This window comes from Mobula hypostoma, chromosome 9 (genome assembly GCF_963921235.1).
Source record: "Mobula hypostoma chromosome 9, sMobHyp1.1, whole genome shotgun sequence".
NCBI classification, from domain to species: Eukaryota; Metazoa; Chordata; class Chondrichthyes; order Myliobatiformes; family Myliobatidae; genus Mobula; species Mobula hypostoma.
Window position 1 is genome coordinate 26,122,436 of NC_086105.1, and position 288,358 is coordinate 26,410,793.

The 288,358-nt window shown below is 41.7% G+C and overlaps 1 protein-coding gene across 3 annotated transcripts; it reads right to left on the reverse strand.

Moving 5' to 3' along the window:
• Window positions 1-43,327: 43,327 nt before the first annotated feature.
• si:dkey-97m3.1 (fatty acyl-CoA reductase 1) lies at window positions 43,328-218,513 on the reverse strand. Of its 3 annotated transcripts, XM_063057911.1 has the most exons (13): window positions 218,361-218,426; window positions 174,456-174,528; window positions 153,597-153,820; window positions 115,088-115,254; window positions 112,850-113,029; window positions 91,731-91,908; window positions 90,574-90,618; window positions 80,740-80,858; window positions 73,465-73,532; window positions 55,578-55,749; window positions 54,019-54,148; window positions 46,190-46,317; window positions 43,328-44,488 (listed from the first exon to the last, which is right to left on the reverse strand). In XM_063057911.1, the coding sequence occupies exons 1-13, from the start codon at window positions 218,367-218,369 to the stop codon at window positions 44,326-44,328; spliced, it is 1,656 nt and encodes a 551-aa protein (XP_062913981.1). In that variant the 5' UTR covers window positions 218,370-218,426; the 3' UTR covers window positions 43,328-44,325. The 3 variants fall into 3 exon arrangements, with proteins under 3 accessions (XP_062913981.1, XP_062913982.1, XP_062913983.1); XM_063057912.1 differs by lacking the exon at window positions 174,456-174,528 and having other exon boundaries at window positions 218,361-218,513; XM_063057913.1 differs by lacking the exons at window positions 153,597-153,820; window positions 174,456-174,528; window positions 218,361-218,426 and adding an exon at window positions 121,351-121,458.
• Between the last annotated feature and the right edge of the window lie 69,845 nt (window positions 218,514-288,358).

The following is a 288,358-nucleotide window of genomic DNA, read 5'->3' on the forward strand; positions in this document are numbered from 1 at the left end:
CCACAGTCCAAAGACCTAGTGGGTAGTCTAATTGGTCATTGTAAATTGTCCCAAGATTAAGTTAGGGTTAATTGAGGTTGCTGGGGTGGTGTGGCTTAAGGGGCCGGAAGGGCCTACCACACACTGTATCACTAAATAAAAATCTACAGTAGTATCATTTAGCTTAGTTTATAAGACAATGAGATATAGGAGCAGAATTAGGCCATTCAGCCCATTGAATCTGCTCTGTCATTTCATGGCTGATCCATTTCCCCCACAACCCCATTTCTCCTGTCTTCTCACCATAACCTTTAATGCCCTGACTTATCAAGACTTCCACCTTAAATACACCCAATGACTGGGCCTCCATAGCTGCCTGTGGCAATGCATTCCACAGATCCACTGCCCTCTGGTCTAAATGGAATGAGCTTCCAGCAAAAGTGGTTGAGGCAGGTTCTATGTTGTCGCTTAAAGTTAAATTGGATAGATATATGGACATGAAAGGAATGGAGGGTTAGGGGCTGAGTGCAGGTCGGTGGGACTAGGATAGGGTAAGAGTTCGGCACGGACTAGAAGGGCCGAGATGGCCTGTTTCCATGCTGTAATTGTTATATGGTTATAAATGGGCGTCCCTCTATTTTCCTAGATTGTGCCCTCTGGCCCTAGACTTCCCCACTATAGGAAATGTCCTCTCCACATCCACTCTATCTAGGCTTTTTAACAGTCAACAGGTTTTAATGAAATCAACACCCCCACCCCCAAGTTCTTCTAAATTCCAGTAAGTACAGGTCCAGATCCATCAAACACTCTGCATATGATAAGCCTTCTTTTCCCGGAATCATTTTTGTGAATCATTCCTTTGAACCCTCTCCAATGTCAGCACATTCGTAGATCAGGGCACAAAACTGCTCACAATACTCCAAGTGAAGCCTCACCAGTGCCTTTTTAAAGCTTCAGCATTACATTCTTGTTATGTTATTTGTCAAAGCAAGCAACTCAATTATGGTACGTAGGCTTTGGTGAGTAAGGGGCTTCAGTGAAGATGGTGATTACTGAGTAGCAACAAGTGGGTATTTCTACCTTCCTTTATTGCTTCAATTCACTGAAGTGAAGGCACGCATGATACTTAGTTATTGGGAAGGATAAAATTTACCTACACTTCAAAAGACAGCGACTGACCATTTCCCTCCATAGATGCTGTCTGGTCCACTGAATTCCTCCACCACTTTGTGTGTTGCTCCAGGCTTCCACCATCTGTCCTCTCTCTTGTGCCTGCATATAGGTAGTTGTTCTTAGTAGTTGTGTTTTGTAAATTCAAAACATAAAACTAATTGAAAGAAAAACACAGAGTTGAAAGGTACATGTGTAATTTGTTTCTTTAGTAAGGTGTGCTCTTATGACAGTGGCACAATGACATGCCATCTACATACTTTTACATATAACCCTTAATGAAGTATGAAAACAACGAAGAATACTTAAGCAACACACATGAAAGTTGCTGGTGAACGCAGCAGGCCAGGCAGCATCTCTAGGAAGAGGTGCAGTCGACGTTTCAGACCGAGACCCTTCGTCAGGACTAACTGAAGGAAGAGTGAGTAAGGGATTTGAAAGTAGGAGGGGGAGGGGGAGATGCAAAATGATAGGAGAAGACAGGAGGGGGAGGGATGGAGCCGAGAGCTGGACAGGTGATAGGCAAAAGGGGATACGAGAGGATCATGGGACAGGAGGTCCGGGAAGAAAGACGGGGGGGGGGTGACCCAGAGGATGGGCAAGAGGTATATTCAGAGGGACAGAGGGAGAAAAAGGAGAGTGAGAGAAAGAATGTGTGCATAAAAATGAGTAACAGATGGGGTACGAGGGGGAGGTGGGGCCTTAGCGGAAGTTAGAGAAGTCAATGTTCATGCCATCAGGTTGGAGGCTACCCAGACGGAATATAAGGTGTTGTTCCTCCAACCCGAGTGTGGCTTCATCTTTACAGTAGAGGAGGCCGTGGATAGACATGTCAGAATGGGAATGGGATGTGGAATTAAAATGTGTGGCCACTGGGAGATCCTGCTTTCTCTGGCAGACAGAGCGTAGATGTTCAGCAAAGCGGTCTCTCAGTCTGCGTCGGGTCTCACCAACATATAAAAGGCCACATCGGGAGCACCGGACGCAGTATATCACCCCAGTCGACTCACAGGTGAAGTGATGCCTCACCTGGAAGGACTGTTTGGGGCCCTGAATGGTGGTAAGGGAGGAAGTGTAAGGGCATGTGTAGCACTTGTTCCGCTTACAAGGATAAGTGCCAGGAGGGAGATCGGTGGGGAGGGATGGGGGGGACCAATGGACAAGGGAGTTGTGTAGGGAGCGATCCCTGCGGAATGCAGAGAGGGGGGGAGGGAAAGATGTGCTTAGTGGTGGGATCCCGTTGGAGGTGGCAGAAGTTATGGAGAATAATATGTTGGACCCGGAGGCTAGTGGGGTGGTAGGTGAGGACCAGGGGAACCCTATTTCTAGTGGGGTGGTGGGAGGATGGAGTGAGAGCAGATGTACGTGAAATGGGGGAGATGCGTTTAAGAGCAGAGTTGATAGTGAAGAATACTTAAACTGTATATTCACAATATTACTGAAATACAACATACACAACTCTCCTGCTTAGCTATAAACTACAACTCAATACAGAAGAAAAAAGGTTGACTATTTTCTAAATGGAGAGAAAATACAAAAAAAACTGAGGTGCAAAGGGACTTGGGATTCCTTGTGCAGGATTTCCCAGTGGTTAATTTGCGGGTTGAGTCTGCGGTGAGGAAAATAAATGCAGTGTTGTAATTCACTTTAAGAGGAGTAGCATAAGTGTAATATTGAAACTTTATAAAGCACTGGTGAAGCTTCACTTGGAGTATTGTGAGCAGGTTTGGACCCCTTAGAAAGGATGTGCTGAAACTGGAGAGGGTTCAAAGGAGGTTCATGAAAATTATTCCAGGATTGAATGGCTTGCCATATGAAGATTATTTGATGACTGGGCCTGTAATGAGAAGAATGAAGGGGTGGCCTTATTAAAACCTATCGAATAGTGAAAGGCTTTGATAAAGTGGATGTGGAGAGGATGTTTCCTATAGTGGGAGAGTCTAAGACCAGAGGACACAGCCTCAGAATAGAGGGGTGTCCTTTTAGAATAGACTTGAGGAATTTCGTTAACCAGAGAGTGGTGAATCTGTGGAATTCTTTGCCACAGGCAGCTGTGGAAGCCAAGTCTTTATGTATATTTAAGGCAGAGGTTGATAGATTCTTGATTGGTCAGGGCATAAAAGGATATGAGAAGGCAAGAGATTGGGGCTGAGAAGAAAATTGGATCAGCCATGATGAAATAGCAGAGCAGACTCATTATATATATATATATATATACACATACACACACATATATATAAAAATATAGAAAAAAATTATATATGCGTATACATATATTACAAAATGCAGTTCCCTACAAATTTTACCATGGCAGGTGAACTTATGGCTGTAAAACAATGTCAGGTTCTGGGGCCTCTGCGGTGATTGTAGGAGTTAACTCTAGAACTGCAGGAAGTAGGTCTGACAGCTCTGGACACCTTTCTTCTCCAACAATTGAATGCTCTCCTCAATTACTTACTGTGTCATCTCCAGATGACATCAGACACCATCTCTACTGTTGGCGAGTCGTCCAGTTCTATCCTTAATCTTTCCATGTACCCACTTTTGATCACCCCTGTAGTCCCATGCTAGGACTGCTTGTTGAGGAGTGAAACATTGAATGTCCTTGATTGAGGAGCCTTCAATTTAGCTCAGCTGATTGCCCTGCATACTCACTTCTGAGATTGGGTTTGAGTAGATCCTAGTGTGAGCGCAAGGGATGGACCAGGAACAGCATAGCTGGTGAGTTGTTGATTGTGGATTGTGCAGCATTGTGATATGCAAGGAGGAAATTGATGAGCTTCTGGTTCGGTGTTAGTGTAATCTGTTCTGGCATTGCTCGCAGTGTATTCTCTAGACTCTGGACAAACCTTTCTGTCAAGCCATTTGTAACTGCACAGTATGGTACAGGTGTAATATGTCTAATTCCAATCATTGTCAGGAATGGCTGAAACCGTTCCACAACAAAATGTGGTCCGTCACTAAGTGTTCTGGAACACCAATCCCGAAGAACAGACTTCTCAACACATCAGCCATCTGTGAGGTGGTAGTGGAGGCTATTGGGAGCACTTCTGGGCACTTTGTAGCTGCATCCACTACTACGAAGAAATTTGTGTCTATGAACTGTCTGGCAAAATCTGCAAATTCTCTGCCACGGCAATGCAGGCCAGTCCCAGGCACTGCTCTTGGCATCTTCTGAACATGTTGGCATCCTGAACAGTGCATGGCAAAAGCTGATCAACGTGCTGATCTATCCCAGGCCACCAAACAAAGCTTTGGGTCAACAGTTTTATTTTGACCACACTTAGATGACTGGCATGTACAGTAGCTCCTCCAACGCAAGCTCTCAACATGGACGGTTCAACAACTCCAATCAACACATAAAGCAACCCCCGTAAGGGCAAGTTAAATCCAGCATTGGTAAAAATGGGGGAAGTGGAGTTTCTACTGCACATTTCAGCCATTTTGGGTTGCCATGCAGAGCTGAGACAGCGTGGGGTCTTTTCTGGTTTCCCTTTGGATCATCTCTGCTGTGATAGGGAGACTTTCAGCCTGCATCAGGAAGAATACACCAAGAAGAGTGCCCTCTTTGTTGTAATCTTATTTCAGTTATCTCCTTTTCCAAGGGTAAATGGGACAATCCATCAAAATTTCCATGATTAATCATCCTCTGGAATTTGATCTTGTGATTGTGACCTCCAAGAAACCGAGCCCATCACTGCACTTGTGCTGCTTTTGTTGGTAGAACACCCTTCTGTGGATTAAAAATTGACATTAGTGGTTGATGATCAGTAATGAATATAAACTCTCTCCCATACAATTATTGGTTGAAATGTTTTACACCCCAAACCAGGCTAAAAATCTCTCTGCAGTGGTAAGGGAACGTGATGCAAAGGCTATCGGGCATTCACTTCCATCACTCATCATATGCGTTAACACTGCACCTCTACCGTAAGGCCAGGCATCACAGGCAAGCTTCATTGAACGATGTGGATCATAATGTGTGAGTACAGTGTCTGGTGCCTTTTTGAAAGCCACCTCACACTGATTTGTTCTTTGCTATTTCTTCCTGACCTGCAGAAGTGAGTTCAAAGGATGGAGCACAATAGCCAGGTTCAGCAGGAACCTGTTATAGTAACTGACAAATCCTAAAAAAGGAACACAAAGGCTATGTGAACTTTGGCTTTGGGGCATCCACCACTGCTTGAATTTTCTCAGCACACTTGTATAAACTTTGTGACTGTAATGCTATGACTACAGTAAGTGATGCTTGGCTTCACACATGTTGTGTCGTGCTCCGAGCCCATAATCTTCTAATCATTTTACTGCTATTTTGAGATTTTGGAGATGTTCCTTGTTATCCTTACTGGTAATGATGATGTTATTCAGGTAACACTGAGTACCTGGGCAGCCTTGCAGCACCTGGTCCATAGCTTCCTGCCGAAGCGCAGGTAACAGATGCTTCTCGAAAAATAAGCCTATTATATAGCAGAAAGTCCTTTCTGAGTGTTTATAGTGAGAAACACTTTTGACTCTTCCATCTCCATCTGTAGGTAGGCCTCAGCTAAGCCCACTTTGCTGAAGTGTTTCCTTCCAGAAAGGTTTGCAAAGCTATCTCTATCCTGGACAGTGGGTATTGATCTACTTTCAGTACTGGGTTGATAGTAACTCTGAAATCACAACCAATTCTGACAGGTGCGTTCTTATTGGCTACTGGGACCACTGGTGTACCCATGGACTTCACTCAACCTTGGAAAGAATTTCTTCAACCTCCTTCCAATCCAACTCTCTGGCTACTTTATCACGGATGGTATAAGGAACCAGACAGGCTTTTAAAACTTGGGTGTAGCATTTTCATTTAAGACTATTATACCTTCAATATGTCTGAGTTTTCCAATGCCATCGTTGAACACTGCTGTGGCAACATCCAGTACCTTTCCTAGTTCACTTTCAGTTGTCTCTTTTGCTGCGGATGTGGCATGCAAATCGTCGCGAGATCTCCAATCAAGTTGTATTTGTCTCAGCCAATCATGTCCCCAAAATACTGGCCCTCCTGTTTTTACCACATACAAGCCTAGTGTGACATGTTGGCTGTTGTATTTCATTATTACTAATATAATTCCCACAGGAGTTATCTTTTCTCCAATGCAAGTTATTAGCTGGCTATCTACAGGCTTCAGTTCAGCATCTTTGAACTGCCACTCAAACTCATTTTGTGGCATGATTGAAACAGTTGAGCCTGTATCCAATTCCACGTGCTATGTGATGTACCCCACCCTGCCAAAATAACAGACAATACACCATATGCAATTAAACGAATTACAGTTTAAAGATATTACTGGAACTATATAACTAATAGAGATAAAATATAAAAGGAAAATAAAAGGCACCACACTTATCAAAGTTCAATCTCTTCGTGCACAACAGTTGGAGCTCTAATAACGATCCTCTCTTCACTATTCGATCCCCTCCGAGCACCTCGAACTGCTGCCTGGGACCAACCACAGTGGTCGACCAGACGCTCCCCACAAGTCTGTCTCTGTCCCCTCTCCTCGCCGAAGACCCTGGCCTTTGGACTCCTGCTCGGGGTCTGACTCCGTTAGCCAGCTCACAGCATCTTGTCCATTCTCTCTCTCTCCATCGCGCCTTCTGCCCAAAAACCCCCGCATCACAATAACTTACAGACACACTAGAAAGAATAACTTCTATCCCAATTGGTTTGTTTGCTCTCTTATTAATAACAAGCTGCTAGCGAGAAAACTTTCTCAGCAGTTAACATAACAGAGAAGCCATTTTAATTAACCTAATTAATTAAAGGCATCCGTTAGTCTTGCGAAACCATGGATCTGCGCCTGGAAAGTCTTCACTCTCCAGGGCACAAGCCTGGGCAAGGTTGTATGGAAGACCAGCAGTTGCCCATGCTGCAAGTTTCCCCTCTCCATGACACCAGTGTTGTCCAAGGGAAGGGCATTAGGACCCACACAGCTTGGCACCAGTGTCGTCGCAGAGCAATGTGTGATTAAGTGCCTCGGCTGGGGCTCAAACTCACAACCTTTAGGACGCTAGTCCAGTGCCTTAACCACTTGGTCAGGTGCCCACTTAATTAGCCTATGCAGTAACATAAAAGAAGAAACCCCTTACATCTACATGCTCAAGCTTTTCAGTCCACTGCAAGTCATCCCTACAATTGCCAAGATCCTTTTCTGTAGTAAATACTGAAGCAAAGTACTTGTTAAGTACCTCCGCTATTTCCTCCGGTTCCATACACTGGATCTGAAATGTATGTGGTCTTCTTAATAAGTTTACAGATGACTGGAAAACTGTTGGTGTTGTGGACCATGAGGGAAGTTAAGGTTACAGCAGGATAAAATGAGTTAGAAAGCTTGGCAGCAAAGTGGTAGATGGAGTTAGATTCTGCAGGTGAAGCATTTTGGGATGTCAAATTGAAGGTGAGAACATACAGTGAATGAGCGGACCTTAAGAACATTGATGTACTGTACAGGGATTGCAAGTCCATGGCTTCCTGAAGGTGGCAACAAAAGTGGATCGGATAGCTCTGAAAGCATAGCATCCTTGCTTTCTCTCTATTGGAGAACTCAGTACAAACATTAGCTCAAATAAAGAAAAAATCTGCAGAAGCTGGAAATCAAAGCAACACACACAAAATGCTGGACAACTCAGCATCTCTGTGAAACCCCGATTTATTGGGCATCTCTGGAAATGCAGCTCGTTAGCCCCTCGCTAACATCTATTGGACTCCACGGCCAGAAGCCCACCTCTCTCAGGCTTCATATATCTAGAGCGTATACGACTTTGTTCCCGCCAAATCCATGAGGTTGGGCTGTCTCACCCACCCAGACCCTGGATGCTGTGTGTTTTACTGCCCCCGGCAATCACCAGTCAGCAAGAAATAACAGATTGTACACTGCATACAATTAGAAAGAAGTATATTTAAGAATGTTAAACAGTTACTAAAGCAAAGAAAGAAAAAAACAAAAAAGACTCATTATACTTAAACAGTCACATGTGCACGATGGAGCTCAAATCTTCCAGAAGCCGTTGTTTTCGATGTACACAATAGCACCAAATCCTATTCACCGCTTCCCAGTAAAAGTTCCCCTCTTGGGTTCCATTGGATCGCTGTTCCCGCCAGATCAAATTCTATGGCCAGTTTTCTCTCCATCTCCTGCTGAAAAAGACCTCGACCCACCCCAATGTTCAGTAGAAAACTGCTCCTCCAACTTTCTCTAGAACCTTCTCCCAGCTCCACCCTCCTGATTGGATGACACAACATTCCTAAGCATCCTTTGTTGTTAATGGTAACCCAAACACTGCTAGCGGAGCATGCTTTTTCTACAGAAAGACCATTACATGACATACCCTACAACATTAGCAGTAAAACCTTCACCTGGAAAAGAGTTTTGGGACTCCAAAAAGTTGGCAGGTCATGTTGCAGCTACATAAAACAAGATAGGCTGCTTTTTGGCTATTGTGTGTAGTTCTGGTCATTGCGTTTATTGGCAGGATGGTGAGGCTTTGGAGAGAGTGCAGAAGAGGCTCACCTGGATGGGACTGGATTAGAACAGTGGTCCCCAGCCTCCAGGCCACGGACCGATACCGGGCCGCAAAGCATGCAGGGGTGCAGTGCTAGCCGGAGTGCACCCAGCACATCTTTAAGAAAAAAGCTGAGATAAACAAGCTAATTAATTAGGTGCTGCCCAGAAGCCAGTCTTCATTAGGGGAACTGAGTTGGAGAGGGTCAATAAATTTAAATTCTTCAGCGTTAGGATTGACGTTTCTCTCTCTGAAAAGTGTCAGAGGATCTGTCCTGGGACCAGCATGTAACTGTCATTACAAAGAAAGCACGGCAGCACCTATACTTTATTAGAAGTTTGTGTAGATTCAACATGTCACCTCGATCCTGACAGCCCTGTCTTTTCAGCCTGTCTGGGCTGGCGTTTAAATTGACCAAACAATGGAACAGCTAAAGGCTCCAGCGCCCTGGAAAGAGGAGTGAATATCACGTAGAGCGAGTGAAATCGGCAATCGCCTCTGATCTGGGCCGACATTTATGTGCTGGGCTGCACTTAGTTAATTAGCTTGTTTATTTCCTCTTTTTTCTTAAAGGTGTGCTGGGTGCGTTCCGGCTACCGCTGTACCCCTGCATCCTTCGCGGCAATGTATCGGTCTGCGGCCTGGAGGTTGGGGATGACTGGATTAGAGTATTCAGTTATATATTATTTTCTCCAGTGGTGGAGGATGAGGAAATACATGATTGAAAGTGTATAAAATTGAAAGATATAGTTAGTGACATTTTCCAAAGGTGGAAATGTCAAAATCTAAACAGGGTTGTTTTATGGTGAGAAGGGTAAAGTTTAAAGGAGATGTGCAAGGGAAGTTTGTTGTTACATTGTGGTAGCTGCCTGGAATGCACTGCCAAGGGAGTTGGTAGAAGCGGATGTGATAGCTATGTACAAGCGGCATTCAGCTAGACACACAATCAATCAGGTAATGAAGGGATACTGACCATATATAGGCAAATAGGATTAATTAAATTGCCATTACATTTGGCACAATCATCACATGCCAAAGGACATATTTTTGTTGTTCCATTCTATGTTCTATGAAAACACTCTACTAAAATGCCCCTACAGCACAAAAGTGCTTTGGTGAATTAAGGGAAGGCGTATTTATTTATTTCAGATGAACAAAGTACCACGAGAGGGTTCCTCTTGGCAATTTTAATTGTAACCTTTTCAACTGAGATCGATTCATTTAAGCTGCATGGACTAGTGCTACTTGTGTGCATAAAAAGTGAGGCAGAGAAGTCAAAATGGGTTTCTGAGTGCAGTTGTCTCAAAGTGTGAGCTTGGAGCATGAAAATAAAGTAGACACCTTTTAATCATACGTTACGCCATCATAGCAGTGCCATCCTTTGTAGCTTGAAATTTTTAGCTTGCATTTGTGGTTTCAGATAAGAAGTGCACAGACAATTCAGGAAACTTCCAAAATCATTGCTTGTTGGAAAATGGTGGCGGTGAATGTATATCTGGGGTGTCCGGCCAGAGTCTGACCACTGCAGTGCGGGCCAGTCAGCTGCATATTGGCAGGGAAGCAAGAGTCTGTGGGTGATAATGGCACTAGACATGGTAGTGAGGAATAGACAGTCACTCTGCAGCCACTGATGGGTCCAGTGTAGTGTGTTGCTCCCAAGGATATCACAGAACACTTCTGGGCGTTCTGAAAGGTAAGGGAAACAGCCAGAGTCTGCTATTTATATTGGGACTTGCAACATATTTAAAATGAGGGATGAGGCCCTGCAACTGAATCTTGGATGCCTAGTAACAGATTACAAAGCAGGAGCTCTAAATTTGTAATCTTTCGATTACTTCAAGTGCCTGATGTTAGTGAATATAGGGAATGATTGTGTAAATAAAAGAGGAAGGACTTTTTAGATTTTTGAACCACTTAGATGTTTCTGAGAGGCGGAGACCTATACAGGCTAGGCAATTTCATCCAGTTAGGTGAAAGTATTCAATAACATTTTCCTTGCAGATGGTAAAGGTTTATTGGGAGTGGAGTCAGAAATAAATGACTATCAGTTCTATGGAAATATTGTAGGATTTTACTTTATCTTTGCAAATAATATACTGTGTCGGAATGTGACTATAGCATTGTTCACACTTTTCAGTACTCTTTACAGACATCGCACCCTGCAAAAATCTCATTTCAGGGAGGTAGCACCCCCGCCCCCCGCAACCCCATTTCCCCCCCCACCCCCGTCGACCTCCAAGGGTGTATGTAATACTTTGTTTAGGGATTTTGTCTAATCTGTAAACCAAGTTGGGTATATGCAGAAAATGTGACATTAAAATATGTACTTATATTATATTATCATGTTTATTCTATTACAACTTTAAGCAAGTCTACAGGGAGTTTGGTCTCATCACGTAGGATATCAATCGCGAAGCTCCTTAGCAGCCAGCCAGCTAGTTTAAATAACGTTAGCTATGCTAATGAACGAATGACACCTGTTAAACTCACCTCAACATGTCGTTTACATTTTAACCCACCATTGGCAATAGAAAAGTCACTGTTGCAAACAGTGCAGCGAGCAACACTGTCATTATTTTTGAGGTCGACTGTAAAACCCGCCCACAGAGAAAACTGATAGGTCTACTTAGCAGGGGTCCCCAACATTTTTTGCACTGCGGACCGGTTTAATATTGACAATATTCTTGCGGACCGGCCGACCGGGGGCGGGGGTGTTAATCACGACCGGAATATAGGTGATAAGTCAACTATAAGTCACTTATAAGTGACTAATACACTCAATTTCGTTTCTAAAAGGGTTTATCTAACAAATTTAATATTAAACACACAGGGCATATTTTCCTCGCATGAATATAGTGATAAGTCAATTATAAGTCAATAGCATCATAACATTTTAAGTAACGTTTGGATATTAAACACACAGCGCATATTTTCCTCGTATGAATATATAAAATCATTGCAACACATCAATATCGCTGAATCAGTGGGAGCCCTGGGCTTGTTTTCCTGCAACAAGACGGTCCCATGAGGGGTGATGGGAGACAGTGATACTCGAACGGGGTTCCTTGTGTCCAGTCTATTCTGCAATTTAATTTTCGTTGCATTCATTGCAGAAAACCCCGCTTCGCGGAGTTATGTTGGAAATGGAAGCAACGTTTTCAGTGCTTCCGTGGCTATCTCAGGATATTCAGCCTTGACTTTGATCCAGAATGCCGGCAGAGATGTTATGTCAAACATACCTTTCAGCCTGCTGTCATTTGCAAGCTCAAGGAGTTGATCTTCCCGCGCTGACATGGATGACGCGTGCGTAATAACCTCGCGTGCGTTCAAGCTCAACAGTGGGCGTGACAGGGAATGAGGAAAGGTGCAGCTGACTCGTATCATTTCATATCGCTAAATCATATCGTTTCCTCATGGCCCGGTGGATGGGGACCACTCTTAGCACGAAAAGAGACCAATCAGGATGTCCGCTCTCCCTCTCCCTCTCAAAAAAATCGATTTCCGGGATATTGTATATAATTTCCAGATGTCAGGGAGCCACTATCAATACGCGGGAGACTTCCGGAACTTCCGGGAGAGGTGGGATGTCTGTTTTTATTGTGAATTTGGACGTTGAGTATCATGGGCTGTTTGAATTTCATAAGATCACCACAATCTTTCTTGACTTGACATGTTTCCTTCCATTTAGTTAAGTTTTTATTGTCTCCTTCTGCAAATGGCAATATGAAGACTGAGTTCGGTCAGGATTTCTCATCAGTGCATAAACAGGGTTTTCAATTATGGGCAATTAACAATAAATTTAAATAACATTCAATAATTATCCCGTGAGGAAAATACTAATGTCTAGAATAAAGACTATGATAACACAGCACTTAGAAAGTATTACCAGGAGTCGACAAACACAACGTGGGTTTTGTTTTTAAAAATATCAGTTTGGACTAACCTACCAGTGTCTCTTTTTTTTGGGAGGAACTAGAAAGGTAGATGAGGTGTCGTACTGGATCGACCGATGCAAAGACAATCGTACCACAAATACACGAACACACGTAATTCTTTTTCAAACCTTTATTCTTTACTCATAGCATGCTATGGGGGAAGTTACAGACTGATCTCCCAAAAGAGCCAGTCCAGAAACTGCCCCTGAATTACACAGTTCTCCACAATTTATAACATTGATCAGGTAGCAGGAAATCTTACAATTACAAGTTTAGATAATATTAGAATCATTTCAATCACATGCTAAGATACAATTAGATGTAAAATAATCATTGGTTAGTTAGTTATAACTATTTTAAACCAAAGCTAGCCCATCAGTTCCTCATTCGGACCCTTCCCCTTTTCTCCAGATCATTCTAGCCCTTACACTATACTTCCCATATTTAGCTATACCTTGAGATGCTTCTGCAAGATCAGATAGTTCCTATTTGAACCTTTGCCTATCTTTAGAGAACAATGACTAGTACGTCACCGGTTGATGGGTAAAGCTTCTTTTGACTGTCCAAAACAGTAAGCTAAGGCGCCCACAAGGTGATTGATCATTAGTTAATCATTATTCTTAGTCTATACCCCATTTACCTATCCCTTCACTCCATCAGAGGGAGATCAAGTGATAAATTTGGATTTTCAGAAGGTCTTTGATAAAGGCAAAAAGATGAAAGATTTCTTCAAATGGTGGGTGGTGAGTGAGCCTATGGAATTCTAAATCACAGAAGGGATGGAGAAAATGTCAGTGAACACACATCAGGAGATAGATTTTGAGATCTAAAAGCATCAAGGTGCATAGGAAGAAATTTCAGAATCAGGTTTAATATCACTGGCATATGTCATGGAATTTGTGAACTTAGCAGCAGCAATACAACTCAATACAAGATAATGTAGGACAAAAAATAAAATAACTAAGTAAATGAAATATATATATGTATATTAACTTAAAAATAATGCAAAAACAGAAATTTTTTTTAAAAAGTGAAGTAGTGTTCATGTGTTCGATGTCCATTTAGGAATCGTATGGAAGGGGGGAAAAGCTGCTCTTCTTTCTGAGGGTAACAATGAGTAGAGGGCATGCCTTGGGGTGATGGGGGTTTTTAATAATGGAAGCTGCCTTTCTGATGCACCTGAAGATGTCTTGAATATATGGAGGCTAATACCTATGACGGAGCTGACTAATTTTACAACTTTCTGTAGCTTTTTTCAATCCTGTGCAGTAGCTCCCCCCACCCCCCCCCCCCAAACCAGACAGTGATGCAGCCTGTCACACCAAAACTCCTCAAACTTCTAATAAAATATAGCCACTATCTTGCCTTTCTTTATAGCTGCATCAACGTGTTGGGACCAGGTTAGATCCTCAGAGATCTTGACACCCAGGAAATTGAAACTGCTCACTCTCTCCACTTCTGATCCCCCTATGAGAGTTGGTTTGTGCTCCTTTTCCTACCCTTTCTGAAGTCCACAATCAGCTCTTTGATCTTACTGACATTGAGTGCAAGGTTGTGGCTGCGACACCACTCAGCTAGCTGGTATATCTCTAATGTATGCCCTCTCTTCTCCATCTGAGATTCTGCCAACAATGATTGTATCATCAGCAAATTTAAAGATGGGATTTGAGCGATGCCTAGCCTCACTGTCATGGGCACAGAGAGAGTAGAGCAGAGCATCCCTGAGCTGCACCAGTGTGGATCATCAGCAAGGAGGAGTTATTATCACCAATCCGATCAGATTGTGGTCTTCCAGTTAGGAAGTCGACGATCCAATCGCAGAGGGAGGTACAGAGGCCCCAGGTTCTGTAGCTCTTTGATCAGGACTGCAGGAATGATGGTGTTAAACACTGAGCTATAGTCAATGAACTTAGACATAGATGTTTGTATTGTCCAGGTGATCTAAGGCTGCATGCTGAATCACTGAGATTGATGTTGTAGTGATAGGAAAATTAGAATGGATCAGTCACAATTATACTGAATGGTGGATGGAAGTTAAAGGATTAAATGGCCTGCTTCAGTGGTCCCCAACCACCGGGGCACGGACTGGTACCGGGCCACAAAGCATGTGCTACCAGGCCGCGAGGAAACGATATGAGTGAGCTGCACCCTTCCTCATTCCCTGTCACGCCCACTGTTGAACTTGAACACACACCAGGTCATTACGCACGCGAGGTCATCAGTGACCCAAGACGTGCAAAGGAATGGGTCCGTGACCCATTTGTGAATGTCCCCAGTGAATCATCCATGTCAGCGCGGGAAAAAGATCAACTCTTCGAGCTTGCAAATCTCGGTGGGCTGAAAAGTATGTTTGACATAACATCTCTGCCAGCATTCTGGATGAAAGTCAAGGCTGAATATCCTGAGATAGCCACGAAAGCACTGAAAACGTTGCTTCCATTTCCAATATCATGTCGCTGCGAAGTGGAGTTTTCTGCAATGAATGCAACGAAAACTAAATTGCGCAATAAACTGGACATAAGGAACCCCCTTCGAGTATCGCTGTCTCCTATCACCCTTTGATGGAACCGTCTTGTTGCAGGGAAACAAGCCCAGGGTTCCCACTGATTCAGCGATATCGGTGTGTTGCAATGATTTTATATGTTCATATGAGGAAATTATGCGCTGTGTGTTTAATATACAAATGTTACTTAAAATGTTATGATGCTATTGACTTATAAGTGACTTATAATTCAGAGGTCCCCAACCTCCGGGCAGTGGAGTGATATCAGGTCACGAAGAACACAGTGGTACAGCAGTAGCCGGAACGCACCCAGCATATCTTTAAGAAAAAAGCCAAAATAAACAAGCTAATTAATTAGGTGCCGCCCGGCACGTTAATGTCAGCCCAGATCAGAGGCGATTGCCGATGGCGGCACCTAATCAATTAGCTTATTTATTTCAGCTTTTTTCTTAAAAGTGTGCTGGGTGCGTTCCGGCCACCGCTGCACCCTTCACGGCAATGTATCGGTCCGTGGCCCGGAGGTTTGGGACCACTGTTATAATTGACATCACTATATTCATGCGAGGAAAATATGCACTGTGTGTTTAATATTGAATTCATTAGATAAACCCCTTTAGAAACGAAATTGAGTGGATTAGCCACTTATAAGTGACTCGTAGTTGATTTATCACCTATATTCTGGTCATGATTAACACCCCCGCCCCGGGTCGGCCGGTCTTCAAGAGTACTGTCAATATTAAACCGGTCCGCGGTGCAAAAAAGGTTGGGGACACCTGGCTTACTTAGTTTATATATGGGCCCGCGTTTCAGTGTTTCTTATTGTGCCTCTACCTGATGAATAACCAACAAAGGAGAAAATTATTTTAGGCTTCATTGTACTATTAATCCACTGAAAGGATAAATTTATTGCCTTGGTGATAAAATTAGAATGCTAGGAAGATGCTTTATAGTTAAGTGCACCAGCTACAATATTATTACTAAAATAGTTCCTCCTCTGTTGGTTAGTTCATTGAGAAAGTACAACTCCAAAATTTATTAGAATTCATGTTCTTCATATAATGACGAAGCATATTGATGATACAGTCAGATGTGCCTACCCGCCAAGAGGATGACATGCAGTACGTGGTAACTGACAGTCTCTATATAACAACGTAAAATTAGTGTAAAATGCTACATAATTCCAAATTGCAAGCACCCATCACCATGGAAACAGTGTCAGCTTCAGAAGGACCCAGAGGAAAAAGTTTACTTTGGTCCTTGGTAACTCAAATTTAATTCATAGTTTATGGCAATAATCACAAATGCAATGCCCAATTCTCTTCAGAACTATCAATACTAGACTCTATAGCATTCTATATTTTTAGAATCCAAATCGTTCACTAAATACTGCATATATTAAATATTCATTTCATTTCAGTTCATTTACATTCGATACCTCCATGTTATATTTTCCATAACTCAGCTGTTTAAGCCTTGAATGTGAAAGTCTAAAGCTCACTAGAGTGGCTTCTGCATCAGTTACAATGTCCTTTTGCTAGACTCCACAACAAGCCCAATAATGGAGCCCAATTTTGCTGGGATTCCAGATATGGTAAAGGATCTCAGGCCTTATTGATTTTACCAGGAATTCTACGTAAACCTGCCATTGGCGGCACCAGAGATTTTTTCTTGCTGGTGCTACAGTGGGGCTGAATTATTCAGTGATGGTGCTGAGGGATGTACCCTATGGTAATATGTATTTGCAAGGCCAGACGCGTGGCGTTCAAAAGTCAGTTTCAAGCATTATGTGCCTACTATAAATGCCTCTGTTGATTCACAAGCAACAGCAATTGAGAGATCTAATATAGAAGTGAACTGTTTCAGTGTCAACAGCATCGGAGACAACCCGGGCTACACAGAGCATAAACAAACAAACCAACAGAGCATCCGACCCACAGCGCACACCATGAATCACGCACCAATCCCGCAATCAGCGTCAAATGCGTGCTTTTCAACTGAGAAACACACTAACCCACAATGTCCACTGCTATTCGCATTACGTAGACAGACAATGCCAAAAGATACACCGTTATTTAAGTCAAATAAGGCAAACAACAGATGCAAGGCTTTACCAGGAGTTGGACAAATCGTACTCTGACCATGCAATACCTCAATTAATTCAGCTACTGAATGTAAAACAAAAATCAACAGAATCACTGCTTGGAAGTCTAAGCAAAACCAGCAGGCTTAATAGCAGTAAATGTAATATTTTAAGGATTTGCAGGAAACATAAGGACTATGGGGTATCCACCACAAAGTAATAACTAATAATAAGCATTAGTCTAGGCCCAAATTTTTAAAAAACAACTGCACTCACCATTGATGTTTTCAGAGAAGCACAACCCGTCTGTTGTTGTGATTGGTGGCGAAAGCATCAATGATTTTCTGGATGTCAAGTGCCTTGGTCCTCTGGCTGTTTATGGTCAACAGGGCCAAGTTGCTGTTCCGAGCATCGCCGCTGCTATTCCTTAGGTAGTTTTTCAGACGTCTGAGGCGAGAGACACTCCGTTCGCATGAGGCAGATGTCACAGGCAGAGTCAGTGATATGCAGATTAGTTTGTATAAATCTATAAATGCATCGCGGTAGGGTCTCATTAGAGCTAGAAATTCCACTGTGTCATTCACTGTCTGCCTTTGCTTTTGTTTTGTTTCCAGCAGACGCTGAACCTGATGTAGCTCTGCAGTCAGGTTCACTTCAGTCACTCCATAGTATTGGGCCATTGGCCAAAGACAATTCTTGTCTAGGAAGAACTTGTGTTTGGGACTCAATGCTGAGACTCCAGTCAGAACACTCCCAGTCTCAACTGAGAACCGTCTTTTCATTTCAGTCAGAAGTCCGTCTATAACTGGACAGAAACAGTAGTTGCGAAGGTCATCAGAGGATGTGACAGATGTGCGTTCAACTTGGGCCTCAACAACAAAATCATGTAGGCGGCGGGGTAGCTGGGCCTGTCTCCTTTCATGTGGTCTGCTCTGTATACCGGCCTTGACACACAGGTCCCGAGCTCTTGCCTGAATTTCACTCTATGATTCCTCTCCCCGTTTTGCTGAGAGTGCATCGATAACAGACTGAGCCAAGTCCACAGCGGATGAAAGCTCCAAACTGGGAGATTGTAGCTGGTCTGACATGAACTTGGTGACTCGGAATAAATCCTCAAACAGAGTGAGAAGTAAAGCAAACTGCTCGTCAATCAGTCCATTTACAGCTCTGGCCTCCGTTTTCCTCCATACATTTGGTTGACCCATAATATCCTGTAGTGTAGCTGGAATGGCAGGGAGTGAGTTCCTTATAGCCCACAAAGCTGTATACTGTCATGCCCAGCATGTATCTGACAATTTCTTCAACTCCATGGGCTGTGCAGTTGATTCCAGTTCTCTCTGTTTCTTCATGAAAAGATCGTGGGCAACAGAGTTCGAAAAGAAGTTGTAAAGCAGCTGCACAGTTTCAAAATACTCACCCGCCCGCTTGTGGTACATTGCTCACAACATCCACTAAAACAAGGTTAAGTCTGTGAGCATGGCAGTGTATATATAATGCCTACGGGACCTCTTTCCTGAACCTCTCTTGTACTCCATTATTGCACCCGGACATCACTGCCGCCCCGTCAAAACACTGACCTATACACGCGTTCTTATCAATAACACACTGGGCGAGCGTCTGTTCAATGCTTTTAAGAAGCGACTCTGCGTCCAACCCTTTTGCTGGAGTGAAGTGCAAGATTTCTTCAAGCACTGTTTCGTTATTCAAATACCGCACCACCACTGATATTTGCTCCTTTTTACTCAACTCTTTACATTCATCCACCATGATGGCAAAATGTCCAGCCTCCTTGATTTCTGCACTTATTTGACGTCTGACCATATCTGCCATAATACCCATAACTTCATTTTGGATATTGTGATGGGTGCTTTTTTGCATTTCCAGGATTGTCCTTTTTTTTTTAGCTACAGTCTTATAAAACTGCCCAGTTACACTGAGCAACTCAACAAAGTTTCCCCTATTGCCAGATCCATCATCCTCCCGGTGTCCTCACTGGGCAATGCCTTGGCACGCAGTATAGCGTAGAGACTCAACCACTGCTCTCATATACTCACGATTTTCTTGGACAATCTTTGCATGTCCTTCATCAAGCATATTTCCCAACCTTGAACCATCTTGTTTTCTCAATGTGAATTCGGCCCGTGCCTCCATAGCAAACTTATGAGCTGCACTTACATGGTGGGTTTTGAAAGCCATTGTAGTTTTCTGCCAGTTGCGGTAACCGGTGACAGTGAAGGTAGACTCAGAATGGAACCCATGTCCTCCACACGGGAAATGCCTGCATGTGAAGCAGAATGTAGCATCTTTTGTGATCGAATACTCCAGCCAGGAGTACAGGTCAAACCAGCCACGAATAAAACTCCTTTGCTGATTGCCAAACTGTTGCAAAGGGTAATTTTTCAATGCTGGCCAATGGGGTCCTTCCTCAGGCTGCTGGCTAACATCGCTAACAGTATTCCCACTAGCACTAAGAGCAGCTTCATCCACGTTCTCTTCCGAATCCCGCTCCATTTCTTGTTCCTCAACTTTGCCCTCACACTCCTTCGATGAACTGCTGTCGTCCTCATCCCCACTTACTTCTTTCTGCATGTCACTTTCAATGAAGACAGGCTCAGGCTGAGACACCACTGATTCCTCTGGATGAGGTCGTTTTCTGACTAAAAATCGATCCATTTTTCACGCCGGCCAAAATAATGCACGTGCCAGGCCCATGCTAGCTTGTAAAAGCACAGTATGACAGTATGTGTGTGTGTGTGTGTGTGTGTGTGTGTGTGATTCGTTAGTCTTGTGAGACCATGGGCCTGTGCCTGAATCCTGCACAATGTATGTATACTATCAATCTCTCGCGTGAGTGAGAGTGAGTGACGTCACCACCTTAAGTGATCTTAGATCAGCTTAACTGATCTGAGGACACCAATGACAAGACATTGACAATGAGCCAATAAGCAGAAGTGCGGACTGGATCTGAACTTAGACCAGCACAGAGTTTATAACTTTATTGCTGCGTGGGTGCTATGGTAATTGGGGGCACTGTTTCACTAGATCAACTGGAGAAACAAGCTGTATTCAAAACTATACAGAGAAAGCAGCTGCAATTTGTATGTCAAATTTCAGTTAATTTCTCGGTGGTGCTATTGTAATTTCTGCTGCCCCCACCACTTCAGCGCCACCCCTGAAACCTGCAGATTAGGAGGTGGAGAGAAGACAAGATTAAAAAATGAACTGTATTTCATCTTAATTTTTGCAACTATCTCAGTGCTTTAATTGACTTCATTTTGTTTTACACTTTTAAATTTTTTTATAATGTATTTCATTTTTACACTTTCTTAAATATCTGAAAACTAAGAAACTTGAAGTTGTGTGGTGTTTTAATCGTTTTTGACAAGAGTCAAAGTTTATAAACCCCATCACAATTTTTTCTTGTTGTAGGCTGTCAGATATTCTCAGATTGGGGCCTCAACACCCTGGATTTTCATGTGGCCCAGGTAGGTGAGGGTGTACGGGGATGCCCTGTCCATGTATCAGTTTTGATTTAGTACCACGTGAAGGTAAATGAACCCTTGGGGCAAGTGATCATAATATGATCAAATTCACCTTGATTTTACGAAGGAAAACCTGAAGTCACTCGTTTCAGTATTACAGTGGAGTAATTATTTGATGGTATAGTTTCCATGGTGTTGCAGAATATGGATAGAGGAGAACATGCAGCTGTATTTCATTGATGAAAATAGCATTTGAAAATATTCAGCTTCAAATGATATTGATGGATAGGATGATTTTTTTCCCCCAAAATGAATGAACCTACAACGATGTTGCAAAGTGTAAGTTAATAGCTGACGTCTTACACCTACATTTCCTGCAACGAGAAAGCCCAGGAATGGACATCATAGCCTTGGGATGGGTCTGCTATTCAGAACAATAACTTCTGCTCAGCATTGTGAATTTTTGGAATTCCCTATCCCGGAAAGCTGTGGAGACATGACACCGAGTTTACTCACAAATGAAACGAGCAGAGTTTTAGTCAGTAAGAGTGTCAAATGTTAGAACAGTTGATTTGGATCAGCTTTATGTTGTTAAATGGTCAAGCAGGCTCCAGAGGCACCCTCATGATCCTGTTCCCTGCTCTATTTAGACCAGTCAGGTGCGGCACTTTCATGGTCAAAAACATGGCAGAATCCAAGCCAGGCTGAAATGCAGAGGGATAAGGCCTCAATCTACCCAGCATCTTGTTGGTGAATGTGCAGGCGCTGGAGAATAAACTTGAGGATCTGAGGGAAAGTCTGTTGTATCAGAGGCAAATGAGAAACATCTCAATTGTTTACTGTATTGAAACTTGTGGGTGTGTTTTCTCCCCTGATTTATTTAATGTGTACAGTGAAACAATATTACAAAAAATAAGAGACATCTTGGGAATCAAAGTTGGCGGTGAAAACATCAATAATTTTAGATATGCAGATGACAGTGTGTTAATTGCAAGTATGGAGGAAGAACTACAAAACTTAATTGATAAAATTGTTGAAGAAAGTGCAAAAATGGGTCTATCAATTGCAAAAAAACAGAATGTATGGTGATATCCAAAAAGAAGGAGAATCCTATCTGCAGGCAGAGAATAAATGGGGAAGACATAAAACAAGTACAGAACTTTTGCTACTTAGGAAGCTGGGTGACATCAGATGGCAGGTGTGACATGGACATCAAAAGAAGAATAGGGATGGCAAAAGACACCTTTATGAGAATGAACAGTATACTGACCAACACTAAACTAGGCATGACAACCCACCTCAGAGTACTGAAATGTTACATTTATCCAGTTATGTTATATGGATCAGAATGTTGGACAATATCTAGTAACATGAGGAAATGAATTGTAGCAGCAGAGATGTGGTTTTAGAGGAGGATGCAAAGAATATCATGGACGAAACGAATATCTAACGAGGATGTCATGAACAGAGCAAACACAAAAAGAGAAATAATGTATGAGATCATGAAAAGGCAACGTAACTTCATTGGACATGTGATTAGGAAAGTGGAGTTTGAATGCACAGTAATTATGGGAAAGATTGAAGGGAAGAAAGCAAGAGGAAGACAAAGACAAATGGTGATGGAGATAGCAGCCAGAGAACTGGAAATGAATACCAATGAATTGATCCACTTGAGCCGAAACAGGAGTGTGTGGGCCATGGCAGTCAAAGCTCAAACTGGGCACGGCACCTGATGATGATGATGATTGAAACTTGGTTATCTATGGACACGCTGGTTACAGCAGTCAGACCAGAAGGATTTATGGAATGGACCTAACTGTGAACTCGGGAAAGGCAAAGGGAGGAGGCGTATGTTTTATGATAAATTCTCATTGATGCTCCTTTGTGGTGGTTCTGTCAATGCGTTCCCCAGCTTGGAATACCTAACAATCAAACGCAGACCATTCTATTCACCTCGGGGATTCTCTTGTGTAATCCTGATTGTAGCAGCAAACTACAAAAGCAAGCACTCGCAACACTGCATGATGTCCTCTGCAGACAAGAAACAGCATCCAACGCAGTTCAAATTATAGTTGGAGACTTCAGTCAGGCTTGTTTGAAGAAAACCCTGCCCAGTTATCACCAGCATATAACCTGTAGCATCAGAGGTCCCAACACATTAGACCACTGCTACACTAAGATAAGGAATGCCTCCCATTCCTTGCAAGACTGCATTTTGGTAAATCGGATCACTTGGCTGTCCTTCTCCCACCTGCATACATGCAGAGCGTAAAAATCAAGGCTCTAGCGTTTAGGGCGACTAAGAGGTGGTAGCAGGAGGCAGAGGAATGAATACAGGATTGCTTTGAGTCAGTGGCCTGGGTGGAGTTCACACATTCATCCAGAGACCTGAATGAATACACCAGGGTTGTAACAGACTTTATCAAAGCAGCTGTAGATGAGTGTGGCCCCACTTCTAAATCATACAGACTCTTCCCCATTGAGAAGCCCTGGATGAACCATGAGATCCAAAATTTGCTGAGGGACAGATCAGAGGCTAAGAAAGCCACAAGACGTGCAGGTAGGATCTCTGGAAATCCATCTCATGCGCATACTTGAATCAACAAGGGATGCTCAACACCTGTGACAGGGCTTCAATTATCTCCTACAAAATTAAATCAAGCAACACGAGAGACAACAGGGCTTTGCTTCCAGTTGAGCTCAATGCCTTCTATGCTCACTTTGACTGTCAGAACATGGATGAACCATCGCAAAACCCCACACTTCACACCGATCTCAGTCTCTGAAGCTGCATGTGGGCTGCCTTCAGGAGGGTGAATCCAAGGAAAGCATCCGGACTGGACGTTCTAAAATCTTGTGCCGACCAACCGGCTGGCATGCTCGCTGAGATCTTTAATCTCACTTTGGGCAGTGTGTACCCACCTGTTTCAAGCCGGCTTCAATTATACTGGTGCCCAAGAAGAGTGTGGTGACCTGTCCCAATGATTATCACCCAGTAGCACTTACATTCACAGTGATGAAGTGGTTTGAGAGGCTGGTGATGAAAATATTATCTCCTGCCTGAAAGGAGACTTGGATCCGCTCCAATTTGCATACCGGAGCAACAGGTCTACAGCAGAAGCTATCTCATTGGCTCCTCACCCAACCCTGGAACACCTGGACAGCAAAGATGCAGACATCAGGATGCTCTTTATTCACTACAGCTCAGCATTCAATACCATCATCCCTAAAACCTTGGCCTCAATGTGCAATTGGATCCTTGATTTCCTCACCTGTAGACCTTAGTCTGTTTAGATTGGCAACATCTCCTCCACAATCTCCACCAGCACAGGTGAACCACAAGGTATTTTGTCCCCTGCTCTACTCACTTTACACCTCCAATGCCATATTCAAGTTTGCTGATGACACCGCTGTTGTGGGCTGAATCAAAAGTGGTGACGAATCAGCATACAGAATGGAGAATGAATATTTGGCTGAGTGATATCATAACAACAACCTCTTACTCAATGTCAGCAAGTCTGAGGACTGATTGCAGACTTCAGGAGAGGGAAACCAGAGGTCCATAAGCCAGTAATCATCGGAGGATCAGAGGTGGGGAGGGTTAGCAACTTCAAATGCCTTGGTGTTACTATTTCAGAAGACCTGTCCTGGACCTAGCTCTCAAGTGCAAGTTAATCACGACAGTACCTCTACTTTCTTAGGAGTCTGTAAAGATTCAGCATGACATCTAAAACTTTGAAAAACTTCTATTTTCTCTTTCAATATTTTTATTAGTTTCTACATAAAAGAATAGAGAGTACAAGAAAGTACATATAAAGGTCGAAAAAACAACTACAAATTATATTATATCTGTTCATAATAACAATCTCATTACCCCATATTCATGTAAGTTAGTCAAAGTTATATTGAAATATACTAATTTATTACAAAAAAAATCTAACACCTACCAAGACCGAAGCTGTTTATTAAGGAGCAAAAAAGGTAAAATACCTTCTCATATAATAAAAATTAATAATAGCCAACATCTAAATTTAAAGAATGAAATGAGGGTTTTGAAAGTTTTGAAAATAATTCAGAAAGGGTCCCCACAATGTTTGGAAGTCTTGACAAGATTCAGAAATTGAACAACGAATCTTCTGTAACTCTAAGCATGACATAACGTCGCATAACCATTGAGCATGAGTAGAAGGAGAAACATCTTTCCATTTAAACAAAAGTGCCCTCCTAGCTATAAGAGAGCTAAAGGCCAAAATATGTAAATCTGATGTCTTCAGCTTGATATCTTGTCCTGCAACAATACCGAATAGGGCCATCAGAGGATTAGGCTTAAAATTGACTTTGAAAAGTAAAGAAAAAGTTTGAAAAACTTCCTTCCAATATTTTTCAAGACGTGGACAAGTCCAAAACATATGAATTAATGAAGCTTCTCCATTATTGCATCTGTCACAGTAGGGAGATATATCCAAATAAAAATGAGATAGCTTATCTTTAGTCATATGGACTCTACGTACCACCTTAAATTGTATGAAGGAATGGTGAGCACATAGCGATGACGTATTAACCAGTTTAAAAATTTCATTCCGTTTCCTCAGATATTGATGTCTGTAAGTCTTGTTCCCAGAGATTCTTAATTTTGTCTAAAGGAACATTCCTCATCTCCAGTAACATACCATAAATATTAGATATTCAACCATTATAGAAAGGTGTCAAATTAAATATTACATCTAGTAAGTTCTTATCTGAGCTTATAGGAAATATACATAATTGAGATCTTAGAAAGTCTCTAATTTGTAGATATCTAAAAAAGTGAGTTTTGGGTAAGCTATATTTAGCTGACAATTGCTCAAATGAAAAAAGATTTCCTCCACAAACAGATCCCAAAAACATTTAATACCCAATCTGTCCCATTCTTTAAAAACTAAATCAGTCACGGAGGGTTTAAAAAATTAGAATAAATGGGACTAGAAAGGGAAAAACTCAATAAACGAAAATGTTTTCTAAATTGCATCCAGATCCTCGAAAGTATGTTTAACTATTAAATTACCAGTTAGTTTACTTACAAGTAAAGGAAGTGAGAATCCAAGAGAGAAATAATAGAAAATTTATTAACAGAATTAGCTTCTAAAGAAACCCATACCAGACAGTCTACACTATAAATATAATATATCCAAAATACAAGATATCGTATATTAACTGCCCAGTAATAAACTTAAAATTAGGTAAGGCTAAACCTCCAGACTTTTTAGGTTTTTGAAGATGAACTTTATTTAAACGAGGATGTTTATTTTTCCATATATAGGAGGATAAAATAGATTCAAGAGAGTCAAAAAAGGATTTAGAAATAAAAACAGGTAAAGCCTGAAAAAGATATATAAATTTAGGTAGAATATTCATTTTAATAGAATTAATTCATCCGCTCAATGATATTGAAAGAGGTGACCAATTTAATAATAAGTTTTTTTACATGGTTCAATAAAGTAAGAAAGTTTTCTTTAAACAGGTGTTCGTAATTCTTAGTGATTGTTACTAAGTAAAATAAGTAAATAAGTAAATTCTGTTAACATATCCAAATACCAAATAAGTAAATTGATTCCTTACAATTTTAAAAGGAAGATCAGTATTAATTGATACCAAATTATTTAAAGGAAATAATTCCGTCTTATGTAGATTCAATTTATATCCTGAAAACTGGCTAAAACAGGAGAGTAAAGAAAGTACACAAGGTAACGAAATCTCAACAATAGAGATAAAAAGCAATATATCATCAGTGTAAAGCGAGATTTTGTAGGTGATACCTCTCTTTGAAATACCACAGATATCATCAGATCCTCGAAAAGCAATAGCAAGGGGTTCTAAAGCTAAATCAAAAAGCAAAGAACTCAAGTGGCAACCTTGTCTAGTTCTGCAGTGAAGTTTAAATGGTTTGGAATTTTGAAAATCGAGCAGAAGGAGATAAATAAAGCAATTTAATCCATTGAATAAATCTGGTCCAAAATTAAATTTTTCTAAGGTTTTAAATAAATAATTCCATTCAACCTGATCGAAGGCCTTCTCAGCATCTAAGGATATCACACATTCCGATATCTCCTGAGAAGGAGAGTAAATAACAATTAATACACGGCGTATATTAAAATAGGAATGTCAGTTTTTAATAAATCCAGTCTGATCATCAGAAATAATAGAAGGCAAAATATTTTCAATCCTATGAGCCAGGACTTTAGAAAGAATTTTAGTATCTACATTAAGTAATGAAATTGGCCTATATGAAGAGCGTTCAGTTGGATCCTGGTTCTTTTTTAGGATAAGCGAAATAGAAGCTTCATAAAAAGATTGAGGCAAACTACCCAATTTGAAAGAATCCAAAAAGACTAAGTGTAACTGCGGTATAATTAATGAAGAAAAAGTCTTATAAAATTCTCCAGAAAATCCATCTGGACCCGGAGCCTTCCCCGAGTGTAATGAACGTATAGCCTCGGCTATTTCCTCATAAGAGATGGGTTGATCCATCTGTTTGCAATTATCTGCAGAAAGTGCAGGGATATTTAATTGATCTAAAAAATTGTTCATTACAGTATTACCTTTAGGAGAGTCAGAACTATAAAGTTTAGAATAGAATTCTCTAGAAGTGTCATTTATTTCAGAGTAATCATTTGTCCTATCACCATTAGTTTTGCAAATTTCTTTAATTTGTCATTTAACTACAGAAGTTTTTAACTGGTTGGCCAATACTTTGCCTGATTTATCTCCGTGAATGTAGAATTGAGTTTTATCTTTAAGAAGCTGAATTGCAATTGGATATGTTAACAGAAGATTATATTTAGTTTTAACTTCAACACATCTTTCATATAAAACAGCATCTGGAGCTATAGCATATTTTTGATCTAATTGTTTTAGTTGATTGGCTAATTCAATTCTTTCCTTATTAGCTTTATTCTTAACACTAGCAGTATAAGAAATAATTTGTCCTCTAATATAGGCCTTGAAAGCATCCCATACAATAAGATTAGAAGTCTCTTCCTTTTCATTCTCTTCAAAGAACAAAATAACATGCTTCTCTAGAAATTTTAAAAATTCCTTATCAGATAACAAAGTTTTATTAAAATGCCAGAATCTGTTGGTTTGAAGACGACCAGGGAGTTTTAAAGATAAGAATATAGGAGCATGGTCTGAAACAGCAATCTTTTTATATTCACAGGAATGATCTGATGAAATCATTTGACTTTCGATAAAAAAAATCAATCCTGGAATATATGTGACGAACATGGGGAAAAAACGAATATTCCCTATCTAAGGGATGTAAGAAACGCCAAACATGAACTATACCACACTTCAATAAAAAGGATTGAATAAACAAAGCTGGTTTATTAAGAGATGCTGGTTTAGAAGATGATCAGTCTAAGACTGGGTCTAGCCAACAGTTAAAATCTCCTCCCATCACCAAAGAATAAAGATTCAGATCTGGTAAAAAAGAAAAAAAAAATCAAAGAATCCTGGGTCATCTACATTTGGGGCATACACATTGGCAAATACTATTAACTTATTATCTAGTTTTCCTGAGACTATAACAAAACATCCATTAGACACTACTTTATGTTGGACAAAGGAAAGTGTATTATCTATAAGAATCGAAACTCCTCTAGATTTGGCCTGGAAAAGAAGAGTGAAAACAAAGTCCATTCCAACGGCTAAAAGTCCGTACATTATCACATTTGCGTATTTGAGTTTCTTGTAAAAAAAAATAGGGACCTTAAATTTCTCAATATAAGCAAAAATCTTATTACGTTTAACAGGATGATTTAACCCTTTCATGTTAAAACTGAGTAAATTAATAGATTGGTCCATTTTTAATATTATTTAAAGGAAGGGTTAAAATGTAAGTTAAAAACCAAGCCATAAGCCATGAGAAATGGTAACCAAGCAACAAGTTGGCTAAAACTTCAAAAACAGCTTCTAAGAAAAAAAAAACAAACCCCCAAAAAACCTGGTGATCACTCCAATTAGTTCAAGGATATTTATTTCAACCTAGATAGATTAAACAAAACCCAAACAAGAGATTCAGCTCTCATATATCAAAAATACAGTATTAAAAAATATGAAAGGAAATTAGTTACAAAGGTTTACCAAAAGTAAAAGATACAGTTATTCATACAGATAGACATTGAACATTAATCTTATATCTTCATGGAAAAAACAGACTAAGCATTTAGCTTTCAAATTTAAAAAAATCTTTGTGCTTCAACATTTAAACAAAGCAATTCGAAGGATCCATCTTTAATTAGATTCTCAGTCAAACTGGGTAGCCAAGGGACGGGTTAAAATCCTTGTTTAAAAAAAAATTCTAACAGAGCTTGTTTAAACTTAACACACTCCTGCATAACCTCAAGCAAATAACCTTTGAGAATCTTAATATTCCATCCTACAACTAGACATGTCCCTTTGATGGGATTTGTGGATTAAAAGTTTCTCATTTAATCTTATGTCTTCATGTAAGGAGAAATTAAACAGTTAGCCTTGAGACTTAACCTTTGGATTTTAAAAACTTTTGTTCAATAGTCAAGCGGAACCATTTGAAAGAACCGTTTTTACACGTAACTCTGAGTTGGACTGGGTAGCCAAGGGAAGGCTTGAAATCCATATTAAAAAACTTGGACATAACTTCTTTGAATTTAACACGTTCCTGCATAATCTCAGGTGAATAATCTTCAACAATTCTAATCTTGCGACCATTATAGTCAATCATGCCCCTTCAATGAGTTTCGCGAGTTAAGAGTTCCTTTGTTTTAAATTCTTGATCTTGGTTATTCAGCGTTAAGAGACCTAAACTGAGGAGATCTGTTAACTCATTCGATCATAGGCACAGACGTCAAAATCTTCAGAAATAATTCTTGCAAAAAATTTGCAAAAAACTCTATAGGATGGTTACCTTCGATTAATTCTTCGAGACCCAGAACCGGTAAATTGTTCCTTCTACTTCTATTTTCTAGGTCGATAACACAGAACGACCACTCTACGCTGAACATCGACGACTCCTCCGTAGAGATCCTTAAGAGCACCAAATACCTTGGTGTTCACCTGGCAGAGAATCTCACCTGGTCCCTCAACACCAGCTCCATAGCAAAGAAAGCCCAGCAGTGTCTCTACTTTCTGTGAAGGCTGAGAAAAGTCCATCTCCCACCCCCCATCCTCACTACATTCTACAGAGGTTGTATTGAGAGTATCCTGAGCAGCTGCATCACTGCCTGGTTCGAAAATTGCACCGTCTCGGATCATAAGACCCTGCAGCGGATAGTGAGGTCAGCTGAGAAGATCATCAGGGTCTCTCTTCCCGCCATTACAGACATTTACACCACACGCTGCATCTGTAAAGCAAACAGTATTATGAAGGACCCCACGCACCCCTCATACAAACTCTTCTCCCTCCTGCCATCTGGCAAAAGGCACTGAAGTATTTGGGCTCTCACAACCAGACTATGTAACAGTTTCTTCCCCCAAGTCATCAGACTGCTCAGTACCCAGAGCCTGGACTACTGCCTACTGCCCTCTACTGTGTCTATTGTCTTGTTTATTATTTATTGTAATGCCTGCACTGTTTTGTGCACTTTATGCAGTCCTGGGTAGGTCTGTAGTCTAGTGTAGTTTTGTGTTGTTTTACGTAGTTCAGTGTAGTTTTTGTATTGTTCATATAGCACCATGGTTCTGAAAAAAGTTGTCTCGTTTTTACTGTGTACTGTACCAGCAGTTATGGTCGAAATGACAATAAAAAGCAACTTGACTTGACTTGACTTCTGTCTTAACCTTTTGTTGGACTTCGATTGGTTTTCACAAAACTTCTGCAATTCAGCCACTACCGTTTCCAGAGCCAACAAATTTTCCTCATTATTCTTGGTATGTTTATCGTGTTCATTAAGAGTTTGTTGAATAGAGTCCAATTTACCATCTATTTGTTTAAATTCAGTGCTGAATTGTTGAAACTTCTCAGAGGCTTCTCGTGTACGACTTTGTAGCAATTCCATAATAGAATCCAAAGAGGGAGGAAAATCATCCTGTTTAGTTCCTCTGACACTCCTTCCAGCCATAATGAAAGAATATCACACTTAAAAAAAGAAGTTTCAAGACAGGTTGGAAATAGTAAGATAATTAAAATTGGAGCAACGGCAGATTGCTGTTACTCCATCAGCCACCACCAGGAAATCTGACAGACTTCTATAGATGCGTGGAGGAGAGTGTATTGACTGGTTGTATCACAGCCTGGTATGGAAACACCAATGCCTTTGAATGGAAAATCCTACAAAAGATAGTGGATTTGGCCTAGTGCGTAATAGATAAAGCCCTCCCAATCGCCGAACACATTCACATGAAATGCTGTGGTAAGAAAGCTGCATCCATCATCAGCGATCCTCACCAACCAGACCATGGTTTTTTTCTGGCTGCTGCCATCAGGTAGAAGGTGCAAGAGCCTCAGGACTCACATCACCAGGTTCAAAAACAGTTACTACACCTTCAACCATCAGCCTCTTGAACAAAAGGAGATAACTACACTCAATTGCCATCCATTGAGATGTTCCCACAACCAATGATCTCACTTTAAGCTCTCTTTATCTTATTATCATGTTCTCATTATTTATTGCTATTTATTTATATTTACATTTGCAGAGTTTGTTGTCTTCTGCACTCTGGTTGATCTTTCATTGATCCTGTTATTGTTACTATTCTATAGATTTGCTGAGTAAGCCCACAGGAAAAAGAACCTCAAGGTTGTATATGGTGACATATACCATATGTACTTTGATAATAAAATTTACTTTGAACTTTTGTAACATTCACCTCTTAGACTTGCCATCAGAAATACCTTACTTATACTTCATTAGGGAACTACATAATTTTATAGGATTAGTAGATTACCTTTTTTTTAAAGAAAAAAGAGATTCGATCCTTATCCTCAATCCATATTTTCCCTGTTCTGGGAACATCCCTGCTTTTTTTTAAAAAAAACTATTTGCTATAATATCTAGACCATAACACGATATCTTTTGTATTTTATTTGTATCCCTCAAGAAGAATTCCTAAATGCTTTGTTTTATTTTATTCTATAGCCTAATTAATAATTTGCTACTTATAGTGTTTTCCATCACTACCACTCCACTGTGAAACCGCTAAGCAGTCTCTGCTCTCTCTACCAAATCCTTTTGCTAATTACAAAAAAAGTTGCCTTGAGGTTTCCTCAGATCTAAACTAATGGAAATTTTAGTCCAAAATTTAATTATTACATAAACGTATTTGGAGGGTATGTCAATTGGGAATAAGAAATTTAAATTCTCTTGAACTATTTTTAATACATTGCTTAACAAATTTACATCAAAATCCCTTGTGGACCATTTTAGCAATCATTAACCTAGTTTTTAAAAACAGATTATTGATTTTATTAAAATTTTGCATGTTAATTGGACATAATTGCAAAATAATATTTCTAACAAAAACAGAAAATTTAACCTTTTGAAGCTTAGTTTCTAAGGGAGTGCGTTAGGAAATTAAGCTATAGAGTTTGCTCTCAAATGTTTCACATGATACAGTAGTTAGTGACTTAATGGACTTCAGTGCTGAAGTTTATCTGGTCATGCCTTTAGGTGAAAGGAGGGCACAGTACTAGAACACATTCAGCCATTTTCTCAGTAACTTATTGAATCACAGGGGCATTGTGCAATTTGGATAAAAGAACCCTTCTGTGAAAGATTCCAAAAGAGAACAATGAAAATCCAATTACAAATGTAACATAGCAGCAAAAAGCAGGAAATAAAGAGCATGCATTAGTTGATTCTGTCTGTGAATACAATGTGATCGCGGCATGGGGTGTCAGGGACGGGTAGCACCTCTGGTGGGGGAACATGTCGCGTCCTTTTCAGGAGTCCCCACCTGGCACTCAGCTCTCACCTGTGGCTCCCTGTAGCTGTTTGCATGCGACAGCGGCCACACCCCGGGCAACGGCTTCGACAAGCCGGCTAAACCAGGTGAGGGTAGCCGACGGGTCTCAAACCCTCGGTGAGATGGGGAGTTGTCTATCCCAGCATGTGAAGACAGACTCCGGCGGATTGAGCGGACGAGACCAATGCAAGGTCCAACAGTCAAGAAGGCAGTCTCTGCAAGCGTCGTGGAATGTGTAGAGCAGGACAAGACACAGAAGACGTCCTGGTGATCCACTGAGCCTAGTCCCATCTCCAGCCGTCTCGACTCTGTCTTGTCACTGGATCCAGATGGGAATTGGGAAGAGAGAGTGAGGCTGACACTGCGTAACTCTCCCTCACTTAAATCCAAGTCACGCGCTAGTCTCGACACCATCATCATCATCACCCTCAACCTTCAGTCCTGTGGCGTTGGGCGAGCGACGAAGCAGCAGGTGTGGATACACTGGGAACTGTAGTCACGGACCTGCACGCAGGCGGCTCGAGTCTCACGGTCGCTTTTCGCTGACCGAGGCAGCGGTGAAACTCGGCGTCCAGCTGGACGACTGAGCAGCTCTCTTCAGGAACGCACTGCTCACCTCCGTAGTGTAAGAGTGTGAGGAAGGAGCTAGAAAAGATGCCCTAAACATTGCCTGCTTCATTAGACCCTGGCCAGTTAACCGCGGCTGGCGGGGATCCTATCTTGGCAGTCGAACAAACACAACAAAACGCAAGGTGACACCGCTCACCATTGGTACTTGGAACGTGCGCACGCTATTGGACAACCCTACAGCAAACAGACCAGAGAAGAACAGCCTTAGTTGCCAGAGAGCTTGCAAGATACAACATAGCAGCTCTGAGTGAGACTCATCTTGCCAACTAGGTCAGCTGACTGAAACTGGAGGTGGATGCACTTTTTTCTGGAGCGGTCTGGGCAGCGATGAGCGTCGTAATGCTGGAGTTGGATTCGCCGTCACGAGTCACCTTGTTCGGAAACTTGCCAGTCTCCCCAAGGGTGTGAACGACCGGCTCATGACACTACAGCTTCCGCTACAGAACAGAAGTCAAGCCACCCTGATCAGCGCCTGTGCCCCCACACTGACCAAGCCGGACGAGACGAAAGACAGGTTCTATGAAGAACTAGACGCCTTACTGTCAGCAGTGAGCAGCACCGACAGTCTGATCTTGCTCGGCGACTTCAATGCAAGAGTAGGGCGCGACTCTGCAGCCTGGCAGGGAGTCGTTGGGAGACATGGAGTGGGCAAATGTAACAGTAACGGCCTGCTCTTACTGAAGATCTGTGCAGCACACGACCTGCTCATCACCAACACAACTTTCCGCCTGCCTACCTGTAACAAGACCTCCCGGATGCACCCCCGCTCAAGCATTGGCACCTTATCGACCATGTCAATGTTAGGAGAAAAGACAGGCAGGATGTCAGTGACCAAGGCCATGTGTGGTGCTGACTGCTGGACAGATCACAGGCTCATCATCTCCAAAATGAAGCTCCGCATCAGACCCAAGAGGCGACCACAAGGAAGCAAGGCTATGGAAAGATTCAATGTGGCCAGGCTGAAGAACCCCAGCATAGCTTCAGCACCGCCTGAAGATTTAGAAACCAAGTTTGCTGACCTACACCTTGCAGGCAGCGCTGTAGGCGACTGGGATCGCTTCAGGGATGCTGTCCATTCATCGGTACTGAAGATGCTCGGGCTCTCTACCCGCAAGCAGCATGACTGGTTCGATGAGAATGATGAGGAGATACAGGCTCTACTTGTTGAAAAGCACAGCCTTCATAATGCCCATCAAAAGCTGCCAAGAAAAACGCCTTTACCAGTGCTCGTAGGACAGTCCAGAATAAACTGTGTAAAATGCAAGATGCCTGGTTGAGCGCCAAGTCAGATGAAATACAAGGATACGCTGACAGAAACGACCTGAAACGATTCTATGAAGTCCTCAACACTCTCTACGGACCTCAGTCTTTCGGGAGTTCCCCCCTCCTGAGTATAGATGGGACAACTCTTATTACGGAGAAGGCTCAGATCCTGCAGAGATGGGCTGAACACTTTGAAGCCGTCCTCAACCGACCATCATCTATTAACAATGAGGCGATAGCCAGGATTCCCCAGGTCAACATCAACAGCGCCATGGATGACCCACCGGTAGTAGCCGAAGTCACGAAAGCTGTCAGCCAACTATCCAGTTGGAAAGCCCCAGGTGCGGACGCCATACCTGCAGAGATCTACAAAGCTGGTGCCCTGTACTTATAGAGAAGCTCACCGAGTTGTTCTAGTCTTTTTGGAAGCAACGATCTATTCCTTGGGAACTTAAAGTTGTATCCATCGTACACCTCTACAAGAGGAATGGCAATCGACAAGTACGTGACAACTATCGAGGAATCTCGCTGCTCTCCATCGCAGGAAAAACCCTTGCAAAAGTCCTGCTAAATCGTCTGGTCACTCATCTGGAGCTGGGCCAACTGCCAGAGTCACAGTGTGGCTTTCGCAAAGGTCGTGGGACTATTGACGTGATTTTTGTCGCGCCCCAACTTCAGGAGAAGTGTCAGGAGCAGAATCGCGAACTCTACACAACTTTTGTTGACCTCACGAAAGCCTTCGACACTGTCTGCCGACAAGGCCTGTGGGGGATCATGTCAAAGCTCGGCTGCCCCGCCAAATTCATTCAGATGGTACGCCAGTTCCATGATGACATGATGGCCAGAGCGCTGGACGGCGGAGAATCCTCTGAGGCGTTCCCAGTTACCAATGGCGTCAAACAGGGCTGTGTGCTCACACCCACACTGTTCAGCATAATGTTTACTGCCATGCTGAATGATGCCTTCCAGGACAGTGATGCTGGAATCAGCCTCAAGTACAGAGTGGATGGGAAGCTCTTCAACCTGAGAAGAATTCAAGCAATTACCAAAGTGAAGGAGACTTCTGAGAGACTTCCTCTTTGCCGATGACTGCGCCCTGTATGCTGGCTCGGAGTCAACATGGACAGATTCTCCATGCCTTGTGACAACTTTGGACTCGCCATCAACATCAAAAGGACCGAAGTCATGCACCAGCCTGCCCCTCATGCACCGTACACAGAACCGAAAATCACAAACAAAGGACAGAAACTACAGGCAGTGGAGTTTACTTACCTTGGCAGCGCCCTCTTCCGAGCAGTGACTATTGATACAGAAGTTAACTGCAGAATAGCAAAGGCAAGTTCTGCTTTCGGTAGACTGCGCTCCACTGTATGGGAACATCGAGGAATCAGTCCAGCAACAAATCTGAAGGTCTACAGAGCTGTGGTACTCACTAACCTCCTGTATGCCTGTGAAACGTGAACTATGTATCGAAGGCATGCAAGACAGCTCAACCATTTCCATATGACTTGTCTTCACAGAATATTAGGCATCAGATGGCAAGACAAAGTACCAGACACTGAAGCTCTCTCTAGAGCAAGTCTGCCATCAGTCCACACACTGCTGATGAGAGCACAGACCCGGTGGGCAGGTCATGTCATCTGCATGCCGGACGAGCGCATACCCAAGCAGCTCCTTTTTGGGGAACTCTCTGCTGGAAGACGCTCACATGGAGGGCAGAAGCATTACAAAGACACTAAAGGCTTCCCTGAAGTCACTTGACATAGGCAAAACCACCTAGGAAACGCTGGCACAAAACCGCCCTACCCGGCGCGGCCTCATCCACAAGGGCTGTCAAGCTACGAAGCAAGGCGCATTGCTGAAGATCAACATAAGCGTGAACTGCGCAAGTCCAGAGCCACCAGCGCAACAACTGCAGTGCCTACACACGTCTGCCCGACATGTGCCAGGACATTCCTGCCCGAATTGACCTGACCAGTCATCTTCGGACACACTGCATCCAGTCTCAAAGTGACTAATGGTGTTGAGGTCTTCATCAACGACGATGATGGACGAACAACAAAAGAAAACATCAACAGCTTTGAGTTTGGTGGTAAATAAAACCTTTGCTGATCTTTGCATTTTTAACAAAAATGTGGGTTAATTATACTCAACCCACCACCCCAGGCTTTATCCCAACTGCCTCTATCTCTGCATTTCTTCAAAAATCAAACACATGTGTATCACTTTCTTGTACCAATTCCATATCTCTTGATTCCAATAATATCCAAAAGTATGTAGTTGTCTGTTTTATACTCAATAACTGCATCTTCACTATGCTCAGTTAGATGAAATTCAATGTCATCTGAGTCCTAAATGACTGATCACTTAGTCATAGAAAACATACAGCACAATTCAGGCCCTTCGGCCCGCAATGCAGTGCCGAACATGTACTTACTTAGAAATTACCTAGGGTTACACATAGCCCTCTATTTTTCTAAGCTCCATGTACCTGTCCAGGAGTCTCTTAAAAGACCCCATCGTATCCGCCTCCACCACCATCGCTGGCAGCCCATCCACACACTCACCACTCTCTATATAAAAAACTTATCCCTGACATCTCCTCTGCATCTACTTCCAAGCTTAAAACTGTGCCCTCTCGTGTTAGCAGTCATATAGGCATAGGCCAAAGGGCCAGTTTCTGTCTGTAGTGTTACATCTAGTTTGTGCCTATTAATCTGCCTAGCTCCATCTCTCTGCCCCCAATCATAGTCCTCCAAACCCTTCCCATCCATGTACCTATCCAAATTTCTCTTAAATATTGAAATAAAATCCGCATCTACTGGTAGCTCATTCCACACTTTCACTGTCCTCAAGTGAAGTTCCCTTTAAACATTTCATCTTTCACCTATAACCCATGACCCCTAGGTCAAGGCTCACCCAACCTCAATAGAAAAAGCCTGCTTGAATCTACCCTGTGTCCCTTATAATTTTGTATACCTCTATCCAATCTCCCCTCATTCTCCTGTGCTCTAGGGAACGAAGTACTCACCTAGTCAACTTTTCCTTGTAACTTAGGTCCTCATTTCCTGGCAACATCTTGGCAAATTTGTCTGCATTCTTTCAGAGTTCAAAGTAAATTTTATTATCAAAGTACATATATGCCACCATATGCAACCCTAAGGTTCACTTTCTTCTGGGCATACACAAATCTATAGAATAATAACTATAACAAGAATCAATGAAAGACCAGCCATCTAGGGCATTCAACCAGAGTGCAGAAGACAACAAACTATGCAAATACAAGACACTCCCCATAAGTTGGGTCCATTGGTTGTGGGAATATTCAATGATGGGGCGAGTGAACCTGTTGGTGTGAGCCCTAAGGCTCTTCATCTTCTTCCTGATGGCAGCAGCGAGAAGAGAGCATGTCCTGGCTGGATGATGGATGCTGCTTTCCTGCGACAGTGTTTCATGTAGATGTGCTCAATGGTTGGGAGGGCTTTAATTGTAATGGACTGGGCTGTATCCACCAACCCCTGCAGGATTTGCCATCCAAGGGCATTGGCACATCCAAACCAGGCCATTATGCAACCAGTCAACATACTCACCACTACACATTTATCTTTCAATCCTATTGACATCTTTCTTGTAGATAACTAATGTCTTACACAACTTCAACCTAATATCCCAACTCTTGTTCACCAGCAACTTTTGTGTGGGTTGCCATTGACTTCTCTAACTTCCGTTAATGCCCCACCTCTCCCTTGTACCCTATCCATTACTTATTTATTCTTTTTCTCCCTCTGTCCCTCTCACTATACTCCTTGCTCATCCTCTGGGCTTCCCCCCTTCCCCTTTCTTTCTCCCTAGGCCTCCCATCCCATGATCCTCTCCTATCCCTTTTGCCAATCAACTGTCCAGCTCTTGGCTCCATCCCTCCCCTTCCTGTCTTCTCCTATCATTTCGGATCTCCCCTCCCCCTCCCACTTTCAAATCTCTTATTCTTTCAGTTAGTCCTGACGAAGGGTCTCGGCCCGAAACGTCAACTGTACCTCTTCCTAGAGATGCTACCTGGCCTGCTGCATTCACCAGCAACTTTTATGTGTGTTTCTTGTACTCAGTTCTTTGATTGATGAGTGGCAATGTGCCAAAAGCTCTCTTTACAACCCTATCTACCTATGAACACCACTTTCAAAGAATTATGGTTCTGTATTCCCAGATCCCTCTGTTCTACCACACTCCTCAGCACTCCACCACTCACTGTGAAAGTCCTATCCTGCTTTGTCCTGCCAAAGTGCAAGACCTCACACTTGTCTGCATTAAATTCCATCTGCCATTTTTCCAGCTGATCCAAATTCCACTGCAGGCTTTGATAGACTTCCTCACTGTCCACTAAACCCTCAGTCTTGGTGTCATCTACAAATTCACATTATTATCCAAATCATTAATATAGGTGACAAATAACCACAGATCCAGAACCAATTCCCGTGGCACACCAATAGTCACAGGCTTCCAATCAAAAAGCAACCATTCTCTAGCTTCTCTCTGCAAAGCCAATGTCTAATTCAATTTACTACCTCATCTTCAATGCCAAACGAATGAACCTTCTTGACCAACCTCACGTGCGGGAACTTGTCAAGGGCCTTGCTAAAGTTCATATAGACCACATCCACTGCCTTGCCTTCTATTTTCTTGGTAACTTCTTCGAAAAACTCTAATTGGTTAGACACGACCTACTACGCACAAAGGCATGCTGACTGTCCCTAATCAGTCCCTGTATATCAACATACTTATAGATCCAGTTCCTTAGACTACCTTACAATAACTCACCACTACTGATGACTTTGAATCTCCTGTCATGAAAAAAGTACTGCTTTTCTTTTATCAGGCTTAATTTTTCCCCCAATATATTCCATGTATTATGACCTTCCCATCCTTACTTACCTTGTTTAAATCTCTTAGAGGCTTCACTCCATTCTTCTTCAAGGGTTTAGGGATAAGAAACTTTCTTTTGAGATTTTGTTCAATAGTCTTGTGTGGAGTTTGTTGATGTCTAAATACACCATATCCACTAGTTTCCTCATTCATTTTAGTAGTTACAACCTCGAGTTGTTGAAGCTTTGAGTGATTTACACTTTTTCCATACCAGTGCACTGCACTCATTGGTAATGATGTAGCCTCATTGAGAAACCAAATGCTGATTGGGTGCCTGCTTCGCAGAGTACTGTTCAGTCTACAGAGAAAATCCTGAGCTTCCACTTGACTGAAACTTTAATTCTCTATCCCACTCAGCTCTAGCTGTCCGTGAACCTCTACACTGTTACATCGATCAATGTGAACGATGAGGTCTCATCTTTTATACGAGCGAGTCTCAAAATCAAATCGAACAATTTGAGACAAGTTGTTCTTTTATTCCCCCAGTTTTTATTGAAATTGGCTCATTCTATCATTTATAAAATTAACTCAATTTTTCCTTCCTTTATAGATTATACCTGTTCTGCTGGACATTTCCATCATTCTGTTCAGTGTCAGAAACAGCTCTGATTAGGGTTTTACTGCTTTAATATGTCCTTTTACATTTTTCCCCTCTCTTCCTAGTTGCTCCCAGTAATCTATCAAACAGAGAGCTCCTTAAATAGTATGATTGCCTGGCATTATCTTATCAGATGTTTTTGTTCTACTCATCCCTTTCTACATCTGTGCAAATTAAAATCAAAATATTTAATATTTTCCCAGTTCTGATGAAAGCTTTGACCTGAAACATTAATATTGTTTCTCTTTCCATAGAAACTGTATGATCTTTGAATGCTTCTAACATTTGTTTTTACTTAAGTTGTTCTCATTAAGTCACGCTCAATGACTTTTAATATGAATATTTAATGTATGCCAAATCATTGCAACAATTGTATTAATAGCTTCAGCATGAGAAATTATTGTCTTTGATCTCAGAGGAGCAAAAGTTCAGTAGAATTTAACTTTCAATGATTTAATCTACAAGTATATAGGACAGAAATTAAGCTATGTGATTGTAGGGAATCTGGTGAAAAGTGGGACCACTTCATTCTTTTGACACCCATTTTACAATGCATTTTTGCAAGCCTTTAGGTAGCTGATCAGTGTACCGCTCTAAAGTACGATGCTGGTTAAATATCCACACCAGCAGTTGCAGGACTTAATTATTCGGAAAATTAAGGCAGACAAGGACAAAGTTAATCAAGTTGTGCTGTGTGTTGAATTAACTTAGAGGTATTTAAAAGTTGCTAGAGATTCCACTTGGACAAAATCTTTCCAATTTTTTTTCATTTAAGGCCTACAGAATGTTCCAAAGTATGTACGTTCCATCCTGGGATCTTACCCACACCCATATACAACTGAAGTGCAGCTGCTCTTCACTCCCTGCCCTCTCTAACCTGTGTGGCAGCTACTTTTCAGTAGCAATATTGCAATAACACTCTTGTGGAAAATGATCTACCAACCATATATACAAGTGGGGGGGTGGGGGGGGCGGAGGTTCAGATTTTTTCTTAGCTGCTGTAACATGACAGATTTCAGAGATGTAAAACACTCATTTGTGATCTAATAATATCACCAGTTTTAAAAAATATATTGAATCAATGTCAAATATTTCTTATACGAATATAAAACTAGTAAGAATTTATACCTTTACAGATCTCAGGTAATGGCACCTTGTATTAGGAGCAAATAACTGAAAGTAAAGTTGAATCAGAATCCCTCAACGTAATTTTTAATGTCACATTTAATCTTTCACAGGAAATAATGCCTCAATAAACTGTTAGGGCAAGAAAGGCCACTGCTGTGTTCTCAGATCTTTACTTTTGCTATGACTGAATTCATGCTGGCAAGATAGTAAAGGACACAATTAATATTTCTGATTTTTACTTTCTCCCATTTTTGATGTAAGAATTAAGTATCCATTTCATGAATTAGATATTCACAAGCCTTCTTATTTGAAGAAATCTCTTTCCAGACACTGCCAATCTACTGGTAAGTTCATGCTTCTTGTGCCTGATTAGCCAATGGGTTGGTCTGTGTTTTATCTGTTTGATTTTGATTGTCATTTTCTTTGCAGTTTTAAATTTATCTGCTTGTACTTTAAGTACCCTTTATATACACAAGTTTGATATGCCTCTAGTAGTTGTACAAAGTATAATTCTTGAAAGCTCTGCATTAATTTTCTTCATTGCTATATTTTACTACAGTATTAACTATTTTCCAATTGGATTATTGTTATTTATGTTATTTTCTTATTTCTGGGTATAAAATTAGCTGTTTTATGCTAAGTGCCAAATTTCAATCCTCTCTTCAAGGAGTAAGACCCCTTCTTACTGTTCTGTTCTCTTTGTTCTATCAACTCTTAATAAAGCGATCATGAAGCAACTTGTTCCAGACTTCTAAAAGGACCTTGGATTTAAACACCAGAATCCAACACCAGTGATAAGGTTTAAGCTGCATTAGGCTAAACCTTTAAAGCCCAATTACACAGTGTGAGCAATAAAAATGTCTGTAGACAATTGTGGTGCAAAATTACTTTTTTTTGTACAGCTGCTAGTATTGGGAGCTCAGATGCAAGTTATCACTGAAATTAATTAGTATGCAACAAAATAAAAATGAATGATTAGCGTCATTCAGACAAGTACCACAATAAACTCACCACTTGCTAATATCTTAAAATGAGAGACATAAAAAATACCTGAGGGATTTGTTGGCTCCATACACACGAATTATTCATACAGCCAATTTCCCATTGAACAAATGCATGGCAATTAATTGAAGTGGAAGATAGTGCAAGTCACTAATGTTCATAAGAGATGCAATTCAACTGATAGTCTGTGTATTCCATGTCCATAAGACTATAACACAAAGGAGCAGAAGTCAGCCATTCGGCCCATTGGGTCTGCTCTGCCATTCTATCATGAGCTGATCCATTCTCCCATTTAGTCCCACTCCCCCGCCTTCTCACATGTGAGCAAACAATGATGACTATACTTTAACAATTACCTTACTAGAACAATTTTTTTTCTGTGGGAATTCACTTTGTCTAAGGTCACCATTTACTGGTGTTCTTTTCAATAAATTGAATAATATTTGCCACATTTAACATTGGAACCTATCTATTGATGGTGAGGATATGGATGTGGTGAGGACCTACAGGTGCCTGGGGGTGCACCTGGATGAAAGACTTGAGTGGAGCACCAACATAGGAGCTGTGTACAAGAATGACTAGAGTCGCCTCTACTTTCTGAGGAAACCAAGGTCCTTTAGAACATGCAGGCCTCTCCTTCACATGTTCTACCAGCCCGTTGTGCCCAGTACAATCTTCTATACGGTGGTGTGCTGCGGCAATGGCATCAATACAGGTGATGCTAACAGGCTCAATAAACATTAGAAAGGCTGACTCTGTAATAGGAGTCAAATTGGATACACTGGAGGAAGTGGTAGGACAAAGGACCCTACAGAAAATCCTGGCAATTCTGGACAAAGTTTCTCACCCTCTGCATGCCACCTTGGCTGAACAGAAGAGACTTTTAGTGATAGACCAAGACAACTGTACTGCTCCAAGGAGCACTACACAAGGTCATTCTTACCCTCGGCCATTAGTCTCTATAATGAGTCAATCTATAGCTGGAGAAGTGATGATCCCTTCCAGTTAGACTGTGTGGCAACTTGTTTTTTTTTTTAATTCTTTCTACTTCTCTTCTAATATTTATAACTGTGCACTTCGTATGCTACTGTGACATTGCAAATTCCTTTGGGATCAATGAATTATCTATCTATCTGGTAGTAACATGATATTGATCTTTCACAAGAGAATAATCACAAAAAACAAAAATTATTCTTACAAATATCCAAAGTAGTATTTAATTTCTCAGCATTTGTGTTGGAAGCAATAACATTATCACATCTAGTACTGATATCCACTTGCTCTACATGACATACTTTTTCTTCCCTTATAATCAGGACCAATGATAAAATCTCATCTTTTAATGATCCTTGGACAGGCATAAAACAAAACTGAAATAGGTTCACACATCAGTCCTTTTTATTCTGTTGTCATAAAAATGCACAAGGTTGCTGTCAAGGTCTTTATTTGATAGCATATTGACAATTTTGGGAGGGAAAAGTGGTGACTTTCTGCAAATATCAGAAATAAACTCCGAGGTTTTGGTCGTGTTAACCTTTATATACATTTTACAAGTGTAAACCACCCAGTATTGTTTAAGCTGTCATTGCCATTTTAGCACCAAGAAGAAGAATGTTACCATGTTATTGCTGGAAAAGCGAACTTCTAGTACGTTAACTGTACGATGGGCTTCAAGTTGTATTCACAAAAATTAACTGGATGTAAACCATTTTTGGACACATTGGGACTAAATAGTACTATACATTGTACAGGTTCTTTTTGTGAATAAGAGCCCTGCATCCAAAACATAATGGCACAGAAGAGACAATTTTGAACTTCAGTCCATTCCAGCAATTACAAGTTAAGCCTGGGTTTGCATGACAGTGTCTAGAGATATACAGACATTGGAAAACTGTTTACACTGTCAATCTGAGCAAGCTGGTAAGATAGAAAACAAGAGAGTCACACTAGCATATGCTTGGTGAGAAAATATCATTGTTCTTTATCATAATAATGGCAGTGTGTAGTTTGATTACATTGGAATGCAAAGTCTTTTTTTTTACACTGACTTGGGAAATTTTTCCAAAATATGGTCTTGGGAAGACTTTTTTTTTTGGAAATTGAGATATTCCTTATTCCTAATGAATTGTTAGCCATTTGGAACAAACTGATTCTTCAAATTTATGGTTTGTCATGCGGGTTTGGCCTCAGTGTCGAATGGTGCTGGATGCTCTGAAGTAAGACAGGAATTTGTAGCACAGGCTCACCACAAAATACCAGATGTTGCGAGCCATTTGTGACCGAGCAATAAAAACACGCCAGATGAAGATGAGGAGAATGGTGTTGAAGGCATACCGGATGTTTCGTAGCCTGCCAAAAGAGAAAGGTATCATAGATCAATGTGCTGCTACATATTGTGCTCAGTGTTTAAAAATGTCTTTATGCTTGTAGGGACACCAAACTTATACAGGAACCTGAGAAGTCAATACTTGGAATTGTTTTGATCAATGTAGCTTATGGGGCACTCATTTCAAGTTCTACATCCTCTCCAATAAGCCATTTTATAATCTGAACTCACACAAATCCACCTTTCAACCAGATCAGACTCTATAGCCGTGATTTTAAAGTACATCATGAAGATGTTATTGAAAGGTGTTTCTGGTGAAATAGATGTCTTTGTGCTTCAGATCATGTAGACCTGACACAAATATTTCTTTCAACTGGACTTGTTGATGCTCTTAATCTTGCCTCAACCTATGGAATGGGGAGGAAGACAAACCATTTCTATTGCCAAAACATGAGGAAATCTGCAGATGCTGGAAATTCAAGCAACACACACAAAAAATGCTGGTGAACGCAGCAGGCCAGGCAGCATCTCTAGGAAGAGGTACAGTCAACGTTTCGGGCCGAGACCCTTCGTCAGGACTAACTGAAAGAAGAGTTAGTAAGAGATTTGAAAGTGGGACGGGGAGGGGGAGATCCGAAATGATAGGAGAAGACAGGAGGGGGAGGGATGGAGCTAAGAGCTGGAAAGTTGATTGGCAAAAGGGATACCAGGCTGGAGAAGGGAGAGGAACATGGGACGGGAGTCCTGGGGAGAAAGTGGGGTGGGGGGGGGGGCGGGTGGAGAAGCCTGGTATCCCTTTCCAGCTCTTAGCTCCAGTACCAGAAGCCTGGTAAAAAGATAATCATCTGACATGAAAATCCACGATGCTGCAAATATGAAATAAAAACATAAAATACAGGAAACAACTTTTTACCTTTTCACCAAAGCTGCCTGACTTGAGTATTTCCAGCTTTTCTATTTTTTTTTAAAAAGATGATCTGTATTCTGTGACTTTATGGCTACATGCTGATTTGACAAGGCGGATCCAGTGCAATTTTAACAGATTCCATTTCTCTTCACAAATGCTTCCTGACCTGAGTTCCTCTAGCCTTTTGTATGTTCCAGCATCTGCAGTCTCTTGTCTGTTTTACTTTCTCTCATTCTACCTCTGAAAGGTTTTTGACCTAAAACATTAACCATTTCTCTTTCCACAGATACTGCCTGACTTCTTGAATGTCTCCAGCATTTTCTGCTTTTAATTCAGATTTCCAGCAGCTGCCGTTTTTAAAAATTTTCATTTTTTTGTTTTCAAGAGGGAAAGTATGTGAAACGGAAAAATTTGTGGGATGGGAAGAACAAGCATATAGAAATAACTTGATCTTCCCATAGAACAGCTGGGAGATAATAAGACAGACAACTTCCCTCTGTACTGCAACTCTGACCTGCTTTAATATAGCATTCCCAAGTTCCCTACCACTGGATGACTGTTGAGGAAAGTCGTCAAGCAACAGCAATTTATCTTTCTACCATTTCCATTTAAACACAATGCTTTCCGGGTAATTTTTTTAATATATGGGAGTAGAGCTGAACCAGCCATGCTCTGACTACCAGTCGAGGCAGACACAAGAAAATAAAAAGTTGCTAAGATGCAGGGAATCTACTGGGTGTTACCACTGATATTACCTTATTTGGAATTTACTGTAATAGAACCTTTGTAAAAATAAACATAAGGTGTTTGTACTCACTTCTTTAGGTGCTGTCTAGCTGCTGGAAGTCCAGACATATCCTCATTTAGCACATATTTCTTGGTTCCTATGCAGTAATTTTCAATATACTCTGGCCAGTGAAGTTGGCGGACATCAAAATTGAATTTCTGTGAGAAAGCATAAAAAGTTAACTCATCTGTCCTAATTCAGTCCATCGTTCACTGAATTGACCTTCTGCTGAAAGCTTGTCAGTTTCCAGGCATGTGATACCATTGTCTCCAAACATTACACCTTGGAAAATAATAGTGCAAAGCCAAGGAGTTACCACATAATACACATGGTAACACTTAAATCAGGTCCAGGGCTCCAAGCTAACATTGCTATCACAACTACATAAGTAATTAACCCTGGCTGTACTGCTTACAATTTTCCTCCACAGACTGTATCCACACTCACCAACTGGACCCAGGGATGAATTCCCGGAATGCTGGTGAATCAGAATCAGGGAAGAAATGGAGAAGTAGAAAACTTCACTCAGAGGAAACCAGAAGAGAAAGAATGAAACGTGATTAACTGACGAAGACTTCTATCAAAAGGAGAAGGTGAGAATGGGAAAAAACTGAATGAGAAGAGTGTCAACATTAATCTCTGACAGAGGAGAGAATGGTTTGTGAGTGAATGGTGAATAGCCTCTGATCTGGGGAGGGAACATGGTAGATGTTGGTAAATTGTAGAGGACAAGAGATGGTTAATGGTGGCTGAAATAGCTTTTCAGGAAGTGAATATTTGTTGAAAATCTAAACATCTAATTTCCTCCTTTCCAGTTAAAAAGTAGTTATCAACCAGAAAGTATCGGATGCCCTTGCATTGGAGTATTATTTGGAAGCTACATATATAATTCCAAACTTGATACCTAGATAGCGCATCTAGTAACAGATAATTACTTGCTTTGAGAAGAATACTTTAAAATACAGAGAAAAAAATCTGAGCTGGCAAGTTGTATGCTTTGATATGATGAGCAAACCATCTTCACTTCAGACTAAAAAATCCAACAAATGAAATATCAAAAACTGTCTAAAATTAAGATACCTGCATGACTTGTCCCCTAGTAACACTGAAAGAATGAAAATTTAAAGAAAGGCTGTAGATACAGGAAATAAGAAATAAAAACAGAACATGCTAGAGACAGGGAGCATTTGTTCAATGTAGAAGTGGGACCGGGAATTAAAATTACAGACAATTGTCAGCTCAAGGTCCCTCCTGCAGACAATGTTGCAGAGTTTACGCAATTAGCATTTAGTTTCTCCAGTGTAGAGACGACCATACTTAAGCACAGAATGCAAAACACTAGAACAGAAGCATAACTGAATCACCTGAAAAGGCTGTTTGAGCCCTGGACGCTGGGAAGGGAAAGCATAGGTGTTACATCTCCTGTGGTTGCAAGGGTAACATGGTGGTTATACCTTCATTTTAAGCTGCAATGCATATATCCCATGACACCTTCAGGAAAATGACTAGAGTTGGCTGCAGTTCTGATCATTTTCAGGGACTGCTACTTTTCAGGTACCTTAATAAATCTCGTGTCTTTAAACAATCACAAAGAACAAAGAAAAGCAGCCGCTCCCTTTGGTTCAGATGCAAGTTTATTGACCTGACACATTTCCATTGTTTCTCTCTCCACACCCTGATGTGTTTCCTGTATTTTTCTCTACTTATTTTGGGTTCTATTGCTGACCTGGTCAGAATTATTTTAACCAATTACACCAAAATGGATTAACTGGTTATTTATTTTGTTTTGTTGTCATGTTTTTTACAATTTGGTTTCTGTGTTTGAAACAATGAGTAACATTTCAGTTAATTGAGAACTATAATGTTTTGGATTGTCCTCTGTTGTGACGTTCCAACCAAACACATTTATGTGCATCTAGTTTAACTGCAATTTATTAATGCACCCATTCCTACAAAGTTCAAAGTAAATTTATTATCGAAGTACATATATGTCACTATATACAATCCTGAGATTCATGTTCTTGTGGGCATAATGAACAAATCCATAATAGAATAATAATCATAATAAAATCAATAAAAGAGCACAGCAACTTGGATATTCAACTAGAGTGTGAAAGACAACAGTACATATACAAAAATAAGAATAATAATAAGCAATAAATATCGAAAACTTGAAATGAAGAGTCATTGAAAGTGAGTCCGTAGGTTGTGGGAACATTTCAATGATGTTGAATGAAGTTATCTCCTTTAGTTTATCCTCATCGTTCATTTTTAACTTGGTGTTTATTTATTCCAATTCCAAAGGTTTGGTAGGTGAGAATCCAAATTTAAAAAGCTGTTTTGTTTGAAGTCAGAGCGTATCTCTCTTCATCTGGTAATGTATAGTGGTCATAATGCTGAGAACTAGTGTGACATGATTTTTATGCAATTAATAAAGATCTCCAGATGAGGGAGAAGGTAATTCAATAATGCACAATTTTCTTTCAGGAGCCAAAACTAGACAATGAACATGTATGATTGGTTTCTAAGAAACTGGATAGATATTTGACATTTAAGTCCTATGATTCAGATGTGTGGACTTGTGCAATTACAGGATTAAACCATTGGGTGGAGCCGTTCTTAAGGTAAACCAGTCCATAAAGGAATCAACAAGAAATTGGCATCATCAATATCCATTTCTCGACTGCTGCAATTGTCTCTAAAATTCTAAAAAGCTCAGCAGTGAAGCAGTTATTCAAGAGTGGGTATTAAATAACATCTTATGCACAAGATAACAATTGGTGAGACACAAACCACCGAACTTTCGCTGCAAAACAAATTTCTTAGGATTCTTTCTGGAGGACAATGTGAGAGGGAAAGGTTGGATTGATCTTGAAGTAGATTAAAAGGTTGGCACAACATCATAGGCCAAAGGGCCTGTACTGTGTTGTACTGTTATATGTCTAAAAATAAATTTCCCATGATCTCAGCTTCATAACTCAGTCATTGTCATGGAGTGCTATAGCACAGAATCAGGCCTTTCAAGACCAGCTAGTCAGTCCATGCCTAACTTATTATCCTGCCTAATCCCACTGACCTGCACCTGGACCACAGATTTCAGTACCCCTTCCATCCATGTACTTACCCAAACTTCTCTTATGTGTTGAAATCAAACCAGCTTCAACCACATCTGCTGGCAAATCATTCCACTCTCGCCACCCTCTAATTGAAGTAGTTATCTTAAATATTTCATTGGTTCACTCTTAACCAACGACCGTTAGTTCCAACCTCATCAGAAAAAGCTTGCTTGCATTTACCCAACCTATATCACTCATAATTTTGTGTACCTTGATTAACTCTCCCCTCATTTTCCAGGGAATGAAGTCCTAACCTATTCAATCCTTCCCTATAATTCAATCCTCAGGTCCCAGCAACATCCTCGTAAACTTTCTCTGTACTCTTTCTATCTTATTGATATCTTTCCTGTAGGTAGGTGACCAGAATTGTACACAATACTTCAGATTAAGCCTCACTAATGTGTTGTACGACTTAAATGTAAGATCAACTCCTGTACTCAATACTTTTAATTATGAAGACCAATGTGCCAAAACACTCTTTATGACCCCAGTTCCTTGATTTCAGTCCCTATTCCTGATCATGAGTCACTTGAGGTAAAGCATTTCTCCACTCCACTAATGTGACAACTTACACTTTGTACAGCAGCCACTTTTCTAACATCCTTCCTATAATGAGGGGCCAGAACAGGATACGGCATTCCCAATGTAGCCTAACCAGGGTTTTATAGAGCTGCAACAAGAAAACTGCAGTTTTATCCTGGCTGAGATAAAGTCAAGCAAGACAAACCAGGATGAAACCTGCAAGCAAACAAGTGACTACCCTAGATGATCTGTTTAGCTGTATTCAGAATAGTTAAAACTTATTGATGTACAGATTTAATTGAAACTTCCTTATCAGAAATCGCACCTAATATACAGATCAGTGAAGGATAACAAGAACTGTAGCCCCCCCAATATCTGCTACTGTCCCAATGAGGTACACAGGACCTTGGTTCCTTTTATAAAAAGCTCTCAAGACATTTTAGCCTGTTGGGATCAAACAATCTCAGAGATGATGAAGGATGTATCTAATTTCTCCAAATGAAACAGCTGTTGTTTGTAAAATTCTGTGGTTTGAAGCTTAATAACATTCTAGTCTTTGTCCCCTTCTAAAAGGACCTTGGTTTAAAAATCTAAGATCCATAGAAATATTAGAATATCTTTTGTATTTTTATACAATTGAAGTAATACCTGTACATTATTCAAAAGGATTATTGTTCTTCGTGCTACCATCTGCTGTACTGATTTCTCTTTGATGGGTCACTCCAGAGCTGCTGAACTCTCTAATCAGGCAATAGCCCGAGAAAACCATTTCAGCCAAGAGCAGCAGTTAGTGAATAATTTACACTGTGTTGTACTAACATTATTAAAGACTGACAGTCCCTGCTGCTTCTCTGTAAGAGTGTTTATTAAAAAAATAAACCTTGCTAATACTGTACTGTAATTCCTCATTAAACTTTTATTGAATCAATTTCATTCGTAAATAATTAAAAGTTACAAATAAGAGCCAGTAATTCCCTCAGAGCAAAGGACAATTCCCCCCCACCACCTTTTTTAACTGCTGTTATTTTTATGTTCCTCCCTCTAATTTCCAGTATTAAATGGAATGACTTCATCTTCACATCATCCCCACTGCAAGTTGCAGCTCACCCTATTCGTAACACTCACCTTGTTCTGTCCATACCTTCACCACCCTTACTGCAAATTAGAGCTCAGTTCTGAGGAAGGGCTCTTGACCTGAAACATTAATTTTGTTTCTCTTTCTACATACAGTTGTTCCTTCTTTTCCTGTTTTAAGATTAATTTTGATCACCAAGCACGAGGCTGTGTGCTTAGCCCCCCTGCTCTACTCACTTTATACTTATGACCGTGTGACTAAGCACAGCTCCCATTTCATATTCAAGTTTGCTAAAGACACCACTGTTGGCCAAATCAAAGGTGGTGACAAATCAGCATACAGGAAGGCGATTGAAAATCTGGCTGAGAGGTGCCACAACAATGACCTCTCATTCAAGTCAGCAAGACCAAAGAGATAATTATTGACTTCTGGGGGAGGAAACTGGATGTCCACGAGTCAGTACTCATCGGGGGAATCAGAGCTGGAGAGAGTCAGTAATTCCTCAGTGTTATCATTTCAGGGGATCTCACCTGGGTCCAGCATGCAAGTGCCATTATGATGAAAGCACAGCACAGCCTCTACTTTCCTAGAAAGATTAAATCATGTCTAAAACTTTCACAAACTTCCATAGGTATGTGGAGAAGAGTATATTGACCGGTTGCATGAGTCTGGTACAGAAACACCAATGTCCTTGAATTGAAAAGACTACAACAAGAAGTGGATACATGCCAGTCCATCACGAGTAAAGCCCTTCTCACCAATGAACACATCTATATGGAGCACTGTCACAGGAAAGTAGCATCTATCATCACAGACCCCTACCATCTGGACCATGCTTTCTTCTTGCTGCTGCCATTAGGAAGAAGGTACAGGAGCCTCAAGACTCACACCATCACGTTCAGGAACAATTACTACCCCTCAACCATCAGGCTCTTGAACCAAAGGGGTTAATTTCACTCAACTGCACTTGTCCGATTACTGAACTGTTTCCACCACCTATGGTGGTCTTGTATTTACTGTGATTGCCCACAAGAAAATTAATCTCAGGGTTATATGTGGTGACATATGCACTACAATAATAAATTTACTTTCAACTTTGGTACTGACTGAAAATAAATGTGGCAGGTCAAAATGTCAAGTCAGTTTTCTTCTCCAACCACCTAGAAAATGAGGCCGGAGAAATAATAATGGGAGGCAAGGAAATAGTAGATGAACTCAATGAATATTTTCCATCAGTCTTCACTGTAGAAGACATTAGCAGTGTGCCAGATGTTGTAGAGAAGTGAGTGCAGTTACTATTACAAGGGAGAAGGTGCTCAAAAGGCTAAAAGACCCAAGGGGTATACAAGTCACCAGACCAGATGAATTGGACCTGAGGGTTCTGAAAGAGGTAGCGGTAGAGATTGTGGAGGTATTAGTAATGATCTTCCAAAAATCATTGGACTCTGGCATGGTGCCAGAGGACTGGAAAATTGCAAATATCACTCCAGTCTCTAAGAAAGGAGGGAGGCAGCAGAAAGGAAATTATAGATCAGTTATCCTGACCTCAGTGGTTGGGAAGATGTTGGAGTCCATTATAAAGGATGAGGTTCTGGAGTACTAGGACACGGTCAGCATGGTTTCCTTAAGGGAAAATCTTGCCTGACAAACCTGTTGGAATTCTTTGAGGAGATTACAAGTGGGATAGAAAATGGGGATGCAGTGGATGTTGTATATTTGGATTTTCAGAAGGCCTTTGATAAGGTGCCACACATGCGGTTTCTTACCGAGTTAAGAGTCCATGGTATTACAAGAAAGTTACTAACACTGGTTAATTGGGAGGAGGCAGCGAGTGGGAATAAAAGGATCCTTTTCTGGTTGGCTGCTAGTGACTAGTGGTGTTCCGCAGAGATCGGTGCTGGGACCACTTCTTTTTATGCTGTATATAAATGATTTAGATGATGGAATAGATGGCTTTGTTGCCAAGTTTGCAGATGATATGAAGATTGGTGGAGGGGCAGGTAGTGTTGAAGAAACAGGTAAGCTGCAGGTGGACTTAGACAGATTAGGAGAATGGTGAAGAAAGTGGCAAATGAAATACAATGTTGGAAGATGCATGGTCATGCATTTTGGTAGTAGAAATAGATGTGCAGACTATTTTCTAAAAGGGGAGAAAGTCCAAAAATCTGAGATGCAAAGGGACTTGGGAGTTCTTGTGCAGAACACCCTAAAGGTGATCTTGCAGATTGAACTGGTGGTGAGGAAAACAAATGCAATGTTAACATTCATTTCAAGAGTTCGAGAATACAAGAGTAAGGATGTGATGCTGAGGCTTTATAAGGCACTGGTGACGCCCCACCTTGAGGTATTGCGAACAATTTTGGGCTGGCATTGGAGAGGCTTCAGAGGAGGTTCACAAGGATGATTCCAGGAATGAAAGGGTCATCATACGAGAAACGTTTCATGGCTCTGAGCCTGTACTTGTTGGAATTTAGAAGGATGAGGTGGGATCTCATTGAAAGCTTTAGATAATTGAAAGGCCTAGACAGAGTAGATGTGGAAGGGACATCTCCCATGGTGCAGGAGTCTTGGACAAGCGGGCACAGCCTCAGGATAGAGGAGCATCCATTTAAAACAGATGTGGAGAAATTTCTTTGACTAGAGAGTGGTGAGTCTGTTACCACCGGCAGCTGTGAAGGCTTAAGGCAGAGATTGATAGGTTCTTGATTGGACACAGCATCAAAGGTTAAGAGGAGATGGCCGGGGCTGGGGGGGGGGGGGGGCGGTAGGGCGAAGGATCAGCCATGAGCGAACGGCAGAGCAGACTTGATAGGCCAAATGGCCTCATTCTAGTCCTGTGTCTTATGGTCACCTCGTGGGGAGTTCTTAGGTAAACATCACAGCTGTACGATTTCAAAACAGCATTTAAGCATATCAATTTCAACCACCACAGCTACATTAATCAAGGTGATCACAGCCATCACAAAGGCCTTTTAGTGTGAATAAGAAAACTACAACATGGAGGACAAAAGGAGTACAAAAGGGTCTGGGCTATATGAGTGCAGAGCTCGCTGTCCAGTATAGTGATGCTACAAGGAATCCTGATCCTGATTCCTACATTTCAGGAGAGCATCAGCTGCCAGGATTCAGTGTACTCAGCTGCTTACCCTCTTATCCTCTAGGCTGAGCTGACTCATCAGCATGTTCATATTCTCTGAAGTCCAATCCCAGGACTTGCTGCTGAAGTATTCCAGTAGCATCATGGATTTGTGAAGTCTGTTGAAGATCTTCATCATTCTGTAAGGATATGTGCAATAAGGCAGGATCTTGCATTTATCCCACACTTCTTATATCAATATTGTCTGATTGCAGTTATTTTGACAGAATTGATCCTGTTATTGTAGGCAGTATAGTAAGCAATTATTTTTATCAACAGGTTATTTGAAATAAGCTCATTTAGTAATTATCCACTTAATATGAACAGAGTTGAACCCCATTCAGTGCTTTCCACCTTTAAATGTTATTAAAAATTCTTATAAAGGTGTACAATGCATCTTGCTTTCTTATAATTGCCTATGGCCTACAAAATGAGTGATGTTTTATGGATTATACTAATCCATTCATTGATTCATAAGCTAGCAACAATTTTGTAAAACCTAAACAAACTAGCTCCTGATTTGATTTTTTTGTCTGACATTTTCCCTAAATTCTAACATCCAAATCAGAATTTAAATACTTAGAACAAAAATTCATGGAGCAATTTTTTCACTGTATATTACTGAAAGCCAGAGTCTTTTTCAAAATTCTGGCCAATATTTGTAATTTCTGCTAAATTTGGAATGAGGTCTTTAGTTCCCCAACACCCACACCACGCTGTGGGAATGGTTCTCATGTGAACACAGCAGCCACATGATTGAAAACATCTAAGACAACATTAATCAAATTGTTAGTGAATAGCAGCACTTCATGGAAGATAAATGGGATCGGGACCCAGGTGCACAGTTCATTCTCCTGTATAGGTTTTGCTACTGGGGAAATCAGTGTGCACAGTCCTGCATAGTTCTACTACTGACTGCTCCGTGACAGCTTACATAATCCAATTAGTGGCATTTGTAAGGATATTCCAGAAAATAAAAGTGTATCAGGGTTAAAAAAATATTTACCTAAATGCATAAACATTTTAGAGATATGTGAAAATATGAGAGTGGTGCATAATAAGAAACTTCAATTGTCCAAAGCAGTGTAGAATAGCAAACAGATGCAGGATAAGGAGAAGAGTTTCTGAAATGGGGTTCAGAACTTTTTTCTTAATGAGTACATTCAAAGCTCAATAAGGAAGAATCACTGAGCCTGTTTCTGAGAAATCATCCAGGTCAAGGGGAGCAAGTAACATTAAGGAACATCTAGAAAGCAGTGATCACACTATCACAAAGTTCACAATATTTGGGAACAAGTTGCAACACTCCACGTTAATAATACTTGATTGGAAGATGGCTTATTTCAATCAGAAAAGGCAGATACCGGAACAAGAGCTTTGTATGCATAAAGAAAAATGAAGTCTGTTAGTCTCAGATAACTTTAAAATAGATTTCTATCCTTGCTATGTGGGGTGGGGGGAAGAATAACTGGAACAACAAAGTTAAATTCTACATTGTTAAATATGAAAAGAGCCTTTTCAATACTCAAGTCCAACCACTTCAGATCTACAGTATAAAGATCTACTTACCTTGGTTTTTGTCCTGTTAGCCTCAGGTAGAGATCGTAAAGCAAAGCAGGGGCTTTATGACTGACAGCAATCCAGTACTGATTAATCAAGTAATTTGATGTTATATTTGCATTCGGCCTCCTAAAGGCTTGATCCAATGGGTTCCTCTTAAATGTTGAAATGACATGGTACTCTGTAACAAGGATAACAAGACGCAGTTAACTTTAAATATAAATTTGTACAGATGCTGAAAACCTACACAAAATGCTTGAAGCACACAGCAAGTCAAGCAACATCTACGGAGGGGAATAAACAGACAACGTTTCAGGATGTGTTCAAGGGTCTCCGCCTGAAGCACCTGAAATTAATTTTGCCTTATTTAACTGTTTAATGCACTAATCCGTGAGAATAGGCATGATTAACTCCACTCGTGCCTTCCACTGAATTCAGTAGACCAACCTCATGCTGCCTGTTCATCTGCTTGACCATTACTAATCACATGCTGAGCAGCCACAAACCTCAGGATAAGCACAAAATTGCGAGCAGCTGGTCTCGCTTAAATTGGCCTTTACTCCACAAAATAACCTGAAAGGTAGATGCTAGTCTGGGTTGTTACTCCTTGATCAAATGGGAGTGCAGGGTCTACGATTTTCCCACATGGCACCAGAAGTCCTGGGGAAAGTGACAGAAATTTCAGGGAGCCAAGGGAAATTTCAGGCCTGCAAGTGGGCTATGTCCTAAGCTCCTTCCTTTACTCTCTGTATGCCCATGACTGTGTCATCACCCATAGCTCCAATCTGCTAATTAAATTTGCTGACAATACTACATTTATTGGCCTAATCTTAAATAATAACGAGGCAGCCTACAGAGAAGAAGTCATCACCCTGACACAGTGGTGTCAAGAAAACAACCGCTCCCTCAATGTTGCAAAAACAAATTTGTGGACTACAGGAGAAATGGAGACAGGCATCGATGGATCTAGGGTTGACAGATGAACAGCTTTAAGTTCCTCAGCATGCACATCAAGGATCTCACGTGGTCTGTACTTATTGGCTGTGTGGTGAAAAAGGCACAACTGTGCCTCTTTCACCTCAAATGGTTGAAGAAGTTTGGTTTGGGCCCCAACATCCTGAGAACTTTCTACAGAGGCACAATTGAGAGCATCCTGACTGGCTACATCACTGCCTGGTACGGGAACTGTACTTCACTCAATCGCAGGGCTCTGCAGAGAGTAGTGCGGACAGCCCAGCACATCTGAACTTCCCACTATTTGGGTCATTTATAAAGACAGGTGTGTAAAAAGGGCCCGGAGGCCCCAACCACAAACTGTTACAGCTGCTACCATACGGGAAATGGCACCGCAACACAAAAGCCAGGGCCAACTGACTTTCGACCAGCTTCTTCCACCAGGCCACCAGACTGATTAATTCACACTGATACAATTGTATTTCTATGTGATATTGACTGTCTTGTTGTACATACTATTATAAATTACTACAAATTGCACACTGAGACAGAGAAGTAAAGATTTTTACTCCTCATGTATATGAAGGATGTAAGTAATAAAGTCAATTCAATTCAGAAGAAAAACCCTTCAGTCCTAATACACAAAAACAGGGAACAGCACCTTAATTTTTGCACAGTCTTCTAAATGCAAATAATTTCAAATGATTGTTGCTGCCACTTACAGTTCTTCAAGACCATTTTTATTTGTTGCAATGTCATCACTTTTGTCTTGCACCATCGTCCCTTTCATCACTTAATTACAACTTCCAACCCATCACAGATCTGCCCTTCTATTCTTTCCTCACATTTGCTAAGTATTTTGTAACTATATTCTTCAGTTCTAATGAAATAAAACAGAAATTGGTGCAAATACTTGATAGGACAGGTAGCATCTGAGGTTTGATCTCACCACTAAGCACATCTTTCCCTCCACCCCCCCCCCGCTTTCCGCAGGGATCGCTCCCTATGCGACTCCCTTGTCCATTCGTCCCCCCCATTCCTCCCCACTGATCTCCCTCCTGGCATTTATCCTTGTAAGCGGAACAAGTGCTACACATGCCCTTACACTTCCTCCCTTACCACCATTCAGGGCCCCAAACAGTCCTTCCAGGTGAGGCGACACTTCACCTGTGAGTTGGCTGGGGTGATATACTGCGTCCGGTGCTCCCGATGTGGCCTTCTATATATTGGCGAGACCCGACGCAGACTGGGAGACCGCTTCGCTGAACACCTACGCTCTGTCTGCCAGAGAAAGCAGGATCTCCCAGTGGCCACACATTTTAATTCCACGTCCCATTCCCATTCTGACATGTCCATCCACGGCCTCCTCTACTGTAAAGATGAAGCCACACTCAGGTTGGAGGAACAACATCTTATACTCCGTCTGGGTAACCTGCAACCTGATGGCATGAACATCGACTTCTCTAACTTCCGCTAATGCCCCACCTCCCCCTAGTACCCCATCCGTTATTTATTTATATACACACATTCTTTCTCTCACTCTTCTTTTTCTCCCTCTGTCCCTCTGACTATACCCCTTGCCCATCCTCTGTTCTCCCCCCCCCCACCCCGTCTTTCTACCCGGATCTCCTGTCCCATGATCCTCTCGAATCCCTTTTGCCTATCACCTGTCCAACTCTTGGCTCCATCCCTCCCCCTCCTGTCTTTTCCCATCGTTTTGGATCTCCCCCTCCCCTTCCCACTTTCAAATCTCTTACTAACTTTTCCTTCAGTTAGTCCTGACGAAGGGTCTCGGCCTGAAACGTTGACTGAAACTCTTCCAATAGTTGCTGCCTGGCCTGCTGCGTTTACCAGCAACTTTGATGTGTGTTGCAAAGAAAAATCACTAACATTTTGGATCAAAGATCCTTTTGCCAGGTCTGAAGAAGGGCCTTGACTGAAATGGGAGCTGTTTTTCTTGCACAGATGTTTGCTTTGTCAAGTGTTTCCAACAACTTGAAAAAAATCCATAATTGGCTGTTTATTTGGTTTTCAAGTTTTCCATCTCCATAGATGGTACTTTATCTAAACATTACAAAATTTCTAAGATACATTGTGTATTGGCAGACATGACAGAAACATGCTTCCACTGTCAAGGGGCATCAAAGTGTCTGATGCCAACCTTCCAAGCCGTAGAAATGGATGCAATGGCAAAGTCCAAAAACAGAATTGCAGACCAGGGTCTGATGGGTGATGTCTCAGTTTTTGTTGTGTCACAAAATTCAAGTCTTAATGTTATGCATTTTGATACCATAAATATTCAGGCTACAGTCATCATGGATATCAGTGTTTAAAGAGGCCTAATGTGAAGCTGCCAAGCATGGTACTATTTGTGATCAGAGCTCATTTTGTGTGCCGTTCGTTATTTGCCTCCCACGTCAAGATTTTGTAGTTTCTTTAACTTTGTAGGTATCAGTCAATTTGAAGGTTAACGGTAAGTCACTGGTGCCTCGTAGATACTAACTGGCACCTCCTTAGTGCAAGAGGTATCAGGAAAGTTGAAGTCACCCATCACAACAACACTATAATTTTTATATCTTTCAAATTCTTTTAGTCATCTTTCAGGTGACGAAAATTATCTCAGGAAAGAAAGGGTTAACATATGAAGAGTGTTTGATGGCTCAGGGCCTGTACTCACTGGAATTTAAAAGAGTGAGGATTTCACTGAAACCTACCAAATATTTAAAGACCTAGAGTGGATATGGAAAGGATACTTGCAATAAGCAGGAGATTCTAGGACCAGTGGGCACAGCCACAAAATAGAAGAAACACACATAAAAATTGCTGGTGAGCGCAGCAGGCCAGGCAGCATCTATAGGAAGAAGTACAGTCGACGTTTATAGGACGTTTCTTTAGGACAGAAATGAAGATGAGTTTCTTACGCCAGAGGGTGGCCAGTCTGTGGAATTCATTGCCACAGACAGCTGTGGAGATTGGGTCATTGGCTATATTTAAAATGGAGATGGGTAGGTTCTTTATTAGCAAGGGCATCAAAGATTACAGGGAGAAGGCAAGAGGATGGGGTTGAGAGGGAAAATAAATCAGCTATGATTGAATAGCAGAGCAGACTTGTTGGGCCAATAGCTTAAACCTGCTCCTAGGTCTTACACCTGATTTGGCATTAAATATGTTGACAAGTATTTTAGTCTTGCCTTTATCATTGGTGCTGGGCTCTGTCATCACTGAGGATCAGTATTTACTAATGAAATGTAATTGGTATACAAATAGCCAGTATCAACAATGGTGACAATGAAATGATCAGATTGTCATAAAATAACAATACCAGCTTCTCATCAGGTTCAAGAATGCCCGTTATCTTTATGCTCAAATCAACTTCAGAGCCATCGCAGTGGATGTAATCAAGCTGGTCATTTGCGATTAACAATCAGAAATAAATTCAGTGATGGCCAGCAACATTCCATAAATGAATTACAAATATATTTTCCTTCCTAAAATCCTGCACATTCCCCTTTAAACCAACTGTCCTGGTAAAAATACGCTTCAAAATCTTTCAAAGTCACTTATTTTCATTTTGACTTTTAATTTATTTAGAGATGCAATGTGGAACAGGTCCTTCCAGTCCGCCGAGCCCAACAACTCAATTTGACCTAGCTTAATTACAGAAAAATTTCTTATAAACAAAATGTCAAACATGAAGAATCACATGCCCGTGGGGAAGCCTATTCATATTCTACTACCATAATTTGATGTAAATTCAATCCTCTCTTCCTTTGACCCAGGCAGTTAAGCCCCTTGAAGCTAACTCAAAATTAAGCAAACACGGTACAGCTTATCACAGTGATGTCAATTTATATTCTCTATTTTAAAAATTCATTCAGATGTGAAGTAACAAATTATGTTGTGTGATGGAAAGCTGGGAGGCAGACGTCATACGTAGTATCACTTTTCTCCATTCTACATCAGTGTTTTCCAATGTGACTCTCCAGGTCAAGTAGCAGGTGTTGATAATACTGGAGCTCTGGACTAATAGGATAGGGACCAGTCTTCAAAATGTTCACTTGTAAATAGAGATGCAATTCATTCAGTTGAAACATGCAGCAGAAATTTTGTCTTGAATATCAAATTTTTACTGTACTAAACCTTAGCATTCATTAATATTTACAGGACTAAATGTTAGCATCCATTGAATTATCAGGTCTAGGTCAAGTATTGTTTCCTATATGAACCAAACACGATGAACACGATTCTTAGCAAAAAGTGGGGCAAGAGGGGTTTGGTTGGTTGTTGCAGGGTCAATCCTAAAATAATTTTGGATATGGAGGTGGAGCTCCCCTTTAAAAAAAATTATCCTATTATTCTCCTCCCCTCTTTAAACTTATTCCATGAAATTTTGCCTCCATCGTTCAACCCAAGTTTATTCCTAATATTCTATATGGAAGATTTCCTGATGTTAGACATCAAATTACCAAGATAATATTAAATGAGAAGAATTCATTTTGGACTTTACCTACATCAGCTGAATACCACACAACTTATCCCTTCAGTCCCTGGAAATCCCATATTTTACCGTGTTATTCTCTTGCTCTTGATATCCACACAGAGTATGTCAGGTTTCTCCTTAATACAACTAGCCAAGGATATTTCATGGCCCCTTTTCATCTTCTAATTTCTCTCTTACATTCTTTCCCTCACATCGTACATTCCTGAGGAGACTCCCTCAATGCCAGCTCCTATACCTGCCATAACACTTCCTCTTTTTCCTTTCCAATCAAATGCTGTAGATCCTTTGTTTCTATATGCCACCAAATCTGCCAAGACATCTAGTCCCATTTTAAATTTTATTTCCAGTATTTCAAGTACATTTATTATCAAAGAATGCATAGATTATACAACCTTGAGGTTTACTTGCTTACAGGTAGCCACAAAGCAAGAAACTGGAAAAAAAACCCAATTTAAGAGAAAAAAAGACACTCGATGTCCAAGAGAGGAAAAAATACAAGTCATGCAAACAACTGAGGTGAACAAGGGTATTCCAAACCAAAAATAAATCCTTCGATCAGAACCCTGGAGCAGCCCGGAGTAGGCCCAAAGCCTCACTCATCATATTAGCAGGCACAGCGGTCATGGCATAGCCTTAGTGCCATGGAGATGACCATCACGGAGAATGAGCGAAAATGGCTCTCGTCCCGACCACCACTGTCTTTTCAGTCACCTGGGCTGGCGTTTAAGTTGACCCAATGACAGAACAGCGAACATCATAGAGAGTAAGCAAAATCAGCTCTCGCCTCCGATCTGGGCCAGTATTTAAATTGTCTAAAATAAATGGTGCATTGTACTTCACACTAGGACCCAAGCACCGCTGCTATGAAAGGTCTTGAGTGAACCTAGACCATGCTGCCCAGTGACTTGCTCCATGCCCAGATTTCACCGTCCAGCCTGAAGCTGCTCTCAAGCTCCTCAAATCAGCTCGGAGCCAAGAGTGATCCAACCCCACATCTGACCCAGTTGTACAAGCATCAAAATTGAATCTCCACTGTCCAGGCCCCAACTTCTTACAGTGCCCAGGGAGACCCAACCTCACACCTGGGCCAGTTGTACGGGCATCAGAACTCCATCTGCATCGATTCATCCCCCAAACTCACCTTGCCATCGCTCGCCCCTTCACTGTTTGCAATAATATCTGGCGACTCTGCACGTGCTCTCCCAAACAAACTGCCTTCTATACGATCCTATACCCGAGAAACCCTTCTAAACCTCCAATCTGCTACATCTAGCAAGATTAACAACACCCTGGCAAAGCTACTGACCCAGCTGGAGATCACCACGCCAGAGTTGCTTCTTCAACTCCAGACTGCACCTGGACCCGACCAGCGAGGCCTGGTCCGAGGCCCACCATGTTCCCAGAGACCCGCGGCCTGCTACGGAGCACTTGGAGGCCCATTCCGACCAGCACCTCTCCGGAGCAGACGACCAAAAAGAAGTGACGTTGGTGACCTCAAGGTGCCCCAGATGCTTCCCTGGAATGACCACCGTAAAACCCTGTTGGTGGACATCCACAGCTGCCGGAAGCGAGGCCTCTGCCGCCGACCTCGGAAATTGAGCCCAAGGCTCGGCTGGAGCAGAGGCCTCTGCAACCGTAACTCAGCTCACGGACTTATTTTAGCCAGGAGCCCGGCCCTCCGGGATTAAGTGTCTGCTTCGGGGCCCAACCCAATCGACAGCCCAGGCCCCCGGCAGCTGGAAGTGGCAGCGCAGCCTCCCCCCGTCACTCAGCCCGATCCGGAGCGCCCGATGACTGATCCCTGTGGGCCGTGTCCATCAACCTCAAAGAGCTGTCAACAACACACTGCACCAATGGAGACCTGGAAAGATGTACTACTTACAGAGGAAGCGTGGGAAAAGAGCTGGGCTGCTGGTCAGATTGAAGCTGAGGGGCGTCAGGGTCCCTATGTCCACCATTCTACTAGCTAATGTGCAGGCCATAGAGAACAAGGTGGATGATCTTAAAGGGAGACTCACCTACTGCAGGGAGATGTATATTCTGTTTCACCGAGACCTGGCTCTCCCCTGCCACCCACGACTGTGCCATCCAACCGAAGAGATTTTCGATCCATCAGATGGACCGCACGGCATCTTCGGGCAAGACATGGGGGAGGTGGTGTCTGCCTACTGATCAACACTGCGTGGTGCTCGGACATAGTGGCACTGACAAGCTCCTGCAGCCGGACCTGGAACACCTGTCGGTGAAGTGTTGTCCCTACTATCTGCCACGGGAATTCACCTCGGTCATACTGACAGCGGTCTACATTTCCCCCCAGGCGGACGTGGAGTGTGCTCTGAACATACTGTATGCCAACATCAGTGAACTTGAGACCACGTATCCGGAGGCTTTGCTCATTACTGCCAGGGACTTTAACCAGGCCAACCTCAGAAAGGCGCTGCCAAAGTTATACCAACATATCTCCTGCCCCACTAGAGGCCTGAATATACCTGACCACTGATATACAGCAGTCAAGGATGCCTACCGTTCCGTCCTACGACCTCACTTCGGAAAATCGGACCATCAGGCCGTACTCCTCCTCCCGGTTTACAAACAGAAACTGAAGCGGGAGGTCACGGTGTCAAAAGTGGTGTCGCATTGGACAGAGGAAACGGATGAGGCCCTCCGTGATTGCTTTGAATCGGTGGACTGGTTAGTATTCAAGGACTCAGCAGCTAACCTCGATGAGTATGCCTCAGCTGTCACGGACTTTATCTGGAAATGCACAGAGGACTGCGTGTCTCGCAAGACGATCCAGGTATTCCTTAACCGGAAACTTTGGATGAATTATGAGGTCAAGTCCCTTTTGAAGGCTAGAGCTGCGGGGATACCAGTCGCTACACAGAATCCAGGCGTGAACTCCGGAAAGCCATTAAGGGTGCCAAGAGGCATTATAGAGCCAAGTTGGAAGCCTAGGCTAACCAGAGGGATGCCGGTAGACTATGGCAGGGACGAAATGAGATCACTGGGCGCAAAGAAAAGGCTGGGAGTATCAATAATTGTGGTGCTTCTCTTCCTGACGAACTTAATGTATTGTACGCAAGATTCGAACAGAAGAGGAACGTCCCGCTCCCTCCGGATGAACAAGACCTGGTGGCATCAAGATTCGTCACCGAGGAGGACGTTAGAAGGGCCTTCCTGTCAATAAAAAGATTTAAAAAGAAAGAAAGAAGGGCCTTCCTGAAGATAAATCCAAGGAAGGCGAAGGGCCCAGATGGCGTCCCGGGATGGGTTCACCGGGCCTGTGCAAGCCAGCTAGCTGGAGTGTTTGCTGACATCTTCAACTGCTCCTTGCTTCAGTCTAAGATCCCCTCGTGTTTTAAGAAGGCAACGATAATCCCAGTGCCGAAGAAGAGCAAGGTGGCATGCCTGAATGACTATCGACCTGTGGCTCTGACATCAATTGCTATGAAGTGCTTCGAGAGATTGGTTATGGCACACATCAACCACAGCCTACCGGTCAACCTTGACGCTTTGCAACTCGCCTACCGGAGCAACAGGTCAACGGCAGATGCCATCTCTCTGGCCCTACATTCCTCCTTAGAACACCTGGAGAATAAAGACGCATATGTAAGGCTCCTTTTCATTGACTACAGCTCTGCCTTTAATACCATCATTCCAAATAAACTGATTCCTAAGCTCCGGAACCTGGACCTTAGCACTCAGATCTGCAGCTGGATCTTCAACTTCCTCACAGACAGGACCCAGGCTGTAAAAATAGGGGACAAGCTCTCCTCTACAATCACTCTGAGCACCGGTGCCCCACAAGGCTGTGTACTCAGCCCCTTGTTGTACTCACTGTACACCCATGATTGTGTAGTCAAGTTTCCATCGAACTCAATATATAAGTTTGCTGATGACACCACAATTGTAGGCCGTATCCCGGGTAATGATGAGTTTGAGTACAGAAAGGAAATTAAGATCCTGGTGGCATGGTGAGAAGACAATAACCTATCTCTCAACATCAGCAAGACAAAGGGATTGGTTGTTGACTTCAGGAGGAGTAGTGGACTGCACGACCCCATTTACATCAGTGGTGCGCAAGTGGAACAGGTCAAAAGCTTTGTTCCTCGGGGTCAATATCACAAATGACCTGACTTGGTCCAACCAAGCAGAGTCCACTGCCAGGAAGGCCCACTAGCACCTTTACTTCCCGAGAAAGCTAAAGAAATTTGGCCTGTCCCCTAAAACCCTCACTAATTGTTATAGAAGCACCATAGAAAGCATTCTTCTATGGTGCATCACAACCTGGTATGGAAGTTGTCCTGTCCAAGACCGGAAGAAGCTGCAGAAGATTGTGAACACGGCCCAGCACATCACACAAACCAATCTTCTGTCCTTGGACTCACTTCACACCGCATGCTGTCGGAGTAGTGCTGCCAAGATAATCAAGGACACGACCCACCCAGTCAACACACTTTTCATCCCTCTTCCCTCTGGGAGAAGGCTCAGGAGTCTGAAGACTCGTACGGCCACATTTGGGAACAGCTTCTTTCTGACTGTGATAAGACTGCTGAATGGATCCTGACCCAGATCTGGGCCGTACCTTCCAAATATCCAGACATGCCTCTGGGTTTTTTTTGCACTACCTTACTTTCCCTTTTCTATTTTCTATTTATGATTTATAATTTAAATTTTTAATATTTACTATCGATTTGAACTCCAGGGAGCGCGAAGCACAGAATCAAATATCGCTGTGATGATTGTACATTCTGGTATCAATTGTTTGGCGACAATAAAGTATAAAGTATCAATTAACACAATTTACCCCAGGAAATGTATTTTTAAGTGATATTTTAGTCAGATTTCTTAGCTTTTTGACCAACAGGAAGCTGTCGCAGATATTCGTTAGCACCATCTTAACCACAAGCGCCATACTTAACCACATCATGCGTGCAATCGCTTCTTCCCTATGTTTAGCACTTTCTGCATCTAATTTAATCTGTGCTTTACCAATTTGTACCTTTCAAAATGCCACTGGCAATTTCATTGCACTCCTGGCAAGAGCCCAGCAATTCAATCACTCTGTATTGACTTTATGCAAATAGCAGCACATTCACCAGACAAGATTGCAATCTTTCAAGAAAGCAGCTCACCACTAGTTCTTTAGGACAATGTCTTTTCCAGTGATGTTTTTGTTCTGTAAACAGGCAAAAAAAACCTGTCGATACAAACCAAGGTTATTGCCTGAATGATTTGTCTTTTTTCCAAATCAGAGTGGCTATACTAGAATAAAGATGAAGAGTAATTTCAGTTACTGCATTAGACTTCATTTCACTGATAAGATCTCATGGTTTTACTGACTGGACTTTTCATTCTCCTCTTCACATCAGTAATTGCATTTTGAAGAGATTGATAAAACTATTTATTGTACTTTAGCAGCAGTTATTTCTTTTGACTACACTCCATAAAGAACCCTATTATTACCCAAGGAGTCCATGGATCCCAGATTAGGAATACAGATGAAACCTGATTAAGGATCTCGGCCCAAAATGTTGACTGTTCATTTCCATAAATGATGCCTCCTCTGCTGTTTCTCCTGCGTTTTGTGTGTTGCTCTAGAAGTCTAGATTAAACTTTCAGACAACATTGTGATGTTTCCACACAAGTCATACTGTTCTCCACTTCATTTAAAAAGAAACACACTTTATTTTGAAGCAGCTAACTAAGCAGAAAATGGGAAAAAAAAACAGGAAAAAAAAACTATCATTTAAGCTAATGGATAATTGTATGGCTTGGGTACTTCTATTAATCAAAAGACTTAAAGAAAAATCTCATGATCATTTATATTACACTGTTCCAATTGTTGACAATCAGTACATGCAATAGATAAAATAAGTGATGGACAGGAAAGAAATGTTAATGACATCTATAATACCAGTGATCTAGATATTGGATACACTGATATATCATTAAAACACACTGTTCTGTTTGAAATGGAAAATGCTGGCCTGTGAAACAGTGCCACTATGGCAATATCAAAGACTGCTGGCTGTTTGTCCAGTTGCCAGACTGTGTGGGTTACAGCCATTTAAGGGCCTGCTCCATTATCAACAAACACATAAGAGGCATATGTTCAACCTGCTCCATTATCAACAAACACATAAAAGGCATATGTTCAACCATGCAACACAGAAAACAAACAGACAAGGGAATGTGCCCTGAGGCTTTGAGACCAAGAGATATGGAAGTTCTGAAGGGTGAATGTGAAGAGATCTTCTTGGTGCAAGAGAGGACAAGCAGCCAGATAATGCACTCCCAAGAAGGGATGGGTTGGCAAGGAAACTGCCAGTCCAATTAGAGTAAGGGATGGGTTGGTAAGGGAACTGCCTACCAATTAAAGTCTTTCTGTTGAGCTGCATCTTCAAAATTTTTGAAGAGCTTCCTGCAGAAGTTATGGCTGCCCTTTTAAGTAGAAACGATTTCAAATAAAATATGGCTGGCTGGCAGCGATGAACAATTGCCCATGGAAAATAATGAACATCAATATCTCACACTTGAAGTATGAAGTGCTACAAAATGGAAAATAATGTCATCAGGATGACAAGCACGAACTAAAGTTTATTGGCATGACTGCTGAGCACATTGTGGCCCAATATCCAATACACTGTTAATTACCATTAAACCACAAGACACAGGAACAGAATTAGGCCTTTCAGCCCATCAAGTCTGCTCCACCATTCCATCACAGCTAATTTATTATCCCTCTGAACCTCATTCTCCTGCCTTCTCCCCATAACCTTTGATGTCCTGACTAATCAAGAACCTATCAACTTCCATTTAAATATACTCAATGACTTGGCCTCCAGAGTCATCCATGGCACTGAATTCCAGATTCACTACCCTCTGGCTAAAGAAGCTCTTCCTCATCTCTATTCCAAATCTATGTCCCTCTAATCTGAGGCTGTGCCCACTGTTCCCAGACTCACTCTGTGGAAGAAAATTTAAAAGGAAAATTAAATTTAACCTTTGTCTGAGACTGTCTAGCTAATAGAGGAACCGACTGTAGACATGCGCTAAAACATTGGTAGAGTTGTTGATACATAACAAGTACTTCTTGAAATCACTGACCAAATATGTTTAGCTGTTGGCTATTGCCCAAAATTTACTGTATAAATTTAAGTAGTAACTTGACATTCACACAATGGCTCCCCGTGATCACATACTAAAGGGTTAACCTTATACCAAGGTCTATGTCTTTATTTCTGTTGCCCAACAGAGTAAAGACTCTCACAGTAAATTGGTGATGGAATTCTTTTACAGTAAAATACCATAAATCAGGGCAAATTCTTCGACATACCCACTATAGGAAACATCCTCTCCACATCCACCCTCGGTCTTTCAAGATTCGTTAGGTTTCAATGAAATATTGCCCTCATTCTTATAAACTCCAGCATTTAAAGGCCAAGAGCCATCAAATGATCCTCATACATTAATTTCATTCCTGAAATCTTTCTCGTGAACCTCCTCGGACCTTCTCCAATGCCAGCACATCTTTTCTGTGTGACTAAGCACAGCTCCAATACCATATTCAAGTTTGCTGAAGGTACCACTGTTGTGGGCCAAATCAAAGGTGATGATGAATCAGCATACAGGAGGGAGATTGAATATTTTGCTGAGTGGTGTCATAACAACAACTTCTCACTCAATGTCAGCGAGACCAAGGATCTGATTGTAGACTTCAGGAGAGGGAAATCAAAAGGTCCACGAGCCAACCCTTATTGAAGGATCAGAGGTGGAGAGAGTTTGCAACCTTCAATTTCTAGGTGTTACTATTTCAGGGAACCAATCCTAGATCCAGCACGCAAGTGTAATTGCAAAGAAAGGATGACCTCGTCCCTACTTCCTTAGGAGTGTGCAGAGGTTTGGCGTGACATCTAAAACTCCGACAAACTTCTACAGTTGTGTAGAGGAGAGGATGCATCATTGCCTGGTATGGAAACACCAATGCCTTTGAATGGAAAATCTTACAAAAGGATTTTGACCCAGTACATCATGGGTAAAGCCTTCCCATCCATTTTGCACATCTTCACGAAATGCTGTCCTAGGAAAGAAACGCCCATCATCGGAGATCCTCACAACCCAGGCCATGCTCTTTTTTCCCCCCCCCCCACTGCTGCCAACAGGTAGAGGTACAAGAGCTTCAGGACTTGCACCACCAGGTTCAAGAACAGTTACTTCCTCACAACCATCAGGCTCTTGAACAAAAGGAGATAACTACACTCATTTGCCCGTCCATTGAGGTATCCCGATAACCAATAATCTCACTTTACAGACTATCTTATTATCTCATGTTCTTATTATTTATTGCTATTTATTTATTTTTTGCATTTGCAGTTTGTCATCTTCTGCACTTTGGTTGATCTTTCATTGATCCTGTTATAGTTACTATTCTATAGATTTGCTGATTATGCCCACAGAAAAATGAATCTCAGGGATGCATTTGGTGACATATTTGCACTTTGATAATAATATTTACTTTGAACTTTGATAAGGGGCCTAAAACTGCTCTCAGCACTCAAACTGTAGCCTGACTAATGTCTTAAAAAAGCCTTAACATCATATCCTTGTTATATTTTAGTCCTCTCAAAATAAACGCTAACATTGTGTTTGCTTTCCTTACCACACCACCACCTATGTCTCCACAAGGACTCCCAAGTTACTTTGCACCTCTGATTTTGCCACTCGCTGCAGTGTTTACTGATAGTGGAACAGCCTGAAACGGCTGATTAAATCAGAAAACATCACAATTCTTTATTGATCCATCTTGGATTCTGTTGCTCGGAAATAAATAGTGTGAAGTAATTCAATATCTAAGCTCTTTTGCCAATTACAAGCATTAGAACAGATGACTTGACACAACACAAATTCCTGTAATAAACTTATAAACTTGTAGCAGCCACACTCGATTTCATTGCTTCAAAGTCTACTGCAAACATAGCAAGTGTTCCAGTTGCCCAAATAATAATGACCCTGACAAACCTAAACATTTTCCCAGGTTCTAAAAGCTTTCATGTCTGCAAGAGGAAATGGACATCTACAACAGCATTAAGGCCAGACCACCAACAAGAGAAAATCTGCAGATGCTGGAAATCCTAGCAACACACACAAAATGCTGGAGGAACTCAGCAGCCCAGGCAGTATCTATGGAAAAGAGTAAGCAGTTGACATTTCAGGCTGAGACCCTTCATCAGGACTTAAGGCTGGAATGACTTGTCACTGGAAATTCTTACTCCAGCTGTTATCAAATTTTAAGAATAAAAAAAAACAATCTTTCAATCCTTTTGGAGCCTTCTGCAGGCAATGACAAATTCCACCATGTTTCATTTCAGTCCAGAGTGCTTACTGACAGTTAGTGTAAGTATTTCTTACCATTAAGGAGGGAAAATATGATGAACTATGTCACATTGTTATTAAGCAAAATGTGTACATCTTTTGAACTCCACTGCATATCTGCAGAGTAAAGAATAGGCATAAGGTACTTCCAGCTTTTTTAAGTGGTTTTCCACCCCTGAAATCAAGCGACATAGCAACAGAGCTTCACTTCCAGATGAGTTCTCATCTTTTCTCTCTAGTCCTGAAGAAGGATCTCAGCGCAAAACATCGACTGAGTACTCTTTTCCGTACATGCTGCCTGGCCTGCTGAGATCCTCCAGCATTTTGTGTGTGCTGCTTGGATTTCCAGCATCAGCAGATTTTCTCATCTCCTATGCTCGTTTTGACTGTCAAAACATGGAGGAACCATCACAAACTCCCATAGCTCCCGATAACCCTGCCATTCCAGTCTGTCAGGCTGACGTGACAGCATCCTTAATGGAGAGTGAACCGTGGAGAGCATCCAGCCCATATGGGGGTACCTGTCTGAGTACTAAAGACCTGTGCTGATCAACTGCCTGCTGGAGTGTTCACTGAGATCCTTAACCTCTCACTTCAGCAGTCTAAGGCTTCAATTGTACTGGTGTCCAAGAAGAAAATGATAAGCTGCCTCAATGACAATTGTCCAGTAGCACTTGCATCCACCGTGATGAAGTGTTTAAAAATATTGATGATAAATCATATCAACTCCTGCCCGAGAAGCAACTTTGATTCACTCTAATTTGCCTAATGGCATAACAGGGCCACAGTAGATGCCACCTCATTGGCTCTTCACTCAACCGTGGAGCATCTGAACAGCAAAGATATTCTTCATCAACTACAGCATGGCATTCCATACTATAAACCCCTCAAAACTAATCAATAAGCTTCAAAACTTTGGTCTCAATACCTCCTTGTGCAATTGGATCTTCGATTTCCTCACTTGCAGACCCCAGTCAGTTTAGATTGGCAACAAGATTCTCCTCCATGATTTCCATCAGCACAAGTGCACACAAGGCTGTGTGCTTAGCCCCCTGCTCTACTCACTTTACACTTGTGTACCACTAAACACAGCTCCAATGATATATTTAAGTTTGCTGATGGCACCACTGTCATAGGCCAAATCAAAGGTGGTGATAAATCAGCATATAGGAGGGAGTCTGAAAATCTGGCTGAGTGGTGCCACAACAACCACCGCTGACAATGTCAGCAAGGCCAAAGAGCTGATTATTGACTTCAGGAGAAAGATACCAAAGGAGAAGGTCAGCACCAAAAATTCCTTAGTGTTATTGTTTCAGAGAACCCATCCTGGGCCCAGCACATAAAAGCACGTCAGCACCTCTACTTCTTTAAGAGTTTGCAGAGATTCAGAATGACACCTAATACTTTGACAAACTTCTATAGATGTGTGGTGAAGAGTATATGACTGGCTGCATCACAGCCTGGTATGGAAACACCAACGCCTTTGAACAGAAATCCTTTTAAATGCAGTGAATATGTCCCAGTCCATCATGGGTAAAGCCCTCCCTGCCATTGAGCACATCTACATGGAACGATGTTGTAGGAAAGCAGTATCCATCATCAGGGATCCCCAGTGCTCCAGTCATTATCCCTTCTTGCTGCTGCCATCAGAAGGGTGGTACAGGAGCCTCAGAACCCATACCACCCAGATTCAGGAACAAGTATCATCCCTCAACTATCAGGCTCTTGAAACAGAGGGGATAACTTCACTCATCTTCACTTGCCCCATCACTGAACTGTTCACACAAACTATAAACTCACTTTTTTCATCTCAGGTTCTCAATATTTATTACTTATTTTTTTCTAATCCTTTTTTCCTTTATGTATTTGCATCGTTCGTCGTCTTTTGCACTTTGGTTGTCCGCCCTGTTGGTGTAGTCCTTCATTCATTCTATTATGGTTATTGGCTTCACTGACTATGCCCGCAAGAAAATGAATCTCAGGGTTGTATATGGTGACACATATGTACTTTGACAATAAATTTACTTTGAACTTTGATATGATTGATTTATTGTCTAGATTCCTTAGTTTTACATTAAATTTCACAGAGGCTGCAAAAACACTGAGTTTCTATTTGTGAATGAGAATTAAGCTATTAAATTACCCTAACTACAGCAACACACACAAAATGCTGGAGGAACTCAGCCCATCAGGCAGTATCTGTGGCGTTTCTTCATCAGGTCAGGCTCTTGGCCAAAAAAATCAACTGTTTGTTGATTTCCATCGATGCTGCCTTGCCTGCTGAGTTCCTCCAGCATTTTGGATGTTACTCTGGATTTCCAGCACCTGCAGAACTTCGTGTTTATGATTTGCCCTAACCACGATCATTAGTGAACTTTGTTACTTGTGATACTAAGACTTAATTAAAATTAGCAGTCCACTAAAATAAGAGTGGAAATCTTTTTCTCTTGCCTCATGTATGGGAGGCTTTATCCGGGTTTCTACAGGTTTGAAAAATGCTACGTCATATATAGTTCATAGATCACTGCCTTTAATGTGTTACAACCATTTTGTATATTGGCTAATAACTATGGGCAGCGGGGGGGAGGTGTTGAGGTCTGCAGGTCTGCTGTAAAAGACTACTCTGGTATTTAGACCAAAAGACACAAGCGCAGAATTTAGGCCATTCAGCCTATTGAGTCTGCTCTGCCATCCCGTCAGGGCTGGTTTATTATTCCTCTCAGCCCCAGTAACCTTTGATGTCTTACTAATTAAGAACCTCCACTTCAAATATATCCAATAATTTGGCCACAGATTCACCACCCTCTAGGTAAATAACTTCCTCATCTCTGAATTTACAACACTAATAGAGAATGCAACTTAAACGTTTCTCTCCAGAAGTTGATTTAGTAAGCATACTTTATATTTGAAAATGCCTTTCAATTTGAAATAGTTTGATGTATTGCAGCTTTAATAATAAAAGACAAGCAATTTACTTCATCTTATGTGGTTCTCAGCCACACATAAATCATATGTATATAATTCTTGAATGTAGCTTTATTACTTTTTTTTAAAATTCAATCTTACCAATCTCTCCCCAGTGAAAAGGGTTGATACCTCCTGTGGTACAATTGTAAATAAGGGTAATTTTTGGTCTGGAAAAAAAGCACAGAAAGATTCATTAAACATTCATGAGGATTGGAATGAAAAAAGAGAAAATGCAAGAAATAGTTGACAGGCTAAGCAGCATCTGTAGTGGAAAAGAAACAATATTTAGACTGATGAGCTTTAACATTAGGTGAAGCTAGAACTGTGTAACCAATAAAGCTATTCATCTGAAAGAAGCACTGCCATCTCTGTAAACCATTTACAACACTAACTGTAGAACAATAGGGGCTATAACTGCTCTCCGTGACACTGAAATTGGGTAGTCTCCATTTGATGTTCTCAGTAAGGCAAAAACAAACAAAAATTAACTCAGACAGTGCATTTAGCTTTTCTATCTTCTTCCTTGTTCAGCACTGCAAAAGGTACTTGCTACATTCAATTAAAGTTGCTCCTCTCTGCCCACTCTCCCTATGTATTCAATATTCATACAGAATCCTCATCACATCAGAAACTATCAGTGCTATTTCCATAGTATAAGTATAGTTGGGTTGTATAATTTATGCAGAACTTGCATAGTTCATGCTAGCATTATCCACCCCTTTTCACTGAATAACAAATCAAAGAGAATTACGTTCAAGGTAAGGCTTATCCACATTAAAAAAAACAGGATATCATAGGCCTAGGTAAGCTCACTCCATTTGCCTGCAGCTGAGGCAGTTTGCTGGTCTTCCATTCCTGTTCATCTCCTGCTCCTTCCTTGTTAATTCCTTCCTTTCATTCAACATTTCTTTGCCCCATTGCACTCTTTTCATTTTCTCTCCATTCCTCACCCAGTCCCCTTCTGCCCCCTTCTCTCAGATCCAATGATCATTTCCACCCTTTTATCCTTCTTCAGATGGATATAGTACTTGGACATGTCCTGGGAGACCATAAAACAGTAAATAAGATACCACAGCTCTGTATAAAGCAGCATACAGTTCTTAAGGCAAAAAAAATTCACACTTTTCCTTTGCTTGCAGAGTTTGAGAAACCATCACCGATCAAAGTCCTTTTGTCAATATTCTGGGTGTGGCAACTGACCAGAAACCTACCATCACAGAAATGAACAAACTGCAAGAGCAGATTGGAGAGTAAATATTGAGCAAGTCACCACCTCCCCCGCCCCCACCAAAGCCTTCCTACCATTTAAAAGCACAGATCTAAAATGTGATTAGAACAAACAACATTGAAAGCAAAAGCAGAGATGGCCCATTGAGCTCACTGAATAAGATCACAGCTGACTGATTGCTGGTATCAAATCTACTTTCCTCCTAATCTCCTGGATAAACCCGGGCTTCCATATAATCCAAAAAACCCTTCTAGTTCAGATTTGAAAATATTTAATGACAACATTCAGAGTTCTCCTGAGTTGTGTATTCCAAAGATTCACAACCCTGAGGAAAGAAACTAAGCACTTATTAAAAGCTTCTAAAGTGAATTAAAATGTAACTGTAAAGTGAAATGGAAAATATAATGTTACTGGTTATGGAAACTACTTTTCCCCAAAGGTTGGATTCCTGGCTAAAATATAATGAGCTTAATCTTGTATAGTAGAGAAACTATGATTTAGCTATTTATAACTTCTATTAGTGACTTTAATGAAGGGATGGTGGGTATTGGATGGAAGTTTGGTAACATCCAAATATGGGAGGAGATGTCAGCTCTATTGGACCAGTTATGAGGTTCATATGTCTCAAACAAACTCTTTTCCAAATCCTGTTATGGAAAGAAATTACAAAAGAGACAGAGAAAAAAAAATCATTGGTGGGCTAAATGCGAAGAAAAACAACATCCCAAAGTGGTTCACAAGAGACTCCGACTCTCAACTGGTTAAAGAAGAGAAGCAGTATTCAGCTTAGAATTGAAAGCCTCAAATTCAGCCATCTGCCCTGTTAGACAGATACTGCTCCATATGTGGAAGAGCTGTTAGTCTCACAATGCCCTCATCTGCTACTTTAGGAGCTACTAAAACTTAGTCTTCCCAATCCTGAAAGACTGCCTGAAAATAAGTCTGCAAGGGACACATGTTAATTGAGGTAAAAAAAAACAATATAATGCAGAGAATTGTGAGGATTCCCACATCGATACAGAGAAAAGTACGTATTATTTTAAATGCTAGAATAATGATTCAAGATACAACTTTATTTATCACACGTATATCAAAATATACAGTGAAATGCATCATTTGCGTTAACAGCCAACACACCCAAGGCTATGCTGAGGGCAGCCCACAAGTGTCACCACATATTCTGGAGCCAACATAGCATACCCACAATGCTTGACATAACAACATAGAATAACAAAATAGAACCTAACAAGCAACAAGAACAATAAGCCCCATTTCTCCCTCCCATCCACACACACAGTCCTCTAATCCCATGCCTTGAACTCCAGACTTGCTGATGACAGTTCCATGAACTCCGGTCTCACCAATTTGTGAATGCAGGTTGCCATCGGACTTTGTTGTTCCTGCCTGCATGGAACTCCAAAACCAGAACCCACCAACAACTTGCTGACCCTAAGGGTGCCTCCAGACTTTTAGTCTACATTGATTTGCTGGTCCGACATCTGACCAGACATCCTGGTCTGGCCCAAGGATGTCCCATGTTCACATCACTAGCCTTCGAACACAGAGCCGAAACTTAAGACTTCAGCTTGTCCTCCAATTCCTCCTCATCCCTGTTCCTAAACCCGAACCTGACCCTTAACTCCCCTTTGTCCCCCAAAACTATACTCATGAACCACCAAAAAAAACTAAAAAATGTTGAAAGCGAGTCATGACCTCAACAGAGGGTGCAGCTCAGCACCATTTTGGGAGTATGAGTGCTTGAGCTTAGAAAAATCTCGATGTCCTAGCTCAGGGGTCCCCAACCTTTTTTGCACCACGGGCCAGTTTAACATTGACAATACTCTTGCAGACCAGCCGACTGGGGTGTGGGGGGTGTGGGGGGTGTGGGTGGTGTTAATCACGACCGGAATATAGGTAAAACTATAAGTCACTTATAAATGGCTAATAATACACTCAATTTCGTTTCTAAAAGGGTTTATCTAACTAATTTAATATTAAACACACAGCGCATATTTTCCTCCCATTAATATAGTGATAAGTTAATTATAAGTCACTTATAAGTCAATAGTATCATAACATTTTAAGTAACATTTGGATATTAAACACACAGCGCATATTTTCCTCGTATAAACATATAAAATCACTGCAACACACCAATATCACTGAATCAGTGGGAGCCCTGGGCTTGTTTCCCTGCAACAAGACAGTCCCATCGAGGGGTGATGGGAGACAGCGATACTCGAAGGGGGTTCCTTATGTCCAGTCTATTCCGCAATTTAGTTTTCATTGCATTCATTGCAGAAAATCCTGCTTCGCAGAAATATGATGTCAGAAATGGAAGCGATGTTTTCAGTGCTTTCGTGGCTATCTCAGGATATTCAGCCTTGACTTTGATCCAGACTGCCAGCAGAGATGTCATGTCAAACATACTTTTCAGCCCACTGTCATTTGCAAGCTCGAGGAGTTGATCTTTTTCCTGCGCTGACATGGATGATTCACTGGGGATATTCACAAATGGGTCACGGACCCATTCCTTTGCACATCTTGGGTCATTTGCAGTTGGGAAGTAACGCTCGAATTCTGCCAACAGCGAAGATAGGTAATCGCGCATCAGCTGTGAGAAAGACGGTGCAGCCTCAGTCTCTCCCAAAATTCCAGTTAATGTTGGGAACAAGTCAAATATGCCCCTGTCCACTTGCCGTCCACACAGTTCCAGTTTGGCTTTGAAAGCAGACACTTTACCTGCCAACTTGAAGACAGTTGTCATTCTCCCCTGAAGTGACAAACTGAGTTCATTGAGCAGGTTGAAGATGTCACACAGATAGCCACGAAGTACGACGCTGTCAGAGCAGCAGCATTTGTGAAGGTGATGGCTCTCAACACTTGCTTCTGTCCCGCTTGCTCACAATTTTTCCTCTCAAAAAACTCAACAGGTTTGGTTTTAAGTGCAGGGTGCTTGGACTCAAGGTGCCGAAGCAGATTTGAGGGCTTCATTGCCTCATTAGGCAGCTTGTCTCCACATATCACACACAGGGGGCTTGGAGCGTGCGAGTCACCGGTCGCAATAAAGCCATATTTTATGTACGACTCGTCGTATTTTCTGTTGGAGGAAGCTTTCTTTTTTTTGCAGTCTCTGCCTCAGCTGTCTCTGCATTATCATCATCATTACGTCTTTTATGTCCTCTTCCAAAGAAACTCTCAAGCGATGTTTGTTTTTTTACTCATACCGACTGATGACCTCACGTGGGTAATCACCTCGCGTACGTTCAAGTTCAACAGTGGACATGACAGGGAATGAGGAAAGATGCAGCTGACTCATATTGCTTCATACCGCCAAATAATATCGTTTCCTCGCGGCCCGGTAGCACATGCTTTGCGGCCCGGTGGTTGGACACCACTGCCCTAGCTTAAGAAACTATTCAGCCTTCAGGTAAAGTAAGTACCGGAAGGAAGGTAAATAGAATGTTGACCTTTGTTGAAAAGGGTTTGGAATACAACAGTAACAAAATCCCACTCGAATATACTGGGCTGTGGTGATACATTTCCTGGAATATTGTGTATCTGGCTAGCACTGTGCAATCAGTTGTTCTCTGGGCCTTTGTTTCTCACACTGCCTCAGCCACAACAGTGTGTTAAAATTAGGAGTACTACATATGGCTCTTCAAGTCTTCTTTGCCGTTCATCAAGATCAATGCCATTCTTCAGTACTCCCAAACACAAAATACTCTGCAGATGCTGGGGTCAAAGCAACACTCCCAGATCCCTTGAAGTTCAAAAAAGTTGGTCAATCTCTGACCAGGTAGCCGGGGTAGAGAATTTTAAACGTTCACTACTGTTTGAGTGCAGAAACCTCTCCACTTCACAGTAGTAAAGGTCTACCCTTTATTCTGAAATTTTGCTCCCTGATCCTACATTCCTCAGCCACAGGCAAGATCCTATTAATGACACTCCTCACAGAACTTCAGCAGTTTATCAAATGTAACCTTCCCTTCCTATGTACATATCGAATTTGCTCGATCCTTTCATACATTTCAATACATTCTGTCATTATGTCCTTCATTAAAGATTACAATATGTCTACTACCACTGATGTTAGGTGAACAGGTTGGCTCTTCCCTGTTTTATTTACCTTCCTTTCTTTAAAAAAAAGGGGTCACTCTTGTTAAGCTCCAATTCACAGGAATCATTCTAAAAATTTTCTAAATTCCTGAATATAGGCCAAATCAATTCAGTCCTTCCTCATGAGGCAACTTATTTATTCCAGAAATCAATTTAGTGGATCTTTTCCGTACCATTTCCAAGGCCCAAATATCCTTACATAAGGAGATGCAAGCTAAATCGATGAAGGTATTCGAGGCAGATCTGCCATTTAACAAGATCAATGTCTGCCTGATCTTGTCCCCTGATTCACTCTGCGACTTGTACCAAATTATCTCCAATTCTCCTCAAAAATAAACCTCAATTTATTCTGATCCTGCTTTTTTGATGGTTAAACAACCTTACACGTTAATATATTACCCCAGCACTCTCATTCCTTCTCCAATAGAGCAGCCTTTTATGTGGAACCTCAATGAATGCCTTTTGGAAAACAACTGATACACCTACTCTTTCACCTCAATGCCTGTTGCTACTTACATACTCAAAGTAATATGGTAAATATGTTAAACACAGTTTCTTTTTCATGCAACTACATTGATTCTGTTTATTATTTTCCAATTATCCTAATACTACTTTCTTCATAAGACCTTTCAGCATTTTCCTGACAATGGATGCTAGGTTAATTGGTCCCTCCTTTCTTCAGGTCTGTACAGAATCCAGGAAGTTTGAAGAGCTTACAACTAATACATCCAAAATATTCAGCAGCTATTCCTTTTAGAATCACAAGATACAGGTTATCAGATCCCGTGGATCTGTCAATGTTTGGTCTCACATGTGTGATCGTTGAACTTTCTTTAAGTTAAAAGATTGCTTAAAGTTTCTTTTTGCCTCTTGTCCCGTAGACTTCTTAGGCTGATGCTGCTCAAGTCTTCCACTCTGAAGACTGATACAAAATATTGCTTCATGTTTTACCATTTCCTTATTTTCATTACTAATCTCCTAAGGGACTAATATTTACTTTTGCTACCTGCTTTCTTTTTATGTTCTTGTACCTATTCCATCACTTTATAGAAACAGAGAATTCTCCAGCATTATCCAGGCTGTATGGATATCCCCTCCATGTCCACAGCAATGGAGCAGCATAACTAGTGTAAAACATCTCAAATGTGCCCTCCAGCAGCTCAAACCTCCTTAAAAGCTCAACTTGCACCCACTACCTCTACTGAGAGATGAAGGACAGTGAACACATTGGAATGTCGTCACCTGCCAGTCTCCTTCCAAATTGCAAGTTTCTCGGCCCGAAACGTCTTCCTATAGATGCTGCCTGGCCTGCTGTGTTCTACCAGCATTTTGTGTTTGTTGTTTGAATTTCCAGTATCTGCAGATTTTCTTATGTTTCCCACCCTGACATTACTTTGCCTTCAGTGTTGCTAGATCGGAATCCTAGAACTTCACAAGGAACAGCACTTCTGTAATACGTTTGCTTCTCATACTGCAGCAGTTTGGGAAAGGTAATTTGGGATGGACAGTGCTCTACGCTTTGGCAGCGCTACCTCTATACAAGAAGAAAGATACTAAAATGATGTTTGCCGGAAAGGATGAGTGGAAATTGAACTGTACAATTTAAAAGAGCAAAGAATTAGGGAAGACTTGCCACTATAGGCATATTTTGTGTTTGTGGACCTTTTATGAAGTATACACAATTTCAACTCAAAGAGTAATGAGAAATTTCCATTTGAACTGGTTAAAATGGCGATCTTGGTCAAGAATTTCACTGGTCTGTCTTTTTTCACTTCTATTAGTTGAGTGTGCCCTAAATAGCAAACGAGTATCAATTTTTGCAGGCTAGAAGCCAGTTTTCTCCCAACAGACACAAAGTCAGAAAGGGGTGAGAATAATTAAACATCCTACAAGAGTGCAATTCCTGCTTTTATTTTCGAGAATATTTTAAAGAGTGATGGCAGTCATAGCCCTAGCAACAATAGACCCTGACAGAGACCACTCAGTGGTGTATATAAGGTAAAGTGTGGAGTATACAAATCTCTCACCTGTGAACTGCTGTATACCAGCCAGCTGCAAGTGTGAGGTTAACAACTACATCAACAGGAATCAAATCAGCCACTGCATTGTTGGTTGCTCTCATAGTACGAAGAATCCCTTTACCTGCCTGCATGACAATAAAAAGAACATTGTGAGTGTTAAAGTCATTTTGAATTCATTTCATAAAGTGACCTTTACTTTCAAACCATGCCTCAATATGAAAAGGTGTTGGAGAGAGTAACTCTGGGAACCAGCTCCAGGGGAATATCAGAAGTAAGAATAATCTGTCACACAGATTAGTTCATTAAACTAAAAGTACTGATTGAATATTAAAAAAAACAAGTATGCAGTGCTTGGCAGAGCTCATGTTTTGTGCCAGAACTGCTGCCAACAGGAGCTAGCAGAAACATGAGAGATCCTTAGCAAACAAGATTATCTGCATCCTGGGGACAGCTGCTCAGTGCTGCTGTTTCCTCCGTCCCTGATGTACTTACTGCAGCTTGTCTACTCAACAGTTGGGGAGGTCCCGAGAAGGACATTGGAAAGGCAGTAAAAATTGCAGCGGAGATTTGCCTGACTGATCACCAGAGGTGATGGTAGGGAGATGAAACCAGGGAGCAGGAACCAGTAAAAGTGCAGTTAAGAAACATGAGACAAAATAAATGGCTTAATCTATAAAAGCACTGTTGAAGAGATGATTGATTATAAAAAGAGAAGCCTGTAAGAAAATGAAAAAAAATCACACGGGACACAAATCTTCAAAGGATCTAGACAAATCAAAATGGAAAGCTAGTTTAGAGAACACATTCAGAGAATGCGTTCAAGATAATTTATTAAACAATATAATGAAGAATATATTACTGTGCAAAATGCATTTTCAATCTTGTGTCTACAACCTGAAAATGGGATATTTCAGATCTTTTGTTGCATTGAAAGAATTGTTATTTTCATAGCGGTTGCACCTCACACTAGGACCAGGGCCCCGCCACGGCGATCGCTCTGGGCATAGATCTCACTGCCCAGCAATTCACTTTGGACCTAGAGTTTGCTGCCGAAGAAGCCATTCTTGACTTCTCCAAATCGGCTGGACACTCAGAGCGATCCAACCTCACCCAACTCTTGACACCTTGCCTTTCCAGTCTATCTGGGTCGGCATTTAAATTGATCGTAACAGCATTTTGCAAATTGTATTAGGGAGTAGGCTTCGCCATAGTGGATGACTCCAGGCTTAGAAAAGCGACCCAGTGATTCGCTTCAGATCTTGATTTTGCTGCTGAAGAAGCCTTTCTCAGCTTCTCCAAATCGGCGTGGCACTTGGAGCAATCCACCCTTGCATCCAGGTTAATTAGATGGGCATCGGAACTCCTCCGTCCCATCTTCTCCCCTCCAAAACGTCCACTCCAACCAGCAAGGCTCCACCTCTAAGTGCGTCAATTCTGCAGGGCACCAGTAGGATGCATCTGATGATTTCACTTTACCCTCACTTGCCTTTTCATTGTTTGCAGTGATAGTTTATCACAACTTACTTTTTTTTTTAAAAAGTGCTATTAATAATGTCGCCATTGCTAGTGTTCAGTAGCACCTTCTTAAACCAGAAGTTAAGCAAAGCCAATTTCATGAGGGCTGAGCTACCTCAGGCAGATTGATATTATGCAAGATGAATAACCGGAAGTATTTGAAGCAATAAGTTATAATAATTCTTGAATAATGCAAAAACTATGGGAAAATTAATCCATCTATGGCTATCCTCACAGATAAGGTTAGCATTGCACTAATACCCTGCCAAGCAATTCCTTAGAGATCCTTCATTCACTGTACAATTCCTGATCTCTGATCCAAACACTCATTGATACACTCATTTTCATAATTTGCAAGACACTACTTGCAGGGGCTGCACCCTGTTTGCTGCTGTACCAATAATTTGGCAAAAACTCCAAAGGAAATTTCTGAGCTGGTAGAAGCAATGCAGCCAGAATGGGGATTATCACAGCCTGTAGATGGCGATAGTGAAGATACAAAATTCAAAAGTAAATTTATTGTCAAAGTACATACAAGTCTGCATATACAATCCTGAAACACGTTTTCTTGCAGGCGTTCACAGTAAATACATAGAAACACAATAGAATCAATGGACGACTGCACCCAAGAAGATGGACAAATACCAAAGTGCAAAGGACAACAAACTGCAAATACAAAAAGAGAATAAAAATAATAGCAGCAATAAATATTGAGAAAAGAGATGAAAAGTCCTCGAAAGTGAGTCCATAACTTGTGAGAACAGTTCAGTGAAGAGCTAAGTGAAGTTATCCGCTCTGGTTCAAGGGCCTGATGCTTGAGGAGCAATAACTATTCCTGAGCCTGTTGCTGTGGGTTTTAAGGTTTCTATACATGCTTCCTGATGACAGCAGCAAGAAGATAACATGACCTGGATGATGGATACCACTTTCCTGCAACAGCACTCCATGTAGATGTATTCACTGGTGGGGAAGGTTTTACCCATGATGGACTGGGCTGTATCCACTACAGGTGTCCCCCACTTTTCGAACGTTCGCTTTACGAAACCTCACTGTAGAAAGACCTACATTAGTACCGTTTTCGCTTTCAGAAGGTGTTTTCACTGTTACGAAAAAAAAAAGCAGTGCGTGGGGAAAATCAGCGCACGCCCCGAGCAGCCGCTCTCCCTGGATTCGGAATGGTATTCTCACCAGCATTGCTTAAACACGTGCCTGTGAGCAGCCGTTTGCAAGATGAGTTCTACGGTATTGGAAAAGCCTGAAACAGCTCGTAAGGGTGTTACACTTAGCGTAAAACTAGACATAATTAAGCATTTCGATCATGGTGAATGAAGTAAAGACAAAGTGAGTTTGGCTTGTGGAAGCTGACAAACATGATGTTGAAGAGGTTTTGGCATCCCGTGACCAAGAACTGACAGATGAAGAGTTGATGCAATTGGAAGAGGAAAGGATAACAATTGAAACTGAATACAGTAGCGAATGGACCGAAAGTGAAGTCGTCCAGGAACTGAACGTGAAGCAACTGTGTGAGATTTTCGCTGCCATGATAAAGTACGGCTTTAATTTTGAAAGGGTACGTAGGTTTAGGGGATATTTGCAGGATGGTTTGAGTCCTTACAAAGAACTGTATGATAGAAAAATGCGCGAGGCTCAGCAGTCAAGCAAGCCTTCCGCATCAGCCACAGCAAACAATGAACCTCGACCTTCGACATCAAGGCAGACAGTCATAGGAGAAGATCAGCTGCCTGCTCTAATGGAAACAGACGACGAGATGACACCCCAGTGTCCCTCCACCCCACAATTCGCGGAGAATGCAGCAGTAGCCGGGAGGCACACAGCACATCTTTAAGAAAAAAGCCGAAATAAACATTCTAATTAATTAGGTGCCGCCTGACACGTAATTAATTAGCATGTTTATTTCGACTTTTTTCTTAAAGATGTGCTGGATGCCTCCTGGATACTGCTGTACCCCTGCATGGAGGGTGGGGCCACTGCACCACCCAACCTGCAACGACTCAGTCTAACACACCATCAGTGTGCTCGGCGCTGAACCAATTCCGGTAAGTGATACTACACTGTACATACATTATTTCTACTTTATATTGGTTGTGTATTTTTACGTGTTATTTGGTATGATTTGGCAGCTTCATAGCTTAAAGGTTACTGGAGAGCGACTGCGCCGTGTTTTTGCCAACAGCGCTTGTGTGAGATTTTCTGCCGACAGCGCTTGCGCGAGATTTTCACTACGGAGAACAGTGCAGTAATGATTGTAGAGAAGTACTTCTACTTTATATAGGCTGTGTATTTATCATATCATTCCTGCTTTTACTATATGTTACTGTTATTTTAGGTTTTATGTGTTATTTGGCATGATTTGGTAGGTTATTTTTGGGTCTGCAAACGCTCACAAATTTTTCCCATATAAATAAATGGCAATCGCTTCTTTGTTTTACAACATTCAGCATACGAACCGTTTCATAGGAATGCTCTACCTTCGGATGGCAGGGGAAACCTGTACTTGTAGGCTTTTCCATTCCAGGGCATTGGTGTTTCCATGAAAGGCCATGATGCAACCATTCGATACACTCTCCACCATACATCTATAGAAGTTTGTCAAATTTCAGGAGATATGCAGATTCGTCGCAATCTTCTATAGGGGTTACTGCTGTGCTTTACATGCAACGGCCCTTATGTTTGGGACCCAGAGCCTTTGAAACTATAGCACCGAGGAATTTAAAGTTGCTGACACTCTCCACCTCTGATTCCCCAATGAGGACTGGTTCCCTGAAAGTCAATAATCAGCTCCATGGTCTTGCTGGCATTGAGTGAGAGGTTGTTGTGGCACCACTCAGCCAGATTTTCAAGTTTCCTCCTCTATGCTGATTCATCACCACCTTTGATTTGGCCAAGGACAGGGCTGTCATCAACAAACTTATTTATGGCATTGGAGCTGAGTTTTGCCTCTCAGTCATAAGTGTAAAGCGAGTAGAGCAGGAGACTAAGCACGCAGCATTGTGGTGCACCTGATGACAACTGTGGAGGAGATGTTGCCAATCCGAAATGACTGGGGTCTGCAAGTGAGGAAATCGAGGATCCAATTGAGCAAGGAGGTATTGAGACAAAAGTTTTGAAGCTTATTGATTACTTTTGCGGGGATGATAGTATCGAATGCCAAGCTGAGGTCAATGAAGAGCATCCTGATGTATACATCTTCACTGTCCAGATGTTTCAGGGTTGAGAAAAGAATGAATGAAATAAGAATTGTTGTTGACCTATTGTGATGATAGGCAAATTGGAGCAGATCCAGTTTATTTCTCAGGCAGGAATTGATATGTTTTATCACCAACCTCTCAAGCCACAGCAGATGTAAGTGTGACTGGACGATAGCCACTGAGGCAGGTTACCATATTCTTCTTGGGAAGCCTGCTTAAAGCAGGCAGGTACCTCAGACTTTCAAGGAGAGGTTAAACATGTCAGTGAACACTCCAGGCAGTTGATCAGCATGGGTCTTTAGTTCTCAGCTAAGAAGGCATCTTTGCCAGATGTTACCCGTCCTGAAGAATGTTCTCATGTCGCATCAGAGACTGAAATCACAGGGCTGTCAGAGATTGTGAAGGTGCCTTCATATTTTGATAGTCAAGGTGAGTATAAAAGGCAATGAGGTCATCTAATAGCAAAACCTTGTTTGCGTCCGTGCCACTCGGTTTCACTTTGTAGGAGACGATAGCATTCAAGCACTGCCACAGCTGCCGACTTTGATGCAGAACTTTCTGCCTTTCTGGAGGTCATACCCGAACCTCTTTTACTTTACTTGCTCACCAGACCTGTTTGCCACTGAACTGGCCCTCAGCAGATGGTGGATCTCATTGTTCATCAAGGACTTCTGGTTGCCAAGACTCTGAACGATTTTAAGAGGACACTCTTCTATGACTATTTTTAAAACGTCCTTGACAACCGTGGTGTATTCGTTTAGATCCCTGATGAGTCCTTGAAGGTGGCCCAGTCCAATGACTCAAAGCAATCCAGTAGCCGCTCCTTTGCCTTCCCACAACCAGTCCTCTGACCTCTGGAGGTATCTCTTGTTCTTACCTCTGAAGTCTTGCTCTTTGACCTCTGCCTACAAGTAGGGAGGACAGCCAGCTGATCAGATTTCCAAATATGCTGTCTGGGGATCAGATAGTAAGAATTCTTAATCGTAGTGTAACAGTGGTCGAGTGCATTGGACCCCTTGTGCTAGATGTTGATGACAATTGGGTAAAGATTTCTTCAGCAACATACACAAAATATTGGAGGAACTCAGCAGGTCAGACAGCATTCACGAAGTGAACAAACAGTTGACGTTTCAGGCCAAGACCCTTCTTCAGCAATAGAATGCAAAACTAAGACGTCAGAATAAAAAAAAAGATGGGGGCATGGGGAGGGAGAAGGATAGCTAGAAGGTGATTGGTGAAGCCAGGTGGGTGGGAAAGGGGAAGGATTTTTTTTCCAAACAAGTTTGATTGAAGTCCCCAGCAATAATATAAAGGCAGTCGGGGTGGGCTGTTTCTTGCTTGCTTGCTTAACATCAGCCCTTGACTTTATGTCAGCTGCGTTCAGGATCACAGAGGAGAACTCTTGGAAGGTAGAACAGTCTGCACTTCATCATTAGTTGTCCCAGGATGGGGGAACAAGAATGCAACAAAACTGCTACGTCCATGCACCACAACACAGACCCCCATCTTATGCCTTCTCTGAACCAGCAACCCGGTCCATCGAGGCGCCTTCAGGTCTTACCAACCTATCTAGAGGGAGTCGCATCTCCCTGAAACAGAGAGAACACAGCAATCCGTCATTTCCCTCAGATAAAGCAATCTTGCCGCTAGGTCCTCAATTTTGTTCTCTAGCAATTGTACATTTGCTAACAAAATAATGGGTAGAGGAAGTTTCACACCTCAACATATGGCGATATACCATCATTTGCTTCAAGCTGCATTCTTGAGAATTAAGTGTGCCGAGTCAATTAAGGATGCAGAGTTGGGCAGAAAAGTGGCAGATGGAGTTCAATCTGGATAAGTGTGAGGTGATGCATTTTGGAAGGAAAAACCAGAAGGCTGAGTACAGGGTTACTGGTCGGTTACTTAAGAGTGTCGATGAATAGAGGGACATGGGGTTCAAATCCATATGTCCCTCAAGATCACTGCACAGGTTGATAGGATAGTTAAGAAGGCCTATGGGAAGCTATGCTTCATTAATAGGGGGATTGAGTTCAAGAGTTGAGAGGTCATGTTGCAACTCTGCAAATCTCTGGTGAGACCACACTTAGAGTATTGTGTTCAGTTCTGGTCTCCTCATTATAGGAAGGATATGGAAGCTATGGAGAGGGTGCAGAGGAGATTTACCAGGATGTTGCCTGGATTGGAAAACAAGTTTTATGAGGCAAGGTTAGCAGAGCTGGGACTTTTCCCTTCGGAGCGTAGAAGGACGAGAGGGGACTTGATAGAGGTCTACAAGATTATGAGAGGCATAGATAGGGTGGAAAGCCAGTACCTGTTTCCCAGGGCACAAATAGCAAACACCAGAGGCCACATATACAAAGTTAAGGGAGGGAAGTTTAGGGGAGACATCAGGGATAAGTTTTTTTACACAGAGGGTTGTGGGTGCCTGGAATGGTGGTGGAGGCTAAAACATTAGGGGTATTTAAGATGCCTCTTGGACAGGCACACGGATGAAAGAAAAATAGAGGGTTACAGGGTAGTGTGGGTTTAATACTTTTTTTAAAGGAATATATGGGTCGGCACAACATCAAGGGCCGAAGGGCCTGTACTGTGTTGTAGTATTCTAGTGTCTAGTGAGTCCTTCATGGGATAGTAAAATCACTAGTTCCTTAAGATGGCTCAAAAGTACGTAACTTAAAGGGAAATTACAGGCTGCAGAATGCAGTGGGAGTAGTTCAGAAGTATATTTAGAAGTTTTGTAAGCAGCCTGCAACATGTTGCTGTGTTTGACTAGTGCCATCTTACAATCCATGTCAACATATGGAGCAGGTCTCATCAGAGCCCAGCATTCACCTTGCCAATCATACTGCAACCCTGAGAACTGAGTACTGAATGACCAGATTGCAACCCCAATCTCAGCACCAGCCTCTCCAAATCATGCCATGGGATGATTCATTGGTAGATTTGTGCCAGGTTCTTGTAATTAGCACATTTCTCTCTGTATATAGAATGGTACAATAGTCCCCTTTAGCATTTATTCTATTAGCGCTTTTGCTCCTGGGAATGAATCCTGAGTGCTTAGCAAGTTACCATTTCTGTGTGAAAAGTAGTACAGTGGATTCCAGTTAACTGGGGCAGATGCTTAATTGGGACAACAAAAGCTAATAGAGAAAGTAGCAGAGATTTCCTTCATTTGTTTAGGACACAATGCCACTTAATTGCGACAGGGAACTGTTGCCGAACCATTTTTGACTAGCGTCAGTCACATGCACTTGTGTGGCTGTTAGACACGACATTGCGCTTAGAGAAAACTTTTTTTTAAAACCGCGTTCATTGCACGTGTTTCTGTTCAAAAAGCAGCATATTTTGTCACTGATTGTTGGCGAGAAATACGCACAAGACAATTCAAAACTTTTTTTGCTCACTGCAGTTTCAAGCATTGAGGATTGGAGATGCCAGAAATAGTGGGGAGTGAAAATGAAAACAATTTCACTACTTCAACAAGTTAAAAACTATGAAGAATATGAAGGTATTGACAATCATCTTGAATGTTACAATGAAAAAGTTTTGGAGGATACAATAGTTGAACCACTGTATGAAGGCAGTCCGTTATCTGCACTCAAGAGTCTGTGCTAATTTTGTTCATTTGCAGTCAATAGAACACAGCAGCGTAAACTGGATGAATTCCTCTGTAGATAACTATTAGGAACTAATATATTTTCAAGTACTATTGTAGTATTGGTAGTGTCCTAATTTGTTCTGTATTTCATTTAGATACATTATTTGTTATTCATTTTCCATGAAACTTCAGCTAATTCGGGCAGTCACTTAATTGGGTCAAAATGCTCTTGGGCTATATTCCCTGGAGCTCAGAAGAATGAGGGGGGATCTCATAGAAACATTCTGTAAGTTAAAAGGCCTGAACAAATTAGATATGGCAAAGTTATTTCCCATGGTAGGGGAGTCTAGGACAAGAGGACACAACTTCAGGATTGAAGGACGTGCATTTAGGACAAAGATGCAGAGAAACTACTTTAGTCAGAGGGTAGTAAATCTGTGGAATTTATTGCCATGAGTGGCTGTGGAGGCCAAGTCATTGGGTGCATTTAAGGCAGAGATAAGATAGGTTCTTGATTAGCCAAGGGATCAAAGGGTAGGGGAGAAGGCAGGGGAATGGGGATGACTGGAAGAATTGGATCAGCCCATGATTGAATGGCCGAGCAGATGCAATGGGCCGAATGGCCTACTTCTGCTCCTATATCTTATGGTGTTATGGTTTCATATTGGAGCAAAAAAAACTTCACAAAAGTAAACATGGGTTCCTTGAAGGGTAAAGTAGAAGAATTTATTGTAAGTAATAAGGAGTGACTTATGGGGGAAAAGAATGATTGGCATGTTTAAAAAGTGCATTTTTCAAGAAAGTCAATGTGACATTCTGCGAATGACTGCCTAGAAAATAAAGATTGGGTATGAAAGGAAACATGTAATTGACAAAAGTTTGTTCTTATGCTCTCATTGCCTACAAATTGCAAAACACAACATACACAAGTGCTGATTTCCCTCACCCTTCAGTCAGGAACTGTGCACCATCAATGTGCAAAGTTGTGGATTAAAGGACTGAGATCCAGTTGACAGTCGATCTTTGGCTATGTTGATCTACCCTGTGGGAATAGCGCTACACATGAATGCAAAACAGTGTTAACAAAAAAAAAAGGGGCAATTTCCATCTTGTGCCTTTTATCCCCCCAGATGTTATGCATCTATGCAAAGGGAACTTTGGAAAAGTCAGCAATGTAATTTCCTTCTGTCATGACATCTTGGGGATCTGCAGTGGTTTCAGTGGCAGATTGAGGATCACACAGAAGAAATGTATCCTATTTCTGTCAATCTGCTCAGTACTGGCAGTAGACTAGCCTATGTTATGTCTGGCCAAGCTACTTAAGTGGTTTAGAATGTGACACAGAGGTAATCCCAAAACTGAACTTGTGGTGTGCACTTTGGGAATGCTGCTTCACTTTACCACATGGTATGAGGAACCCAGGAATATCAACAATCTTTATTTTTCTTGCTTACAAATTCAATATCTAATAAAGGTTTATGTACTGATAAAAACAAATAAAAAATCTTTACATACAGCAATGAAAAGCCCACTTGGTCCATTGAAATTGTCGATCCAACCCTATTCAATTAGAACAGTAAACGGTTAGTTTTTTTATTTAATTCATGATTTTACAGTTGCAGCTAACTATATTCAGCAAGGTGTTTTGTTTTTATTTTTACAGAAAAGCTTCCAGAATCTACTACTTCAGTAATAGGATGTCAGATTATAGGATTATCAGCATTATAAACAAGAAACAAATATTTTGAAAAATATTATAAACTATTAAAACAAATTGATTCAGTAAATGAAAAATTAAAGGAAAAATCTAAGTATGTTGAAAGTTGAAAATAATTCAGGTTTCTAAATATCAAATGAGTATGACAATTTACAACCATGACTTCAAAAGCATTTAACAGTGGTAATCAGATCCAGATAAATATTTATGTACTCTCTTCATTTTTAGCTACCAAGGCCATGGGAGGACTGCCAGAAAAAGGACTTAGTGTATTCAGGTTTTTCACGAGGCCACGTTCGGGTTGGAGGAGAAACACCTTATTATTCTATCTGGGTAGTCTCCAACCTGATGGCATGAACATCAATTTCTTGAACTTCCGGTATTCCCCTTCACTATTCCTTTTTCCTATTTCCTTCTCTCACTTTATTTCCTTACCAGCTCCCTCTGATGTTCCTCCACCTTCCCTTTTTTCTATGGTCTTCTCCCCTTTATCAGATTCCCCCTTCTCCAGCCCTTTATCTCCTTCACCAATCAATGCCTTCTCTAGTGTTTGGTTCCCACTTTAGCTTGTTCTCAATAATTCTTAATTTATTATAAAGCACAAGCTCGAGGCTTAGATATTCACGAAGGCTCTTTGATCATCCATCTCACAAGTTACATTAAAAGGCAGCTATCCTCTTATCTCTAGCAACCTAGTGGACTCCAAGGGAGTTCATGTGCTCTTCTGGGCATGATAGTAGGGATTACTTAAGAATGAACTCTGAACAAACAAAAATACTCATGCATATTCTGATGCATCCCTGCTTTCAGGTCCATCCAACTGAATGGTTCCCTCCTTATGTCCACCAAAAAGATTAAGTAGTAAGATTAAAGATATAATCTGCCCTCTTGGCTCAGAGCTAAACTGGTAGCAGCATCCTGTTAAGATATATTGGATTAAAGTAAAATGACTTACTGGGAATGGCTCCTGCCAGCTTGCTCCAACAATGGAAGGTCTGATAATGGCGATATTTAAATCCTCACCCTCTTGCTGGACCACGTACTCTGCAAGTGCTTTTGTATAAGTGTACGTGTTTGGTCGGTCTCCAATCAGTTTGGGGGTGATATCCTGGATCATACTTTCATCCATCCATCTGGAATAAAAAGATTTTTTTTAAAATATCATGAAAAATTGCAAGGTAAGTTTAATAATTTAAGCCAGTCAGATTCATTAATGGCAGATATTTAATTAATTTAGCATGAGGGAAAAAATAACAGCACAAGTGATCACACTGAATAAATCACTTGTTATTTTCCTCCACTAATGGCCGATGATACTTGCAAAACTGCAAGTAAAAAAGAGGAAAGAATTTAAATTGTAAAATGGAAATATGGAAAGATTGTTTATAATCTAATCATCTTAATTAAGTGGAATCTAAAGAGCAAATTAAGAGAATTATATGACCTATATATTGATACTCAACTTCCATAGTTTGAAATGTTGAAAAAAATGACAAACTTCAGAAAAGCTTTAAGATTGATGCAACAAAATCCTTGAAGATTCCAAGTGCAAAATGATGAAGCAATATTGTTTATTCTTCAACACTTCAGATAACTTTGCCTGTTTAAGATAGACAATTATTAAAATTCTGTATGGAAAATCATTATATTTACCCGTTATTAATTGTATGCATTACAGTCTTTTGTTCATTAAATACTTGTGAATAACAATGAGACTGTGAACAATCAAGGAATAGACAGTGCAGACAGGAAGGGAGTGTTTGACATCCTGTGAGTTTCTCATGCAGAGTTTATTGAGCCATAAACAGGATGTTTGATCATTATCTCTCAATCCAGAGCATAGTCATAGATTTAACCATAATTAACACGTCATTTCTTATTACCTTAACACATCCAATTCAGATTCAATGGGTTAATTGCCCAGCAAGACTCCTGATCACTGCATCAGAATTTCTGCCCGCAGACAGAAGCCATAGCAGAGGGGACTGCAGTAGGCCTGGGCACATTGTGTGCCAACTCCTCAGAAGGTAAGACTGTTCACCAGTTCTGCTCCAGTGAACTTAGTTAGGATCATAACGGGATGGCCCGCAAGAGCAGGCTGATTTGGATGTGGCTGGAAATACCTGGTTGCCTTCTTAGAAAGTCTGTGAGACCAAGCTGCAATCTTCTCCTATCTTTAGCTAGGCTGTGCACAGAGCCAGGCGGCCAGTATCACCAGCTGAGAATTGGCAGCACAAATCCCACTACTGTGCAGAAGCGGTGATAGCAGGTACAGTATCTCAACTTCCAAACAGCTCAAGCGGAAATAGTGTCTCAATTTGGTTGTGGAAGCTCAGATGATCCAGTCTTTGCTTTTAAGCAAGGCGTTCACTGCTGCTACCAAAGTGGTCACACATGTATGATTCATCAGGTCCAACAATCACATTCATGCAAAAGAGAATAACCACTCTGTATTCAAGATTCACACACGATACTTCCGTGCAAAAATGAACTTCCTTTAATTCTGAAGAGCTTATTTTATATATATCTGATGACTGGCTGGCTCAAGCTAATGTCAATAGAGGATGGGCATCAAAGCCAGAAGTCATTTGATATTGCTAATCATCTGATCTGCAGACATGAGAACTGAGACAAAGCAGCTGGCAAACATGAGCCTGACCCTCAAAAAGAAGCAATGGAAAGAAACAGCCTTTAACCATATGGAATTTTCTGCAGATCCCATAGCAGCATGGAGATAAAATAATGAAGCAATTTCAATCCAAATATACAGAGTAGAAAACAAGCTCCAATTTTTTTCCCGAGCATAGACTAAAATCACTGCATTTTTTAAAAATGAAAAGCTACTGCCCAACACATCCAAACAAGAGAAAATCTGCAGATGTTGGAAATCCACGCAACACACACAAAATGCTGGCGGAACTCAGCAGGCCAGGCAGCATCTATGTTAAAAAGTATAGTCAACATTTCAGGCTAAGACCCTTTTTGGCAGTCTTGCCTGGTCTGCTGAGTTCCTCCAGCATTTTCTGTGCGTTGCCTAACACATCCTGTGGGTTTGTGGGAGAATTGAGCAAGAAGCAAGGGTAGAGTTAAAAGTAGCATTTGGAATTCTTACAATCATCATTCACCTTATTTGCAAAGGTTGGCTATCCTTACTTCTAGGGGAACCAACGTCCATCCAGATCAAACACTACCTGATAATCCAAACGAAAAGAATTTCTGTAATGTTTTCATTTAAAGACATATTATTTTAAAGTATAGACTCGGGTGACCTTGGCTATTCTATTTAAGCACAGCTTCCAATACACGTGTCTGCTAAAGACAGAATCAAACCACAGTTCTTTATTAACCAGAAACATTTGAAAAGTGTTTTATGCGCAAGGATCAACTAAAGCACATGTACAGGACAATCCTCACCTACAGTTGGGAAGTAGATTGCACAAGCTACAAGCTCCGTTACTTCAGCCTGGCATGAGCCCACAGAATGAAGCCAAACAGAGCATTGTGAAGAAACAAAACAAGGAACTAGCAGGTGTTCAGGCAACACAGTAGAAACCAGATCTTGAGCTACTAACTGCAGACTATTTCTTCAGCGCTAATTCATGTTACCCAATTAACTGTGACTAACCACCATGTGCCATATGGTAATGATCAGTAGCCTATTAATACTGTTTCCTGTTTTCTTTAAAAAAGAGTGATTTCTAAACCATTGCCCAGCAGAAGTGCGGCAGGGCTTTGGAAATGATTGGGGGGCGGGGGTGTTTCCTGTTGTATAGTCCCTAACTATGATGTGGCCATCTCCATCTTTTCAAGTGGCCCATCCAAAGGGGCTGCCAGCATCAGTCAGCAGACTTGGATAAGCAGTTTGGGATTTTGATCTCGCAGTCTTGGGCAAGATAGTTGCCATTCCAAGCTCTGATTCATTCAGATAGGGTGTTTTCTATAATGTACCTACTAAAATTGGAAAGGGTCAATGGGGACATTGGAATTTCCTGAGCTTACCAAGTAGAGGTGCTGGTGGGCTTTTTTGGGGATAGTGTTCACATAGTTGGATCAGGACTTTCAAGATGTTGATGAGAATACCTAGGCAGTACTGCATATTTTTGTCTCCATATGCAAAGGATGTGCTTACATTGAAGGCAGAGCAGGAAAGGTTTCATGTGTTGATTCCTGGGATGAAGTGGTATATGCATGAAGGAAGATTTAAGACGCTGCACAAAAGGTTAATACATTAAGATTCTGAGGGGAATTGATAGAGGAGATACTGAGAAAATGTTTCTCTTATTGAAGATATGTAGAACTAGAAGACAAGTTTCAGAATAGTTTCATTGGTCACCCATTTCAGATGGAAATGAGGAAAACATCTTGTGGAGTTAGAAAACTTCGGAATTTTAACTCTAAGAGCTATTGAATCTATTCAAGGAAAAGAATGACAGACATTTAACAACACAGTCTGACAGAGAGTGGAAAATAGTGCTGAGGCCAAGTGGAACAGGCCTGAGATATTGACTGGATGACTCCTATTCTTGTTTAAAGCTAAATATAAAGCAGATTACATTATTTCTAAAACACACCAGTTCAGCAATTTTGAACAGAAAGCCAACTGTAGTGATTGTATTATATTCCAATTTGTAGACATGTGAGTCACAAGATCCTTGCAATAAAAACAAATAAGCTTTGTGAGATTCCAAACATCACCAGAAGATCTTAATTTTAGTACAGGATTCCAGAGAATAAATGACACCATCCTTTCAGCAATGTAAAATTAACAGAAAAGGGAATATCATAGTCATACTTTATTGATCCCAGGGGAAATTGGTTTTCGTTACAGTTGCACCATAAATAATAATAGTAATAAAACCATAAATAGTTAAATAATATGTAAATTATGCCAGGAAATAAGTCCAGGACCAGCCTATTGGCTCAGGGTGTCTGACCCTCCAAGGGAGGAGTTGTAAAGTTTGATGGCCACAGGCAGGAATGACTTCCTATGACGCTCTGTGTTGTATCTCAGTGGAATGAGTCCCTGGCTGAATGTACTCCTGTGCCCAACCAGTACATTATGTAGTGGATGGGAGACATTGTACAAGATGTCATGCAACTTGGACAGCATCCTCTTTTCAGACACCACTGTATAGCAAGAGGTCATACAACTTTTCAATGACGTTTAACTTTTTGTTGAGATTACAAATAGCCTTTTCTCCTGAACTCCACTTTCCTGCCATCTCTTTCATATCAGAACATTATTTATCTCAGCTTTAAAAACATTTAAGAACTAAGCATCATCAGATCTCCCATATAGAAAATCCAAATATTCACTATCTTACAAGTGAAGAATTTCATCCTGATATCATCCAAAATGTCTCTGACCCTTTATCTTGAGTCTGTTTGCTTAGTTCTAAATTCCTCAGCGAAATGAATCATCTCAACAGTCAAGCAATCACTTCAGAATCTTACATACTTAACTGAGTTGTTTAAAGTCAAAACAAAATAAGTAAAAATAAATAGTTTTACATTTACTTTTACACAAAATACTGCAGTGGGTTAAGTATTTACTTGAGAAACTACTGTTGTAAACTCAGAAAGCACAAGTACTGAATCACTATTTCTAAGAAAGCAAACACGAGGAAATCTACAGATGCTGGAATTTCAAGCAACACACATAAAAGTTGCTGGTGAACGCAGCAGGTCAGGCAGCATCTCTAGGAAGAGGTACAGTCGACGTTTCAGGCCGAGACCCTTCGTCAGGACTAACTGAAAGAAGAGCTAGACTAACTGAACTTTGAAAGTGTGGGGGGGGGGAGGGGGAGATCCAAAATGATAGGAGAAGACAGGAGGGGAAGGGATGGAGCCAAGAGCTGGGCAGTCGATTGGCAAAAGGGGTATGAGAGGATCATGGGACAGGAGGCCTAGGGAGAAAGAAAAGGGGTGGGGGTAACCCCAGAGGATGGGCAAGGGGTATAGTGAGAGGGACAGAGGGAGAAAAAGGAGAGAGAAAAAAAGAATGTGTACACATAAATAAATAACGGATGGGGTACGAGGGGGAGGTGGGGCATTAACGGAAGTTTGAGAAGTCAATGTTCATGCCATCAGGTTGGAGGCTACCCAGATGGAATATAAGGTGTTGTTCCTCCAACCTGAGTGTGGCTTCATCTTGACAGTAGAGCAGGCCGTGGATAGACATATCAGAATGGGAATGGGACTGGGACTGGGACGTGGAATTAAAATGTGTGGCCACTGGAAGATCCTGCTTTCTCTGGTGGATAGAGCATAGGTGTTCAGCGAAAAGATCTCCCAGCCTGCGCCGGGTCTCGCCAACATATAAAGGCCGTATCGGGAGCACCAAACGCAGTATATCACCCCAGCTGACTCACAAGTGAAGTGTCACCTCACCTGGAAGGACTGTCTGGGGCTCTGAATGGTGCTAAGGGAGGAAGTGTAAGGGCATGTGTAGCACTTGTTCTGCTTACAAGGATAAGTGCCAGGAGGGAGATCGGTGGGGAGGGATGGGGGGGGGACGAACAGACAAGGGAGTCGCGTAGGGAGCGATCCCTGCGGAAAGCGGGGGGGGGGAGGGGAAAGATGTGCTTAGTGGTGGGATCCCATTGGAGGTGGCGGAAGTTACGGAGAATTATATGTTGGACCCGGAGGCTGGTGGGGTGGCAGGTGACGACAAGGGGAACCCTATTCCTAGTGGGGTGGCAGAGGATGGAATGAGAGCAGATGTGCGTGAAATGGGGGAGATGCATTTGAGAGCAGAGTTAATGGTGGAGGATGGTGGTGCCCTAGACAGTCCTTCCAGGTGAGGCGATACTTCACCTGTGAGTCGGCTGGGGTGATGTACTGCGTCCAGTGTGGCCTTCTATACATTGGCGAGACCCGACGCAGACTGGGAGATCGTTTCGCTGAACACCTACGCTCTGTCCACCAGAGAAAGCAAGATCTCCCAGTGGCCACACATTTTAATTCCACATCCCATTCCCATTCTGACATGTCTATCCACGGCCTCCTCTACTGTAAAGAGGAAGCCACACTCAGGTTGGAGGAACAACACCTCATATTCTGTCTGGGTAGCCTCCAACCTGATGGCATGAACACTGACTTCTCAAACTCGTAGCCCATCCGTTATTTATTTATGTACACACATTCTTTCTCTCTCTCTCCTTTTTCTCCCTCTGTCCCTCTCACTATACCCCTTGCCCATCCTCTGTTCTTTCCCCCCCTCCCCCTTTTCTTTCTCTCTAGGCCTCCCGTCCCATGATCCTCTCATATCCCTTTTGCCGATCAACTGTCCAGCTCTTGGCTCCATCCCTCCCCCTCCTGTCTTCTCCTATCATTTCGAATCTCCCCCTCCCTCTCCCACTTTCAAATCCCTTACTAGCTCTTCTTTCAGTTAGTCCTGATGAAGGGTCTCGGCCCGAAACGTCGACTGTACCTCTTCCTAAAGATGCTGCCTGGCCTGCTGTGTTCACCAGCAACTTCTATGTGTGTCACTATTTCTAAGAACTTGCTTTTGTAATTATTAATTTCTTATGATCTCTGCAAAGATTACCATTTAGTTTCAGTATCCAGCAGATTGTTGAAGCAGTACACATCCTGGCAAGTGCACAATATTCCAATATACCACTGACTTGTGTCTTGCAGATGCAAGAAAGTCTGTTGGATACCATTAGTTGAGTCACTTGCTGTAAGTTATCCAGATTCTGGTGATCTTGTAGCGACTGTATTTGTATGATTGGCCTGGCTGCGTTTTTGGTCAATGGTGACCAAATGGAAATTGATGAGGAGGAGACGGGAGACTGGGAGCTGACTAGGCAATTGGAACGCATTTGATGGTTAAGCGTAGATGGTCAGACTGCCTCTGAAACTTGTGGCATGAATATTACAGACGACTAATCAACCAATGCTAGAAAATTGTTTGCTTCTTGGTGAATGAAGACATAGATTGTTTCATGGAATAGATCATTGAAGAATCAGCAGCAAAAGCCCAATTTCTGGTCACTTGATGGAAGAAAGGCTGTTGAGGAAACAGTTGATGATGACTGGGTTTAGGACACTGACCAAACTAGTACTGCATCAACATCCTGGGAATAAGGTGAACATCTTGGTGCAAGGCATGGTTCCAACCCCTTATTGTTCATTACTTTCAATTTAAAGCCACACTTGAACAAATATTGCCTTTATGTTAAGGAAAGTCACTGTTATTTCACCTCAGGAAATCAGTTATTTGAGCCATGATAAGAAGGTTGTGATAATCAAATTTGAGAGTCCAAGCAAAATCCAAACAGTGCATTATTCAGCAGGTCATTGGTAAGAAGATGCATTCCATATTTTAGTGTTGAATGAGAGGAGACTGATGTTATGTTACTACCTGGACTGAATTTGTCAGCTTCTTCTTAACAGAACAGTATAGCCCAGTGAGTCTTACCTCAGTGGTTGGTAAGTTGATGGAGAAGATCCCAAGAGGCAGGATTTATGAACATTTGGAGAGGTATAATATGATTAGGAGTAGTCAGCATGGCTTTGTCAAAGGCAGGTCATGCCTTATGAGCCTGATTGAATTTTTTGAGGATGTGACTAAACACATTGATGAAGAGCAGTAGATGTAGTGTATATGGATTTCAGCAAGGCATTTGATAAGGTATCCCATGCAAGACTTATTGAGAAAGTAAGGAGGCATGGGATCCAAGGGGACATTGCTTTGTGGGTCCAGAACTGGCTTGCCCACAGTAGGCAAAGAGTGGTTGTTGACAGGTCATATTCCGCATGGAGGTCGGTCACCAGTGGTGTGCCTCAGGGATCTGTTCTGGGGCCCTTACTCTTCGTGATTTTTATAAATGACCTGGGTGAGGAAGTGGAGGATGGGTTAGTAAGTTTGCTGATGACACAAAAGTTGGAGGTGTTGTGGATTGTGTGAAGGGCTGTCAGAGGTTACAGCCGGACACTGATAGGGTGCAAAACAGGGCTGAGAAGTGGCAGATGGAATTCAACCCAGATAAGTGTGAAGTGGTTCATTGGTAGGTCAAATATGATGGCAGAATATAGTATTAATGGTAAGACTCTTGGCAGTGTGGAGGATCAGAGGGATCTTGGGGTCCGAGCCTTGGGATCTTGCGCAGGTTGACTCTGTGGTTAAGAAGTCGTACGGTGTATTGGCCTTCATCAATCGTGGAATTGAATTTAGGAGCCGAGAGGTAATGTTGCAGCTATATAGGACCCCGGACAGACCACACTTGGAGTACTGTGCTCAGTTCTGGTCGCCTCACTACAGGAAGGATGTGGAAGCCATAGAAAGGGTGCAGAGGAGATTTACAAGGATGTTGCCTGGATTGGGGAGCATGCCTTATGAGAATAGGTTGAGTGAACTCGGCCTTTTCTCTTTGGAGCGACGGAGGATGAGAGGTGACCTGATAGAGGTGTATAAATGATGAGAAGCATTGATTGTGTGGATAGTCAGAGGCTTTTTCCCAGGGCTGAAATGGTTGCCACAAGAGGACACAGGTTTAAGGTGCTGGGGAGTAGGTACAGAGGAGATGTCAGGGGTAAGTTTTTTTTTACTCAAGAGAGTGGTGAGTGCGTGGAATGGGCTGCCGGCAAAGGTGGTGGAGGTGGATATGATAGGGTCTTTTAAGAGACTTTTAGATAGGTACATGGAGCTTAGTAAAATAGAGGGCTATAGGTAAGCCTAGCAATTTCTAAGGTAGGGACATGTTTGGCACAACTCTGTGGACCGAACGGCCTGTATTGTGCTGTAGATTTTCTATGTTTCTAGAACATACCCAAGTAGATACCAGTGGTATGTTTGTATGGGAACAGCTTGGGTGGACACACAGATACTGGAAAACAGATCTTCACTGTTACAGCCAAAATGTTGTTTGAGATCACAGGCTTTTTGTTGTATCTATGCTTTCAGTCAGTTCTTCGTATTACGCAGAGTGAAGTGAATTGGCTAAAGATTGGTTTCTGTAATGAAAGAAAATGCAGGAGGATTTCTTCAAAAAGGGCTAGCACACTGAACTACTCCAGAATGACATATCTACTTTTTATTCGAAATTACAGGAGAGGAGTTTGGGGCATCACAATCCTCTTACATTTTATAACTGATTTCACCTGACTTTTCCTCAGTTTCTGGGCAAAGTTGGCTTTCTCAATAAAAGAACTGGTTACATTTTTAAACATCAGAAGATAGATATTTGGACTATTTCAAAGATGGAATGCTAGATGGCAGAGGCATAGTCAGATGGAAATAGAAAGCTCATTAAAGCATAAATTTTCTCACGGTACATTATTTTAATCATGACTAAAATCAGTAAAACAATACGCTAACAAAAAGATAAACAAAAATGCCAAATAAAAAAAAAATCATTGATTGCAATGTGCTGTTTTGTATTAAACTCAATTAATGGAAATTTTCCAACTCAGCCCTACTTTTGGGGCAGCCCCACAGACTTTGGTGTGGTCCTGTATCTCATTTCTCTTGCAATTACCAAATGATCCAATCAAACCTTTCTCTAACTTCCAGGCAATCATTCAGAAGATCAGATAAGAAGCTTTTCTATGTTAGAAGCTGACTACTCCTTAGTTTTGTTCAAAATTTTGCTTCAGTAAAACAGAACCTGGTTGAGACTGTGTATAAGTCCTCGCAAAAGAAGAACTATGACAAACATGGGTTTGAGATTCCGAGTTTGTCAGACAAGAAAACACCAAACAGATCTGTAGCCAATTCTTGAACATAGAAAAGTACAAAAGAACAGGTCATCGAGCCCACTATGTATCTGCTAAAAAATTATCCCAAATTAATCCCATCTGCCTGCACACATCCTATATCCCTCTATTCCTATTCATGTGCCTATCTAAATGCCGCTATCATTTTTCCACAACCTTCCCTAGCAGTATCTTCAAGGCATCTACTACTTCATGTAAAAAAAAATCATGCTTCAAGCACCTCTCTTAAATTGCTCCCCTTTCACACCAATTCTAACAATGCTCTAATTCCGGGAATAAATCCTCTACACCTACTGGGGTGCCAGTATTTTAAGGATAACCAAGGTGCATGAAAGATAGCGAAGGAATCTGGCAAATATCAGTCATTATCTTATATTATAGTAGAGCAGATATACGAGACCAAGTAATTAACTCCTGCTTCCTTTCCTTTGCGCATCCATTTTAGATCTTTCTGCACAGGAAAATCTCCAATTTTCCACCGTCCATTTGTCCATAAATACTGATTGTTTAAGCATTTAACTCATTCATTGGTTTATAATATTTTTAATTCAAAAGTAAACTTCAATCATAATAAAACAAACAAAAGAAAAAAGTGCAAAATTTTTACATTCATGGTCAATATATTCATGGTCAGTAAGGAGGCATATTGTGAGCCAGAGATTCAGAATGCAAGTGAGATGTATGGCCAGAGCTTGAAGTTGGAGTAGGACTGCTTGTGTATTTCCCACTCCCTTTAAATTTACTGTATTTACTAGACAATTTATCATACTGATTTGTAAAGTGTAAAATAGTGAAAGAAAAGTGCATTCATGTACCAGTGGGAGTAACATTGAATAGCCTGAAAACCTGCTGGTCTGGCACTGAAGTTCTCAGGGTGCAAGAATTGCACTGTATTATGCTTTTGTCTGTTTGTTCCAATTCAAGTGTGACTACCTTAATTTATCCAGCAACTGGCTTTTAGTGGATGCACTTTGGAACAGAGGTAGTTGACACAGCAAAATAAAAACCGTTGTTTCATGATTGGAAAGGTGATTCTACAGATTTTAACCATTCACTTGTCATAAAGTAGTTGGGTTAAAATGGGGAGTGGGTCTTAAAAAATCTTTTCAATTCTAGTAGGACTAGACAGAAGGTATGCAGGGCAAATGGTCAGGATTGTCCAGCGAGTCCAGAATCTGGAATCACAGCTTTCAGATGCCAGCTATGCATTTAAAACTGAAGTTAGAAATTTCTTCAGAGAGAAATGAACCACTGTAATTTTCTACTATAGAAAGCAGGAGACCAATATATTCAGGGAGAAGTTAGATATAATTTTAAAGCCATAGTGATCTGCGGATATAGGGAGAAACAGGGAATAGTCATAGTCATACTTTATTGATCCCAGGGGAAATTGGAAGCATTTGAGGAGACGAATTCATTGAATGGTGGAGCAAGACTGAAAGGACAAATAGCCTCCTCCATCTCCTTCATCCATGACTTCATTATTGCTTATTTACTTAATGTACATTTTTTTTTGCTCTTAATTGTTCCCTTTTGCCTATAAATTAAAGCAAGTCTCTTTCCTTACCCTTAGTTTTTCCCTTGCGTCTTTATTCATTCACAGAATCTCACAAGGGGCTAGTTAGCGGTTTTATTTTGGAAGAATGCATTTTTCCTGCACTATGGGAACTACTATTTTAAATGGTTCATTTTGTTGTCAATAATGTTACGTATTTTATCTTCACAAGTTCTATTCTTAGCTTCTCAAAATCAGCTTTTCCTAAATCTGTTAATCTGGTTAAGTTACATCCTTTGCCATAATTTTCTTCAAGATATTTTATCATGCCTAGCTCTTCATAGTTTAACTTGAGCACCATGCAGCCCCTCCAAATAATTTACACTTATGTGAACTGATTTATTACAGCTACTCTCAAAATGAGCAATTTCATTATTAAATGTACAGACAGCACAGAAAATAGCTTATAATGGTACACATGAAGATCACCGCAGGATTTCTGACATAGTGTGATCTGTAACTGTGTGCAAGTCCAACAGTAATCATTGAGCAATCAAACTGATGGCTTCAATACAGAATCACTGAATAGATGCAGTCGACATATCAATGTTTAAGGACTTTGCACTGGCATCCTGGTGCTTAGATACCAGAATCAGGTTTAATATCACTGGCATATGTCGTGAATTTTTTTGATATGCGGCAGTAAATGTCAATTCCGAAATCTGACGGCAGAAGTGAAGAAGCTATTCCTGAATCGTTTTGTGTGTGTCTTCAGGTTCCTGTACCTCCTCCCTGATAAGAAGAGGCCATGTCCTGGGTGATGGGGTCCTTCATGACAGATGCTACCTTTTATGGCATTGCTCTTGAAGATGTCCTAGATACTGGGGATGTTTGATTTTGAGCTTCAGAACCTGCTGGAGCTCAAAGTCAATTCAGACCTTTTGTACTGGCATGCCATGAGCCAATGGAGTAGATACACCATTTTCATTCAAGGCAGTAATCCCACTAAAATGAAGTGTCTCGTAGCTCCAAGTCCAAGAACAAAGCAAGAAGTCAGATGTGTCCGTATCTAGCATCAAGCTCTTCCTGCATTTCCACACTACCTAAAACAAGTGTAAGCCTGAAATGCACATTGTGGCTAAACTGTGGCTTCCTACAGAACTCTTGGATAGCCATGAGCAGGATATAGCCCATAGATAATTTACAGAATGAAATGGAATTGTAATTACCGTGAAAGTGGCGAAGACCATAAGATATACGAGCAGAATTAGGCCCTTTTGGCCCATCAAGTCTGCTCCACCATTTCATCATGGCTGATCCAATTTTCCTCAGCCCCAATCTCCTCCCTTCCCCTCACCCCGTATCCTTTCATGTTCTGACTAATCAAGAATCTGTCAACCTCTGCCTTATATATACCCAAAGACTTGGCCTCCACAGCTTCCTGTAGCAAAGAATTCCACAGATTTACCACTCTGATTGCAGAAAATATTTTGCAAAATTGCAGTCCAGGCCACCTGGACATTGGAAACTACACTACAAAAGATGGTGGCTGCAGGCATCCCAAGAAAGGTGAACACAAATAGTGGGCTAAGTCAGAAACAATCCCAAGAACAATCCAGCTGCTTTTGAATATACAATATGTCACACTTTGAAAGGTAGCACTTCGCAACAATATTTGTAGACAATAGCTTTCTAAATCTCCATCTGTGGTTAAAATTCTAGAAGGATTTTTGATAAACAGGTTACTTGCAGTTGCAGACAAAAACATTATAAAACAGAATATGCACGAGAGGGAATGCATTCAAGGTGAGAGCAGGCAAGCTTAAAGGAGATGTGTGGGGCAAGACTCCCAAACCCCCCCCCCCCACACACACACACACACAGTAGTGGGTTTGAGTACCTGGAATGCGCTGCCAGGAGTGATAGGGGAAACAAATACACTTTAGATGCTCTTAGATAAGAACATGAATGTACAGAGAATGGTGGGATAGGAACATAGTGTAGGCAGAAGGAATGAGTTTAGTGAGGCGTTACATTACTAGTTTAATTATTTTGGCGCAATACTGTGGGCTGAAATATCTGTTTCTGTGCTGGACTGTTCTATGTTTGAAATGCCCCCTTTTGTCTTTTGTTAATCATAATCTCATGGATACTTATTCCAAGCAAGTGTCTGGAGAATGATTTGAGAATCAAACACCATTTCATGCCTCTATAAAGAGCCCTCTGTAATCAAGTTGCTCAGAATCAGATTTAATAGCACTGACATATGCTATGAAATTTTTGTTTTGTGGCTGCATAACAAACTATTACGGTAAGAAATATGTAAAAAAATTAAATAACTAGTGCAAAAGTAGTAAGGTAGTATTCATGGGTTGGTCATTGTCTGTTCAGGAATCTGACTCCAGAGGCATGGCAGAGGGAAAGAAGCTGTTCCCAAAATGTTCAACGCATCTTCAGGATCCTGTACATCCTCCGTGATGAGGGGTCCTTTTTGAAGAATGCTGCCTTTTTTGAGGCATCACCTTTCGGAGATGTCCTTAATGCTGGGAAGGGGGGTGCCCATGGTGGAGCTGGGTGAGTCACCAACCCTCTGCAGCGTTTTACAATCCTGTGAAGTGATCTCTCCGTACCAGAGAGTGAAGCAACCAGTAAGAAAGCTCTCCTCAGTACACCTTAGAAATTTGGGAGGATCTTTGGTGACAATATCAGGTCCCCTCAAACTCCTAACAAACTATGACAGCAACATGCCTTCTTTGTAATTACATCAATACTTTGGGCCCAAGACAGATTTTCACAGATGTCAACACCCAGGAACATGTAGTCGGTGTCAACTGTGGAATATTCATTTATATCTAAAGATGAATCCCTGAATACTGCCCAGTTCACTGATTCAAAGCAGTCCTGTAAGTGCTGCTCCACCTCCTTTGACCATATCTTCATGCTCCTCACCATTGCTGCTATGGTCCTCAGTCTCTGCCTGAACACCAGGAGTAGTACAGCCAGGTTACTGGACTTACCAAAGTGTGGGTGTAGGACAGCATGATAAGCATTCTTGATTGTGGTGTAATAGTGGTCAAGTGGGTTGGCTCTTCTGGTTCCACAAGGGATATGCTGGTGGTAGTTGGTCAGACTTAGAACTAGCCCTGTTGAAATCTCTGGCAAAAATCAGGAAGGCAAGGCATGTACAATTTCTTGACTGTTGATCATGCTGCTCAGATCCTCCAATGTCTGCCTGATGTCAGTCAGGGCGGAATGTACATCGTTAACACAATGATGACAGAAAACCCCCTTGACAAATAAAATGGATGACACACAAGATGCTCCAGGTTGGGTGAGCAGGACTGAAACAGAACTGCAATGTCTACACTACAATGTTAATGACACAAATGCCACCCCTTCTATCTTTAAGAGACTCCGCTGTCCTGTTCAAGCAGAGGATGAAGAATGCTGAGCTGAGCTATGTTTCCATGAAACAAGGGACCCGGCAGTCCCTCATGTCCCTTTTGTTCTGAGGACTTCATTTTCTAGAGACTACACATTAGCAAAGAAGATGGTAGGGAGCGAAGGTGTCAGGGCCCTGCATTTCAATCTTGCTGCCCAGCATGTTGTCAGTGTTTCCTTGTTCTTAAAGGGAAACTGCACTGGTGACTAGAGTCTGCAGTTTCGAGTCCACAAATTTTGAGGATCAATGGATTTTTTTGTCTTAAAACAAAGTTGTTTATTGAAGTACCCATGGATGTGACTCTGGATTTCAGCTGTAGTTGTTCTAAATCAGAATATTTGATGAGTCCCTTCGGAGCTGCATGCAAAGAGTCACCACTTTCCAGCATCATCTTCGAACTTGGCTCATAATGATAAACAGGTTGATTTTTTTAAAAAATGGAAATTGACAATGTCCAATCCTGGTTTTGTGAGAAAATTGAATGTATTGGATTAAAACAAGAGGCATATCCAACAGGATATATGTAGTTACACCAAAAACCCAGAGTTTAGCAAAATAATTGGCTTAATTGGGCAGTGTGAGTAAAAGCTTTTTTCTCCAGAGTAGTCATCATCTGGAATTCACTGTTCATAAGGGAGGTAGGAACATAATCAGTGTCAAGAGAATTTGGTAAGGAATAATATATTACAAAGAAATCCAGCTCTGTGAGGGGCATACCCCTCCCCATCATCGCAGATACCTTTGAGAGACAGTGCTTCAAGAAGGTAGCATCCACCATTAAGTATCCTCACCTTCTGGGATATGCCCTCTTCTCATTACTACCACTGGCAAGAAGATCCAGGAGCCTGAAGACCCACATTCAAATATATATATATACACACACACACACACACACATACATACACACACACACACACATACACACACACACACACATACATACACACACACACACACACACACACACACACATACATACACACACACACACACACACACACACACACACACACATATATATATAATATACACATATATACACCCACATGTATATATCCACCAAGTTCCTGGGTAACATGTCCTGTAAATTGATGATGCAGTTCCCAGCAGTCTGCAGACAACACGTACACACAATCCAGCTTGTCATTCCACCAATTAAACACTGGAAGGCAGCACCCAACTGAGCATAGACGCCATGTTACACTGCCCTCCAGTGTCTCCTCTCCTGGACTATATCAACAGGAAAGCCCACAGCTTGGGGCCTAGTCCTCACTACAACTGAGGCCATGCAGCTCCCTGCTATCTGTCATACCACTAAACAAGAGAAACCAGCCTGGGGCACCTTACATTATCAATATTCACCAGATTCTTTCGATCACAAGAGAAACATCCAAGACAATTGCCTATGGTTGCACTACAGCCAGCTTTCACTCACCAACTCCAATGCCTTCCTGTAACAAGCAGCAACATGGTCTGCTCCAAGGCCAGTTCCTCCGACAACAAGCAGCTCACTGATGGGGTAGATTTACAGTACCCAAAGTTCTTGGAGCCCAGCATTGTATTGTGATCGTAAGAAAGACATTTAAAAAAGCAACACCTTTGGTTGGCCCCGAGGCGCCGCTGTGTTAGACAGCACCGCCATCTTTCTTTGATTTTATATTATTCATTCTCGTAGTCTATGATAATTTTAAGTCTTTGAAATGTGGCACTGCTAGAAAACATCACCTCCTCAGACAAATGGTTTTACCATCTTTTGTAGTAATCCTATGTCTTCATTTTTTCCACAATTACGAACAATATACAAAACTTCCATTGCAGAACTGTTTTCCTCATAACAACGGTAACAATTCTCCTTGACCCCAAATGTTATTCAGACATGGGAGTCTCTAAAAGGCCTACATTTTAATTTTGGTTATAGTACTTGTACAATCAACTGTGAATAACAAACATGCAGAATAACATTTAGCGTTTTGCTTCTGCTCCAAGATCTTGGTGGGGGTGGGGAAAGCAAGAATGTTAAAATTGTTACATTTTCAAACCTGGCTCCAATTTACTACGCCCAACTTGCAACTTTAACCGAGTCTGGAAATCTCAGTCAGTGACAGTAAGATCCAATTTAACTTCATTTTAATAACATTTTTGTTATATATGCCTTAAATTCCCAGACCTAAATAAATCGAGAGAAATGGGATCCAAGAGGTGAGGACCTTTCCATACTATAGTTAGGTCAGATGCCCACTTTCAAATAATTTTGAAACTAATACATATTACTGCCACCAGTAAGAGGAAACTTGTTCATCAGTTACCAACAGTCACAATTAGATTTGCTGGATGTTCAAGAGGACGGCAATTAGTAGGCAGAATTTAAATTCAGACTCCTTAATAATTTGAAGCATTGCATTAATCAACTCATTAAGTTCACTATATAGATAGATATGGTGCTTGGTATCACAGCACTCTATTGCTAACATTAGACATCTCATTGGCAGGTTCTCAGAGGCAGGCAGAGCAATTTGAAAAATGATATGCTATTCCTTTCCTTGTTCTGCAGAGTTTGGAAGTACATATCAGTTAGAGTAATGCAGCATATATACAAGCCCTTTGGCCCATCTAGTCCATGCTGACCCATTATTCTTCCTATACCACCAACAAATAGTCCTCCATATCCCTTTCTATATATGTACTTATCCATATTCTCTTAAATGTTGAAATCGAACCTGCATCCACCACATCCAATGGCAGCTTGTTCTATACACTCACTACCCCGACTGAAGAAGTTTTTCCTTGTATTCCCCGTAAACATTTAACCTTTCATCCGTAACTCATGACTCCTAGTTCTATTCTCACCCACAGTCAGTGGAAAAAGCCTGCTTGCATTTACCCTAAGCGTACTCCTCAATTTTATATGCATCTATAAAAATCTACCCCTCGTTGTCCAACACACTAGGGAATAAAGTCCTAAATGGATTGATTGAAGCAGCTGGAATTGTTCTACTAAGAGAAGGGCAAAAAGATATCAAATAGAAGTGTTTAAACTCTGGGGAGATTTACACAGTAAGCAAAAATATACCATTGCAAAGCCAACAATCACCAGAGAGAATAGATTTATGATAAAACCTGGGAACTGAGGAAAAATCTTTTTGTGCATGAAGTAATCCAGGAGGATGCCAGGAAGCTTTGAATGTCCTGGTCAAGAGGGAACTGGATAAATAATTGCTAGAAAAATAATTGTAAAGATATGGAAAGACAGCAAAGGGAATCACATTAACAGGATCACTCAACAAAAGGACAAATGCAGATTTGATGAGCCAAATGGCCTATTTCTAGACTGCTTTACTCTGTAACTGGAATGACAAGCACGGGTTTAGGAACCTTATAATTTTTTTTAAGTCCCACTTGGCTTGTCATTCTTACCTACATCTGCCAATTAAAACTGTTTGCTTATTCCCAAGAGTGGCTACTGACCGCATTTACCCTTGTGACTAATGTAGGTCATTTGGAATGTTAATTCATTGCCAGACTCGTACATTACGAGAAGCTTTCTGATGGTGTGAGAGCTCTGATCAATGCTGTGCCTGCACATTTAAAAAATTTTTAAACAGTACATTTAATTTCACTGAGACACATCGAATCCAAGGCCAAAAATATACAAGACCTTACGAGGGGTGAATGACAAGTTTCTGGTTTAAGGTAGAAGGAGTCAATTTTAGAAAACCTAGCACATTTATTTTTCAACATAGTCCCCTCCTACATTTACACACTTAGTCCAGCCGTCATGGAGCATACGGATCTTGGACCTCCAGAAAATGTCCACAGCAAGGGTGATTGATAAGTTTGTGGCCTAAGGTAGAAGGAGATGAGTTATACAGCTCTCGTTACATGCACATGTAGTTCAACTCTGCAGAAAGTTTGAAGTTAATAACTCATCAGGGGTGATTGATAAGTTTGTGGCCTAAGGTAGAAGGAGATTAGTTATTAACTTCAAACTTTCTGCATATTCACTCACTCAGAGTTGAACTGCACGTGCATGTAAAGAGCTGTATAACTCATCTCCTTCTGCCGTAGGCCACAAACTTATCAATCATCTGTTATTTATTTATATACACGCACATTCTTTTTCTCTCTCTTCTTTTTCTCCCTTTGTCCCTCTCACTATACCCCTTGCCCATCCTCTGGTTTTTCCCCCCTCCACCTTTTCTTTCTCCCTAGGCCTCCTGTCCCATGATCCTCTCATATCTCTTTTGCCACTCAACTGTCCAGCTCCTGGCTCCATCCCTCCCCCTCCTGTCTTCTCCTATCATTTCGGATCTCCCCCTCCCACTTTCAAATCCCTTACTAGCTCTTCTTTCGGTTAGTCCTGATGAAGGGTCTCGGCCTGAAACATCGACTGTACCTCTTCCTAGAGATGCTGCCTGGTCTGCTGCGTTCACCAGATTCTGCAGATGCTGGAAATCCAGAGCAACACACAAAATGAAGGAACTCAGCTGGTCAGGCAGCATCTATGGAGGGGATTAAAGAGTTGATGTTTCAAGCAGAGATCCTTCTTGTGGACAATATTAATAAATTTTGACACCAGAATTCATGAATGAAGGGATTACCTATAAAATTTATCTGTGAATTAGTGATTTCACATAAATCACGAATATAACATGGCTTTGCATGAAAAGATCCCAGAATCAGAGCTCATGCTGAGATAGAAACCTGTTAAGAACAGAGAGTGGGGTGTAATCTACCCACGTAGTTTCCAATAGAGAAGTCGTGGACGAAGCTTAAGACCACATACCTTATCCTGACTTCAAGGCTTTGTATCTGAAGGAGTTATTAAACTCCACTGATTATTCTGTTCGTTAGTCACACAAACAAAACTATTAATATTTGCAGTACCAGTAACATGGGGAAAATCATTTCACAATAATATGATTTGACTTAATCATATGTTTTAGCATTCTTATTAAACTTTTAATCAGTGGCTTTTAAAAAATCTTGTGGCTTGATGCCATCACTACAGCAGACATTTGGACAGATGAAAATTTTTCCTACTTTCAGAATGGCAAAAACTATGTAGACAACCCTTTAGCATAACGCATGACAGTTTCTGTGCAAATATAAAAACGTGGGGAAATTTAATATCAACAAACCTGATCTTTTGCATGGAATTTAAGGTAGTGGCAACTAATTGGATATTCATATTGTTTGTGTCTGGATGTGTCCAAACCATCAAGTCAAAAGGTAACAATTCTAGGCATGCAGAACAGATGCCAAAACTATGGTACTTGGCACATCAAACCAAGAGCAGAATACCATAAATTTTGAAAATTTGACTATCACATTATTTTCTGTTTTATTTCAAGTATCTTGAAAATACTTCTCAAAACCCTAATGCAAAATTCACCATCATATAAATCCTATGTAAACAGCATGTTACGCCACAATCACACTTTATGCAATAACTTAAAATCAGACCAGACTTTATTCAGAGCATAAAGTCCTCAATTTTCATTTTGGATTCTCTCTTGTCTGTTCTGACATGGAACATACAGGTAGCATCCAATACCATGCAAAGTGATCCTGTAAGCAACCTCTACAATTTTCATTCAGGCATGTGTTCTCTGCATTGCCAACAGGTTAATCAAACATGAAAAGGTTCTCAGAGTCAGTGTAATATTTGGGGAGGAGAACATCACTGTAAAACCTTTATGGTGGGTACTTAACTGGTTCTGTTTTACATCCCTAATTCTGGTGAGCTCTCATTTGTACCCAAGCTTATGATCCTAGTCCAAAATCCCCTCCCATTGAAAATGGACTGAACCAGATCACCACATACTAACCTGTCAGTCTGACTCACAAATACACCTCCTGAACATTACACCAGCCCACAACCTTCAACTTACACCTCTGTATAATGATTATACCTCTGACAACAAACCACATCCCGTTAACTACTGATCACACTGTTCAGACCCCTATTATATCCTCCAACTACCCCATTAACGATAATGCTTCAACAACTATTAGTTACACTTTCTAAGTACGGATATCCCATTGTCTGCCAACTCTACTCTCTGACCACTATTACATTCTCTGACCACCAATCTCATTCAAACACAGATTGCACTCTCTATCATTCAATTATTTTTCTTTTTCCCTTTCGGTAAATTCACTTTTAATTTGTCTCTTTCCCTTAACATATTTCTGAGATATACCTTTTGTCATTGATTGGGCTTTATCATCTTTCAGCCACCACCACCAGCATTTTTGTCATTCAGTTTCTCCTAGGGTACAGTACATCATTGACCTTCCCTTCTGTTCTCTCCGTCCCTCCCTTTTATCTACAGCTGTCAATTCTCACACAGTTGTTAGGGGAAAAAAGGAGCGGGGGGGGAGTGGATTAATAACAAAGCTATAAAAGACTTACTCTAAAGAGTCAATGAGTTTCTTTGGCTCTACAGCTGGAGGGTAGATGACCTCATCAACATGGTTGCGGTTGCAGTTGGCATAAGCAGTGGAGATGTGGATGAAGGCGTCAAGCTTCTGCATCTGTCGGGCCAGCACCAAGAGCTGCTGTGTGGCCACCACGTTCAACTGGAGGGCATGTCTGCACAACACGAGAGAAAGGAAAGTAGGATCATTGACTGGAATAATTCATTCTCAAATTAGGGAAATAATTGCACACTATAATTCAAAACATAGGATTTTATATTCTTGACAGTTACAGGGACTCATAACATGCAATTTTATGCTTAATTATATAAAAAATAACAAGAGCTAAGTGGATTTGTCAAATTAATAGCAGTTTGGACAAACTTGAGGTAGCTTTTTCAGAACGGAAGCTAAGGGAAGGGGTGGTAATGAAAGCAGATATGATAGTGGTGTTCAAGGGTTATTTAGACAGGCATACAAATACGCAGGAGATGAAGGGATTTGGATCATGTGCAGGCAAAGTTTAATTTGGCATGATACTCGGCACAGGTTCCTTGGATTGAAGAGCCCATTTCTGTGCTGTATTGTTTTATGCGATAAAACTCTGAAATGGCTGATCTACTCTCAGTTTAGTAAGATGGAATACAGGGTGCACAGCACTGCTAACAATGCAAGTTTAATCCCTTTATCTCATTTCAAATATAATTTCTGTTGCACTGCTATGAAACATAGAAACATAGAAAATAGGTGCAGGAGTAGGCCATTCGGCCCTTCGAGCCTGCACCGCCATTTATTATGATCATGGCTGATCATCCAACTCAGAACCCAGCCTTCCCTCCATACCCCCTGACCCCTGTGGCCACAAGGGCCATATCTAACTCCCTCTTAAACATAGCCAATGAACTGGCCTCAACAGTTTGCTGTGGCAGAGAATTCCACAGATTCACCACTCTCTGTGTGAAGAAGTTTTTCCTAATCTCGGTCCTAAAAGGCTTCCCCTCTATCCTCAAACTGTGACCCCTCGTTCTGGACCTCCCCAACATCGGGAACAATCTTCCCGCATCTAGCCTGTCCAATCCCTTTAGGATCTTATACGTTTCAATCAGATCCCCCCTCAATCTTCTAAATTCCAACGAGTACAAGCCCAGTTCATCCAGTCTTTCTTCATATGAAAGACCTGCCATCCCAGGAATCAATCTGGTGAACCTTCTTTGTACTCCCTCTATGGCAAAGATGTCTTTCCTCAGATTAGGAGACCAAAACTGCACACAATACTCCAGGTGTGGTCTCACCAAGGCCTTGTACAACTGCAGTAGTACCTCCCTGCTCCTGTACTCGAATCCTCTCGCTATAAATGCCAGCGTACCGTTCACCTTTTTCACCGCCTGCTGTACCTGCATGCCCACTTTCAATGACTGGTGTATAATGACACCCTTGAAGAATCAAGGGCTTAACTTTGAAATACTGGAGTGTGAACTATCATCACAATAAGCTTTTAACAACTGGGTGAAGAGCAGTATTAGTAGAAACCTTGAAGCTGAATGAAAAGAAAGCACTCATTATCCTACAATAAATGATCTGTTGCACTTCTTGTGTACCCGTTTTGAGAAGTTTGAGGCCAGAAACAGTTGCTTTTCTCAATCCATAACCGGAAGAGGGAAAAGCCTGCTTTAAATTCTAGACTATTATTTTAATCAATTTTGCTAAAGAGATCTTGTAATGATAAATTATGCTAATAACCATGTTATTTTCCTCACTAAAATGTGGAAGTGTTGATTTCAGTTAAAAAATGCATGAAATTCCATGATTTATTAAACCTTGGAATTGTTCTGATAAACTTTAGTGTGCAAAATATCAGTGTTGTACACAATATCTTCCAATTAATAAGATCAGATTTTCTCTGGTATTGCTAAATCATATCATGAAGTAAATCTAGTTTAGAAGGTTCTTTAGCAGCATTAATTGTTCTTTATTTTTATGAGACTATTGAGATTATCTTAAAAGTAGACCAGAAAGATTACACTGATAAGGTAAAGTATCCCACACAAGAGTTAGGGGAAAAATACAAGAAACAGAGCAAAAAAATTAAACTTATTTATTACCAGGGTTATAAACAGCAACAACAGAAAATTGTATGCAAAGTTAATTATCTGTACCAAATAATGGTAAACAGAAAAAAGCAGATATTAATAAAATATAACTCTTTGACAGGAAAGTTATTCTGGGGACATACTTCAAAGGCTCATCAAATCGTATGGTGGCCGCACAGTGGAAGATTATATTAATGCAGGAGAGCAATCGTTCGGTGTCTTCTGAGCTGATTGCCAGATTAGGTTGCATCAGCTCACTGCAAATAGGAATAATCTTTTTCTGGAAGTCTTCTCTCACCCTATCAAACAGCTGCAAAGAAAAACAGATTAAAACAATTCATTTCAATCTTATCTCACAAACACAATCCTGTGTACTCTAAATATCAGAAATTTTAAAAATGCTGTAAGTACATAAAATCAGGCAGTATCTGTAGCGAGGGAAATAGTTAATCTGTTAGACTGATGATCTTTCATCAGTTGACTGAGTTGAAAGGTTAATTTTCTTCTCATGACCCCTAAATTCCAGGTAGACTGCCTGAGTTTTCTTATTTATAATCATCTCTAGTTTTGACATCTGTATTCTTTGATAACCTATTGAACTTCTTTTCAAGTACAAATCACCAGTGCGGTTTGTTACTGGGCACAGCTATTTAGAAACCTGGCTTTGGGATGAGTTGGACGTAACTGGTTAAAAGCACGTCGGTACTGAATGGAATTAGTGTAAGAGCAAGAAAATACAGATGCTGAAAATCTGAAATAAAAATATGAAATACTGGAAAAATTCAGCAGGTCAAACAGCATGTTTGAAAAGAGAAACCAGTTCTAGGTCCATTAATTCTGATAAATATCCCTCACATTCAGCCTGATGTGCTGAATGTATTCAACATCTTTTGATATTTATGGCTGGAGTTGTATCATTAATTGGAGCAGCTCTTTCAGTTCTGTTTGTCAGTGTCCTTTGGACGAGATTGTCATTTTTGCATTAAATATACCCAAAACCACAAGATAATGAAAATCTGGAAACAGGTTTTAATTTTCCGAAACAAATCTGCTTCACTATGTGATGAGAAAGCTCAAAATTTTAATACACCAAAAACAAATCAATAAGCATTCAGATAGCCTAAAAACAAACTTCTTTAGAAAAGCAATAAACTCACAGCTTCAATAGAAAATACAAGTCCTTTATTTCTTTGCCCTTTAAGTTATAAAGGACTGAATCCGTGCTTGCTCTCGCCCACTCATTCTTCTCATCGCACAGAAGATTTTTCTTTTTACTGTGTGGTCCTAGAGATCCAAATGACTCCATGTAACACTGGCCTGGCTGTGCCACAAAGCAGAGCAGTTCATGTATAGTAATTAGGTTTCAACCGGTGGATACCGAGCATTATGCTGAAATCCAGATCAAAATAAACCAGCAGGTCAAGCACATGTGCAGAGGCAAAGGGATAGTTGGCATTTCAGGTAAAGTGCAACAGGATCTAATGACTACATTTTGCTGTCTGGATTTGCAGTACTCTATCCCTACTAGTTCCAATTTTCCTAATGTAAAAGACTGAAAAGAAAAACTGAGGGATATCTGGGAAGACAAAGCCCTTTCATCTTGGGTAATTCCACAATATTGAGGCTGATTTGCTCCCATTCCAACTTTGTGGCTTCTGATATGACCAATATTTCATCTTTTCTCTCTTTATGGATTTTTTAAGATGCTTTGTTGGTTTTTAAAAGCTTCCCAATCTTTTACCTTTCCAGTAATTTGAACAATATCATGTACCCTATCTATTGTTTTCATGCTCTCTTTGACTTCCCTTGTTAGTCATGGCTGCCTCATCCTCGCTTCAGAAAACTTCTACATCTCTAGGATGGGATCTCTAAATTTTTCCTCAGCAACACTAGCCATTGTTGCTCTGCTGCCATTCCGGCTAGTGTCACCTTCCAATCAACTTTGACTAGCTCCTCTCTGGTGCCTCTGTAATTCCCTTTACTCCATTGGAATACCAATACATTTGACAATCTTCTTCTAAAACTGCAGGGTGAATTCTACCATATTATGATTCCTGCTGCCCAAGGGGTCCTTTACCTTAAGCTTCCTAATCAAATCCGGATCTTTACACAGCATCCAATCCATAATTGCCGTTCCCCTAGCTCAACCACAAGTTACACTAGAAAGCAATCTCACTGGCATTCTACAAATTTCCTCTCTTGGGATCCAGCACCAACTTGATTTTCCCCCAGTCTACTGCATATTGAATCTCCCACGATTATCACAATATTTCCCTTTTTACATGCCTTTTCTATCTTCCATTGTAACTTGTAACCCAATCCTACCTACTGTTCAGAGATCTGTTAAAAAAAACTCCAAGTCTTTTTATTCTTGCAGTTTCTTAATTCTACATCTTCAAACCCTATGTCACCTCTAAGGATTTGATTGCATTTTTTTTTAAAAAACCAACAAGCCACCCCACCACCACTGCTTATCTGCCTGTCCTTTCAATACAATGTGTATCCTTGGAATATTAAGCTCCCAACTATGATCTTCTTTCGGCCATGACTCACAACATCATACCTGCCAAACTCTAAAAGAGGGGAGGAGAAGATGGTGGCGCGACCAAGTGTGCACGGCCGCTCCAAAATGATATTGTATTTCTAAGTAGGGGTTGTGCACAATCCTGATTTGATAGAGAGAGATGTGAGAAGCACGGAGGAACAGAAGTTTCTCCAGATGAAATGCCTGCTTCGCTGCCGTTGCTACTGTGCGATTGAGAATCTCCGGAGGGGAAGGCCCCAGATCCTCGGCTTTGCCTATTGCCTGTTGCTGGGGCCGGGGTCGAAGCACTCGGCAGAGATGGTGCTCGCTGTCGGAGGGCTGGTCGGAGGCTGGAAGTTTTCAGACGGACTCAAGAGTCGGCTGTGGTTGGGTGCTTCCAAGGTGCTGCATCTGCAAGTTTGTGGCGCTGGAAGTTCATGGCAGGAAGAGAGTTTCTCTTCCTTCTACCGTCTGCGTGAGATGATGGGACTTTCGAGAGACTTTGAGACATTTTTTTACCGTGCCCATGGTCTGTTCTTTATCAAATTATGGTATTGCTTTGCACTGTTGTAACTATATGTTATAATTATGTGGTTTTTGTCAGTTTTTTAGTCTTGGTTTGTCTTGTGTTTCTGTGATATCATTCTGGAGGAACATTGTATTATTTCTTAATGCATACATTACTAAATGACAATATAAGAGTACTGCGTAATCTAATCTAATCTAAATCCGCCACGTAATCATCAACCTTATATTTGAATGCACGCAGTATACAGAACACTCTCAGTCCTGTATTCATCACTGTTTTTGATTTTAACTCATCCTGCTGAATGCAATTTAACCCTATCGCCTGCCTGTTCTTCCTCAGTCTCACTACACATAACATCTACTTGTATACCAACTATTCCAACCTCAGCTGCATCACTCCACTCCCATCCCCCTGCCAAATTAGTTTAAACCCTCCTCCACAGCTCTAGCAAAACTACCCACAAGGATATTGGCCTCCCTCGGGTTTACGGGTAATCCATCCTTTTTGTACAGGTTATGCCTTCCCTTGAAGTGATCCCAATGATTCAGAAATCTCAAACCTTGCCTCCCTCGCATCAATTCTTCAGCCACACATTTATCTGCCAAATCATCCTATTCACTGGCATATGGCAACAATCCTGAGATTGCCACCCTGGAAGCACTGCTTTTCAGCTTTCTGCCCAACTCCCTATACTCTCTCTTCAGGACCTCCCTGTTCCTACCCATGTCTTTGGTACTAATATGTACCACGATTTCCAGCTGTTCACTCTCCTCCTTTGTCTCCGACCATGGAACCTGGGAGGCAACATACCATCAAAGCTCATCCCTTCATACACTGCATTAAACAAGTTGATAATGGCTTGGAGGTCAATGTGCATTTGAGACTTGCTCAAAGGCAAACATTAAATTCATACTGCAAGTTGTCTGATGAGATACAGGTAAAGTTGGTTCTGCAACATTACAGCTAAAGGTGAAACAGCCTTCAATTAGTTCTGAAGAAAAACTCCACACCCACAGTAATTTTGTTGAAGATGAAACTTTATGGAGAGGAAGAAAAAGTTGAGACAACGAAGCAAGCTTGCTTCAGGTTGGCCCTGTTCGAGATGTTTTGGCTAGGATCATTGGGGCATGCCCTCAAGCAGCAAACATGGAGACTAAATTTCTGTGAGCTGGTGAATTTGCGCAGAAGATCAGCAGGCCGAAAAAAAAACATATATTATTTGGTTTTGCTTCCTGAATTTCACATCAAAGGGGCATGTAACAAGATGAAGCAGGAGCCATTCAGCAGTTATGCACAGGCAAACGGTCTGCTCTCTCAATGCAGTACACCTATTAAAAGTTTATTGGCTAGTTCGGGGCATTTTAAAACTAAACATGTTTGGAGTAATATTAAAGATTGCAAAAATATAATTAATAATGAAAAACAAATTAAAATACTAACAAAGAATAAAATAACAAATCATTCTGGCCCCTCTCCTCAGTATGTCAGTAGGATGCACAAAAGTCCCAGACACGCTGAGCTGCAAATGGCTGACTGCCTGTGGTTCCCTTCAGAACTGCCAGCTAATAGTCAATGGCTCGGTCTGCTGTTCATTTTAACACAGAACACCAAACAGTTGTATTCTGTCCTATCACTTAATTTGGAAGGAGCTACAATGATACTACTTATGAGATTAACAACAGTGAGCATGCAATGTTTAAAATAATTAAATTAGCAATAAAGTTTTTAAATGAACTGAGATATCTGACAGGTCAAATCTTTAAACATTTTTGCTGGAATAGAATGTTTCAGAAGAACCACAGATACAGCAGCGCGCGCAGCCTCTCGGGTGAATGATATCTGGAATCTGTCAAGTAGGGGACCGTGCACAATTCTGATTTGATGGAGACAGACGTGAGAGTACAGAGGAACATCTGGAGAACTTCTGAAATGCCCGCTTCGTTGCCGCTGCTACTGTGTGGTAACCGGAATCTCCGGAGCAGAAGGCCCCGAATCCTCGGCTTTGCTTGTTTTAGCGGCCGGGGTGAGGTCGAAGGCGCTCGGCAGAGGATGGGGTTCGGGAGGCTGTATCGGAGAAGCTGATCGGAGGCACGAAGTTTTCGGACGGACGGACTCAGTGTCGGCTGTGGTCGGCCGCTTCCAAGGCATCGGCAATTGTCGGTGCCTGGAGGTTTATGGCAGGGAGTTTCTCCCTTTTGCTGCCGCTATCGGGGACTCAGGGACTTTGACTATTTTTACCGTGCTCATGGTTTGCTCTTCATCAAATTACGGTATTGCTTTGCATTGCTGTAACTATATATTATAATTATGTAGTTCTGTCAGTGTTAGTCTTTGGTTTGTCCTGTTCTCTGTGATATCACTCCGGAGAAACATTGTATCATTTCTTAATGCATGCATGCATTTCTAACTGACAATAAAAGAGGACTGAGTGTTCTCAGAATCTAATCTATGTCAGAACAAACCATGATACCTAATCACTCCACCAGCCTCCGGGTCCAACATATTATTCTCCGTAACTTCCGCCACCTCCAACGGGATCCCACCACTAAGCACATCTTTCCCTCCCCGCCTCTCTCTGCATTCCACAGGGATCGCTCCCTACACAACTCCCTTGTCCATTCGTCCCCCCCATCCCTCCCCACTGATCTCCCTCCTGGCACTTATCCGTGTAAGCGGAACAAGTGCTACACATGCCCTTACACTTCCTCCCTTACCACCATTCCGGGCCCCAAACAGTCCTTCCAGGTGAGGCATCACTTCACCTGTGAGTCGACTGGGGTGATATACTGCGTCCGGTGCTCCCGACGTGGCCTTTTATATATTGGCGAGACCCGACGCAGACTGGGAGACCGCTTTGCTGAACATCTACGCTCTGTCCGCCAGAGAAAGCAGGATCTCCCAGTGGCCACACATTTTAATTCCACATCCCATTCCCATTCTGACATGTCTATCCACGGCCTCCTCTACTGTAAAGATGAAGCCACACTCAGGTTGGAGGAACAACACCTTATATTCCGTCTGGGTAGCCTCCAACCTAATGGCATGAACATCGACTTCTCCAACTTCCGCTAAGGCCCCACCTCTCCCTCGTACCCCATCTGTTACTTATTTTTATGCACACATTTTTTCTCTCACTCTCTTTTTTCTCCCTTTGTCCCTCTGAATATACCTCTTGCCCATCCTCTGGGTCACCCCCCCCTTGTCTTTCTTCCCGGACCTCCTGTCCCATGACCCTCTCGTATCCCCTTTTGCCTATCACCTGTCCAGCTCTTGGCTCTATCCCTCCCCCTCCTGTCTTCTCCTATCATTTTGGATCTCCCCCTCCCCCTCCCACTTTCAAATCCCTTACTCACTCTTCCTTCAGTTAGTCCTGACGAAGGGTCTCTGCCTGAATCGTCGACTGCACCTCTTCCTACAGATGCTGCTTGGCCTGCTGCGTTCACCAGCAACTTTGATGTGTGTTACCTAATCACTTAAAGTACAATTATAAAAAGGACACGTACAACACTGGCAGTCAGCTAGTCTACCCTTCAACATATAAAAACACAATGTTCTGCCAATATTTCAACATTATTTGTGATTAATAGATTTGTATTACCGAGTCTGAGTCATCACAATTACTAATGGAGTTCAATTCCAGGCTAAAGTGGAATGATATCAAAACGTTTTCAAATGAGTGGCAAGGACAATGTTGATGGAAGCTGAACACAGAGAAGCAGCAAAATTAGCTAAAATGCATGAGGCAGATAAAAATGGAAGCAATGCCTCTTCAGTGAAATTACAGCATTTGTATGTAGGGGTGGGAAAGGGGAATTAAGAATTTTTTTAACTGAAGACACCTTGTTGGATACTCAAATTCCAGCCAAGTTCCTCTGGTTGAAGTAGAGGCAATAAACTTAAGCTAAGAATGTAAACTATTTCACTCTAAAGATGTTTCTTCAACTGAGTGTTTCCTGCATTTTATTTTTCAACATCCAGAATATTTTGCATTTCTCAATTACAATTTCTCAATTCTTAAAACAGAAAAGCGCAGTTACCCATTAAAAAAACAAACTCTATTTGTTTATAACGGCAGGTGCTGAGGAACACACAGCAAGATGAAGTGCAATAAACAAAGGATGTATGATTAGCCAACATGAGAAATACGGAAGTGCAATTACTCAAAATGATGCAGAATTTATTAAATCCAGTTGATCGAATGCTATGAGCACTAACAGGAACATCAACAAAAAGCTGGAGGTATTCCTACTCGTTGCTCCTTGCCAGTCAATCTATTCTAGTATCTTTCCTGTAATACCATGAGCTTTTATCTTGTTTAGCAGTCTCATGTGTGGCACCTTGTTAGAGGCCTTCTGAAAATTCAAGTAAACAACATCCACTGTCTCACCTTTGTCTATTCTGCCTGTTATTGCCTCAAAGAATACTAATAGATTTGTTAGGCAAGGTTTCCCCTCAAGGAACTCTTGCTATTTTTGGTCCATTTTATCTTGTGCCTCCAAGTACTCTGAATCCTCATCCTTAACGATGAACTCTAAACATCTAGTTAACCACTGAAGTCAGGCTAACTGGCTTATAATTTCCCTACTTTTGTCTCCCTCCCTTCTCCCTCCCCTGCTCTGCTGGGGGAGAAGCTGACAGTGATGCAGTTGGATGCTTTCCTGGTGTCATGGATTCTTGATTACCTGACTGGCAGACCACAGAATGTGTGCTTGCAACACTGTGTGTCCGACAGAGTGATCAGTAGCACTGGGGCTCCACAGGGGACTGTCTTGTCTCCCTTTCTCTTCACCATTTACACCTCGGACTTCAACTTCTGCACAGAGTCTTGTCATCTTCAGAAGTTTTCGGCTGACTCTGCCATAGTTGGATGCATCAGCAAGGGAGACGAGGCTGAGTACAGGGCTATGGTAGGAAACTTTGTCACATTGTGGTAAACCACGTATATATGTTGTAACTCGGTTACCTGTCTGGACACACCCCTCTGCTGACTGCCCCTGTGGCTCCTCCCACAGAGTCCTGTATAAAGGTGTTCGCCTTGCCCCTCCCCCTCAGTCCGGGGGCAGACACTCACTGTGGAGGTCGTATTGTACAGCGAATAAAAGCCTTTCAGTATTTTACCAAACCTCAGTCTTTTGGAGTAATTGAAGGTGCTTCACACACGGTGTGAGCAGAATTATCTGCAGCTTAATGTGAAAAAGACTAAGGAGCTGGTGGTAGACCTGAGGAGAGCTAAGGTACCGGTGACCCCTGTTACCATCCAGGGGGTCAGTGTGGACATGGTGGAGGATTACAAATACCTGGGGATATGAATTGACAATAAACTGGACTGGTCAAAGAACACTGAGGCTGTCTACAAGAAGGGTCAGAGCCATCTCTATTTCCTGAGGAGACTGAGGTCCTTTAACATCTGTCGGACGATGCTGAGGATGTTCTACGAGTCTGTGGTGGCCAGTGCGATCATGTTTGCTGTTGTGTGCTGGGGCAGCAGGCTGAGGGTAGCAGACACCAACAGAATCAACAAACTCATTCGTAAGGCCAGTGATGTTGTGGGGATGGAACTGGACTCTCTCACTGTGGTGTCTGAAAAGAGGATGTTGTCCAAGCTGCATGCCATCTTGGACAATGTCTCCCATCCACTACATAATGTACTGGTTGGGCACAGGAGTACATTCAGCCAGAGACTCATTCCACCGAGATGCAACACTGAGCATCATAGGAAGTCATTCCTGCCTGTGGCCATCAAACTTTACAACTCCTCCTTTGGAGGGTCAGACACCCTGAGCCGATAGGCTGATCCTGGACTTATTTCCTGGCGTAATTTACATATTACTATTTAATTATTTATGGTTTTATTACTATTTAATTATTTATGGTGCAACTGTAACGAAAACCAATTTCCCCCGGGATCAATAAAGTATGACTATGACTAAAGACTGGAATGACTTTTAAGATTGTTCAGACCTCCAAAACCATTCCAGAATTTAGTGATGCTTGAAAGATCACTACTAATGTCTCTATAATCTCTTCAGCTACCTCTTTCAGTACCTTGGGATGTAGTCCACCCAGACCAGGAGACTTATCTATCTTCAGACCTTTCAGCTTCCCAAATACCTTCCTAGTAACAGCAACTTACTTCTGCCACTCTTGAATTTCTGGCATACTGATAGTGTCTTCCAGGTGTTTCTAAACTGTTTCAAACTAGCAACAGTCGTGTGTACTTGCATAGCTATTAGATTCCACATCATGCTTAGGGTGAACTATTTTTAAAATAGTGTCAGGTGTGTCTCTGTCTGTGTGTTCAAAAATAGTAAGTTTTTTCATTGATAGCACTGGACACAAATTTATTTGAAAGTGCTGCTTCCTCAATTTTTTTTTATATTTTTGAAAGGCCATTAGAGTGCATCACTGATTACATCAACCTGTGTGGACTGCAATGTTCCAACAAGAACTGTCCTTTGTTATTCAAATATCAAGCCATGGGTGATAAAGGACATTAAGGACATCCTGAACGCTAAAAAGAGGGTGTTTGGAGATGGAAATAGGGAGGAGCTGAGGGCAACACAGAGGGTCCTGAAAGCCAGGATCAGGGAGGCTAAAGACAGATACAGGAGGAAGCTTGAGTGGAAACTCCAGCAGAACAACATGAGAGAGGTCTGGAGGGGGATGAGGACCATCACTGGGTTCCAGCAAACTAGCAACAGAGGAGCTGAAGGCAGTGTGGACAGGGCCAATGAACTTAACCTGTTCTTTAACAGATTTGACATTGTGGCCCCTGCCCATCTCCCACATGAGCCATCTGTTGTCAGCCCCCAACCAATACATATTCAACTCTCCCCTCCTACCCCTCCTCACAGTCCCCCACCCTGCTCTCATGACTATACCCCTTCCCCACACGAAACCACCACGGTGGGCTTCACAGCTGAACAGGTGAGAACACAGCTGAAACGTCTCAACCCAAGCAAGGTTGCAGGACCGGATGGTGTCAGTACCAGGGTGCTCAAAGCCTGTGCCCCTCAGCTATGAGGAGTACTTCACCATGTATTCAACCTGAGCCTGAGGCTCTGGAGGGTTCCTGTGCTGTTGAAGACGTCCTGCCTCGTCCCTGTGCCGAAGACACCGCGCCCCAGCGGCCTCAATGACTACAGACCGGTGGCATTGACCTCCCGCATCATGAAGACCCTGGAGAGACTTGTTCTGGAGCTGCTACGGCCTATGGTCAGGCCACACTTAGATCACCTCCAGTTTGCCTACCAGCCCCGTCTAGGAGTTGAGGATGCCATCATCTACCTGCTGAACCGTGTCTACGCCCACCTGGACAAGCCAGTGAGCACTGTGAGGGTCATATTTTTTGACTTCTCCAGTGCGTTCAACACCATCCGCCCTGCTCTGCTGGGGGAGAAGCTGACAGCGATGCAGGTGGATGCTTCCCTCGTATCATGGATTCTTGATTACCTGACTGGCAGACCACAGTACGTGTGCTTGCAACACTGTGTGTCCAACAGAGTGATCAGCAGTACTGGAGCTCCACAGGGGACTGTCTTGTCTCCCTTTCTCTTCACCATTTACACCTCGGACTTCAACTACTGCACAGAGTCTTGTCATCTTCAGAAGTTTTCGGATGACTCTGCCATAGTTGGATGCATCAGCAAGGGAGACGAGGCTGAGTACAGGGCTATGGTAGGAAACTTTGTCACATGGTGTGAGCAGAATTATCTGCAGCTTAATGTGAAAAAGACTAAGGAGCTGGTGGTACACCTGAGGAGAGCTAAGGTACCAGTGACCCCTGTTTCCATCCAGGGGGTCAGTGTGGACATGGTGGAGGATTACAAATACCTGGGGATACAAATTGACAATAAACTGGACTGGTCAAAGAACACTGAGGCTGTCTACAAGAAGGGTCAGAGCCATCTATATTTCCTGAGGAGACTGAGGTCCTTTAACATCTGCCAGACAATGCTGAGGATGTTCTACGAGTCTGTGGTGGCCAGTGCTATCATGTTTGCTGTTGTGTGCTGGGGCAGCAGGCTGAGGGTAGCAGACACCAACAGAATCAACAAACTCATTCGTAAGGCCAGTGATGTTGTGGGGATGGAACTGGACTCTCTCACGGTGGTGTCTGAAAAGAGGATGCTGTCTAAGTTGCATGCCCTCTTGGTCAATGTCTCCCATCCACTACATAATGTACTGGTTGGGCACAGGAGTACATTCAGCCAGAGACTCATTCCACCGAGATGCAGCACAGAGCGTCATAGGAAGTCATTCCTGCCTGCGGCCAACAAACTTTACAACTCCTCCCTTGGAGGGTCAGACACCCTGAGCCAATAGGCTGGTCCCGGACTTATTTCATAATTTACTGGCATAATTTACATATTACTATTTAACTATTTATGGTTCTATTACTATTATTTATGGTGCAACTGTAACGAAAACCAATTTCCTCCGGGATCAATAAAGTATGACTATGACTATGACTAGAAGCTGAACACAAATATAATTTCAGACAACTTATATCATGTAGTAATTTGGAGAAACAAGAAATTAACTTTTATTGAATATAATGTATTTAATTGCATAACAGTGCTGACACTTTGAAATAGTCCAACTAAGCTAAAAATGTTGTTTACAATTTTCATTTATACTCAGTGTCTGAGGCTTCTTGCTTAAGTGTCCAACAATAATCAGCCAGCATTGATAGAGTCCAGTTGCCCTGATACTGTTTCTCCATGACCGCAATGTCCTGGTGAAACCGTTCACCGTGCTCACCCCTGACAGTGCCAAAATTTGCAGGGAAGTAGTCTAGATGGGAATGCAGAAAATGAATCTTTAGTGACGTGTGCACTTCATGGTTTTGTATGCTTTTGAAGTGCTCTGAAATGCCAAGAAAATTTTCAACATTCTTGAATGTCTTCCATGCGATTTTCTCTGATCCCACTAGAAGTTCTTTGGATTGCTCTCATTGACGATCTGTTTGATTTGTGGGCCAAAAAATGCCTTCCTTAATCTTAGCATCAGTTACTCTGACTCGAATTATTAATTGAAATAACAAATATAGGCAAGTTTTAAAAAATTTGATGCATGGTAAGGATTAGAATCAGATTTATCATCACCAGCTTGCGTTGTGAAATTTGTTAACTTAGCAGCAGCAGTTCAATGTAATGCGTGGTAATATAGAAAGAAAAAATACATATATAAAAAGTGACTGCTCATGAGTTCAATAAACATTCAGGAATCGTATGGCAGAGAGGAAGAAATTGTTCTTGAATCACTGAATGTGTGGCTTCAGGCTGCTGAAGCGCCTTCCTGACACTAACAACGAGAAGAGGGCATCCCCTGGGTGATAGAGGTCCTTAATAATGGATGCTGCCTTTCTCAGGCACTGCTCCTTGAAGATGTCTTGGGTACTACAGGAGGCTAGTAGTTAAAATGAAGCTGACTAATTTTATGACTTTTTGTAGCTTCTTTCGGTCTTGTGTCGTAGCCACACAACCACCACCTACTCCCGCCCCCTCCCCACATACCAGACAGTGATGCAGCCTGTCAGAGTGCTCTCCATGGTACATCCATTGAAGTTTGAGTGTTTTGGTTGACAAACCAAATCCCTTCAAACTCCTAATGAAATATAACAGCTATTTTTCATGATTGGCTGCGTATAATCCATAAGATACACCCAAAAGTATTCAGGAAGCAAAAGCTTTGTTGTCCTGTGCAGTTGACGAGAAATAAAGTAGTATTATAATTCAGAACTGTTTTGCTCACTGTGGCTTCAAGCATTCAGGCTTGGAGATCCCACAAAAAGCTGTTAGACATTATGGAACAAACAGATTTTAAAATTGTGTTCCAAAAAAGGAAAAATAAATATCTTCTTCGATTGTCCATCGAAATCTGATTGACGATGTCCACTTCTTTAACGGTGAGTTCTTTGATGTGGTAGTGGTGGCAACCATGGTTGCATTTCTCCTGGCTCTCTTCTGCTGTCTTCTGGTTATTCTTTCCATCTCCAGAATACAAACCCTACACAGCTGTCGCTAAGTGATACAGTCAGCAGCAACATCCTCCAGGTCCTCGGGTCTGATCTTGCACTTCCTTAAAGCATTCTTCATCTGATCCTTATAGCGCTTCTTCAGCCCTCCAGCTGAGCATCGACCATGATGTAGCTGGCCATATAACCCTCTGAGGGTAGCCGTGCCCCAGCCGCTGCACCTGATGTTGGGTGATCATGGCCTCAATACTTCTGCAATTGGTCTTTACAAGTATTTCAGTGTGAGGCACCCGCTTACACTAGGTAATTCCCAGGACGCACTGGTGGCAGCCTATGTGGAAGCGCTCCAAGGACTTGATGTGATGGCTGTAGGTTACCCAAGCTTCACAGCTATAAAGGAGGGTGGTGACGCAGACCACTTGGTATACAGCGACCTTTGTGGAGGGACGAAGGCTCCTGTTCTGAAAGAGTCTACGCTGAAGCCTCCCAAAGGCAGCTGATGCCTGTTTAGTGCAGCTCTGGATGTCGTTGTCAATGCCGCAATCCTCAGAGAATGCTCCTCAGATATTTGAATGATGGCACTATTGACAGCTTTTGAATGCAAATAGCATAAGGCTACTTACTCTTTGCTCTGAGCATAACCTTACCATAACCAACACCATCTTCCAGCAGAAGGCAAAATATAAGACCTCATGGATGCACCCTCGCTCTAAACATTGGCACACACACACACTATATATGTATACATACATACACACACACACACAAACACACACTTTTTGAGGTATCACCTTTTGAAGGTGTCCTCGGTGGTGATGAGGCTAGTGCCCAAGATGGAGCTGACTGAGTTTACAACTTTCTGCAGATTTTTACAATCCTATACAGTGGCCCCTCCATATCAGACAGTGATGCAATGAGTTATAATGTTCTCCACAGTACATCTGTAGAAATTTGTCAAGTCTCTTCAAATTCCTAATGAAATATAGCTGCTGTTGCCTTTTTTGTAATTGCATCCATATCTTAGGCCCAGCAACTTGAAACGGCATACTCTTTCAACTGCTGATCCATTAAGGTCCAGAGAAGGTTCATGAGAATGATTCGGAGAATGAAAGGGTTAACATATGAGGGGCATTTGATTGCTCTGGGCCTGTACTCACTGGGGTTTAGAAGAATTGGGGGGTGGGGGGGAGGGGGGAATCTCACTGAAACCTAACAAATATTGAAAAGCCTAGATAAGTGAATGTGGAGATGATGTTTCCTATACTGGGTGGGTCTAGGACCAGAGGGCACAGCCTTAGAATAGAGGGATGTCCATTCAGAATAGAGTTGAGGAGGAACTTCTTTAGCCAGAGGGCTGTGAAGGCCAAGTCATTGGATATATTGAAAGCAGAGGCTGATAGGTTTACAACTAGCCAAGGCATCAAAAGTTACAGGGAGAAACTTCCCACCCACTACAGAATAGCCTTTCCCCTAGGGGGCTAAACCACAAGCTGCTCTAAAGGGCAACCTTGTAGGCATTCTGCAAATTCTGTCTTGGTATCTAGCACTAACCTGATTTTCCCTAATCTAATTTATTGAAATCCCCCATGACTGTCATAACATTTCCTTTTTGACATGCGTTTTCTATCTTCCATTGTAATTTGCAGCCCAATCCTGGCTACTGTTCAGAGGCTTGTATATACTTCTCATTGGAGTCTTTTTACCCTTGCAGTATCTTAACACCATCCACAAGAATTTTACATCTTTCGATCCTCTGTCACCTCTTTCTAAGAAGTTGATTTCATTTTTTTTAAATCAACAAAGCCACCCCACATCCTCTGCCTACTTGCCTGTCCTTATGTGTCCTCTTGGATGTTAAGCTCCCAACTATGACTCAGTGATGTCCACAATGTCATACCTGCCAAATTCTAACTGCACTACAAGATCATCTAAATTATTCCATACATGTGGATTCAAACATGCCACCTTCAGTCCTGTATTCGTCACGCTTTACAATTTTGTCTCCATGTCTTTTTGTCCTTCCTGACAGTCTCACGACACACTGCATCCAAGTTGTATACCTGGTGCAGATGTGGTGATTTGAGAGGCGCAATTAACTTTTAGGCTCTGAGTAATAGTTATTCCACAATAGGGCAAAATGGAGGGGGGGGGAAGAGAAAGAGGAAAGAGGGCAGCAAAATGGGGCTGGAATTTATCTTAACACAGCAATCACAAATATTTGTACAAGTACTTCCCATGGATGTGCAGTGGAGAGTACATTGACTGGCTACATCACAGCCAGGTATGGAAATACTAATGCTCTTGAACAGAAAAGCCTACAAAAAGTAGTGGATACCACCCAGTCCATCACCAGTAAAGCCCTCCCAAGCATTGAGCCCATCTACATGGAGAGCTGTCGCAGGAAAGTAGCATCCGTTATCTCGGCCATGCTCTCTTCTCGCCGCTACCATCAAGATGGCAGCACAGGAGCTGCGGGACTCACCAGCAAATTCAGGTTCAACCATCAAGCTGTTGAATAAGAGGGTATAACTTCACTCGCTCCAAGGCTGAACTGTTCCTACAATCTATGGACCCACTTTCATGACTCATCTCATGTTCTCCACATTTATTACTTTCTATTATTATCTATTTTTTATTTTTGTATTTGTAGAGTTTGTTGTCTTTTACACATTAATTGTTTGTCCAATCTGTGGGGGTAGGGGTGGGGGAATGAATCTTTCATTCATCCTTTTGTGTTCTTGTGTTTACTGCAAATTCATGCAAAAAATGAATCTCAGGGTTGTATATGGTAACATATGTACTTTGATAATTTAAGAAGAACTTTGTCAACAACCATTACTGAATAGGCAGAAGATACAGAAACTTGCTCTTTCACCTTCAGTAACATGGGCACTAGAATCAGATTTCAGCTACTTTCATCAGATCCATGGCAACTTGCAGGTAAGCGCCACTGGGTTCTGAAACTTAAAGTAATTGTTCTGCATAAAGCAATTTCATCTCAGGTTTTCCTTAAGAATATGTGAGTTGATGTAACCTAAAACAACGATTGCAGAGACATCAGCCAAAGATATGCTCACAATGGTAAACATAAAGCACAAAATATTTCTGGTTTGTTCGCATGTTAGAGCTCATCCACCACATCTAAACCAGACAGAATCCAACATAATCTGCCAGGTGCCAATCAGATTGAGTAAACATTTTGGGTTCAAGTCAGGCTAAGCTAGACTAGGCTATACTAAACTAGCTCAGTGCTTTCACCAAGTCAGGATGATTTGTTTATCATCTATTTGTGTGCCCTTTCATTCTCAAACAACTTCACATAACAGTCAGTTCAAATTGGACAAGGGAGGTATTGCAAGTATTCAAGCTTGGGTCAAGTTTGGGTCAGTTTTAATTTTACACCCAAGATGACCTCTACATAAGCAGACATGAGCCATCAAATTCTTTATTGGTATGAGCACACAGTAGACTATTTCACAATATAGTTAGCTCACTGAATCAGTTGGAGGATCCCATACACCTAAAGTTTTAGTTTGATTAATTAGAGGAAGAATGTTTTAGGTCATGTGGTGAACAATGATCCCTCTAATTTGTAATGACCAGTGTGCACAAAAACCTTGCGCTGTGCAGTTTTTTTGCCTAGTGACAACGTGTGCAATGAATAATTTCTTCCAATAAAAACAGTATAAATAAGCCAGTATTAAAATCTGCAGACAAATCATCGCAAACTTCACGTTGTCAACACTGCCTGCATCAGAAACGGGAAAAAGGGAATGTGATTGTGTATGATCATGAAATATACTTTACATGGCAATGAGGTAGAAGGCATTAACCTTTAGTGCGCAGTTTAAATTCCTTAGTGCGCTAGTAGCAAAAGATCTGCGCGCGTGCATTCACGTACACCTTACAGGGAACATCGATGATGGACATGCATTTTACTGAGAAGATTAATATTTCAGCTGAGAAAATTTGTAAAAAAGTAGATTTTACTTGAGTAAAATGAGAATAGAACAAACACAGCACTACTGGCAACTAGCTGGAGAGTGAAGTTGTCACTGGAATCCTTACCCTAGGCAGGAGAAAAACACACTGCTCCATCAATAGCAACAAAGCTCAACAAAACCACAAGAGCACAAACATTCTCAAACTAAATTGATTTTACTTCCAAACTGTTAACTGTCTCCTCAGCATGTGAAATAAAAAGCAGCATCTCCTTTATCTTATGGCAATGAGCCACACAAATTTAAAGAGACATTTATCTGTTTCTTGATCACGTTTAAAAATTATTTACATTTCCTTTCTATTCATGAATTATCATTCCACCACAAGACAAACCTATTTGGTAGGATATAAACCGGCTGCTTTGGTGATCATTGAGTTTTCCAGTCCTTTGACCCACCACTAGCAGGCAAGCTTAAACATCTGTCCCGTGTTAATTTTTGGCACAAGCTTCCCAACTCCCCACCCACTGAACAAAATTGCTTGTATGTGAACAGACACAGTGAATCATACAAATAAATACCTGGTATCCTGAAAGCTTTGATGCCTTCATTCACTACAAGCCTAGTGTGCCAGCTGCACTTAACACACCATAGCAAGAGAGAGAATCGTGGCTAGCACCATCTTTTGAAGACATGGTTGATAGCTCCAGTGTAAAGTAACAGAGCATTTAAAGAGCAAACTCCAGACCTAAAAGCAGTTAGATCAAACTGAGCACACATCTAGAGGCCTCAATCCTGCAAACCACGCTTTATTAGCCTCCAGTAACAATTTTATTTCCAGAAAATAATAGATTTTTTTTGAAAACAGACTAGAAGTTACAAATGATAATGCCAGATAATTACTTAACAATCTAATTATTTTCACATCTACCCGCCATTTGTTTTACACAAATCCACCCCTCTGAAAATGAAATGTCATACAAAAATGTTAAACACTAATTTACTATTATTACTAGCAGTAATCTCTAATCTCACGTAACAGATAACATACAAAGAAAATGGATTAATGTTTGGGTGTGACCCCTAATCACATCCCTGGCAAAAGTGAGTCACTAGAGAGCTAATACCCAATGTTGATTTTGTTGCATAGCAATTATAAATAGCAAACTTGTACTCAGAACAAATGGTACAGACCAGATCCTAAGCAACTGTTCAGAAAGAGCAAAATATTTTTAACAAGCTGAAAAGATCTGGTCCTCTTTCATAAATGAAGCCAGAGTATGTTTATTTCTCCAGCACACCCAATTGTTTGATACTAAAACCTAAATGAGAATAAATTGCTGGAAAATGGCCCAATACATACAACAAATGATTGGAAGGCATGAAATCAAATTCTCCATTGCAGCTGAAGAGTTTAAACAGTTCGAAACATAGAATAAATATCAAAATCATGACCACATAAGCATCAGATATTTGGAAGAATCTAATGGTGAATTCCAAAGATAAGGAACTTTTCAAGAGTTCTTTCACAAGCATCATTTATGCTCCTGACATCTACCCTATTCAGCCCCATCACTATTTCATGAGATGAGATCATCTCTTCATTTTTTGGACCCTGCAAGATCCAGCCTGTTAAATCTTTCCTCAGTGATGTAACAACCCACACCCACCACCAAAAGTCAAACTTTCAAAATTTTTATGATACTGAGTCTAAAGCAAGAATTATTATTATTATAGGCATCTGTTAGTCTCGTGAGACCATGGTTTTGCGCCTTGGAAGGTTTCCAGGGCCCAGGCCTGGGCAAGGTTGTATGCAAGTCTCCCCTCTCCACGCCACTGATGTTGTCCAAGGGAAGGGCATTAGGACCCATAAAGCTTGGCACCAGTGTCATTGCACAGCAATGTGTGGTTAAGTGCCTTGCTCAAGGACAACACGCTGCCTCAGTCAAGGCTCGAACTAGTGACCTTCAGATCACTAGACAAACCCCTTAACTACTTGGCCATGCGCCAACACTAAAGCAAGAGTTAGTTTTGATAAAATAAGTGTCTAAAAGTACATCAGTACTCCAAGTGTGACCACATTAAACTTCTGAATGATTTAGCAAGTCTTCCTTACTTTTGTAGTCTATTTCCTTTGCAATAAATATCAAAACTTTTACCAGCCCTGATGAAGGGCCTCTGCCCGAAAGAGTGGTGATGGTAGCGTTTGACACTCTGACCTTCATCACCCAAAGCATTGAGTATAGGAGTTGGATGTTATGCTACAGTTGTACTAAACATTGGTGAGTTCACACCTGGAGTACTGTGTAAAGTTTTAGTTCTCCTGTTACAGCAAAGACATTAAGCTGGAAAGAATGCAAAGATGAGTTATGAGAATGTTGCCAGGACTCTAGGGCATAGGTTATAGGGAGGGAATTGGGAAGATACCTTTAAGCATAGGAGACTGAGTATGGATTAGAGATGAGGGCTGCCTTACATAGATGGAAAAAGACCACCAGGAGCATAGATGGGGTGAATACTCACTTGTCTCCCCCCCCCCACCCGCCGCAAAGGAAAAGGAATAGCAAACTGAAAAACATAGACTTAAGGTGAGGGGAGAAAGGTTTGAAATGGATTTGGGGTCAACTTCTTATTGCCAAAGCTGTGTATATGGGATGAGCTGCCAGATGAAGTGGTTGAGGCAGGTACATTAAAAACATTAATTTAAACATTTAAAAACAATGGCCAAGAATTTCTGCACAATGATTCAAAAAAATAAATAAACTGATATCCACAGTTAGAACTAAATATCCAAAATTTGTGCTCTTCAGTTAAAGAAATCTCTCAGAATCAGTGCACACACCACTCCACAAATCTCAAACCCTTTGAATGATGCAGTGATAGGTACTGATAAGCAACCTTTGTGGGACTACTATTGGTGAAGAGTTTCAATCTTCTGTTTAAAACCATTGCTAAGCCTTCAGAAATATATGTATGGGCTGAAGATAGTATGGGAAATAAACCTTCTCAGAGCTCAATTAATAAAATGCAGTAAGCTTTCTAACTAAAAACATCAAATCCTAACCTAACCCAAGGTGACAACTGGACATATGCTTCACCATCAGGGGTGATTAGGGCTTGCAAACCTGGCCAATTTTCTTCACCTTAACCTGCAGGTATTAATGACAATTCCAGCATCCCACTGCCACTCAGGATTAGGTTAACTCACTTAGCAATGTAGATTAGAAATAGGAACATCCTGACTGAAAGCACAATTCAGCGTCTTGTTACTGAAAATGGCCAGAATATCAGTTTAGCTCTTCAGTTCTCTTTGTTAAATGACCCTCCTGTGTGTTCAAAATAAATGTCTTCATCACTTTGACACTTCAGAAACCAAAGTCTTTTCACAAAAAATTGAGTAGTGTATTGAGCATGCTATACCTTAACTCTCACAATCAGTTGGTAAAGTGGTAAAAGGATAACCCATTGCTCTACACATTCGGTTCTAGAATTCAAATTTCCCTGACTGTAAAGAAAATTGGATAGAGGGAGTAATATACAAAATTCCATTTCTTGTCAATGTCAGAATAGAAAATTGCCCTCATGAAGTTTGGAAGTGGAGATCACTCACTTCTGAACACAATCCCATCTCCTTCATTTTAGTCACGTCATTCTACGGAAAGATAACAATGTTTATTAAATCTTAAACACCAAGTCCCATTATATGCTGCTAATAGAAAAACAGCACTTTATTCAATGAAATTTGTAAATCAGGGACATGAAAGAACTTGCATCAGAAGCCATTTATTGATTATGGCCATTCTAAAATGGTCAATGCTATCGCTGTAAATCAGTTAACCTCAATATTCCAGCAGCAAAAAAAAACAAACTGCTGGAGCAACTCAGGTTGAGCAGTATCTGTGGGAAGGGCAGGAATGGGGGATGAAATGCCAACGTTTCAGTTTGAGATTCTGCAAACAGTTCTAGAATATTAGCCCTCATGCAGAATCTTTTTTTTAAACCTTCAACTAGAATGACAACTGATGATAGTCATGCCAGCAAATTTCATCAGCTTCTGTTTATTAGTTCTCTGGCCAATTACCAACCCAGTGTCCTCTTCCATTAATGGAGGGATAGCCTAGTCTAGAGATCTGCTATTTTGGCAGCCTGTATAAGGCTGTTTTACTGCTAGGGGACTGCAGATCCCAGTTAAACTGGAAGGCGGATGATGGGAGCCATGGGAACAGGATGATTGAAATGCATCTGATGCACATATTGCCTAGGACTCCAGTCTTCAACATGCTCAAGTCCTGGGGCTTGAACAGGGCAAATGGGTGGTGGTGTAAGGGATGCTGGGCTGTTTATTGTTATCAATTTCAAGATGCTGCTAGAGTTTTGATCACACAGTACTCTGACCACATTAAAAACTGATCATGTAACACTATATCACTTCATCAGCAATCTTTGCATTTTTGACCTTGTGATTAAGGGGATGTTTTCTGATGCTTGTAATGTCAGCATTACAAATGTACAGTTTTGATTGCCATGACCGTTTAGCTCCACAGTTCATCACAGTCTTGAGTCTAAACACAAGTCAAAGAGCTGCAGTTTAACTGAAGGTTGCAAAGAACCTGGTAAAATGATGAAAATGGGCATAAAGGGGAAAACACTCCAGACACGAGCCAAAACTCAGGTGGTTGCTAGCACCAGCCTGAAGGCATCACTTCAGAAGTTCTTCAGGGTAGTGCCCTCTACCCCAACCATATTTAGATGCTTCATCAATGAATTTCCTTGTAGCATCAAGGTAAAAAAAAAAGGGAATATTTTCAGACTACTGCACAATGTTCAATTTTATTTACAGTTTCTCTATAAATTAAGCAGTTCATGGTTGCATGCAATAAGACCTTGGCAACAGCCAAGCATGGGCTAACAACATTCACACGATTGACAATACCCATTTTCAACTGTGAATGCCTAACCACAACCCTTGGCATTCAATGGCATTTTGAGCAGGATCTCCCAACACCACTCACCAGACCCTCAAATGGGCCAGCTATGTTAACACTGTGGCTGCAAGACTAGTTCAGAAGCTCATATCTTTAGTAAATGATACTTTTCCCATCAACTCATTGCTTTTCAACTACTGCATGAATGAGCCAGGTGCCTGGTGATGATTACATCTGCAACACCACCAAACACCCCAGCACCAGCCAGGACACAAACTCATGGAGGCTCCAAAATTTCCCACAAACAAGCAACTTGTATTCCTTGGAGAAAGAAGTGCAATAGATGCCAACATCCACTTGTATCAGTGTGTTCTCAACTTCTCCAAGTCAAAATCTTGTGACCGTCTCCCAAACGACACTATAGGTTAGCTTCAGCATGAAACTGCTGGCAACTTCTCATGAATACATGCTCCAATACAGTTTAGCATGGGAAAATAACGGCAAACTACGTCAATAACATTCATTTCCCCAAATAAGAGAAAATAAAAGGAGAGCCTTTCGATTGCTGGGATCTCTAGATTCTTGTCTTTGGTGGGTTATACCTGTGCTTCCCTGCATTCTCCAAAGTACTGGGCCACCTGTGGCTTGCACCGCTTAATGTAGAAAGCTAGTTTCATATGAGAATCCATTAGTACCAAAAATGTTGAATAAACTACCTCAAAAAGTCATGACCATTCAGATAATAATCAAGTGAACAACTAGTTTCAGTAAATATATGCTGAACAGATCTACACCCTGGTCACAGACAGTATCTTAGTTCATCCAAGGACAACATATTTGTACTCAGAGTATAATATTTCCTCAAGTAATTTCACATTCCAGGAGAATTACATACATGCTAACCTATCAGAGTTACTGGCACAAGTAAAAGAGCAAAGGAATATTATCTCATGAATTGAGCTTTTTTTTTGTGTGGGGGTACCTAAGAATATTGATAAAGACAGGGCAGTAGGCATTGTCTGCACGTGGCCTTTAAGATCCTGAATGGTAGACCAGTTCAAAAAGTTAAAGCACATGGGACCCAAGGCAAACTAGCTAACAGAATCCAAATAGAACATACGAAATTTAGTTCAGAGAAACGGGATGTAATGCATATGGCACGGTACAAGGAGGCAAAGGAATAGAGTATAATTGATATGACATTGACCATCAGAAGGAAAAACCTTGGAGTCTTTGTGCAAGGATCACAACAGAGTGCAGGATATGTCAATAAAGACATTTATAAATAAAGCTATGGTGTGTCCAGGTGATCCAAGGCCGAATGGAGAGCCAGTGAGATTGCATATGCTGTAGACCCATTGTGGCATAGAGCAAATTCAAGCTTAGGCAGGAGCTGATTCTAGCCAGGACCAACCTCAAAGCACTTCATGACAGTAGATGTGAATGCCACCTGGCAATAGTCATTGGGGTAGTTTAGCCTGCTCTTCTCGGGCACTGGTATGATTGTTGCACTTTTGAAGCAGATAGGAAACTCCAGCTGCAGCAGTGAGAGATTGAAGATGTCCTTGAACACTCTCGCCAGTTGGTTTGCACAGGTTTTCAGGAGCCCTACCAGGTATACCATCACTACTCTTGCAAGGGTTCACCCTCTCGAAAGATGTTGTGTCATTGGCCTCCAAGATAGAGATCACAGAGTCATCAAATGTTTCAGGGATTTTCACAGGTTTTATTCTCCTTTTCAAAGCCACATAAAAGGTGTCAAACTCATCTGGAAGTGAAGCATCACAGCCATTCACGACGTTGGGTTTTGCTTTGTAGGAAGTAATGGCCTGCAAATCCTGCCAGATCTGACTTGCTCTCATTACTTCAGCTGCACAAACTGAGCAGCCTAAGGAAAATTATGAGGATTCAGTTACCACAGGGAAAAGTCAAAAAACAGGAGGGATAGATTTAAAGCGATATGTGGATTAAAGGGGTGATAAGGACTTTGTTTAACCTTTGAGATTCATAGACAACTGGGATTCACTGCCTGAGACGGTGGTAGAGGCAGAAACCTTCATAACATTCATATAATGGCAAAGTTTTGACCTGTTGGGCTAGGCACCCAGCTCTGGAAGGTAGGATTAGGCTAGAACAGTGAGCTAAATAGACTTCCTGTGTCATAAGTGTACTATGATTCTTCAAAAGTCTTCTCATATACCCCAGAGTAATAAGGTCAAAACAACAGCCATTCTTTCTCAGAATCATCAGGGGAGGATTTGTGTTGGAACTTTAATGTATTAAAACTGTCAAATGAGTTTTCATATACAAAGATAATGGATACAAATGTTTAACTAGAATAAAGGACTACATAATCATCCTTTCATGAGCTTTCCAAAATGTAACTTGATTTGAATTTAAATTGCGTACATCATTAGATATCATTCTATCAGTTGTGTTGGTATCAGCAATGCAAAAAAAAAGCTTCATTAAACAACCCCCAATAGATGTGCGCATAATGTGCCGGTCGTGCATGCAGCCTGTTACAGCTGCTCCGACTAGTTTCCTTACTTTTTTCTTCTTACTTTTTTAACCTACGTTATTTGTTGTATTTTTTTTCCCACGATAACACGTTGAAGCTGCACCCTCTCTAACATGCTGGTGGAGAGAGTTTTATTTGGGTTTTTAGCACTGGAAATAGTTACATTCGGACACGTCTCATTAGCGGGCCAGCAGTATGGTCGCATTGTTTATTCCAGGGACCAGCTGATTGCGCTTATGCCGGCTGGTTTAGCGAACAGAGCGGCGGACACCCCGGCTGAAATCTGGAGGAAAACACACAGAGGATGCAGAGAGGGATCAAAAAGGCGAGGAAAGAGGACCGGGTTGAGACAACACAGACTTATGGAGAAGAGGAGTTCTCCACTTGGACTGCACATGGACATACCCGACCAAAACTTTTCCATGGAGGGCTTCCAGACCGCTCAGGCTGACCAGAAGTGCACTGAGAGCGGTAAGCGTAAAGGAGTTGGGAGCTTGCTGTTCTGGTTAACAACGGATGGTGCAATCCTGGTCATATTACAATTGAGGAACGTGTTTGTAGCCCGGATATTGAACTTTTTGCTGTTGGACTTCGGCCATATTCCACCGAGATACAACACCAACACTGCGTGTCATCGGAGGTTGTTCCTGCCTGTGGCCATCGAACTTTGCAGCTCCTCCCGTGGAGGGTCAGACACCCTGAGCCAATAGGCTGGTCCTGGACTTATTTCCATCTGGCATAGTTTGCATATTGTTGTTTGATTGTTTGTGGTTTTTGTATTTCTATATTTATGCTCTATTCTTAGTTGGTGCAGCTGTAACGAAACTCAATTTCCCTCAGGATCAATAAAGTATGTCTATCTCTAGATTTGAATAAATTTGAAGCTCTGTTGTCAACCTTGCAAAAATTTTTCATACATGGTGCTGTAACATGGTGATGAAATCTCCAAGTCATACTGTATGTGCATTCTAATCTAAAAGGCTACAGAGGTTTTATAAAGATTTTTCAGTGCTAAGGAAAACTTGGGTGGTTTCATTGTCATCAAACAGGGTAATAAAAGATTAAACTTCCACTAAAGAAGTCATAGCCAACAGATACCATGGAAACAAGAAAAAAATGTTTTTCAACTTAACTCTGCCAAAGTTATTCCAATACAAAACCAGACTTTCTAAACTGTATCAGGAGAACAACACCAGTTTATGCCCCTGCCCCTTATATTTATAATATTAATTAATTTAATTGTCTATATGAAATCATAACTGATTTCACCTGGAAGTAAAAAGGTGCTGTATTGATATTCAAAATCATACACTCAGTTACACTTTCTGCCTATACCACTTAACCATTCCGTGTCAACAATTCCTACTATTAACTGATGAGCTTTCATAGGCAAAATATACAATTATGGACATGAAAAACTGTAACAGTAATATATAACAAATAAAGACAGAACATGCAGCTTCATAGGAACTGAATACAACTATGTATCGTGGTCCAGAAGAGATCAAACTGACGTCATCTGGTGCTAGAGTAAATGTCAAATTCCCAGAAGAGCAACGGGCATTAATTAGTCTTAAGCTATTATTGTTACTGATATCATGAAATTACAATTAAAGACAAGGAAAGAGTAATCAAACAAATGCTAGATGCTGAGAGACCCAATCTGTAGCAAGAACCTGACAATGTAATTCTTAAGATCAACTGACTAAGAGTATAATCACGAGTTGGAGATGGGGAGGAAAAGGTTTTACTGCCCAAAAGGAGGCAAGGAATGAAAGTTAAAAACTGTGACAATGCACACTATAATCATCTACTGTGCCTCAAAGCACGACTAAAGGAATACACACTGATGAATAGGTTATAGTCCAGCAACTTTGAGGAGTAAAAGTAGAGAGATAGTAGAATCAGTAAATACAGTATGAGGGAAAGCAAAGCGTCATCACTGAACATGTTGAAGGAAGCTATTTTAAAGATCAAAGTTCAATCATTTAGAATATTATCCCAAGAAATATCAAATCTAGTAATCTCTCTCCTGTACGTTTTTCTATGTTCTATGTTCATTGTACCATTTCAGTCTTAAAATCTTCAATGCCTAATCAATTAAATTACAATTGAGTCAGTTAACAGGAAAATATGGCTTTATTGAAAAACAATAGGTCCCTTTTGAAGTATGCACCAATATAAATTACAAATTGAAAACTGGGTTGACATTGCTAAGAGGCGCAATTGAGCCATCCTGAGCAGGCTGCAATTTGGACAGCACAAGTGAATTAGCCCACCTGTTTCATGAGATGACACTCTCTGCTACAGCTCCCCCAGTACTCACACCCCTGCGGAATCAATTAATTATGTCTTTGCTCAATCACATTCTTTAACTAATTACACCAAGTGATTCTGTGCAAAGGGAATTAAAATATACCACTATAGAAAGCAAAAGGTAGCCTCTGGCAAAAATCAGACAACAATGAGTAATCATTCACTTCTTGTGTTTAGCTTGTGAAAATGACAAAAAGCAGAATGATTTCAGATGTGCTGGCCAGGAAATTCAATCACTCCCATCTTCCACGGTTCAAAGGAACTTGGTCTACCATCTCTATTGAATGTTAGATTCCTGCCAGCATACAAAACTGTTTTTGGAGCTTTATCATACTTTGCACTGTGCTCCCTGTGACACCATCATTCAATTGTACATCTGTGTGGGAATGTGCTAACAAAAGGAATGGGGGAAAAGAACTGACCTCAACTCATGGAAATGCACAATCATAAGGGAGGTGAACTCTGGCTACAGATGGTGAGGAACAAAGCAATGGCTGCCAAGGATAACAATAGCACCAAAATTGTGAAATGCTGCCTTGCAAATCCCTTAAATCAGCAAAAGAGGAGATAATCCTCTTTAAAAGGGAGAAAATTCATCATATAAGGAAAAGGTTTCAGAGCTAGTAAGTACCAACACATGGAAAAGGCCCAATGACCTCATGTATGCAATTGTAACTTATATGTTTACTGACATAACCTTTTCTTGCAGGAGAAACTAATCTAGAATTTGAGACCAGTTGTTGGCAATGGATGAGGCTAAACAAGCTAACACACCCATTCATCCTTCAAAGACAAAAAATCCTCATCACAGAAACACAGTTCACGTCAATGGTGTCAGGTAATAGAGATGCAGACATAAACATAACAATCCTCTTCCACAACACATCTTTATACACCATGCAATTGAATAGATCTAAAGCTTGATGGTCTTCAGCAGTTCCTTCAAGTTCTTGTTCTGACTGCTCCACGAACACTGATTGTTAAGCAGCAATAGTGAAATATTGAGCAATGCACGTCTTGCTACCACAAGGCACATACACTCGGATGTTACAAGATCTGAGACCAATACAGACCAATAAGCATCAAAGCAAGTCTTACCCAGAGGGATGGCCAGCACTGGCCAAGGAATGTCCATCTTAGTACAAGTTAAAATGAAAAAGAGGAGATTTGGGGAGAAGAATGTGTGTGAGAATGGAGGAGAGAGTGGGCAAAATAGGAAACGAAGGAGATGATGAAAGAAAGCAAGCAATGAAGAATAGGCAGACCCAATCCTCTGCCAGAGTGTTCCATCATGTCCTCCAATTATTGCTCACAAGCTAATTAATTAGGTGCCGCCCGGCACGTAAATGTGTAGATGCCAACATTTACGTATCAGGCGACACCCAATTAATTAGCTTGTTTATTTTGGCTTTTTTCTGAAAGATGTGCTGGGTGCATTCCGACTACCACTGAACCACTGCATTCTTCGCGGCAATGTATCGGTCCGCGGCCCGGAGCTTGGGGACCACTGTTGTATAACACTGATACTGCACTGATAGATATAGACCTACCACTATATAGTGGGGTGCAGTACTGGTGGGCAAGGATCTGTGGGTGTATAACAATTGCACAGGTACAGACAAGTCTCTCTCTGGCACCATTTACTATTTCAAAGATCTATTTTAAGGAGCTGGTGGAAGCATAATAGCCTGCAAGATACATTGGATTACCACCCATCATATCCTCCTTTCCAGATTTGTTGGAATAGGACACAGGCATATATATTTGCCCTGGAGTGAAATGTGAACATCAAGCACTTGGGGGCGGGGGAGGAGAGAAACATTTCCCTCACATGACTTGAAGTATTCTGTTTAGATATTACCTCTGATTGTAATAGCAACTGAGATTATTTCAAAATTACCAGTTTACAGAAACAAAAGCTCCTACATTTTTTCCTCTGTTTTTAAAATAACTTCATGATTACGTGAGACAGTTTCACCCAAGTCACTCAAGCATCATGTATAATGCAATGGCCCTTTGACTGCCTGCCCATGGTGGGCTTTGTAGGGACTTCAATTTGGTGTGTTCCCAGGGCCCTGATAAATCTTAATTTACCACTGATCTTTTCCTCATTTCCATTCCTTATTTAACTCTGCACAACAAATTGCAGCTGCTTTTTACCAAGTATCACTTTTCTTTCCCTGAACATCCAGACCTAACTGATGTTCACCTATCAGAACTGCACTGGCATGAGGAATCGGTAACCATGTTTCTTCATGTGATTTCATTCAATTTGACCACAGCAGACACCAGCTCTGAAGTTCCTCAGATACTACTCTCTGTGCAAAGGATGTAGAATGCATCGTCAGCAGTAAAAACATACACCCAACACATCAAAAAGCAAATCTTGACATTAGAAAACAAATCATGAAACACTGAGGTGTTCACCACAGCCTCAAATGTGAAAGCAGGGTCACCTGTATCATGGACGAGTCCATTAAATTACCTTTTCTCATCCAAATCAGACTCAATTTGCATGAATTTAGTACTTAGATATATTCTTGTTACAATAACAATCCCACGACAAAGATACTTTAATTAGTTTGATTAATAACAAACCTGGCATGACTTTGAATATTCAAGAAGCAGCTGTTGTTCACTGTGTTTGAATATTAGGTACTGTGACAACAGATTACTGGATCATTTCTTGGGAAACCACAGCCAAGTTCCTGCAGACGCCAATAAAATGCAGACGCCCAGAAGTGAGCCTTGGATACCTGCCATTGTGTAAAGACTTGTCTAGTTTCTCTCTATTAGAATTTAACTGTATTGACAGTTATCGGAAAGAACAACTTGCTTCAACACGCTCTTCTACGTAACAAAATAGAGATTAACGTCTTTATTCCCTGATCTGAACTCTCAGGCTATGTTTTAAGAACTGAATCAAGTAGAATCAGAGCAAGCCTGCCAAGTTTCTGTATATCTCCATCAGCTTATTGAAGAATAATACTTTAAATGTTTTGAAAGAAAAAGCACTGTTCCATTAGGTAAGAAACTAACCACATTGCGGACAACGATCCAACAAGATCTGATAGCACAAAGGGCATGTCAAAGGAATGCAGTAGCCTCACGCCTTTTTTTTTTAAGTTTCTAGTTTCTAACCTTTCTCCCAGAGGAGTGACTCATGAGGGGATCCATGTTTTACACGAAAATGAAATTCACAATCTACAATTGCGGGATTTGAACTCACTTCTCTTATTTACTAATCCAGTAACTTCTGGCTACACTTCCTCACCTTTATGGTTCCAACAAACAGTGGCTGTAAAACAATCTGGACATTCTTAAGTTACAAAAGACAATATAAAATTTCAAGTGTGTTCTTATTGCTCTGATAGCTCAACTGTTAAATACAGTTTGCAATGGTTAAGTGCTAATGTAGATCACTGGTTTTGTTGAGTTGAATAGTTTGAGGGATGGTAATGCAAACAGCAGACTTTGCACTGTCACCCTGGTATGATTAACTTACTTACTGCCTATTACCTACTGGTCCTGGAGGCGATGCAGAGGAGCTTCACCAAGTTGATTCCAGAGATGACGGGGTTAGACTATGAGGAGGGATTGAGTTGCCTAGGATTGTACTCGCTGGAATTCAGAAGAATGAGAGGAGATCTTATAGAAGCATATAAATTATGAAAAGGATAGATAAGATAGAGGCAGGAAGGTTGTTCCCACTGGTAGATGAGACTAGAACTAGGGGACATAGCCTTAAGATTTGGGGGAGTGGATTTAGGATGGAGATTAGGATTCACCAGAGAGTGGTGAATCTGTGGAACTCTCTGCCAATGAAGCAGTGGAGGCTACCTCGGTAACTATTTAAGACAAGGTTAGATAGACTTTTGCATAGTAGGAGAATTAAGGGTTTTAGAAAAAGGCAGGTAGGTGGAGATGGGTCATTGAAGCACACAGACCTCCAAACCACAAAGTTGTGATCCTCTTAAAATGGTAGCAGAATTATAACCCAAGTCAAAACTCTCAGGAAAGGAATGGCTATGGTTGGAAAATGTTTAAAAAACAGACAATATAGAAAAAAAAAGATAAAAATTGTTAACGTCATGGAAGGACCACCTTTCATGGATGGCACATTATATTCACAGAAATGGTGGAGAGAATAATGGATTAGAATACTGGGTTTTATTTAATGGGAGATAGGCATAATACAAGATCAATATTTATTGTTCACTTTTAATTGCCCACAAAATAGTAGCCATGAGCCATCTTCTTGGATTACTGCTATTCCTCGAATGAAGGTACTTCCACAATATTAGATGGCTCCAGGATTTAGACCCAAGAACAATGAAGGAAACAACTTCCAAATCAACATGGAAGGCAATTTTGAGGGCAGAATTCCAAGGCTGCACTTCCCCTTGCGCTTTTTGTTGGCAAATATTGTGGGTTTAGGAGATATTGCCCGAGTAATCTGTTGCAGTGGTTCTCAAACTTTTCTGCTCGTAGCCCACTTGAGACTTCCATTTACCTCTGTGGCCCCTACTCTCCATAGTCTCCATTAGTTGCTTAAGATTTTTTTGATTGATTGCACTAATTATTCTAATATACCATCAATATTTATGTTTTAACAGATTATAGGTATTATGTTAAATATGTTACAGGTGCATATGAAAAGTAAAACTATTTCAAAGCTTATAACACATTGTATTTTTCTGACAAGCAACGAAAATGCGCTTAATATGATTACTCTGGGTATTTACTGAGATCCTTGTGACTGATGCAAACTAGTTTTGAATATCTGGTTGCAATTTAGTTAAAGATCATCAAAGATAACCTCTTTTCGCAACATCAGGACGGTTACAAGCTTTTGATAGCCAGTGAAGAGCTTGATTAAAACCACATTCAACTAGATAAGGGGTGCAAATTCCAATTAAAAAACACTTTGCTTTCTCCTAGAGCTGTAGAAACTTATTTTGAATATCACTAGTTATTAAGAAAGTTTGCTTGATCTGTTACATTTCTCTGCAGCTCAATAAGACATTCTTGCAATGTGGTGACAACGCTACTCACATTCACCCCAAATGGATCCACCACCCAATCTGCAGTATGTATCTGCAGCAGGTCTCTGAACGAAAATTCCATACCAGGCTGCAGTTGTTTCAAATGATCAAGATATACAACCAGATCATCTTGCAATTCTATTTTAAGAGTGGCCAGTAAAGCTGAATAAATTCGCAACATTCAGTACTGCTGCAGAAAAGCTTTGAGTTTTCCAAGGAAAGTGGCAAAAGCCTCCCTGCATGATATGAGATTGCAGTTCTTTTTTTTCCTTGCTACTGCTTAATAAATTCAGTTCCTCAAATACATCTGACAGGTAAAATGTCAGACTTAGCAGCAACAATTTGTTCTCCAAGCTGCTTATCATTTAGAAATGCTACAATACTATCAAGAAAAGCAAATTGGACCTCTTTTCAATACAGGTGTGTGCTGCTTAACTTCCATTCGGACAACGTCCGATCGCATATACGTCCATAGTCTCGATCGGAGAACTTGACGTCGCGGATGTAACCAATCTCATGTATTGCGTGTCTCTTGAGTGCAGTAGCGTTATCTCTGCTTAATTTTCTTTCGAAAATATTACCGTAAAGTGCATCATGGCTTCCAAACACAGCAAAACCACTCCTAGTGATAGCAGCAGCAAGCGGCAAAGGAAAAGTATTGATTTGGAAGTGAAACAAAAGGTTGTTAAACAACATGAAGGTGGAAAACCAGTGAATTCTATTGCTCGGGATTTAGGCATGTCACACTTGACAATCACGGCGATCCTGAAAAACAAAGAAGAAATTCTCGAAGCTGTTAAAGGATCAGCTTCACTGAAAACTACAAGGCTCACAAAAATGCGAGAGGGACCTATATCAGATATGGGCAATTGCTACTGACATGGATTGAGGACCAAACACAAAAGAAAATCCTTCTCAGCACATTGATGATCACTGCTAAAGCACAGATCTTATTTGAAATGCTTAAAGAAAAAGCAGGACCAGACTATGATATCGATAAATTGTGTGTGATATAGACTAAGGAAGTGTTTACATCAAGTCAAGTCGTCACTTTTTATTGTCATTTCAACCATAATTGCTGGGACAGAACATAGTAAAAATGAGACAACATTTTCCAGGATCATGGTGCTACATGAAACAATACAAAAACTACACTAAACTATGTAAGAAAAAACACAAAAACTACACTAGACTACAGACCTATCCAGGACTGCATAAAGTACACAAAACAGTACAGGCACTACGATAAATAATAAACAAGACAGTAGGCAGAGGAAAGTAGGTTGGTGTCAGTCCGGGCTCTGGGTACTGAGAAGTCTGATGGCTTGGGGGAAGAAACTGTTATATAGTCTGGTCGTTAAGAGCCCCAATGCATCGGTGCCTTTTTCCAGATGGCAGGAGGGAGAAGAATTTACATGAGGGGTGCGTGGGGTCCTTCATAATGCTGTTTGCTTTGCAGATGCAGCGTGTGGTGTAATTGTCTGTGATGGCGGGAAGAGAAACCCCGATGATCTTCTCAGCTGATTTCACTATCAGCTGCAGGATCTTACGATACAAGATGGTGCAATTTCCGAACCAGACCGTGATGCAGCTGCTCAGGATGCTCTCAATACAACCTCTGTAGAATGTGGTGAGGATGGGGGGTGGGAGATGGACTTTTCTCAGCCTTCGCAGAAAGTAGAGACAGTGCTGGGCTTTCTTTGCTATGGAGCTGGTGCTGAGGGATGAGGTGAGATTCTCTGCCAGGTAGACACCAAGAAATTTGGTGCTCTTAACGATCTCTACGGAACAGTCGTTGATGTTCAGTGGAGAGTGGTCGCTCCGTGTCCTCCTGAAGTCAATAACCATCTCTTTTGTTTTGTTCACATTCAGATACAGGTTGTTGGCTCTGCACCAGTCCGTTAGCTGCTGCACCTCCTCCCTGTATGCTGACTCATCGTTCTTGCTGATGAGACCCACCACGGTTGTGTCATCGGCGAACTTGATGATATGGTTCGAGCTGTGTGTTGCAACACAGTTGTGGGTCAGCAGAGTGAACAGCAGTGGACTGAGCACACAGTCCTGGGGGGGCCCTGTGCTCAGTGTGATGGCGTTGGAGATGCTGCTTCCAATCCGGACTGACTGAGGTCTCCCAGTCAGGAAGTCCAGGAACCAGTTGCAGAGGGAGGTGTTCAGGCCCAGTAGGCTCAACTTTCCAATCAGTTTCTGAGGAATGATTTAAAAGTTTAAAAAGTGAAAAAAAAGTTTAAAACGAAATTTTAAAAATTGTAGTGTATGTATTATAGTGTACAGTATACAGTGTTAGTGTAAGTTCCTGGCTATTTAGTCAATACAGGTACACTACAGTACTCCATATAGGTTTGCTAAGTATATAATATGGTGTTCGCACAACATCCAAGTCGCATAACGTCCGATTTCACAGAACGTATCGTGGACATTAAGCGACTCATACCTGTATATGATAAGTATCAGGGATTTAATGGAGTTTGTAGTGGTAGATGGTGATGCAGTGGTTGACTTCACGCTTTCTTGCCTCTTTGCAGTTTAGCAGTTTCTGGCAAAGGATTTCACTGCAGTTATGGCAGCCTACAAATCACATTTTGTGAGTATTATATTTTGGAAGCAAACAGAACCAGCCTCCTGCTGCACACTCACTGATTGACTTTGGTGTAGACAGCCCCACCGAATCAGCAGTTTGCAATTTGGGGGTGGATGTGGAACAGGGCTCAGCGGGCTGCCCTGCAAGGTGTGGAGAATGATTTGTGCATGGTGACGCAAGAGGCAGAGATAATGATAGCGCGCGCACACACACAAACAAACAAACACACTCACTCTTTGCTACTGTAAACGTGTCATAGCCCATTAAGAAACACCTGTTTTTTTTAAAACTTATGGCCACTATGAAATCTGGGGAGGGGGCATATGGCCCACATTGAGAACCACTGATCTATTTAGTAACTACAGTGAGTTTTGTGCAGCCATGGTGGTGCTGGTGGGCAAAGGAATAAAGTTTTTGAACTAAGTGTAGGAGACTTCTAAAGCAGACTCCTTTGTCCTAGATTATGCCAGTATTTTGGTGGTATTCAGCATTGTTGGAATTACACACATCCAGGTATCTCTGATATGTACTTTGTAGTATCTGCGGTGTAGGAATCACTTTGCACAGGATACTCAATTCTTAACTAATCTTATTGTCATTGCTTTGTGGTTGGTTCTTTCCAGTTTCAGGTCAATGCTATCCCCCAGGACATTGTCAGTGGAGAATTTAGTAATGATATGCCAATGAATATCAATGGTGGTGGTTAGATACTTGTGGAGATGAATATTGTCTACTGGCACTCCTGTAATATTTTATGAAAGCTGTTTACTACATAAACAGCCTATACACAGCCACTGTTCAGATTTTGCTGTAGGCAGGAATAGACTGCCTTGTCTGCAAATGAAATTGAACATTGTGTAATCATTTGGAAACATTACCTCTTCTGACCTTGTGATGGAAGGAAAGTTATTGATGGTGCTGATGGTTAAGCCTAGGATTCTACCCTAATGAACTCCTGCAATGTTCAGAGGTTGGGATGATTGACTAACTGCCCTGAACAGGATAATTTTGTTTTAATTGCACTTAATTTGATTCTGGCACTTCCCCCTCTGAAGCAACTTTCTCCCCTTCAGAAGAACTGTTTCAGAGCCTCTGAAATCAAGGTACACCATAATGACTGGTTTGCCTCTATGAATCCATTGAATGATTTGTAATGAAATCATCAACTTTCAGGGCAATATTATCAAAGTAAGAGAAAACAAGCATGTAGAATTTTGACATAATCATGTTTTATTCATCACAATTAGCCCCAAGTCAACATATCCTACAGATTTTTTAACTTGAGTGTCTACACTCATTTCAATTACAGGTCCCTCCCTAGAAAGAAAGAACTCATTTATATTCATGAAGGAAACATACTAATAGAACTCTGAACTGACATCTATAACACTATTTCCATTTTTATCACTCAAACAGTCTTTATTAAGACTTTAAAAATAACTGACAAATGTAAAGACATTATCTACTATATTTGTAAAGACCATAAATGCAAATTAGTTTAATTAACTAAGCTACCTTCAGCAGAAAGCACAAAAAAAATGCCATTGAGGACCAAGTAGCAGTAGATAAGAATGTGGTTAATAATGCAAAAAGAATTCTAGTATTCATAAAGTTACATTGGGTGCAAAACCATTAAATAATTTCATGTAACTGAATAGTTTATCAAATACAACTACTGATTGCTTTATATATTCTTCTGTGCCCCCCTCCACCCCACTACCACCAATTCCAAGTAGGGTTCGCTCACTTAAAATCAGGTGATTCAGAGAAGGCAGGGTCTCTGAGATTAAACATACTCAACTTGGAAATCCACAGGCGACAAGGGAGACGTGCCCCTGATCTGAAACGTTAACTGTCTTTCCACTGAACCTGACCATTTCCTTAGCATTTCCAACATCTGATCAGGAAGTCACTCTTTAAACCACACTGTAGCAAAGATACCAATGCTACGAAAACCTCAAAATATCGTAGGCAATTACAGTTACTATTTTGCACCAGAAACTGGCTAAGTTGAGCTGCTTGTGTATTAACATACCAACTATGATCTGGAACTGCAAGGGTTCAATAATATTTCATGACCTGTGCAACTAAACCCAGGAATACTCTACACTAGAAAAATGACCATATACATAACATTAATAAGCCATTATAAAATGGAGAAACAAATGGTTCAAAACTGTTTGAATCTGCTGCGTCCTTGCAGATATTATAGGCAACAATATGCAAATTCTTGAGTTGAAACCTGGGGAGCAGAGAGGGAGAGAAAGGAAATAAAACTAATTATGCAGACTGGAAAATCAATGTAACTTGGGACTCACTTTCAACAGGAGCATCAGTGAGACCCAGAGTAAATATTTTGCCCTGATCACCGTGTTCTAAAATTCTGTTTAAGAATTGAAATATTGTCCTGCAGTGTTTAGCCTTATGTTTAATCAGGATTCATCCCACTTAGATCTTCAAGAGAAATTAATAATTTTCAGATCAGAGTGACAACCATGGAAAGGATTACAATGACCAGATTGTGAAATGTTCTGAATATGTACAAGTGTCCAGAAGTGAGCAGAAGATATGTCATATTATGGCTGATTGAATTCTAGGATAGTACTTGAAAATATTTTTTTAAATACTTGAAAACTTTATACATCTCAGACAATAAGAGTCTAAGTTGTAAAACAAGGCAACAGGCCCTTTGGCCCAATGAGTATGCCTGTCCAACCTAATTCCATATGCCTGCATTAATTTCATATGCCTCTATTCCCTGCTCATTCAAGTAGCTGCCAAGATGCCTCGAAATATTCTTACTGTTCCCGCCACCACCTCCTCCTCTGGCAGCTCACTCCAGATACCAACTACCCTTGGTATTTTTATTCCAAATGAGCCTTCAATACCCTCCCTGTACTTGGGCAGGCTCATAAAAATTACTCACATTCCTGATCAAGATAAAAGAAAAATCTTGCTGACAAACAAATTATTTTCTACTCTAGTCTTTGTTTTACAACTTCTGAACTTTATGCCTTTATTTTCCTATTAAATTGCAAATTCCCCATCCTACACATCCTATAATGCCATTGGCTAAAATCAAACTAAATCTTTCTCCAATTTATTTTTCTCATAGTTGCAGAACTCCTCGGCCCTGAATTGCTTCCTGCCACTCAAATTTGTAATGTAGTCAGATGGTTGCAGCAGGGGATGGCAAAAACGTTATTTACATACGAGGGCAGCACTTTCAGCATAGATCCAACAAAGATACAGAGGAGAGCAGTATAACGTCAGAGAAAACTCATAGCCAAAGTCTTCCCATACCCATCAGGTTTTAAAACTCACTGGCTTCACCCGATAATGCTTTCCTCCTCTTTTCAACCTTCATGACAATTTCCCCCCCACCCCCCCAGGTTGCTTAGCAAAGGGCAGAAGGTCTGAATGAGTGGATGAAAACACATGAACAGGAAAGAAATGCCCTCACTTCAGCCTATCAGCAATTCTTATAGGCATTTTATGGCTAAATACTATTTATTTTGATATGCAAATAGGTATCAGGGAAATTTGGTAATATATCACTGTTCTTTTCTGCAAGAAATGGAATAACGACTGAGTTCTTCCAGCAGTTTATTTTTTTGCTGCGGATTTTAGTGCCTGCGGTATCATCTCTATGGAATAAAACTGATGCTTTCTGGAGTGGAAAAATTACAAATGCTACAAATCAGAAGTATCCTAGAGGCACTAAGCAACATCTATTGCGTCCCAACATTTTCTCAGATGCTTGGAGAGATACACCATGAAAGCACGCCCTTTGACCCCGGCAGCCCAGGACCATCAATCATTCCTCATCCACTGTCACACGGAGAGGAGCACGAGCGACTGATGGCCCTGTTGTGCTCTCAAGATTGCATTTGTCAAATGTATACAGGGTTCAGGACAAAAAAAGGGACTTGTACAAATCCTTTTTTTTCCCCTTCTCACATGCTCATCAACTCTTGGCGATGGCATGATGCCTCTGGGAGTTTCTGGGCACCCCTGGTCTCTTGAAAGTCAGCTTTAACACTCTGCTTCCAAAGTGCTGATCATATAGAAAAATCAGAAAGGCAACAGCTTTCATATTTAAAAGGAACAAAATACTGCAGTGATAATAACCACAATGCCTATTACCACACTATTAGTACATTTGTGGTGGCAGTCAGGGTAATATGGCATATGGAATCAAGAAACAGTACAAGCTCTAAAATACTAACGTCGAGTTGCTTTCCTGAGAGTCTTTTTGTTTGCATCACCATACCTTGCATTTCATCATATCCATGACTCTTTCCTGCATTGACTGTCCAGCCTTCGGCCTCACCAGAATGTAGATGGCATTCACCTTAGGGCAGGATCGCAGCAGTTTCTCCACAAGTACTTTGCCCATGAACCCTGTGGCTCCTGTGATGAGTACATTTTTTCCTGCATAATATGCAGCGATTGATGACATCGTGAATGGCCTTTCTTCCCCCTCTTGTGGTCTTCCTTGATTGGGAAAAAAATAAGATTTATATGAACTATATACAAAGAACATTTACTTTTATTTGCCAGTCTTTAGCCCTTTTTTGTGCCATATGAACACTTGGCATGTAACTACATGTTCTTTCACCTAAATATTAATTTAATTTCTCCCTCCAAGATATGTTGATATTCTTTAGAAAAACTGGCCAGGCTTTCACAGGCAAGTCTCCTGGCTTGCAGGCTTAAATGTCTCAATGACCCTGAGAGCTACGTTATCTGGAGTCAGGGTCTTGTTATGCCTCGGCTCTTGGTAGTGTCACTCATACCAAACACGTCAAAGGGTAGAGGTCCACCAGGATCAGGGCTTCAGCTCAGGGCTAACAACGCAGACTGATAAAACTAAAGTGTTACAGAAACAGCAGTCCTTCTACATCTGAATGGCCAAGGACAGATGGAAGTGGAGGACCTTCACTGCTGCTCTGAACGCCAGTGGTGTAATGGGCAGTTAGCTTCACAGGCAAAACAACTAAAGATGGTAAGGAGGAGACTAGTTTGAGATAAATTTTTGTACAAGCGTCCAACCACAGATTTTGATATTGAACTTGTTCTGATTTGATACACAGAACTGGAATAGTCAGCTCTAAATGGTCTGTCCCTTAGAACCTGTCACTGGACTTTATTCTTGGTCATCTTTAACCAATATCTTTAAAATATACCATAAGTGACAACTATGGAGTTGCCATTAAGTATTCCCAAAATAAAGTCTTATAATCTTCATGAATCTATTGAGGACCTCAGCGGGAAATATATCATGAATAAAAATAATTCACCTATACAAACTAACCTAGTGAACAAGAAAATAAGTGAATTGCAGAGCTACATAGGATATCACAGACTGCTATACTCAGTACCATTGAAACTTTGACAAAGAGGTTTATTCAGTTGGAAATCATCTCTTAAGATTTACCTTTTACTTCAGCTCTGGAGGAACAATATTATGATTTTGATTTTTATTTTTAAATTAAGTTTCTGACAGTTTGAAGTCTTCCCCTAAAATCTGTGACATCCTAAAATACTCCAATTATCTATTCTTACTGTTAGTGAGGATACCAGTGCAAGTAATAACAAAGGACACCAATCTACAATTCTAACTACATTAAAAATAGGGGGCAAGTATCTACATTTTCCCCACACTACCACAAAAAGACCAAAATCAGGAAATTTATGCTAACATTTACAACATTTGCTTGCTATGCCAAAGATTAGAGTTCAGTTGTCAAACTTTAATCTTTAAAAGCTATTTAAGGCAGTTTTTAATATCTGTTTATAGCTTAGTGCACTATATTGTCACTGAATAAAACTTCAGCTGCCAAGATTAAATTGCCTTATTGGGATTTTTGGGTAAAGCAGTAGAATTTCAAAAAAATTCAGAATTATAATTAGAGGTTAGCAGTAATCACTAAGCTGGGGATTTCCATATATGTAGTAAAATACATAAATTACTATCATCAATTATCTTACTTGATCATATGAGAACATTAAATATACACTCAGAGGACACATTATTTAAATACAGGAGAGGAACCTGGCGTGTCTTCTGCTGTTGTATCCCATCCACTTCAAGGTTTGATGTGTTCAAAGTGAAAGTAAATTTATTTTCAAAGTACATATATGTTGCCACATACTACCCTGAGATTCACTTTCTTGTGTGTATACACAAAGAAACAATAGAATCAATGAAAAATTCCAAAGGGACAAACACCCAATATGCAAAAGACAATAAACTGTGCAAATACGAAAAAGAAAAAAGTAATAATTATAATAATAATAAATATTGAGAACACGAGTTGTACAGTCCTTGAATGCGAGTCCATAGGTTGTGGAATCAAGTTCAGTGTTGGGGTGAGTGAAGTTATCCTTTCTGGTTCAACAGCCCGATGGTTGAGGGGTAATAACTGTTCTTGAACCTGGTGCTGAGCGTCTGGAGGCTTCTGTACCTCCTTCGTGATGGCAGCAGTGAGAAGCATGGTCTAGATGAAGGGGATCCATGATGGCGGATGCTGCTTTCCTTGGACAGTTGTCCTTATAGATGTGCTCAATGGTGGGGAGGCCTCTATCTGTGATAGACTGGACGATATTCCCAGGGTTATGTTGTGTACTCAAGAACGTTTATCTGCACACCACTGCCGTAATGTGTGGTAATCCAAGTTACTGTTCCATTCCTATCAGCTTGAACCAGTCTGGCCATTCTCCTCTGACCTCTCATTAACAAGGCATTTTTGGCAACAGAACTACTGCTTACAGGATGTTATTTCCCCCCCCCCCCCACCACCATTCTCTGTAAACTATAGAGATTTGTCCATGAAAATCCCAGATCATCAGCAATTTCTGAGATAATCAAACCACCCTGCCTGGCACCAAGAATCATTTCACAGTCAAAGTCACTTAGATTATCTTTCTTCCTCATTCTGATGTTTGGTCTGAACAACAACTGAACCTCAATTATGTCTGCATATTTTTATGCTTTGAGTTGCTGCCACATGATTGGCTGATTAGTTATTTGCATTAATGAGCAGGTGTTCCTAATAAAGTAGCCAGTAACTGTGTTCAATCTAACTTTACCCTCTGAAAGTTGTTCAAAATTTCTGTTAAAATCAGGACGATTTCTCCAGGCTTTGTGTATGAGGATTCTTCAATATGATTTACTACTCAGCATGTCTGAAGATATTACTGTTGCTAAATGCCAAACCTCCCCTAGAGATAGCACCTGAAATTAACCAAAGCCGAGGAAAGAAAAACATCACACCAGGCAACACTGCGGACTGTTCAAGGTCACTCTACCACCACAGAATCCAGGTTGCTGTGTTAAGAGTAATCATGTAATACAGCCATCTCAATGAGAATGGTTCAATGGTTCCATTTAGTATCAGAGAATGTAGACAGTATACCACCTGAAATTCTTGCTATTTGCAGACATCAATGAAACAGAAGAAAACCCCCAAATAATGTAAGGGACAGAATACAAGATCACATGTCTCTAGTTTAAGATAACATTTTAATAGTTTGAGGAACTGTCAAATGAGATTAAGAGGCACATGGTTAGAAGGGAAAAGTTCCTAAAATAGAGGCAAGAGGATCAGATTAGCTTTCTCTTGTATGTCCAGAATTTAGAAAAACATACAATAGATGAGAAATATTCATTAAGCCAACTTTAACAACTGTGTAAGAATATATACCTGACAAGCCTATAGGAATATCTGTAATAAAGAGACAGCTAGAGTTAGATGATGAGCTGAAGTTAGATGAAGGAATCTTCGATAGAAACAATGGAAGGAGGCTGGGATTGGTAAATTATGAGAGTAAGAGAAAATACAAATTTAAGTAATTTCAAATGATACCCAACTTTAAACATGGAAAACTTATTATATCAGTTTAAAGTGGTATCGTGCCATATGTGGAAACAGCCCACTGTCTGTCTAACACTGACATAATTGGTCACATCAGTGTGCAATTCTTAGACAATGCCTTACATTCTTTGAACAGATGTATCTCTGCTGGCAGTCTCATTGACAAGACTAAAGAACAGCTAATGTGAGACCTAGCCATTTGTTTATTGGTATCAGTGGAATGATTGCACTGTTGGCTCCTAGGTGCAGTTCCTTAATTCCACAATGACTTATTTCAAATGAGAAATACAAGGGAAACTAGATACTGTGCACTAAATCTACTAAAGAAAACAGAGGCCTGTAAATTCACGATAAGCATATAGTTCCTAATATCCTTTTAGGTGAAGAAATACTGCCCAGTAACCAACAGGCCATTACAACTGTCCCTCATCGCACAAGCTGAACACCGTTGAACAGAAATGTAACCCCACTAGTTGGTGTGAAATACGTTCTATAGCTGTAACGTGTTGAACCCTGCCTCAGAAGTTTATTTCAAGAACTTCAATGGATTGAATTTCAGAAAGAGAGGGGACAATGCATAACACCACAATGTAGCGCATTGAGCTACTAATGCGTATGTATGCATTACTTCAATCCCTCAGTAACACCCTGTGCAAAATGACCTTCAATGAAATGAGGCCAAACTGAAATATTTTAAACAGCCAGAACAACTTAAATTTGAGCAAGAATAAAAAAATATTGAACATTAGTGGATTATCTTACTTGACTTGAATTTAGTGCTTCTCGTATACACCGAGCTTCTATGTCAGGATAAAAGCCCCATAACAGCGTATCATTTAAACCCCAAATGTCAGTGTCTGTTGGCATGCTCACTTAATCCTTTTACAGCTGAGAAAATGGAAAGAGGAAAGCTTTGAGGATGAGTAGGGCGGGGGGGGGGGGTGGGAAGCATGAGGAGGGACAGGCTGACAAATCCCAGTCAATATAGCTACACGATCAGGACCAAGGGCTTCCCAACAAATTATGAGTTATCTTTTGTAATCTGAAAGACTATTGAAATGTTAATTACTTTAGACCTTGTTGTGGTGGTGAGTGGGGGCATGTGACTGCATCAGTAAAACAGCATCAATCCCTTTGTCATCAACTTTTGGACCTAACTTCATCTGGGTATTTACATTTTAATCATGATCCATTAAAATCTAGAATTATACTGTGCATAAGAAAGTCTTGAAAACTTAAGAACATCAAATGAAGATGAGATACTGTTTAACAACCCTCATCTACTAAAGAATGTTTAACAAGCATTTTCTAAACAGCAAACAGAAGAATTCTTAAAGTAGTAACAGTAATAGTCAGGGGAATAGACAAGAGGTTCTGTGGACATGAATGGGACACCCAAATGGTACGATGTCTCCCAGGTGCTGGGGACGTCTCGGATTGTGTGAAAGCATTTTGGAGGGGTAGGGAGAGCAGCCAGATGTCTTGGTAGATATTGGTTGAATGCCTACAAGATGGCTTTTTAAGAGCAGTTTGTCATTGAGCCTACTAGGGGATCAGCTATACTGGATTGGGTGTCATGTAATGAACAGGAGATGGTTAGTGAGCTTAAGGTAGAAGAACCCTTAGGAGACAGCGATCACAATATGATTGAGTTCAACTAGAAATTTGATTGGCAGAAAGTAAAGTCTGACATAGCAGCATTTCAGAGGAGTAAAGGAAGTTACAGTGGTATGAGAGAGGAGTTAGCCAAAATAAATTGGAAGGAGATGCTGGCAGGGATGACAGTAAAGTAGAATGGCGTAAGATTCTAGAAAAAATTAGGAAGGTGCAGGATAGGCATATTCCAAAAACAAAGAAATACACAAATGGCAAAATAGTACAACCGTGGCTGAGAAGGGAAGTCACAGCTAATGTAAAAGCAAAAGAGAGGGCATACAACAAAGCAACAATTAGTGAGAAGACACTATTGGGAAGCTTTCAAAACCCTACAAAGAGCAACTACAATAATTAGGAGGAAAAAGATGAAATATGAAAGCAAGCTAGCAAACAATATCAAAGTGGATAGTAAAAGTTTTTTCAAGTATGTAAAAAAATGATGACAGTGCATATAGGACCGCTATTAATATGTTTCCAGCTACCATAAAGTTTAAGTGCACTATATTGCACAGATTAGGTTGTAACATCTGTTTAGTACCTGTGTAGCAATTGGCCTCTTCCTATGTGATGCAATGTAACAAAGATCATCCATTTATCCAGGGAACAATTTAAAATTAAGAACACTCACAGCTTATCTTTATAGAACTTTACAGTTATTCATCTGTTACTGTTATAGATTAGCAGGTGCTGCCATTGCAGAAGGGAATTGACAAGTTTCTCCAAGCTGTTGTCCTTTGCACAATATTACTGTTCAATGACTGTATTAACTGCTTTCCTTTTGCTTTATTCTTATACTGTAAATGAAATCATGTGCTTCCATACCCAAACAAATTTCAGAGGATTCATCATAGCATCATCCGTCATAAACTATATATTAGCTATGGACAAGTAGCTTTGATCTTCAAATATTCTCCAAATATAATACATATATTTCTTAAAATATAACAAATATATTTCTTTACTCACTATTCCTCCCAAATAAATTCCAAACATTATTTAATCAAAGATGAATAGCCTGTCACCTGAGTTTACGATTCCAGTGAAATCTACTTTCTGGAACAACCATTTTAAATATGCCGCAGAGAAACTCCACCGCAGGTGCAATGAGTATACATCCCCAAACCAGGGTTTCCTGAACATTTTTTTGTACTGAAAAGCAACCCATTGCTCTATTCCAGTGGAAGGAGACAAACCAATGAAAATCTGGGTAACGTAACAGAATTTTGTGGACCAAAATTCCCATCCCTGTGTTGTGTTGTTGCACGTTCTAATTACAACCTTCTAAGTGATTCTAATAAGTACCTGCTCAATCCTTGTGAATTTGATCATTGTGACCAGTTTAATCACTTAATTATTTACTGTGGTAAAGTACAGGCTCTATATTTAGAGAACAGTTTTTCTATCTGTAAGGAGTAAGCCCAGCTCTGGGAAATGGGAATCCAGGGAGAGGGAAAAAAGAACAAAACCAGGAAATGGTTGAAGAGAAATAATTAATGTTTCAGTTTTCAACTTCTTTTTCAGAACACAGAACTGGGATTTACATGTTCCATGTGACCCGTTAATGAGCTTTTAAATTTCACTGTCAGATTTCAAGAGGCCAATGGAAGTTTCTGTATTATATTTCTTCCCCACCCACCTTTCTTTCACATCATTCTTTCAAATCATTTTGCTGCATCAGGTCTCAGTCTAATACAGTATTCACCACATTGCAAAAAATCTCAACCAGCTATAAATTATTTTATTATTATTATTATTCATCATCTTGGTCTCCATCTTTCAGGAAATTTTGTTTGGAATACAGCTAGGCTACACCCAAACTTAGACTGCAAAAAACATCAAATTTCACCACCCTCTGGCTAATTGTTCACAGATGATGCAAAGACTGGCGGAGGGCAAATAGTGTTGAGAAAAGAGGTAGGCTGCAAAAGGACTTTGACAAATTAGGAGAATGGGCAAGAGAGTGGCAAATGAAATACAATGTTGGAAAATGCATTGTCATGCACTTTGGTAGCAGAAATAACTGTGCAGACCATTTTCTAAACAGGGAAAATATACACAAATCTGAGATGCAAAGGGACTTGGGAGTCCTTGTGCAGAACACTCTAAAATGTAGAATTGGTGGTGAGGAAGGCAAATGCAATGTTAGCATTCATTGAAGAGCTCAAGAATACAAGAGCAGGCGTGCGATGCTGAGGATTTCTAAAGCAATAGTAAGGCCTCAGCTTGAGTACTGTCAACAGTTTTTGGTTCCTCATCTAAGAAAATATGTGCTGGCATTAGAGGAGGTTCATAAGGATGATTCCAGAAATGAAAGGGTTATAATACGAGGAACGTTTGATAGCTCTAGATCTGTATTCGCTGGAACTTAGAAGGATGGGGTGGATCTCATTGAAACCTTTCGAATGCTGAATGGCCTATTAAGAGTAGATATGGAAAGGAAGTTTCCCAGGCCAGGGGAGTCTAGGGCAAGAGGGCACAGCCTCAGGATAGAGAGGCATCCATTTAAAACAGAGATACAGAGAAATTTCTTTAGCCAGAGGGTGGTGAATTTATGGAACTTATCACCACAGGTAGTGGAGGAGGCCAGGTCATTGTGTGTATTTAAGGCAGAGCTTGATAGGTTCTTGATTGGACACAACATCAAAGGTTATGGGGAGAAGGCCAGGGAGTGGGACTGAGGAGTGAAAAACAGGATTAGCCATGATTGAATGCCGGAGTATCCTAACTCTGCTCCTATGTCCTATGGCAGTGTTCCCCAACCATGTGCTACCAGGTCGCGGGGAAACGATATGATTTGGCAATATGAGTCAGCTGCACCTTTCCTCATTCCCTGTCATGCCCATTGTTGAACTTGAACGCACGCGAGGTCATTACGCACGTGTCATCCATGTCAGTATGGGAAGAAGATCAACTCCTCGAGCTTGCAAATGACGGTGGGCTGAAAAGTATGTTTGACATAACATCTCTGCCAGCATTCTAGATCAAAGTCAAGGCTAAATATCCAGAGGTAGCCACGAAAGCACTGAAAACGTTGCTTCCATTTCCAACATATCACTGCGAAGCGGGGTTTTCTGCAATGAATGCAATGAAAACTAAATTGCGGAATAGACTGGACACAAGGAACCCCCTTCGATTATCGCTGTCTCCCCTCACCCCTCGATGGCACAGTCTCATTGCAGGGAAACAAGCTCAGGGCTCTCACTGATATTGGTGTGTTGCAATGATTTTATATGTTCATACCAGGAAAATATGCGCTGTGTGTTTAATACCCAAACATTACTTGAAATGTTATGATGCTATTGACATAAGTGACTTATACTGTAATTAACTTATCACCATATTCATGCGAGGAAGATATGTTCTGTGTGTTTAATAATAAATTCGTTAGATAAACCCTTTTAGAAATGAAATTGAGTGTATTAGCCACTTATGAGTGACTTATAGTTGACTTATCACCTATATTCCGGTCATGATTAACATTACCCCCATCTCCCCCCCCTCCCAGGGTTGCCAATTGTCCTGTATTAGCCCAGACATCCTGTATATTGGGCTAAATGGGTGTGTTCCATATAGGACCACCCTTGTCCCGTATTTCCCCCGCTAAGGCAGAGCGTTCCAATGAAACCTTTCGTGCTGAAATGGCATAAAGCGAAGAAGCAATTACCACTAATTTACATGGGAAAAATTTTTTGAGTGTTCCCAGACCCAAAAAGTAATCTACCAAATAACACATAAAACCTAAAATAATACTAACATAGTAAAAGCAGGAATGATATGATAAATACACAGCCTATATAAAGTAGAAATAATGTATGTACAGTGTAGTTTCACTGAACAGAATCGCCAAAACCGACTTGTAGAAAAAAAAATCAGCACATACACACGTGCATGCACACACAGGTGCCTACGCAAGGCTTCATGGTCATGGTAGTCTTTCTCGGGGTAAACACAGCAAGAAAGTTGGCAACCCTACCCCCCCCACCCCCCCGGGTTGGCCGGTCCGCAAGAATATTGTCAATATTAAACCGGTCCGCGGTGCAAAAAAGATTGGGGACCCCTGTCCAATGGTCTAATTAAAGTAAACTACAGTTTTTACTTAACATTCATATTGCAGTACCATATGCAGCTCTAACGCCAATTCCATGGCCCGAACAATTAGCAACAAGTTGTGCATATGATTAATATCTAATTAATTGCTAATACGGGTGGGTAGGGGAGAAAATATAGTATCAAATCTTTTCCTGAAATCTGACATTGAAGCTTAAAAGCTCATTAGCAACAATGGACTTAATTTCTTCTGAATCTCCAGTCTGACAGATAACTTTTGTTGGACGTGCTATAAAAGACCAAATACAGTGCTGTAAATCCACCTTTGATCAGCAGTTTAAAATGACACCAGTGCAATCCTGCCATTTGGAGGTTGCAAATTTAAAACACACCAGGGTGCACTGAAAATCTCAAAATGGATCTGGAAAATAAGAAAATACTGTAAGTATTCATTAGGTAGAGAGCTGATTTACATTTAACATTTTACTTCAAGAACCTTCCATCAGAACTAAGTGAGTGGCTGCATGGACAAAGAGAAAGTACATCCAGCTTCCCAACGGAGAAGATTGTAAATGTTTGCCCTCTGAGATAACAGGACATATAAAATCTAAGAACACAGATTATCGAACACTCAAAGGAGATATAGCATACAGACTATCATCCTGTCATAAAGACACACATTAGTGCCATTAAGATGTCCTCAACGATGGCTTCCACTCTGCCATAGCTGACAAGGTTCTCAACCATGCTTTCTCTATTCACTGCAATAATGCACTTAATCCATCTTCTCCTAACTATAAAATGGGTACAGTGACCCTCACCTTCAATCTCACATTAACCAATCATCCATGAAATTCAAAATTAGACACATCTGGATCAATCCTTCCATCAGCCCTATTTTACCTTCCAAATCCTTCACCATCTGACAGCATTTCATATGCAACCGCAGGATATGTGGAGATTTAACACCTGCTCTTTAAAATCTTCCTTTCCCACCATCCAGGCGCCAAAACAGACCTTCCAGGAGAAGCAGCAATTCACTCCATTTTCTCCAATTCAGTTCATAGCACTCAGTCCTGTGATTGCTTAGAGAAAACCCCCATTCTATAAAATAAAGAGCAACTCTGGATGTCCAGCTGCCTAATTCTCCATCTCACTCTTCCTTCCCCCTTTGACCTACACTGGGGCAACAATACCCAAATGTATGTTTGAACAGCATTTTGCTTTCAAGCACATTATAGTCCTCAGAACTTTAAATTTGGTGATTTCTGCTCACCACCCATTATTTCCATCCACTGGTACTCTCACAGCATTTCTGAATCTACCCAAGCGCTTGGATTACCAAAGCAGATGCTACCAACCAAGTGCAGGAATGAAATAGGTATAGATGGGTATTTGATAGGTTGGTATGGACATGATGACAGAAAGGCCTGTTTCTGTTTAGTATGAACATGTGGCTCTACCTTTATTTCAATTGCTTTTATTTTGTTTCCAAATACCAGTTTTGATGTAGTTGCTATTTTGACAACTGTAGTCCACACCCTCTCGCAGACATTTCCCCTCCTCTCTGCCCACACCCCTGCATCTTAAAAACAAATTTTCTCACTTTTCCAGTTCTGCAATTGAGTCCTTACCCTGAACTGCTAACACTATTTCTCCCCAGGTGTTATGTGACCAGCTGAGTGGTTCAATCATTTTTCATATTTGTGTTATAAATACCCGGCTTGCTCACCAACAGAAGTGCAGGGAGAACAAAATAAAATACTTGCCCTCACCTAATGCACGGAACCACCTAAACAGGTTCTTGCCATTCATTTGTTATGACTTTGGGATTCCACCTCACAAAATTAGCCAAAGGTCACAGCTTTCCGATTCTGATTTTCCCTGATAATTAAAAATCATTTCCGTGTTGCACTGGGTGAAAAATAAAGAGATCCTTGTGGGAAAGGAAAGGAATGTTTGGTATCAGCAGCTGTTCAACTGGGGAACCAATCAGAAACGTAATGGAAAGAGAAAAAAAGCAATGCAGCAAAGATGCACAAGATATTCTGATGAAATTAAAAGTTCAGAATTGTGGAAATGTGTTGAAACATAGACATAGAAACATAGAAAATCCCACAAAGTTGTGCCGAACATGTCCCTTTACCTTAGAAATTACTAGGCTTACCTATAGCCCTCTATTTTTCTAAGCTCCATGTACCTATCTAAAAGTCTCTTAAAAGACCCTATCATATCCACCTCCACCACCATTGCCAGCAGCCCATTCCACACACTCACCACTCTCTGGGTAAAAAACTTACCCCTGACATCTCCTCTGTACCTACTCCCCAGCACCTTAAACCTGTGTTCTATTGTGGCAACCATTCCAGCCCTGGGAAAAAGCCTCTGACTATCCACACGATCAATACCGCTCATCATCTTATACACCTCTATCAGGTCACCTCTCATCCTCCGTCGCTCCGAGGAGAAAAGGCCGAGTTCACTCAAACTATTCTCATAAGGCATGCTCCCCAATCCAGGCAACATCCTTGCAAATCTCCTCTGCACCCTTTCTATGGCTTCCACATCCTTCCTGTAGTGAGGCGACCAGAACTGAGCACAGTACTCCAAGTGGGGTCTGACCAGGGTCCTATATAGCTGCAACATTACCTCTCGGCTCCTAAGTTCAATTCCACGATTAATGAAGGCCAATACACCGTACACCTTCTTAACCACTGAGTCAACCTGCGCAGCTGCTTTGAGCGTCCTATGGACTCGGGCCCCAAGATCCCTCTGATCCTCCACACTGCCAAGAGTCTTACCATTAATACTATATTCTGCCATCATATTTAACCTTCCAAAATGAACCACTTCACACTTATCTGGGTTGAACTCCATCTGCCACTTCTCAGCCCAGTTTTGCATTCTACCAATGTCCCGCTGTTACCTCTGACAGCCCTCCACACTATCCACAACACCTCCAACCTTTGTGTCATCAGCAAACTTACTAACCCATCCCTCCACTTCCTCATCCAGGTCATTTATAAAAATCACAAACAGTAAGGGTTCCAGAACAGATCCCTGAGGCACTCCACTGGTGACCGACCTCCAGGCAGAATATGACCCGTTACAACCACTCTTTGCCTTCTGTGGCAAGCCAGTTCTGGACCCACAAAGCAATGTCCCCCTGGATCTCATGCCTCCTAACTTTCTCAATAAGCTTTGCATGGGGTACCTTGTCAAATGCCTTACTGAAATCCATATACACTACATCTACTGCTCTTCCTTCATCAATGTGTTTAGTCACATTCTCAAAAAATTCAATCAGGCTCGTAAGGCATGACTTGCCTTTGACAAAGCATGATGACTACTCCTAATCATATTATACCTCTCCAAATGTTCATAAATCCTGCCTCTCAGGATCTTCTTCACCAACTTACCAACCATTGAGGTAATACTCATTGGTCTATAATTTCCTGGGCTATCTCTACTCACTTTCTTGAATAAAGGAACAGCATCTGCAACCCTCCAATCCTCCGGAACCTCTCCCGTCCCCATTGATGATGCAAAGATCATTGCCAGAGGCTCAGCAATCTCCTCCCTCGCCTGCCACAGTAGCCTGGGGTACATCTCATCCAGTCCCGGTAACTTATCCAACTTGATGCTTTCCAAAAGCTCCAGCACATCCTTTTCCTTAATATCTACATGCTCAAGCTTTTCAGTCTGCTGCAAGTCATCACTACAATCACCAAGATCCTTTTCCATAGTGAATACTGAAGTAAAGTATTCATTAAGTACCTCTGCTGTTTCCTCCGGTTCCATACACACTTTCCCACCGTCACACTTGATAAGTCCTATTCTTTCACGTCTTATCCTCTTGCTCTTCACATACTTGTAGAATGCCTTGGGGTTTTCCTTAATCCTGCCCGCCAAGGCCTTCTCATGGCCCCTTCTGGCTCTCCTAATTTTCTTCTTAAGCTCCTTCCTATTCACCTTATAATCTTCTAGATTTCTAACATTACCTAGCTCTCTGAACCTTTTGTAAACTTTTCTTTTCTTCTTAACTAGATTTATTACAGCCTTAGTACACCACAGTTCCTGTACCCTACCATCCTTTCCGTCTCATTCGAACGTACCTATGCAGACCTCCACATAAATATCCCCTGAATATTTGCCACATTTCTTCCGTACTTTTCCCTGAGAACATCTGTTTCCAATTTAAGCCCCCGATCTCCTGCCTGATAACTCATAATTCCCCTTACTCCAATTAAACGCTTTTTTAACTTGTCTGTTCCTATCTCTCTGCAATGTTATTGTAAAGGAGATACAATTGTGATCACTATCTCCAAAATGCTCTCCCACTGACCAGGTTATTTCCTTGGAGTACTTTTGCATCAAACATACACTCAGAAGCCACTTTATTAGGTATCTCCTGTGCCCAATTAAGTAGTGACTGAGTGCATGTTTGTAGTCTTCTGCTGCTGTAGCCCATCCACTTCAAGGTTTGACATGTGTGTTCAAAAAGATGCTTTTCTGCACACCACTGTTGTAACACATGGTTATTTGATTTACTGTCACCCTCCATAAGACACAGGAACAGAATTAAGCCATTCAGCCCATCAAGTCTGCTCCACCATTTTATCATGGCTGATTTATTAAACCTCTCAAACCCATTCTCCTGCCTTCTCCCTGTAAACGTTGATGCCCTCTCAAACCAAGAACCTATCAACCTCTGTTTTAAATATACTCAATGACTTGGCCTCCACAGCAGTCTGTGGCAATGAATTCCACAGATTCACCATCTAGCTAAACAAATTCTTCTTATATCTGTTCTAAATGGATATCCTTCCACTCTGAGGCTGTGCCCTCTGGTGCTGGATGCACTCATTTTAGGAAGCTCCCTCTCCACATCCATTGTCTAGGCCTTTCAATATTCAATAGGTTTCAATGAGATTCTTTCCCCCCACCTTCCATTCGTGCTAGACTCCAGCAAGTACAGGCCCAGAGCAATCAAACACTCCTCATATGTTAACCCTCATATTCCTGGAATCATTCTTGTGAACCTCCTCTGGTCACTCTCCAATGCCAGCACATCTTTTTCTCAGATTAGGGGCCCAAAGCTGCTCACAATATTCCAAGTTCAATCTGACCAATGCCATATATGAAGCCTCAGGCATCATATCCTTGCTCTTATATTTTAGTCCTCTCAAAATGAATGCTAACATTGTATTTGTCTTTCTTACCTCCTGTCAATTAACTTCTACGGAACCAGACATAAAGACTCCCAAGTCTCTTTACACCTCTGATTTTTGAAATTTTCCCTATTTAGAAAACAGTATATGCCTTTATTCTTCTATTCTATTTCATCTGCCACTTCTTTGCCCATTCTCCGAATCTGTCTTAGTCCTTTTGCAGACTCCCCGCTTCCTCAACACGACCTGACCCTCCACCCATCTTTGTATCATCTTTAAAACTTGGCCACAAAGCCAGCTATTTCCTCATCCAAATCAATGAAGTACAACATGAAAAGCGATCCTAATACCGATCCCTGCAGAACACCACTAATCACCAGCAGCCAACTAGAATAGGCCCTCTTTATTCCCACTCTTTGCCTCCTACCATTCAGCCAATCTTCTATCTATGCTATTATCTTCATGCTATGAAGCAGTTTCCTGTCAGCCTGAATGGTCAGTGTGGCCATTCTCCTTTGACCTCTCTCCTTAACAAGGCCATTTCACCCACAGAACTGGCACTCACTAGATTTTTTTTTGCTTTTTGCGCCATTCTCTGTAAACTCTAGACTTGTGTGTGAAAACCCCAGGAGATCAGCAGTTTCAGAGATACTCAAACCACCCTGTCTGGTAGCCACCATTCCACGTTCAAAGTCATTTAGGTCACACTTCTTCTCCATTCTGATGCTTCGTCTGAATTACTGATCCTTTTGACCATGTTCTGTATGCCTTTTTGCATGAGTAACTGCCAATGATTGGTTGATAAAATATTTGCATTAATGAGGTGTACATACCTAATGTTTGGCGCATGGCCAAGTGGTTAGGGCATTGGGCTCACAATCTGAAGGTTGTGGGTTCGAGTTCAGCAAAGGCAGCGTGTTGTGTCTTTGAGCAAGGCACTTAACCACACACTGCTCCAGCCCACATGGCTGAAAATGGGTACCAGCAAAATGCTGGGGGTTAACCTCGCGATAGACTGGCGTTCTATCTGGGGGGGGGGGGGAGTCTCGTACTCTCAGTCACTTCACGCCACAGAAACCGGCATAAGCACCAGCCTGATGAGTCACAAAGGTCAGGACAGCCTTTGACTTTTGACATATACCTAATAGCAGCCACTGAGTGCATTTGAAAGACAAAGGTCTCGTAGAACATTATTAAGAGAGTTTGAAAATATGCATATACATACTAAAGCTAAGAATAGATCTTGTTCTCAGAAACAGGTAGAAATCTTAACTCAGTAGAGATCTTAAAGACAAGTGAAACACATGGTCTGAACCAGCACGTCACATAAATTAGACTATTCAAAACATGGATTTGAACTCTGTGCTCACAAACAAGAGAAAATCTGCAGATGCTGGAAATCCAAGCAATACACACAAACTCTGGTGGAACTCAGCAGGCCAGGCAGCATCTATGTAAAAAAAAAGAGTAAAAAATGATGTTTCAGGCTGAGACCCTTCCTCAGGACTAGAGAAAAAAAGATGAGAAGTCAGAGTAAGAAGGTGGGGGAAGAAATACAAGGTAGCAGCTGATAGGTGAAACAGGAAAGGGGGAAGAGGTGAAGTAAAGAGCTAGAAAGTCTATTGGTGAAAGAGAAAAAGGGGTGGAGAGAGGGGAATCTGATTGGAGAGGACAGAAGGCCATAGAAGAAAGGGAAGGGGGACGAGCACCAGAGGGAGATGATGAGCAGGTATGGTGATAAGGAAAGACAGGGAAATGGGAATGGGCTGGTGAAGAGTGAAGGGGGTGGGGGGGCAGCATTACCAGAAGTTCGAGCAATCGATGTTCATACCATCAGGCCAGAGGCTACCCTGACAGAATACAAGGTGTTGTTCCTCCAGCCTGACCGTGGCCTCATTGCAGTATTAGAGGAGGTCACGGACTGACATGTTGGAATGGGAATCTGCTGTACCCAGTGCTCTGGGTGTGGCTTCCTGTATAGTGACCCGACTTGACGTCGCCAAGCACCTTCTCCCAGTGGCCATCCATTTTAATTCCACTTCCCATTCTCATTCCAACAGGCCAGTCTATGGCCTCCTCTACTGTTGTGATGAGGCCATGCTCAGGTTGGAGGCGCAACACCTTATATTCTATCTGGGTAGCCTCCAACCTGATGGCATGAACATCAATTTCTCGAACTTCTGGTAATACCCCCCATTCTCACTTTCTTTTCTCTCTCTCTCACTTCATCTCCTTTCCTGCCCATCACCTCCCTCTGGTGCTCCTCACCCTTTCCTTTCTTCCATGGCCTTCTACCTTCTCCTATCGGATTCCCCCTTTTCCAGCCCTTTCATCAATCGACCGCAGCTCTTTACTTCACCCCACCCCTTCTCCCAGTTTCACCCATTACCTATTACTTTGTACCTCTTCCTCTCCTCATCCCAGTTTTACTCATCACCTACTACCTTGTATTTCTTCCTCCCCTCCTCCCACCTTCTGTCTCTGACTTCATCTTTCTTTTCCCCGTCTCAAGTTCTGATGAGGGGTCTCAGCCCAAAATGTCAAATGTTTACTCTTTTCCATAGATGCTGCCTGGTCTACTGTGCTCACCAAGCTTTGCCCCACCATTAAAAACATCCCCCACCCCCTCAGTGATCAGGAAGTGAATCACTGGCATAGTACCGCTGTCTCGTTTGGCTATGTTCATGGGTATTCATATATAGTTATATGATAGTTACAGTCCAACGGTCAAGAAGGCAGTCTCTGAAAGCGTCGTGGAACATGTAGAGCAGGACAAGACACAGGAGACGTCCTGGTCACCCACTGCGCCTAGTCCCATCTCCAGCCATCTCGACACTGTCTTGCCACTGGATCCAGATGAGAATTGGGAAGAGAGAGTGAGGCTGACGCTGCGCAACTCTCCCTCACTTAAATCCAAATCATGCGCTAGTCTCGACACCATCATAATGGTGTCAAGGTCCTCATCGACGTTGACGATGGACGAACACTAAATGACAATAAAACTTGAAATGTAATCTGTTGATAGTCATCAGGAAACAAACTAGAAAACAGCACAGCCACACCCTTTCTCTGACTGATCCATTTTTAGCTTACCCCGTGGCTGCATTTTATGCAAGCCATGTCATTAGCTGTAAAATAATTTCTTTTTATGTAATTAAACATTTATACAGAGGATAACTGTAATAAATACTAATAAGGTACATTGACTAGTCGAGTGACAATTATGTTTATTAATTCATTGCAAGTGTATGTATATAAATTACCATAACAAAACAGACTATCAAATCATGGGTAGAATGTCCAGTTACATAAAAAGTGTCTATAAGAGTAAATCAGAAGTTAGATAATGCTGAGTCACTTCCTGACTCAAAAGCTTTCCACCATCCAAAAGGAGGCTATCTGGAAGGATGCAGCTCCAACAACACTGGTCTTTCCCTTGTAGTACTGAAGCAGTTTAACACCATCCAAATCAAAGCAACACCCTTAAATGGGGCTCAGTACAATATCCCAGATATATCTATGAAGGTTTTCAGTCATCCAGGTCATTGTATATCAAGCAGTAGTAAATCAAGGCAACTGCTCTTGCTGTGTTGTCTCAAGAGATGTTTCGTCACTCATCAGAGAGGCTTCTTCAGTTCAAATCCACGGCGGGTAGTTTATCTGTTTATAAACTGAGATGTGATTGCTATACCTTTAAACATGAGGGTCGTTAAGACTAATGACCCTCTCATTACCCCTACGACTCTCTTCTTCGCATGAACGGAGGTGTGAACTGTTCTGGAGATGCCAAGGTAGAGATGATAGGACTGCATTACAAGTACTTCACAGATGGTGTCATACTCCACCACCTCTGTTCAGGGATGGGTTTTTCACTATGACAAAGATGGATAGTTTGACGGAATACATCAACTCTGTGGATAATAACATCAAATTTACACAAGAAGACATCAAGAACAACAGACTGGGCTTTGTAGACTATACAATATTTATCAAAGAAAATGGACATCTAGATATTAAAGTTTACAGGAAAGCAACCCACACAGATCAGTATCTATGGTTTGACTCTCATCGTCCATTAGAACATAAGTTGGGAGTTATCAGAACACCACATCACTGTGCTGACAGTGTGCCCACCAACAACACAGCTAAAGACAAGGAGCGCAAGCATTTCAGAATCAGAATCAGGTTTATTATCACCGGCATGTGACGTGAAATTTGTAAACGTAGCAGCAGCAGTTCAATGCAATACATAATCTAGCAGAGAGGAAAAAAAATAATAAAATAAAAATAATAAACAAGTTAATCAATTGTGTATATTGAATAGATTTAAAACAACATGCAATAACAGAAATACTGTATATTAAAAATAAAGTGAGGTAGTGCCCAAAGGTTCAATATCCATTTGGGGATCGGATGGCAGAGGGGAAGATGCTGTTCCTGAATCACTGATTCTGTACCTCCTACCTGATGGTAACAGTGAGAAAAGGGCATGCCCTGGGTGCTGGAGGTCCTTAATAATGGACGTTGCCTTTCTGAGACACTGCTCCCTAAAGATGTCCTGGGTACTTTGTAGGCTAGTACCCAAGATTTAAGCAACTCCACTTCAATACGATTTTGATTTTATCACTCGTTCCCTTTATCCTTAAGAAATACTGACACTCCTGAATTTGTTCTCACTTCCTTCGATGGTAGAGAATTCCACAAGTTCATCATCCTGAGTGAAGAATTTGCTCCCAATATCACTTCCTGTTCTGTCTTGTTCCATCTGTTCCCCTCTATCCACTGTGCTAATTACATCCTCAAAGAACTGTAGTAAGTTTGTTAAACAGGACCTGTCTTTGCTCAATCCATGCAGTGTCTGCCTGAAGGATCTATTTCTTTCCAGATACCTCGCGCTTTCTTCAACGATAGCTTCAAGCATTTTCCCAACTACAGGTGTTAAACTAACTGGCATATATTTGCCTACATCCTTTTTTGAACAGTGGCGTGACACTCGCTTTCTTCCAATCCACCGGGACCTGCCCAGAATCCAGAGAATTTTGGCAACTTCTGACATTTCTTTCAGTACCCTGGAATGCATTCCTCCAGGACCAGGGGACTTGTCTATCTTCAGGCCCAAAATTTTGCTCAACACTACCTCTTTAGTGATAGCTATTGTATCGAGGTCCTCACCTCCCATCGCATCCATAACCTCTCTCTTTGGCATGTTAGGTGCATCTTCTACCATGAAGACTGACACAAAATAGTCATTCAAAGCTTCGGCCGTTTTCTCATTACCCAATATCAATTTCCTTCTTGTCCTCCAAGGGACCTACATTCACTTTAGTCACCCTTTTCCACTATATACAATTACAAAAACTTTTATTATCCATTTTCATATTTTGTGCCAGTTTATTTTCATAATCTAGCTTCCCTTTCTTTATTGCTTGCTTAGTGGCACTTTGTTGCATTTTAAAAGTATTCCAAATACTCCAATTTCCCACTACTCTTGGCGACTTTGTATGCATGAGCTTTTAGTTTGATGCCTTCTTTTATTTCTTTAGATAACCAGGGCTGGCTCACCTCGCCCTTACTGTACCTGCTTTTAACTGGAATATACTTTTGTTGAGCACTGAAAAATCTCCTTGAAAATCTTCCACTGTTGTTCAACTGTCCCACCATATAGCCTGTGTTCCCTGTCTATACTAGCCAAATCCTCCCTCATCCCATTGTAGTCACCATTGTTTAGGCAAAATACACTGGTTTAACACTGAACTATTGCACCCTCCATTTGTATGAGAAATTCAATAATATTGTGATCACTCTTTCCAAGGGGATCCCTAACTACCCTCACCAGCCAAAAGGAACATCTACCTTGCATTTACAATTTTACAAAGTTCTATTAGATCATGTCAAATTTTTCACCTTCTGATGAACATAGCCATAACCAACAGGTCCTCATACCTGGCTACAATCCAGTAAAGTTCTGTTGCCAAGAACATCCTTCCTGAGATAACCAGACAAAACATCACACAAAGCAGCAGAGGGCTCTCACCAAGGCCTTGAACAGCTGAAGCTCAATTTTTTTGTTGCTATGAATATTAACGTGTCCCATGCCTTTCTAATGGTTTATTACACCTCAATACATACTTTGAGTTTCAGCACTGGAAACCCCTTTTCCAACCAGGCACTATACAGATAGGTTTTGTTTTTAAGAGCACAAATGGACAACCTCACATTTAGCCACTTTAATCTTACATGTGCCACGTATTTGCTTATTCACTCAACTTGTTAAAATTCCACAGGAACTTCTTTGCAGAGCTCACATTTCCCCTGCCCTGCCTGAGCTTTGCTAACCCTCTGCAGACTTGGAACTGTTAAAAACATTAGCTTCCTTACCTGTGATGTATTGTGAATAATTGGAACCCCAACCTCTGATCCCTTCTGCACCCAGCTGATTATTTCCTACCACCTGGAAAAGACATTCATTTGTTTCTTTTCTGACAATAGTAACAAAAGTTTGTAATGAAACCGTTTTTTGCAATTTATAAGCAACTTTTTACTCAACTGAATTTTGAAGTTCAGAGTTAAGTTTCCTTTAAATCAGTAACATTTCACTAAACTTTAAATTTTTGTGGGTTCTCTTCTCATACTACTGCTTGCAGAGTAATGATGCTATGAGTGTGACTAATGGAAGCTTGCTGGATATATGTGTAGTTCACCAACAGAAAACAAAACCTACAGCACCTATAGAAATCATAGGCGGGTCTTCCACTGAATGTGTATGAATGCATGCATTGAAGGTGAGATGGGATAGGTTCAAGGGGGGTGTGAGGGGGAAGGTTTTTTAAAAAAACTCAGTCATGGATGCCTGGTATAGTGGTAGAGGCAAATACATTGGAGGCTTTTAAGAAACGTTTGGATAGGCACATGGGCGTAAAGAAGATGGAGGGATATGGACACACTGTAGGCAGGAGAGATTTGTACTGGGGTGTTTTTGATATGCTATTTGGTAGGTTTGGCACAACATTTTAGGCAAAATCACGAAGCCCTGTGCTGTACGGGGGAGAGGAGGGGGAGAGGAGGGGGAGAGGAGGGGGAGAGGAGGGGGAGAGGAGGGGGAGAGGAGGGGGAGAGGAGGGGGAGTTATATACAATATAAATGTAGAACAAATCAGTGAAAGGTTTTTGACTGCAGACAAACTAATTGGAGCACGTAGAGGTGAGCAAAACAGGGACAGGCATGATGAATATGCAGATGTGAACTGAAGGAAGAAATTTCAGTACAGCAAAGGGAAGACAACAGCTGTGCAACGCTGCTTCCCAAGACTGATAAATTGTTTACAAAGGATAGACACAGATATACAGGTGATACTAAAGAGGACCAAAATTTCTTTCACTTCAGCATATATTACTATCAGTTTTTCATCATACAGACTATAAACCGGGCAAGCTGTAGACAGAAGTGAACAAGGATGTAATCTGACAAAAACCTGACAATATCTCCCATAGAAAATGTACAATCCACCTCCAGTTAAATTAAACACAATTTCTGTTATCCTTTCCCTTTAATAAAAGAACCACAAATCATGCATCCACATGAAGTTACTTTATCGGTTTATGTTAAATAATCAGGTACTGTTTCATTATGCACTGGCAAGAAACATTTGTGTAGAATGTTAAGAATTAATATGCACAAAACAGAAGAAACTAATAGCTGCATATCTAACATTTTCTATGTCTAATGATAAACAAATAGTACAGCAAATGCTGGAATCAGAGAAGAACAACACAAATGCCAGAAGAACTGAGCCAGTCGAGCAATATCTGTGGAAAGAGAAACCAGTTAACGTTTCAGGTCAAAGACCTTTCATCAGAATCTAGCTATCCAAAAAGTAACCAACATCCTTTCAATCACCAATGACCAGAAAGTCATGGTACAGCTCAGGGCTTTCTAGAGTTCAATTCCAGTACCGTTCTGTAAGGAGCCTCTCTATGTCCTCCCCGTGGAATGCACGAGTTTTCTATGGGTGCTCCAGTTTCCTCCCAGTCCAATGATGTACTGGGTAGGTTAAATGTAAATTATCCTGTGACTAGGTTTGTCAGGGGTTGCTGGAGCGGCACAGTTTGAAAGGCCTGAAGGGCTGACACCGCGCTGTATCTCCAAAATAAAATAAATTAACCATAAATACACTGGAATAGTGGGCCAAGTGCTGGGTATCCAGTGGCAAATGGCTCACCTCTTGACACCAAAGCTTTTTCACCATCTATAAATCTATACAAGTCAGAAGTGTAATGGAATGTCATTCACTTGTAACTCCAATAGTCTTCAAATAGCTCATCACATCCAAAGAAATAGTAGCTAACTTGACTAGCACCCAATTAACTACTTTAAACCTTCCACCAGTAGAATACAATGGCTGCAATATGCCTCAGCAACAAAATGCACTACAGATGCCACCTAGACAATTCCAACAGCATCAGCGAAACCTGCCGCTATCTCTACCTCTATTCTCTGAACGGTCGTGGGGTGACCCAGTTGTTCGCTTCGTCCCTAAAGACCTTTGTGTCCATTATTTTTAAGAAGATGGCATCTTCCACCGATGGAGCAAGTTTATTACCGTGCTTAGTTTGAGCGAAGACTGACTGTCCCAGTGCCTTCTCAGTTACTTTACTATGCTCGTGCCTTTGTTGTGCTTCCTTGATACATGCAACACTTGTGGAGGACTGCGAAATTGAATGGCAGCCTCTTTCTAGCACATTAGTCTTGAGCGTGTTAACTGTCGGTTTGCGTACGTTGCCGGGGCACAGCTCTCCTAACACCACCCAGCCCAGATCCAGACATTGGGCGAAGGGGGTATTGTGTGGTCCATTGACCTGCTGCCTGACTTTTTGCACCCTAAGAACGTCTCTTCCGAGTAGCAGGAGTATTTCTGCTTCCGGATCCAGTTCTGGGATATGCTTGGCAATGTGGTGGAGATGGAGATGGTGTAGCACTGCACTTGGCGTCGGAGAGGTGTATGGGAAGATGAGTTCGCGCACCATCCAGATTTGGAAATGTGTTGTTGTTCCTTTAATATCAACGTGTTTAAATCCTAAAACTCCCTACCAACAACATTGTGGAAACAGCTTCATCTAACGGACCAGTGACAACAGATAATTACCACCTTCTCCAGGTATTAAAAAATGCATACATTTTAAAAGAACTTAATTATTAAAAATAACACACAAAATACAAGTAATGCCTGACTTTTACTTACACAATATTTTGCAGACTTAGCTCTGTGAAGGTCTAACAGGAAAAAAATGGGAGCAGTTAAAATTGCTTGTTTTTTTTAAAGTGTTAGGTTAAAATGGGTAAAAGCTCTTTCATATTCTTGTTAATGCTGATATCATGAGAACTTACTTATGGCACCATCTCACTTAGGAGTTTCAATCAAAATATTAATTTTAGATCTTACTGTGCTTCAGTTACTTTACATACATTAGTGACTACATTTTGATTTGCAAATATTCTCAGTCAGAAATATTTGATTAACAAACCTGATAAACCTGAATACAGAAGACATGTCAGGAAAACTACACTTCATTGTACTCCATGGAAGACATGAGAGAGTAAAACAAAAACTGTACTAGCTACCTGTAGCCCCTCCTAGGTTTAAATTAATGATATTACACCCCATACTTCCTGTATGGCAAATTGCTGCGACAGTGGTGCTAGGAAGTTTGCGAACCCTTTAGAATTTTCTCTATTTCTGCATAAATATGACCCAAAATATGATTAGATCTTCACGCAAGTACTAAAACTAGATAGAGAGAACCCAATTAAATAACCAAAGATCATTATACTTGTCCATTTATTGAGAAAAATGATCCACTATTACATGTATTTGTTGAAAAATGTATGTGAACCTTTGCTTGAGTAACTGGTGTGACCCCCCCCCACCCCCACAGCAACAACTTTAACCAAACTTTTCCAAAACTGTTGATCAGTCTAGCACATCAGCTTGGAGGAATTTTAGACCATTCCTCCAAACAAAACTGTTTCAGTTCATCAATATTTCTGGGAAACCTTACATGAACAGCCTTCTTTAGGTCATGTCACAGGACCTCAATTGGATTACGCAACTGTAACGAAAATCAATTTCCCCTGGGATCAATAAAGTATGACTATGACTATATCTGGAATCTAACTCAGCCTTCCAAAACACAATTTTCTTCTTTTTCTTTCTTTATTAATATTTTTATTGATTTAAAAAGAACATAAATACAAACAAGAGGAGAATTATCTCAAATATATCAATAATACAAACCGAGATTAAGATAGTCATTATCAAAATCATACACAGTGTTAAGCTAGTATATAATATATAATTAAAAAAAAGCAATTCTCTTATCAGTTCATGAAGAGGAAAGAAAAAAACTTTGAATTTTAAATGAAGAAAAACCCCACTACACTATACAAAAAAAGAAGGGACTGGGCAGTCCATTCTGAGGATACGACCAAAAAAAAAAGAAAGACTTTCTGATCAAATCTAAAACTTCGAAAAAAAATTGGAAGAGTAATAAATCAAATTAAATGAAAATATTGAATAAAAGGTGGCTAGATTTGCTGAAATTTAAAGGATGTATCAAATGTCCGACTTCTTATTTTCTCTAAACGTGAACAGGATATAATGGAGGAGAGCATATAAAAGACCGTAGCTGGATTAGAATCCTTCCAGTTCAATAAAATGGCTCTCCTAGCTAATAAAGTCGAAAAGGCTATCATACTTTGAGCAGAAACAGGAATGGGATCGTCCCAAAAATTGCCATAAGCAAATTAGGTTGTAGATTCAGATCCAAGACTTTTGATAGCATTTTAAAAACACCCCTCCAAAAGTTATCTAGCTTTATACAAGACCAATACATACGAGTTAAAGTGGCCACCTCAATATTACATCTGTCACAAATAGGATTGATATTGGAAAAAATACACTCTAGTTTATCCTTTTACATATGGGCCCGATGCACTACCTTGAACTGTATCAAGGAATGATGAGCACAAATAGATGAGTTATTAACCAAATGAAAAATTTTACTCCATTGATCATCTGAAAATGACTCTTGAAATTCTGATTCCCAAGCACGTTTAATTTTATCATTAGATATCATTCGTGAGTTCAATAACCGTTTATAGATTATAGCTATCAACCCTTTTTGAAATGGTTTAAACTGAAAGAGAGCATCTGTCATATTAGGTGGATAAGCAGAAAGGTAATTTGGCAACAAACCACGTAAAAAATTCCTAATTTGTAAATATCTAAAAAAGTGTACATTAAATAAATCATATCTATCCACTGAGAAAAAGACATTAAACAGTCGCCTAAAAACAAATCTGAAAAAGTTATTATTCCCTTGATTTTCCAAATTAAAAAGGCCTTATCCAAAATTGATGGTTTAAAACATAATTGAGATGGATATTACTAGAAATAAAGAACATTATTTAACTCAAAAAATCTACGAAACTGAAAGCAAATTCTTAATGTATGTTTAATAATAGGATTAAAATCTTTTCTACTAATCTTAGAAAACAGGAAGAGGAGCTCAAATTTTCTTCTTTTTAAGCTATTCTGTTGTTGATTTACTCTTGTCTTTCGGATCACTGCCTTGTTGCATTATCCAAGTTCTATTAAGCTTCAGGTGACACACCACTACCCTGACATTCTCCTGCGAGATGTCATGATAGAATTTTTAATTCATTGTTCCCTCAACAATCACAAGCTGTCCAGGCCCTGAGGCAGCAAAGCAGCCCCAAATCATGATACTCCTTCCACCATGCTTCACAGGTTTTGGTGCTGGTGTGCAGTTCCCTTTTTCCTCCAAACAAAGCAGTGTGCCTTTCTGCCAAAAAGTTCAATTTTTGTCTCGTCTGTCCACAGAATATTCTCCCAGATGTGCTGTGGAACATCCTGGTGGTCTTTGCAAACTTGAGATCTGCAGCAATGTTTTTTTTTTGGAGGGCACTGGCTTCTTCCATGGTATCCTTCCACAAACACCATTCTTGTTCAGTGTTTTTCTTATAGTGGACACATGAACAGAGACTTCAGCGAGTTCTAGAGATTTCTGCAGACAATTTGCTGTTACCCTTGGGTTCTATTTCACCTCCTCCAGCATTGCACATTGTGCTCTTTACAGGACGCCCACTCCGAGGCAGAGTTGCAACAGTACTGGATTTCCTCCATTGAGACAATTTCTCTTGCTATGGATTGATGAACACTCAGGTATTTAAAAATGCTTCTGTAGCCTTTTCCAGCTTCATGCATCTTTACAATTTTTCTAAGGTCCTCTGAAAGTTTTTTTGATTGAGGCATAGTACACATAAACAGATCTATCTTGAGAAGAGCAGGCTCTGTCAGTAACTGGATTTTGTGTCCTTTTTCTTAAAAAAAAGGGCAGGGCACCCATGCAACCCACACCTCCAATCATAACTCACTGATTGGAACACCTAACTCCAAATAGCTTTTGTAGAAGGCACTACCCCGGAAGTTTGCATAGTTTTTTGAACCTAGACTGTAATTGTTTAAATGGTGTATGCAGTAATGAAGAGAAGTACAATTGTTTGTGTGTTATTACTTTAAGCAGGTTGTGTTTGTCTATTATTGTCAGGACCACATTTTGAGTAATTAATGCAAAAAAATTCAGGCAATTGCAAAAAGTTCACAAACCTTTTCTTGCAACTGTATCTTTTACTTTGGTTAGATATTAAATTTTATTCTCCATTATATTTAAGTTCTCAAAAACACTTTCATTTCTATAGGCATGCACCATGAATATCACAATTCACTGCAATAAAGAAAAATTGCCGAAAATATATAACAGGTCCAGCACTATATGTGGTGAGAACTGATGAAAGGTTATGATCTAAAAAGTTAATAACATTGTTCACTCCACAGATGCTGCCTGCTCTCATAGATAGTGCAATTATTGTTTATTATTCAGATTTCCTGTCTTTATAGTTTTTCTTTGCACAAGAGTTTTGAGCAGACATAGGATAACAGTGTCTAACAGATGGTAAGCACCATGTATTTCTATAAAAAAATAGAAACAAGTAAAATATCCTCTCAGAATTGCATTTCACTGGCTTAGTAAATGTCAGACAAATCAAGCTTTAGGCCCCTATGCTTAAAATTGCGTTGTCTACAGTATCATAGGACATCATCAGGAATTATTGGTTTCAGCACAAGTGAGATTTTTCTGTGATGGATGGAAAATCCTGCTTTATCTAAACTTTGAAGTTTAAAATACCCATTTTAGAAAATAATCTAAGACATAAAAACCTAGATAAATCAGAAACATTTCCTGAGAGATTGATCAAAATAGATAATGCATCTGTTTTTTGAGAAATTACTAACAGTGTGCAATTTTCTTTCAAGGCAATAATTTCTGAAGTTTCTATACATTTACATGCATGGATATACAATTTACATGGTTCCTAGATAAGAATAATTAAATGCCTTTACTCGTTAGATGGAAAAGTCTACTGATCTAGCAGTAGCTTGCTTCAAAGTATTTAGTGGTACAAGACGAGGAACTTGATTATCATCAATTAGGGTCATGTTGGGTTAGATCACATGATCAAACTCAAGGTAAGGTGCTGACGCCTGGTCATGCCATGCAGCTCCGATGTGTGATCAGGGACAGGGGGTTGGATGCAAATTTTATGAAAATTCTAAACCTCATTGATCAAACCCGAACTACCCTTTCATTTCGCAATGATTGAAGATTTTTTGAATGATACACTGAAGAATCTCAATTTGTTGTTTAAAAAACGCACAGATCCAACATTATTTTTAAAACAAAAAAAAAATTCCCAGTGCATCTCAACATTCTTGCATCAGCCAACATTACCAAAACAAGATGAACTGCTAGTTGTTCTTTTTGTTGGTTCTTGCCTTTTTTCTTGTTATTCTTGGCCTAGCTATTGAATTTTATAGCAGTGCCAAACTTGCCAACAGATCAATTTGCAAATATGTAGTTTTTTTTCCTGCATCCTTTTCAGGGAATACCAAAGCATACAGTCAATGAAGTACAGTACATCAGAACAAATGCAGCAGCCAATGTACATTGGGTGGCCACAAACAGCCAATATGATAAAGAACAAATAATCCGTTTTTAGTCACACCAACTGAGGGACAAATGCTGACCAGGATTTCAGGGTTAACTAGTCGGCATTTCCTTCATATTCAAAGATTCAAAATATATTTATTATCAAAAATGTATAAATTATGAATCTTGAGATTTGTTTGTTTACAGGCAGCCAGAAAACAAGAAACCCAAAGTACCTAATAAAAAACTGGAAAGACCTTAATCACTGAGCAGAGGAAAAATAAAAGAGGGAGAGGGAAAAAAAACACACACACCTACCCCATGCAAACAATAAAAGCAAACGACAACATTCTGATTCAGATCGAGTCCTTATATTTACTTCCACGGAGCAGCTGGAGTAGGCCCAAGCCTCAAGCTCAGTTCCATCATATCAGCAGGCCAAAAAAATGGCGCGAAACACGCATAAATGACAGGTGCCAGATCAGTTCACAGCCTCATCGCCGCAGAGAAGATTGAACATCGCGGGAGAAATCAGCTCGACCCTCACATCCGGTCCCAATCCTCTGGCTTTCCAGTGTATCTGGGCCAACATTTAAATTGTCCAAGCACAAGTAGTACCCTGCTCTAGGACCAGGATCCCAAACCAGTGACACACCCGGGCCACACAGCCCGAAGCCATTATCGATCTCGCCATATCGGCTCTGTTAAATTGGTACCAAGGAATATTTTACATTTATCTAAGACAACAGGCAGTGTTTGACACATTACACAAAAGACTCCATCTAGAATTGTTATTGCTAGTAGCACATGACAGAAACACAACATTTATTTCTAGGGCATTTTGCATCATTCCAGAAATTCAGCCTAGGATTTCCCAACAGCTGTTGACTGCCATTCCTTGTACAATGCTCCAGGGGAAAGTTAGATGTCTTAGTCAATTGTTCGACACTTCTGCGACAAGTAGATTTTACAACAGTGGAATGCAACTTCATGATATTTACATTTTAACCTTTGCCCCCACTCCCAGAAGTGACCCTATCATAATGATGCATTTCTTTCCCCTTTAACACCCTCAGCTACTGTCAGCCTTGGCTCAAACTCCAAAGCTTACGATTAAAGCCTCACCCAACACCCCCCAGGCCATTTAATTTGCCAACACCACCTCTGCTCGCTGGCCATTTGAGGAAGTTGGCACACCATTTCAAGCATCTGTGGAATCAGTACTTCCTCAGACTGTACTGGAGCTCCATTTCAATTATACACCACCCTCCCCCCCCCCACTTCTCAAGTGGGATCTATACTGGTTCAAATGCAAAAGTGCCAAGTAAACTAAATCTAATACTCATGCAATAGTAAGATAACTGCAAGTAGCTCTGCTAGTGATTTTAGGATTTTCCTTGGAAAAATATGAGCTACTATGAAAGCATTTAATGGTTTGCTCAGTTTTTACTTTCCCTTTATTTTATTAACCCTTTCCCCTTATGTCAGGCCGGAAGTGAACTTAATGGGGAAACTGCGCACTTAAAAATTTAAAGAGTTAGATGCCAGGCAAACAGCAGAGCCATGTTAAAAAAGGTACTGTATAGCTCACATGGATGTAAAGCAACAGTAGTCTGGCTTTAGTAGTAAGTAGTAGTAGTAATAGTGCATTAAGCTTAGAAACTGGTTCCTTTTTTAGTAGTTATTGCAAACTGGTTGCTAGCTCTAACTAATGGAGTTCTTATGGCTGTTTCCCCAGCCTACAATAATGTTACAACTTCACCACTTGAACAAATTGAATACAGGTTTCCCCCGCTATCCGAAGGTACAGCGTTCCTATGAAACTGCTCGTAAGGCGAAATGGCGTAAAGTGAAGAAGCAATTACCATTAATCTACATGGGAAAAATTTTTGAGCATTCTCAGACCCAAAAAATAACCTACCAAATCATACGTAAAACCTAAAATAACACTAACATATAGTAAAAGCAGGAATAATACGATAAATACACAGCCCATATAAAGTAGAAATAATGTATGTACAGTGTAGTTTCACTTACCAGAATCGGGAAGATTTGGCCAAAACCGATTTGTAGGGAAAAAAATCGGCACGTACACGCATGCGCACACACCTGCCCGCGCAAGGCTTCACTGTCATGGTAGTCTTTCTCAGGGTAAACACAAGTCTAAAGCGGGCATCTTTTTTCGTAAAAGCCAAAATCCTCTTTCAGTTAGTGAAAACAGGTACTAATGTACGTCTTTCGTAAAAGCAAAGTGGCATAAAGCTAACGTTCGTAAAGCGGGCAACACCTGTACTAGCATCTTACTCAAGGAAGCAAGAACCGGAGAACCACCTGTGTATATTGGTTTGTCACACTTTTGGCAGCTTTGAAAGAATTATCAGTGGAAATTCTGCTATCCAACCATACAGGAAGTATCCCTTGACCTGCTAGCTCTGCTCCATTTCAGCTTTGTGAACTGCTCTGACAAAGGCTGGTAAAAAGGCCAATCTTAATGCAAATACTCCAATTTTAATTCTATAAGAGGAAGGCTACAGAAGAAAAAGATATATGAATGGGAAAGATGATGAAAATGCATATTATTTGAAATTAAGAGATTAGGCAGCAGCAAAGACATAAAAAAATCTTGATCAGAAGTTAAAATTTCTCATTTGAATCTTTTCTTTGTAGATTCACCTGAAGGTATTACTCTACATCTATTGCTCTTTAATAGAAATAACAACAAATGAAATTAAAATATTAAGCTTAAAAGTGCACAGAAATCTGGTGAAAAATCCCTAACCCTGGTGATGCTCAACCAAAGGAAGCTGCATACAAAGATCTAAGGATCACTATGTACAGACTAACTTTACCAATATCAGTACAGGTACACATTCCTTTATCCGAAATTCTGAAATCCAAAAAGCTCCGAAAACCAAAGTTTTTTTTCGCCAACAGCTGACGTCACTCAGGTGTGACATGGCAGCACTCGCAGAGGCTGCCAGACGTCAGTTGTGGCTCAGCTCTCGTACTGGTTACACGTGCATTTGCTGTTCGCTGATATTTTGTGTTCTCTGTTGAATTGTGCTTAATTTCACTGTGAAAATGTCAAAAAGAGCTGCAGATACCCCTATGGGTAACAATGAGAAAAAGAGAAGAAATCTTCTCTATCAATAATGCAGAAAGTGGAGTTATTGCAGAAGCTTGATCGTGGTGTGTCTGTGCAGCATCTTACTAAAGAAAGTAGTGTCAGAGCTACCACTGTACATGATTTAAATAAACAGAAAGACAAGTTACTAAAGTTTTATAGTGACAGTGACGTTCTACATTTACTCCAATAAGTCATTTACCATGTGCTTGATCCAGTTCGTTTGAAGCTGTATATTTTTATGTTTTATTGAATGTTTTTGTTGGAAATAAAATTTCTTCTTGTCATTATTCCCTAAACAATACAGTATAACAATTATTTACATAGCATTTACATTGTATTAGGTATTATAAGTAATCTAGAGATGATTTAAAGTAACGGGAGGATGCCGGTAGGTTTGGTGCGCCACCGGGTCCTAAAGTCCACCGCACTGAGACAAGTTAAATAAGGGACTTGAGCATACGTGTTTTTTGGTATGGGGGGGGGGGTCTGAAATCCGAAAAATTCTGAATTCCAAAATGCAACTGGCCTCAGAGATTTTGGATAAGAGATTGTGGACCTGTAGTAGTCCTGCGTCAGGACTGAGACACAAGAGACTACAGATGCTGGAATCTGGAGCAGGAAAAAACTTGTATGTAGACAGAATTCAAGGGAGACAATAGAGATCTGGACTGGATCCAGTCTTCATTCAAGGGTTCAACCCAAAACAAGCCAAATCATCCACTGAGTTCTTCTAGCAGATCGCTGTTGCAGACCAGGGAACCCCTGTCATGCATTAACAATGATTTAATCAAGTTGGAAGGCACTGAATTTGAATGGGCAGTGAACAAGAAAAAAATATTAAAAATTGTTCTACGCGATGCGCAATGAAGATTTCAGTAAATCTATACAATTACGGTAGATGAGATATCATGGATAAACATTGGGGTAGTTTGAAGCAATCTATAAAATTACTTGTTCCATTAGTGGGTTGCCAATTAATAATTAATGGTTTAGAAACACAGAAAACCTACAGCACAATACAGGCCCTTTGGCCCAAAAAGTTATGCCGAACATGTCCCTACCTTAGAAGTTACTAGGCTTACCCATAGCCCTCTATTTTTCTAAGCTCCATGTACCTATCCAAAAGTCTCTTAAAAGACCCTATCGTATCCGCCTCCACCACCGTTGCCGGCAGCCCATTCCACGCACTCACCACTCTCTGCGGAAAAAACTTACCCTTGACATCTCCTCTGTACCTACTCCCAAACACTTTAAACCTGTGTCCTCTTATGGTAAACATTTCAGCCCTGGGAAAAAGCCTCTGACTATCCACACGATCAATACCTCTCATCATCTTATACACCTCTGCCAGGTCACCTCTCATCCTCCGTCGCTCCAAGGAGAAAAGGCCGAGTTCACTCAACCTATTCTCATAAGGCACGCTCCCCAATCCAGGCAACATCCTTGTAAATCTCCTCTGCACCTTTTCTATGGTTTCCACATCCTTCCTGCAGTGAGGCAACCAGAACTGAGCACAGTACTCCAAGGGGTCTGACCAGGGTCTTATATAGCTGCAACATTACCTCTCGGCTCTTAAACTCAATCCCATGGTTGATGAAGGCCAATGCACCATATGCCTTCTTAACCAGGGTCAACTGGCGCAGCTGCTTTGAGCGTCCTATGGACTCAGGCCCCAAGATCCCTCTGATCCTCCACACTGCCAAGAGTCTTACCATTAATACTATATTCTGCTATCATATTTGACCTACCAAAATGAACCACTTCACACTTATCTGGGTTGAACTCCATGCGCCACTTCTCAGCCCAGTTTTGCATCTTATCAATGTCCCACGGTAACCTCACACAGCCCTCCACACTATCCATAACACCTCCAACCTTTGTGTCATCAGCAAACTTACTAACCCATCCCTCCACTTCCTCATCCAGGTCATTTATAAAAATCACAAACAGTAAGGGTTCCAGAACAGATCCCTGAGGCACTCCACTGGTGACCGACCTCCATGCAGAATATGACCCGTTACAACCACTCTTTGCCTTCTGTGGGCAAGCCAGTTCTGGATCCACAAAGCAATGACCCCTTGGATCCCATGCCTCCTTACTTTCTCAATAGTGGCTCAGTATGATGACCTTCTAAAAGTTAAATACATTGTGCAATAGTTTGATGACCTTCTAAAAGTTAAATACCTTGTGCAAGAAGAGTATTTTACAGCAAAATGAGTTTGTAAGAATTTGTAAGTTTTTGTCAAACCACCGGACTCTTTATATGAGAAAGGTCTGAATAAAGCAGTTTTTGAAATAGCTGTCCTAACGTTTGGATTTATGCATTTTTTCGAAGATGCAAAAACAAAGAGCATAAGAAAGGGAGACCATTCAGTCCATTGCGACATTCATGAAGCTGCAAAATCCTGGAGAGAATACCACATTGCATCTTTAAAAAAAACGAGATACCGCAGACAAATTAATCTTTATGAAGGCCCGACCACTTCTGAAGAATTTATTGACACTGAAGTAAATGTGGCAATAAATGAAATAAACTTTTAAAAATGAATTGCCAATAAATGCAATAAGTAAAAATGGCAAAGTCACACTGCTTTTTGACTTTTGAGGGATTAGATTATATTCCTCAAACAGTGCAGCCAACAGAGCTAACACCCACTTAAATGCTTTCAGTCAGGAATTTCAAGATAAAACATAAAAATGGGAGCAGTGCGAATAACGAACCCTCGTGGATCCTTGTCTAATATTTGGGAACATTCCTTTCAGCAGCGTGCACTTACCAGCGCTCGTTCTAGGACCTGAGCCACAAGTGAACGAACGCCGAGGAAGATCAGTGGGCATGGCACCATGGAAACCGACCGACACGCAGAGATGGGTCGGGTCGGGGCACCGACGGGAGGCGGGCGGCGCGAGGCGCGAAGCCGCCTCGCCGCTTCCGTTCCGCTCCCCTCTGCTCGATGCGCTGCCAGGCGGGCCAGCGGGATGAGGAGGCAGAGGCAGAGGCGGAGGCGGAGGCATTCCCGCTCGACGGACGCATTCTGTCCCCTGCACGATACCTGCGGTCAGCCTGAGTGAAACTGTTCACACTCCACCGTCAGACAACCCCCCGCCGCCGCCTTTCCCCCCACTCCGAATTTTATCCGCTCCCTCCCCTACATCTCCACCACGCTGGTTCGGATGACCAAGATGCAAATCTGTCATTTAACCTGGTGTAAGTAGTCTGCACCCCCCCCCCCCCCACAACCTTCCCCGACACGACTAACAAGAGTTTGGACGAAATTAGCAAACCGATATTAAAGTGCGAAAAGGCTTGGTCTCCGAACCAGGGGATTCCGCATTTCTGCAGGGCGCTGTGATTTTGATATGACTGAAATATGTTTATTATTTTCGGACGTAGGGAATTCAGCGGCCTTAACATTCTACCGCGTACATAATGTTTTAACGACTCACCCTTCCTCCCAGAAGACTTTGATTTTAAGAGATTTCCAAGTTCCCAAAATCACGGCCCCTCCCCCTCAGATTGGTTCTCTGACCACTAGTACTCTTTGCCAATCTAACCCCCAGATTCCCTATATACTTACTCTAAAACTCATGAAGAGTCTGTATGCAGCAGGCATCACTGAATTTTGCTACAGTGAGCCCACATCCAAACTGCTACACTGTCCAACAATTGGTGCCCAAACCAATAAAGTTCAGATGAATTTAACTCAGTCAGGCTAACATTCTTTTTTTTTAAAAAAAATCCCATTCAGGTAAAAGTTGGGAAGATTGGAGGTGAGAAAAAAATTATTTTAAAATGATACATAACAGCAACCACAACACACTGTACACTTAAAATGTAACATTAGTGGGCAGCAATGGTGACCTTACCTAAATGATAGTTAGCAATGGAAGTCTGGGATCAGCACTCAACATAACTCTTGTTGGGGGCGGGGGGGGGGGAGAGAGACTGTCCTGGGGCAGCCATTTCACACAGCTTTGGATCATGTACAAAATATAACTACAGTGTGGTTTGCAAAAATCTTTGTCAGATCCTCTAAACACAACACTTCCTAAACCTATTTGACCTCAATGTAAACGTTTAGAGAACAAGCCTGCACGAAGCTCATTCACAGCTACAACTGCTAAAATTCCAGTTCAGCAGCAAACCTACAGGTATACGTGTCTGTAAATGTTATTTCCCCCCCCCCGCACAAGTACTCAACTGCCACTGTTGCATGACTATGAAAACGTATAAATATTGTCGCTCCAAGAGCAGAGACTAAGTGCTATTATCAGAGAGAAACTTCTAAAATAGCATCCACAGCACAGAAAATTTTCAAAAAAATTTTTCAACCATGGAATCTTACCAATGTTTAAAGACAGAAGAAAACTGGAAGTAAGAAAATACATGCAGAGTACTCAAAAAGTGTGCAAGCCATTAGAAAAAAATACTGGTTAGAGTCAAAAAAGTAACTATGAAATTAATTTATCAAAGTACAATACTTTGCACATTGATCTAGTTGGGATTGAAGCAAGGTCAGAGAGAGCATACAGGACCATACCAGAATAATAATGAGTAGAAATATTAGATCATTGTTTCTATGTTTACTAGGAAAACACAAGATAACATTGGGTAATAAAAGCCATAAAAATAGTAAATACATCCTCAATTAAACAAGGCCAATAACATAAAAAAGATATAGCCTTCCAACCAAATCTATAATTGGGCAAAGCTTCCTCCATGTTACGTCAAGCACTTTGCTGAGTCCATCCAGATACACATGGGTTTAAAGAAGGTAATAATTCCAGACAGCACAGGCACTCAGATCAAAACAATCCTGTCCATGGAGGCCATGCCTTTATCCGCTCAGATCCACTATCAATCAATCAACAGAAGGGTGAGCCCATTACCAGTTAACCCACCCTCTGGGGCTGGAAGTAATGACAATGTGATGCCATATTCTTCACCAAATGTTCCAGCAATCCTTTGATCATGCCCCACAGCCCATGGTCTGCATGGAATGTCCCCAAGATCACAGAGGTAAGGGAAATAGCGGATTGTTTTAAACAGTGTCCTGGACAAATTATGAAAGACCACTTAGCCACCAGAATTTTGAAACATGCACCAAGCCCTAGCTTGACAGTAGACATGAAGGACCGGCAGGTAGGATCATATTTGAATATTGCAATTAGGTCTGAACCTCCCAAAAATAATTATTAAAAAGAAAAGTACAAGAAAGATTCATCAAATTGACTTATTGTTCGTGGCAACTATCCAATGTAGAAAGATTTAGGCTATTTCTCAATAGTCATGAGAATAGATGCAAGGATAACGTGTCTCCAGGCTGGGGTGTTTAGAATGGCCATTTAGGACAGAGACAAAAAGAGATTTCTATGCCCAAAGAGTATAATGAATCTTTGGTGTTCTTTATTTCAATAATTCTGTATTATCTATTTTATATCACATCACAACAGGAAAAGCTACAACTTCATCCCTTAAACGGCGAAGTTTAGGTGCATTGAAGGCTGCTGCATGTCGAGATAATTGGGCTTCTCATAAATTACTTCAAAAGCAAAAAAAAATGTTGGATTATTCTGAGAAAGGCAGTGAAATTCAGCACCTTGGTTCATTTGATTTCTAGTGACCCACCCAACTGTAATGAACACCAAGGAAGAATCAAAATGTGACTTGATTTTAATTCACACCCCATCTTACAAATAGGGAATGCTGCACAGTTCCTATAGTATCCAGAGTACACTTAAGATTAACCTTGGAAAAGGACATTCATTAACAAAAAACAGTGACTGCCAATGTGTACGGAAAGAGTCCATGCCAAAATTTAAGACAACGTTCTCATTCCCATTCCCACCACAACAATTTTCTCTTCATTTTGAAATCACTGACCATCCCTATTTCCATCACCTTGTCAGGAACCAATAAACTTAATATATGCTATCTGTATCTGTTGCCCATTGACTTAATTTTTTGACTCCTAGCTCAGGGATCATCTTTTTGTCCACCTTATCTAAATTTGCATACCTTTGTCAAATCTCCCCTTTATTTCTTCTGCTCCAAGAGATCAACCCAACTCTGCAGGTAAAATCTCATATTCCACAAAATATCCTTAAGCACTCTCAAAGCCTTTGACAGCTTTCCTAAAGGATGGCAACTCGAATTGGACATAATACTTTAATTGCATAACTGAAGTTTTAGAGAGATCTGACATAACATTCTGCAGACCAAGTGGTGTGCCTCAAGGATCTGTTCTGGGACCCTTTCTCCATGATTTTTATAAATGACCTGGATAAGGAAGTGGAGGGATGGGTTAGTAAATTTGCTGATAACACAAAGGTTGGAGGTGTTGTGGATAGTCTGGAGGGCTGTCAGAGGTTACGGCGGGACATTGTTAGGATGCAGAACTGGGCTGAGAAGTGGCAGGTGGAGTTCAACCCAGATAAGTGTGAGGTGGTTCACTTTGGTAGGTCAAATATGATGGCAGAATACAGTATTACTGGTAAGACTTTTGGCAGTGAGAAGGATCAGAGGGATCTTGGGGTCTGAGTCCATAGGACACTCAAAGCTGCTGTGCAGATTGACTGTGGTTAAGAAGGCATACAGTGCATTGGCCTTCATCAACCATGGAATTGAGATTAAGAGCCAAGAAGTAATGTTACAGCTATATAGGACCCTGGTCTGACCCCACTTGCTCATTTCTGGTCACCTCACTACAGGAAGGATGTGGAAACTATAGAAAGGGTGCAGAGGAGATTTACAAGGAAGCTGCCTGGATTGGGGAGCATGCCTTCTGAGAATAGGTTGAGTGAACTCGGCCTTTTCTCCTTGGAGCAGCAGAGGATGAGAGGTGACCTGATAGAGGTGTATAAGATGTGACTGATGCATTGATCATGTGGATAGTCAGAGGCTTTTTCCCAGGGCTGAAATGGCTAACACGAGAGGGCACAGTTTTAAGGTGCTTGGAAGTAGGTACAGAGGAGGTGTCAGGGATAAGTTGTTGTTGTTGTTTTTTAAAAAAACGCAGAGAGTGGCGAGTGCGTGGAATGGGCTGCTAGTAACAGTGGTGGAGGTGGATACAATAGGGTCTTTTAAGAGACTCCTGGATAGGTACATGGAGCTTAGAAAAAAGAGGGCCATGGGTAACCCTGGGTAATTTCTAAGTACACGTACGGCACAGCATTGTGGGCCGATGGGCCTGTATTGTGCAGAAGGGTCTCGGCCTGAAACGTCGACTGCACCTCTTCCTAGAGATGCTGCCTGGCCTGCTGCATTCACCAGCAACTTTGATGTGTGTTGCTATGCAAATAGGTTCCTCTGTTCATATCCAGTCAAAACTGAGCAATTCAGCCTATTTTGTTTCTCCACATCCACACTACCATAATGTATCACCTCACACTTGTAGGAATTAAATTTTACCTACTAATTGACTGCCTATTCTGCTAGCCTATCTTTGTCCTGCTGCAGTTAATTAACAACATTGCCATTAATTGCCATACAAGTTGAAAATAATGTGAAAAGTTATATTTTTACTGTATTTGACCATCCATATTATTCAATACACTGGAGATTTCCACAGTAATAGATCTTTCCAGACTGCTGTAATAGGGCTTGACCAAAAAGTGATTATATGCTATGAAAGCAAAATTTGGTCCAACTTCACTGGGTGCCTTTGAGACAAAGAATAATCACTGCAGATTACTCCTAGATCAGAACATCTTTAAGTAAATACGCAAGACACCAAGAAATCTCCAATCTGGAGCAAAAACGAGAAACTGTTGTAAGAACTCAGCAGGCCAAGCGGCAACTATGGATGCAAAGGGATGGTGGACATTTCATCAGGACAGAGTGTGCTGGGAGGACAGCAGTATAAAAGCAGCAAGAGGAAGACCAGTTGGCAGGTGATAGTGGAAATCAGGTGAGGTACCAGATGATGGGCAGATGGAGTCAGGTGAGAGGGCAGTGAGGGGTGAGGTAGAGGCAAGGGAATAGACGGCTTTGTTGTCAAGTTTGCAGATGGTATAAAGATTGGTGGAGGGGCAGGTAGTGTTGAGGAAACAGGCAGGCTGCAGGACTTAGATTAAGAGAATGGGCAAAAAGTGGCAAATGAAATACAACACTGGAAAATGCATGGTCATGCACATTGGTAGTAGAAATAAATGTGTAGACTATTTTCTAAATGGGGAGACCCTTCAAAATGAGATGCAAAGGGACTTGGGAGTCCTTGTGCAGAATTCCCTAACGATGAACTTTCAGGTAGAGTCGGTGGTGAGGAAGGCAAATGCAATGTTAGCATTCATTTCAAGAGGTCTAGAATACAAGAGCAGGGATGTGATGTTGAGGCTTTATAAGGCACTAGTGAGGCCTCACCTTGAGTACTGTGAACAGTTTAGGGCTCCTTATCTAAGAAAAGATGTGCTGGCATTGGAGAGGGTTCAGAGGAGTTTCACAAGAATGTTTCCAGGAATGAAAGGGTTATCATACGAGGAATGTTTAATGGCTCTGGATCTGTACTCGCCAGAATTTAGAAGGATGGGGGGGGGGGTGCAGGAGAACATTGAAACCTTTCAAATATTGAAAGGCGTAGACAGAGTAGATGTGGAAAGGATGTTTCCCATGGTGGGGGAATCTAGGACAAGAGGGCACAGCCTCAGGATAGAGGGGAGTCCATTTGAAATAGAGATGCGGCAAAATTTCTTTGGCCAGAGAGTGGTGAATTTGTGGAATTTGTTAACACAGGCAGCCGTGGAGGCCAGGTCATTGGGTGTATTTAAGGCAGAGTTTGATAGTTCCTTAATTGGACACGGCATCAAAGGTTACAGGGAGAAGGCCAGGGAGTGGGGCTGAGGAGAAGAGAGAAAAAAAGGATCAGCCATGATCAACCGGCGGAGCAGATTTACCAAATAAATTCTGTTCCTTTCTCTTTTGGAGATAGAGGCTTGAAGTTGATAAGTAGAAGCAGGCAAGGGTGAGATGATAGATAAAACCAGATAGGGAAGTAGATATGGAGAGTAAACTAAGAAAGAAGAGATGAGAATGAGAAATAGAATCTAAGTGAACTGATAAGTTTGGAAATACCATGATAGGTTATCTGAAATACCAAAATTTAAAATGTTTAATTTAATATGTTGTTACCATCGGAGCATAGGTTACCCACAAGGAATATGAGTCACCGTTCTACTTCTTAACCTCATCACTGCAGTGGAGAAGGCAGAAGTCAAGCAGTTCAGCATGGGAAAGGAAGATGTAGCTGAAGTGACAGGCAAATGGCTATTGCAGACAGAGCACAAATATCGTAAAACAGACACCCAGTGTTCACTTGGTCTCTGATACATTGAGATACCAAGTTCAGGATTAAGCATTAAAGAGGTTTGGATAGGTACATAGATGGGAAAGTATGAATGGCTATGGTCCAGGTCAATAGGACTAGGCAGAATAATAGTTCTGCACAGACTAGATGGGCTGAAGGGCCCATTTCGGTGCTGTAGTACTCTGTGACTATGACTCTATAATAAACGAGGTTGTAAGAGGTGCTCGAGAGACTCTGCCTCACCCGGAAAAATTTAGGCCCCGGATGGTGGTGAGGAACATGGTGTAGGGGCAAGTGTTGCACCTCTTGAACAGTTGGGTTTTAATTTATAACACAACGTACCATGGATTCTGGTTAATTGGGATACATCGGGACCAGTCCATTTTGGCCCAATTAAGCAACTGCCCCTATCAGCCGAAGTTTCATGGAAATAGTAACAAAGGTACAAAAAAGACAAACGGTGAGGAACAAATTACGTAATTAAGTGAAATACGGAACAAATTAGAATACTACCAAAACCACGACAGTACTGGAAAATGGTCTATTCAGCCCTCTAGTCTGTGCCAAACTGTCAAGTCCCACTGACCCGGACTTGGACCATAGCCCTCCGTACTCCTCCCATCCATGTACCCATTGAAACTTCTCCGAAAAGTTGAAATCGAACCCGCATCCACCAATTCCATTAGCAACTTGTTCCACACTCACCACCACCCTCTGAGTGAAGAGGAACCCCCTAAGGTTCCCATTAAGTATTTCACTTTTAACCCTATACCTACAACCTTGAATTTCTACATCTCACTTGTAGAAAGTGAAAGGAGTTGAAAGAAAAATTGTTATGGATGAGTTAATGTTTTTCCATGTGGATGGCAACAATAGTGGAAGGAAAATGGTTGGGTCCTTGTTCGAGAAAGGTGATATCGTGTGCCACATGACCCGAGGTCATTCCTAATTAATTTACACATTTTTCAGTCTTGCGAAGAAGAAACAAGCTGCAAACTTTGCAAATTGTTACCTGGGTAAGGAATAAGTAGAGAGAAATATTAACTGTTCAATTAAAGGAATTATAGTCAGACATCCGGCATACCTTTCAACCCACTGTCCATTCTAACCGTCAAACAGCCATTTACTTTAGTCCTCCGTTAAGCAATTTTTTTTCATTCTTCCCACATTCTCATCAGATTCCACCTTTTACCTACACTCCACAGGCATCTACAGCGGCCAACTAACCTACCAATCCAGGACTCTGGCACTACAAGGCAGCAGTGCTACTAAGCTGTGCTGCATTTCTATAATGCCATTCAAGCCAAAGTTTAAGCGATGACATACTTTTTAAGTGTTCAACACTTCCAGTGTAATGGGTGCACAGTTCTTGTTACAGTCTTATTACTTTAATTCCGCTATTATTTGTCAATTGAAACATATCCTATATTAAAAAAAAGTTATACTTTATAACAATGTATCATCAGCACCACTGACACAATTTCTTGATAAACCAAAGGAGCTCCAAGTGTAATGATTCGCAATCATTTTGTTCCCTGTTTTGAGAATTGTTAACCAGATTTATTAGACACCTCCAAGAGAACCACAATCTTGTTGTGGTTTAGAGGCTTGTGTGCCTCAACGACCCAGAGAGCTATGTTAGCGGGAGTCAGGGCTTTATGCTTTTGTCCCTTGGTAGGGTCACCCATGCCAAACAGGTCAAAGAGTAGATGCCAGACTAAGAGTCGTGTCACCAGTCCTCCAGCTCAAGGCCGACAACCCTGACTGGTGAGCGAAACAGAAACAGCAATGAAGAATCCTTCTACATCTGAGTGTGATGGTATTCCTGAGTCTCCACCTGGGTCCTGCCTGACTGACAGGAGTGAAAACCGAGCTGCTGACACGATGAAGGGCCTTCATTGCTGCCCTAAACGCCAGCAGCATAACAGTCAGTAGAGAGTTTTATTACTCATTCCCTTTACCACGTACATAATCACCAGTGCTCATTCTGCTAGTTATCAGTTGGCCATTTACCAATGCATTAGACATTTGGAATGATGGGATGTTCAGTTTAAAAGCTGCGGGATTTTGACAGTGGTGAGAAATGAACCAGAAATTTGGCCACGTCAAATTGCAGGTTCAATTTTTCCAGGAACCAAAGAAGATTTCACACATTTGAGATGGCTCGTGTACTATGGTTTAAATAGTGGGTGGAAAAGTTGAAGTGTTGGGAGTTTAAGGATTTCCAGAAGAGCACAGCAAAACTCTGACTCAGGAGCCCAGCACATCTTTTTCTCATTTCCACATTGGGATGAAACCACAAAACTAAGCCTTGGATTGAAAAGCAATCCATTTTACTTTATCCCTGTGTTGTATTATTGAATAAGAAGAGAGAATAAAGATGCCTCTGGTGTCCCCAGCCAAGAGGAGATGTGACCAGGAAGGATCCCTCACACAATATGTAGACAGGCCGACTAGAGAAGAGGCTATACTGAATCCAGTGCTAGGCAGTAAACCGGGTCAGGTGACAGATCTGTCGGTGGATGAGCATTTCAGGGGCCGTAACCACAACTCCCTGGCCTTCACAGTAGCCTTGGACAGGGATTGGTCTGACCGTATTTAATTGGGGGAGGGGGAAATTATGATGCTATCAGGATGGAACTTGAAAGCATAAAATTAGAAGCAGATGTTCTCAGGGAAATGTTCTCTTGGGGCAGCACAACACTTTACAGTACCAGTGACCCAGGTTCAATTCCTGCCACCGTCCGTAAGGAGTTTGTACATTTTCCCAATGACTGCGTGGGTTTCCTCCTGGGAGGAAGGGATAATGAAAATGTTGTTCAGGAGTACTTGCATGCGGTCCTGGATAGGTCTGTCCCATTGAGGCTGGGAAAGAATGGTAGGGTGAACGAACTATGGTTTACAAGCAGCAGCAGCATACTTAAGGATTAGGAACCAAGGTCAGACAAGGCTCTATAGAGTTACAAGGAGCTAAAGAATAGTGAACTAGAAGAGGCCATAAGGCCTCCATGAGTAAGATCAAGGAAAACCCCAAAGCATTTTACACGAACGTGAAGAAGAGGACGACTAGTGTGAGGGTAGGAATGATCACGGATAAAAGAGGAAGCATGTGCCTGGAGTCAGGGGATGTCCATAATGAATACTTTGCTTCAGTATTCACCAGAGGGACCTTGACTGATATGAGGACAGTGTAAAATAGGCAGGTATGCTGGTCCATGTCCAGGTTAAGAAAGAGGATGTGCTGGATCTCCTGAATGTTCATCAGAATAGTTAAGTCCCTGGAGCCTGATGGGATATACCTCAAGTTACCTTGAGAGGTGAGGGAAGAGATTGCTGCACCTTGATCTTTGCATCCTCACTGGCCATAGGAGTAGTACCAGAGGATTGCAGGGTGGCAAATGTTATTCCTTTGTTGAAGAATTATCAAACAGTGAGTCCACATCAGCGGTAGGAACCAATTGGAGAAGATTCTTTGACACAGGATTACAAGCATTGGGAAAAACACAATCTGATTAGGGATAGTCAGCATAACTTTGAAGGGCAGGTTGTGCCTCACAAGCCGAATGGAATAGTTCAAGGAAATGACAAAACAAATTGCTGTAGGTAGAACAATGCATCTATATGAACTTGAGTAAGGCATTTGACAAGATTCTCAGGGATAGGCTTATTTAGAAAGTCAAGAGGCATGGATCCAGGGAAACTAGACTGAATAGGTCTAGAACTAGCTTGCTCACAGAAGACAGCAGGTAGCAGTGAGTGAAATGTTTTCTGCCTGGAGGGCAGTCACCAGTGGAGTTCCACAGGGATCCGTCTGGGACTCCTGCTCTTGATAAAACTCCAGTTAAGCCAAACTGGAATACTGTGTTCAGTTCAGGTCCCCTCACAAGATGTGGAAGCTTTAAAGAGGGTGCAGAAAAGATTTACCAGGATTCTGTCTGGATTAGCGAGCATGTCCTATGAGGATAGGTTGAACAAGCTAGGGTTTCTGTCTTTGGAGTGAGGAGGATGAGAGGTGACTTGACAAAGGTATACAAGATAAGAGTGACAGATAGATGGACAGAAAGAACCTTTTGCCCAGGTTGGAAAACAAGGCATAATTTTAGGGTGATTGGAGGAAGTATTTTTTTTTGTGGGGGGGAGAAGAGGGAAGAATGAAGAATGTCAGGGGTACCTTTTTTCAAAAAAAAATAACAGAGTGGTGGGTGCCTGGAATGTGCTGCTAGAGTCAGATACATTAGGGATGGTTAAGAGGCTCTTAGAAAGAAAAGCGGAGGTAATGTGGGAAGGAGGGGTTAGATTGATCTCAGAGGAAGTTAAAATTTGACACAACATCGTGGGCTGAAGGGCCTGTACTGTTCTGAATTAGATTAGATTCAACTTTATTGTCATTGTGCCCAGTACAGATACAAAGCCAATGAAGTGCAGTTAGCATCTGACCAGAAATGCAAAGAATACTGTTATATACAAAATAACTGCGAATAAAAAGTAAGTGCTACAGCACACAAATATAAAAGTACTGAGACAGTACAATATGGGTGCAATACTGCTTAGTGCTGTGATGTGAAGTTCAGCAGGGTCACAGCCTCAGGGAAGAAGCTCTTCCTGTGCCTGCTGGTGCGGGAGCTGAGGCTCCTGTTGCACCTACCAGATGGGAGGAGAGTAAAAAATCCATGGTTAGGGTGAGATGCATCCTTGATAATGCTTTTCGCCCTGCCCAGCAGCGTTTATGGTAGATGTTCTCAATGGTGGGCAACTGGGTGCCGATAATCCACTGGGCAGTTTTTACCACACGCTGGAGTGCTTTGCGGTCCGATACGGGACAATTGCCCATACCACACTGAGATGCAGTTGGTGAGTATGCTCTCAACGGTACAGTGGTAAAAGCCCGTCAGTATCCTGGGACAGAGGTGAGCTCTCTTGATGCTCCGCAGGAAATAAAGGCGCTGTTGCGCTTTTTTGATCAGGATGGAGGAGTTCACGGACCAGGTGAGATCCTTGGAAGTGTGGACACCAAGGAATTTGAAACTTGATACACGCTCCAATGCTCCAACCATGAATGCATCACTTGCTGCTTTCAATTTGAGTCATTTCTAGACTTGGTTGATACAAATGAAATTCTCTGGCTAGCAGGATGGAAGATTTGATATGGTAATTTACCTCTTAGTTCCCTGGAAGCACACCGAGTGGCCACTTTATTAGGTACACCCATACACCTGCCCGTTAATGCAATTATCTAACCAGCCAATCCTGTGGCAGCAACTCAATGCATAAAAACATGCGGACATTGTCAAGCGGTTCAGTTGCTGTTCAGACCAAGCATCAGAATGGGGAAGAAATGTGATCTGTGACTTGAACCGTGGAATGATTGTTGGAGCTGGATGGAGTGGTTTGAATAACTCAGAAGGTGCTGATCTCCTGGGATTTTCTAGGAGTTTTACAGTGCAAGAAACAAAAAAAAAGTCCAGCAGTTCTGTGGGTGAAAATGCCTTGTTAATGAGAGAGGTCAGAAGAGAATGGCCAGACTGGTTCAAGCTGACAATAACTCATAACTACACCATTACAACAGCAGCATGCAGAAGGGCATCTCTGAATGCAGAACGTGCTGAATGTTGAAGTGGATGGGCTACAGCAGAAGACAACACCACGTCCCACTCCTATACCCAATAAAGTGGTCACTAAGTGCAAGTCATAATGGGTCCAAAGCACTGCAGAGCACATCAATCTGGAGTAAAAAAATCAGAAAGAAACCATCGTCCAATCCAGAATAAACACACATCCAGAAGTACGTCCTTCTAGTGCGACACAAAGCACAAAAGACACTAAACTGGATCGAGTGAGGTCACTTATTGCACGTTAGGAACTCTGCAGTGTATGAATATGATAATCTGATTAAACTGTAGATTGCATAACATTACGCTTTGTAAATTTGACTGTGACATTATAAAATTAATTTACTTTTCAGCAGCATTGTACTCATGAAACAGCAAACTGAAATTATATTGATGAAACGATTCACTCTGCTTCAAGTCATGCAAAAAACTGCATTGGTATGAGATCTTTGGAAATATTCCAAAATGTAACTACTATTAGACAGAGCCTAATAGTTGACTGTTGGAATCAAAATTGCTGAAATATTAACAACCTCAGATATGCAGATGATACTATTCTAATGGCTGAGGATCTGAGGAACCTTCTAATCAAAGTGAAAGAAGAAAGTGCAAAAGCTGGCTTGTTCCTCAATATTAAGAAAACCAGGATTATGTCAACAGCCCTATTAACTGTGGTAATAAATGGAAAGGAAGTGGAAGCAGTGACGAATCTTGTCTTCCTCGGTTCAAAGATTTCATAGTTGGTAACTGCAGCCACAAAATTAAACAGCAGCTTATTTCTGGGGAGGAGCACAACGGCAAATTTAGATAAAATATTGAAGAGTAGAGACATAACACTGTCTACAAAGATCCGTATAGTCAAGGCTATGGCATTTCCAGTTGTGATATATGGCTGTGAGAGCTGAACTATTAGTAAAGGATGAATACAAAAGAATCAACGCCTTTGAACTTGGATGCTGGGGGAAAGTGTTAAGGGTTCGTTGGACAGCAAGAAGATCCAACAAGTCGATACTTGAAGATATACAGCCAGACTGCTCACCAGGAGGCTTGATTTTGAGACAAAAGCTCAAATATTTTAGCCACATCATGAGAAGACAGGATTCCTTGGAGAAGACTCTCAGGTTAGGTAAAACAGAAGATAAAAGGAGGAGATAACGACAGAGGCTACTATGGATAGATAATATTACTCAATGTGCATGACCTTGGGGGATCTCAGAGAGGCAGTTTCCAACAAGAAGGCTTGGTGTACAAGAGTCCATGAGGCCATGAAGAGTCAGACTCCACTTAACGACTGAACCACAACAAATTAGACAGAGGAATATTATACAATACATTCTGCTGAATTTATGCTTGCCCAGTGAAAGTCAGTTTGAGATTAATGCAATGATTTTACGCATGTCATTTTGCCAGAGATAAAGAAGTCACTGCCTTATCGCTCTGGGGCCCTGCATCTGATAATGATGTTAAGTATTATCTGTGAGAGATCTGAAAGTACTCAATGTGACTGCATAGATTTCTGCTGGATGCTCTAACTTTCTCCCATATGCCAAAGACAAGACCTCAGGTTAATTGGCTTATTGCAGGTAAATGGCAAAATAATCAAAGGGGAGTTTATTTTATTTAGAGATACAGAGCAGGCCCTTCCAATCCACTGAGCCATGCCACCCAGCAACTTAAACCTAGCCTAATCACGGGACAATTTATAACTAGTTAACCTACGATCTGGTATGTCTTTGGACTGTAGGAGGAAACCAGAGCAACCAGAGGAAATCCACGTGCATCACGGGAAGGACGTCAAACCTTCTTACAGAGGACACCAGAATTGATCTCCCACGTGCTGAGCTGTATTAGTGTCGCGCCAACCGCTACGCTAATATGGCGCCTGGGAGTTAATAGCCATGGGTGAGAGATGGGGAATGGAACTGATGATATTGTGCTGCTGGTAGCCAGCATGGATTCCAAATAGGCAGAATGTGCCTCTACTGTGTTGTGTGAGTAGATAAGACTTTCATTCACTTGCCCAAGCACATGGCTTTACATTTGCGCTTTAAAATTTAGTGATCAAAGATACAGTGATGTTAAACACTCAAATTATAAAGCCACTGTTTGATAAAAATAATCTTCTTTACTAACAGCAATATGATATTGAAATAGAAACAGGCAAGTTCTATTCCTTTAACAATAATGTAACAAAGAATCCTTTCTCAGACTAATCAAATACATTAATGGCACAATTTTCATTTTGTAATTATGGCAACATACTCTTATGTTAGATTTCCTTAGCTGATCTTTTACTACACTTGCTAAATAGCATGTTGGAAATAAACAAATATCAAACTACCAATCTGTAATTTGAACATACAGATTACAGATTTTGTTCTCCCTACACAAGTACCGTGGTTATACCATAGATGACATAAGTAAAGTCAAACACTCCAATGACTGGGATTCTATCTCACACAAGAGGAAAATGCCGTGATTTTCAAAGGTCAATCAACCGTGGGGCAACATAGTAGCATTGCTTTACAGCGCGAGTGATCGGGTTCCAATTCCCGCTGCTATTTCGTTAGGAGTTTGTGCCATGATCACGAGGGTTTCCTCCACGTGTCCAGTTTCCTTCCACAACCACGGACCACAAGTTTAAGGTTAGTGATTATTCCAATGCTATGTTGGTGACGGAATATGGCGACACTTGCGAGGTGTTTTGTTTTCACACATTTCACTAGGTTTCCATGTACATGTGACAAATAGGTCTAATCTTTAACCTTTAAAACAAAACCCAACACCAGGACATCAACACAGGAGTTCAGTGAAGTACTCCAGGCATAGTTGTTTCATCAGGTCAGTATTAGGGACACTCACTGATGATTATACAGCAGTTAATTCAATGTATAACACTTCAGCAAATGAAACAACCCACAACACCTGCTACAGCAAAACAGACAACATTCAGCCAATGGCTGATAAGTGACAAATATCATTTGTGCGATAAACTACTAAGCAATCGTCATTTCCAACAAGAGAAAGTCTCTAAATACAAAATAATCTGCAGATGCTGGGGTCAAAGCAACACTCACAACACGTGCAAGAGAAAGTCTCTAACCATTTGTTCTTGAAAGTCAGTGGCATTATCATTGAGCATCTCCCACCACCCTCAAATCTATATCCAGGGTAGGGGAAGATCCACTATTCACCAATAAATCAATTAAATCAGCTACAAAAGCAATAAATACATGAATAAGCCGGAAGCTGGATATCTGGCGAGTGACTCGCTTCCTGGCATTCAAACGCCTCTATTCCATCGACTAAAGAACTCGTGACACTGAAACAAGAAGCAAATTCCATTCCTTTAACAGACAGAATGATCTCAGGTTGTTCTAGGTGCAACCTGGAATTCCCTCGCCAGGAGTACAGTGAAAACAGTTCAAGGTCAACAGCGTCCAGGATGAACAAGCCCATTTGACTGGCACTCTAACCACCCCAAAACATCCATTCCACTGTCACTAGGTACTGTCCCAAAGCCTTCAACCAAGGAGGTTCACAGAGCAGCTCAACAATGGTTTCTTACCAGGTATTAATGATAGACAGGCACATACAGATCCATAAAAAAAACAATAAATAAAAACAACAACAACGTTAGTCCTGACGAAGGGTCTCGGCCTGAAACGTCGACTGCGCCTCTTCCTATAGATGCTGCTTGGCCTGCTGCGTTCACCAGCAACTTTGATGTATGTTGGTTGAATAAATAAAAACAATTGTACGATAAAATAGCAACCTGCCTTGCTCAATTTTCTAAATATGCACCAGTTATTTGACTGGAAATTGTAAACACATGCATCCACTATAACTTTAAGGTTTTAACAGGAAGGATGGTGAGATCATACTTGTGCCATTTCCTGTACTGTACCAATTTATAGTTATTCAAATTAAATGTCATAAATTATTTCCTTCAATACTTCAGAAAGAGAGATATGGTTTTGCAAGATATTGATGGAAAACTGCACTACTATGGCCAGGCAAACTGCCAGGTGAAGCCAACAACCAATGCACACTGCTCTCACTGCTATTATCCCTTAGTTATAGTACACAAACGATACATTCACCGAAAAGCTCAAAGTTCTATTTAAACTGGCAAACCAGAAAGGAATTAGCAATGCATTAGATTTATATCTGTTGCAAAGCATGGTTTTATAAATGATCCTTAATACAACTTGATCATTGACAAAACTGAAGGCAATAGCTCCAACTGTTAATCATTACAGTACATATTGTGGTCATACTATTACTGTGAAGCAAATGACTATAAGCATTTACTTTGTGGGCATCAAGATTGGAATCATGTGTGAATGAATGCAAGTTAATGAGGTACACACCCAAATGCACTGGGTTTTGAAATTTTAAGAGCTATTGCTACTATTTGTTTTACATATTGAGAAAAGACAAATTAACCAGTCTGGCACAGTCAGAGTTATACTAACATCAGGGCACCAAGAGGTATTAAACCAGAGACAAGTTGAAAACGTAAACATTTCTACTTGAGTATGGAAATTCAACTTGCATCTATCAGACTCAGTAACCTCTCCAACAAAATCTCCCAGGCAAGTTATAACGGTCACTGCAAAGAAAAAAGTTAACATGGTATTTTATGTATGAATAAGGAAACTAGCTGAAGGAGCTCTCAGATAAGATAGATCCATCATCAGGACAGTGCTGTGGCTTGATGCCAGTGACATTTACATATAGTTGTTTCTCTTGTTCTCTTAAATGGAAGAGGCTTTGAGCTTGAGAGATGCTGTTGAAGTCACCTTGGTAAGTTGCAGCACTACAATTTGTGGTTGCATACACATCTGTCTGGGTAAAACATCTTAGAGGGAATGGCAGAACACAAGAAGCAGCATTCATCTGGGTAAACAAAGAATGCTCCATTACTCCCCCCTGCATACAGAAAGCAGAAAGGACATACAATGTCAATGCTCATCAAGGAATGGCAAATTGATTCACTTGTTGAGTATCGTCAGTGCTGGCATGTGGCATGAACGTTACTTGCCATTTATCAGTGTAAACCTGATTGTTATCCATATTGCATTGCGTATCATTGCCCAAGAAGTTGCTACGGAACAGGACACAAGAATTAGTGGTAGAAGAGATGAAGAGACGAAGGATGAAAGGGCTGCGCGTCTCCAGAATAACAATAACAGGCAGAGGAGGAGGAGAGAGGAAGAGACAGAGGAGAAAAGGAAAGATCAACTCGAGAATTTGTGGCATAGAGTAATTATTGCGAGAGTTGCTGAAGACAACAATGGCCGTTTCCAACAACAATATCTCGACAGAGAAAGAGCAAGGCAAAATGCACGACTCGCATGCCGTCACATTTCTGCTGATGTTGGTTTGATGACCACAGTACGCCCTCACTGTCGTGCCTTCCTATTCACTGGAGAAACCGCACATTTCTACTGTATGAAGGACAGGTCAGGATAGGCAATTTGCAGCCTCTACTTAATCAACTCCTCAATTTGTACAGAAATGATGAACCTATTGCAAACAAGTTCAGGAAAAACATCAGACAATACAATTGCCTCTTCCAAATGACATCCTTTGGTGCCAAAGAAGTCATTCCAACTAGGAATCAATGGAATCCTTCTGTGATTATTCAAGGCCAAATCCATCATTACATCGGACATTTAATCCCAGACCCGACCCAGCAAGCCCGATTCCTTCAAGTTTACTTCATGGATATTTAACATTCATTCTAGTCACATATTTGTCTTGCTATGCGTCTTTCTTCTTTAATAAGCTGAGTTTTTCTTCTTTAATTTCCAAAGCAAAGAGATAGCAATAGCATTCAGGAAAATTTAACGTTCATTCTGGTCACATCAGACTGCACTACCCTTCTCTCAAAGGGTGCCCCAATGGGTCACCCCGTTGTCTAGTTGTTCTTAAAACAGCTTCACAGAACTCCTGGAATAATGTCTTGAAGCCAAGATAATTGGCTCTCCATATTAGTTTTGTGCTACACAGCTTTCCAATCAGAAAGAACTCTCAATCTAGAGGGGCACAACTTCAAACTTTAGCAGGAATCCTTAACATTGTTTTACTATTCTATTATTAAATTACAGCAGCAGGAGCTGTAAGGCCCTTCAAATCTGCCCCACCAATTAATATAATGACTAATCAACACACTCATTCGTAAGGCCAGTGATGTTGTGGGGATGGAACTGGACCCTCTCACGGTGGTGTCTGAAAAGAGGATGCTGTCTAAGTTGCATGCCATCTTGGTCAATGTCTCCCATCCACTACATAATGTACTGGGTGGGCACAGGAGTACATTCAGCCAGAGACTCATTCCACCGAGATGCAGCACAGAGCGTCACAGGAAGTCATTCCTGCCTGCGGCCATCAAATTTTACAACTCCTCCCTTGGAGGGTCAGACACCCTGAGCCAATAGGCTGGTCCTGGACTTATTTCATAATTTACTGGCATAATTTACATATTACTATTTAACTATTTATGGTTTTATTACTATTTATTATTTATGGAGCAACTGTAACAAAAACCAATTTCCCCCGGGATCAATAAAAGTATGACTATGACTATGATTTATTGGGTCCTCAACCACCCCGAGGCACCATTTCTCCATACCTTCTATTCCTTGATCTGTCAAATATCTATCTACCTCCACTTTAAATACTTCTAATGATCCAGCTTCCACCAATCACCAGGCAAAAGAATTCCAGAGATACACCAACCTCTGCAAGAATTATATACCCGTTTAAAATGATCAATCCGTTACCTTTTAGATATTCCCTTTCGTACACGGCTCTCCCACTGGAGAAAACATCCCCAGATTAACCCCTTAGGTTCTTACATGTTTAAAATATCATTCTGTCCTTCTTAGCTCCAGGGAATGCAGACCCACACTATTCAGCCTTTCTTGGACAACCCTCTCATCTCAAATGAGTATCCTATGTACTGCCTCCATTGTTACTAAGACCTCACCAAACCTCAGTACAATTGCAGCCAAGACTCCCTAATTTTAAGAACTCCAACTGCTATGCAATGAAAGCCAAAATGCCATTTGTGTTTGCAGGACAGGCAACATCTATCGAAAGAGAAATAGAGTTAATGTTTCAGGTGAAGACCACAGATACTGCCCAACTTACCGAGTACCTTCAGCTTTTGTTTATTAATTCACAAACCAGAATTGGAGTTAGTTCTGGAATGCAGATCTTCTGTACTACAACCAGAATGTTGGCATCACCCGTGAGATTTAATGCATCTCATGCACTTAACATTCCTTGACATCATGTTGAAAGAAATTAATTGGTTGAAAACTTTGATTATGGTAGGAATCTCAAGATGAATTATCCATTGTCACTTCTTGCTTCAAACTGGGTACACACATTTTAGCCTTGCCTTTTCGGCTTACGTGTTAGCCTCCCACATTACGGGAAAATTCAGTGAATCATTTCCTGCCTGTTCATATCTGCTTCCACATCTTGCACTGCAGCCCATATCAAGCATTTACCGCTCAAAAAAAAACTTACCCAATTCATTTAAACAACTTCTCCTCCCCCCCCCGCCCCCCGCCCCCCGCCATCCATTCAGGGAAAGTGACTACCTGCCCAGATCTATACAAAATATAAAACTATATCAATATCATGTTGCTGCTCAGCTTCCAACACTCCATAGAAAACAATCCAAGTTTTCCCAACCTCTCCTTATAGCTAATATACTCCAAATTCAGGCAACATTTGGGTAAACCTCTTATGCACACTCTACAAAAGTCCCACATCCTTTCAGTAACGTTGCAACCAGAACAGTGCACAGGAACTTCAGCTATGCCAGGTTTTCCAGACTCTTGGATTCTTCCAAATATAAATACATCAAACTCATTTTTCATTCACTCTTGTTTAATAAATATCTAGAAAGATATATGTTCCAATAAATCAAGTTTAAAGGGAGAACGGGAAACAGAAAGGTGGAAAAGGAGTGCAGGAACTAAAGAACTAGGGGTTTAGAGTTTCACTGTACTGAGGACTGAGAATAACAGGCCCCACCTTTCATGATTACATTAAACAGCATAGCTGTGGTTTGATCACTTTGGATTGCTGTTCTCGACATGCTTTTCCACTAAACCAAGACTGAATCTTTGGCTTGAACTATCCCATCACCCTGAATGATCAGCACAGAACATGAAATGTGTTAGGTGAAAGATGACCTACTGTGTCCACCAATGGCCTGACAACATGAAAACAAGAGTTTAATCTGGTACAATTTATTCACACTACCTTATCGGGTGATCGACTGTCACTGCAGCTGAGCATCTCCAGATACATTTTTTATTTATTTATATATATATATATATATATATATATATATATTAATTGTGTGTGTGTGTCTCTCTCTCTCTCTCTATATATATATATATACACACCATCTCTCTCTCTCGGCTTACTTAACCTCCATGCAGGGAAGATTATTGTACTGTTTGGCTAGTCCAACTCAGAACAATCAGATGATTCAAAAAACTGCCTTCATGGCAAATCATAATGCTGCCAGTTGAGTCCAAGCTTAAGCTTGTTTCCCCCAACTACTCCCCTAGTCAGCACTTGACAATCCACAAAAATACAACAGTGTGTCCTGTATCCTTTCAAAACCTTACCTTCAGTCAAATGTTTCAAATCCACCTATACGAGTCCCATCAGTGGGCTCTTCCCTACAACTACAACCAGCTAGTAACAGGAGTTAGGGCAAAAGTTGAAAATGAGTAAGAACAAAGAAAAGGGACAGATGTGACCAAAGCATAAAAATACGGATAGGAAAGTAGAGGAGCTGAGCAGGTAAGAGATGAGGAAGTTAAAAGATGTACACAGAGCTGAAAACGACTGAACTTAACACGCTTTGAGGCGGCACAGTACGGTAGTAGTTAGCACAAAGCTTTACAGTACCAACAGCCCAGGTTCAGTTCCGGCTGCAGTTTCCTCCAGGTGCTCTGGTTTCCTCCTAGTGATATACTGGTCGGCAGGTTATTGGTCATTGTAACTTGTCTTGTGATTAGGCTCAGCTTAAATCAGGGAGGACTGCCTGGTGGCGCAGCTCAAAGGGCCTATTCTGCACTGTATTTCAAAAAAGAATAAATAAAGGGTAAAGCAACACATGCAAACAGTCAGGAATGGAAGGGTAACATACTATGTTTGATTGCAAGGATCAAATGCACTGGATTATTGCATTAAAACTAATAGAAATCGTATGCATTGCCACTTTTACAAAGAATGGTGGAAGACCGGGAAGGAAGGAAAGCCACCGTTTCTTTGCTGCTTCCAGCAATGCAAAAATGGGAAGCTCTGGAAAAATGCTAATCTAACTTTTCAACATAAAATAATAGTACACAGCACTCCAAGGCAGAGTACAAAGTAAATGGTAGGTTACTTGCTAGTGTGGAGGAGCAGGGGGATCAGGGGGTACATGCCCACAGACCCCTGAAAGTTGCCTCACAGGTAGATAGGGTAGTTAAGAAAGCTTATGGGGTGTTAGCTTTCATAAGTCAAAGGATAGAGTTTAAGGCTCGTGAGGTAATGATGCAGCTCTGTAAAACTCTGGGTTAGGCCACACTTGTGGAGTACAATGTCCAGTTCTGGTCGCCTCACTATAGGAAGGATGTGGAAGCATTGGAAAGGGTACAGAGAAGATTTACCAGGATGCTGCCTGGTTTAGAGTATGCATTATGATCAGAGATTAAGGGAGCTAGGGCTTTACTCTTTGGAGAGAAGGATGAGAGGAGACATGATAGAGGTATACAATATATTAAGAGGAATAGATAGAGTGGATAGCCAGCACCTCTTCCCCAGGGCACCACTGCTCAATACAAGGGGGCATGGCTTTAAGCTAAGGGGTGGGAAGCTCAAGGGGGATATTAGAGGAAGGTTTTTTTTTTACTCAGAGAGTGGTTGGTGCGTTGAATACACTGCCTGTCAGTGGTGGAGGCAGATACACCAGTGAAATTTAAGAGACTACTAGACAGGTATATGGAGGAATTTAAAGTGGTGGGGGGGTTATACGGGAGGCAGGGTTTGAGGGTCGGCACAATGATGTACTATTATGTACATCATTATGCTGTACTATTCTAAGTTCTATGCTCTAATATAAAAATTGTTCCCTATTCACCACCCCTCTCAAGTTAATTTCAAAACAAGTTCAAAGTAGTTGCTAAAAGATAAGACAGTTCACTTTTTCCTTCTAAAAATAAAGCATTTATTGCTGCACTTTAATTACCCCAAAGAAGGTGGGGAGGGGTGAAGTTGTTTTCTGAACCCCCAAAGTGTTTCTGGGCAAAGTTGGTCCAGGATTTAGACTCAGCTATGAAGAACCTTAAATACATTTCCAAGTCACTTGGATAAAGACCTACTGGTGAGTGCCCTCATAACCTACTCTCCATGTATTTCTTGACATCAGAAGTCACAGTCTTAGGAGGTGGAGTATCCCAAGTAAATGCATTTTGTAGACAGCAAACACTATGCATTTGACACCAGTGGTGGACAAAGGGAATGCTTAGGATGGTTGATGGGGTATCACTCAAGCAGGCTGCTTTATTGTGGATGATATCAAGCTTCACAGGGTTACCAGGTGATAAGTGTCTCACCTCAGCATCCAAATCTGTGGTATAGTCTTGTAGTCATGATATAGCTGATTGAGTTTTGGACTAAAGGTAAACTCCTCCTCTACCCACCCCCTCCCAGCTGTCGTGGGTGGTGACTAGTTCATGGCAATACCATTGAAATATCGGCAGCAGGTAGTCATTTTAGATATGGCGACTGTCTGGCACCTGGACACTAAAAGTCAGCAAATGTATTTTCCAACTAAGCCAGTAAAATGATGTAGGCATGTGGTAACAGCAAAGCAAAAATAAGCTGAGCTTCCTCAATTAATCAAATTGAAGAATTTTTAAAGCTAAGCAGAGCCACAGCAGTTAAAAATGGAAATCTAAATCATATACAGCAAGACAAACAAAGACAGAATTAAGGGCAAGAAGTAATAAATAAAATACTCAAAATATTTTTCACTCTCCAACATTCTTTCCCTCTGGGAGAATAAAACTTCACATTTGTAAAGTTAATTTTTGAAACTAAGGGTGCTTAGTTATTGTTAATTATTATGCTGTTATAAAATGATTCCTCCCTAGATATACTATTCCTAACTTTCAGTTGCTTTTAACTATCACACTGAATACCAAGACTAACAATGGAAAAATATATCCAACAGAAATGCACTGTCTTCAGGAATTTCAGAGATTGCCATCAGACTTCAAATGCAAAATTGCCAATTGCCTGGCTGTTATCACCAATGCAAAAAGTCTGGGCAATGTAACAAAATATTCAAATGTTTTACATCATTTGCACTAAGTCTGAACTGAAAGTGAGATGAGGAAAGAGAAAGATATCACTAACGTCAATTTAAAATTTTATGGATAGGAGATGAGGAAAGAATGTAAAATAGCTGTAGCTCTGAGTTCTGAAACTGCCACACCCATACTGACTTCAGGGTAATTAAAGTTAAAGATATTTCCTCTTTCAAGAAACTACTCTCACACACAATTAATACCATCAGAACCCCTGGTTAATTATAAAACACAGTCACATTTAGAAGAAAAATGCAACCAAACAGACTATAAATAATTTGTGAAATGGAAATGTAGCTTTAGGTTTGCCAATGCAACCAACAAGACCAATTTTTCACTAACCTTTTCACAAATGTCTTGACCACAGGGATAGGGGTGAAAAATTCTTGCCACAAGTACAAATTTTCCATTCGGGTTGATGAAAACTATTAGACTTTCTCCATAACTGCAGGATAAAATTGATAACATCCCAAGGCCTGATGGGATATACCCCAGGTTACTGAGAGAGGCAAGAGAAGAGATTGCTGGGGCCTTGACCAATATCTCTGTGTCCTCTCTAGCCTCAGCCAAGGTCCTGGAGGACTGGCAAGTAGCTAACGTTGTTCCATTATTCAATGAGCACCAAAGGTAATCCTGGAAAATATAGCCCGGTGAGTCTCAGGTCAGTGGTAGAGAAGTTACTAGAGAAAATTCTTAGGGATAGGATTTATGAATATTTGAAAAGCCATGGCCTCATTAGGGAGAGCAGCATGGCTTTGTGTAGGGCTAGTCGTACCTTGCTAACTTGATATTTTTTTTTGACAAGATGACGAGGATGACTGATGAAGATCTAAGGATCTTCATCTGTAGAGCTGTGGATATGTTTACATAGATTTTAGTAAGGCTTTTGACAAGGTGGGAAGCTCATCCAGAAGATTAAAATGCATGGGATCCATGGTGAATTGGCCATTTGGATTCAGAACTGGCTTGCTTGCTCATAGAAGATGGTGGTCCATGAGACTTATCTAGCCAGATATCTGCGATTAGTGGTGTTCTGCAGGGATCTGTGCTGGGACCTCTGCTGTTTGTGATGTATATAAATGATGTGGTTGAAAACGTAGATGGGTTAGTAAGCTTGCAAACGATACAAGGTCTGGCGGTGTTGTGGATAGCGTAGAAGACTGGCAAAGAATACAGCAGGATGGAGATCAGATGCAAATATGGGTGGAGAAATGGTAGATGGAATTTAACCCAGACAGATGTGAAGTGTTGCACCTTGGTAGGTCAAATGTAAACAGACAGTACACCGTTGAGGGTAAGACGTTTAGTAGTGTTGATAAGCAGCGGGACCTTAGTGTCCATGTTCATAACTTCCTGAAAGTGACTATACAGGTTGATAGGGTGGTTCAAAAGGCATACGGCATGCTTGCCTATATTAGTCGAGGCTTTGAGTTAAAAAAAATCAGGAAGTTATATTGCGGTTTTATAAAACTCTAGTTGGGCTGTATTTGGAGCATTTCGTACAGTTCAGGTCACTATTACAGGAAAGATGTCACGGATTTGGAGAGGGTGCAGAACAGGTTTACTAGGGTGCTGCCTGGATGAGAGGGCATGTACTATAACAAGAGGTTGGAGTTGTTTGCTCTGGGGTGGAGGCGGCTCAGGGGAGATCTGATAGAGGTTTATAAGATTATGAGAGGCATAGATCAAGTAGACAGCATCTTTTCCCCCCCCAAGGTTGGTCTAATACCACATTTTTAAGGCGAGAGGGGGCAATTTCAAAGGAGATGTGAAAGGCAAGCTTTCGTTTTAAAATACAGAATGGTAGGTGCCTGGAATGTGCTGCCTGGGGTGGTGGTAGAGACAGATAAATTAAAGGCTTTTAAGGGACATTTAGTATGTGAGGAAAATGGAAGGATATGGACATGTGTAGGCATAGAGGATCGGTTTAGTTGGCTTGTTAAATACTAATTTAATTGGCTCAGCACAACATTCTGAGCTGAAGGGCATGTTCCTGTGCTATACTCTTCTATGGTCTACAGTATATTACATCATCCTCATTATTCATAACAGAAAGGGGCTCCCCATGGATTGAACTAAAACTACAATGACAAACAGCAGTGAACTGCTATTGGATACAAGAAATTCTCACACAACCAACAGGAATTCTGCAGATGCTGGAAATTCAAGCAACACACATCAAAGTTGCTGGTGGACGCAGCAGGCCAGGCAGCATCTCTAAGAAGAGGTACAGTCGGCGTTTCAGGCTGAGACCCTTCGTCAGGACTGAAGAAATTCTCCACAAGTTTCAGCTTGTCAGAATAAGCTGAAGCACACAAGTAATTCAGCCCATGACTCTAGCCTATGGCATTCCTAACCCCTGTCCCAACAGCAAACCTAGTACATTCCACTGCAAATGTAGGTACAGTTGGCCACACAATCAGAAATGAAACGCTTGTTACAAATCAAAAAGCTCTTTCTCTCAAAATGTAATCTTGGGTGTTCGGTTCAATATCAGAGGGACATTAAACTGAGGCCTACTCTGTTATCAGGTGCCTAGGAAGGGTCTTTTTGGAGTAAAAGTATTTTTAAAATCATAATCTTGGTTGTTTTCACAAAAAATATTTAATGTACACAACATTTCACAGGTCAGGAGCCAATAAAGTACTTTCACAATATCAGTCATATGACCAACAGCAATAAGAGAAATGAGTAAAATACACAACTTGGTCAGTCCGGTTAAGTAACATATCAGATAGAACAAAATATCATGGTTAAAAAAAAACATGAACACAATACCCTTTTACTATAAAAACACCTTTTCCAGGTACCTGACAATAGAGTAGGACTCAGCTTAATGTCCCTCCAATATTGAACCAAGTGCTCAAAAACTCATTTGTAAATCATAGGGTGGAATGCACAAGCTCTGAAGTAAGGCTCCATCTCCCACCCTCCAAGAATGTTGCCTGTGCCCCAAGGTATGCATTTGAAGGTCTCATGATTAAAATTTTAATAATTTTTCCATTAAATTTCTCCACTACTTTTCCTTCTCTATCCCTATAACTTTCGATAAGAGATTACAAAATTATATTTCAATGTCAAAGGATATACATGGAATTAAGCCTCATCATAATCTTGAAAAGGCACAGATCGAAACGGACAACCCTCACCTTCCTTAGGCAAGTTTAGTTTACATCTAGCATGCCTCGCATCCAAATTTCACTCTTTACATTTAAAAAAGGAAATTCGCTAAGTTTCCACAAATAAAACTTTCAAATGAACCTCCAATTAATGTATAAATAATGGTAAGTAATATAAGCATCATATTTATTTTCACTTAAAATCTGTTCTGTTATGCAAGAAAACCAAGTGTGGAGCAATTGCCAAGATTCTAATGATGAGATTTCGCAATGGCTAAAACAGAAAACCCACAATCTTCCTCAAACACTAGAGTGAGCCAGCTAGGTTAGAACTGAGGCAATCACGGAATCTGGTAAAAGGGTGCCAGCGTGGAGAGTAACCACTAAGACCAAGAAGCTAATTATTGGCTTCAAGAGGAGGAAACCAGAGGTCCATGAGCCAATCCGCATCAGAGGATCAGAGGTGAAGAGGGTCATCAACTTTAAATTCCCTTGGTGCTATTATTTCGGAGGACCTGTAAGCAATGCAATTCTGAAGAAAGAAGCGCAGTGCCTCTACTTCCTTAGGAGTTTTTCGCATGACATCTAAAACTTTGACAAACTTCTATAGATGTGTAATGGCAAGTATATTGACTAGCTGAATCACAGCCTGGTATGGAAATGCCAACACCCTCGAACAGAAAATCCTACAAAAAAAAAAGTGGATACAGCCCAGTCCATCACAGATAAAGCCAACCTCACTATTGAGCACATCTATACAGTGTTGTTGCAGAAACAGCATCCATCATCAAGGACCCTACCACCTAGCTCTCTTCTTACTACCGCCTTCAGGAAGGTGGTACAAGAGCCTCAGGACTCTCACTACCAGTTTCAAGAACAGTTATTACCCCTCAACCATCAGGCTCTTGAACCAACGGGGATAATTTCACTCAACTTCATTTGCCCCATCACTGAAATGTTCCCACAAACTATGGACTCACTTTCAAGGACCCTATATCTCATGTTCTTGATATTGATTGCTTATTTATTATTATTTTCTTTCTTTTTGTATTGCAATTTGTCTTTTGCACACCCAAATTGGTGTGGTCTCTTATTGAGCCTATTATGGTCATTACTCCATTGTGGATTTATTGAGTATACCCGCAACAAAATGAATCTCAGGGTTGTATAGTGGCATACATGTACTTTGATAATAAATTTACTTTGACCTTTGAAAGCAAATGTTACCTATATAGCAACTGGGCACATATTTGCCAACAATAGAGCACAAGCATCCTAAAGATACAAGTGTTCTTTTGTAAAGGACTTTCATTTTCATCTTTTTCTGTGGCACCCCAATGAATGTAACAAAAACACAAGAAACAGGAGAACCAGGCTAACCAACACCTTGAGCAAACTTTGCCATTAAGAACAATCTTGTCGCCATCATTTGCCCGGTCTCTCCCTGTACCCCTCGACTCACTGCAGCTCAACTGTCTGTCAATCTCTACCCTGAATCTACAACCACCATAGTTCCAAAATAAAAACAACCTCCAAGTGAAGTTCTTCCTCATCCCCATGTGAAATGAGCAATTTCCTTTTCAGAAACTACGCCCTTCAGATCTAGATACACCACCAGGCAATCATCCTCAATATCCACCTTCTTGTAATTTTATTAACTTTCATTTTTCAAGCACAGGCCCAATCTACTCAACTTCTCCCCACCCCCCCCATTCAAACATCAACACTTGTAAACAACCTAGTACAACTTCACTGCACTGCGTCTAAAATAAATATATCCTTCATTAAATACGGAGACTAAAACTGCAGAGTACTTCAAGTACTATCTCAGCAGTTCCTTTTCAAACTTCAATATGTGCCATCTGAGGCAATTAAAGCTAAAATTCTATTTGCCTTCCTAATAACATGTGTACAATCTTTGACCTATTATGCTTAAAAACATTCCAGTCTCATCTGCTATTAATAATATGGTTTTTCGACTTAAGTGCTGAACCTCAGTTTCCTGCATTATGCTCCATTTAATCAGCTTCTTGCCTCATCTACTTCTGTACAGGCTATTTGTGTGCTACTCACGATGTGATAAAACTTATCTCTGCATCAACAATAAATTAGACACAGTACATTTGACCACCTCCCTTATTTACGTCACGAACGTGGATTACAAATAGAAGAGGTCCTACATTGATTCCCAGTAGCTATCCGCTAGTCACTGATCGCTCATCCAAACAGAACTCATTTACTCCAACTGTTTTCTGCCAGTCAGCCACTCCTTTCTCATACCAAAATATTAGCCTTTTATGTAGCATCTGGCCGAATGCCTTCCGGAAACCCAAAACACAGCTTCTGGTTTCTCCGTCCCGTTCCCCCCCCCCCCCCCCACTGTACAGCTTTCTGTTTCTGAATCCTTGAGAAAAGCGCTGCTTGCAAACATTAAATCTGCAGTCAGTTTGCACGCTGTATACAGCAACATTCACCGAATTGCAGGGCACAAAATCGAAAGGCACCGCCCCACGACACAGCGCACGCCATCCCCAACGACACATTCTGAACAGATACATTATTTTTATTATACAGCAATGCTTTCCCAAATAAAATTAACTCTTCTTTCCCCAAACTAAGTCTTTCCAGAATCTAACACTTCTAGCTTAAGTAGAGGATAATAATAAAAGAAGCATTTGGATGCGTCACTGCCTAACACAAGGCTCCATTCAAACACCAAAAGCATGTGTCAACAGCCCCATAAACATTAAAATTGCCCTGTGACACAAAATATGTAAATGAAGTATCTGAGACTGGAAAAATTTTGTTCGCTCCATCTTCCTGAATCCTGATACCGCGAAGTGTTCTAGCTTACCTTTCTTTTATTATATCTATCCTTTAATTCAATCTAAGGAAAACATTTATTAAATTAAAGTAACTTCACTTGGGTTGAACACCATAACTGAAGGCGACAAATCAAAACAGCACGGGGCAGCGCCGAGTTCTCATACCGACATTGAACCAGCAACCAGGTGAAACGAGTTCACTAAGGGAATCAAGTTTTCGTGCTGAAGCAGGTTGAATAAGATGGGCCGAATGGGCCTCTTATCCGTTAGCAACTTGTTTAGAGTGACACCTTATTTCCTTATCACATTCGCGTAAGGATGGAAGCATGCTTATCACGTGGATGCTGGGGAGCTACAGTGAAATTGTTGTTAGCATTGTGGGTGGGGACTCAAAAGTGGAAGTAACAATACAGTGTTTATTCGTATTGTTAAGTATAACACGTGGAATACGAAAGGAAATGGCAGAGTTTTCAGCGGTCCACACTGTCCAGCCATCTATAGAAGGTCCACACCCGGTCTGGATCCTTCCCAGCGGTTTCCCCTAAAATATCATTACCGGTGCTTTTTCTTTTGGTACATCTTTCAGTTTTATACCCAGTTCCTCCACCGAATTGTGAAACATGCTTTTTAAAAAATTTAAAACTGCATGAGACAATCACGAAAATAGTGAACATAGAAATGACAGTCTGCATCAATTTGTACATCCTTAAGACACGCTATCTGCATTCACTGATAACATTGCAGGATTTTGCGAAGGATACGAGAGACAGCTCCAACCTTAAAAGGAACTGATGAGTTCCACGTCGAGAAAGAGAGTAACGCCGGGTTTTTGTCCTTACCGTGTTCATGGGTCGCTATATGCGGTACTGCTGCGATCTCGCCCTGAAACCAAAAGAGCGACGGTCGCAGCCCAGGCAGCTGCTACCGCCCTGGTTCCTCCTCCCGCAGCGCAGGCGCCGTTTCCTCAGCCTCTCGCACCAACCAGTCTTCGCCGAGCAGCATTCAAATAAATCTCACACCCGGGAGGAAAGCTCGCCGACAACCGTCCGTTCTGGGGGTTGTAGTCCATGCCAACCATTTCTAACGGCATCCGCCGGTACAACCGGATTGCTCTCTACCGATGAACCCAGTTTGATATATTTCACTGCAATTAATACAGATTATTGAAGTTTTAAAAGCATATTTTTAAAAAATTACCAATAGTTTTAACAGCAAAATGAACCATCATTATACTGAACCGAATCCAGCTAGAGTTATAACTCACAAAACATTTTATGAAATATTTTTTGACCCACGATAAATTTTATCAAACACTTGGACTTTAAAATAAATCTCACAATTCATGGAAGTATTGTTTTTTTTGTGACGCTCAGTGATAAATAATAACGGTGCATCGACTTGAGGGACAGCTGCCGATTCCGCTTGTAAACTGCTTTCAGTAGCCGGATCGGATTGGATTTCCGCGCATGCTCGGCTAAAAGCAGAGTCCACGGTGAACGGGGTGGAGCGGGGGATCTGGGGCTACGCTTCAGACCCCGCGGCCGCACCGTCCACGCGGTGCACCGATGTCCCGGAGAGAGCGTCTGGATGCATTGGTTCTAACCCTCAAGCTTTATGCCATGGATAGTTGGTGTAAGAATGACCATCCTAGTTCTCTGAATGGACTCATAGACCCTGTGGGAAAAAGTTTGTGTTTCTACATTTCCCATGACATTTAAAGTGTTCCAGCTATGTTATTTGAACGTTCAATAATTGTTTTGAATATTTAAACCAATTTAAATAATCTGTAATTATAAATCAATGACCATCGACTTTTTCAAATCTATTCAAAGATCTTTGGTAGCTGTCAAAGACTGTGAGGGCAGCGCCTCAGTAGTACTCCGCTTAAGACAAATTGCTGTGCAGAGGGATAATTGGGAAATGGAGAATCACGTCAGGCAGCCCTCCACATCCAGAACAGGTTAAGTTCAAGTGATTTGGCATTGTGGGTTGTAAGACTAGGCAACGGACCAGGTCGGCTAGCATGATTTGGCCCAATAACATAGCCACATTTTATAAAATTGGATGAATTTTTGCCCCAAAACCAAGTGCTGGGGTTATTTTAGAAAACCAGCTGAAGGAATACCCAAAGGTACCTTTGGGCCCCACTGGATACTCAGCTCTCAACTGTGGCTCCAAGTAGCTCTTTACCTGTGATACCAGCCACACCCCGGTACACCGCTTTGACAGGCAGGCTAAACCAGGTGAGAGTAGGCGGCAGGCTTCACACCTCAGTGAGACAGGGACATGCCTGTCCCAGTATGTAAAGTCAGCTGAAGCAGATTGGGTGGGTGAGATCCGACGGCCATGAAGGCAGTTCTGCAATGCTTTGAGACAGCAAAGGACGTAACATGGCCGTCTTCCACAACCAAGGAAGATCCCAGTTTGTGACAACTACTCGTACCTCTGGACCCAGATTCCTGAGGTCGAGAGAGTGCAACTGTTTACCACTTTAAAAACTCTCCAACACGGGTCTCCTATCATTGTTGAATACAATGGACAACCAATCACATGATCACTTACTCCTTTTCCCAAAGCTCCATTTCATTCTAACCCACCCCCCCCCCAATTCACAGAAGAATTTCTACCTTGACTCACATTTACACTGTTTCCACCAATTTCCACAGATCAAAAGTGGATTAAATAATGTAAAGGTCAGTAACCATTAGTACTTGTCCCAATGTGGACAATGACCCAAAGCATGCCAGTACCTAGATCAAGGCTGTTGCCATGAGATCTTGCACTGGTCTCACTAATAAGCTGGCTGCCGGTAAAAAGAAGGCGGTGTTCCAAGAATCTAGGCAGGAAGGGCTAGCTTTCTCACTGCGCCAAAACATAATAAATAGGAAATGGGCCATCATTCGAGAATGTTGAGGAAACAATCACCATTCAGTGATAATGTGCACAAAATACAAATTGCTTTTACACCAGTGTGTAGGAGAACATGACTAACCAAAGTAGTATTCTGCATGATTGGAGAATTGAGGTTTTTGTATTATTCCATAGTTCTCAACAACTGGAAGAGCCTCCAGTGGATTTCCTAAAGACTTCAGGTCCCAAGTACTGTAGATGAAACTTACAGTATTCAAAAAGTTTCATAGTTCAAAGATTCAAAGTACACTTATTATCAAAGAATGTATAAATTATATATCCTTGAGATTTATTTGCTTACAGGCAGCCACAAAGCAAGAAACCCGAAAGAACTCAATTAAAAAAAATGAAGACCAACACACATTCACAGAGAAAGAGAGAAAAAAACACAAATCACGCAAACAATAGAAGTGAGCAACAGCACTCCCAACCAACTTGACTTCTTCGATCTGAATCCTTGGAGCCGCATGGAGTAGGCCCAGGGCTCAGTGGGGAAAATCACCATGAAGCTCACAGACATGAAGCACAGCAACTGGGACAGTCTCACAGCCTCAGCATCATGCAGAGAATAGTGAACATCATGGGAGAGCAAGTGAAATCAGCCCGACCCTCACCTCCTGCCTTTCCAGTCTATCTGGGCCGACATTTAAACTGTCCAAACAGCAGATCCTGCCTTGCATTAGGTCCCAGTCTCCATCGCAGCAAAACACTGAGTTTTATATATTTCTGTAAAAGTGCTGTTATTACTTAACGTTATAACAAAGATTACATACTTGATCATCGAGTCAGCACCATATTGATTAATAATCAGACCCTTACTAAATAAGGTGTGGTAGCCAGTGGTGTACCTGAGGTACGGCAGGTATGACACGTGCCCTGGGTGCCACTTGAAGGGGGTCACCACTGAGCAGTTTCTATTAAAGTCAGACAAGCCATCCTCAGATAATGAAAAAAGAATTTTCTTCAGATGTATGATCCGCCTTTGATTATCGTGGGTGAGAAGCACTAGGATGGCCTTATTTCACAGCATTGTGTAAGAAGACCATGAAACGTTCTTCACGAAAAAGAAGGAAAGTGGAGCTGAAGGATGGAAGAGACGAAAGTTGGAGCCGGGAGAAGCCAAGAAGACGAGCAAGTTCTTCAAGCCCTTCTTTGAAAAGCCTGGAACAAGTAGTTCGACACGTTCCACAGAGTCGCCTGCACCTGCTACAAGTTTGTTAGAATCTGAAGGTGGGTCAAGTACAAATGCGTCACAAGCTGAGGAGGAAGTCAAGTCAGACAAATCAGAATATGACGAGATTAAGCGTGAGGCTGCCACAGAGAACATGGACATGACAGGAGGGGAAGACGATGGTGGTGGTGATGTTGAGTTTATTGACGAGCTTTTACCTAACGAGATTGAACCTGACGATCCTGAACCTGGTGAACTGGATGGTGTCAAAGAGCCTCGAACTGTCATACCAGCAGTGATTGAACAGCATGACATTGGACTTCTGAGGTTCGCCAAGGATACTGGAAAAGCAATTCTGCCTGACATGTTGAGAACAGAAATAATAAAGCTGGGTTCGAGGTATTTGCAGAACAGTGAGAGGCCTTTTCTACCAACAAATAACTGCTCAATGAACTAAACTTGGTTCAAGAGGAAATTGGGAAATGGTTGTGGTGAGGAAGTGACTGGCTCATGGCTGGTCTATTCCCCTTCTAAAAAGTCTGCATTTTGTATCTGTTGTTTTCTCTATTCCCGGTCAGACCATCAATCCTCATTGGAGCAGGAAAGTGGATTCAACCAGTGGAAAGCACCTGAAAGGATTAGTGTTCATGAAAATGCCAAGAATCATCAGGAATGCTTCACACTGTGGAAAGGAACTTAGCTGGAAACAGAGGAGTTACTGACGCGGTATTTCAGTCACAGTTTGAGAAGGAAAAGCAGAAGTGGTGTGATATCTCGACGAGAATCCTTCACTGCATAAAATTCCTTGCGACTCAGAACCTGGCTTTGTGAGGACACAGGGAGTCACTTCAGCTAGACAATGACTCCAATGTGGGAAATTTCCCTGGCTTTCTGAAACTACTGGCCATCTTTGACCCTGCCATAAAAGAACACCTCACTCATTTGGAAAGTCATCCTGGCTCCACGTCTTATCTTTCACCGGGTGTCCAGAATGAATTCATCCACGTGATGGCATCCACTGTTCACCAGAGTTCACTGAGAAGCATTCGTAAAGCCAAGTTCTATGGTCTCATGTTCGACTCGACTCCTGATCAGGCACACCTTGAGCAGATGTCAGAAGTAGTGAGGTACGTGGAAGTTGATTTTGAGAGGAAAATAGTCTGTGTTAGGGAGTCCTTCCTTGGTTTTATCCAGATAAACCAGAAGGATGCGGATAGCTTGGTTGAAGACATCTTGAAACAGCTAGAGAAGGACGAAATGGAGCTGCAAGATTGTCGGTCACAGCGCTATGACAATGCTGCTGTGATGGCTGGACACAGGAGTGGTGTTCATCAAAGAATAAGTGAGAAAAACAACCTGGCAGTGTTTGTGAATTGCAACAATCACTCACTCAACTTGTTGGGTGTACATGCAGCCAAGCAGGATACAATGATGGTCACGTTTTTTGGAACCATTGAAGCTCTCCACGTGTTTTTCTCTCGTTCAACACAGCACTGGGAAAAACTCAAAAACACCGTGCCTGTGGTTGTTAAGTCGGAGTCTGAAACCAGGTGAAGTGCAAGGACAGAAGAAGTGAAGCCCGTCAACAAGTACCTTGAGGAGATACTTCAAGTTCTCCAGGACATGATAGACAATGAAAATGAGACCAGTGAAACAAGAAGTAACGCAAGGCAGCTGTACAACTGCATATTGAGTTACGATTTTCTGATTGTGCTAGGATTTTGGAACAAAGTACTCATTCACATTGACAGTATTCAAAAGAGACTGCAGTGCTTGCCATAGGTTGCTATTTTCCGTAGATATGCCCCTGGTGGTAACAGCTGCAACGATGCACGTTTCCAACTTGGTAATTATCTAAACTACAGCCAGTTCTTGATTGTGTATTGAAGGCATTTGTGCATTCCCTACAAATCATTTGACATTCCTGGCATCACAGAAGATCCATGGTGGGCCAGCCAACTGGATACAAAATTGATGGTCATATGATCCAGAAGGTGGTGAAGGATTGTTTTTCATACTGGAGGTCTTTCACCAGTGATACGTCGCAGGAAATGGTGTTGGGTCCACTGTTGTTCATCATCTTTTTTAACAATTTGGATGCGGGTTGGCAAAGTAAACACATCTGCAGATGACACATAGTGGACAGTGAAGAAGGCTATTACACTTATGAAAGAATCCAGATCAACTGGAAAAGTGAGCCAAGGAAAGGCAGATGATGTGTAATTGGACCTGCGTGAAATGTTGCATTTTGCAAATTGAAACTAGGGCAGGATTTAGTAAATGGCTGGGCCCTGAAGAATGTTACACAACAGAGAGACCTTGGGGTGCAAGTGCATGGTTCCCTGAAAATGGCAACACATGTAGAAGGTTATGCTTGCTTTCATCTGACAGGGCATTGAGTACAATAGTTCATACATTATGTTACAAGATGTTGGTGAGACCACGCTTGGCGTTTAAGAGCCAAGAACTGATCCTAGCATGAATCTTTAAAGTACACCACCCTACGATTTTATAGATAGAAAGAAAAACATGAAATCATAATTAACAGTTCTGTCCTGGAGTCTTAATCTTTCATTTATGCTATTATTGAAGCCTTTATTCCATGGTCCGTAACTTTGTTAATCAATCTTTTATGTTGGACTTTACTTCGAAACACAACAGCTCATAATGTGGGGGTCACCGGTACCTCAATGCAGCTGGAATACAACTCTTCAAAGCAAAAGTAAGACAATACAAATGTTTTCTTGGTAATGTGAACTGGAAAATGTAACACAGCAGACGACAGGTTTACACAAACCCAAATTTCAGAAGAAAATGTATCAAACAAACCTGACAGAGCAGAACTGTAAAGGAAAAGAAATATTTTCAGTATCTACATTACAATATTTCTAAGGAAAGATCGTCAGTATTATGCATAGAACAGTGCAGCAAGTGCAGCAAGTGAAAGACTGCAAGTAGGAGTGTGGTACATTATTGGTAAAATATTCCAGTGAGCTGTGGAACTAGATATTATGGTATTTGGACACATTTAGAATTAGAAGATTGATCATTGCTACTACCGGGTACCATATGTTTTCATTGTTTTTTTTTGTGTTGAACAACAGCTACCGTACTTTGTGTGGATGAATAAAGTTCTAAGTAAATTTATTATCGAAATACATATGTCACCATATACAACCCCGAGACTCATTTTCTTGCTGGCATACTCAATAAATCCATAATAGAGCAATAACCATAACAGAATCAGTGAAAGACCCCATCAACGTGGGCTTTCAATGAGTGTGCAAAAGAAAACAAACTGTGCAAATTCAAAAAGAAAAATAGTAATATAAATAAATAAACAATAAATGTCAGGAACATAAGATGACGAGTCCTTGAAAGTAAGTCCATTGGTTGTGGGAACATTTCGATGATGGAGCAAGTGAAGTTGAGTGAGGTTATCCCCTCTGGTTCAAGAGCCTGATGGTTGAGGGGTAATAACTGTTCCTGAATCTGGTAGTGAGAGTCCAGAGGCTCCTGTACCACCTTCCTGATGGCGGCAGTAAGAAGAGAACATGACCTTGGTGATGGGAGTCCCTGATAATGATGAACAGAATGGTTAATTGCAAAATATTTGAAATAATTATTTGATTAACATTTACAGCCCTATATCTGTAACTGCAAGCATGTAAGGTAATATATTTTCTCACTCAATTGTATCTTGTGTATGGTTAACCCACACAGTGATGGTAATCGATGTGCTTTACTATTAAGTAGTTCACAAACTGAAGGTATAGGACAGGTAAATGGCTGCATAGCCAACTGAGATGGACTAATATTAATCAATTTGCCAAGATGTTATGATAGAGATAATGTGAAAATATGGGTGTTGAAGTTTTCCCTGTAACCTTCTAATTACAAGTACAGAAAAAAAAGATTTCATAATAATGACAAAATATAATACTTTGAAATGTATGGCTTAGGTGTGTATCCCATTACTAAACAGGGATAGAAGGTTTTGGTCCTTCAGCATGAAGCAACTTGTTCCTGATTAACTTTTCCTTCAGCATTATTCCTTTTTCCATTTTAAGGTTTTTAATTCAGATCATTCTCAGGATGTTTGACGAGGAAAACAATTGTTTTACCGACTAACCATTATTAGAAAAGGACCAAAAGAACAAATGCAGACAAATTAGAGGCATTTATTAGAAAAACATTGAATAATCAGAACATAGAATAGTACAGCACAGTACAGGCCCTTCGGCCCACAGTGTTGTGCCGACCCTTTAAACCCTGCCTCCCATATAACCCCCCACCTTAAATTCCTCCGTATACTTGTCTAGTAGTCTCTTAAATTTCACGAGTGTATCTGCCTCCAACACTGACTCAGGCAGTGCATTCCACGCACCAACCACTGAGTAAAATACCTTCCTCTAAAATCCCCTTTGAACTCTCTACCCCTTACCTTAAAGTCATGTCCTCTTGTATTGAGCAGTGGTGCCCTGGGGAAGAGGTGCTGGCTGTCCACTCTATCTATTAATATCTTATATACCTCTATCATGTCTCCCCTCATCCGCCTTCTCTCTAAAGAGCAAAGCCCTAGCTCCCTTAATCTCTGATCATAATGCATACTCTCTAAACCATGCAGCATCCTGGTAAATCTCCTCTGTACCCTTTCCAATGCTTCCACATCCTTCCTATAGTGAGGCAACCAGAACTGGACACAGTACTCCAAGTGTGGCCTAACCAGAGTTTTATAGAGCTGCATCATTACCTTACGACTCAAACTCTATCCCTCGACTTATGAAAGTTAACACCCCATAAGCTTTCTTAACTATTCTATCTACCTGTGAGGCAACTTTCAGGGACCTGTGGACATGTACCCCCAGATCCCTCTGCTTCTCCACACTTCCAAGTATCCTGCCATTTACTTTGTACTCTACCTTGGAGTTTGTCCTTCCAAAGTGTATCATCTCACACTTCTCCGGGTTGAACTCCATCTGCCACTCCTCAGCCCACATCTGCATCCTATCAATGTCTCTCTGCAATCTTCGACAATCCACTACACAATCTATAACACCACCAACCTTTATGTCATCTGCAAACTTGCCAACCCACCCTTCTACCCCCACATCAGGTCGTTAATAAAAATCACGAAAAGTAGAGGTCCCAGAACCGATCCTTGTGGGACACCACTAGTCACAATCCTCCAATCCAAATGTACTCCCTCCACCATGACCCTTCGCTTTCTGCGGGCAAGCCAATTCTGAATCCACCCGGCCAAACTTCCCTGGATCCCATGCCTTCTGACTTTCTGAATATGCCTACCGTGTGGAACCTTGACATAAATGCTTTACTAAAATCCATGTAGATTACATCCACTGCACTACCCTCATCTATATGACTGGTCACCTCCTCAAAGGACTCTATTAGTCTTGTTAGACACGATCTGCCCTTCACAAGGCCATGCTGATTTTCCCTGATCAGACCATGTTTCTCTAAATGTCCATAGATCCTATCTCTAAGAATCTTTTCCAACAGCTTTCCCACCACAGACGCAAGGCTCACTGGTCTATAACTACCCGGACCATCCCTACTACCTTTTTTGAACAAGGGGACAACATTCACCTCCCTCCAATCCTCCGGTACCATTCCCGTGGACAACGAGGACGTAAAGATCCTAGCCAGAGGCTCAGCAATCTCTTCCCTCATCTCGTGGAGCAGCCTGGGGACTTATCCTTCCTAATGTATTTTAACAACTCCAACACCTCCTCTGCCTTAATATCAACATGCTCCAGAACGTCAACCTCACTCATATTGTCCTCATCATCATCAAGTTCCCTCTCATTGGTGAATACCGAAGAGAAGTATTCATTGAGGACCTTGCTCAATTCCACAGCCTCCAGGCATATCTTCCCACCTTTATCCTAGTTGGTCCTACCTTCAGTCTTGTCATCCTTTTGTTCTTCACATAATTGAAGAATGCCTTGGGGTTTTCCTTTACCCTACTCACCAAGGCCTTCTCATGCCCCCTTCTTGGTCTTCTCAGACCCTTCTTAAGCTACTTTCTTGCTTCCCTATATTCCTCAATAGACCCATCTGATCCTTGCTTCCTAAACCTCATGTATGCTGCCTTCTTCCACCTGACTAGATTCTCCACCTCACTTGTCACCCATGGTTCCTTCACCCTACCATTTTTTATCTTCCTCACCGGGACAAATTTATCCCTAACATCCTGCAAGAGATCCCTAAACATTGACCACATGTCCGTAGTACATTTCCCTGCAAAAACATCATCTCAATTCACACCTGCAAGTTCTAGCCTTATAGCCTCATAATTTGCCCTCCCCAATTAAAAATTTTCCTGTCCTCTCTGATTCTATCCTTTTCCATGATAATGTTAAAGGCCAGAGAGCAGTGGTCACTGTCCCCCAGATGCTCACCCACTGAGAGATCTGTGACCTGACCCGGTTTGTTACCTAATACTAGATCTAGTATGGCATTCCCCCTAGTCGGCCTGTCCACATACTGTGACAGGAATCCATCCTGGACACACTTAACAAACTCTGCCCCATCTAAACTGTTGGAACTAATCAGGTGCCAATCAATATTAGGGAAGTTAAAGTCACCCATGATAACAACCCTCTTATTTTTGCACCTTTCCAAAATCTGCATCCCAATCTGCTCCTCGGTATCTCTGTGGCTACCAGGGGGCCTATAGAATACTCCCTATAGAGTAACTGCTCCCTTCCTGTTCCTGACTTCCACCCATACTGACTCAAAAGAGGATCCTGCTACATTACCCACCCTTTCTGTAGCTGTAATAGTATCCCTGACCAGTAATACCACCCCTCCTCCCCCTTTCCCCCTTCTCCATCCCTTTTAAACCACTGAAATCCAGGAATATTGAGAATCCATTCTTGCCCTGTTGCCAGCCAAGTCTCTGTAATGGCCACTACATCATAATTCCATGTATGTATCCAAGCTCTCAGTTCATCACCTTCGTTCCTGATGCTTCTTGCATTGAAGTACACACACTTTAGCCCTTCTATCTTACTACCTGTACACCCTTTATTCTGCTTCGCTTTCCTCAAAGCCTCTCTATATGTTAGATCTGACTTTACTCCATGCACTTCTCCCACTGCTCTATTACTCCAAGTCTTATCCCCCTTGCAAATTAGTTTAAAAATTAGTTTAAACCTTCCCATACCAGGCTAGCAAACCCACCTGCAAGGATATTGTTCCCCCTCGAGTTCAGGTGCAACCCATCCAATCTGTACAGGTCCCACCTTCCCCAGAAGAAATCTGAATGATCCAAAAATCTAAAACCCTGCCCCCTGCACCAACTCCTCAGCCACGCGTTCAACTGTCATCTCCTCCAATTCTTACCGTCACTATCACGTAGCACTGGCAGCAATCCTGAGAACGCCACCCTTGAGGTCCTGTTCTTCAGCCTTTCGCCTAGTTCCCAAAATTCACACTTCAGGACCTCATCCCTGTTCCTGCCTATGTCGTTGGTGCCAACATGTATCACGACTTCTGGTTGCTTTCCCTCTCGTACCAGGATGTCATGCACTTGGTCAGAGACATCTTGGACCCTGGCACTCAGGAGGCAACAAACCATGCAGGTGTCCTTCTCATGTCCACAAAATCTCCTGTCTGCTCCCCTGACTATAGAGTCTCCAATGACAACAGCTCTTCTCTTCTCCGTCCCACCCTTCTGCACCACAGGGTCAGACTCAGTGCTGGAGGCCCTGCCACCGTGGCTCACCCCGGTCGGTCATCCCCGCCAACAGTATCCAGGACGGTAAACTTATTAATCAGGGGAATGGCTACAGGGGTGCTCTGCACTACCTGTCTACTCACCTTTGCTTTCCCCCCTCTGACTGTCACCCAATGACCTGCTTCCTGCAGCCTAGCTGTGACTACCTCCCTGTAGCTCTCATCTCTGACTGCCTCATTCTCCCTTATGAGTTGAAGGTCATCCAGCTGTTGCTCTAGATTCCTTACACAGGCTTCCATATCGCCCAGCTGCATGCAATTCTGGCAGATGTGACTCTGCAGGAAAGGGGAGTTCCCCCAAGACTGCCACATCTCACATGAGAGGCACATCACCATCTCAGGAGGCATTGTAAAACTGGGAGCAAGCTCGTCCTCGTCCTCCCCCTCGCCCTCGTCCCCCCGTCCTCACCCCTCCCCCCCGTCCCCCTCGTCCTCCCCCCTCCCCCCCTCGTCCTCCCCCCCTCCCCCCCTCGTCCTCCCCCCCTCCCCCCCTCGTCCTCCCCCTCCCCCCGTCCCCCCTCCCCCCTCCCCCTCCCCCCTCGTCCTCCCCCCCTCCCCCCCCTCGTCCTCCCCCCCTCCCCCCCTCGTCCTCCCCCTCCCCCCTCGTCCTCCCCCCCTCCCCCCCTCGTCCTCCCCCTCCCCCCCGTCCCCCCCTCCGTCCTCCCCCCTCCCTCCTCCCCCCTCGTCCTCCTCCCCCTCCCCCCCTCCCCCCTCGTCCTCCTCCCCCTCCCCCCTGTCCTCCTCCCCCCTCGTCCTCCTCCCCCTCCCCCCTCCCCCCTCGTCCTCCTCCCCCCCTCCCCCCTCGTCCTCCTCCCCCTCCCCCTCGTCCTCCTCCCCTCCCCCTCCCCCCTCGTCCTCCTCCCCCTCCCCCTCGTCCTCCTCCCCCTCCCCCTCCCCCCTCGTCCTCCTCCCCCTCCCCCTCGTCCTCCTCCCCCTCCCCCCTCGTCCTCCTCCCCCTCCCCCCTCGTCCCCCTCCTCCCCCTCCCCCTCGTCCCCCTCCCCCGTCCTCCTCCCCCTCCCCCTCTCCCCTCCCCCTCCCCTCCCCCTCCCCCTCCCCCTCCCCCCCGTCCTCCTCCCCCCCTCGTCCTCCTCCCCCCCTCGTCCTCCTCCCTCTCCCCCTCCCCCCTCGTCCTCGTCCTCGTCCTCCTCCCCCTCCCCCTCCCTCTCCCTCTCCCTCTCCCCCTCCCCCTCGCCCTCGCCCTCGCCCTCGCCCTCGCCCTCCCGAGTTAAAGCCTCAAAGCTCCACTCCTTCACTGGCTGCTCTGCTTGAGCTATCCCTCTATTTATTTGTTTGAGCTTTTCAAACTGCTTGGTCACCTGACCTCGATTGCCCAATCCGCTGAGCCTGAGCTATTCAAATCTTGATTGCCCAATCAGCTGCTTTCTGCTGAGCTATTCAAATCTTGATTGACTTGATTGCAAAGTTCAACTGCCAAAACTGCCAGAATCTCTCGAGTTAAAGCCTCAAAGCTCCACTCCTTCGGTGGCCCACTCACTCACTAGCCGCTTTCCATAGGGGGATATTAATTATACTGATATTAATTAAACCAAAGGGGTAGGTGAAGGGAATAGAGTAAATATAACACCTAAAGGATTCTTAAGTCAATTGGTAAAAAAAAAATGATCTGCCATTTGATCTAATAACCTGGTATGAACCAGAACAGATAAAAGAATTAAATCTGGGAAATAATGACAATATAAAAGGACAGAACTAAGATTGAAATCTAATAACTTAAAGAAAAGATTTTGAGAGACAGAATATAATTTGCGAAGATAAAACGGGCAACAATGTCAATGAACAGATGTAGAATAATTATGATCAACATTTAAAACAATATTCAACATGAAAAAGATATTCTAGTAATATGCAAGAACAACTATGTTTTAATGAGATCGATAAATGGACAAAGGCATAGAGGAATAATTGAAGCTAAGGAAAATGGCATGTGTTAAGTATTTAGATAACAGAGGAGTTGATGATGAGAGTGAATATGAAGCAATTAGAGTACTCAGATAGACAATTAGGAAGGCAAAGAGGAACTATACACATAAATTATCAAGGGACCTAAAATAAACATTGAAATATTTAACAGTCACATCAATTAAAAACAGAGGGTTGGTTTGGGAATCGGGTCACTGAGGGATAGATAAGACAATATAATGGGTGACGATAGGGAAATGACAGAAATATGTTGTTTTGATTCCATATTTAGAAGGGAAAGAATAGATGTTGGAAAATCTGAAGTATTATTAAATTAGTACATTTGAAATGAAGAAAAGTATGTTAATCATGAAGAATGAAACCCCATGTCAAGTCAGATTGAACTATACATTTTAATATAAACTAATAAATAGATGGTATAAGCATTGCAGTACATATTTAATAACTTATTAAAAATTATATAGTGCAGACAACTGGTGGATAGCTAACACTTATCTGTGCCTTTCATAATTTTAAACACATCTCATTCTCCTACACTGCAAGGAATGAAGGCCTGGCCTGGTCATCCTCTCCACCAATCCAGGAGGGAGTTTAGGCTTTAGAAGGCATTGGTCAGACTGCATTTGAAGTACTGTGAGTGGTTTTGGGCCCCTTATCCGAGGAGGAATGTGTTGGTGTTGGAGAGAGTCCAAAGGAAGTTTACAAGAATGATCCCAGGAATAAGGGGGTTAAAGGAGGAGGAACATTCAATGGCTTCAGACATGTATTCATAGGAATTCAGAAGAATGAGAAGGATCTCACTGAAACCTATCAAATGTTGAAAGACCTAAACAGAGTGGATGCAGAGAGGATGTGTCCAATAATGGGAGAGTCTAGAACCAAAGGGCCCAGCCTCAGAATACAAGAGCACTCTTTTAGAACAGAGATGAGGAGGAATTTCTTTAGGTAAAAGGTGGTGAAACTGGAACTCAGATGGCTGTGGAGGCCATGTCATTTGGTATATTTAAAGCAGAGCGTGATAGGTTCTTGATTAATGTGTCATAGGTTATGGGGAGAAGCAGGACAGTGAGGTTGAGTGGGATAATAATTTAGCCATGATGGAACTGCGGAGCAATCCTGATAGGCTGAATGGCCTAATTTCTATTCAAATGTCTGATGGCCTTATCAGTGGTAGGAAAAATAATGGAATCGTTTTGAACATGAAGGTATAAAAGTATAACATGTATAATCAGTAATGGATAACAAAATGGAAAATTTTACTTGATGAAAGTCATTGTAATTTTTGATGAGGTTCAATTTTGATGAAGCAGGAGTGCTGGACCAGATGGGATACCGCCAGATGTCCTGAAGAACTGCAAACTGGACGACATCTTGTTGGACATATGTAATACGGCACTGATGAAAGGCGACAAACCAGAACAGTGGTCATTCTCAAACATTATCCCAGTCCCCAAGTCTGGATCCCTCACAAAGACAGATAACTACCGTGGTTACAGCTTGACCTGCATCTTCGCAAAGCTATACAATCGGATGATCTTGAACAGGATTCGCACCGCCATTGACCCTAAGCTATGATTCAATCAGAATGGTTTTCGGCAGAAGCGCACAACAGTAATGCAAATACTTGCTCTCTGTAGAATCATCGAGGAAGTCAAGAAGAACAACCTACCAGCTGTGCTTACTTACATCAATTTCCGCAAAGCTTTTGACTCCATTCACCGAGGTAAAATGCTGAAGATCCTGAAAGCTTATGGAGTGCCAGACCATCTACTGAGAGCAATAGAGTCCAGCTATACCAAAACCATGGCGAAAGTTGTATCACCAGACGGAGAAACAGCAGTGTTCGAGCTCCTAGCTGATGTGCTGCAAGGAGACACTCTGGCACCCTACATCTTTATAATCGTCCTTGACCTCGCTCTGTGTCAAGCTACCAAAGATCATGACAGGCTTGGTTTTACCATAAAACCAGGACGAACCAAAAGGGTCAGACCAGTTACGCTCACAGATCTTGATTTTGCAGATGACATAATCCTGCTCTCTGACCAGATGGAGGAAGCACAGCAGCGACTGACAAAAGTGGAAATAGAATGCAATAAAGTTGGACTTCACCTAAATGCTAAAAAGACAGAGTACATGGCGTTTAACTGTGACGAAGGTACTCTCAAGATCGTAGAGAATGATACCATTAAGAAAGTCTTTGACTACAAGTACCTTGGGTCAAGAATGTTGAGTTTGGAGAAGGACATAAAGATACGGAAGGCGCTGGCGTGGAGGGCTATGAACGACATGAAGGAAATCTGGAAGTCAAACCTGACCAGAGGGCTTAAAAAGAGGATTTTCATAGCAGTCATAGGGTCCATTCTCATATACGGATGCGAGACATGGACACTCACCAAGACAATGCGAAAGCCTCTAGATGGTTGCTATACACGAATGCTCCGGATGGCTCTTGATGTGAGTTGGCAACAGCACATGACGAACGTTGAGCTCTGTAACAACCTACCGATGCTCTCCACTAAAATCGAGGCGAGAAGACTGCAACTAGCGGGGCACTGTCTACGCCACCCCGAGCTACCTGCCAGCCTAGTCATCATATGGGAGCCCAAGCATGGGAGGATGAACCCTGGGCGCCCTCCCAAGACTATGGTCAACACGCTCCTAGAAGACAGCGGCGCGTCTAATGTAGATGAACTGAACACACTGATGAGGGAGAGGGGGAAGTGGAGAGTTCGTCATTGTGCCCGACGCCGGCCTTCTAGGCCTGAGTCGGCGTAGTAGTAGTGAAGGTAGAATAGACAATAGTTAATGCTGTAAATAATCTATTCCTAAATAGCACTTGATAAACCATTTCACAATAGACTAAAAATAAGATGAAGTCATACAAAACCAGGAGACAAGTAGGATAATAGATTGCTAATAAAAAGCAACTGATGGAAATACTTATGAAGTTGGGTAGTATATGTGAAAAGAGAAACAGTTAAATTTTAAGATAAAAGACATTTTATCAGAAAATCTGCTGAAGTATTTCAACAAACTAAATACTTGCTGCAATTTCTGTTAGCTTTACGATTTCCAGCATCTGCAGTTTCATGTTTTTTTTGAGAATATATTGTTATCTGGACAGTCAAAGCAGGAGTAAGAAGAAATTACTTGAGGATGAAGTAGGATGTTCTATTAAGAATCAGTGGTGGTGGGGGGGAGGGAGAGACCATCACTGTTCACAGTTTAAATTAATGAGTTAGACTCTGGAATCAAAAGTATTTTTAAAAATTTGCATTGGGTAAAGGTGTAGGCAAAACTGAAAAGTGACATAAAAGTTACAGAAGGACATTAATATGAATTTCAATATTAATAAATAGTGTACATTTGTCTGGAAAGATGGGGAGATAACCTGTAACCTGGGAGGTACAAGCCTAGTTTTCGTACCAAGAAACAAATGGATTGTGGAACCCAAGTGTCTCTTTTCTCCCATCTTATGCATTTTATATTCAGTAATTTCATTCCTTTTGTCATCATCATTCTAGGTGCCTGATAAATATCAAACCAAAATTTGATGTGGATTAGTTTAAACACTCCTCCACAATTCTAACAAACCTGCCTGCAAGGATATTGGTCCTTCCTGAGTTCAGGTGTAACCCGTCCTTTTTGGACAGATTATGCCTTCTCCAGAAGAGATCCCAATGATGCAGAAATCTGAAACCCTGCTCCCTGAATTACTTCCTCAGCCACTCATTCATCTGTACTATCATCCTATTCCTGCCCAGATGAGCATGTGGCACTAGGAGTAATCTAGAGATTACAACCTTGGAGGACCCGCTCTTTAGCCTCTTCCCTAACTCTCAATCCTCACTCAGCAGGACCTCCCTCCCCCACCCCACCTATGTCATTGGTGCCAATGTGCACCACGGCCTCTGGCTGCTCACCCTCCCTCTTCAGAATCTTCTGAAGCCACTCTCAGACCTTCTGGACCCGAGCACCTGGGAGGCAACGCACTATCCTGGCTTCTCTTTCATGGCCACAGAATCTCCTATCCATCCCTGTAATGTTGAATCAAGTTCACGGGTCTAGAAAGTGAGACAGAAAGCACTGACTGCGAATGAGTATATTAATCATTTACTTACAAACAGTAAAAATTCGACCACACATTCATGTTCCCCAAGTTACAGAAACTACAAAGCTGAATATTCAACAAATATTCTTAGCTAAAAGCGCGCACAGAGCATACCTTCCCAATGGTCATGTGCACCGCCTGTCTTAAACAAAGGAAGAGAAAAAGATCCTCCCACAAGTGCTCTCTATATACCCAGGATAGTTGAAACTGGACACCAGGCAGCTAACCAATGGAAAAAGCAGCGGCAGTGTCTAAACTAGCCAAGAAGTGACTTTTGACAATCAGAATAAGCCACACCCCCCATAGGACACTCCACCCCTCGAAGGTCAAAAACGTGATGATCCAACCTTCAGACTAGTATGACTCTTGCAAACTCTCAACTAAGCTACATACAAAATACAAAAGTACAATACCCAGTACTGTAAACCCAATAATCACCCCAGTACACTACAGTAGTCCACCAGTTTCCCTGTGCCCCAAATGGCCACCAGCCCCACCCCAGAGTGGAATAGCTAATGAGCTGGTCCCCCCGCTTAATCTTATACACTGACTCTCAGATGTGATGAACCAGGTGAGTGATGTTCCCTGACCTATCAGGAATATAGATGCAGCATTCTTGACCAACAACAGTACGTGCCACCTTCCTTGTGAGCAGGTAATCTAAGGTCATCGAAATCAGTTCCCAGGACAGCTGGGAAAGGCTATCATTCAAAACCTTCCTTCCTTTGTAATAGCCCTCTTACCAACCAGCATGGATAAAATGCTCATCCAAGGCACAGAGATGGCATACATATGGTGCCACATATCAAACACACCACCCTGTAGGAACCATGGAGAGGCCTAGCAACTGCATATCCAGTAAGTGCCATTCAGCGTCCAACAAGTGCCCACCTTCACAAAACCATTTGGCATAGATACAGCCATTTCAGGATACTGTTCCTGCTCACACCTGCCATGAACCTTGCACCTTGTATCTGTATTCAACATACCACATAACCAACTCTATCAGGTGGGGAAATCACTTTGAGTCAGAACTTTACAATTATACAAATGGTACATAGGGAAATACCAGCCCTTAAAGCACTTACTCCACAGGGCTATTAAGGCTCAAGTACCTTAACGATGTTACCATATTCTGGGTCAAGGTTTTGCTGGGGTTGACTGCTCCCTCCCAGCTCCCCCAAACCAGAATGTAAAAACGCTGAGAAGCCAGATAACTTTCCCAACAGTCTTTTCCTTGTCAAAGGGATGAATATTAGTGGCATCCCTTCTGCAATGTAGTAATGAGTCCTCATACAAATTCAGCAATCTGACCCATTGCTGTAGTGTGCAAATTCAAATGCCCACCCCGGAAATGTTTCACAGGATCTCCCACCACATGTCAGTGTCCACCACTTTGCCATGCAGAGAGATACAAATGCACTTGCTCCTGATTAGTCACTGGGTACCTAGACAACATAAAAACAACAGAACTACTAGAATTGCTTCCCAAATGCTCAATTCCCTCTGAAATGTGAACATCTCATATCCAGAATAAAGTTGCCAAAATTTCTACCCCTTCAACTGGAATTTCATATTGCCAGTATGAAATGAGACATCCCTAAAACCAATTGCATGGGGAAACAAGTAAAAAATTAACAGGTTAAGACACAATAAACATGTAACAAATTTAAAAACAAGAATCAAAGTAACTGACTAAACAAACACAAGAAACAAAGTAACAGATTAGAACACAAACCCCCAAGTCCAGGCTGCACTCCTCTTCATTAAAATTCCACATGGAACTGCAAAAACTTAAAACAGACAATCAATTTCTCACAAAGAAACAGCACACTTATCAGAGAACAACTGATAAGGAAAAAGTAACAGGGTGGGGCCCAACACATTCACCACATTCACAGAGTCTCTTAAAGACACACACACACACGCACACACGCACACACGCACACGCACACACACACACACACAAACAAACTGACACATGTGACCACGCCACACATTTCTCCGTATTCAAATAATTCACACTCTATTTACAAGGAAGGGGGATACAGGTCAAATACCCCCTTCCCTTTAACAATGAGGCATGAATGTACTAGCCACCACCCCCTCCCCTCCATTCCTACTGCTAGCAAATATTAGACACAGCCCTTCGTAGGGAATCCTAGATGGATTGCAAGGAATCTGGCAGAGGGCAAAAGGAACTGTTATCTGCGGAGGGCTTGATAAATAACCCTTCCTCCTCAACAGCTCCACTCTCTTGCTTTCCCGGACTGTACTTCCTCCACGTTGCATCAAGGGCGGGGGTGGGAACCCCATTTAACTGTTCTAAACTGTGTAATAATTGAATTGCTGCATTTACAGGATTATCAACAGCTGGTGCTATTAAAAACAGCACTAGCCCTTTCTCTGGAAAAACTGCCAGCAAAACCACATGTCCTACCATTCCAGAAGTTAATTCAGTATTCAATATCCTCGGTGGGCTACGACTATCGTCGTATAATTCTGTGATAAGAACCCACTGGCGTAGAACTTTAGTACCCTCCTCTACTATGTTCCGTTTCACTTGGGGTTTTAAATTCCATTCAGTAAGAGTAGGATACCTAAGTTTAACTGCAGCCATTGCTCAAAACTATAGTGATGCATTATGCTCAATGGAAGCAAGCAAAGTTCTCAGAGCATTATTGTGTTTTGGGATGATAAAGCACCCACCACTCTCCGGTACTCCCCTTATTCTATATCCTCAATAACCATGCAGCAAAAGACTCCCCAGCTTTTTGTCTGTACCTATCCCTGAACTCTCTAATTCCTTAGCAGAGAATTCCCTGACCTCTGTGGTCTTGAAAATGCCCATTACACCATTCCCCCACACATTCTCGATCCACCTCCTCCTCCCCCTCCTGAGAGGAAGAAGCCATGGGCTAATGCCCTCTATGGCAGGTGTGGGAACGCGTGATCACTGGTCTGGCCTGTACTGTTTCAGACATGCAAGGAAGAAGGTGATCATTTCAAAGATTAAACCGAGAGGTCCACATAACCCTCTCTCCCTCATTTTCATCATCCTGCCAATCCCCATTCCCCAGCTCCACAGTAGGATCATTGCCCCGCCTCATCATGCCTCGAACCTTAACAGGGTCGTGCTGCCAACCAGCTCGGCACACAGTATATAAATGTTGTAGCTTCATTAGCTGACAAGCTATCTCTATATTCATATCCTTTAACTTTGTAGCCCTACTCAGAGCCATCAATAGTGATTCTCTCAGAATGATAAACATCTTCCAATTCATTTTTAAGACTCACTATCATTTTATATTGATGTCTTACAATCACTGCAAACAGCCAGAAAGCATCCCACCAGTTATCGTTTCTCCTGGGAAAACCCAATGATTTAAGTATGGAAACAATGTGATATACAATTTTAACCCCGGAGAAATCTAACAAGGCTAACCAATCTACCGGCATTCCATAAGCTATCAGTAGGTTGGCAAGACTTCCAAAGCCTGTGCTATTATCTGTCCAACCTGGGACTGTGCATCTCTTCATAAGGAGGGACCACACTTGTAAATAACCTTTTAAAGAAATGCATTTCTGCTCAAAAAGCCATATCCTGCTCGCAGTGCCAAAATGTAACATTCAAGTAGGTTTGAGGGTTTAACAAGTGAGACAGAAAGCACTGACTGAGAATAAGTATATCTATCATTTATTTACAAACAGTAAAAATTTGACCAAACATTCATGTTCCCCAAGTTACAGAAACTACAAAGCTTGTTCTAACATTGACATTCTCCAGATCATTCAAAACAAATTTAAACGCCTTTTTTTTTTACAGATGGTTATCAGTTCACAGATTTTCGAATAAGTGAATCCAAAACCCCAGTTCTGATGAAAGGTTTCCAACTTGAAACATTTACTTTCTCTTTCCACCTACTTAACTTGACTGGTGTTACCAGCATTTTCTGTTTTAATAAGAGTTTACATGACATGTCCTATGACATGCCTGAATCGAGGCTTTCAAAACACTTGCTCCAATCAAAGCTCCATCACAGGAAGACAGTGCCAGATGAAAGAGGAAAATACTCAAGATCTTAGAATAGATATAAGTATAATAAAGTTTAATCTAGATTCATCTCAGGGCAAGTGAAAGATTATCTAATCAGATTTATTATCACTGACTTATATTATGTGGTATTTGTTTTGAAGCTAGGAGTGGAACCCTTCTTTCTCAATGGAGACTAACTGAGAGTTGTTGGTGTTCTCCATCCAGTTCTTAATAAGTATTACATTTTCTGTATTCTTTTGAAAATAGTACCTATACACAGGGTTTTTTTTTGGGCAAGGAAAACTATTGTATATACAGTGCTCTTAGAAATAAGGTGTAATGTAGTACATTATTAAGAGAGAATTTCATGCATTGTAGAAGAAAATAGCTTCATCATGTAATCCTGATGATATCTAACATGAGAGTCGAAGGACTGCAATGAAGTGAGGCTGAGCACGTTGGGACTTTTTCATTGGTGTATAGAAAAGTGAGGGGTGATCTTATAGAGGTGTACAAAATCATAAGGGGCATAAATGGGGTGAATGTACTTAGACTTTTTCCCAAGGTTAGGGATTCATTAATTAGGGGCATAGATTTAAGGTGAAAGGGGAAAAATTTAATAGGAACCCAAAAGGCAAACTTTTCTGCCGGGGGTGGTCAATATATAGAATGAGCTGCCAGGGAGGTGGTTGAGGTGGATACATTAAAAACCTTTAAAAAGGTGCATGGACAGTTACATAGACAGGAAAGGTTCAGAAGGTTATGAGACAAACATGGGCAAAAGGGACTAATTTAGGTGAGAATCTTGGCTGGCATGGACCAATTGGGGTGACTGGCTTGTTTCCATGTCCTATGATACTGTGACAACAGAATGCCAAATTTATAGAATCATTTGCTGGTAGTTTGAAAATAGTATCCATTATTGACCTTAACATTTGCATTATCTGAGATCTAATCCACTATATTCAGTAAATTGCTGGAAGCTCAAGATTTTAGAGCTGGGAAGAGAGGTCAGGAAAGCTAAAGTCTTCGTCAATGGGCAAGAAAATTAAGGAACAATATTTGTCATGGCAAAGGGAGCTGTTCAAGTTCATGAATCTATGTCAGATTACAGTAACAATCCCTCTCTCCAATTATTTCCTTGTAACAAGTTCTCTCTTGCATGTATATCAACTCCCCCTGGATTTCGTACCATTCACCTACACCAAGGGCAAAATGATGAGTCCGTGTCCAGGAAGGAGATCGAGATTTTAGTGACATACTGTTATTACAGCTGTCTTTTCTTCAATGCCAGCAAAACAAAAGAGCTGGTCATTGACTTCAAGAAAGTTGGGGGCATGTGTGGGGTGGGGTGGGATAGTACACATGCGTCTGATTACATCATTGGTTGAGTGCTTTAAGTCCCTAGGAGTGAACATCACCACCAACTTCTCATGGTCCAACTATGTAGAAGCCATGGCCAAGAAAATTCACCATTATCTCTGCTTCCTCAGGAGGCTAAAAAAGTTTGGCACGTCCCCATCTGCCCTGACCAATTTTTATCAATTCCTCATCAATTCCTCCCTCGATGTATTAATGGGTTGATGTGGCAACTGCTCTGCACATGACCAAATGAAACCACAGAGAGTTGCGGACGCAGCTCAGCACATCATGGAAACCAGCTTCCACACCTTGGACTCTGTCTATACTTCTCAATGGCTCAGTAAAGTAGCCAGCATAATCAAAGACCCCACTCACTCTGGACATCCTCTTCGCTTCTGTCTTCTATCAGGCAGAAGCTACAAAAAATTGAAAGCAATGTGTAATGGTTTGATCTGGTCAAATAGTATGCAAGCCAGCTTTTCACTATCTTGGTATATGTGACAAAAATAATAATCTCTTTTGACCAGCAAAATCTTCGCAATATAGGAGGGAAACACAGCGTCAAGCCTATATAATCTAAATCTGAACTGCATTCCTAATGTAGATGCAATGTTATTTTATGCAGAGCAGATATAATTAAAATGTGAATATTTTGTGACCTAAATTTAACGAATAACTTCTTCACATTTGTTGTGTTATGGAGCACACTGCCATCTAGTGCGGTCAATAATATCTCAACTGAAGCCTTAAAAAGAAATACTGAATGGATGGTTTCAGTACAGAGTAATTGAATTCTGAGTTTAGACTAGGAAATGAAAATGAGAAATTATTATACAAGGTCCTGAAGTAGAATTGTTAGATAAATTTGTTGAAATTGCTTTTTCTTCCTATACTTAATTTTGTTCAGAATATATTACTCCAAATGTTCGAGGCAGGATTCTGGTGTGGAAGTTGCAGGAAGACAATGGTTAAAGACAATGATAGTCTGGGGCAGTTGCAGACAAGTGAGACCTTTGAACTGAGACTTCAGGACACATCTCTGCTTACTGCAGATGAGATAGGCTGGGTTGACAGTGGCAGAGTGTACTCAAGCAGAAGAGTGAATCCTATGTAGTTCTTAGAGTGATTTTTGGGTCTAGCACATATTGCAAATAAATTCAGCCACCAATCTTCAAATCTGATTATTGATTGTAGATTACATTTACAATGCAGCTCTGAACAAGAGGTTTCTAAAAGCCTTGAATCACAGACCGGACAATGCTGATTAAAACTTATTTAGATCTCTATTGTGTGGGTGTGAATCAGGAGGTGTGAAGCTAGTGTGTAGTTTCAAAGAAAGTATTGTGGATGCATTATAAATATGGAATTGTTCTTTGGTGCTTAGCACATAAATGTGTGGTAGTTTTGGGTCAGCCAGATCTTTCCACCAAAAGGGTCTCAATATGATGCCTGCTGGATCTTGTTTAGTCAAAAAAAGATGCTACTTCATACCTACCAGTAATTTTTTCTGGTGACTTAATTCAGGTAACTACATTTGGTATCAGGAGTGCAATACCTTCATGCGACAAATGGTGTGGCCATTGATCTTAGCAGTCTAAGTGGGTGAGTATTTTTAAAATTAGCACTCATGCTTGGATCTGTTCTGGTCAGTGGTACATGGGAATGAAAGGTATCATGGACATGGAGAGCTGACCTGGTAGATATAAAACTAGTGTGTGCGCATCCATGTGTGTTTATGTAAGAGACAAAACTTTGTGTGAGGTCGAGCCACCAGCTGCAAAGGGTAGTTATTGAAGGTTCGGGACACCAGTGGGCTCATGTAGACTCGTTCCCAGAGCTGCATTTCAACATATGCATTTTGCAAGTGCGATGCAAAGGAATACAGCAGGCATCATGAATTCAGGTGCATAAAAAATGGCATATTGCAGACTACACACTCTGTGGTTTTAAGTATGTACTGTCCAACTGGTACCCAGTTGGATTTGCAGAAGGCTTTTGGTAAGGTGCCACAAATAAGACAAGATAAAATCCGATGGCGTTACAGGAAAGATATTGGCATGGATAGTGGAATGGTTGATAGGCAGGAGACAGCGAGTGGAAATAAAAGGGGGCTTTTCTGGTTGGCTGCTGGTAACTAGTGGTGTTCCTCAGGGATCAGTATTGGGACCACTAATTTTCATTTTGTTTGTCAATGAGTTAGATAATAGGATTGTTGACTTTGTGGCAAAGTTTGCCAATGATACAATGTAGGTGGAGGGGTGGGGAGTGCTGAGGAAGCAATGCGATTGCAGTAGGACTTGGACAAATTGGAAGAATGAGCAAAAAAGTAGCAGATGGAATACAGTGTTGAGAAATGTATGATAATGCATTTGGTAAAAGGAACAATAGTGTGGACTATTACCTAAATGGGGAGAAATTCAAACAACAGAGGTGCAGAGGGATTTAGGAGTCCTCGTGCAAGACTCCCAGCATGTTAAATTACAGGTTGAGTCTGTGGTAAAGAAGGGAAATGCAATGTTGGCATTTATTTCAAGGGGAATAGAATATAAAAACAAGGAGATCATGCCAAGGCTTTATAAGTCACTAGTCAGGCTGCACTTGGAGTATTGTCAGCAGCTTTGGCCCTATATCTCAGAAAGGATGTGTTGTCATTGGAGAGAGTCCAGAGGAGGTTCACAAGGATGATTCTGGGAACGAAGGGGTTAACATGTGAGGAGTGTTTGGCATGTTTAGACCTATACTCACCGGAATTTAGAAGAATGCATGGGGATCTCATTGAAACCTATCGAATGTTGAAAGGTCTAGATAGGGTGGATGTGGACAGGATGTTTCCTATGGTGAGGGTATCCAGAATTAGAGGGCACAGCCTCAAAATTGAGGGGCAATCTTTTAGGACAGGGGGAAGGAGGATTTTTTTTTAGCTAGAGAGTTGCAAGTCTGTGGAATGCTCTGCCACAAATTGCAGTGGAGGCCAGGTCTGTGGGTATATTTAAGTTGGAAGTTGATTGTTTACTGATCGGTCAGGCTATAAAAGGAATGGCAAGAAGGCAGGTGTATGGGGTTGAGTGGGATCTGGGATCAGCCATGAAGGAATGGTGGAGCAGACTCAATAGGCTGAATGGCCTAATTCTGCTCCTATGTCTTATGGTCTTATGGCCTTACCCATCATTCATATTTTGTGTAGTGTCGAAATTAGTGTGGAGATATTTCAGTGAGAGGTTTTACCCAGACATATCTGTTAGGATGGCACCTATTGCGGTCAGGCAAAGTCAGATCAAGAACCCTCATGATCCGAGCCAGCCTGTGACTCTGATTACGACCATTCAAAGTACCTTCACCTCAGTGGCGGTGCCAGAGATTTTTTCTTGCTGGTGCTACAGTGGGGCTGAATTATTCAGTGATGGTGCTGAGGGATGCACTGTATGGTAATATGTATTCGCAAGGCCAGACACGTGGCATTAAAAAGTCAGTTTCAAGCATTATGTGCCTACTATAAATGCCTCTGTTGATTCACAAGCAACAGCAATTGATAGATCTAATATAGAAGTGAACTGTTTCAGTGTCAACGGCGTTGGAGACAACCTGGGCTACACAGAGCATAAACAAACAAACCAACAGAGCATCCGAGCAACAGCGGACAACGTGAATCACGCACCAATCCCGCAATCAGCGTCAAATGCGTGCTTTTCAACTGAAAAACACAACACGAACCCACTGCTATTCGCATTACATAGACAGACAATGCCAAAAGATACACCGTTATTAAAGTCAAATAAGGCAAACAACAGATGCAAGGCTTTACCAGGAGTTGGACAAATCATACTCTGACCATGCAATACCTCAATTAATTCGGCTATTGAATTTAAAACAAAAATTAATAGAATCACCCCTTAGAAGTCTCAGCAAAACCAGTAGGCTTAATAGCAGTAAATGTAATATTTTAGGATTTGCAGGAAACAGGACTATGGGGTATCCACTACAAAATAATAATAATAATCAGCATTAGTCTAGGCCCAAACTTTTAAAAAATCAACTGCACTCACCATTGATGTTTTCAGAGAAGCACAACCCGTCTGTTGTTGTGATTGGTGGCGAAAGCATCAATGATTTTCTGGATGTCAAGTGCTTTGGTCCTCCGGCTGTTTATGGCCAACAGAGCCAAGTTGCTGTTCTGAGCATCGCCGCTGCTATTCCTTAAGTAGTTTTTGACGCGACTGAGGCGAGAGAAACTCCGTTTGCATGAGGCAGATTTAACAGGCAGAGTCAGTGATATGCAGATTAGTTTGTATAAATCTATAAATGCATTGCGGTAGGGTCTCATTAGAGCTAGAAATTCCACTGTGTCATTCACTGTCTGCCTTTGCTTTTGTTTTGTTTCCAGCAGACGCTGAACCTGATGTAGTTCTGCAGTCAGGTTCACTTCAGTCACTCCATAGTATTGGGCCATTGGCCAAAGACAATTCTTGTCTAGGAAGAACTTGTGTTTGGGACTCAATGCTGAGACTCCAGTCAGAACACTCCCAGTCTCAATTGAGAACCGTCTTTTCATTTCAGTCAGAAATCTGTCTATAGCCGGATAGAAACAGTGGTTGCGAAGGTCATCAGAGGATGTGACAGGTGTGCGTTCAGTTTGGGCCTCAACAACAAAATCATGTAGGCGGCGGGGTAGCTGGGCCTGTCTCCTTTCATGTGGTCTGCTCTGTATACCGGCCTTGACGCACAGGTCCCTAGCTCTTGCCTGAATTTCACTCCATGATTCCTCTCCCCGTTTTGCTGAGAGTGCATCGATAACAGACTGAGCCAAGTCCACAGCGGATGAAAGCTCCAAACTGGGAGATTGTAGCTGGTCTGACATGAACTTGGTGACTCGGAATAAATCCTCAAACAGAGTGAGAAGTAAAGCAAACTGCTCGTCAATCAGTCCATTTACAGCTCTGGCCTCCGTTTTCCTCCGTGCATTTGGTTGACCCATAATATCCTGTAGTGTAGCTAGACTGGCAGGGAGTGATTTCCTTATAGCCCACAAAGGTCTATACTGCCATGCCCAGCGTGTATCTGACAATTTCTTCAACTCCATGGGCTGTGCAGTTGATTCCAGTTCTCTCTGTTTCTTCATGGAAAGATCGTGGGCAACAGAGTTTGAAAAGAAGTTGTAAAGCAGCTGCACAGTTTCAAAAAACTCACCTGCTTGTGGTACATTGCTCACAACATCCACTAAAACAAGGGTAAGTCTGTGAGCATGGCAGTGTATATATAATGCCTGTGGGACCTCTTTCCTGAACCTCTCTTGTACTCCGTTATTGCACCCGGACATCACTGCCGCCCCGTCATAACACTGACCTACACACGCGTTCTTATCAATAACACACTGGGCGAGCGTCTGTTCAATGCTTTTAAGAAGCGACTCTGCGTCCAACCCTTTTGCTGGAGTGAAGTGCAAGATTTCTTCAAGCACTGTTTTGTTATTCAAATACCGCACCACCTTTTTGCTCCTTTTTACTCAGTCTTTACTTTCACCCACCATGATGGCAAAGTATCCAGCCTCCTTGATTTCTGCACTTATCTGATGTCTGACCATATCTGCCATAATACCCATAATTTCATTTTGGATATCGTGATGGCTGTTTTTTGCATTTCCAGGATTGTCCTCTATTTCTTTAGCTGCAGTCTTATCAAACTTCCCAATTACACTGAGCAACTCAACAAAGTTTCCTCTGTTGCCAGATCTATCATTCTCATGGTGTCCTCGCTGGGCAATGCCTTGGCACACAATATAGCATAGAGACTCAACCACTGCTCTCATATACTCACGATTTTCTTGGACAATCTTTGTACATCCTTTATCAAGCATATTTCCCAATTTTGAACCGTCTTGTTTTCTCAATCTGAATTTGGCCCATGCCTCCATCGCAAACTTATGAGCTGCACTTACATGGTGGGTTTTGAAAGCTGTTGTAGCTTTCCACCAGTTGCGGTAACCGGTGACAGTGAAGGTAGACTCAGAATGGAACCCATGTCCTCCACACAGGAAATGCCTGCATGTGAAGCAGAATGTAGCATCTTTTGTGATTGAATATTCCAGCCAGGAGTACAGGTCAAACCAGCCACGAATAAAACTCCTTTGCTGATTGCCAAACTGTTGCGAAGGGTACTTTTTCAATGTTGGCCGATAGGGTCCTTCCTCAGGCTGCTGGCTAACATCGCTAACAGTATTCCCACTAGCACTTTCATCCACGTTCTCTTCCGAATCCTGCTCCATTTCCTGTTCCTCTACTTCGCCCTCACACTCCTTCAATGAACTGCTGTCGTCCTCATCCCCACTTACTTCTTCCTGCATGTCACTTTCAATTAAGACAGGCTCAGGCTGAGACACCACTGATTCCTCTGGATGAGGTCGTTTTCTGACTAAAAATCGATCCATTTTTCAAGCCGGCCAAAATAATGCACGTGCCAGGCCCACGCTCACTTGTGAAAGCACAATGTGTGTGTGTGTGTGTGTGTGTGACATCCGTTAGTCTCGCGAGACCAAGGATCTGCGCCTGGATATATACTATCAATCTCTTGCGTGAGTGAGAGTGAGTGATATCACCACCTTGAGTGATCTTAGATCAGCTTAACTGATCTGAGGACAGCAATGGCAAGACATTGACAATGAAGGAATAAGCAGAAGTGTAGGGTGGATCTGATAGAGTTTATAACTTTATTGCTGCGTGGGTGATATGGTAATTGGGGGCACTGTTTCACTAGATCAACTGGAGAAACAAGCTGTATTCAAAACTATACAGAGAAAGCAAAGCAGCTTCAGTTAATTTCTTGGTGGTATTACACTGGTGCTATTGCAATTTCTGCTGGGGCTATAGCCCCAGCTAGCACCACCTTAGTGCCACCCCTGCTTCACCTCCTGAGGAGAAACAGAGCATTTTGTCATAGTTGCCCTCACTTAAAGTCACATGTGGGAATTCAGAGTTCTGCATAAGCTCGAGGAAATGGTTGAAATTCATCCGATGCACCCTAAAAATATACACATGTTGGTAAAAGCCCGAGGAATATGTGGGATAGGATGGCCCAGGGAGTGTGGGATGGTATATGGGCAACTACCAGGAATGCCAGCAATGAAGAAAGATACCGCTCTTTTAAAGGGGAAGTGAGGTAGCAACTGGGGGGAGGAGAGACTAACTGGGGAACGAGAATGGCAGTGATTCAAAGAGCGGACGAGACAGCCATGGATTGTGCAGAACGTAAATAATGAATGTATCAGGGGTATACAGGGTTGGATAATCCAAGAAGGATCACACAGACTTCCTGAAAATGATGAAGGAAGACCTGAGCTCAGTCCACCAGGAAGTTTTAGATTTAGGGATAACAGTGGGGTTGGCTTACTTTGCGATAATTTCATGCGCCAGAGAGAAAGATCAAAGGAAGTTCAAAAGAAATCATTAATTGGCTATGGTGAATGCATCAGCTGTGACGTCACAGAGGATTTGCTTTGTGTACCGGCAGCCGGGGCACGTAGCAAGGAACTGCTGGAATAGATGTGGGAGGGTGATATGCTATAGCTGGGGCCTATTGGAACATGGTTGGAGGCAGTTTCTAAAAGTGAGGAAAGAAAAACAGATGAAAGTCACGGCAGACAGGCAATCTCTCATTTGAACAGCGCCCAGTCTGACTGTTAATCATATCATAGATCTGGGAAAGATGGCTTCTAGGTCAGTAAAAATGTGGTGCTCCACAGATGTACACAACAGTATTGTTGGGGGTTGCAGCAATGCGATATGTCAGCTGACGCAGGGGCATCAGTATCAATAACTGTCCTACCCTTGCCAACAACTGGACAGCTATTTATATTACAGGTGGAGGAGGAAAAACAGTGAAAGCATAAAGAAGCAAGTCGCAGATACTCGAAATTTGCGGGGTGCAGCTTCCAGTGTATTTCTGGGTCTGTCCAAGTAATGAGGGTACTATCTTTGCAAAGGATATCCCAAGGGAAGCAGGGGCTGTTGTAGATTCATGAAAGGGAGAAATAATGTGGACAAGCCGGGGCAGTGAACGCAGTAAATAACATAGCCAGCATACCTGCAGCTGTTCTGATCAGGTTGGTTTCTATGGGCTACTTTTTCAGCAGTTCCCAGCAGTGTGGGTGAGACACAAACATGATTGTGATCAAGTTAAGATAAACCCAGTTAAAATAGAGCGGGGGGGGGGGCCTGCATAAATCCCATAAGCAGGATGCTATAAAAACTGTCGCACTGGTAGATGTTCACAAGTTAGTCAAGGTAGTTTGGGGCACTGGGATGAGTCCCGCAAGCACCATCCTAACAGAGGGGGAGGAACATGAGTGCCAAAACTGGGGTACCGCAAGGCTCAGTGCTGGGACCCCAGTTGTTTACAATATATATTAATGACTTGGATGAGGGAATTAAATGCAGCATCTCCAAGTTTGCGGATGACACGAAGCTGGGTGGCAGTGTTAGCAGTGAGGAGGATGCTAAGAGGATGCAGGGTGACTTGGATAGGTTGGGTGAGTGGGCAAACTCATGGCAGATGCAATTTAATGTGGATAAATGTGAAGTTATCCACTTTGGTGGCAAAAATAGGAAAACAGATTATTATCTGAATGGTGGCCGATTAGGAAAAGGGGAGGTGCAACGAGACCTGGGTGTCATTATACACCAGTCATTGAAAGTGGGCATGCAGGTACAGCAGGCGGTGAAAAAGGCGAACGGTATGCTGGCATTTATAGCGAGAGGATTCGAGTACAGGAGCAGGGAGGTACTACTGCAGTTGTACAAGGCCTTGGTGAGACCACACCTGGAGTATTGTGTGCAGTTTTGGTCCCCTAATCTGAGGAAAGACATCTTTGCCATAGAGGGAGTACAAAGAAGGTTCACCAGATTGATTCCTGGGATGGCAGGTCTTTCATATGAAGAAAGACTGGATGAACTGGGCTTGTACTCGTTGGAATTTAGAAGATTGAGGGGGGATCTGATTGAAACGTATAAGATCCTAAAGGGATTGGACAGGCTAGATGCAGGAAGATTGTTCCCGATGTTGGGGAGGTCTAGAACGAGGGGTCACAGTTTGAGGATAGAGGGGAAGCCTTTTAGGACCGAGGTTAGGAAAAACTTCTTCACACAGAGAGTGGTGAATCTGTGGAATTCTCTGCCACAGCAAACTGTTGAGGCCAGTTCATTAGCTATGTTTAAAAGGAAGTTAGATATGGCCCTTGTGGCTACAGGGGTCAGGGGGTATGGAGGGAAGGCTGGGTTCTGAGTTGGATGATCAGCCATGATCATAATAAATGGCGGTGCAGGCTCGAAGGGCCGAATGGCCTACTCCTGCACCTATTTTCTATGTTTCTATGTTTCTATGTAAAAGGAAATAGAGCAGGAGGAAGATATTGGTGTGAAGCAAACACCTCTGGAAGGGGAAGCAGAGGAAATTTTTATAGATGGGTCTCAGAGGTACATAAAGGGGAAGTCACAGACTGGGTGGGCCATGATGAAGGAAATAGGTGAAAAATTAGCTTTAGGAGCATTGTCAGGGGATTGCTCAGATCAGGTGGGGGAACTGATTACCCTGATAGAAGCACTGTGCTACAGTAAAGGCAGATGAGTGAGTATCTATATAGACAGCCAGTATGCCTTTGGGGTGCTGCAAGATCATCTGATGGCATAGGCACGATGCCGATTTGTGACCTCAACAGGGGCAGGTATTCAGCATGGGCACCTAATGCAGTGAGGCTGGCAGCAGAGTAATTAAAGTAAAAGCTCACCAGAAAGGGGAGGGCAAGGAGCAGAAGGGAAATGAGTGGGCAGACATTGGTGCGAAGAAGGCAGCCGAGGAACAAGAGACAATTGAAACTGCAAGTGTGCAGGAAGAAACAACAGAAGCCAATTTAGTAAAATTATATGAAGAGGTGGAGGTAGAAGAGAAGGAGAAATGAAGGAGAAAGGGAGCAAAGAAGGGACCAGATGGGAGCTGGACACACGGGGGCGGGGGCAGGAATTGTGGTGGCATCACCATGTAGTAGGCAGATAATAGTGAAGTTGTATCACAGGGTGATGCATCAGGGAAGGCAGAACATAATCTTGACCCTCTGGCAGGGCTGGTGGTGGCCAGGGACATTGAGAAATTCTGCCGCCATTGTATCATTTGTGCCCAGCATTACCCTGGTAAGGGCATAGAACTACAGTTGGCAAACCAGCCACAGCCGAGGGAATCCTGGACAGACATCCAGATGGACTTCACGGGGCTCCTACCAAAAAGGAGGGGGGAAAGCTACTGTCAAGTAATTATGGATCACTTCACCCGGCGGGTAGAGGCTTTCCCAGCACAGCACCGCCTCACGGATTCTAGTTCAGGAATTCCTCCCAAGTTGGGAACCACAGTTCAGAAGGACTCGGATCAGGGAGCACATTTCACAGGGAAAGTGATGAGGGAATGTGCCGACTGTCAGGGGTTCCACAATGGTTCCACATACCCTACCACCCTCAGAGTTCAGTGATGGTAGAAAGGATGAACCGAACAATCAGTAATGCCTTAGCCAAAGCTATAGCTGAGACGGGAAAGACATGGGTTGGTGTATTACCAGGAATCCCAATGGGATTACGTGCAACTCCAAACTGCATGCTGGGTCTCAGCGCCTGCGAATTAATGATGGGGCAAACAATGCGACTCCCTTATGGGATAACTACAGGCTGTGGTGAACCTGCAGCTTACAGGGGTAGAATGACAGCATGTGTAAGGCCTTTGTAGCCAACCTAAAGTGTTGATGGACAAAGCAAAACCACAGCAGCACATTGCTGATCAGAGAGAAGCGGAGGGAAAGGTGATAGTCCTCCCACAGCCCGCCAACCAGGTCATGGTGAGGGTGCTGCCTGAGAGGGCAGGGTTTGCTCCCAGGTGGATAGGACCACAGACGGTACTTTTAACAAGTGGCACTTGTGTCTGAGTGCAGACTCGGTGATCAGCCAGTGAAAAGATGGTCTCAGGTTAAACTGTGCAACTGATCTTTTGGTTGCCCCACAGACAGAGCAGTAGGATCAAGTATACCCAGTAATCCTGTAATTATGGAGAACCCAGTGTGGGCACGTGGCCAAGTAGTTAAGGCATTCGACTAGCGATTTGAAGGTCGTGAGTTTGAGCCCCAGCCAAGGCAACGTGTTGTGTCCTTGAGCAAGGCACTTAATCACACAGTGCTCTGCGGCGACACTGATGCCAAGCTGTATGGGTCGTAATGCCCTTCCCTTGGACAACATCAGTGGCGTGGAGAGGGGAGACTTGCAGCATGGGCAACTGCCTGTCTTCCATACAACCTTGCCCTGGAGAGTGAAGACTTTCCAGGCGCAGATCCGTGGTCTCACAAGACTAACGGATGCCTTTACTATGGAGAACCCAAGAGATAAATGCCAGCTGGTCACATCAGACCTGACCACAATTGATGGAAACATCCACAGCAAACCTAAAGGCAGAAGACACTGAGACCGTGACAGAAACAGGTGAATAGCATGCTGAAGTGTGATGGTGACAGAACTCTGTAATGAAGACTGGTTGCTGAAGATAGATGATTAGTTGAATAGCATGGAATAGAAAAGATGTTGGGGAAAATAGATGGGGAAAGATTTAGGTTAAAACATGTTTCACAGCTTTGATGGCATACATGGCAGACTGAGAAAGATTGCACTTCCTGAATGGGGAGTGAATCTGAGTGAGCCGGCCCCTCTCAGTGGTTGGCCCAGCAAGCGACTGAACAGTTCAGAAGGGGGTGCCACCAGGGAGAGGTCCTTACAGTCATTCAAATAGAGATCATCCCAACCCCTTCCTGTACATCGATGAGAGGGACTGGAAAATTAATAAAAAGATTTAAAAAGAAAGAGAGGGCCTGTGAGCCTGATGCACTTACCTTGCTGGTGCCACTGGAAAGAGAGAGTTTTAGCTATCAGAGAATGAAGGGATGAAGACAAGGAATGTGATTAAGTTGCAAGTGGCCAGTAAGGAAAGAGCCAACAAGCATATGAACGAAGCTGTATTTCTAAAGACTGGTGTTCAAATTTCTGGAACAATCTCTCTGTTTAGCATTTTGTCAGTAGCAGGTAAGGATGGTAGGGTAGATATGATTGCACATAAAGTAATGGGAAGGGTGGAAATTCTGAGGCAGGGCATTTCTACTGCCCTATTTGGGTAGATCCTCCTTAAGTTTGGCATTTTCTGGGACAAATTTAATTTTCCAGGAGGGCCAAGAGCTGGGACTGTTAGAGTGATTTTCGGGTTTAGTACATATAGCAAATAACTTCAGCCACCAACTTTCAAATCTGAATATAGATTGTAGATTAAATGTAAAATGCAGCTTTGAACAATAGATTCCTAAAAGCTTTGAATCACGGACTAAACGGTGAAGATTAAAATTAATTTACTTGTCTATCGTGCGGGTGTGAATCAGAAGGTGTGAAGTTTGTGTGCTGATTCAAAGAAAACATTGTGGATACATTGTAAATATAGAATTGTCCTTTGATGTTTAGCACATAGGTAGTGTTGGACCAGCCAGACCTTTCCACTGAAAGGGCCTCAATATGATGCCTGCCATGTCTTGTTTTGTTGAATAAAGAGGCTGCTTTATTTCTACCAGTACTTTTCTCTGGTGACTTCAGTCATACAACAAAAATAGTAACTCCATAAGACCATAGGAGCAGAATTAGGCATCGAGTCTGCTCCATCATTTCATTATGGCTGATCCATTTTCCCTCTCAACCCTATTCTCCTGCATTCTCCCCGTAACCTTTCATGCCTGACTAATCAAGAATCTATCACCTCCACCTTAAGTACACGCTTTAGTCATTGACAGCCAACCAGAAAAGGCTCCCTTTATTTCCACTCTTTGCCTCCTGCCAATCAGCCAATCTTCTATTCATGCCAGTATCCTTCCTGTAATACAATGGGCTCTTATCTTGTTAAGTAACCTCATGTGCAGCACACTGCCAAATGCCATCTGAAAATCCAAGTACACAGGTCCACCAATTCTCCTTTGTCTAAATGCTTGTTATTTCTTCAAAGAATTCCAACAGATTTGTCAGGCAAGATTTTTCCCTGAGGAAACCCATTTTGTCATGTACCTCCAAATGCCTGAAACCATATCCTTAACAATCAACTCCAATACCTTCCCAACCACTGAGGTCAGTCTAACTGGCCTTTAATTCCTTTCTTCTGCTTCCCTCCCTTCTTAAAGAGTGGAGTAATATTTGTAATTTTCCAGTCCTTCGGAACCATTCCAGAATCTCGTGATTCTTGAAAGATCATGACCAATGCCTCCATAATCTCTACAGCCACCTCTTTCAGAACCCTGAGGTAGAGACTGCCTGGTCCTGGTGACTTATCTACCTTAAGACCTTTCAGCTTTCCAAACACCTTCTGTCTAGTAATAGCAATTGCACTCAGCTCTGCCCCCTGACGCTCTCGAACTTCCAGTATACTGCTAATGTCTTCCACAAGTGAAGACTGATGCGAAATACATATTTAGTTCATCCACCATTTCTTTGTCCCCATTATTACCTCTTCAGCATTATTTTCCAGCAGTCCAATATTGACTCTTGCTTCTTTTTTACTCTTTATTTATCTGAAAAAACTTTTGGTATCCACTTTGATTTTATCAGCTAGCGTAACTTCCTGTTTAATCTTTTCTCTCACTGTCGCTTTTTTTGGTTGCTTTCTGATGGTTTTTAAAAGCTTCCCAATCAAATTTTTGCTTTATTATAAGCCCTCTATTTTGCTTTTATGCTTTTTTTGACCTCTCTTGTCAGTCACGGTTGCATCATCCTGCCTTTAGAATACTTCCTTTAGAATTGTCCTGCACAAGGGTCTTGGCCTGAAACGTCGACTGTACTTTTTTCCATAGATGCTGCCTGGCCTGTTGAATTCCTCCACCATTTTGTGTGTAAGCACAAAATACTCTGCAGATGCTGGGGTCAAAGCAACACTCACAACAAACTGGAGGAACTCAGCAGGTTGGGCAGCATCCATGGAAATGATTAGGCAACAAATGTGTGTTGTTTAGACTATTTCTTCTTCTTTGGGATCTATCTATCCTGCACATTCTTAATTTCTCCCAAAAACTCCAGCCATTTGCTGTACTGCCATCATCCCTGCTAGTTTCCCCTTTCAATCAACCTCGGCCAGCTCTGCTCTTATGCCTCTGTAATTCCCTTTATGCCACTGCAATACTGATACATCTGACATTAACTTCTCCATCTCAAATTGCAGAGTGATAGTTGTGATCATAATCAGAACTATCACGTTATGATCACTGCTTCCTAAGGGTTTCTTTACCTTAAGCTCCCAAATCAAATCCTGTTCATTACACTGCACTCAATCTAAAATAGCCTAGTAGGCTCAACCACAAGCTGCTCTAAAAAGCCATCTTGTGGGCATTTTACAAATTCTCTCTCTTGGAATCCAACACCAACCTAATTTTCTCAACCTTGCTGCATATTGAAATCCCCCATGACTATTGTAACATTGTCCTTTTGACAGTTATTTTCTATCTCCTGCTGTTATTTGTAGCCCATGTCCGGCTACTGTTCAGAAGCCTGTATATAACTCCCACCAGGCTCTTTTTATCCTTGCAGTTTCTTAACTCTACCCACAAGGATTCTACATCTTCCAATCCTATGTCACCTCTTTCTACGGATTTGATTTTTTTTTTACCAACAGCGCCACCCCACACTCTCTGCCTATCTGCCTGTCTTTTCAATGCAGAGTGTATACTTGGATGTTAAGCTCTCAACTATGATCTTCTTTCATACCTACCAATCTCTAACTGCACTACAAGCTCATCTACTTTATTCCATATGCTGTGTGCATTCACTGCTACTCATCCGACTGACTTTCATTTTGCCCATTCATCTTCCTGGCCTTCCTGACAATTTCACTTCACACTGCAACTTGGATCCACTCCAATTTGCATACTAGTGCAACAGGTCCACAGCTAGTGTCATATCATTGGCTCTTCCCCCAACCCTGGAAGATCTGGACAGCAAAGATGCATACATCAGGATGCTCTTTATCCATTACAGCTCAGAATTCAACATCATCGTTCCCTCAAAACTAATCAATAAGCTTGAAAACCTTAGTCTCAATACGTCCTTGTGCAATTGGACCCTCAGTTTCCTCACTTGCAAACCCCTGTCAGTTCTGATTGGCAACATCTCCTCCACAATCTCCATCAGCACAGGTGCACCATATGTCTGTGTGCTTTGTCCCCTGATCTACTCGCTTTACACTTATGACTGTGTGGCTAAGCACAGCATCAATGCCATATACAAGTTTGTTGATGACACCACTGTCGTAGGCGAAATCAAAGGCGGTGATGAATCAGCATAGAGGAGGGAAACTGAAAATCTGGCTGAGTGGTGCCACAACAACCTCTCACTCAAGACCAAGGAGATTATTGTTGACTGCAAGAGGAGGAAACCAGAGGTCCATGAGTCAGTCCTCATCAGAAGATCAGAGGTGGAGAGAGTCAGCAACTTTAAATTCCCGGTGTTATTATTTCGGAGGACCTGACCTGGGCCCAGCATGTAAGTGAAATTACAAAGAAAGTACGGCAGCACCTGTACTTCCTTAGGAGTTTGCATATATTTGGCATGATATCTAAAACGTTGACAAACTTCCATGGATGTGTAGTGGAGAGTTAATTGGCTGGCTGCATCACAGCCTGGTATTAAATAACAATGCCCTTGAATGGAAAATCCTACAAAGTGCAGTGGATGCGACCCAGTCCATCATGGATAATGTCCTCCCCACCATTCAGCATATCTACTTGAAGTGCTGTCACAGGAAAGCAGCATCCTTCATTAGGGAACCTCACCACCTAGGACATGCTCTCTTCTCGCTGCTGCCATCAGGAAGAAGGTACAGGAGCCTCAGGACTCACACTTCCAGGTTCAGTAACAGATATTACCCCTCAAACATCAGGCTCTTGAACCAAAGGGGATGACTTCACTCAACTTCACTTTCCCCATCATTGAAATGTTCACACAACCTATGGACTCACTTTCAAAGACTCTTCGTCGCAAGTTTTCTATATTTATTGTTTATTTATTTATTATTCTTTCTTTCTTTTTTGTAATTGTACTGTTGTTGTCTTTTGCACACTGGTTAAATGGCCAAGTTGTTGAGGTCTTTTTTTGATTCTATTATGGTTATTATTCTAATATGGATTATTGAGTATGCCCACAAGAAAATGAATTTCAGGGATGTATATAATAACATATACAGTATGTACTTCGATAATAAATTCACTTTGAACTTTGATCTAGTTGTATATCAACTGCGTCATCCTCAGCCTTGTCTCCTGCATTAGCTCCTCAACCACGCGTTCATCTGCTAAATCATCCCATTCTTACCCTCACTGGTGCATGGAAGAGAAAGCAATCCAGAGATGACTACCTTGGAGATCCTGCTTTTCAGCTTTCTAATGAACTCCTCATTTTCTCTCTTCAGGACCAGCTCCCCCTTCCTACCTACAGTCCGTTATTGGCACCAATATGTACCAAGACTTCTGGCTGTTCACTCTGCCTGTTTAGAATGCTGTGGACCTTTCTGAGATGTCCCTGACTGTGGCACCTGGGAGGCAACATACCATCCGGGCAACAAACACAAAATGCTGGAGGAACTCAGCAGGCCAGGCAGCATCTAGGAAAAGAGCACAGTCGACATTTCGGGCCGAAACCCTCCGGGTGTCTCTTACATGTCTCCAGGAACTCGTGTTTGCTCCTCTAACTATGGTATCCCCTATCACTACTGCAGTCCTCTTCTTCCTCTTCTCCTCACTTCGCTTCTGAGCCACAGCACCAGATGCAGTGCCAGAGCCCTGGCCTCTGCAGCTCCCCCAGGTAGGTCATCCCCCTCAATACTATCCAAAGCAGTGTACTTATCATTGAGGGGAATGGCCATTAGGGTACTCTGAAATGGCCTCCATTTCCTTTCCCTCTCCTTACAATCACTCAGGTACCTACCTCTTGCAGTTTAAGGGTGACTACCTCCCTGTAGATCCAATCAATCAGTTTCCCCTATGAACAGAAGGTCCATGAGCTGCAGCTCAGTGCACCCATTGCAGATAAGGCCATAAGACTATAAGACGTAGGAACTGAATTAGGCCATTCAGCCCATCGAGTCTGTTTTGCCATTCCATCATGGTTGATCCCGGATCCCTCTCAACCTCATACACCTGCTCTCTCGTTATATTCTTTGATGCCCTGACCAATCAGGAAATGATAAACTTCTGCCTTAAATATACCCATGGACTTGGCCTCCTCCACAGTCTATGGCAGAGCATTCCACAGATTTACTACTCTCTGGCTAAAAAAATTCCTCCTTACTGCTGTTCTAAAGGGCTGCCCCTGAATTTTGAGGCTGTACCGGGTGATCTCTTTGGAAACTCACCCGGCAGAAGGCAATGGAAATCTACTGCTATAATTGCCTCGTATGCAATTCCTCATTATGTCAGAGAGGCGTTGAGGGAAATTGTCCGCTAACCGGAGAACCACTGGATGCGACGTACCTTTCCTTTACCCTTTAGTTCTTGATACCCCCACCATCCTCTCCACATCCATCTTATCTAGTCCTTTCAACATTCAGTAGGTTTCAGTGAGATCCACTTCACTTTCTTCTAAATTCCAGTGAGTACAGGCCCAAAGCTGCTAAACGCTCCTCATATGTTAACCCCTTCATTCCTGGAATCATCCAGATGAACTTCCTCTGGACTCTCTCCAATGACAACACATCCTTTCTGAGATATGGGGCCCAAAACTGTTGACAATACTCCAAGTGTGGCCTGACTAGTGTCTATAAAACTGCATCATTATCTCCTTGCTTTTATATTCTATTCCCCTTGAAATAAATGCCAATATTGCATTTGCCCTCTTCACCAGAGACTCAACCTGTAAATTAACACTCTGGGAATCTTACATGTGGACTCCTAAGTCCCTCTGCACCTCTGAAGTTTGAACCTTCTCCTCATTTAGGTAATAGTCCACACTATTGTTCCTTTTGTGGGTTATCCAGGAGGATAGTGAGATTTTTCCAAAAAGGGGTACAGGGAGAAGGCAGGAGGTTAGGGCTGAGAGGGGTTCAGGGAACAGCAATTGATCTACACTCCTTGGCCTTTAACAACCTCAGGTAACCATCAATCTACACAGATGTGACCGTGTATTTCTTTCAATTTCTTATTTCTTTTCCTTTTCTGTCTCTATGTGTTATTTTTTGAAAGGATTATTACCTTGACAACTCTGGTCTGTGCCAACATTATTCCTGTTCTCTTCACCCCACATACCTTCCCAACTTTGCAAGTTAAAACACTCGTTTCGTCACTTTTCTAGATCTGATGAAGGCTAAAATATTGACTTGTTTTTTTCTCTCCTACTGCTTGTTTTACTGAGTGCTTTCAGCATTTTCCATTTTATATCTCCTGAGATTGTGGGTTTGGAATTCCTTTGTGGAATTCTAGAATATAGCAACAGAGTATTAAAGCATAGAATATCTAGGTCTTGAAATAGAACTGCACACAATGCTATTGAAGCCAAACTAGAATATGAACAATAGTCCAACTTAACAGAAATGATTAGGAAGGACCTTATTTCCCATAGCAAGGAGTTGGCCAGGCTTAAGCTGAATTAGAGAGGAGTTAAGATAATATCTTTTACCCAAAGAAGAATAGTGCGGGTCTGAAATATTTCTTGAAAGGACAGGTGCAGCAGATACACTCAACACGTTAAAAAATGTGACTTGGTGGATCTAAATCTGAAGGAGTACACAGTGGGGAAGCAAGCTTTTAGATCATAGAACAATATGACACAGGAAGTTGCCCCTTGGCCCACGATATCTTAATGACCGTGTTGTCAAATTAACAAATCTCCCATGGTCTACATCCCTCGATTCTCTGCATGTGCCTATCTTAATACCTCTCAAAAGCCACTATCATATCTGCTTCCAGTACCATCCCAACAGCTCATTCTTGGCACCTACCACTTTGTGTAAAGATAGACAGATAAGCAAGCAAAATTGCTTCATACATCCCCTTGATCTTACTCTCATTGAGTGCAAGATTGTTGTTGTGCCACTAGTCAACCAGCAAATCTAGCTCACTCCTGTACACCTCCTCATTACCATCTGAAATTCTGCCTGCAAAGGTTTTGTTAATGGCAAATTTATAGATGGAGTTTGCACTGTGCCTCGCTACATTTTAATGGTTGTTGAGAAAGTAGAATAATAGGCTAAGCACAAATCTTTGAGGTGCTCTTCTGTTAATTGTTACTGAGGAGGCGATGTTATTTCTGATCCACACTGATCACAGTCTCCTGAGGAGGAAGTCAAGAATCCAGTTGCAGGGAGAAGTACAGTGGCCAAGGTTTTAAAGGTTTTTGATTAGTGCTGAGGGTATGGTGGCGTTGAACGCTGAGCTGTGATCTATAAACAGCAGCCTGACGTAGGTATTGCTGTTGTCTTGATGGTGAAAGGCTGAGTGGAGAGCCAGTGACGTTGCATCCACTGCAGACCTATTGGGTGGGAGGCAAATTGCAGCGGGTCCAATTTCTTGCTTAGGTAGGAGTGAATTCTAACCATGACCAACCTCTAAAAGCATTTCATCACAGTAAATGTGAGTACTACTGGGCAATAGTCATTGAGGCAGCTCACCCTGCTCTTCCTGGGCACCTGTATGATTGATGTCCTTCTGAAGCAGGTGTTACCTTCCGACTGCAGCAGTGAGAGATTGAAGAGGTCCTTAAACGCTCCAGCCAGTTGGTTGGCACAGGTTTTCAGTGCTCCATCTTACAAGAGTTCACCTTCTTGAAAGATGCTCTGACATTGGCCTCTGAGACAGATATCACAGGGTTGCCAAATGCTGCAGGAAGTTGCGCATGTGTAGTTTTATTCTTCTCCTGTGCGTAACAGGTATTCATCTTATCAGAGAGTGAAGCATTAGCAATTTATGATGTTGGGTTTTGCTTTGTAGGAAGTAATGACCTATTAAGACTGCCATAGCTAATGGGCATCCAATTCTGTCTCTAACTTCATTTAGAATTGATTTTTCACTCTTGCTTGCTTGCACCTGGACATCTTGTAGTTTTCTGGATCACCCGTCTTGAATGCTGCGTCTTGAAGACTGCGAATCTCCTGGTTCATTCAGGTCTTCTGGTCTGGGTATGTCTGGTATGTTCTTCAATACACTCACCCCTTTCACACATTTTACATATATGATTGTTCTATGAGGATTGTAACTGTTGAACATACAGCTCTGGTTTTAAATGCCAAGTTAATTTTTATATGTGCCAATATATCTTGTAACAATAGAAGAGAAAATATCAAAATGAAGAGGTCTCATGGCAGAATTCTAAGTACATTGGCATAATATTAATTTTTATAGAGACTGTTGGAACCTGTGCAGTTGAGATGTGTCAGCAACTAATTGAACTCTGTGCCAGAAACCACAGAACTACACTGATAAAACCAGATAGAAGAGAAGAGTGGAAACAAACCATTTAAATATATTTTGGAAAATAAAAAAAAGAAAACAAACAAGCTGATCAATGAGCAGAGCAACTTCAGATCAGCTCAAGGTAAAAATAAGTGGGAGTAAAAGTAACTTGAGTTGTTTGAAAAGCACATTGGGTCCTGGCTTTTGATAACGGAGCCAAGGTGGAAAGAAAATACAAAGTAATGTTAAACCTACGTAAATCATCAATTAAGCTGTGGTTGGAATATTTGGTTTGGTTTGGAGAATGATGTCAAAGCTTTGATTTGGAGAAAGATTTAATTATTCCAGGGATAAGAGACTTCCGTTTTGAAGAAAAACTCTATGACCATTAAGTTCAAAATAATGAAAGGTATTAACGTCATAAATTGGAAAAAAATAGTTCCACTAGTAAATAAGCAGGAAATTAGAGTGGATTTAATGTTACTACTAAAATAAAAGGAATGGCACATCTCCTTTATTTTAAGACTGAAGGATAAGTGATATTGATAATTTATTTTCCCTCTGCAGCTTGCGTGATGCAAAGTAGCTCTGCTGTGTTTTTTAATTGCAGCATGCAGCAATAATGGAGAACTTTAAAAGTAAGCATTTCTGCAAATTCTCACAGGATCAGAGTCTTGAATTCTGAACTACTTACGTTGCAAATATCATAACAGGGGAAATTAAAAACTTACTACCTTGGCAACACATGTTTCAGAAACTTGGACCTGATAAGTGTAAATATGAGAATATATGCAATTGAGCAAATTTACAACTGCCATAGATCCTAATCAAATTATCAAATCATGTGCTATTCGTTTTAAAGAACAAAGAATAACATCACACAAGGGGCCATTGGCTTAATCAGTCTGTGCCAGCTTTTTCGAAGAACAAACCAATTAAATCCACTCAATAGCTATTTTCCCTTATCTCTGATTATGTTTTGTCCAATTTTAAAGATACTACTGTTTACATCTGCTATTCCATTAGCCAGTGAACTCTAAATCCTACCCTCATAGTGCATCATGGTTTTCCTCTTGTCACCTCAGCTTTGTTTCTCAATCATCTCAAATCTTAATCAAACTAATTTTATTCTCATTCAGGATAGTAAAACCAGCATTTATTGCAATTCTTACAAAAATTAAGTAGAAAAATAATACTATTACCACACTACACTGAACAAGATTAGAGAGTGTGTTATTATGTGCATACATAATGAAGAACTTCAGTTCCCAGTGTTCACCCCAGAACCGTAGGTTACGATGGGAAGCTGGTCATATGCGTTCAGTATGGAGCTGAAGCCATTCTGTAAATAAAATGTTCTGGCATTTACCAATGTTAAGTTTGTCTTTATTAAGTAGAAACATAACAGAGAACAGGCATATGAAACTGGCACAAGAGGGAAGAGCAATGAGAGCGAAGAGAGAAAAGAGGAGAGAGATGAGAGAGAGAGAGAGAGAGAGAGACAGACAGACAGAGAGAGAGATAACAAGTGTTTCAGTACACAAAACCACTCTTCCATCATACAATGTGATGGAATGTACAATAATGGCAGAAATGGCACCAATAACCTACACTGGTAATTAGACTTTCAGAGTCATTTTGAACATTAAGGAGACTCGTGTTCTTCAGAGTAGAAACTACAGGTTAAGTAGAAGCAGTGTAGTAAGTGCACAAAACATATGTGTCGTTAAATAATAAATACAGTGTCTGCCTTTAGGAACAAGGGCACTCACAATACATCAAATGTTAGCAAACCTGATAGCACCAACAAAAGGGACAAACGTAGCTCCTACAGAAGTTGTGAGAAACTTGCAGAGTTTTACAATTCTAAATCTTTGAAGTCCCAAGAGTTACAATTTTGATGCAAGAAACCACAAATATATTAGATTCATCTTTGATTTCATTGTAGCATTTAATTCTCAGGAAACAAGTGAGTTTAAGGAGGCAGTTCAATTATTTTGTTTTAAACAGTTAATTAAAGCTAATTTAAAGCCATGTCCTTATAGATTTGGAGCTTTTATCTGTAGTTTGTAGTTGAGAAAGTAAACAATTCATCTTGGGAATAACTTAGTATTCAAAACGGAATGGTTCTGTAAATAAGCATCAATTTGATGTCAGAGACCCCCCTACAGCACAGAAATAGACCTTTCAGCCCGTCTAGTCATTGATGACCTGTTTTTCTGCCTAGTCCCAACCTAAAGAAATAAATGGAAATAAAAATATATATGGAGGAGCCAATATTGTCATTGGGAAGTCCATTAATATTGGACAACTGTCAATTGATTTCAGCTGGGATTGACATTGATATTAGTTAGCAAATGTGACAAGGGATGCAGATAGAATCTTAATCTAAAAGTTCGAGTGAACAATCAAAACTACAAAGATATGGTAAATTTGGGTGGAAACTAGTTTAGAGAAAAAGATATGAATGTGGAAAATAACGTACAGACTGTGACAAGAAGAGAGAGACAAAGCTAACTTTGCAGTTAAACAGTATGTTACAAACTTAATAAAAACACAAAACGAAAGGCTTTGTATCTGGCATCACATAACATTTAGATCATAACAGATAAACTGAAAGTACAAATAGAAATAACTATCTGATAGCCATCACAGGGACATTGCTGCGAGGTAGGATAGATTGGACCTAAATACTGAAATCTGAGGAAACCAGGAAACGGTGGAGGAGTAGTTCTGTTTATCATTAATAGTCTTGGTACAATAAAAATGAATGACTCATCTTCAGGACAGTATGATGTAGAAGCAACTTAGATAAGTATAAGAAATTATAAAAGTAAAAATCCACTTGTGGGAGTGGTATGGGACCACTAACAATCACCACATAATATTAGGGAGAACAAAGGAAGAATCAGCAGAAGCTTGTCAGAAAGGTAGAGTGATAATCCTGGAAATATTAATCTACTGGGGAAATTGGGCGAAGCAAGGAGGGCTACAGTGCTTTCAGGACAGTTTCATAGAAGAACACATTTTAATTGCGCTAATATTATTTTTGCGACTGTATGTGCTATGGTAACTATATGTGTTGTGCGCAGTGTGTGATTGTTTGTACAGTACCATGATTTGCAACCTTGCCCCTTGAAATCATGTGTATGGTTGAATGACAATTAAACTTGAACTTACAGTAAATCAAAGAACAGCCTATACCTGATCTAACGAGATGGGATTAATTATTGACATTGCAGGTTTTCACACATAAAGTGAAGTGATGCATTTTATACTTAGTGAAATCCGTAACACATTTTATCGAACTCCAAAACCAAATTACAAATAAGTGTTAAAAATCCTGACATAACAATGTCATCGCGTCAGACCAGCCTCTTAAAACAAAACCCCAATACAACATCAGGGGTTGTGAATTACGTACATTTCTCCCAATTACGTTACCCTAAACAGGCCCCCCCCCCCAGAATTCACTAAATCCGCGATTGTGAGCCTGTCTGGAGCTTAGATGAGCCACTCGGCTTGGGTCTGTGTTCCATGAGTGGAGGAAGGGCTTATATCTCTGGCTCGTCCAGAGGTGTGATCACATACTCATGGCCACGTTGTGATGCCGAAGCACAGCAGCGGAGTACTCTAAATCTTGGTGGGTCGGTTCGAAGTCATCTACAAATACGTTCAGGTTTACCCTTCTTATCTATGATAAACAGCTTTTCTCCCCATACCAGAATGCAGAGCAGGCCAGCGTAAGGGGCCTAAGGGGATGTTGGTGTTTGTCATGGTGGACGAAAACAAATGAGGCGGAATATAAATCAACAGGAACCCCAGAGCACTGTGATGTGAGGTAGGAATGGTCAAAGAACACTGAGACTGTCTACAAGAAGGGTCAGAGCTGTCTCTATTTCCTGAGGAGACTGAGGTCCTTTAACATCTGCCGGACGATGCTGAAGATGTTCTACGAGTCTGTGGTGGCCAGTGCGATCATGTTTGCTGTTGTGTGCTGGGGCAGCAGGCTGAGGGTGGCACACACCAACAGAATCAACGAACTCATTCGTAAGGCCAGTGATGTTGTGGGGATGGAACTGGACTCTGACGGTGGTGTCTGAAAAGAGGATGCTGTCCAAGTTGCATGCCATTTTGGTCAATGTCTCCCATCCACTACATAATGTACTGGGTGGGCGCAGGAGTACATTCAGCCAGAGACTCATTCCACCAAGATGCAACACAGAGTGTCATAGGAAGTCATTCCTGCCTGTGGCCATCAAACTTTACAACTCCTCCCTTGGAGGGTCAGACATCCTGAGCCAATAGGCTGGTCCTGGACTTACTTCATAATTTACTGGCATAATTTACATATTACTATTTAACTATTTGAGGTTTTATTACTATCTATTATTTATGGTGCAACTGTAACGAAAACCAGTTTCCCCAGGGATCAATAAAGTATGACTATGACTATGAATAGGCAAAAAAAGAATTGAATTTACTGAGGAGGGTAGAACGCTGTTGAGAGACCGACCAGCTGGTTGTGGCGCCGGGAATGAAATGGTAACGGGAATTGGTACTCGTAACGGCTGTCTGTATACCAGCTCAGCCGTGGGCAACTGCACGTCCTCCTTTGGAGCTGTTCTGAGTCCCACAGGATCATGCCACACTCATCAGTCAGGGAAGCCCCCAGAGCTGTGAAACCGCTCGTACGGGCCATTGGACAGCGAGTGATATGCCATGGTGTGATGTAGCCTAACGCCATGGTCCTGGGCCATCGCAGGTCTGAAATGAATTGTGGACCATGGTCAGAGGAAATATCAGATGGGGTGCCAAACCGAGCAACCCAGGTGCTGATGAACGCCCGTGGCCATTGTCAATGCTAGAGGAATGACCTCAGGCTACCTGGTGGTACGGTCCACCATGGTAAGAAGGTGCATGAAGTCTTGGGGGGGTGGGGAGGTCCACATTGACATGGTCAAACCGTCGCTCAGGGACCTCAAAAGGTGGCAATGGTGACCGAATGTGGCGGCTAGTTTTTGCCCGCTGGCACTCCACATAAGCTGCAGACTAATCATGCACGTTCTTTCTGAGGCTGTACCACAAACAAACCTTAGTGTGCTCAGTTTCTGTGAGGCCTTCTGGTCCAGATGCAAGAGACTATGTACGGAGTCAAAAACAACCTGTCTCCAGTTTGTGGGCACAATGGGACAAGGGCAACAGGTTCAGATATCCCACAGGAGAGAAACCCCAGCTTCCCCAAACCTAATGTCAGCCAACTGCAGGCCTGTGACTGCTGTTCTGTAAGCTTGGACCTCCGGGTCAATAACTTGGTTGGCTGCCATGCCAGCATAGTCAACCCTATGTGTACGACCTCAGCGGATGGCCACGAGAGGCAATCAGCCATGGCATTATTTTTCCCATTGATGTGTTGAATATCAGTTGTGAACTCAGCTATGTAGGCCAGGTGGCATTGCTGTCATGCAGACTAAGGGTCTGGTCTTTTGGCCATTGCATGCATGAGGGGTTTGTGGTCAATGAAAGCTGTAAAATGGCAACCCTATGGAAGAAATGAAAATGGCGGACAGCCAGACAGAGACAGAGAAGCTCACAGTCAAATGTGTTGTCCTTCCTTTCGGGGGGACAGAGCTGCTGGGTAAAGGTGGTGAGTGGCACATGCCTTCGACCAAATGTTTGTGCACAGCACCCACAGCGTAGTCTGAGGCATGTAGTAATGGCTCAATTCAATAGTCTGAGTAGTAATGGCTATGGGTGCGTTGGGGAGCATTGTGCCAGTAAGGTCACATTGGAAAGAGCTCATTTTGTATCATTAAATGCCCTGACCATGACCAGTCATGCACTTGATTAGGGTATTGCCTTTAAGCGCTCTGTACAGGGGGGCATAAATTCAGCAGCTCATGGAATGAAGTGGTGATAGAAACTTACCATAACTAAAAACTCCTGTAGTTTGTAGTGTAGGTTGGTGAGAAATTCATAATAGCGGCTACTTTTGATGGGAGGGGTTTTGCACTTTCTGCGGAGATGCAGTGGCCGAGAAAGTCAATGGCTGACAACCCAAACAGCACAATAGTCCATAATTTGGCCTTACCAACATCTTGACCAACTGCAATGTTATGTCCCAACTATTACACCCCATACCCTGACTGATGAAGATCAGCACTCTCTTTATTACCCTGCCTACTTGTGATGCCACGTTCATGGAACTATATACTTGTACCCCAAGTTTCATCTGTTCTGCATGTTCACTACAAGAATCAAAAGTCTTTAACTGTCATAAGGGCACGGCTGGGAATGGACCCAAGTGCAAGACACAGATACTGAAGTACTAGGGACAGGACTAGGATACAGGGCGATGGCAAGGACATGGACAGGAAAACCAGGAATCTGGAACAGGACTGAACATGAGAGCTAAGAGCCCGGGCTTGGACTCCGAGCCAGAGACTGGGCAAGGACCCAGTACCTGGGTCTTGCCTCTGGCTCAGATCCCAGAATTAGGCAAGGATGAGGCTTGGCAGGCAGGCAGGACAAGGCAGGAGTCTTCAGGCTAGAAGCTAGAGGCTAGAGACTTGGCTTAGCTTGGCAAGAGGCTAGAGGCTCGAGGCTGGAGTCTACAGGCTCGAGGCTAGGCAAGAGACGAGGCGAGGCTTGGCAGGAGGCTGGAGACTTGAGGCGATGCGAGGCGAGGCTGGAGGCAGGAGACTTGAGACTTGAGGCGAGGCTTGGCAGGAGGCTGGAGAATTGAGGCGATGCGAGGCGAGGCTGGAGACTTGAGGCGATGTGAAGCGAGGCCGGAGGCAGGAGACTTGAGGCGAGGCTTGGCTCCTCCTGGGCAGGGCATGGTTCACCACCCGACAGAGGCAAGGGACAGGAAGGGACAGAACCAACCCCAGGTAACGGCAAATGGACTGACTTACCTGGGTGGAGGCAAGGGACAGGAAGGGAGCTAGGTACAGGGTGGCTCCAGGACCAGACAGCAAGACAAGGCAAGGCTACAGGTAAGGCAAGACAAGAACTTCAGGCGAGGCGAGAGTTACAGGCAAGGCAAGGCAAGGCAAGACAAGAACTTCAGGCGAGGCGAGAGTTACAGGCAAGGCAAGGCAAGGCAAGACAAGAACTTCAGGCGAGGCGAGAGTTACAGGCAAGGCAAGGCAAGGCAAGACAAGAACTTCAGGCGAGGCGAGAGTTACAGGCAAGGCAAGACAAGAACTTCAGGCGAGGCGAGAGTTACAGGCAAGGCAAGGCAAGGCAAGACAAGAACTTCAGGCGAGGCGAGAGTTACAGGCAAGGCAAGGCAAGACAAGAACTTCAGGCGAGGCGAGAGTTACAGGCAAGGCAAGGCAAGGCAAGACAAGAACTTCAGGCGAGGCGAGAGTTACAGGCAAGGCAAGGCAAGGCAAGACAAGAACTTCAGGCGAGGCGAGAGTTACAGGCAAGGCAAGGCAAGACAAGAACTTCAGGCGAGGCGAGAGTTACAGGCAAGGCAAGGCAAGGCAAGACAAGAACTTCAGGCGAGGCGAGAGTTACAGGCAAGGCAAGGCAAGGCAAGACAAGAACTTCAGGCGAGGCGAGAGTTACAGGCAAGGCAAGGCAAGGCAAGACAAGAACTTCAGGCGAGGCGAGAGTTACAGGCAAGGCAAGGCAAGGCAAGACAAGAACTTCAGGCGAGGCGAGAGTTACAGGCAAGGCAAGGCAAGGCAAGACAAGAACTTCAGGCGAGGCGAGAGTTACAGGCAAGGCAAGGCAAGGCAAGACAAGAACTTCAGGCGAGGCGAGAGTTACAGGCAAGGCAAGGCAAGGCAAGACAAGAACTTCAGGCGAGGCGAGAGTTACAGGCAAGGCAAGGCAAGGCAAGACAAGAACTTCAGGCGAGGCGAGAGTTACAGGCAAGGCAAGGCAAGGCAAGACAAGAACTTCAGGCGAGGCGAGAGTTACAGGCAAGGCAAGGCAAGGCAAGACAAGAACTTCAGGCGAGGCGAGAGTTACAGGCAAGGCAAGGCAAGGCAAGACAAGAACTTCAGGCGAGGCGAGAGTTACAGGCAAGGCAAGGCAAGACAAGAACTTCAGGCGAGGCGAGAGTTACAGGCAAGGCAAGGCAAGGCAAGACAAGAACTTCAGGCGAGGCGAGAGTTACAGGCAAGGCAAGGCAAGGCAAGACAAGAACTTCAGGCGAGGCGAGAGTTACAGGCAAGGCAAGACAAGAACTTCAGGCGAGGCGAGAGTTACAGGCAAGGCAAGGCAAGGCAAGACAAGAACTTCAGGCGAGGCGAGAGTTACAGGCAAGGCAAGACAAGAACTTCAGGCGAGGCGAGAGTTACAGGCAAGGCAAGGCAAGGCAAGGCGAGGCGAGAGTTACAGGCAAGGCAAGGCAAGGCAAGGCGAGGCGAGAGTTACAGGCAAGGCAAGGCAAGGCAAGGCGAGGCGAGAGTTACAGGCAAGGCAAGGCAAGGCAAGGCGAGGCGAGAGTTACAGGCAAGGCAAGGCAAGGCAAGGCGAGGCGAGAGTTACAGGCAAGGCAAGGCAAGGCAAGGCGAGGCGAGAGTTACAGGCAAGGCAAGGCGAGGCGAGAGTTACAGGCAAGGCAAGGCAAGGCAAGGCGAGGCGAGAGTTACAGGCAAGGCAAGGCAAGGCAAGGCGAGGCGAGAGTTACAGGCAAGGCAAGGCAAGGCAAGGCGAGGCGAGAGTTACAGGCAAGGCAAGGCAAGGCAAGGCGAGGCGAGAGTTACAGGCAAGGCAAGGCAAGGCAAGGCGAGGCGAGAGTTACAGGCAAGGCAAGGCAAGGCAAGGCGAGGCGAGAGTTACAGGCAAGGCAAGGCAAGGCAAGGCAAGGCGAGGCGAGAGTTACAGGCAAGGCAAGGCAAGGCAAGGCGAGGCGAGAGTTACAGGCAAGGCAAGGCAAGGCAAGGCGAGGCGAGAGTTACAGGCAAGGCAAGGCGAGGCAAGGCGAGGCGAGAGTTACAGGCAAGGCAAGGCAAGGCAAGGCGAGGCGAGAGTTACAGGCAAGGCAAGGCAAGGCAAGGCGAGGCGAGGCGAGAGTTACAGGCAAGGCGAGGCAAGGCAAGGCAAGGCGAGGCGAGAGTTACAGGCGAGGCGAGAGTTACAGGCGAGGCGAGGCGAGGCGAGGCGAGGCGAGGCGAGGCAGGGCAGGGCAGGGCAGGGCAGGGCAGGGCAGGGCAGGGCAGGGCAGGGAAACAGAAGGCAGAGGAAGGGATCCAAGGAGTAAGGACAAGAACAATCTAGCGGCCACACCCTAACCTCTGGAGGTATTTATGCTAGCCCCAACTAGCATCAGCTGACTCAATTAGAGCTCAACAAGACAGAAACAGGGTAGATAGGAAAACCTGGAGCAAGGGCCGATGGACCAGACCATGAACCGGAATATGGACTTCACGGACTGGACTATGATATTAACGTAGAGGACATTTTCCCAAAAATTGCTGTGTCTCAAATCAGAAGGGAGGGAGGAACTTGGGGAAAATTACAATTACCAAGGAAGTGGTATTAAGCAAAATTGTTGGAATAGAGGTTGGCAAATCTATGTCCTGTTGGACTTTATCCCAAGGTGTTTAAAGAAGCAGCTATTGAGGTAGTTAACATCTTGGCTTTAGTTTTTTAAAATTTCTTGGAACAGGGGAATTTCCATTAGATTAGAAACTAGTGAATGTAACTCTTTTATTTAAAAATAGGAGATGGTTTCCTGCTTTTTCTCACCTAATTACCCTAATATCTGCCATTGGAAAAATATTAAGTCAGTATTAAGAACATTTAGAAAAATTCAAGATGATCAAGTAAAATGAATATGGATCTGTGAAAGAAAATAATGTTTTATTACACACACACACACACACACACACAATGCAGGAGGAACTCAGCAAGTCAGACAGCATCAATGGAGGGGAATAAAAAAATTAATGTTTATTCCCCTCTATAGAAGATACCTGACTTGCCGAGTTCCTCCAATATTTTGTGTGGGCTGTGATTTATTTTATTTAGACATACAGTAAAAGTAATGGGCCCTTCCAGTCCACAGGCCAGCACCACCCAATTACATGCATGTGACCAATTAACATACACAAAGCGCAGCATTTTGTGTGTGTTGCTTGGATTTCCAGCATCTGCAGATTTTCTCTTGCATGTGACCAATTAACCCACTAACCCGTACGTCTTTGAAATAGAGTTATAGATTCATAGAGAAATGCAGCATAGAAACAGGCCATTTGGCCCATCTAGTCTACGCTGAAACCATTTAAACTGCCTACTAAGTAACTTATTTAGAGAAAATGAGAATACTGTATTACGAAGGAAACAGAAACAAAGGTCAACAAAGATCTGACTAACAGACTATGATATGGGAGAATTTTGCATGATTTTTAATCTATTCAATATACGTATACTGTAATTGATTTATTTATTTATTAGTATTATTTTACTTTTTCTTCTATACTTATGTATTATATTGAACTGCTGCTGCTAAGCTAACAAATTTCACAACACATGCCGCTGATAATAAACATGATTCTGATTCTGAATCTTAAATTGTCCATTTTAGCAGGAAAAGTTAAAAAAAACCTATTACCGAACCAGTGACAGATTTTAGAGCTCTGACACGTGGAGATATCTAGGTGTTTAGATTAACATGTAGATGCTAACAGAATGGTACCATTTATTATGAGAGGGTTAAATATAAAACTGGGGGAGATTCTGTTTCAATTATTGGGAGTGTTGTTGAGATCACATCTGAAATCCTATTTCTGCAAATATTTGAACTGATCCTTGTGGCACTCTACTAATTACATCCGTCAATACTGAAAAAGACCCATTTATTCCAACTGCTTTCTTTATTTGATAACCAATATTCAATCCACAGAAAACGTTTCCTACAAGGCTGCAGGGCTTTACCTTCCAAACAAGTCTTTCATGTGGAACCTTGTTAAATGCCTTCTAGAAACCAAAATACAGATTCCTCTCTATAGTCTCTGCTTGTTACATCCTTATTAAGCTCTAGCAAATTTTTCAAACATGACTTGTATTTTATAAAATCATGTTCATTTGATTTGATGACATTAAGCCTTGCTGCAGGAAGGATCTGTGGAGAGAGAAATAGTTATAAATTTCTGGTTGATGAAGTTTCTTCAGGTCTGATCATCTTTCCACAGAGCTACAGTTTTACAAACAGAGTAACGTTCTCACAAATCTCTTAGCATCCTCTCTGGAGCAATCACATCGTTCCCGTGACGTGGTCCAACTGGTGTTATATACAAACGTACATTTTAGCAAAATGTCCTGGATTTCTATTTTCTATTTTGGCTAGTTAAACAAAATATCTGACTTATTTAAGCTTCTTTTCTACCTGGTATGTTACCTTTAGGAATCTGCAATGTGCACTTCATTTTCCTGCCATGCCTTTGCCTAATTTCTCTCACCAGACATAACCTTGATTAAATTCCATTCGATGTTCTTCTAACAAACTGACCAGACCTTCCTCTAATCTAAAGTTTTCTCCCTCACTGTCAAACACAGAACCACTCTTTGTATCATGTGGAAGCTTACTCTGCTCCCCATATTAAAGATTAAAATATTAACAAAAGCAATGGGTTCTGCAGATTCTGTGAGAGGGAGAACTGCAACATCACTTCCAGTGATCATGGGCTTACAGGGAGTGGCTGGGGTGAAATACAGTGCCTTCTCATCTTAAACACTACTTCTTTGTAATCAGGGAGAATCAGGCTACAAAGTCCACAAACAATCTGCTGGATCAGTGTTTTGACCGAAACATCAGCAATTCTTTTCCTCCCACAGTTGTTACTCAACCTGCGGTGTTCCTGCAGCAGATTGCTTATTGCTCTAGATTCCAGCATCTGCAGTCTCTTGTCTCTCTATTGTACGAATCCATGGCAAAGTTTTTTCAAAGTATGTTGTTTTTGAAGAAATTTTCCACCTCTTTCTGACGCGAGTTCTATGAGACCCTCTCTCATTTCTCCCTTCTTTGGTTTCGACTGCAGACATCCCACCTCTCCCAGAAGTTCCGGGAGTCTCCCTCATATTGATAGCGGCTCCCTGACACCGGGAAATTATATACAATATCCCGGAAATCGATTTTTTTTTGAGAGGGAGAGGGAGAGCGAGAGTAGGAGCGAGCATCCTGATTGTTCTCTCTTCGTGCTGAGTAGACCTATCAGTTTTCTCTGTGGGCGGGCTTTACAGTCGACCTCAAAAATAATGACAGTGTTTTTTCTTCACTGTTTTAATGGAGGTCGGGATTGAGGACGTGATTTTAAGTTTAACTCTGTTTGGTTTCAAGTTAGCCCATTGCTTTGCTTTGCTTTTAGTTAGTTGCACGGTGGGTTTTTTTTTTGGGGTTTTTTTTTCTTTTTTTTCCATTGATATATATAAAATCTAGTATACTATTATGTTATCTTGGTTTCTTATGCTTAAATTACATTGTTTGTAGTATTTTCTTTTTGGTATTGTTATCTTTTGGAATTTTATTATACTTTAACATTGTATTAATGTTTATATGGCTTACCTTTTTTGTATACTTACTCAATAAAAAGATTTAAAAAGAAAGAAAGAAAAATAATGACAGTGTTGCTCGCTGCACTGTTTGCAACAGTGACTTTTCTATAGTCCATGGTGGGATAAAATGTAAACGACATGTTGAGGTGAGTTTAACAGGTGTCATTTGTTCATTAGCATAGCTAACGTTATTTAAACTAGCTGGCTAGCTGCTAGGAGAGCTACTCTATTGATAACCTACGTGATGAGGCCAAACTCCCTGTAGGCTTGCTTGAAGTTGTAATAGAATAAACATGATAATATAATATATAAGTACATATTTTAATGTCACATTTTCTGCATATACGCACTAAACAAAGTATTACGTACACTCTTGGAGGTTGACCGGGGGGGGGGGGGGGGATATGGGGTTGCGGGGGGTGCTACCTCCCTGAAATGAGTTTTTGCAGGGTGGGATGTCTGCTACTGCTCTCCAGCTCTTCAGCTATATTCTTACTTAGACTCCTTACTATAGCCATGTACCCTTCCTCAGTGACCAATCACCTCTTTTGTCACCACTCCCCTTCTCTTTATATTGGCCCTATCGCCTCTCCATTGTCACTACCGAGGGTTTCACACGAAATGTCCACAATTGAGTTTCCTAATGACGACCAGTCAGCTGACTGTTAAGTCTATGACGGGCAAGCATTCGGAGGACACACCACAATTAACAGAGCACTGATGGTGTCTCCTTGTCTGGTGATGAAACGTTTACAAGCAAATAGGGAGAACGACTTAACCTAATAATTTCCATCATTCTACTGGTTAACCCGCTCAGTTCCTCCACTAAATTGCTTGTTGCTCTTAACTCCATCATTTTGCAGTCCTTTGTATATGCAAATGCTGGAGCTAAGAGCAACAAACAATTTTTCTTCACTTTCTTTGCTTTATGGCATATATGGTATATATGAGATTTTGCTCTAAATTTCTGTATCAATGCTTCCAGCTTTTAAAAACCATTTTTACATCATTACACACTATTTCAGAATTAGGTTTAATATCATCGGCTTTGGTCATGTTAGCTTGCCTTTAATCATCTATATTACTTTATACTTTATTGTCGTCAAACAATTGATACTAGAACGTACAATCATCACAGTGATATTTTGCTTTTCACCTAAATGACTTCCATGCCAAGTTAGGGAGCAAATCTTCAATCCATTTTTCATAATCTTCAATCCAAGGACCGGCGTTTCAAGGATTTTGGCTAGTGGAGCTACGCCATTTGGGTAACCCAGCTGAGTAGAAACCCTCCTGCTACAGATTGTTTCCAGCTGCAGGATCCAGTCCGAAGATACTATAAACGGTCTTATCTCAAACAGCTTTTGACAATGAACCAATCAGAGGATTCTTCCATGCAATATATGTAAGAGGAGTGTATATACTTCCAATGTATAATGTATATAACAGGTGTGTTTTGTCTTTGGGAAATTATGATTGTGTTCTAAATTTTGTAGCCTGGGGAAAAGTACACACTCAGGAAAACAAATACTGTTTCGGGTTTTAATTCCTTTATCTGTTTTAGATGTTTTAGTGCCGGAAGAGGGTTCAAAACAAAACGAACGAATTTACAACCAGTTCCTGCCGTTACAATCTCAGTTTAACTTTCGATCCACACCCTTGTGTATCAACGAATTGCATATGCAGTATAAAAATACATAAAGCAAACTGCACAAAACTACGTTTGTAATACAAAACTAATACGGTGGTGGCAATTCTGAAGGAACGCAATACAAACAACATTAGAATCCCACCAACCCTGTGCCTTATACAAAACAGCGAAATGTAAGCGAATACATCTCATTTAAGACGTCTACTCCCTTTTAGTACACACGTGCTTAACTTCCAAACAGAGACTAAACATTCACGTTACCCTGTTACATTCACAATCAATCATGATACAATAAAGTGAGACAAAAGGTACACTTTGGCACAATTTTTACAAGATATTGCCTGGTAGTTAAATTACAGGAAGACTGACCTACTTGGCTGGTGAGGAACTTTGCACAAGCCATGCTATCCAGCGCCGATGCTTTCACTCGTGAAAATCTAAAGCGTCCACATGTAAAACATGTCAAATTACTGACATTCTCCATTCGCCAACAAGCATAAATGACTTCACATGGATATCGTCAATTAATACTCACCTTTCCTCACCATGCCTAGTATCTCTGGGAGGAAATTAATCCCAAAGCCCCACCAGCTTCTTCAGCTGAAAACAAAGATGTTCCACTATCCCACGTGTGCATAATGACTTCACTGTCTCCACCTAAAGGCACAGACAAGTATTCTAGCGTTACCCGGATGGATGCTTAAGTACACTTTTAACGAAAATGAATAAGATTTAACGGTCACCCAGTTACATAAATCTTGAATCATTTGAGAAACTTTTAAAAGGATACTTAATACACATTTCTTGTTTGTTTTCCAAGAGCACAGGAAATGCTTAGGTAGTGTTCCTAATAGGAAATGAAGCAATCCATAAATTATTGGTCATTTGAGCTAGAAACTGATCTCCTGGTTTAAAGATAACCGGAATAAGTGGGAAAGATGCTCAGTTGAGGAAAGTAAGCCTGAAACTACAACAGCAGGAGGGTTTTTCTCATCTGACTAATACTAATTTCTTAAACAACATCATTTAGTTTTTTCTCAACTAAGTGGTCTATCCTTTATTATTAAACTGTGGCCTCTGGTTCTGGACTCCCCCAACATCGGGAGCATGTTTGCTGCCTCTAGCGTGTCCAATCCCTTAATAATCTTATATGTTTCAATCAGATCCCCTCTCATCCTTCTAAATTCCAGTGTATACAACCCAGTCGCTCCAATCTTTCAACATATGACATTCCCGCCATCCCAGGAATTAACCCAGTGAACCTACGCTGCACTCCGTCCATAGCAAGAATGTCCTTCCTCAAATTTGTAGACCAAAACTGCACACAATACTCCAGGTGGGGTCTCACCAGTGCCTTGTACAACTGCAGAAGGACCTCTTTGCTCCTATACTCAACTCCCCTTGTTATGAAGGCCAACATGCCATTAGCTTTCTTCACTGCCTGCTGTACCTGTATGTTTACTTTCAGTGACTGATGAACAAGGACAACCAGATCTCGTTGTACTTCCCCTTTTCCTAACTTGGCACCATTCAGATAGTAATCTGCCTTCCTGTTCTTGTCACCAAAGTGGATAACCTCACATTTATCCACATTAAACTGCATCTGCCATGCATCTGCCCACTCACCCAACCTGTCCAAGTCACCCTGCATTCTCATAACATCCTCCTCACATTTCACACTGTCACCCAGCTTTGTGTCATCTGCAAATTTGCGAATGTTACTTTTAATCCCTTCATCTAAATCATTAATATATATTGTAAATAGCTGTGGTTTCAGCACCGAGCCTTGCAGTACCCCACTAGTCACTGCCTGCCATTCTGAAAAGGACCCGTTAATCCCTACTCTTTGTTTCCTGTCTGTCAGCCAATTTTCTATCCATGTCAGTACCTTACCCCCAATACCATGTGCTCTAATTTTGCCCACTAACCTTCTTTGTGGGACCTTACCAAAGGCTTTCTGAAAATCCAGGTACACTACATCCACTAGCTTTCCCATGTCCATTTTCATAGTTACATCCTCAGATTAAACCAGAAGATTAGTCAAGCATGATTTCCCCTTCATAAATCCATGCTGACTCGGACCTATCCTGTTACTGCTATCCAAATATGCTGCTATTTCACCTTTTATAAGTGACTCCAGCATCTTCCCCACCATTGATATCAGAATAACTGGTCCATAATTGCCTGTTTTCTCTCTCCCTCCGTTCTTAAAAAGTGGGATAACATTAGCTACCCTCCAATCTGCAGGAACTGATCCTGAATCTATAGAACATTGGAAAATGATCACGAATGCGTCCGCGATTTCTAGAGCCACCTCCTTAAGTACCCTGGGATGCAGACCATCAGGCCCTGGGGATTTATCAGCCTTCAGTGCCATACGTCAAGCTTAGCAGAATAGATTTTATATAGCATCAGTTGTATGTGCTTGTTTTATGTTAACCTTTTTGGCCAATGGACACCAATTCAAAAAGCTGACCCTTGCCAAGATACCACAAAAAAATTGATGCTAGCCAAAAAAATTATCCTACTGTATCAAATTAAAATCATTCTGCCTCACACCACACATTGTCAGCTAGCAGAGATAACTGGAGTGAGGATATCTACAACTGGACGCTTGCTACATCAGCAAGATAAACTGCGGGAAGAATGGGCATTACAGTGGGACAACAGAGAACAATAACGAAAGCATGAAGGTAAGAATTCAGATACTGAGGAGGACCTCAATCAATGTATTTTTTGGTAACCGTATGAGGTGTGCTTGCAAGTGGATCAATGTTTTGAAAAAATTAAGCCAGAGGAGCGAGGTAAGAAGCTGGTCACAAAGATTTTAAAGCAACAGATGGTTGGCTTGTTGGAAATGTTGGCACCATATTACATTCGAGAACACACATGGTGAGAAAGGTAATGCAGATGCTGTAAGTGCAGAAACATGGAAATCTACTAAACTCCCCGACTTGCTTCAAAAAGTCTGTGCAGATGATATCTACGATGCCGATGAAACAGGCCTTTTCATCGTGCCATGCCAGATGGTTCCCTTGGCTACAAACATGCAGTACTATCAGGTTCAAAGAAAGCGATGGAATGCATAATGATTGATTATCTGGACTAGATGTCTGTGCTGATTTTGGTCTTTTGCAGTCAATCAAACCAACACAGCAGCGTACGCTGAATGATTTCCTCCATTGATAAATTTTAAGAACTAATGCACAGTTTTGTTGTACTGTAGTAGTAATACTAGTGTTCTAATTTTTTCTGTATTTCATTTAAATACATAATTTTTTACGCAGTTAAAAGGCAATTTGTGTTTTTTATACCCTTTTAACTATTTCCTTTACACTTAACCTAAGTGGGGTTGCTGCTTCATTGGGCCAATATGTCCTGGTCCCAGTGTGTCCCAACTAACCAGAATCCACTGTATTAGGTGAATAAAGGGAAATGGGAGTAGTGCCACAAAGTACTAATGAGGTAAAGGGTCTTTATTGAAACTGAGAGCAAGCAAAAGCAGCCAGATATTTATTTCCTGCTTCTATCTCTCAAGTAAATATTTTCATAAGTGTCTTGCAATTGCCACATAATTACTATCAAATCAGACATGATGTTACAAAATTGCAAAGTAAGTTTGATCTATTTCTGCCCCTGCTTTGAATACCTTAGGAATTGATTATGTCAGTACAGCAGGTACTTTGGAAAGCAAACAGAATGTAATCAATTATTGTCAGAAGAATCAAATACAAAAGTATGGACGTTATCCTCCAGTTTTATAGGCTATTGGTGGATCCACTTCTGAGGTTCTGTGTGCAGTTTAACATAGAACATAGAACATAGAACATAGAATAGTACAGCACAGTACAGGCCCTTCGGCCCACAATGATGTGCCGACCCTCAAACCCTGCCTCCCATATAAGCCCCCACCTTAAATTCCTCCATATACCTGTTTAGTAGTCTCTTAAACTTCACTAGTGTATCTGCCTCCACCACTGACTCAGGCAGTGCATTCCACGCACCAACCACTCTCTGAGTAAAAAACCTTCCTCTAATATCCCCCTTGAACTTCCCACCCCTTACCTTAAAGCCATGTCCCCTTGTATTGAGCAATGGTGCCCTGGGGAAGAGGCGCTGGCTATCCACTCTATCTATTCCTCTTATTATCTTGTACACCTCTATCATGTCTCCTCTCAGCCTCCTTCTCTCCAAAGAGTAAAGCCCTAGTTCCCTTAATCTCTGATCATAATGTATACTTTCTAAACCAGGCAGCATCCTGGTAAATCTCCTCTGTACTCTTTCCGGTGCTTCCACATCCTTCCTATAGTGAGGTGACCAGAACTGGACACAGTACTCCAAGCGTGGCCTAACCAGAGTTTTGTAGAGCTGCATCATAACATCGCGACTCTTAAACTCTATCCCTCGACTTATGAAAGCTAACACCCCATAAGCTTTCTTAACTACCCTATCCACCTGTGAGGCAACTTTCAGGGATCTGTGGACATGTACCCTGAGATCCCTCTGCTCCTCCACACTACCAAGTATCCTGCCATTTACTTTGTACTCTGCTTTGGAGTTTGTCCTTCCAAAGAACAGGCTAGATGCAGGAAGATTGTTCACGATGTTGGGGAAGTCCAGAACGAGGGGTCACAGTTTGAGGATAGAGGGGAAGCCTTTTAGGACCGAGATTAGGAAAAACTTCTTCACACAGAGAGTGGTGAATCTGTGGAATTCTCTGCCACAGCAAACTGTTGAGGCCAGTTCATTGGCTATGTTTAAGAGGGAGTTAGATATGGCCCTTGTGGCTACAGGGGTCAGGGGGTATGGAGGGAAGGCTGGGGCGGGGTTCTGAGTTGGATGATCAGCCATGATCATAATAAATGGCGGTGCAGGCTCGAAGGGCCGAATGGCCTACTCCTGCACCTATTTTCTATGTTTCTATGTTTCAAAGTGTACCACCACACACTTCTCTGGGTTGAACTCCATCTGCCACTTCTCAGCCCACTCCTGCATCCTATCAATGTCTTTCTGCAATCTTTGACAATCCTCTACACTATCCACAACACCACCAACCTTTGTGTCATCTGCAAACTTGCGAACCCACCCTTCTACCCCTACATCCAGGTCGTTAATAAAAATCATGAAAAGTAGAGGTCCCAGAACAGATCCTTGTGGGACACCACTAGTCACAATCCTCCAATCTGAATGTACTCCCTCCACCACCACCCTCTGCCTTCTGCAGACAAGCCAATTCTGAATCCACCTGGACAAACCTCCCTGGATCCCATGCCTTCTGACTTTCTGAATAAGCCTACCGTGTGGAACCTTGTCAAATGCCTTACTAAAATCCATATAGATCACATCCTCTGCACTACCCTCATCTATATGCCTGGTCACCTCCTCAAAGAACTCTATCAGGCTTGTTAGACACAATCTGCCCTTCACAAAGCCATGCTGACTGTCCCTGATCAGACCATGATTCTCTAAGTGCCTATAGATCTTATCTCTAAGAATCTTTTCCAACAGCTTTCCCACCACAGACGTAAGGCTCACTGGTCTATAATTACCCAGACTATCCCTACTACCTTTTTTGAACAAGGGGACAACATTCGCCTCCCTCCAATCCTCCGGTACCATTCCCGTGGACAACGAGGACATAAAGATCCTAGCCAGAGGCTCAGCAATCTCTTCTCTCGCCTCATAGAGCAGCCTGCGGAATATTCCGTCACGCCCCGGGGACATCTGTCCTAATGTATTTTAACAACTCCAACACCTCCTCTCCCTTAATATCAGCATGCTCCAAAACATCAACCTCACTCATATTGTCCTCACCATCATCAAGTTCCCTCTCATTGGTGAATACCGAAGAGAAGTATTCATTGAGGACCTTGCTCACTTCCACAGCCTCCAGGCACATCTTTCCACCTTTATCTCTAATCGGTCCTACCTTCTCTCTTGTCATCCTTTTTTTCTTCACATAAGTGTAGAATGCCTTGGGGTTTTCCTTTACCCTACTCGCCAAGGCCTTCTCATGCCCCCTTCTTGCTCTTCTCAGCCCCTTCTTAAGCTCCTTTCTTGCTTCCCTATATTCCTCAATAGACCCATCTGATCCTTGCTTCCTAAACCTCATGTATGCTGCCCTCTTCCACCTGACTAGATTTTCCACCTCACTTGTCACCCATGGTTCCTTCATCCTACCATTCTTTACCTTCCTCACCGGGACAAATTTATCCCTAACATCCCGCAAGAGATCTCTAAACATAACCACATGTCCATAGTACATTTCCCTGCAAAAACATCATCCCAATTCACACCCGCAAGTTCTAGCCTTATAGCCTCATAATTTGCCTTTTCCCAATTAAAAATTTTCCTGTCCTCTCTGATTCTATCCTTTTCCATGATAATGCTAAAGGCCAGGGAGCGGTGGTCACTGTCCCCCAGATGCTCACCCACTGAGAGATCTGTGACCTGACCCGATTCATTACCTAGTACTAGATCTAGTATGGCATTCCCCCTGGTCGGCCTGTCCACATACTGTGAAAGGAATCCGTCCTGGACACACTTAACAAACTCTGCCCCATCTAAACCCTTGGAACTAATCAGATGCCAATCAATATTAGGGAAATTAAAGTCACCCATGATAACAACCCTGTTATTCTTGCACCTTTCCAAACTCTGCCTCCCAATCTGCTCCTCTGTATCTCTGCTGCTACCAGGGGGCAATACTCAAAGCAAGATTTAAATACATAGGAAGCAAATCTACACTGATCTCTGGATTGGCAAAGTTGTCTTATGAGGAAAAGTTAGACAGGTTTGGTTTGTATATATTGGAATTTAGAAGTGGGAAGTGACTTGACAAATCCAGTGTAAGATTTTGAGGGATTATGACAGTGTGAATATGGAGAAGGTATTCTCTCTTGTGGGAGAATCTACAACAAGGAGTCTGTATCTAAAAATAAGACATACGTCCATTTAAGAATGAGCCAAAGTTCCTTTCACTCAAAAGGTTGCAAGTCTCTCGATGACTTTCCTCAAAAGAATATTTTAAGGCATTTTTTTTTTAGGAAAGGAGTGGAAGGTTACTGCAGATAGAGAAAAATATGGAATTGAAGTTGCAATCAAGTTCTTCGTGATTTCAGAGAATAGCAGAGAAAGTTTAAGATGCTGTTTGGCTTACTTCTGCTCGTGTTTTTGTATGCTCTTTTTTTGATAGTTTGACGTTACAAATTTCAAAGGTCTTCCTTTTGTTTGTTCCTTGCGTCACCCTTTGCTTGTTCACCTGAAATCAACAGTATAACAATGAATACCATTATCAGGTAGCGGCCCAGGAATGGTGGAAATCGCTGTTTAAATAGAAACCACAGACAGGGATGCAATTGAGTTGTAGTCAGGAACACCCATGGTCTTTCTATATTTAATGGCTGTACAGAGAAGACAAATATCAGAGTTGTAGTGTACATGCATACTTTGAAAATAAAATGAATCTTTGAACTTTTGGAATGAAGGTGAGCATGAACAAAATTGCATTGTCTAAACAGAAACAGGCCTGGCTGATTACTGTTGAGGTAGCAGCCTACATTTACCAAGCAAATACCGACTTAAAGGTGAAACTTATAGAAAATGCAATAAAATATGTCACATACAAAGAGCATGTCGGGCAGACAGCAATAAATGGACGGCACTGGGAAGAGAAAATGTAAAAATTCAAGTTGCAGTTTCAAAACAAGCAGTCATCTGCATTCTGTTGATGAAAAATCTGACAATGATGAGGGTGACACAAGATTGTGTAGCCTTGATATTTACAGTGTGGAAATTAATAACAGACAAGCAAAATGGCTTACACCAGAAGTGAATGGCAAACTAATTAAAATAGAATTGGACACTGGTTCGGCTGTTTTAGTCATCCCACAAAATGAGTTTGAATGGCATTTCAAAGTTTCTAAACTGAAGCTTGCAGAGGTCCAACTAAGCTTATGCTAGAGAAAAGACAGCTTCTGTGGGAATGACATTTGTAACAGTGAAATACAACAACCAACAAGCCACATTGAGCTTGTATGTGGTAAAAACAGAAAGACAAGCAATGTGAGGATGTGATTGGCTGAGACAACTACAATCTGATTGGAGATTCATCCAAAATTTGCATGCCTCTTCCCTGCAATGAAGCTATATGAAAACGAATTAAGACAGATAATGGATGATGGCACAGCAGTGTTCAAGGATGGCGTTGTGAAACTCAAATATATCAAAGGAAAATCATGTTAAATGAAAGTGCCACAACCAAGTTTTGCAAAGTCCATCTGTTTCCCTACAGCCTACATGATAAAAGTAGCCAGAGAGCTAGATCGCATGGAGATTGAAGGAATTCTTTCCAAGGTTGAGTGGAGCCCCTGGGCAAAGTCATTGGTCCCAGTAGCCAAGAAGGATGGGTTTGTCAGGATCTGTTGTGATTTCAAGGTTACCTTCAACCCAGTACTGAAAGTAGATCAATACCCTTTTCGCAGGTTAGAGGATATCTTTACAAACCTGTCTGAAGGAAAGCATCCCAGAAAGGTGGACGTAGCTGAGGCCTAGCCACAGAAAGAGATGGAAGATGAGTCCAAAGTATTTCTCACCATAAGCATTTACAAAGGGCTTTATCACTATAATAGGCTTATTTTTGGAGTTTCATCTGCACTCTAGCAGAAAGCTATGGGCCAGGTGCTGAAATGCTGCCCAAGCACTCACTGTTACCTGGTTGATATCATTATTTCTGGTAAGGATGACAAGGAACATCTCCAAAACCTCAAAACAGTGTTAAAAAGGTTAGAGATTATGTGCTCAGAGCACGACATGACAAGTGTGAATTCTTTAAACCAAGCATCACTTACTTGGGTCACATCATTGAAGCACAGGGATTACACGAGTGTACTGAGAAAATACAAGGAGTGGTGGATGCTCCAAGGCCAAAAGACATGTCACAGTTGCAGTCCTTTTTAGGATTTGTCAATTACTGTAACAAGTTCCTGCCAAACCTCACTACCGTGCTCTACCCCTTGTACTCATTACTACAGATGGGGAAGAATTGGCAATGGACAAAGCGGTGTGAGATGGCTTTCAAAAAGGTAAAGGAAATGGTGATATCAAACACTGTACTGACACATTATGATGCACATTATCCTGTGAAGCTTGCCTGTGACATCGTGCCCTACGGTAGCCGTGCAGTCATGTCACATGTGTGATGGAAGTGAACGCCCTACAGCCTTTGCATCACGTTCCCTTACCGCTGCAGACAAAAAATACGCACACTTTGACAGAGAGGCCTTGAATCTAGTTTGGAGTGTAAAATGTTTCAACCAGTACTTGTATGGGAGAAAGTTTCCCTCATTACTGATCATCAGCCACTGGCGTCCATTTTCGATGGAAGGATGTTCCACTAACAGCAGCAGCCGAACGCAGAGATGGGCTCTGTTTCTTGTAAGACACAGTTATAAGATTGGATTCAAGAGGAAGACTAATCACGGAAATGCTGATTGACTGTCATGTTGACCCTTGGAAAAAGAAGTACCAGAACAATTTACCGAAAAAGACTCCCCTCTTGATGTATTCTCCCAAATGGAAATCAAAAGTCTCTGTATCATGGCAGAGATGATCTCAAGGGAAACTAGAAAAGACCCCACAGTATTTCATGTCTACATGGCCACCCAAAATGGCTGGAATGTGCAACAGAGATCCCACGTCCCCCATTTTTGTTAGAACTTGTCCTTGACAGAGGTTGCCTATTGTGGGGATTGAGAGTTGTTGTACCATCCAATCTGAGAGCTAACATGTTGGGGGAGCTACATGCTAGCTATCTAGGCATGGTTAAAATGAAACCTTTGGCTCGAAGCTTTGTCTGGTGGCCTGGGATAGAGCAGCAGATCGAGCCGCTTGCCATGCACTGTATGGGATGCCAACATGTCCAGAAGATGTCACAAGCAGTGTCTCTCCATTCCTGGGAATGGCCTGAAAATGCCCTGGTCGAGGATTCATGTGGATTTAGCCAGACCATTCATGGCCACATATTTCTTGGTACTAGTAGATGCAGCTACAAAGTGGCCAGAGGTTCTCCTAATATCTTCCACTACAGCCTCGCACACTGTTGATCTATTGAGAAACCTCTTCACAAGGACTGGTGTTCCAGAACACTTAGTTAGTGACATTGGACCAGTTTGTGGGGCAACAGTTCCAATCAATCCTAAAAATGAATAGAATAAGACATACCGTACTGTTCAACTACAAATGGCTTGGGAGAAAGGTTTGTCCAGAGTCTAAAGAATGTCAGTAGAACACACTACACTGACACTGTTCCTGGGTTGGCCCTTGCACTAATGCTTGGATCTCCTCAAACCCAATCTCAGAAAGAGAATGCAGGACAAACAGCTGAGACAAATTAAAGGTTCCTCAAACAAGGAGGTTTGATGTTTCACTCCTGGACAAGCCTTCCCAGCAAAGGACTACAGAAGTGATCAAAAGTGGGTATTTGGAAAGATTAAGGATAGAACTGGACCACTCTTCTACACAGTGGAGATTGCGCCTGATGTCATCTGGAGACAACACATCACTCAGTTGAGGAGAGAATTAATTGATAGAGAAAAAAGGAGGCTACCGCTGTCAGAACCACTTCCTGCAGTCTCAGAGTCATCTCCTACAAACACCACGGAAGAGGCCCCAGAACCTGAGATTGTTTCACAGCCACAAGTTTCACCTGCCAAACAGAGTGATCCCTTTGTCAGGAATGATGTTATCCCTCAAGAGTAACAAATCCTCCACAACGATTAAATCTTTAAGCCTGAATTGGACAATTTAAAATTAGCTCCACCGTGGATTTCTGTATATAGTAGCTGTACTATATATTACAGTGTGTTTATAAGTTGAGATGCACTTGCTTTTGAGTTGGAATTTACTGCTAAGCCAGGAGGAGTGTTGTGTATTTTATATTTCGGTATATATATATAGTTTGATTAAGCATTCTTACTTGTTTAAATAATTAATTCTGGGTTATGTGTAAAAATATGTTAATTGCATACGTCATCACGCTTTTTGGTGACAAGTGTGTGCCTCGCTAAAAGTAAAAATAAAGTTACACCTGCATTTTTGGACTATCGTGTCTTTTCTTTGAAGTAGTTTAATGTTTTGAAGTTACAAGACATAGCAAATATGTCAAGATGTGTGTCCTCTTTTGTAACTATTTTAGCTGTTTCCTTTTCCAAAGGTAAACGAGACAATCCATCAGCATTTCCATGATTAGTCATCCTCTTGAATTCAATCTTGTAATTATGTCCTCCAAGAAACAGAGACCATTTCTGCATTTGGGTTGCTGCTGTTAATGGACTTAAAATGGAAACTAGTGGCTGATGATCAGTGATGAGGTAAACTCTCTCCCATACAAGTACTGATTGAAATGTTTTACACCCCAAACCAGACTCATGGGCTCTTTGTCAATGTGTGGGTATTTTTTCTCTGCAGTGGTAAGAGAATGGGATACACAGGCCATGGGGTGATCACCTCCATCACTTATAACATGTGACATGACTGCACCTATACCATAAGGGAAGGCATCTCAGACAAGTTTCAATGCATGATGTGGATCATATTGTCTGATCATGGTGTCCAGCATCACCACTTCCTTTACCTTTCAGAAAGTCACTCCACGCTGCTTCGTCCATTGCCGTTGTCAGTGTCGGGGAAGTGAAGTTTGTGCAGAAGGTGCTCAGGAAGTTTAATGGTCTGAGGGTGGATAAATCTCCTGGACCTGATGGAATGCACTCTTGGGTTCTGAAGGAAGTAGCTGGAGAGATTGTGGAGGCACTAACAAAGATATTTCAAGAATCAACAGATTCCGGCATTGTACCGGATGACTGGAAAATTGCAAATGTTACTCTACTATTTAAGAAGGGTGGGAGGCAGTAGAAAGGAAACTATAGACATGTTAGCCTGACATCAGTGGTTGGGAAGTTGTTGGAATCGATTGTTAGGGATGAGATTACGGCGTACCTGGAGGCACATGACAAGATAGGCCAAAGCCAGCATGGTTTTCTGAAAGGAAAATCCTGCCAGACTAACCTACTGCAATATTTTGAGGAAATTACAAGCAGGGTAGACAAAGGAGATGTAGTAGATGTGGTGTACTTGGATTTTCAGAAGGCCTTTGAGAAGATGCCACACATGAGGCTGCTTAGCAAAATAAGAACCCATGGAATTATAGGGGAGTTACAAGCATGGGTGGAGCATTGACTGATCGGCAGGAAACAGAGAGTGGGAGTAAAGGGATTCTATTTTGGTTGTGGAGTTCCACAGGGGTCGGTGTTGGGACCGCTGCTTTTTACGATGTATGTCAATGATTTGGACTATGGGATTAATGGATTTGTGGCTAAATTTGCTGTTGATACAAAGACAGATGGAGGAGAGAGTAATGTGGAGGAAACAGAGAGACTTGGATAGTTTAGGGGAATGGGCAAAGAAGTGGCAAATAAAGTACAATGTTCGAAAGTGTATGGTCATGAACTTTGGTGATAAAAATAAACAGGCAGACTATTATTTGTATGGGGAGAGAATTCAAAATGCAGAGATACAAAGGGACTTGGGAATCCTTGTGCAGGATACCCTAAAGGTTAACCTCCTGGTTGAGTCGGTGGTGAAGAAGGTGAATGCACTGTTGGCATTCATTTCTAGGGGTATAGAATATAAGAGCAGGGATGTGATGTTGAGGTTCTATAAGGCACTCGTGAGAACACACTTGGAGTATTGTGTGCAGTTTTGGGCTCCTTATTTTAGAAAGGATATACTGACATTGGAGAGGGTTTAGAGAAGATTCATGAGAATGATTCCAGGAATGAAATGGTTACAGTATGTGGAACATCTGGCAGCTCTTGGGCTGTATTCTCTGGAGTTCAGGAGAATGAGGGGGCAT

Bases quoted from the DNA above. Each gene is read 5' to 3' on its own strand.
- si:dkey-97m3.1 (XM_063057911.1), bottom strand. The intron at 153,821-174,455 runs GTAAGGAAGCTA...TTCCCAATCAAG, and splicing joins TTATTCACAATACATCACAG to GAAGACCACAAGAGGGGGAA. The intron at 46,318-54,018 runs GTAAGCAGCTGA...GCTTTCTCACAG, and splicing joins TCAGCCTAGAGGATAAGAGG to AAATTCAATTTTGATGTCCG.